General features: G+C 47.5%; 1 protein-coding gene across 5 annotated transcripts; it reads left to right on the top strand.

Annotated features, from left to right (window-relative positions):
* The first annotated feature begins 61,204 nt into the window (after nt 1-61,204).
* On the top strand, nt 61,205-193,986 carry GRM8 (glutamate metabotropic receptor 8). Of its 5 annotated transcripts, XM_032954331.2 has the most exons (13): nt 61,205-61,558; nt 84,592-84,783; nt 85,746-87,381; nt 93,776-93,992; nt 114,456-114,603; nt 119,926-120,080; nt 122,188-122,328; nt 138,069-138,269; nt 140,032-140,171; nt 141,535-142,158; nt 145,460-145,771; nt 188,638-188,887; nt 192,164-193,986. In XM_032954331.2, the coding sequence occupies exons 3-13, from the start codon at nt 86,737-86,739 to the stop codon at nt 192,214-192,216; spliced, it is 2,886 nt and encodes a 961-aa protein (XP_032810222.1). In that variant the 5' UTR covers nt 61,205-61,558; nt 84,592-84,783; nt 85,746-86,736; the 3' UTR covers nt 192,217-193,986. The 5 variants fall into 5 exon arrangements, with proteins under 5 accessions (XP_032810222.1, XP_032810223.1, XP_032810220.1 ...); XM_032954332.2 differs by lacking the exon at nt 84,592-84,783 and having other exon boundaries at nt 192,167-193,986; XM_032954329.2 differs by lacking the exon at nt 84,592-84,783.
* Nucleotides 193,987-288,358: the final 94,372 nt, after the last annotated feature.

Raw genomic sequence — 288,358 nt, 5'->3', positions numbered from 1 at the left:
ACGATAGGAACCAAAAGTCCTTAAAAATTCATGCCACGACATTTATACGAAGGCAATAAAGAAACATGTCCCGAAGGAAAGACGGGCAAGATTACGTAATTTAACAAAATGTTGAAACCATGGTGTACAGCAGTATCCCTGCTTCAGCAAATACTCATTAATTGGCTAAGGCTTCATGGATTCATACATTTAACCCTCAATGATCACGTTTGTTAATTGGGTAACAGAACAAACGATTACTTCATCTGAGTAACACGAGCATATCGGCGAGAGGAAAAGTCCTTAAAATTCATGCAACGATTTTCATACGAAAGGCAATAAAGCAAATTATTATACCCCAAAGGCAAAGGTATACGTCAATAGATTAATCGGCAAGATTATATAATTAACGAAATGTCTTGGAATAAGGGTATGCGACGGGGTGCGTGCCCTCCTACGAGAGATTCTTATCTTTGGCTAAGTTTTCATTAATTCTTGGACAAGATTAGATGATAAAGAAACAGGTTTAACACGATATTCTCTCTGTGAGCGTGTAGATTCGTGACGAAGGTTTCAAAAGTTTCGTTTGTATCGATGAATCTATTGGTAATTTATGCGATTGGAAGTAAAATCACGTAAAACAAAATAAGTAGAGAGAAAAAAAATTAATGCACTTATAAACGACGTATTCTTATCACTCGATGAGCCGCGATGCCTTCACGGCCAGCTGATGGTTCATTCACTTTATGATTAGTCTTCGTATTAACGATTCGTGTATGTGTTGAGTGGGGATGTGTTCTTGATCAATTCTTTGAGTCAAGCAGACGCCAGGTGATGCGTTGTAATGTGTGGCAGTGTGCGTATCGTACGGATAGCTGGGTTCTCCTTCTTTCACACGGGCGGCCGGAGTTCGGTCCACAGCTGGTGGGAAGAGCTGGCACGACGCTCGCCGTCGGTGCGCGATGATCTCATCGTCAGGTAGCACCCACAGCTCGTCCGCTGGCAGCTGACACCGTTGCTTGGTGGCGCTGGTGGCGCTGCTGCACGCTCTCTCCTGCTCCGGCTCTCTGGCGATGAACGATGCTTTCGTTCGTTGATGGCAGGCTTGGTCGACGTTTGGCGCTTTCCGCCCTCTCTGACGGATGATGCTGGAATTCTCGTCAGCTTAGCTCGAACTGCACTGGCTCTTGTGAGTAGATGCCCAGAGCGGAATTATTTTCGAGCGATGCTTCTTCTGATGGCGCTGAATTCGCACGGCGTAGCATGTCGCTACTCAGAGAGCCTCGCCATCCTGGATGAGTTGCGGAGTCTTCTTCTGCGTCGGTGGCTAGCTGGTCATCTTCGGTAGCTGATGGTCCCCGTCTTCTGCCACTGGTAGCTGTGTTGCAAATCATGGCCCGTGTCTCTCTTTTATGCCAAATGTTCTTCCTTTGCTTGCCTTCTCACAAAGGACCGGAACTTCCTTTTATCTCGCTGTGTGTTGTGGGGGGGGGGGGTTGTACGTGTGTCCGTGTGTGCGTGTCATTTATTAAGCCATCTTTTCATCCGTGGACACAGATGCCCCCCCTCCCCCTGCAATAAACGAGTCATTTCCCTCGCTCGGTGTTGTGTTACATTCCTTGCTATCCCGTGCTGCGGAAAGACAAAGACGGTTGGGAGGCTCCTTCCCTCTGGGATACAGCCTATCTTGGTTGTGTAAGTTTGACCTATTTTCCCTCATCTCTTTTGGGCAACCCTCGGTTTAACACTGCATAAATATGATTTGGTTTATGTTTCCTAAGATTTGTGATTTAACATTGTGATCACCACGTATTTTTTTTAGGGTTTATTAATTTCGTCCCCCCGTCTGTATCCGGGAATCGGTGCTGTTATGCTTGAGTTATTTTTTTTCATGTCCTGAGTTTTAGAGGTAAGTTTCTTGACTGTTGGAATTCATATTCCTTGGTTTTTGTAAGGTCACGTAAACGGCAAGATGTAATATAATTTAAGGTGAATAACATTAGTATTAATATTATGTATGAGAAGTAATAACCCGCCATGTAGATTGTAGTCTGGTGTTGTTGTTTTTGTAGTGAGTGTGTGGACAGTCTATGATGTCGACTCATTTGTTGCTAAGTTCTGAACTTTAACCGTTTTATTAATAGCAACGAAAAGGGAAAATTATTTTAGAATTCGCCTGTTAGTGGCGCCTGGTTGTCTGTGCCCTCAAAGAGGGGTTCTTTGAAGTCCTGTCGAGTTCCCCTCGAGTCTCATTAGGAATTCTCCCCACTCCCCCCCCCCCTTTCTCTTTGGTTTGGGTTTATTACTTTTTATTACTTATCTCCGGCAGCCTGTTGTGTGTGAGAATGGCGGCTGCTGTGAGGGGAGGGGGTTATTCACCTCACCCCCTCTGGCCTCCAAGCGACACCATGAGAAAAATTGGCAACTCATTCTTAATAACATAAAAAAATAGAAAAAGGCTTATATATACAACAGGCATCTGAGTTAAAAGATCAGACACAAGGAAGAATACAGCACGAACACGGGGTCCATTCCTCAACCTTAGACCAGTCTTAAATACTCTTTGTTTTTTTCGGTAAAGTCACGTATAAATAAGAAATAATAAAATAACATAATGGCATACGACGTTTCGGTTGCAACACAAGCAGCCATCATCAGGTACAGAAGAGCTAAATTTACGAGAGAGAGGAAACACATAACCCCAGATGTATATACAGACACCCAAGTAGGGGGGAACTAACACAGATACAACAGGGTACAACAGAGAGAGAAGCATACCAAACAATCATGGTTTAGCAAAATTTGGAAACCATATAAAGCAACACAGACGGTCGGTCAAAACACAATTAACGCATAGTCTGGTTGATTACGCTATTTCAAAGATTGCTAAATTGCAAGTTGAGTATGAAATTTAAAATACAGACCGCACACACACATAGACATCCAAGTAGAGCGAACCAGCACAGACACGCACACAGTGAAGTCGCCTTAAATAGGCAGAGAAGGTAAGGCTGAGAGACAATGGGACAGATTAGCATGAGTTATGCATGGAGCAAAGGGGGCGCGGCAGCACACACTCGGAAGCAACAAGGCCCACACACAGGCAGAGACAGCACAGAGACACAAATCCAAGCCAAGACACAAAGGCAGATACACAAGCAGAGACAACACAAAGACACAGATCTCATACCTCCCCGTAGAGGTGGTTCAGACTTGATTTGAAGCTTTCGTGACTGCAGGAATTACTCTTTGTTTTTTTCGGTAAAGTCACGTATAAATAAGAAATAATAAAATAACATAATAGCGTACGACGTTTCGGTTCCAACACAAGCGGCTCTTCTGTACCTGATGATGGCTGCTTGTGTTGCAACCGAAACGTCGTACGCTATTATGTTATTTTATTATTTCTTATTTATACGTGACTTTACCGAAAAAAACAAAGAGTAATTCCTGCAGACACGAAAGCTTCGAATCAAGTCCAGTCATAAATAGCTGAATCTTAGACTGGTCTTAAATACCTGAATCTTAGACTGGTCTTAAATAACTGAACCTTAGACCAGTCTTAAATACCTGAACCTTAGACCAGTCTTAAATACTTCAACATTAGACCGGTCTTAAATACTTCAACATTAGACCGGTCTTAAATATCTGAACCTTAGACCAGTCGTAAACACCTGAACCTTGGACCAGTCTTAGATACCAGGTTAAGTTTTAAATACCTTAGACGAGTCATAAGTATCTGAACCCACAACGACAGTGACCAGCCAATCCCCTCCACTCCCAAAGAAAATGTCTTCCTCCCCCGCGTGCTCCGATGAGCCCAGGATGTTTGATGGCATCGATGCCCCTGGAACGACCGCCCCTGAACGTCAAAATGTTGCAATGTATTATGGTTAGGGAGGATATCGATTAAAAAAAGAGATATATAAAAATAATGTTTTTTTTATTAAATCAGCAAAACACCATGTGATTTGTCATTGAAAGCCAACAAATGAAGACTTACTTCTCTCTCTACCACGGAGTGCTTTGTAAAAGATAAGGGCAACGTGATATTAGCAAAGCGAACGAGTGGAAGGTCTCCCACCCCAGATATTACTTTCCTGTTTGAATTTGCTCCAAAACTGATATTTCTGCAATGCTCATAACGTCTTATGAATAATTGACATGACAGTGTTGAAGTTGTCATCCATATTTCATACGTTCGTGCGGGTGTGCGTGCATGTAATTGTGGGGAGAGAGAGTCGTCTTACGGTTAGTGTGCTGTGCTCCGAAATCGGCAACCCGGGTTCAATTCCCGCTCACGGCCAGCACCACTGACGAGAATCTCAACCGGTCCTGGGCATCCCCTTGGTCGACTCAGCCTCAAATGAGTACCCAGTGCGGTGTGCAGTTAACATCGCCACTCGGGGAGAGAAAGCCGGCTGGGACGTGGTGCTGCTGGCCACCCACCCCCCTCGCGTGCCGTGTCGGCCTTCATAGGTGCTACTCGCTAGCAGCAATTGCCCCAACAGCCTGTTGCAGGCTATACGGGGGGGTCCTTTGTCTTTGTAGCGGGGAATCGTGATATTGTGGTGAGCAAACCTGCTGCCATTTGATCCCCGCGATTCGCGTTCAATGCCCAGACATGCCGCACTGAGTTGCAACAATTCACCTCTCGCACTTGGGACACTTTACCCCCCCCCCCCCCCCCCCGCTTCAATGGAGCTGCGCTTTACTCGGTGCAGTGTGCTCCGTTCTAAGTCATAAATACGCCAAATTGGCCGAAAGTGCCACTCCCCACACCGCCCCCCCCCCCCTAGTGTGTAGTGCACCAGCCTTAATAAGTGGTTGCTAACAGCACTTCCCCTGTCAAAGGCGCGCGGTGCCTAATTCTTTTAAAAAGCATGCTGGTGTTATGCCCGACATTTCAAATCACGTCCAATTTTTCGCGTTTTTGCAAAAACATCGGACAAAACGACTAAGGTGTTCTTTTGAACGCACGCTGGTCATTCAAATTAAAATGCCATCACAGTACGGCTATCTATAATGGAGGTTTTGGGTTAGATCGCGTACATATATAAATGTGTCGTTAAACCCGCCGCCACCCGACATAGCCAATTAGTGAGGTTTGTCACGTAAACAAATCATGCCAGTTTGTCACTAGTTCAGCACACCGGTGTGTTGGAGAGTAAACCCACAACATTTATAATTCAAGTACGGCGTTTCGCAAGTAATTATAACTAGCATCATTAGGCGACAGCCAGAGTTGTGGGTAAATTATTCTGCTTTAAAGACATTTATGTTCACGCGTCTAACCCAAAAACCACGATTATGGATAACATTGGTCACGGAAAGCCTACTGCGCGTTAAGCCGTACGGCTAAATGTAACATTTCCAACAATTAGCCAGGAGAACAAAACACCAACGCTGAGCGGGGGTGGGGGCAGATTTTATCAGTCGTACGACAAAAAATATTCTCAAAATTGTACACGCACACTGGCATACGTAAAATAAATAAATTATATATACACAGCCTTCATTCTAGAGTTTAGCTATTCATCGAGTGACTACTGACTTACCGAGATGTGGACATTGGCTCAGAACAATTCTCGTACCGAGGAATTGTATCGTGGTCAGCCTTGGGGTCAACAGTGAGTCACAGAACGATGCAGCAGTGCTGGGCTGCATTCCAGATTTATGTCGGCGTAGTTGGCTCCGTTTTCTTCTCCGTTCTGATCATCTTCCGTGAAGTCACAGGTTTTTTTTTGCGAAGAAGCCCCATTGCACAACAAACTTCCCTCTAGACTCTAGTTTTTCATGGCTGTCTTGCGTTATTAATTCTGAAGTGCCAAACACTAACATTCGTCATGTCAACAACTTCAATATCCTATTCTTAGCTCTTTCGGGAAAGTCACGTTGAAGGGAAACAATAAAATAATAAAAAGAATATATAAAACAATAAAAATTCTCACGACGTTTCGACCATAACACAAACGGTCATCATCAGGTGTGAAAACCAACGGCAAGAAACATTTGAAAGAAGTGGCGGTTTGCATTTATTTATTTTTTAAACGGTGTATTTATTATTATAAATAAATGCGGACCGGCACTTCTTTCAAATGTTTCTTGCCGTTGGTTTTCACACCTGATGATGACCGTTTATGTTATGGTCAAAACGTCGTGAGAATTTTTATTGTTTTATATATTTTTTTATTATTTTATTGTTTCCCTTCAACGTGACTTTACCGAAAGAGCTAAGAATATGAATTACTGCAGTCACGAAAGCTTTAAATCAAAATTTAACTTCAATACCCATCAATTGCGGGTGAGCGCGGGTTGGGGAGAGGGGGGGGGGGCAGTGATTTACAAAAGGAAATATTAATTAACATTTTACCGCATAGCAATGATTGTAAGGGACGCATATAAATGTTTCTATTAATGGCAGATGCCAATGTCCAAGTAATACGCAATGCACCCAATCTCGTCAGGCCTCAGAAGCCCAGCAAAGTTGAGCCGAACAGCGCTTGGATGAGCGCCTGCCACGCACGCCAGGTCCCCTCCGATCTTGACACCGCTGGGACCAGTCATCGGCAAGTCCACTCAGCTCCACATCCTCTTGTACCACATCACTCCATCTCTTCTCTAGCTCGTGCCGTGCCCATTTAGCCCCCTCTATCCGGACGAACAAAAGCTGTTTAGTCTTTTGGTGGCTGGGCATGCGGGCTACATGACTTCCTCCCACGTGTGTAAACGCTCACTCATCGGCTGAAAACATCTGAATGTGTAGAGAACTGCAGAGCAGTGGTTGGCATTGCCGGCTCAGCGTCTGGCAGCTTTCCCGCTTGCCTGTGGTTCCTGCTCAGCGATTTTGAGATGCAATTTTCATGAACGACAATGCTATATAAAATGAATCAAAATTTTATTATTATGATTTACTCCAGCCGAGTCCAGCGACCCCGAAAAATGTTTCCGCTCCCGGCACACCACATCGATTGCTGTGGCTTTGAGTCACCTGTCTAGCTCATGCAGTCTCCCATCGACCCAGACCATATTCGGAGGTCCCTTGCACATCTGTTATTGGAACACCGACAACAACAAATAAGATTAGGCCGCGCTACCACGAGCGTTCACGTTCCATTTACCTGCTGAGAGGGGCTGGCTGACCCCTTGGATGAACTCTGAACTATGACCACTGTATGCTGCAGAACAGTTGTGTATGATCACACGTTTGCTTATTGTATTATGTTGAGCAATGGCGATTGGCGTCACAGCAAAAAAACAATATCTGCGTTATTACAAAACGGAGCAACAGATGAATAAGGCCACGGTTTTAACCTTTCCGCCCCTCGCAGCGTTACTTGCACTCAGCTCTGCAATAAAAGATGTCAGAGGATATAACCACGACCATAAGGTTTGTCCCAAACAGTTAAAGAACAGATGCAGTTAGGGGGGTGGGTGGGTGTTTCATGAGCGTTCGTGGGAATGACTAATCCCTAAAAAAATTGGTCTCACGTTTTTTTTTATTTCGATGTCAGTTAAAAGCCACGCGATGCGCTTATATTTGGAGACACCACCAATTAAACGCTGAACAACGCGCCAATGCATTGGCTAGGCATTGTTGCACGTAACAAACATACGTATCCACACGTGCCATGACTAATGTAACCCAGCCAAGACTATGCATACCATCTAATGGTAATGCAAACAACCACCGTGGGATGAAAATTCTGCAATGGTTCGGTTCAGCCAGCCAACCATCCAGCCATCCAGCCAGCGGTACCAGCTTACTTCATGCACGATCCGCAGAGCTATGAATTTACATTGGCATCGTTGTTGAATTTCAATGAATTGGAATGCTGCCATTGGATAACGCCACTGGACTTTGCAAATCAAGCGGCTGCAATCTGGCACGTCAGTTGAAACAATGGGGCGCGTCTCTTAAGTCACACGCAGCCCCGAACCCCCCCCCCCCCCCACCGTCTTACCCAGATCGTGGATCAGCATGTCCGCATGTGGTGGATTAAAAATGTTGGTACCCACCGACCCTTTCAAGAACGTCTGGCCAGACTGAAGAGAAGGCAAAAATATCATCTCGCGGAGTTCTCTAGAGCCGTCTCTAGTGAAGGTCCTTCTGCCAGCAAGGGTGAGAGCAAGAAATTGCAGGGCTGCACCTTTACCTATTTTTGAAGTTAAATAATTTAAAAAAGTTGGTTAACAAATTAACTCCCAGGTTATTGTGTGCATATATGTGAGTTTGGTTGTAGCTGTTTAGCGCACTGGTGCTGTGAACTTGGTGGACCGAGTTCAATTCCCGTCCATGACTAAACACCAATGGTGAATACTATCTAATCCAGTACTGGGCTTCATCTAACTTGCAACAACCTTAATAAAGTACCAGGCGCAGTTGAGATACACGGGCAGCCGGGCACAGTACCACACCACACCCTCGTGCACTGTGCTGGCCTTAATAAGTGCTCGCTCACAGCACTTGTCCCAACCGTCTATTAAGGCTATATGGGGTATACTTGTCTTCGTGTATGTGTTTGTGCATGAGTTTGCATGGATGTGTGCAATAGGGTTTTTTTTAGTCGCAATAAATGTCATACTTATCCTTTATTAACAGAGTAACATTAACTTGCAAGTCGAGTGACATTTTAAAAATGAGGAATTATCATTTAGAATTACTCATTAAAGTGCAATCATGGCCTTCAATTCTATTGAAATGTCTGTTCTGAATGCTACCTTTAAAACGAATAAAAGTGACTCTCAAAATAAAGTAATACACCGATTAAATGTTTAATGTTAGCAGTGTCATTGGGTCAGTGCGTTTGCGACCATCAAATAAAACATGTGGTATATTCACTTCGTCTTTGGCCATGTGAAAAGCTTCGAAGTGGTAGCATTGGTGGTTGACATTGCACAGCCGTAACCCTAAGGGGCCGTCCATAAATGACGTCACGCATCTGGGGGGGGGGGGGGTCAGACATTTGTGACGATGTGTGACGAGGGGGGGGTTAAGAAATGTGACGTCACATCAAAATGCGCAACTTTTAAATAAATATAGACAACACTTTTCAATAAATGTTTTCTCCTACAACATCAGAGTGTGCAGCGCCACATTAAATACGCACTGCGATGACAAAGCGATTTGAAGCATGTTTTATTTATTTTTTGGGGGGGCAGAGCTATGTGACGTCATATTAGAGGGGGGGGGGTCTGACTTTTAGTGACACCGTGTGACTGGGGGGGGGGGGAGGTCAAAAATCGTCCAAAATCGCGTGACGTCATTTATGGACGGCCCCTAACACAGTCACCCTGGGCTATCCCAGACATGCACCACTAACGACTGCTGTTAGAACCTCAGCCCCCACGGGTAATATCACGACTTTGCCGTGTGAATCCTCTCATCCGTGGGGTAAAATCGCGGATAATTGTAATAAATTAAACTGCGGATATAAACAGTCGTAGGAAATAGGGCCACAGATAAGAGGAGTTTCGCATATCTCGTCTTCATCATTGGATCTGGTAAACCCACGAATGGATGAAGGCCTCAGCAAGCCGCCCCTATCTCTCACAATCCTGCATCGTGACAATCCACCGAACACCTTCCACGCGAGCTCACCGTACCGCTCCATCTCCTCCGCTGATGTCCCCTGGGGCACGTTCCGTAAAAAAAAAAAACAATTTTTAGACCACCGCATCGAATTCTCGACGTCCCTAGTCCATGAAGGGGGCCCCGACTCTTGCGACTCGCGATGACAAATCGACAAGAGGGGCCTCTTACGCCGCGAAGAGCTGCACGGGAGGAACTCTGAGATCAAGATAAGCATCATAAACCGCTCTCCGACAGTGATCAAGTGGCGTCGGACAAGGCGGGGCGGTGGTGGCGCCCAAAAAAACCCTCGCAAATTCCTGAGGCTCACAAGCCGACTGTTCCCGGCTGCGAGCGGAGCCAAGCCACCCTAGCCTGGCGGGCCGCACGCTATCCGCCGCGAATCAATATCCGTGACAAAATCAATAGCAATATCTCACGTGTCCTTTAACGAGGGTCTGCATTCTGTGTTACGGCCTTGGCAGCTGCCCAGGCTAGAAGTGGGACATTTATCTTCTGCTCCCAGCCAGACAAAAGAGCCCTCCCCAGTGCCATTTGAGGCTGGGCCACAATGTATTAAGTCTCTCTTTTTGCAATCCCTGTTCGTCCAGGCTACCGGTTTTAGATACAGCCAAGAGGTAATGTCTGCAATGAACTTGAAATTTCCATTTATCCCTCTCGCCAACACCCTGCTCCATAAAACTACGGAATTCTATCTGCTGCACTTGTACAACGTGTGCTTTGTGGGTTTTGGAACAGTTTCAGCAGGGGTTATGTTTGGTACCAACTTCGCATTTAGGGTTTTGCGAATTTCTGGGACGATGCATGGCATTGTTTTACAATGAAAATAGTAAGTGAAGCAAGTATATAATTTACAATGGCAGTTGTATACGAACACAAAGTTTTGTTGAATTTCGATTTAAAGCTTTCGTGACTGCAATGATTCATCTTCTTTGGTTCTTTCGGTAAAGTCACGTAGAATGAGAATAAAATAATAAATTGATAAAATAAAATAACACAATAATATTCTCACGACGTTTCGGCCACAACACAAGCGGCCTTCATCAGGTGAAGGGACGAGACTGTCTGGTAGGACAGCGCTGAATGAGAATAAAATAATAAATTGATAAAATAAAATAACACAATAATATTCTCACGACGTTTCGGCCACAACACAAGCGGCGTTCATCAGGTGAAGGGACGAGACTGTCTGTGTTATTTTATTTTATCAATTTATTATTTTATTCTCATACTACGTGACTTTACCGAAAGAACCAAAGAAGAAAAAAAAGTTTTGTTGGTTCATAACGCTACATATTGGCGAATAACGAGTCATGAGATCGATCCAACGATTTTCAATTGTACAATGGGTTCATGCGAACTCTAGCAATCACTTGTGGCCGCTACCTTCACCACAATGTAAGAAAAATAATAATCAAATCACGATCTCGAATTGTGGCGGGGGGGGGGGGGGCGAGCGAGGGAGGGGGGAGGGCATTGTCACCTCCCCCGGACTCAATCATTGATAAGACGACTCAAACATTTAACGAGATGATTTTTTTTTCCAGATTAAACGGTGCAGCTCTTCAACGACGACTTGAAAGCATCCCTGCTCTCAGAACAGCCACCACGAGAGAGGGCACAACAAGATAACCCCACCCCTCCCCCGGCTCTCTGAGGGCATTTGGCCTACTCTTCCACGCTGGCCAGACGGATTAAAAGCACCGCGCACGCGCGCCCGGGCGGACTGGGGAGCTGCGGGTGAATAATGTTGGGTGGACAGAGGGCCCAGGGAGGGGAGATCAAACTGGTGGCCTCTGGATCGCTAGTCCGGTGCAGCTGACCATTATGCCACCGCAGAAAACTGTCTTTGTACATATATATTTTTTAAAAGTTATATTCATTTATATATTTTAAAAAATCATATCTACATTTAAAAATTAGCAGTTTCGTGCGTGTGTCAAAAGGTATTCGTCTCCAAAATCCAACGCTGTTTCTTTCCTGCCTACGGAGAGAGAAACCATTATCAATCATTGTACAACTATAGTTCCAGTGATTTTATTCTGCTGCGTCTTAGGCTTGTTTTTACGTTTTACGGTAAATGTCCTTGCGAAACTGTTGGTATCGTTCACCCCGTTTATTGAGTGGCACATTCCGAATAGTGAGCAAAGGTGCCCATCCATTTAGTCCGAACGCATGGAGGGGGGAGTGGGGGGGTTAACCCAAATGCGTAGCTTGCGTATGGGGGGCATACTGACAATGTACGCATAGGAAACGACAATAATTTGTCTACATTGGCCTTCAAATGAGTTAGATAGTCCGGCGGTGGACTGTTTGCTTGAATACGTTAATATTATTCATCCTTGATCGTTTCTGCGTGGATTAAATATCGGCCGTTCTATAGGATTCTGGGGGTGCGTCAAGCTAACGTACGCAGGTGGGGGGGGGGGGGTAAAAGTTCGCGTGCGTACAGGGAGGGGGGGAGTGGTCAAGTTTTGACAGATTTTTGCGTACCTACTAAATGGATGGCCCCCAAGTGGATCTAAGCAGATGGCGGTAACACAATTTATTATTACAGATCTAAAAAAAAATCATCATTGTACTGACGTATATTAGAATAAAAATATGTATTTATGCTGCAGGACGAATCCGATGAGCAATAAAGCTCTTTTGACATGTCCAGTAGGGGCGGGTAAGAACGTTACAACAGGAAAGAGTGCAAACACACGTGATATTAGTGCAAGTACAAGGAAGGTGAACAAATCACCCAAACATCTATAGAAAAAAGTTAGTTTCGTTCGCGATGTTCAGCAGTCCCTTTACAGTCAATAGTGAGTTTTTGAACACGTTGACACTCACTGGAATGCCCCCCCGTGACAGGCTGTGTTTGAAAGTTGGAGCGCCAATCGCGTTGATTCGAAACATCAATGGCGAGCGAGGCCTTCTGCAATGGAACCAGACGTCGAATCTGCCAATGAACAAGAAATTTCACTGATGTGATTATGACGACTGGCACTCTCTCTGCACGGGAAAACAACCATGTCGTTCCTCGCATTACAATGATCAGCAACGAATCCGGCCTTCCGTTCCCCCCAGACAGTTTTTTTGTTTGTATTGCTCATGAACAATGATACGTGGCATTATCAAGAGTTACGTCAAGATCGAATGCCACCGTATTCATTGAAGACCCAATTTTTTTCAGAAGATGATGGAGTGTATACGAAAAATGTTGAATACAAACAGCTCTTTAGGCAGCGATTAGACATTTCGTTTCGGTTTTTGAATGATTACATTCAGTACGATTATTTCTGCATACTGTTACACACAGATCACAAAACCCCATCATACCCATATTCACGCATGAACAACCTCATTCCTTGGGTCTGGGTAACGCACCACCACCCCCCCCCCCCCCCCCCCCCCAGGTAGCATAATATAAATGTAAACAAGGCTGAAGATATTTTAGTATTTTATTTGTAATTTTTACGTTTGTATATTGAACTTCTTTTGCACCGTACATAGCGAACCATGCCACTCGGAGGCGCTAACCTCGCTGGCACTTTTAAACGCACGTCACGAGTCGCGATTCAAATCGAGTGACCCTAGCCACTGACCTCGGTAAATTCTGCACTCCAAACGAGACGCACGACATTATTCTACGATTATACTTAATGCCAAAAACCCTTCAAAAAGGCAACGCGCATCCCTTACCTATGGAATTCTCATATCCTCGCACAGATCGTCCTGCAGATGAAAGGAAGACACGTTGACATGCACATACAGGGAAGACACGTTGACATGCACATACAGGGAAGACACGTTGACATGCACATACAGGGCCCGGGTTTTTTTTCTTTTCCCAAAGCCGACATAAATAATTCAAACCGTTTTTACACTCGAAGTTTGCGCAATCGCTGTGGTTTATAAGAATGTAAAACATTATTGAGCTCCGCGGTATTTCAGACATAACAGTGATTAGAACGTGTTTGCCTCAAGTTCTCTTTATGAGTATTTTATTAACGAGCGCGTTCATAAAACATGGAACATTTGACCGAAATGTTCGGGAGATCAAAGAATATATAGTCATGGCAACAGAGGGTTTCAATCACCTTAATAGTTTGATTACCAACAATATATAATCAACCATCAGTGTCGAGAGATAAGCTGGACAGATTGCATACTGACGGGCGAGGTGAAGTATATAGTCCAGTAACTCCGTGACTGACATGACATGGGAGGGCCTTCATCCAACAGTGGAGTGACAAAGGGCTATACATTAATGATGAGAACTCGGTCTACCAGACTCACTGTTTCGTCTCACCCATGCTGTGCTTGACCACCACACGTGTGCAGGTCACAACAACACACTCGCTCACCGAGACTAAAAAAGAGATCCCCCCCCCCCCCCGTATAGCTTGAATGGACTGTTGGGGCAAGTGCTGTTCGCGAGCACCTAGAGAGGCCGGCACGGCCCATGAGGGGGTGGGTGGCCAGCAATAAGCCCGGTCGCCTTTGTCTCCCCAGTGGCGATGTTTTTACACAACGTCACAGTTACTCGGTTAAGGCTGAGTCGACCTAGGAGAAACCAAGGAACGGTTCAAATAATCATTACTGGTGTTGGCCGTGAGCAGGAATCAAAACTCGAATTGGAACTCTGGTTCGATTCCTGCTCACCAGGGTCGTTGCGCAGCGTGTTAGCTGCTACACTACCACAAAACAACACACTCACCTCGACAATCACTCACACACACTCACCTTGACAATCACTCACACACACCTCGACAATCACCCACACACACACACTCACCTCGACAATCACCCACACACACACACTCACCTCCACAATCACCCACACACACACTCACCTCCACAATCACACACACACACCTCCACAATCACACACACACACACTCACCTCCACAATCACCCACACACACACTCACCTCGACAATCACCCACACACACACTCACCTCGACAATCTCCCACACACACACACCTCCACAATCACCCACACACACACTCACCTCGACAATCACCCACACACACACTCACCTCCACAATCACCCACACACACACTCACCTCGACAATCACCCACACACACACTCACCTCCACAATCACCCACAATCACACACTCACCTCCACAATCACCCACACACACACTGACCTCCACAATCACCCACACACACACTCACCTCCACAATCACCCACACACACACACTCACCTCCACAATCACCCACACACACACACTCACCTCGACAATCACCCACACACACACACTCACCTCCACAATCACCCACACACACACTCACCTCCACAATCACCCACACACACACTCACCTCCACAATCACACACACTCACCTCCACAATCACCCACACACACACACTCACCTCCACAATCACCCACACACACACTCACCTCCACAATCACCCACACACACACACTCACCTCGACAATCACCCACACACACACACCTCCACAATAACCCACACACTCACCTCGACAATCACCCACACACACTCACCTTGACAATCACCCACACACACACTCACCTCCACAATCACCCACACACACACACTCACCTCGACAATCACCCACACACACTCACCTCCACAATCACCCACACACACTCACTTACAATCCACAACAACAACAACCGCCATTCGCCACTAAGTGGTGGTGACGTCACCACGACGCTTGTGCCAGGCCATGTGCACCTTGAGGCCACGTGAAGTGTCGAACGCCCGCTGGCAGGAGGTCACGGGGCAGACCCAGGTGCCACGGATCGACTGACTGAGATGACTGGCTGATGCACCACCTGTGCCCCCTACTGTGCCAACCTGCTGTGCTTTAGCCACCCGGCACTCGGCTCGTTGTTGTGAGCGTCGCTCCTCCGCCCTCCGTTGTTGTTGGAGGGCGACTGCCTCCAACTGCCCAGTAGCGTCCTTCACGAGCCTCCTCCATAGAGGCCGATCTTGACACCGCTAGTACCATTCATCGCCAAGTCCACTCAGCTCCACGTCCTCCTGTAGCACATCACTCCATCTCTTCTCTAGCCCGTGCCGCGCCCGTTTAGCCCCCTCGATCCGGCCGAACAAAAGCTGTTACGGCATGCGGTGGCTGGGCATGCGGGCTACATGACCCAGCCAACGCAGCCTTGCCTGCTGGAGGAGCTCACCGATGGGACCGTGCCCAGATCTTTCAAGGATTTGTGAGCTCCTCACACAATCCAGCCTGGTTAAACCCAGGATGGCTCATAGGCAGGCTAGCCTAAATGTTTCCAACCGGCGAAGATGTTCCATTAGGGGGGTCCACGTTTCGCAAGCGTAGAGAAGGGAGGGAATGACCGTGGCCGAGAAGACCTGAAGCTTAGTGCGGAGCGACAGACCGGGTAGCTTCCACACAGCGTTACGCAACCGAATAAAATATATTGCCGCTCGACTGATTCGGAGTGAGACCTCTGCTGTTAAACTGGAGCCGGTCATAAGCACACTGCCCAGGTATGGGAAACTCTCCACTCTCTCCACAACTGCCCCATCACCGATTGGGAGTTGTGGGGGTGGAGTGTCCGATGGTACAAAATACCCAGGCAGGTGCTTTGTTTTGGTGGTGCTGATGGTAAGGCCCCATCTCTTAGTGGCACGCTCCAGTCTACCTAGTCTACCTACACAATCACCCACACACACACTCACCTCCACAATCACACACACCTCCACAACCACCCACACACACACACCTCCACAACCACCCACACACACACTCACCTCCACAATCACCCACACACACACACTCACCTCCACAATCACCCACACACACAATCACCTCCACAATCACCCACACACACACACTCACCTCCACAATCACCCACACACTCACCCCCACAATCACCCACACACACACTCACCTCCACAACCACCCACACACACACTCACCTCCAAAATCACCCACACACACACACACTCACCTCCACAATCACCCACACACACACACTCACCTCCACAATCACCCACACACTCACCTCCACAATCACACACACTCACCTCCACAATCACCCACACACTCACCTCCACAATCACCCACCCACACACACTCACCTCCACAATCACCCACACACACTCACCTCCACAATCCCACACACACTCACATCCACAATCACACACACACACTCACCTCCACAATCATCCACACACACACACACACCTCCACAATCACCCACACACACACACTCACCTCCACAATCACACACACACACACCTCCACAATCACACACACACACCTCCACAATCACACACACACACACTCACCTCCACAATCACCCACACACACACTCACCTCGACAATCACCCACACACACACCTCCACAATCACCCACACACACACTCACCTCCACAATCACACACTCACCTCCACAATAACACACACACACTCACCTCCACAATCACACACACACTCACCTCCACAATCACACACACTCACCTCCACAATCACACACTCACCTCCACAATCACCCACACACACTCACCTCCACAATCACCCACACACACACTCACCTCCACAATCACCCACACACACACACTCACCAACTCACTCGCCACACTGCAGGTCACATCTCTTCTCTTTCGGCGCCTTCCCTCGCGCTGATCTACCTTGAAATTCCCTCCTCCCGTCGTCTCCTTTCCAAAAGCAACAACAACAATAATTATAATCGTACTCAATTTAAGAATCGTGTTGCACTCTAATATATTACAACTTTGATCTTGCCGTTTGATGCAGACCGCCTTTAGGCCTGTGCTCAATTACTTTTTACATGCGTCTGATCTTTAAGCCACAGCTGATAATTTGCACTGATTGAAAACTTTCTCCATTCCGCATGCTGGTATCATTTGTGTTATGAAGACATCATTAATGACAACAGTTTGGTGATTAATCTTCAGGCCCGTGCATATCAGTTCAATTACAATTACTCTAAAACCAACAACCTCCTGGCGAACATGATCGGAAACGGCCTGTCAAATCACGGGGCCACATTTGTAAAATTGCAATCAGCGTGCGATAACTGTGAATATCAGTATCTCCTCAGATTTCCATCAATAACCTCGCCGTCTATTTTTGTTTGTCTGCGACAACAATGAACGTTGCCAGCTTCCCACGCAGCCGCCTCGTCAGGCCGAGCGGTGAGCGGCCGCCAAGTGCTCAAAACAAGTGCCCCAAGTCGATTATATATGTATGCCTTCGTAAGATGGTCAACTTTTAAATAGCTGGGACAATGGTAAGAGGAGTGGCTGGGGGGGGGGGATAGTTGTCTATATAAAAAAATATAAAGGGAGTATGCAAAGGCACATGTATTTATTTATTTCACCTTTATTTAACCAGGTAAAAAAAAAAACTTGAGGTTAAAACACACACACACATAGACACTCACACACACAACAACAACAACAACCGCCATTCGCGACTAAGTGGCAGTGACGTCACGACGCTTGTGCCAGGCTATGTGCAAGTTGGGGCCACGTGAAGTGTCGAACGCCCGCCGGCTGGAGGTCGCGGGGCAGACCTAGGTGCCACGGGTCGACTGACTGAGATGATTGGCTGATGCACCACCTGTGCCAACTTGCTGTGAGCAGCAATTACCAGATCATCGGCATACACAACGTGGTTAACCAATAGGGAGCCATCCCTTGACCGCACCCGGGCATCGATCAGTCTCTCATTGTATCTGTACCAGATGGAAATTCCTCTGGTACAGCCATCAAAGATGTTAAATAATGTGGGAGCCAGAGGACATCCCTGTAGCACCCCAAGGTGAACAGGGAATGGCTTCGACTTCTGGTCACGTAGTTTTACCCGGGCCCACGCACCATCATGAAGGTGCTTAATGATTGTGAGCAGAGGGTCAGGGACTCCGAAAGCGCGAAGAATAACCCAGAGCTCACGCTTACTGATAGTATCATAGGCCTTGACCAGGTAAATAAAGCAGAGATGTAGGTTTTGTTGGAATTCGCTACACCTCTGCTGTAGCAGACGGACAGAAAATATGGCATCTGTGCAGGACCGCCCTTTCCTGAAACTGCATTGGGGCTCCGTAAGCCTCTCCTCAGCGTGACTGGCAAGGCGATGTTGAATAATCCTTGCCAGGACCTTTCCCGGCACACTGAGAAGTTAGATGCCCCTATAGTTGTTACAGTCTGTGCGGTCCCCCTTCTTAAAGAGGGGGACCACCAGGGCATCCTTCCAATCCTGTGAAACCCGTTCAGTGGTCCAGACTGTTGTTAGGATGTCATATAGGGCAGTCTGTGCACAAACGCCACTCTCCCTCAGCATTTCGCTTGGGAGATCATCTCTGTCCGTTACCTTTCCTGGTCTCAGACTCTGGATCGCCTTCAGTACTTCCTCAACAGATGGTACCTCAACCAGCCACTCACAGGGGGTGATTTCTTCCAATATTTGAGACACCGCAGCCTCAGCAGGGTCATCCCCACTTTGTCCCACGATGTTTTCCAGGCTGAGGGATTTCCCCTCCCCCAGGACTTCACAGAAATGCTCAGCAAATCTGCAAACCTGTTCCTTGGTGTCAGAGATTGGATCACCATTCTTTATCCAATGATGGTAATAGGTGTGGCGCTGCAGGTTACTTTTTGATGGAGTTAAATAGCGATTTGTGATCGCGGGCCATTGAGGCAGACTTCATCTCCTCAGCAACCCGCGACCACCACCCATCCTTGCAGCGCCTCACGGATTTCCGAACCTCCGAGCGAAGGCTGCGGTAAGCCTCCTCATTCTCTGACGTAGGATGCTGTAAACGATGAGAGTGGGCCTGTCGCTTTTTCTAAGCCAGCCTGAACACCTCCTCTGTCAGCCAGGGTCTCTGGGGAGGTCTGGACCCTGTACCCAAAGCAACCATTGCAGCTGCATAAGCCACAGTCCTAAACCTCGCCCATTACCATTATACATCTGAAGGAGTGGGGGACGATGCCAACCCCAGCTGCAAGCGATTATGAAAACACATACACACACATACACAAACAATGCGAAACGGTACAATACTAAACATTTAAAACTATTACAATGGTCAATTACATTTTCATCTATCAGAGCTTTGAAATCAGACATTGATACCCTTATCTCCAGTTTTAAAATAGTTTGTAATTCATTCCAGGACCAAGGAGCACTAGGAACTGTTAAAGAGAGCACTGGCTGAGAACGAAGGCTGTAGGGTTGTGATGTTTTTGTGTTAGCTGTGAACAACGATATGAAGGGGAGTAGGCCAAGTACTGCCTTACACACAAATATGTACCAGTGTTTCAGCCTTCTGGTGTGAAGGGAAGACCGCTTCACCATGTTTTATAATTCGTAATGGTGAGTGAGTAACCTTGCATTATTAATGAACCCAAGTGCTCCATGGTGTACCTGGAATTGAGGAGGTAAAGACGTAGAGTGTGGCGTCCGCTTTTATTATTTATTATTTTTTTAAAGTGATTCTTTAACTGCCAACGTGTTCGAAGCCGCATGGGCCCTGGGGTCAATGGCCCCTGACAAGTGAGGAGCAGCAAATAATGAAAGCGGTGGTGGCGCAGGTGAAGATATTTGACTTCACTTTCAGGAGGCACGGCTAATCCACAATCTAAATAATCCACCCGTAGATTAAAAATAAAAAAGTGAACTGTACTAAGTACAATTATTAAATCACCACGTCTCTTGTGTTTTATCTTCATATTAAAGAGTTTAAACGTTCGTTTCTCTGTCACTAGAGCATGGTGTTTGATATTTGCTTTTACAAAGCTACTTAGCTGATCCTGCACTCGCAATCTTAAACCCCTAATCATCGAGATTGCCCGCATATAATGCTTCTATTTCATAACTACCGTCTTATTCTTAGCTCTTTCGGTAAAGTCACGTTGAAGGGAAACAATAAAATAATAAAATATATATATAAAACAATAAAAATTCTCACGACGTTTCGACCATAACACAAACGGTCGTCATCAGGTGTGTCGGTTTGCAAACGGTCGGTTTGCATTAATTTATAAGTTAATGCAAACCGACCGTTTGTGTTATGGTCGAAACGTCGTGAGAATTTTTATTGTTTTATATATATTTTATTATTTTATTGTTTCCCTTCAACGTGACTTTACCGAAAGAGCTTAGATTATGAATTACTGCAGTCACGAAAGCTTTAAATCAAAAACTACCGTCTTATTATAGTTAGTTTCGTCACTCACATTAATCGCATTTATTTGTATCCAAAGGTTTTTTTCTTATTTTGTGAAACGCATTTAGTTATTTTGGCACTGAACGCCAATGTTCTTATTATTTAATCTCAAATACTGTCGATAATGCTTACCCGTGTCTCAGTTATTGCCTAATCCTCTTGTGTCCCCGTAAATGTCCATCTAACTCTACATTACCCCGATCCATTCCTATAAAGTAGCGCACTCTGCGGCCAAGTTAATTAGCTCACTGTGGTCACGTGATAACATGTCTGGCATTTCTCTGATGGAGGCACTCTGGTAGTTAAGGCAATGCGCAGACCAAACACAAATCTTAGGGCACCAAGTAGCTCAAAGGGAAATTTAAATATAAGCTCCATTTCAAATCCTGATAAATGCAACAAGATATTTAACGTAACATAATACTTTTATCTCTAACTTGCCTTCCTAGCTCCTTCTCTCATCTCACTACATTACGATTTTTTATCAATTTCTTATCTCCGTACTTATCTCGTGTCTATATTTCCTGTGCTATGTCACTCCGATGTAATACATTCTGAGAAGGGACCTCACAAAGACAATTCTGCTCAGGACCTCCAAAACACGCCAGCACCACCACTGGACCAGCACCTCGCGCAGAGCGATGTAACGATGCCTGAGAGAACTCACCGACTCGCTCACCGCCATCGCTTCAGGCCTGAGGCTTGATCATCGTGGTAAGATGGACTTTACCCCGGCCCTAGTTGCCTAGCTATGGAGTGTACAGGCAATGCAACTGAGCCAAGGCCCAGGCGCCGGGCTACGAAGGAGGGAGGGGGCGAGAGTTGGAAAGAGTAACCCCCATTTCAATTATCGTGGCAGGGACTATGCAGACCACACTTCAAAGTCAGGCCCATGTCCGTGCCACATAGCCCACAGACAGTTAAGGTGCATTGCAAATGCCGCTTCCTCATCATCGATCATTATCTGCACTGTTGGATGAAGGCCTTCCAAATGAACCCCCAACTCTGACGATCTTGCGATGCATCAATCCGCCGAGCTAAACTACGCACGAGCTCCTTTCATTGCCCCATTCCTGAGGTGGACAGGTCTCTCGCGTGCATTATTTCCCTCGTCAGCAACTCGCATAAGCCACGTGTCCTGTCAGGTAATGTACACGGACAAACACGTTCTTTAGACACGAACTGCTACCCTCTGGCCGTTTATTTCATAATTTTCATCCTGGTTCACTTTCAATAACTGGCCAAGGCAGACAGAGAATCAGATTACGTTTTGTTCCAGAGAGCGGTTTGCGATCGCAAGATTTAAAGTTCAAATCCCAGTCGGGGGTCGACTCAGCCAATCATCCCGCAATAGTCCGTCAAATGATCACCACTTTGTGGGGCTATCAGTCAACAGCGAGCATCCGCACCTCCGATTAGGACGCTTGGCCACGGACGGTGTGAAAGAAGTTCAACGCACACATACTGTATATACATATGGGATGACTTGCTCACAACGTAAGAATGTGGAATTCCCATCACTGCCAGAGGAGGCGAGTGCTCCATACTCAATTGTTAACTCGTTCGAATGTGATTGTAATATGACCATCAGGAAATCAACTCAATGCGTGAGAGCTACTTGTAATCCTCTTGCAAGCGGATCGTTACAGCACGATTATGCACTCGCATATCATTTGCTAATAGCCGCTTACTTTTGACGAAATAAATCCAATTATCCCTCATAAACCATTAAACACTCGTAATGTGTTTTAATGCACACGTAAAGAATGTGCGCAGTGGTAAGCTGAAAATAAACATATCGGTATTACATTTTTATTTAAAGCTTTCGTGACTGCAGGGATTCATATTCTTGGTTCTTTCAGTAAAGTCACGTAGAAGGGAAACAATAAAATAATAAAAATAAAATATAAATATTATTTTATTGTTTCCCTTCTACGCGACTTTTCCAAAATAACCAAGAATATATATCGGTGTTAGTTTGGGTGCAAAAATGCTACTTAGGATGCCATTGACATCGTTAACAATTACTAGTGTAATTACTCGTTTCATTGTTAACGATATAAATGAAAACATTACGTTGCATGTAGGACGTCTTCCGAGAAGAAGGAGCAAAATCAAATCAGTGCATATGCAGGTACGAGGTGGATTACTACTTCACAAGATCATGAGAGATGGTGGTAGCTTTCACATAGCAGTGGATTGACCATGGCTGCTGATGACAGCAGTACAAACAGTGAGGGTCCCAAGTGGATCAGGATTGCTTGGGACATCACGGATCACTGATCTTAGCCGTGCCTGGTTATCAAAACTAATGTTATAAACAAATTTACACATGCAGTGGTTTAACCACTCAGCTACCATTACCCCGTGCACATACAGTAAGGGAAAAAAGTATTTGATCCCCTGCTGGTTTTGAACGTTTGCCCACTGACAAAGAAATTATCAGTCTATAATTTTAATGGTAGGTTTATTTGAACAGTGATAGACAGAATAACAACAACACAATCCAGAAAAACGCATGTAAAAATTATATAAATTGATTTGCATTTTAATGAGGGAAATAAGTATTTGACCCCCTCTCAATCAGAAAGATTTTTGGCTCCCAGGTGTCTTTTATACAGGTAACAAGCTGAGATTAGAAGCACACTCTTAAAGGGAGTGCTCCTAATCTCAGCTTGTTACTTGTATAAAAGACACCTGTCCACAGAAGCAATCAATCAATCAATCAGATTCCAAACTCTCCACCATGGTCAAGACCAAAGAGCTCTCCAAGGATGTCAGAGACAAGATTGTAGACCTACACAAGGCTGGAATGGGCTACAAGACCATTGCCAAGCAGCTTGGTGAGAAGGTGATAACAGTTGGTGCGATTATTTGCAAATGGAAGAAACACAAAAGAACTGTCAATCTCCCTCGGCCTGGGGCTCCATGCAAGATCTCACCTCGTGGAGTTGCAATGATCATGAGAACGGTGAGGAATCAGCCCAGAACTACACGGGAGGATCTTGTCAATGATCTCAAGGCAGCTGGGACCATAGTCACCAAGAAAACAATTGGTAACACACTACGCCATGAAGGACTGAAATCTTGCAGTGCCCGCAAGGTCCCCCTGCTCAAGAAAGCACATATACATGCCCGTCTGAAGTTTGCCAATGAACATCTGAATAATTCAGATGACAACTGGTTGAAAGTGTTGTGGTCAGATGAGACCAAAATGGAGCTCTTTGGCATCAACTCAACTCGCCGTGTTTGGAGGAGGAGGAATGCTGCCTATGACCCCAAGAACACCATCCCCACCGTCAAACATGGAGGTGAAAACATTATGCTTTGGGGGTGTTTTTCTGCTAAGGGGACAGAACAACTTCACCGCATCAAAGGGACGATGGACGGGGCCATGTACCGTCAATCTTGGGTGACAACCTCCTACCCTCAGCCAGGGCATTGGAAATGGGTCGTGGATGGGTAATCCAGCATGACAATGATCCAAAACACACGGCCAAGGCAACAAAGGAGTGGCTCAAGAAGAAGCACATTAAGGTCCTGGAGTGGCCTAGCCAGTCTGCAGACCTTAATCTCATAGAAAATCTGTGGAGGGAGCTGAAGGTTCGATTTGCCAAACATCAGCCTCGAAACCTTAATGACTTGGAGAAGATCTGCAAAGAGGAGTGGGACAAAATCCCTCCTGAGATGTGTGCAAACCTGGTGGCCAACTACAATAAATGCCTGACCTCTGTGATTGCCAACAAGGGTTTTGCCACCAAGTACTAAGCCATGTTTAGCAGAGGGGTCAAATACTTATTTCCCTCATTAAAATGCAAATCAATTTGTAACATTTTTGACATGCGTTTTTCTGGATGTTTTTTGTTATTATTCTGTCTCTCACTGTTAAAATAAACCTTCCATTAAAATTATAGACTGATCATTTATTTGTCAGTGGGCAAATGTACAAAATCAGCAGGGGATCAAATACTTTTTTCCCTCACTGTATAGATGATATATACTGTATACGCATTATCACAGTGTATACATCCAGCGTGGTGAAGTATGGTCAAACAACCATTAGTTTAGCCATCTGGTAATCTTGAAAAGTATCGGGGTATGGGGGGGGGGGACCTGCGTGGCCAAAGCAAGCGTCGCAAATGTCACAAAATGTACAAGCGAGAATATTTGTTATTTCTTAGAGAACTTCCCCCCCACCCCCTCCCCATTAAACGAAAAAGTGTTCCTATCTGCCAACGAGCTCGAAGGCTTATTTCGGGTGGATTCTCTCCGCGTCAGCACCCAGTGCGACCTCCACAAGCGCGTTAACAAGGGGAAGAGGGGGCATGGAAAAGGAAGCAGTCGCCATCGATCTTCATTCGCGGGAGGCTGGAGAGGACCACCGCCTTCGTCGCTACTGCTGCTGCCACGCATTAGTGCCTTTGCTTGCCACTCAGCAAGCTCCCCCCCCCCACCCCGCTTGGTGTCTCTTTATCACCACCACAATTCCAAGAAAAACAACACAACAACACAATATCTTGATTGTATAAGTGCTTGCTAAGGACAGTGCTGAAACACAGCAACAACAAAGAAAGTGTCGTGTATGAAGAAAAACCAACACAAGATTTAGACAAATGGCTGGATGGCTGGCCAAATGGACACGTTCAAAGGATGTGCGGGCTGCTAGTCTAAATTTAAAAACATGAGCACACGCACAAATATATATACGAATAAACAGAAGGCATTAACCAGACCAAAAAAGCCAAACTTCCCCTGTATAGCCTTTAACAAACCGTTGGGAAAAGTGTTGTTTGCAAGAACCTATGAAGGCCAGTAAGGCACATGAGGCGGTCGAGTGGCTAACATCACACCCCGTGCACATGTCTCCCGTTTGCTGCTGTTTACACACCGTACGAGGTATTCATTTAAGGCGGAGTTGACCTAAGGGAGGGCCCCAGGACCGGTTCAGACAGTCGCCACTTTTTATTGGAAAGTCGGGGCGACAGGTTTTTGTAGCGCAATGCGCCAACCACTGCACTAACCCAATTGTATTTTATCTTTTTATTTACCTAACACACTTACACTTGCAATTGCGCCAACCCGCAACATATTGTCGGGCATATTTTGTCAAATATTGTGGTGAAGTATGTACAAACAGCCTTGAAGACTTGACATAGCAAGGGGGGGGAGGTCTCATTCATTCAAGCCCACGGATTAACATAGGCTTGTAAATTATAATATTGATTTAATAAGAGCCCCTTGTCGATCCATACTACTTGTTTTAATTAGCTAGCATTCATTAATTAAGATGCAGAGCATGCAGCTCACCGAGCGGTTGATATGCCTGAGAATATAATGTTTTGCAAAACAGATTAATTTGTGTTTTAAAAATCCTGACCAGATATGGATATCGGAATTTTAAGATTACATCTTTAATTAAATACCCGTTCTTAAAAAAATATGTTACGATAAAAAATGGAGAACGAATGTTGTCACATTGTAAAAAAAAAACGATTCACAACGTGATATTACATTCATTGCACAGAGTAAATTATACTGATCACAAAAATATAAAATACATAATTCAGCAGCTCATAAATTTTTCACCCTAGATCTATCCTGTCTTGTGACATATAACCCACTTTCTGGCTGCAAGCAGGAACAGTAGTGGCTGCGTATTATCTCGGATTGTTTTAAAGGACAAATATTAGACCAGTAACGTATTGTAAAAAAAAATGATTACTGGTTCTGAGACTCTTGAACCGGTAACCGTTTCCAAGTGGTGCATTGTTACTACTCACGAACGCACTGATCGGCACTCGCGACGATGTACAAACGGCACGGCAGAGGCCGGAGTCAACAATTGTGGAGATATAAAGTCGCAGCCCAGCAATTGCCCGATTGTCCACGCCACTACTACCATAAGGCCCTCGACCAGAAGTAGCTCAAGAGGGTATTTTTGGCAGACTCTTCCACGCTTGCAGGCAAGTCAAACTCAGTTGTATACATCATCGCCGTTCACACAAGACCTCACAGCGCTTTAAAACTCAATCTCAGTAGCAATAAAAACCTTTAACATTTAAACTTAGAGGACCTGGCGTCTTTGAAGGGGGTGGGACGTACCCACGCTTTACCCCACCACGCGCGATTGACTGTGGTGAATTTACTCACTGCTGGGTGGATGGGGGACGTGGGGCGTGCTGCCGCGGGAGGGGGACACAGGATTTAAGAAACTTGCTTCGTAGTCTCATCTGCTAGGCCGGGAGAGTGAATCTAATCGGCCACCTCCGAACGAATGTTGAAATTCTTTCGCACCGTACGTATCCAACTGTGCTATATCGGAGGTGCGGGATTGCAAGTCCGGTGTGCCGACCCATTCTACCGCAGAAGCCTCCCCCCTCGGGAGCAAATTCTACCGTAGAAATGTGGAATTTCGACTGTTTTCACTCGGGACAGCCAGCGGTGGTGAAAGCCACTGAAAAAAAGAAACATCCTCCTCGTTTGAGCGGGCACACATTTTTGACGAGACTTGCATCCGCGTTGCTTAGGCTGACAAAGTAATGATAGTTGGGTGTGGGGGGGGGGGTAGGAAGAGAAAAAAATTCACCGCTGTGCACTCAGGCATGCCGCGAGAGTTTTGCTGCGTATTTGATGCGGCAGACGCGGTAATGGCGTGGAAAGAGTTGTGTTGTTGTTGCTGCTGTGGATTTGTGATATCCACGTTCATTTTGGCTGTGCCCCCCTTCTAGCCGGGGACTGCTTTGTGCCGCAATTAATTATGCCCGAGTGGAAAGCGTGGATAATTGTGGCAATTACTTTACTTGAGCATTCCAAATACTGCGGTGAAAAAAAAAACCTGTTGGAACAACAGATATACTTACGTCTCGTGTGTGCAGCGTTTTAGTTATCGTGGAAAACCAACACTCGCTAATCCATCGAGCGCCCCAGTTTTCATAAGCTATCAATTCTGAATGCACGTTGTACGCAAATTGCCGAAATGCCGCTCAACTCTAGCATGATGGAACTGATGAGCAAATCTGCAAAATGTCGAGAGAGAAAAACCCAATGGAACAGATGAATAGTTTAAGCCGTATGAAACACAAAAACAACTGCTGATGGTTTTCACACAGTGCACAAAGGCCGAGTGCTTTTAATACATGTTTGTGTGATGACCCGATGGTATGTTGTGATAAAGAATTAAATAAACCAGCTTCCATTCCGTAGCAAATTACAATGTACGTCTCTTAATCAGTACATTGCTAGATGTCTCCCTCTTGCCATGGCGGGTTCGTGGAAATGTGGTGCCAGGACAGTGAAGCCGCTCCGTGGGAGCCGTGCCTGCAACGGAGGAGCTGCAGCGGAGAAGCCACCCGGCTTCCGTCATGGCGCTTCCCCCGCCACCCTCCACATGAACACACACACGCACTCACGTAGGGCCTCGTGGGGGGGTCACCTGCCCCTGAGTTTTTACCCGAGAGCCCCCCTCGTGGGGGTGCTCCACGGTTTCTCAGGGCCAGGGAATTGGCAGGCCCCCCCCCCCGGGCCGAATGACACTACGGCGCCGTGGATTAACCTAAAATTGTATGGCCACGGCGAACTCACTGAGAACCGCAAAGAGGAAACACCCAGGGCATACGCGGATCGGCAGGCGGGTGGGGGGTAGGGCGGTACAGGAGGACCCTCATGCCGTGCACTTGGTTAAACAATAGTGAGTGAGGGACCACAGGGACCACAGAGCCATCGTCCCCTGCTACTCGAACGTCCGTGAGACGGGTCGCAGAGCAGCCAGGTCCAGTTCCCAGCCAAAGCCACGTGCAGCCTCGCCTCTCTGCGACTACCTACACCTCGAGAGCGGATCGTAAGTACGGAGGAGAGAGGTAAGGCCGAGGGGGGGAATATCCGTTAAGGAGAGTGAGTAGGGAGAGACCAGGCAAATTGGTTCCTAGACCGACGGGAGATAGATTAGACCTGTCCTGCTGACCCACACTGACACGGGTAGATTAAACTTCATTAAACGGAGAATAAATCGCCAGTAAACATTAAACCGTGTCGTGTTGTTTCTGCGAGTACGGAGGGGGGTGCACGGTGTTGTGAGCCTGCTCGCTGTGGTTTCTTGCGTTTTCGCACGAGCGTATATTTTGCCCGCGCGTGCGTGCTCGCCGTGCACGTTAACCTGTGAGCCCGCGCGTTGTGGTGTCACGTGTGTTCTGCCCGCGTGGGTACTCTCGCCACTGTGCAGCTCGTGGTTGGCGTGTACGAGAGGGGCACAGCGGTGTATTTGCAAGGTGGTTAGTACAGCCATTTAAATCATGCCACGAGGGGCAGCCGCGAGGAGGGGAGAGTCGGAGAACGGTGGGTCACAGGAGAACGGGGAGACGGGGGGTAGTCTCCCCAACAGAAGTTCGTTGACCATACTTCACCACGTTGGTCAGTGCGTGTTTGTGGTCGGTCACATTTATTCCATTTATCAACGGTCACTAAAGACGAAAGAGCACAATGCAGTTCTCCAGGAATTGGTGGTTTTGCATAACCGCTAAAGGCCGAGAGGGTTTTGTGTGTCGAAGCCCATCCACGCCTGCGTGCGAATGGGACACAACAACGACAACAACGTGCTTTAACGAACACAGAGCCACTACCCCCGGTGCTCATGGACATGTCTGTTGCTTTCTTTTGTTCCGTGACCGGCATTCACATGACAACATTGATGTTCACCAGTTCGCTCGCGTTGGTCTCGCAGCAACAGCCGAGTAATTTAAATCCCAATGTGGCTTTGATTCCCCACACGTTGTGAATGACTCTCTCTCTCTGTATTGCTTGCCAAATCATAATGTGTTGGGGGGGGGGGATGAGGATGATTTCTATGTGTGTGTGTGTGTTTGGTAAACATTAATTCCAGCAACACAAAGCAAACAGCACCCACACCTTTAACAGTGCGTTCGTACCCAGCGTGCTGCAGGCACGAGCATTTAAACGGAAACATCTTCACAGGACGAAAAACGGCATCTACAAGATAAATAACAATCCAGCCATTCTCAATAAACCAATCAAAAGCAGTGATTCTAAAGATGTTGCGTATGGCGCCCCCTCCCCCCCGGTCTGCTGAGGCTATACGTGGGGCGTATGGGGTTTGTTTTTGTGTAATTTGATTGACACGGAGCACAAGTTTGATGTGCATCTTGCTTTCAGGAGAATGTGAGTGTGTTCTGTGGATGTGTGGTTATGTGGTTAGCGCGCTGCGCTATACGAACCCAGCGACACGAGTTCGATTCCCGCTCACGGTTAACGCCAGTGACGAATATCTGAACCGGTCCTGGGCCTCCACTAGGTCGACTCAGCCTCAAATTAGTACCTGGTGCGGTGTGCAAACATCGTCACTGGATGGGCAAAGGCGGTCGGGCGTGGTGCTGGCCACCCACCCCCTCGTGTGCCGTGCCGGCAGTCATAGGTGCTCCCTAACAGCACTTGCCCCAACAGTCTGTTAAGGCTATACGGGGGATATTTGTCTTGTCGCCACAATATAACACAGCACAGTATCCATGGCACAGACTGGGCTCCCCCCTTCCCACCCTTTTGCAAAGGCTTGGAGGTGTAGTGGGCATGACCCATGAATGGAGAATTGCCGCACCAATGCATGAAGACCTCCCCACCACCATTTCCGTGAGAGGCGGGTATATGACCATACTTCACCATGTTAATCACTGTGGGATGGTGAAGTGAGGGAGGGAGGGACGGACGGAGAGCACGAAACAGTTCCATTATCACTTGCCACTGATGTTTGCCGTGCTCTGACATCGAACTCGGGCCGGTGAGGTTTATAGCAAGGTGAACTATAAGCACCGTATGTGAGTGGTCGTAATGCACATGTTTTCAAAATGAAATGGGTTGTGTTCCATGCTTGGATTATGCAGAAACTTTACTTTTGAACTGGTGTTAACATTTATGTATGTGAACATATGGCAGGCACAGATGGACTGTAAACATTATATTAAAGTTTATATGTGCGTAATAAGCCTGAAACAGTAAACACGCACATGGTGCATGGAAAATACAAATTCTCCTTTCAAGAAATTACCGTTATAGATACTATGCATTTTGCATTCTACGGCATTTTTAAACATAATGCACCTGTACAGCCCTTTGTCGATCCACTGCTGGATGAAAGTTTGTCTCCAATGCCGTGCGAATCGTGGGGGGTTATTTAATCATACTTCACCAACCCACTTCGACGAGCTTGGTGAAGGTGAGGAGCATTGGGGTGGGAGTATAGAGTATGGTACAATCATGGGTTCTGTTGCAATCCCCTCTACGTCCCACCACGTAGCCCCGCAGCAGCCTGTAACTAAACTATAAGATATTTTTTTATTTTACCAGGTAATGCTCATTGAGCTTTATAACATCCCCGCTGTGCATGGTGGTTGCCCATCCGAGCAAAATCCATGGCACGAGTTTCGTGTATATAATATTAGTTTTTTTTAATACTATTGTAAGTTTGCACGTTTCCTCCCCGCAGTGAATGTCCTGTGGCTGCCACGACTACCATCGGCCTGGGGCTGTGGTCATCTTTGTAAAATACCTACGTCGCTCAATGGGGCATTGCCAGCTGCAATAATGTCTGCAGAGTCTGAAGATTCTGCGAAGCTTCCCAGGTCTTATGAGATGGGACGCATTTCGACCACGGGCCAGAGCAGAAATTGGTATCACCTAACGTAGGACCGATTTTTTTAAATATATATAAGTGAATTACCCTGAATACCCAATCTTTAAAAATGGTAATTCACTGTTAAAGGCCAGAGAAAAAAAACACTTTGAAACAACTAAAGTGATGCCAACTCAGATCATACCGATGAGTGACATACAGTGTATAGAATGGCCACACGGACTAATTACGAGTGATTTGTCCAAATAGTTTAAAGTGACAGGTTAAACAGAGCTCAAAACGTGTCTTTTTTTTCTGTCACTGACAGGAAAGCAACGACCTTGGTGTTTAAGCTGACTGACCTTCTACAGTAAACATAGGCGAGGTTGTGTTGCGGAGTAAATAACAAATGCATGTGGACAACAATAACATGACAAGGTCCAATATGCGAAAATGCTATCATATTGGAAAGTAACATAGCCATCTGCCGAAGGAACGTGTTATCAGTGCATATTACTTGCTGTGACATATGGCTCAGAAACATGAGGCTTCGGGAAATATATAGAAGAAGCAAAACACCGAGAAGTTCCCAAAGAAACGTGGAGAGATGCATGCTTGGAATTGCATTGAGACAGAAATAGCAACACATCGATTAGAGGAAAGACTCAGGCTAATGACATCATTAAATCTATTAAGATAGGTAAGTCTGTTTTGGCAGGACACTGCGTTAGGAAGGAAGATGGCCAAAGAATGGAACACGTAAGAGAGGACATCCAACGATGACATTGAGTGATGAAAGCAGTTGATGTGCCGGTGCTATGTAGATTGATAAGTCATAGGCCCTTAAGGTGAGATTATCCAGCAGTGGATTGACCATGGCTGATGATGATGATGACAGTCAAATTGTCCGAGTCAGTCAGTGCCCTCTAAGTCACAATGTCAGATGTTGTGGCCTCACTGTAGTGCAATAATTCATCAACTTTGAAAACTTTTGAATAAATGCCATGAGTTATTATGCAGATTGCCTGGCTGCATTCAATTATACAGTGAACTATTTACAGATAGTCCACGTATTGCTACCAACTCTTTTACTCCTGAATAAGCGATTGAATATTGTGAAAGCGATGGCTCCGTATCCTGCAGTCTTACGGACAAGAGTGGGGAAAAACTATTTAATGAGTTGCATTGAGAGTTTAATAAGAGTCGTTCAGACGCTCTTATTAAACTTCTCCGTATTAATTTAGTGGCGGTAAATGCTTCACCATGTACATCAAATATCACTGCAGTGATTTACCCCCCCCCCCCCACATTTATTCAAAAGAACATTGAACAGTGGTAAGTTTTCGTCACTAAAATTAATAACTGAAGTAGCTACCATGTACTGTCAAAAAGTTGTTTTGAACTGCTGATTAAAATCGCAAGAAGTATCGTACTTATAACTCTGCACTCAACACGTTATATATGAGGTGTTAAAGTCCACACATTTGTACTCTTTTGGTTCTTTCGGTAAAGTCATATTATTTTATTTTTCTACCTACATGACTTTACCGAAAAAAAACAAAGAATATGGATTCCTGCAGTCACGAAAGCTTCAAATCAAGATTCCACACAATTTGTAAGCGGTGATTTTTGTGAAAAATGTACTCTAAACAAACAACTTAAAAGCCGATGTCAATACACTCCTGGATATCCGTAGTTTTGTGCGAGTGATGAGCGTTCTTTGACCACCCATAACTTTCGATTTAAAGCTTTCGTGACTGCAGGGATTCATCTTCTTGGTTCTTTCGGTAAAGTCACGTAGAATGGAACTAAAATAATAAAAATAAAACATAACTTCACCACGTAACTCAATGCACGTTAATGAAGAGGATCGGGAGGGTGCCACGACTGGTTGATAGCCAGTACCGCTCGCCGCCACCATCACAAAGGCCAATGCTGGCCACGCACGTGGCCTGCAGCAATCCAGCACTGTGGCAGCGAGGTTTGGTGGATCGCCAAACTGCCTTCTCGTGGGTGCCAGGAAAAGGCGGTAGAGCAAAGCGAGCACTAAAATCATCTGTCCCATCTGTAGGAGATGTTGCCCTCTCGCACGCGTGGGTTTTTTTTTTCCCCGGATGCTCCGTTTCGCCCCCCCACCACCACATGTATAAACACTCATTAATTGGCCGAAAACATCTTAATCATAAAAAAAACTGCAGAGCTTGGGCGATTTTCGGCGACGGCTCGCCACCTTGGCTGCTGTTATTTAGCTTGGCCCTGGTTGCTCAGCGATTGCGCGATGCAATTCGCGCGAACGACGACGCGATATTAATGTTGAAAAAACACCAAGCTCAGCCGTGGCCGAGAATCCAACTGGGGGTCCGGGCTTCACAGCGCAGTGCGCCAACCGCTGTACCACACCATCCCCGGGCAAACCATCCCCGGGCACACCATCCGATAAACCGCGGCGCGCCTTCGTAATTATTTCAAATCCACTTACGCTCCGGGTTGCTTTTTTTTTTTTACGAGTGCGGAGAAACGGCCAGGTTTTCGGAAACACTGGTCCTGCAGTGACCCTGCGAGCCAATTACAATGATGTAGCACTGTCTGCCGTGCCACCGTGGCCGTGATTCACAAAGCCACACAGACACCAAAGAGCCCCCCGGTTGCCCCCCCCCACCACCCCCGCTTGCCCCCCCCCCTCCCCCACCGGCAGAAAAACACAGCCACAGCATTAAACAAACCCAATTAGAGATGCTGGCTCTATTTGTCCTGGGATTTGAATAGAAATCCCCCCCCCCCCCCGAGCGTTCATTTACCTGTTGCGAATAAAGACGAGCACGGCTTGTCGAGGCCCGCGTGTAATGAACATTTTCCTGGAACCAACATGCATTGAACGTGCAGTACCTGCCAACCCTACTGATGTGAGCGGTTCGCTGTACAATTTTTGAACCATTTTAAGAACACACCGATTTATTTTTCCAAATAAAATTGTATCGCTTCATTAAGTTATGGTGATGTTTTTATTTATTTGTGGCACAAAGTGTGCGCTTACAAAAGTCTGAACGTCACTGCGGAGCGCAGCGGTGGCGCGGTGGTTCGTGCACGGCATTCTGAATCTGACAAGTCGGGTTCAATTCCAAGTCACGGCTAACCTCAGCGATGAGTGATATCCAACATGCCACCCGCTCTTCCCCATCAGCAGCGTGGTGAAGTGTGGTCAAACTCCACGACCCAAGCGGGTAGGGAGAGGCAATCGCCCAGCAGTGGATTGACAAGGAGCCGTCATTTGAATTGCAAAGTAACAGCACCAACTCCTGCAATGCAACGCATGCCCTGCACGGAGCCTCGTACGTTCCACGGATGCATTCGTCACCAGAGTCTGCACAGTCTTAATTCACCACCGATTCAATTACACGGCCCGTATGATTAGGCTTATCTCGTTAGTGTATCGCAGCACATCCCATTTAATTTCACTTGCGAGCACCACGCGAAACTGGTGGTCACTGGGCCGACGGCTTGTGCGTACCAGACGCGACGCAGCACGGCTCATTGAGAGCGGGTGCTTCCGTGAAGGCCACCCGGCTGCACGTGTAACGAATGCAACCATCGGCAAAAGCAGCTCACGTCTGCAACGAGCCACTTTGACAACCGCATAGCTCTGCTCGTACAGGCCGTTCTCCTACATAACGCGCGGTTCCATAACGCGAATTGGATATAACGAGATGGATGTATTAGGGAACGCATTTTTTTTTAATAACGCGCATGCGAATTGGCTATAACGCGACTGAGCGAACGGAACTGCGTCGCGCGGGTAGCAATACGATGCTGTACAGCTGCCTCGGCGTAGCATCACACTGCTCGATACTTCAAGATGCTATCCACGCGTCCCAGGCTTTGTTCAGCCTGCGTACGCGTCCCATGCGGTTTTGCCGACTATGCTTTCCCCTGCATTGTACATGATTTATTATAACGCGCTATAGAACAGACTGTGTACATACGTGCCCGTTATGCTACCCTAAATTGGGTGTAACCGCCACGACGAGTGAGGATACGATTCGAAACGCATTGCGGGGTGGGGTTGTACGGACGCGACACAAAGCAGTTTGGGTGCGCTTTCATGAACGCCGGACGTATTGAACAGCTATGGGGCGCATCGATCGAATGTAAACTGTTGAAGTTCGTGATCCGCGTTTAGAATCGCACGCGGAGGAGAATCAATGCGCTCTTATGTTGTATCGTGTGGGATTTGGATGGAGTGCCGTAAGTTGGTAGTTAGCCCGCCGCGGATATGAACCCGGTGACCCGAGCTTGATTCCGGGGCCACGGCTAGCATCAGTGGCGAGTAAGAACACCACCGGCGTTGTTCTCCATCGCTAACACGCGCTGACCCACGCGATTATTGATACAATCTTTCATTCACTTCACCCCCCCCACCCACACGACCAGGGGTGGGCAATCTGCGTCTCCAGAGCCGCATGCGGCCCCACTAGAAGCACTTGCTTCGTCACGTTACTGTCAGTAAGCACCACCCGTCCCGTCTTAAAAAAAAAAAAATGTTCTTCTTGTTATTTTGGTTGCCGACCCCTGCCAAAGACCAACGCGGCGTAGGGAGGCATTCATCCAGCAGTGGATTGACAAAGGGCCATACATTATCACGTTATGATATTTCATACCTGTCAACCCCTTATCAGTGCCTATCTTATTAGAGACCAATTCAGACCTTATTGGTCACCCCCTGCCCTTATAAATATCAACGTTCAGCCTGCAAAGTCCCATCACCATGGAGAAACACAAATAAATAAACAACAATTGTATGTTTTGCCCGTATTGAAACGGCTTTACGCCGTATGAACATGAAAACTCAAATTCCCTGTATAAGAATATGGGTAAACCGTATGGGTTGACAGGTATGATAGTAATAATAGGGTTTTCCCCTTTTTTCTGGCAACAAAACTGAAACCTTTTTACAAGGATTCATGTCTGCATTAACCACAATACCTGCAGTCAAAATGCAAACAAAACACATACTATGATAATATATGCATTGTCCTTGAAACTGATTGGTCCACACCAAGGGACGGCTTTCTTTTGAGCCTCGACCCAATTGGTGCTCGACCAGATAACGCCAAAAGGCGTGCATGTTCATTGGTGCTCGACCAGATGACGCCAAAAGGCGTCATCTGGACGAGCACCAATTGGGTCGAGGCTTAAAAGAAAGCCGTCCGTTGGTGTGGACCAATCAGTTTCAAGGACAATGCATATATTATCATAGTATGTTTTTTGTTTGCATTTTGACTGCAGGTATTGTGGTTAATGCAGACATGAATCCTTGTAAGAAAGTTTCAGTTTTGTTGCCAGAAAAAAAGGGGAAAAACCCTATTATTACATTTTGGTACTGGCAAAGGAGGTCTAATGAGGTATGGTAGTTTCATACGTTGCACGGAATGCTTTGTGTTACATCAAAGAATCGTGAGAGATGGCAGCGGCTCAGGGAGTTCATCTAGGGGTTGGATAGATCATGATGGCTGATGATGACGAGCACGTTCTGGTGAGCACCGCATCCACTAGAGGTCGCTAATCTCACCAAAGTGTCAATACAAGAATCGATTCTGGAAATCGAATTGCAATTCTGATTTATGGCAATTCATCAAATCACTGGGTTCGTGGAGTGGGCAGTGGAGCGAGAATCATGACACCTCTATATTCATTCATATGCATAGATGTGCACATTTGTTCTAAGCAAATCGAAATACGCCGTGTATTAACTACTGACGTCAATATTCGTATTTTCATAGAGCCATTCAAATAGTTTGGTGAGCACTTCCATGAAGACTCTAAATGAGTCTGGCGTGCATGTTTAATTTTGCATTGATCTTAGAGGAACAAAATATCCGCCACCGCTGGAAAATGCATTTTTGCAATGTACACTAATAATCACCACAACTGTGCACTTAACGAAGCCTTTCATCCGCTGCTCCGTTTGCAAGAACAACGTCACGAATGCACATTGGCTGCAGCGTCGACACAACACATGACGCAGTAAATAATCCTTATTTATGGACATGGGATGAGTGAAAGTACTTTTTTTTATAATTTAACTAAGCTTAACACCAAACTCATCAGACATGCCGAAACAACGTTGTGTTCTGCAACGCTTAGCACCGACGTAATCGTCAACTACTTGGATGAATATTTGCCCGAGTAGTTTATTTTTATTTTTTTATTTTTGCCACAACCCCAATAAACAATGAGTTTTGATGCCCATGAAAGTTTAAGACGCACGCCTAGCGCAGTGCAGTGCCTGCGTGCGTTTATTTATTGAATTTCGTGCAATGCTTTGACGGTGCGAGAGCGCACGGGCTCCATTTGCATGAAATAATGTTCACTAACCTGCTTCCGTTCATTCCCTTAGAACAATCCATTAATTTTATACCTCGCGGCATCTCCCATTCTGCCACTGCTACTCCGTGCCTCCGCCTCCCAGCCACAACCACTACCCCTATCACTACCGCAAGTTCCATCACAACCCGTATCACTACCTCAACCCCAATCACTACCCCTATCACTTCCCCGACTTCCAGCCTCCGCCTCCCAGCTACGATCAGGTCCATCCCTTCCAATGTTCGGAGTAAGACTCCTTATTAAGAAGCGACAGGAGCTATGCGCTTATACATCTAAATGGAAAACGAATTTATCTAGAACCGCTTTGTGTATTCAGTGTGGTGTCCTTCCCCCGCACCTCCGATTATCGCAGTTGCTTACGTTCGGTGGGTAAGGAGTTCAAAACTCAAGACATACATATCCCTCTTTAAACACATTCCTGCGGAGGGAGCTGGTAGGAACGTTGGGTTGCTCGGTCAATGGCCAGGGTCAACGGCGGCACCACCACGTGGTGTATTCCGCAAATATGCCCGACTGTGAGGGCGGGCACAAGCCGGCGTGTGTAGGTTAAACGTTGAGTTTTATAAGGGCACCACGGGGTGACCAGCCCCTCCCCACCCAGCCCCACCCCTCCCACCCCCCACCCAGCCCCACCCTCCTCACCGAGCCCCTCCCCACCCTCCCCTCTCCACCCAGCCCCACCCCTTCCATTTTTGGATGAACGACAGACACAATAATCCCATGTGGGCTGCTGTAACCAGGAGGTTCCTACCAGTATCACTCTCACCTCTTTTCCTCTGTCACCATAACTACACCACCACTTTTAATAACCCCACTCTTTATCGTCTCAACCACTATCATCTTATGCACACTTTTGTAACATGTCTTGGAATAAGGTGCTGCTTATTCAAATACACTGCTTGATGCAGCCGTGGATTGACAAAGGGCTATACAACAAATATTGTGCATGATGTTAATTGCCGAACCAATTAATCAACGGTGTCCGCACATTCCTTGTATGAATTGCAGCGCCTTTGAACCTTATTACAGCATTCGACTTTGGCAAATGGCCAGCGCCGAAAGGAATTACAGGGTACGGTTATTTATTTATTTGCTAGGAATTACAGACAAAATGTAGCCGGATGAAATATGTAGGCAGCCGCCAAAAGCAGTTGTCACGAATGCATTATCTGGTGAAATAGTGCGACAGCAGGGCTTGGTTGAATGCACGCGCTGCCGTCGGGGCAGAGAATGGCTGGGACTGTTCATGGCGCCCTTTGTACTCACGGAGCCAATTTGGGAGCGCCGCTGTTCCGTACGAGCGTAGGGGGGGAGCTGTGGGGGGGAGCTGCGGGGGGGGGGGAGCTGTGGGGGGGGAGCTACGGGGGGGAGCTGTGGGAGGGGGGAGCTGCGGGGGGGGAGCTGCGGGGGGGGAGCAGCAGCGGAGGAGGGTGAGGCAGCTGCGTGGGGGGGTGCTGCGGAGGGGGGGGGAGCTGCGGGGGGGGGGAACTGCGGGGGGGGGGGGCTTACGGTTCGTAAATTTGGAGCTGCCCGAAGTCCGTGGCGGGCTCCGAACGGCTGCACAGCAGCGTTGATTCGTCACGGCGAGCCCGAACGAATGCAAAGTGGAATCAGAATGTTGATTTATCGATCCTGTGAAGCGAGCAAATCAACGGCGGCAGCAGCAGCCAAAACAGCATCGGACGACAAGTTGGAAGGAGCGCTCGTAATGACTAAACCGCACATGTGCGACATGCGAGGGCCGCGTACTCTTGTTCAACAGTTTACTACTCATCCACCACCACCACCCAAGTGCTTATGATAGAGAGGGAACCCTATTATAGTCCCATGGGTCAGAGCAGAAATTGTTACCACCTTAAAAGGTTTCACAAAGATGTATTTACATACTCTTTGGGTCCTTCGGTAAAGTCACGTAAAGTCACATGGTTAAGTAAGAGGGGAATTTAAGATTGGAATAATTGAGAACCCAAACTCATTCCAAGTGGTTATCACGTAATTCACCTTATATTGGCCGCCAAAAAAAAAATAGGTGGCCACCAAAGTTACGTCACCCTCCGATGGTACCGACAAGCGGTACATCTGAGCTGGGCCTGTGGACTAATGCGTAATGAGCCTGCTCCAACCCGAAGTATTTTCAACTGTAAGTGCCACGGTAGTTATTGCTGGCCGCTACGCAATTTGAGCCGTTGGGCCCGTGTTTAGTAACCGTGATCAATTAAGAAAACTCCTCCTTTCGTGACTGCAAGGATTCATCTTCTTTGGTTCTTTCGGTAAAGTCACGTAGCATGTGAATGAAATAATAAAATAACACAATTACATTCTCACGACATTTCGGCCACAACGCAAGCGGCCGTCTTCAGGTGAAAGGTACAGAACTGTCGGGACGACAGAGCTTTGTGGTCCCGACAGTTCTGTACCTTTCACCTGAAGACGGCCGCTTGCGTTGTGGCCGAAACTTCGTGAGAATTTTATTGTGTTATTTTATTATTTTATTCTCATTCTACGTGGTGACTTTACCGAAAGAACCAAAGAAGATGAATCCTTGCAGTCACGAAAGCTTCAAATCGAAAAACTCCTCCTCCTGTCCTCACGACCAATTTCTTCCACAGTGCAGTGTTCCGTAATTTCTAATCGTCAGGGTAGGTGAAGCGAGTTGTCGATTATTTTGCACAGTAATTGAAAAGAATTGTACCCGCAACAAGAGGTGGAATGGGTACTCTTTGGTTTTTTACGGTAAAGTCACGATGTGAAACAGTTGTATTTACCGAAAAAAACCAAAGAGTATGAATCATTGTAGTCACGAAAGCTTCAAATCTAGGTGGAACGGGGTGGGTCGCGCTCGCGGAGTTGAGAAACATGGGTCTACTTTGTTTTTTATTTGTTCGTCTTCCCCCCCCCCAATGTTATTCTAAATCGCGCTCTCAAGCGCCACGTCCTAAGACGAAAAATCTACTTGGAGAGGTCCAACAATTCGTATAATACGGCCCACTGAAGCGGATATCACAGAGCCAACTCTCAGACCCCTTCAAGTAACCTCTGGTCTACACAGTAGGGGGTGGGGGCGGCACTTTCCCACCTGCACTGCCACTGGGAGAAATGTTTGTTGAATGACATTCCTAATTCTCAGCGCTGGAGTTTAGCCAAATTAAGGGCTACAATGATCCGAGCCACCCCACTACCACCACCTCAGAAACAGTTGTAAACGAATTTTTGTTTTTAATGTCCGCACAAACTATCCCCGGCTAATTTATACAAATGTTATCCCGCCGCGCGAATGATGCCCGCCAGTTAATTTAGCACGTGGGCTCATTATTTGTTCCCTATTGGCAGGACATTGTGTCTTAATTTAACGCCATTGTTTGTGAACACGCGCCGCTGCTCGGCCACTTTATATACCGTTGTTCCACGCGCACGCCTTTAAATATTTAAGCAGGGAGGCAATTGCTGCTTGGTTTCGAATTAAACACGGCCAATGCGCACGTTGGTTGCAGTGAACCGCAGTGCACGTTCGATTTGCAGGACACACAACCTAGCCTTTTGTCGTGGCGCTTCACGCCTTAATGTGGAGCGTTGGAAGCAGAGTGTTTATAGATCGCAACAGATTCAGTGAAACTTCCAAATCCGCTGGGCTCGGAGATGACCAGTTGATGGAAGTGCATGCAGGGAGTGCGCGCACAGCTTCATCTGTACGCTCCTCTGAGCGTCACGCTGACACGACGTACACGTGGTTTCGTCTTCGTGGACTCCCTCAGCTTTCTCCCACAAACAAAATATATCCGCAAGTGAATTTGGCCATACATCCCAATGTAGGATTCCCCTGAAAAGAGTCTGGATACTCATTGAGGTTTTGCTGACGCTATTATACTGCACCGTGCGGACTGATAAGAGAAACAGGTGCCCTTTGATGCATCAGTTATATGTATTACCATCTATTCACGCGAAACCTCTAATAGACCTTCACAACGCCTTTGATCATCAGTAATTACAATCAGCTGCGCAGACATCTGCCAATGCAGCCACACCTATTCACCCGCTTCTCTTGATCAATAGTGTCAATCCGCGCGTGCTCGTCGACGGAATGGAACTCAGAGGCTCCGTTTGCGTCGTTCGTAATTTATCGCCCAATTTCTACAGGGCGATTCCTTCGCTCGTCCATTTTGTTGTTGTTGTATTTTAACCAAAGACTGCATTGGCCACGTGTGTCAGGTGGACTCGTGTACCAAAGTGGTCAACCTCTTTCCCTATTAGAGGGGGCCGGTTCTCGTGTTTACGAGAGGTTAGCAGTAACAACGACCGTGTGGCACAATGGGGGTTTGAGTGCGGAGCCAAATAACGCTGAGATTTTTTTGGTTTTGAATTCCAGGTTTGCAGCCGCCATTATTTAAAACCGGGTTCCCAAGTGTAGTGAGCTTGGTGGTCTCATCACGGTTCGCGAACGATTGCAAACACGTTGGAGGCATTTCAGCTATTATAATTAATTTATTGAATGTTTGCCATGCAACGAACGTGTCTCCGTAACGGATCGTGTGGACTAGTGCCGCGACCCGAGTGCGTGGACAGACATGGACAGTTGAAGGGAACTCTGATTTGGTTCTATATATCATTTCCACGAGCCATTTCCTAGCGCAGGGTGATTCGCTGCCGTCCGCGAGTTCCAAATGGACGGCGCGTCTCGCGTACGCACGCACGGTGCGAAAGAAGTTCAACATGCGTGCAATTCCCAAGAGATAATTTCCCTCCCCACTTTAACTTCTCTCGCGCGCACGAGAGAAGTTAAAATGGGGAGTCGCTCTCGCCCCTTGTGCTCCGCGTCTCTTAGTAAATGTCAGTCGCGGCTCAATTCAGCAACAACAACAAAAGAGGGCGCGAAAAGGGACCCGTAAATGTGTTAAGTAAATCGTTCAATTTGCATACATTCTAAAGCCAATTGTAGCATTCTGTGCCACAGCAATTTAAAAATTTCCGTCCGGCGTTCTCACGCGCCCAATGAAATAAATCGACGTCGTAAAAATATTGCTGCGTGCACATTTTATTAAAATCTAAAATCTGTGCTTCCCAATTTCGCGATATTAGAAGCCTGGGCAAATGCATGCCCGAGGGCAATGTCCCCCCCCACCCCATTCCAGTCCTCGCGACCACCTCGCGCTCCGCCTTCTCGTGATTGCCAATCTTTACTATTCCGTATGCAAATGTAGTCCGTGGTGCGCACAGCGCACGCCCCGGAATGTTAGCGATCGTCGAAAGCTGTTCCGGGCGAAGGGGAACGACGACTGGAGTTGAGAGAGACTTTCCCGATGTAGATATAACCACTACACCATCTGCTCCCCGCTGAAATCATGTTGTGCCTTGATAGCTAGTTAAATGCCGAACCTTTGGTGGCAAGTGGGACGGGAGAGGGGGGGGGTGGGAGCTCATGTCCTTTACGTGTCTGGAGGCATTGGTAGAAAATCTTCGTTCCTCTGCCCCGGGACCAATCAGACCGAGGCAACCGCTGTCGACTTAGCACCAAGTGGTGGTGCAGTGCCCCAGGTGCTCCTCGTCTCGCCAACTCCAAAGGTGATGGCCTCAGTTGGCCGTGGCAAGGGCTTAAGCCAACGATTAACCTCGTGGTTATAAAGACACTGGCACGTTTTTTTATCTGGTCCGTCACGTTGACGAATCAACGTAAACATTACATTCTACGCATTCTTTTGTGTTGTCGAATACACAGTGTCCACCCACGGTATGCCTCCTGAAGGCAGGAAAACCACCTTACAAGCCACAACCCAGCCTGACCCCAATGGCTACGACGTTGCCAAGTCCTTCATGTCCTAGCGGCGCACGTGAGATCAGAGGCGAGGAATTGTTCCCAATATATCCGCGTGGACAGATTAGTCGAGTTCGTCGACACCAGCAATTGGGTAGAGTTGTCGATTATTTGAATAAATCGGATCTAGTGAAGTTGGCTATCCCAGCGAGTGACGAGGTTACAGCAATGAAACAATGGAACAATAAAACAATGGAACAATGGAACAATGGAACAGGATCGTCGTCGTTAGCACGAGACGGAGAGGTTGCGACGGTCAACTGCATTGCCCCGCAATTATGCGCGCTTATGTCACGCAGCAAAATAAACCACACACAAGACAAATCACTTTCATAATAGATGTTTTTTTTTGGGTGAGATCGCTTAAGTATAAATGTTGTGTCGTAACCCTCCACCACCCGGGATTTGTCACGTAAACAAAACGCCAATTAGTTACTACGTCAGCCCACCGCTGTGTTGGAGAGTAAATCCACAGCATTTACAATTTGAGGAGTACGACGTTTCGCTGGTAATTACATCCAGCATCATCGGGCGATTTGCCAGAATAGTGAAACCATCCACCTGCTTCGGGTCTTAAAGACAAATGCCGCCCCCTCCCTCCCCCCCCCATCAGATATGCAGTAAACACCGCCGCTTTCATTAACTGCTTCCTAATGACTGCAACCAGCCCTGCGAGGTCAAATGTACTTAGTGTTTAATCCTCACCAGCGGCTTATCAACCAAAACGTGCTGACGCGCTCGTTCCAATTCTACCCCCCTCCCCCCCCACGCCTCACCTTGCACTCTGCGAAAGTAAAGTAATAAAGCAATTTCAGGTGCATCCGTGCTAATGTGTTGACAAGTCAGCGCACCCAAAGCGATCGGCGCGAAAACATCAACGCGGGGCGCACGCATAGCGCGCTCGCGTGTGCGCTGAGTAAAGCGCCGGGCTCTTGCTGGTGCTCTACTGCCCGCGTCGTCAGTCTGCAGGTGCGTGCGGTGCACTCGGAGTGAGAAGATGAGACGTGTGTTGTCATTTCCACGCGCACGGGGTGGGGGGGGTGGGGGGGGTGGGGGGGGTAGCTATCGTTCCACGTTGCTCAGCCACACAGCACCCATCTGTAAGTGAAATGGGGGCGCGTTCAACATGTATGACCGTGTTTTTTTTTGTTTGTTACGCACAAGAGGGGAGGGGGGTGGGGGCAGGCGTGCGGTGGTAATCACACCGCACTATGAACTCGGTCTGCCTCGAATTGCGCGGGCGTGTTGCAGATATAAAGTAATTTAGTTTTGGGACGGCAACGAACGCAAAAATTGACAACCTCGTTTCTTTAGGGGTTCGACAAGCGCTGGCTGTCAGCTGATTAATTCTTCTGGAGCCGCGACGTTCAGTCCGTCTGGATGGGCTGCGGTCCACTGTTTGATTCGCCCCACGTTGGCAGGTGGAACTCTCTCCCTCTTTAATCCTCCGCTTATGAACTCGATGAGCCGAGTTCTCTACTTGCCTATATATGTTATGTATGTTGCACTTATTTGGCAAAGTACGTGGCCAGCCGTGCTAATAGGAGTGTGCGGGGGAATGACAACGAAGCTAAACACAATATAGATGTTAAAAGTGCATAGCTGCAGTGGTTTCCTATTATCGTAAGAAAGAGCATTCCAGACGGCCGCAAGCAGCGCGTCTAAAAGCGCGCGATGTGGTGACCGTCTATTGCTCGATGACTAATACCAACGGCGAATGATATCTGAACCACACCTGCCCGAAGCACCTCATGCTGCTCGCAATTCCCCAACCCCCACTGACCAGCGTGGTCAAGTGTGGTTGTGTGCCAACACAAACCCCGCATAACTGGCACAGCGCGGGGAGACCTTGATCCAGCAATGGGTTTAACAAGAGCTGTAAATTATTCTATTCATGATATTCACAAATACGCTTGACCCATGTAAAGTAACAGAGCTTGTTGTTGGAATATTCCCCATTGATTAGTGCCGGATACCTCCCACTTGGCCCGCAACACAGTGCAGGGCTTCAAGGGAAAAGGTCATGGATCATTTATTCAAAGGGCATAATATCCGTAAAGTGCTTCCCTCCCATTTGAAAATACAATTCTCCGGGTTAATTGGTTGTGTCTAGAATTTCTGCAATTTCATTTTCCGCTTTGGAGACAGATGGATTCCAAAATGTTTAAAAAGCGCCCTTCGCGATCGAGGCATGGAATTGGGCTTTAAAATGCCAGACATTTAGAGCCCCGTTTAAAACACGTGCTCGTTAGAACCGTGAACGCTGAGCGATGCCCGGAATACTGACCACGCAAGACACAGGGACACAGGTGTCGATACCCAATTATATCAACTAGTACGTATTTAAACGTCAATTATATGCACAGTGTGTGTATATATACGCACACACACGTAACGTTAATTGTGTGAGTATTGCGCATTGATAAACGTGCGGACGGATGAGTCACGGCACCAGTGTGAACCGTGCACCACTGCGTCTCGTTGGCCTGGCCGTGACCCTCACCGAGACCAGTTGGGCAGTGCGCACTCGCGCCGTGATTACACAATTCCCATCGGTGGGGCTCTGTCCGGTGCGATGGGGATGGTCTCGTTTTATTTGTGTGCGTTTGGGTGACGTTCTCACGCCGTGCCCCTACTGGACATCTGTGAAAAACCGAGCTTTATAGCTCATCGGATTCCTCCAGTATAAATAAATATTCTGATTGTGAACATGCGCACGCAACCTATCGTATCCGTATAACCACATCCGTCACACAAGGGCACGTAAGCTTCGAAGTGGTGAAGCAAAAACACGAACTTTTCTTTAACACGTAGGCTTTCGCGACCAATATTATTATTATTAATAATATTATTATTTTGGGCGAACTTTTCTGATTCCACACAAGGTGCTTGTCCACTAGAAAAAAAAACACACATTCTGTGCTCTCAGGTGCGGGGGGTGGGGCAGCGGTGGTGGTGCAGTTGGTAGCACTCAGCCCCACCCACTGCCAACTGAGTTCAATTCCTGGCCATGGCTAACACAAACACGTGTGGTTATGTATGATAAACCAACCCACAAGGCCAACGCGGTGTGGGGGGAGACCGTCATCCAGCAGTGGATTGACAAAGAGTTGTAAATAAATAAAGAACATCGCAGGATTGGTCGTGGACTCCTCCTCCTTCAACTGCTCTCACCGATTGTGGTGAAGTATGGTCACATAACCCCCATTGTTATGACTAGGAATCGAGAACGGGAAATAAATTGTGATTAATTATTATTTACCTCGCACCAGAAGTTGGCTTTCACCTTCAAGGCATGGATAAGGAAAATCTTTTTTTCAAGAACCATTCTACGCATATGGTTGAACACTCTCACATGGTAGATGCACGTGGCTGTTAAAACTTACAATCGCACGGTAGGGTTTTTGATTAATTAACAATTGAGCTCAAGTGGGTTTAATTAAGCTTTGGGGGGACATAATAACAGCAGCCGATTTTTTAAAGAAGATGAAATATCACTGCAACGGGCAATTACACGAAGATTCTGTTAACTCTATTGCTTCATTGTTAGTTGCTTTGTAGTAATTGTGTCCTCTGTTCATTTTTTATTGTAGTAATAAAAACATACATTTTTACCCCATGAAAAACAAGAATATTTTAAATACATGACTGTTGAAGTGAAGAAAACTGTGCTTTCTACTTCACTGGAAAACACCCGATCCATCAGCACTCTGCGGCATCATTAACCAATGCTACGGAGCATTCTGATTTAGAGCATTCTGGTGGTAGGAGCTCTACAATGCGAACAGAGACTGCATAGCGCTGCCTATCGCTGGCCAACCAGACATCATCATCATCATCCTCCAGTCCTGCGAAGCAACAATCCATCCAGCGCCAGCGCACGAACTTATTCCCAAAATTAGGAAATTGACGGGTTTTTTAACTCCTGATTTCTCTATTGTTGTTTTTGCTATGATCTCTATTTGCTTCATGGTTTCAGGGTACTTTTTCATGTTATTGTCCATCATAGTCGCTTAGGTTCTCAGCTGGGTAAAACAAAATAAACAGTCATTCATTTCTAGCCTGCTGCTGCCATGCACAATGTTTATGCAAAACTAATTCTGCGTGTGCCAATGCACGGCTTTTCACCCCAACTTCATAAACGATGCATGCAAATTGTTTACCAAATTTACATATCAACTGAAGCTAGTTTTCCATGTGAATAGGGGGGGAGGGGGATGGAGAGGGTTGGGGGCAAGACTGGCTGACTTGCAGGCTGAAACGTGAAGGGTTGAATGTGCGAGACCACCAACCTGTTTAGTCTCGCTGCTGCGAGTCACGTCGCCGTGCCAATCTCCTCCGAGTCCGCCCTCATATTCTGCTCCCACCACGCGCGCCGTGCCTACCAATTGGACTTCTAGTTCTAACAAGAAGCACATCACTTATTTGACGCGCAATATGTTGGGATAGAGACACTGCAAAAAATCAACAGGACTGATTATATACACACACAAATAGATATATATACACACAAAAAAACATGTATCCTACTCAAGCACAAGGCTTGATAGTAATGATAATAATGACACAAATTTTGCAGACCTTTGTCAATCCACTGCTGGATGAAGGGCCTCCAAATGCAGTAACAGTCATTGGGTCAGTTTTACTGAAACTTCACCACGCTGGTAAGTGCGGGTTGGTGAAGCGGGGGCCCTGGAAACGTTGAAGATATCACCACCACCGATAACAGCCGTGGCTGGGTGCTGACAAATTCAGAGGGCGATGCACGAACCACTCCAGACGTATATTTATATTTGCACGTGTTGCCATTTTTTCCCTTCTTCTAAATAGGTGCATTTCGGAGCCGGTGAAAGATAATATGGCAAACATTTCCTTTTTATTCATAAAAGTGGAGTGATTTCCACCACCTCTTACAGTGATTGGAAATAGAGTGGCTGTTCGTCGACCATCACACTCCGTCAAACGCATATTGCGCTGACCCCGTGCTCGGAATTCACGTCCGGGTGGTGAACGTTGGTCGAGAAGAAAAGCCCGGGGGTGTTGGGGTTCAGGAGCGGTTTGAGAATTTTGATAACCCCACTGCTCTCCTCGCGGCGAGAGCTACATTACAATTGCAGGCTTGGCGCGCGCGCGCAGCCGCAATTAGACATCGTAAAATACCGACGGGCAAAGGGCCGTCACGTGACGGGCAAAGGGCCCTCACCACAAGGCAAGCGAGGAGATTCTCACGAGACGGAATGCTCGAGCGTCGTTCACCTCCGGCGTGGAATTGAGCCACCTCGACAGCCTTGCCAGGGCAATTACCGCAATCCGTCCACGATGTATGCAGCCGCCTTACATTTGTCCACTCTCATTTGGGGTAACGTCCCTCGTTCTAAAACAGAGCGCGCTGCAGAATGCCTCGGAGTCGAGTGAATGAACCACCGCTGGCTGACGACGGCTCAAGAGCGGGCCCGAGTTATCGCAGCGACGCGGAGGCGCCGCCGAGGCGACTTGAAGTTCCTCGGAGTGCCGCGGCGTGCGTCGTGCAGTGCGTGCGCACGGCTGTAGCTCTGACATGTATGTCTATCTGTTAACTGACATGCATTTCATATATATACCGCTATCAGATTTCTCTTTAAAAAATGAAATAAACGGACGGATTTTTCTTTCGTCTCTTTGTGTAAAAAAATGAAACGTGATTTTAGTCCCATCAGCCAAATGGACTTCAAGATAATATTACCCAGGAGCGATTGTTGAAGCAGGCACACTCTGGACCGGCTTTGATATTCTGGGTCTCATCAAAATTCACTGACCTCTCTCTCGAGTGTAAGCCTCAATGGAGGGTCGATGTCCATGACATCAGATGCTTTTCCACCTTCTCTGATCTCGAGCGCCTCTCCTGGAGACCAACTGCTCACATTGTCCCATCAATCGAACAACTTCTTAACTCCCCTTCAATATATCTAAACTAAAATAAAAATGTATTTTACCAGGTAAGGCCCACTGAGCTATGTAGCTCTTTTTCAAAAGCGACCTGGCCACAAATGACAGCTCAACGAAGTGGCTTATAATGTGAATATTTACAGCAGCCGAAGACTCGAAACGCACTTTGATTCTAAATGTGGAGGGAAAAACCGAAGGACCCGGAGGAAAATCCACGCGACCGCGGGGAGAACACGCAAACTCTAAATATACAACGGGCGTCGGGGTTGGGATAGAACCCACGACCTCCAGTATACCAGGCGAGGGAGTTAACATCTCGCTACTGTGGCTGCCCACTGACGAATCAGGTGACTCCCCGTTTTTCCTGCTGGTCGGTGTCAGGGCATGTCCCGCATACCCCCACCCTCACCTCCTCGTCAGATTTACCAGACATGTCTGCTTGCATACATTCCCATCGGCAGAGCCACGATAAAGCACAGGCATTGCATGGATCCAATCTCGGTAAGTGTAACGTTTACAACAATTTTTAGGTGGATTTGAAGAACCACAAATCGGGAGACAGAAATAAAAATAAAAATAAAACATAACTTCGTCCCAGTGCTACAAGGACACACGCATTGTTTATTTATGAGATCCTCCCCTAAAGCCAACACGCGCAGCTTGTAACCTTCCCGTAAAGAGGAGGGGTGGGGGAGTTACATGTACGTATGTTGAACTTATTTCGCACTGTTCGGTTGGCTAGGTACGGTGCTAAAGAAGTCCAACATATATATATATGTTACCCCGCCCCCCCCACCCTGCTCCACCATTGTTCCACAACCCTCGCGTGTTTATTTTAACATAAGTTCAGCCATCCTTGCAAAATCCCAATAGCGAGCTCTTTAAATAAGGACTCGAGCAACCCGCAACGCCAGGCCTAGTGGGTTTATTGTGGGAATTGTACTACGCGTGGGAACTGTGAACAAAGAAAATCTAAATATATATATTTTTTACAAAGACCTCAACTAGTATGCGACATATACCCTCTTACGGTTGCTGCAACGAGACGCCAGTGATCCTTCAGTAAAACGGTGACGGAATTTGACTCCCGAAATCCGCGGCGCAAAACGGTCGAGGCGCGGTTCGTCTTGGTTCTGCCTCGCCGCGGGTCGGACGCTGGCCGATGGCTCGGGCACGTGCGTGGCACAGAGCGCACAGGTGCGGGTGGGGAACGCGGATTTAAAACGCTCGAGTTATGGCGCAAGTGCTGTGGCAAGGCAACATCGACTTGTCCCTCAGTGGAAGTCTCCAGCAACGACCTGTCCATTGATGGAAGTCTCCAACAGCGACTGTCTCTCGATGGACGTCTCCAACAGCGACTGTCCCTCGGTGGAAGTCTCCAACCGCGACTGTCTCTCGGTGGAAGTCTCCAACAGCGACTGTCTCTCGGTGGAAATCTCCAATAGCGACTGTCTATCGGTGGAAGTCTCCAACAGCGACTGTCTCTCGGTGAAAGTCTCCAACAGCGACTGTCTATCGGTGGAAGTCTCCAACAGCGACTGTCCCTCGGTGGAAGTCTCCAGGTAAATACGGGTCCCGCTTGAGCGCTCACAAAGGGGCATCTCATTTGAGTTACATTCCCGCTAATGAGGTAAAAAGGATGAACACATTTCATCCGGTTTTAAGAGAACATGAGGGACAGAGAGAGAGAAGGCCCGTTGTCGAATTCGAGAGTTCTCGCTAGCCGCGTGCCAATATCCGTGACCCAGGAGTTATCAAACTCGCAAGATTACTTGAGCTGAGCTCATTATATGAATTCACGAACTGACTGATTCATCGCTCGCGTGTTTGGCAGAACAGCAACGCCGATGTGCCGAGAGTATTGCCCCTTGACGATGATGTTATTACTCGTGATTATTACACATTCACAACAATGTCCATTGATTGCTGTTTTTGCGAATGTTATGACTTTGAATTCTAGAAGCTAATGTTACGTGAAGCTTATGAAGTATAATAAAGTGCACAGACATTTAACTGATTTGAAAAAGTGGGAACAAGATGATAAAAACGAGACGAAAGAGAACTTGATTCTGGAATCAAAGCACCTCCGACTAGCACGGTTGGCTACGTACGGTGCGAAAGAAGTTAAACAAACATACATACACAAGGCGTGACCTGCGAATTATGACAATTTATGAAGTCACATGCCCAGCAAAATAATAATCACTGTCCAGGTGCAGGCGAGTGGCGAGAGAGCGTGCGGCCAACAATAGGAAGATGGCAAAATTCACGTCGCTCTCAGGGGTCCACGTGGCCCTTCATCCCCTCACGGTCTATAGAATAAGTAGAACGTTGTAAGAAGTCAACAGTGGTCGCGCTGTGAGGGTGGTATGAACGAAGCTTCGGTTAGTACTTCAACATGATTATTCAACGTTGTGAGTTCGTCAGCACCACTGGCTTTTATTGACCACGATGCTCCACTGCCGTGATGATGAGTGGTTGTACTCAGCGTGAACTTACTCCCATTATAGGAACGTGGAATTTCCAGCTCTATGATGTGAACAAGGGGATGAGCACGACCTCATGTTCGCCTGAGCAGGCAAGCGTCGCCTTCACGCTACCGTGCAAATGTTTAGCACGGTTCACTAGGTACGGTGCGAAAGACGTTCAACGCATATACATAACCTAATGCCACGGCGCCGCGCATTGAACAGCACTTGTACTACAGTATGGGTTTACAGCACAGGTGCTGTTAATCCTTGACGAGTACGCAGGAGGTCCTGAGTTCAATCCCTGACCCTGACGATGTCTGTTGTTTATTTTGAGTGCGTGTGTCGTCTCTCTCTCGCGTAGATTATTTTATGATTTATTGTGGTCCTCCGGTTTTTCCCTCCACATTTAGAAACGTGCGTTTAGATTATTTAGCTGCCGCTATAATTTCCCACGTTTGATGGTCAATCACTTCGATGAGCTATCGTGTGGCCAGGTCACCTTTGGAAAAGAGCTAATAACTCAGTGGGCCTCAACTGGTAAATTAAATGGTTTCGGTTTTTTAGGTCGGCGCGGGTTGGTGGCCAAAGCTACGAGTTGGGGCCTCCTTGCCAACCACCATGAAATATGGTTTAAACAACGGAGTGCCCCTACAGCTTTAAATGTTCGAGACCGTGAGCGTAATGATTGACGGGATTCGGCAAGATGAGTCGCGATATCCAATAGCCTCTAGGTGCGACCGTGCGAGACGAATCAAATATTGGGGGGGTCTCCACATGACCGATTGCCGGCACTCCACGGGCCGATGATAACGTAGTCACTACGCCACATTGGCGAGAGCAGAAATGTGGAAAGCATTAGGAGCGCGGAGTACTTACGACAAATGGATGTTTGCTGCATCGATTGAACACGGGCATGCTACCCCATGATTAGGGGGTCCAATCGGCAAAGCTTCCGCGCCTTGTCGCCGTCTCTCCGTCCAAGGGGTGGTTTGTGAGCCGCACCTTTTCATGTTGTTGGCATTGCCCCGGCGCAACGGCGGTGGAGACAGCGAGCGAGCGAGCACTCCGTTTCCCAACTGCGCGAGTAAAGTGCGATGACGAACCTCAAGGATTCTGCGGCGGGCGGACCGCTCTCTGCGCCTTCAATCCCGGCAGACTGTGAGACATTTTTTTGGTTTGTGTTGTTCGGCTGATGATCCGGGGAGAGCGGTTGCAGCCGCGAGTTTGAACGGAGATTTGTGTCGGCGTTTGGGGAGGCGTTGAGAAGGCGTGAATTGATGCGGATAAAAAAAAGCACCGCCTTTACCATCAACCAACCCACCCAGCCACCCCACACGCCTCGCCCGCCAACTCTCTACCGCGACTCTCCTGCCCCCCCCCTCCCATCACCTCGTCCCGGTGGAAATAATGTAGCCGATTAATAGGCAATTAAAGGCAGCTCACGTGTGGAACGTGCTGCATTAACTATAGAGCCGCCGCCCTTTGCAACGCAGCAACAGAGAGTTTGTAGCAGGAGAAACTACAACAACAACAACCGCCATTCGCCACTAAGTGGCGGTGACGTTACCATGGCGCTTGTGCCAGGCTAGGTGCACTTTGAGGTCACGTGAAGTGTCGAACGCCCGCTGACAAAGAGGTCACGAGACACAGACCCAGGTACAATGGGGTTGACCGACTGAGATGACTGGCAGATGCACCCACCTGTACCGGCTATTGTGCCACCTTTGCTGTGTTTTAACTGCCCGGCGCCCCGCACGTTGTTGCTGGAGGGCGACTGCGTCCAACTGCCCAGTGACGTCCTTCACGCACACATATCGGTGCAAACTATGCAAAGCAATTGACCATATTAATCTCTATATATGCCGGACGCCGTTCTCTTCACATGCATTTCGCGTCGATTCACAAGCGCAATGTGAAGAGATATGCAGCCATCGCTCGCATTATCATCAACTCAACTGCCTGGGAATATCAGGAGGTATAGGACATGTAATTGTTTCATTTTACCAGGTAAGGCCAACTGAGCGATATAGTTATTTTTTCAGAAGCGGCCTGGCCACAAATGATAGCTCAACGAAGTGGATTATGACGTGAAAATGTATAGCAGCCAAATACTTTAAACGCATTATTCTAACTGTGGAGAGAAAAATCCACGCGACCACGGGGAGAAAGACATGCACACTCCAAATATAGAGGCACCATCATGATCGGCACGACCTCCTGTATTCTAGGCGAAGTAGTTAACATCTCCTAGCCACCATGATGATGATGAGAGGGACGCACGCAAACTCCAAATATGCAGGCGTCGTCAGGATCTGGATCGAACCCACGATCTCCTGTAAATGAGGTGAGGTAGTTAACATCTCCTAGTCACCACGATGATGATGAGAGAGAGAGACACGCACACTCCAAATATATAGGCATGGTCAGGGTCGGGATCGAACCAACGACCTCCTGTATACCAGACGAGGTAGCTAACATCTCATCACCAAAGCGCCCAGCAGCGTCAGCCGCAATAATCATCAGCCGCCTGGGACCATTCTCCCAGTCGCCTGTGCAGATTCCCCTGCTCCGCCGGGGTTGCCCGAGTTAACGAGCACCCACGACGCGTCACTACGGGGGGCGGGGGGGGGGGTCACGTGGCCCGAGGGGACCGCTGCTTAATTGGAGTCCCCTTCATTCGGGTTCTGGGACGCACACACAGCAGGTGACGTCACGATGGAGCCCAGCCATGTTTGTGATGTATGTGTGTGCTTTATTGTGTTGACCCATATTCGTTTTTTTCGTGGTCAGGCCACGTAGTTGCGCTATGCCAACATTCATGTCTGTCCACAGGAGACCCTGGTTAATTTGTTGGTTTTTATGGTATATGATTCGTTGTGAATGTGTGACCCTTTTTACTAAATTGCATTATCGGTGCACGTCACGAGACGAAGTGTCCATTCGGAACTCCCTTGTATCACAGAAAATATCCCGTGGAACCAGACTTCACAGAAATACGTGTAAGCTCCCTTTACGTGACCTCATATGCACCATCGACCCTGCTGTCGGGATGTTTATCGCATGGAATTCACGACAATTTTTTGTATTCTAAGAGCTGGAAGTCTCCCCAAGTTAAGTGAAAAATGAAACAAATTCAATGTTTCAGTGCTGTCATCAGTGCACTGCCGATTAGCACGGTTGGCTACGTACGGTGCGAAAGAAGCTCAACAACCAGTGACTGGGCTGAGACCATCATCTTATAATCCATAAAACTCCTGTTTAATAAAATAGTTACAAGAACCCAGATTCAACCCCAGGATCTCGGTGTGTGCCAGCTCAGTGCTGCGATCTCTTGAGCTACCGCCTTTCTCAGTTTAAAGAAATAATAATCACTGTCACCATCTCGGCGCCAGCGTCTTTTCGGATTTCACACGTCCGTCTGGACCGTGTGTACTCGAGACAAGTAGGGCATTGACACGCAAAGCGCTTCACCTGCTGCATGACGCCGCTCAAATTCCTCATTTCACACGTAGTACGCTTTCGCGGCCAATATTATCCATAAAAGAGGCTTTTTGGGTCAGATCGCGTAAATATGTATGTAGATGAACTCGGTGTTGTGGGTTTGTTCTCCAATACACTGGTGTGCTGTACTAGTAACTAATTGGCACTTTTTGTTAACGTGACAAATCTTACTAATTGGCTGTGCCGGGTGGTGGTTGGAAGTAAGGACACGTTTATATTTACGCGGTCTAACCCAAAAACACCCTCCATTATGGGCAATTCCTCATGTCCCACAACGTCCGTCACTCGCTTTCATCCCGAAGAGCTTGCCAGCAAAATGCCACGTGATGTGAGATAATGTGTAGGGCCGCGACTGAGCGTGCACTCATTGGCTAGCGCCCTTTGACTTTTCCCGAACGTAGAAGGCCCCGTGCGGAATGTAAATATGGTTCACACAGAGCTCGATGGAAGGGCGAGTGGTTGCTAGGTTGTTGGATGGCTCAGAGAGGGAAGGACGGGTGGGGGGGGGGGGGGCATAATGCCATGTCAAGAGCACTGAGCCGGCATTGCTGATATCCTGGGTTTGAGTCCCAGCAGCCACCCGTGAATAATCCGGGTTCTTGAGTTGATGGCCTCAGCCCAGTCACCAATGACTGCACACATAACCCTCCCCACCCCCATCGTATCAGCAGCTTTGGTTATTCATTTTATTCAGCTTACTCCGGTTGTGGGAATAAAGAAAGAGGAGGGTGACGTGCAATGAACATTGAACGGCATAAAAGAGGCGGATAGAAGGGGCTTGAGAGTTAGTCCTGGGACACTATATTCTGGAGTTGTTATCTAACAGGGTTGGCGCGCTGCTACCTGCCAGAGTTCTGAGTGGAATTTCCTCCGTGCAATGCGATCGTGCCGGCGAGCCTGTGGGAATGTGATTTGTGAAATGAATAAGGAAATAGCGCGTCTGACTAAATTGCCTGAACTGCGCGCTCAATCTCATGAGATCTCGGAGTCTAAGCAGGCGAGAGCCTAGATAGTACTAGGATGGATGACAACGGTGACACAACAGGCACCTGCGGGGCTACGTGGTGAGCAGTCAAGTGCAGTGGCAGTAAATCCCAGCGTCTGCTCGAGTCGTCCACGCGGCGACGTCTATGCTCCCCACAGCGTCACCAACGGGCGACTGACCAGCGCGGTGAAGTATGGTCAAATAGCTCCCTCCGCCGCCCCCTACCCACCAACCCCCGGCTATCTCTGCACGGTACGGGAAGGCGTTCATCCAGCAGTGGACTGATGGAAGGGGCTGCACGACGCTACACGTGACGGATTGTAGCCAATTACAGACCGTGACAATTACGGTGGCCCTGAACATCATCAACGCTTCACGCACAGCACGAGACGCCAATGGTAACGGCTTACAAAGGACCCCACGTGGTTGTATGTGGGGAGGCCCTTGTCCAGCAATGGATTGGGGGGGGGGAGGTGCTGTCAGAAGCAAATTAAAGAACGATTAATAATTCGCTCAACGTAGCCAACCGACCGAGTCCCCTGTGCTGCCCTGCTGATCTGCAAGCGCCCACGGAGACCCCTCTGCTTGGGACAATGTGGGGTGGCAGGGCAAGCTTCCCCACCCGATTAGCACGGTTGGCTACGTAGGGTGCGAAAGAAGTTCAACGCATACACACTGCGCGGGGTGCCGCAGGAAGGACCGCAAACAGCTATTGACGTTTCGGCAGCGACCGATTGAATTTGCGGCAATTAACGCGGCCTCCGTATACACAGAGCAGCGTGTCAATGGCTTTAGAGAGTACGGTGGAGATAAGATAGGGGGGGGGCGTGGTGGCGAGATGTTAATCTCCCTCGCCAGCTATGCAGGAGTGCGTGGGATTAAGCTAGTGCGGGGCCTTCAGCACATGTTATAAAGGGGCACTAAATACAAAAAACACGTAAATATTACTAAACTAATTTTGAACTTGTATAGTAAAGTAATTGTATTTTTTCATTTGCTATACGGCCAGATAATACGTCAAATCGCTAACCTTAAACACCCAGTCGTTCATCAAAGTTGAAGGCAGTATCGTACTTTAGTAATAGAGCAAGTGCAGAATCACTCAACCATAGCATATGTGTATCTACTTTTGCCACGAGGATAATCCGGCACCGGTTGGATTCAGATCCCGACCCTGACGATGCCTGTTGCATTTTTGAATTTCGTATCTCTCGCTCTATCTCGCCCCCGCGGTAGTCGGATTGATTTTTCTCCGGGTCCTCCGGTTTTGCTCTCAACTATTTCGAACGGTGTGTTGAGATTATTTGGCTTCAAATTTGAATTCCCACGTATGATAAGGTCGCCTCTCAAACAGAGCACATGGCTCAGCGGCCTTAACCTGTTTTAATTAAGAATGTAATAATAATGTTCACATGCTGAGAGGTGAGCTTATACCTCTGCATAAGCTGAATGCAATTATGATGCAATTGTGATCTGGTAATTGGTTCTCGCTGGCTGGTGAGCGGCGATCGAATCACGCAGGGAGGGTGGCAGGGGTTTTCACTTGTCACTCAGCATTTCAAGGAACGCCGCTAGGCTGTCTTGGATGAGGGATTATGGGCATAAGGCACTAAAACTAGAGCACAAGTTTAGCCTATCCATACTTAGCCTGTATTACAATGCTGTATTATTGTACGCTGTAGTCATATTAGCCTGCGAACTGGTGCAAATGATGAAGAAAATATGAAGTGAGTTAGATGTGGCGTGCCAAATTCATTCATTGAGCATTGATCTGGGCTGCTCCGGCTGAAATGAAACACTAGATGGTGGTGATGGTAAGATGATGAAAGTGTGGATACCATCATGCCATGTATTTTTATATTGCCCTGCGTCAATCCACTGCTGGATGAAGGCCTATCTGTTTGGCCGTACTGTACAACGTGGTCCATATGTATTGTGACCACCCGCCCCCCCCCCCCCATTAATCGATTCCTATTTTTTTCCTTTGCTTATTCATTTCTGTTTTCACATCCATTGTATACAACAATATTACGTTTTAGACAATTCAATGGGGGTCATCTGGACCACCCTGTACATCGAAAGAGTCAGTGCAGGTTGGTGAAGGGGCTGGGAGGGGCACAACTGCTGCAGATATCACTCGCCACTGATGGATGGGAATTTAACTCAGGCTGCCAGGTTGATAGTGGCGCGCGGAGCGCTAGAGATCCCCTCTAGAGGATCGTTTTAGATACCTATAAAGACAGGAAAATAAACTAAAAATTTACTATTTTTCATTTCTAACATCCATATGCCATGTTCATTACTTTATCACATAGCAAAACTCTGATGTAAGCACACTCGCGGTAAGTGTATAGTTTCATTTTGTAGAGTACATGAAAACCCTTGAGTGGAATGTTCCCCTTGGTTTGTGGGTTCTTACGCCAGTCGCCACACAACAGCAGGATACAACCTCACGTATATTCAGCGGCTGTAACTGCTTTTCTCATCTCATTCTCGCCGCACCTTGCAAACAATTTCTTGTACCTATCGAGGTGCTCGCCGCAATCTCCCAAGATCCTCGTGTACGAATTGCACGTGGCCGGAATTGAATGTAATGTATAATGGTAACAAAATCTGTTGCACAGCTGCAACGGATTCAACACCCCCCCCCCCCCCCCACCACGTGGCTTCACACTCACATTACCGGTGGCCCAGGCTACTGATGTGCAGTGGCGTGAACGTGGTTGGCTTGGGCCCCTATTGCAAGAAACGAAATTGGGCCCCCCATATGGAAGGCCCACCGCACCCCCCCCCCGCCCAGCCCCCCCCCCCCCCCCCACTCTCTTCGCAGGTCCAGTTGCACCGCCTGCGCACTCAAACAGCTGCACCATTTAACTGATGACGCATGGGATTCATATGCGACAGCCCTAATAATGAGCGTGTTTCGACGTAGATAATATACACGTGAGAAAAATGTCACGAACAGGAATCGGAGCACGCTTTTCATCTCCAGATGACATCGCCATTCTTGGTGCAAATTAATTACGTAACATTGTGATCTGCAGGAGTATGTATTGAATGCACGATAACACGTTATGCAGAATATAATGTATTGTATATAAAATGGGTTTCAATACGTTATGCAGTAAATAATGTATATCAAATGAACTAGATATGTTATGCAGTGCAGTACTCTATAATCTATATTAAATGCACTGGAATGTTAAGTAGTATATAATGTATATTAATTGCACTAGGATGCATAAAGCATTACGTCTATCAAATGCACTAGAATACTTTATGCGTATGTAATGCATATTAATTGCACTAGAATACATTATGCAGAATATGTCTATCAAATGCACGAGAATGCGTTATGCAGCACGGAATATAATGTAAATGAATTGCACTAGTTACGTTATACACTATATCATGTATATTAATTGCACTATGATAAATGATGTCGCATATAACGTATATTGAATGCCCTCGGGTACATTATGCCGTATACCGTATAATTTCCATCAAATACACTATAACACGTCATGCAGTATACAATATCTATCAAATGCACTGGAATACATTACGCAGTATCTACAGTACTGTATGTTAAATGAAATATTTATACATCAGAGCAATAAACAACACGTCTGCGCCTACCTGGGCACCTATTTATCAAACCACGTCTAGGACACCTGCTGGCTGACGCGTGGGAAACTGTCCCGGGTGAGATCGAGAAGGGACCGTGAAGTTTCGCAACGCCAGCGGCGCCCGAAGTCTCCGCGGGCAGCGCTGGCGGTCCGAGGGAAGCGCGTGGCTGCCCCCTTGCTGTGTCACTGCTCCCCCCTCCTCCCCCACCGCCGTCCCCCCTATGTCCGGGGCAGCCAGGAGGACACGCAATGTGGGGGGGGGGGGGGGGAGGGGGGCGAAATCGATGTCGTTTTTCTATTGGGTTTTTATCACACAATCAGCTATCATAAAATGTCAGAATGGCCATCGATCTCGTGTGCTTTTAAACCTCCACGTGGTGTATGTCACGATTTAAGTATTTACACGCGCCGAGTGAATGCAATATACGCATTGTGTGGACGAGGCGGTCACACGGTCAGAGGTTGTCCGTTGCTTTTATGAAAGCTGGCCAGCCAGAAGATGTTAGTACTACCGTGGATTCTTAAATACATCTGTGCGGATCTTTGTCCAATATTCCTCCGTGTGCCTCGTGGAATTTCTCCGGTCGCTACGCGTGCGTTTATCCCACGCGCCAAACGCTCATGAATGTAATCGGCCAAACATCCCCTCATAAAAATCAACCTCGAGACTCGGTCGCACAGACCATGCGTGGTGGATTAACAAAAGGGGCCGTGGAAATTATTATCAAATCGTTCAATGCTATAGCCCGCATTCAAGTCGTAACACGTATCGAGCACCTTTGATTTGAATACTCGCGTAACATCAATGTGGTTCTATTGTCAGTCTTTAACCGCCTTCCTATGCATTGTACGCGCGCGTCTAAGCCACGGAATGCACTATTATCCCAATGTGTCCATTAACGGCACGCACACAAACGTTCAACAATAACAAAAAAAACCCCGCACGCTCTGTTCTTTATTTAAAAAGATTCGCGACAATAAAATTCCTAATTCCACATTACACTAAGCGCGCTCGTTAAGAACGCATATCAGCGTCATGCGTCATGCGTGTGCTCCCCTCCACATCCCCTCCACACCTCCCCATCCACAACCCCTCCTCCAAACCCAACCGTGGAGAGAGAGAGAGCGCGCACGAGAGGGAGGAGGGAGGGAGAGAGACACAGAGAGAGAGTGGAAACCCTGGCGTCAGTACCGTGTGAGCATCGCGACCGTTCGTCCACAGCTGCTCCCGCTGCCGATACTGCCGCTGTGAAGGCGTCCGTCTCAAGTCCGCTCCGAGAGGAAGATAAAGACGGACGGGGAGGGGAGGAGGGGGGAACCTCTCCCAAAACCAAAAGGGGAGCATTAGCGTGGGTTTCTCTTCCTTCTTTGTGCCGCTCTCACGGTCACACGGATACCGCGATGCCGACATGGGTGTGCAGGCGTCTCGCTCCCGTGGAATATCGCGTCTCGGCTCGTGGCTCTTTGCGCACATTTAACGGTAAGGGCGGAGGTCTCCCCGAAGGCGAAGCGCTGCTTTTAATTATTGTCGCTGAGCACCTTTGCGCATTCGTGAACATCGTGCGTGTGCGTTGCGTTTGTTTTTGACCATACCCTATAATATTGGCAGTCTGAATGAATGCGCCAGATTTCGCCGTATGGTTTAAATATAAACATGGGTTGAGCCTGGTTACTACTTGGATGGGTGACTGCAATGGAATGCTTGGTGTTGCGATGTTGGGCTGTGATGTGGCCTACGGTGTAGGCAGTAGATACTTGAATCCATCTGTGCTGAGCTTTTCAATATTGCACTGTCGTATTCCTACGTTTAATCCGGGTGTTCGGGTTGTCTCCCGCATCAAGCCACGCATTTATTCATGGAATTTCCGCGTGAAGCTTTTCCTGGTTTATTATTCAAATGACCATTTCTAATATCTTGCGAGGCGCCCTTTTAAACTATGTTCATATATATGATCTGTACAATTTGTTGGACGTGGAATTCGTTGTGAATTGAGAACCTGCTCCTAAAAATCGGACAGAGAACAGGTTATCGCTTGATGATTAGACAATTATAATTTCTTAGGGATGTGTCAGATTTTTCCGCAACGTCTGTAACCACTTGAATTAATTCCGCGAGCGCGTTCAGAAGTGACGCGGGTCAGCGCTATGCAAACCAGCGTGGTTCTGATCAACGCAACAACAACAACAAACTCAGGACTCACCGAATCTACAATCGCGAGCGTTCTCTGGCCGAACATTTACTGAACAGCGAATTGCTGCTGGCGAGAACATTGCGACGGGGAAGCAGCGGCGAACATTGCACTCTAACAAAAAAAAAAGATACGGGCAGTTGAGGACCAATTTAAAAAAAAAAATACTTCTCTGTTGTTATTCTTAGTCAATTTACACGGGTTACTGCCTTAATTGTCGGGGCAGCCCGTCTGACATATTCAGGCAGTCAATCTGAATGTTTGCGTAGTATATAGCCTCACTGGAACGTTGGCGTATCCCTATATAACCTGAATCATTACAGGTAATGTGGCTGCATTTTGAGAGCGTCTCGCAAGATTATAGCTGGGAGGAGAACTCTCAATCAGGCGGACTCGAGCTATACAGCTGTACGACATGAATCTACGGAGTAGAGGAGGCAATTTATTACCAAAAAAATGTCCACGCAGTGAAACCATTTACATTCAAGGGGTAACTCTCACAGTCAGCGCTCCATCTCGCTCGCTCGCTTGAGCCACTTAGCACGGACAGCATGGTTCGATTCCATCCACCCACCCACCACGACCACGTTAATTTCTGCGAGGAATTACCAAAAGTGCACAAGGCACGTTAAAGTCACATCGACGTCATCGATCGTCAGATCGATCCAACTGTCCAGACAGTGGTAACACTTCCCAAATCGCAAATTTTCAGTTCACCCGAAATAAAAAAATAATAATAAAAAATCAAAGCATACTTCTAACCCTAGCCACGGGTCACCGCTCTTCATTGCAAGAGCGATAATGAATCTCAATGGAGTCTCTCACCTGACCCAATAAAGCGCATCGATCGATCAATCAGGAAACCACGAAAGGAGGACGCGTTCGCGCCTGGCCACGGCGCAGTTTCCTCGCCAGCATCTCCACCCAACAAGAGCCCAGGCGCCGGGGATGACCGCTCGGGAGAAACTGCGCGGTCGCACACAATTTTATTCAATCTCCGCCGGCTCCACGTGCTCGGACAAAGACTGCAGGGATTGCTGCGGCGTTTGATGGAACACGAAGCTTCGGCCATCCCGAGCCGTTTACACGAGGGGGTTTGTTGCCAGGCTGTGGGCAATCAGGCACACACGTGAACCATCGATTTCCATCGAGTCTCAGGGTACATCGGTGCGACTCAAGGAGCCCCTGGACTCGGTGTTACATTTGAACAACAACAAACGGGTGGCTTCATCTCCGGATATTGCTTTTTATAGAGCAGGGATGTTTATTTTGTATCTAGAGCGTTAAATAATAATACATTCATATCCATGTTCTTTATATACTCGAGATCGCCTCACCGAGTCTCAAGACCTGCTTCAGGAGGGTCCTGCAAGGGGGTGTTTTGGCCAGTTACGTACGCGAGCGTTTTAGCAATCAGCAGCAAATTGTAGGTAAATTAAGCAAACACAAAAAGCTGTGCGCAAAGCTCCGCACGGATGTATTCAATAATCCATTACTGTGCTGCCATTTGCTGACCACCTCGCAGCCCAAGTCAGCAAAACGCGCATGTCAGTTACCCCCAATGCAGCCAGTCTCCTATCCACGGTACTAACCAGGCTCAAGTCTTGCTTAGCTTCCGAGATCTGGCGAAATCGGACGCATTCGGGGCGAGTTGGCCGTTGGGCAATGCTTATTTTTTTTTTAAACACGTGCGTCGTGGCATTAATGGAGGGGTAAGACGTTGCGCGGTGTGTGTGAGCATGCACCTCCGCTGTGCGCACACTGACCGTGTTGTTCTAGACCCGTCCGTGCAAGTGCATTCTATGACATCCAATATGCACGGCTCAATTACGGACGTGCGTGTACATACAAGCAACAACATCCCACGTGAAATCTTGACTTAGAGCTTTCGTGACCGCAGAAATTCATATTATTTGGGTCTTTCGGTAAAGTCACTTGCCTTTACCTAAAGACCCAAATAATATGATCTTCCCACGTATCGTGTGCTGTAGCCGTGTTTAAGCCAGGCCATGATATCCTTCTTGTTGTGTGATGCCACCACAGTGTACTCCCATGCAGCATCGGGCACATGATGACAGTGACATGGCCCAGTCGATAGCCCTGGCTCGGTCCTGCCCGCCACCCACGGCTCCTCTAGGAGTCGACAGTCCACCAGAACCCAGGTTACAGTCCGTTGAAGTCACGCGTTTCTCTGCTGCTTCCTTGCAACGTGCACCTACAGTGGCATGGGCAGGGTTCAAGGCGAGTTGCAGGTAGCGGCCGTATAGTGAAGGAATGATATAGTGACGATTTCAATCAGCCGCACAATCATAAAACCACATGTGGGTTTGTGTACCAAAGACCCCCCCCCCCCGTATAGCCTTTACCAGACTGTTGGGGCAAGTGCTGTTCGCGAGCACTGTATAAGCGTAACGCGACACATTAGAAAGTGGGTGGCCAGCACCACGCCCAGCCGCTTTTATCTCCAAAGTGGCGATGTTCACACACCGCGCCGGATACTCACTTGAGGCTGAGTCAACATAGGGGAAGCCCTTCACAGTCTCTGTCCAAATTTTATTTTCGTCAATCCAATGTTCAACGAGGGGCCTGCCCACGCGTGCAGGTCGTGGAGGTGAGCGAGGGCCAGTGAGATCGGGCAGCATGGACGTGGGAGCAATAGACGTGCAGTACAACAGTAGACGTTTCTGCATTGCCATCTGTTGCCCACTGAGTAGCCTCGCAGACTATAGCAACCTGGTGTGCATGGGGAACACCCATCGAAGCAATTATGCCAGCTCATCTCTGCTCATCTTCCGAGCTTCAGGCGATATCGAGAGCATGCCGGGTGATTCGGCCAGGTGGTGCATCTCCACGTGTGAATGGAGCGCATCATTCAGACCGGAATATAGTGGTACAGGTGCATGTCGTGACTGGCCCACGTGCCCCAGTAAACGACGACTAGTTTATTTATTACAATAATCATTTATCATAATTATTTAATCGGGTCTCCCTTCCATAGGCGAATGTGATCTCAACGAGCTTTTATTTCCGGTTCAAATATCTCCGTCTGCTACTACTATGGAGATGCTTAAACTAAAGCCTACATAGGATGAGCGATGCTTGCGGGCTCCTAAATTACATCAATGTACTGTTTACTATCTCATAACAAAGTTGTCCTTCATGGACACTGGTACAGGGGACACAATAGAGCACCCCCCCCCCCCCCCCCGTACAATCCTACAGACAAGAGCCCTCTGCCTCCACCGTGACACAACGGGTCCCTTGAAACTGAAAACGAAACTAAACAGGTTTTTTTATACCAAGCAAGGCCCACTGAACTATATAGCAGTTTTTCTCAGAAGCGACATATCCACAAATAGCCCAATGAAGTGGCTCATCATGTGGACATTTATATCAGCCAAATACTCTAAACGCACGTCGATTCTAACTGCGGAGGGAAACCCCGGGAAAAATCCACACGACCGCGGGGAGAGAACATGCAAACTCCAAATATACAGCAGTAGGCGTCAGGGTCGGGATCGAAACCACGACATCCTGTATACCAGGCGAGGCAGTTAATATCTCCTAGCCACCATGGCGCCCAATGCAGGCAGTACAGCAGTGCGATTGCACTAAGGTGACGCCAATGTTGTTTTGCTCGTTCGTGGAAGCGATGTCGAGGCCACGCAAAAGGGGGACGTGCAAATTTCCGAGCAGCCGTAATGCGGCGGCCGTGTGAGCAGCAGCAGTCGTGAGCCGCACGTTCGCTCACGCTTGCCGAGCGCGTCCACGGAGCGGTGTGACACCGACGCATTGACGCTGTGGCCCCGTGTAATTCTATTGCCACATTCAAACAAACAAACAAACGGGGCGCTGTCCAGCTTTAGCGGGCGCTGAAGCAGCCTCGGCAGGCGCGATGACGCAGCCGTGTCTAGCGGACTGACGGCCGCCGTGGTTGCGGAAGGTGGTGGATATTGCACACGCAAGCCAGCTTACGGTGCACTCGGAATCCGATTGCTCGCGCTATAAATTAAGCAACGTTGCGAGATTGGACTCGACTTGCATGCGCCTCTTAATGTTTAGTTATACAGTGTCCTCATTCATGCAACTGCATCGTTTATGCAGCTGCGCGATCCGCAAATACCGGAGGCTGTGTGTGTTAAGGTGTTTTCGGCCGATATGTGAGTGTTTTTATAAGTAGCGGAAAACGGAGCACCCGGCCAAAACCCCGCGCGCGTGCGAGGGGGTAACCCTCTATCCCTTACGGATAAGCCCAACGGAGATTAGGCCGCACTTTGCTATACCGCCTTCTCCTGGCGAGCCAGGGTACGGGCACCTCCGTGACTTCCGTGAACGGTAGTTGTACGACAACATCTTTGTGTGATCCACCAACCCTTTTTGCTGCCTCCACAGTGCGGGATTATCGTCAGCATGCACAACCTTTCACCTCCCGGCTCTTTGTGCTTTTTTGTTTGTTTTTCTTACATGTTTTTATTTGTTTATTTATTTGTAATTGTGCTTGCTAGTAGGGGTTTCGTTTGGTTGGTAGTGCCTGCATATGGGATTTGGCCCGAATATATTTAAAATTAATGTACAGAGTTATGGGATGCTATTAGCACCAATGACGCCGTATATAAATGAAAGTATTGTACTGTATTGTATAGCTGTACTTCCCTTTGGTGTGGGTTGGCGAGTTGGTTGGGCGTGGTGGATCGGCGGTGCGTATAGAACCGGTTCAGGTATCACCAGCCACTATGGTTCAGGTATCACCAGCCACTAAGATTCAGGTATCACCAGCCACTAAGGTTCAGGTATCACCACCCACCAAGGTTCAGGTATCACCAGCCACTAGGGTTCAGGTATCACCAGCCACTATGGTTCAGGTATCACCAGCCACCAAGGTTCAGGTATCATCAGCCACTATGGTTCAAGTATCACCAGCCACTAAGGTTCAGGTATCACCAGCCACTAGGGTTCAGGTATCACCACCCACTAAGGTTCAGGTATCACCAGCCACTAGGGTTCAGGTATCACCAGCCACTATGGTTCAGGTATCACCAACCACCAAGGTTCAGGTATCATCAGCCACTATGGTTCAAGTATCACCAGCCACTAAGGTTCAGGTATCACCAGCCACTAGGGTTCAGGTATCACCACCCACTAAGGTTCAGGTATCACCAGCCACTATGGTTCAGGTATCACCAGCCACTAAGGTTCAGGTATCACAAGCCACTAGGGTTCAGATATCACCAGCCACTATGGTTCAGGTATCACCACCTACTAAGGTTCAGGTATCACCAGCCACTAAGGTTCAGGTATCACCAGCCACTAGGGTTCAGGTATCACCACGCACTAAGGTTCAGGTATCACCAGCCACTAAAGTTCAGGTATCACCAGTCACTAGGGTTCAGGTATCACCAGCCACTATGGTTCAGGTATCACCACCTACTAAGGTTCAGGTACCACCAGCTACTAAGGTTCAGGTATCACCAGCCACTAAGGTTCAGGTATCACCAGCCACTAAGGTTCAGGTATCACCACCCACTAAGATTCAGGTATCACCACCCAGTAGGGTTCAGGTATCACCAGCCACTAGGGTTCAGGTATCACCAGCCACTAGGGTTCAGGTATCACCTGCCACTAAGTTTCAGGTATCACCAGACACTATGGTTCAGGTATCACCAGCCACTAGGGTTCAGGTATCACCAGCCACTAGGGTTCAGGTATCACCACCCACTAGGGTTCAGGTATCACCACCCACTAAGGTTCGGGTATCACCACCCACTAAGGTTCAGGTATCACCAGCCACTATGGTTCAGGTATCACCACCAACTAAGATTCAGGTATCACCACCCAGTAGGGTTCAGGTATCACCAGCCACTAGGGTTCAGGTATCACCAGCCACTAGGGTTCAGGTATCACCTGCCACTAAGTTTCAGGTATCACCAGACACTATGGTTCAGGTATCACCAGCCACTAGGGTTCAGGTATCACCAGCCACTAGGGTTCAGGTATCACCACCCACTAGGGTTCAGGTATCACCACCCACTAAGGTTCGGGTATCACCACCCACTAAGGTTCAGGTATCACCAGCCACTATGGTTCAGGTATCACCACCAACTAAGGTTCAGGTATCACCACCAACTAAGGTTCAGGTATCATCACCAACTAAGGTTCAGGTATCACCATCCACTAAGTATATGCATTGATCCATGCAGATTACATAGGATCACGATACAAGCGTTGAATCGCGCGTTCATACGCGATGTCTATCGCCTTACAATCTCTTGTACAGTACACACAAATCACTGCAAAGAGTACTGCTACGAGAACTGTTTTTTTTTCGTTCGATTCCTTCATCGAATTCCACAACACTGAATGGAATCGCCGTGGCGCTGAAGGGTGAGGGTCCCGCTACTCCATAACCAGAGCGAACATAATAGGCGACGTAGCAGTGACGCCAGTCCCGCAGTCTGATTTCAAGCGAACACAGCAGCCCTGTTGTAATTCAATTGCGCGTTAAACGAACGCTGTCCCCGTGGAATTCAGTTGCATGCGAATAAACATGACCCTTGCAAAGCATCACCCTACACCACAAGCCTTACCATGCAATCGCCTAAAAATACACGTGTTACTATATCAGTGCTTGATCCAGGAAGAATTGTGATGGCTATGTGAGCTACCCCCCCCCCCTTCCACCCTTGAGATACCGAAGCTTGATATTTTATTGATATTTACAAGGGACAATACACCTACCAACATGGAATGTATTGTTTATTATTAATAATGTAGGGCTCTGAAAAAAAAAGCTTGTAACTCTGGTAGACTGCACCCATCCCCACCTCCTCTAGGGGCGTCTCTTGAACCGCCCCTTCTCCACCCACACCGTGGATCCAATCGCCGGGCATGCCACAGATTTCGTGGCCAGATCTCGGAAGCTAAGCAGAATTTTTTTTTGAGACTGGCAAATGCATCACCACCCCCCCCCCCCCTCCCACACACAGACATTGTTGTGCTGTACTTCTGCGCTTCCCGTCTTTACCACCCCCCGCACTAAACAGCGCGTGACGCATGGGAAATAATTCCCACGAACCAACAACGACACTTCGGGGCCTTCATCGATCCAAGCAGAGGGTTCATTCATTCATAGCAGCACCGATTCAGATGCGTAGGCACCCTGAGCATACATTTTGTAAGGTAGGGGGAGAAAGCCTGCTTTGCTCACGGAACATTTTAACCCATAAAGTAAAAACATGTGTTTGTCGGCACTGCGCACACCCACGGCCGCCGTCTCGTGCAAGTTTGAAGCTTCCTTGATGATCGAAGCAGTTAGAGTCACGGTCAGGCGCAACGTGCAACGACACCGCCTCTGTCCCTACCAGAGCAGTACGTTCGTGACGTCAGCCCAGTTGGGGCGCCGCGGTTGCGATGTTAATTGCGTCGCCTGGTATACAGGAGGTCGTGGGTTCGATCCCAACCCTGACGACTCTATATTGGAGTTTGCGTGTCTCTCTCCCCGTGGTCGCGTGGATTGTTCTCCGGGTCCTCCGGTTATTGCTTCCACATTTAGAAGCAACATCACGCGTTCAGAGTATTTGGCTGCTGTATATCCCACACGATAAGCCAACTTTGTTGAGCTATCACTTGCGGCCAGGTCACTTCTGAAAAATATCTATATAGCTCAATGGGTCTTACCTGGCAAAATACAAATAGTTTAAAAGAGTTCAGTTTTAGAGTGCCATAAAAATGATCTCCTGACCATAACTTTAAAGGAAACGTTCCCCTCTCAGTCCTGAACCACTCGTGTGGGACACCAGTAACTAATGCGTTATCTGCAGGAGCTGTTTGTTTTGATTTGCTCCCTGCATGCACGCGCGCGATCCTATTAAACACCGCCGTCATCCCGTTAACAGTACTGCTGAATAGGCCCATTTCGTGACCATAATCCTGAATCGAATCCCGAGGGACAGATTCATTTAGCGGCATCTTTACAATTGTGGCCTGTATTGTTCATGGTAGGGGGAGTGGGTGGTGGGGTAGGGGACGCTGGCGCGGTGATTAGCGGACAGCGCTGCAACAAGTACGTACAGAGCCGGGCGATCGAAGTTCGATTCCCGGCCACAACTTGGAAGTCATGGGGTAATGATTGATTCACTGTCCACTCACAGGTCTGGCGATTCCATTAGTTAATGCTAGTTAATGTTAACTCTAACTCTGGCCATATATTCTTACACACGTGCTTTTTAGCTTATGATAATCGCGATGAATCGATTAGTCGATGCATCGTTACACCGGCGGCGAGTGGTATCAAATGGGTCTCAAAGACTCATTTTTTTCAGGAGAGCCTCACTTTGCGAGGTCTGACCAAGGCCCTTTTAATCAGTGGCACCGTGTGGGAGGAAACGAGAGTAGACCGAGACACACACACACACGAGGGGGTAACGCTCAAAGCACCGCACGGACAGATTCCCCAGAATCCATTGTTCTACTTCACATCTCCTGGCCACTCTTCGCAGCCAGACACGACAAGACCTGATGTTCTCTGCTAGACTCCCCACCCACGCACCAACCCACTGCACACCTGTTTAGCTTTAGAGATCTGAAGAAATCGGGTGCATTCGGAGCAATTTGGTGGCACGGTTTTTTTAAAAGAAGCATTGTAACGGACACAGCAAATGACCCCCCCCCCCTTTTAGAGCACCATGGGAATACCGTGATGGGTCGCTGTGAGCCGTATATACGGGCCGATAGCTCAAATTGTAACGTCATGACCTGCCCCTACGGGACATCTGTGAAAAAGTGCATCTAGCTCATCAGATTCCTCCAGTATAAATATTCTATGAACTATATTTTTTTGAAATCTAAACTATGAACTATGTTTTTATTTTTGCAGGTAAGGCCCACTGAGCTATTTAGCTCTTATTTCAAAAGCGACCGGGCGACAACTTATTGCTCAATGAAGTGGCAAATCACGTGCAAATGTTACAGCAGCCAAATAATCTAAACCCATCTTTTTAAATGTGGAGAGAAAACGCGGAGGACTCTGCGAAAATTGCACTTGTCCACGGAGAGAGAAACATGTAAACTCCAAATATACATGAGTCAGATTCGGAATCGAACCCACGACCTCCTGTACACCGGGCGAGGTAGTTAACATCTCGCCACCGCGATTCTGACACGTGACAAATTCCCCACCCGGTGATTGCGCTATAAAAACGAGCAACCGCGCCTCTCTCTCCCCACGTATTTTGCAGGTGTGAAAATTCCGTGCATTGCCAAGCGCGATAATGAGTCTCGATGGAATGTGACGTATACTAACAAAATGCAATCAATCAAAACAAACAACGCACTCGAGGCAGACACCACGATGATAATTGCCCAAAATGTCTATCGACAAGCCGCGTCCAGCGGTTTGAACACCACCCGCTGTCACGTTTTTTGTTTGTTTTGGTATTAATACTAGGCTTGCACCGTATTCAAAAATGCAGCTAATATCTCAATGCTTACATTGATATTTATTTCAGAACGAGATTACCCCCCGTCTTGCTGTAAGTGGTGATGCTAAGAGACCCGGCCTGGAGACCGTTTAACAATCGAAGTAACGTGCATTTACTGCGGGTATTTAGATATATTTTTTTCTACCCAAAAATACATAAAATGTTAATTCACGACGAACGTAATAATGAGTCGTCGTAAATGGAGTCAAGGTACATCCGGGGTACGCCTGTAGTTGAAAGGAAAGACGTGTTAAACTCTGGGGAGACATGATGAGACACGACAAGGAACAACACGTGTTCGCGTAGAGGGAGAGCACTTACCAAAAATAACGATTGCCGACAAGCAGCCGGCCTATGACCAAATCACACAGCATGTGCTCCCTCTCGTGTCACATCTCGGAAGCTAAGCAGGATTTTGAGCCTGGATAGTTCTTGGTTGTATGACCACGGTGTACAGACGGGTTTAGTCGTAAACGGCCTGTGGCAGGAACATCCATTATTGTACTGTGCGTCTGTAGCTCCCCACACTTCGCCAATTTGCGAATCACCAGGGTGGTGAAGTATGGTCAAATAACGTCCACGGCCCGCATGGTGTGGGGAGCTTCTCGTCCAGCAGTGAAAGACAAACAGAGCTGTACGTCTGCTTGCTTTAAACTTTTACATCTAGATTCAAAACACATTTCTTTAGAACTGCTTTTGTTGTGTGCGTTAGTTTGTTGTCCTTCCCCCGCGCCTCCAATTAGCGTGGTTGGCTACGTAATAAATTCAACATAATTACATACAAACCAGCGTATTGCGTGACACAAACGCGAGTTTATTACGATTTTTTAGCGTGTCTGGCACTGCTGATGAGCCCCAGACGGATGAAGCCGGCAGGTGCAGAGTGTGCGTATTTAAACAAACGCTGCTGGTTAACGTACATTTGTAAGGCCAATAGACTTAAATATAAGCTGACTATACTGTTGATTGTATGCCTTTCTGGTGACACGGAGAAGGAGATGGTTTGATTTATAAAGCGGAGTTAATTTTGTTTTAGTTTAATCTAAATCGCACGAATGCCCGTGCAGGTCCATAATCTGCTCTGGAATGGAGCCGTGACAAACTGCAGTGGTGCGCAACATGCTCGAAAGAACATTCCCATAATTCATCATCATCATCAGCAGCAGCAGCAGTCTTGATCAATCTACTGCTGGTTGAAGGCCCCCCCCCCCCCAAGCCGCCACCATCATCCGGTAGTGGATTCCATTCACGACCAACATCACTGGCGAATATCCGAACCCGATCTTGCGCGCCTCCCCCATATCGACTCAAGCCTTAAAGGATCATCTGGTGCTGTGTGTAAACATAAGCACTGGGGAGATAAAGACGGCCGGGCGTGGTGGTTGCTATACCACCCAACTCCTCCTTGCACCGTGATGGCTTTCATAGGAACTCGCCAACAAGCACTTGCCCCATCATTCGCTGGAAGCTATACTGGGGATTTTATCTTTTTGTATACGTCTTGCAAAAAGATCGACTCGCGACGTGGATAATTTGTGGACGAGGGCGCCACTGAGAGGGAAGGCGAAGATCGGAGAGTAACAACAACAACAATAACAACAACAACGTTAGCGGATTCCACGCATTATAAGACGCACTTGTTCCCCTTGCAGTTGAAACACACGAAGGATGTGCGTCTTGTAAGCCGATGGGCTCAAGGTCAGATTTGTACAACTTGCCGTGTGCTCACATCGACCCACGTGTTATTTTGGGTGCGTCTTGCTTTGCAAGTGCGTCCTATAAACCGTACAACGCGGTCTGTATTTACGTTAAGTGAAGAGGGTTATGAATCTTTCGGCCCTTGAAATAGGCCCACGTGTCAGCGGAGCCATCGGCGAATGCAAGGACAGTGGATTTTGTCTCCCCCCCCCCCCATGCGGGGGTTCATTTGACCATACTTCACCACGCTGCTGGTTCATTGCAGGTTTGGGAAAAGTTAGGAATCATCGGCGCGGAAGTACGAACTGTACGAAACAGTTGGATGTTGCGATGCTGAACCTGCCCACCACGTAGCCACACGGCCCTATTTTACAACCTGCTCGTGCATGGTGATCCCCTATATAAGCGCTATCCAGGCTCAGCCTGCTAGCTTCCACGATTTTACGGTCTCTGACACATTCTGGGTAGTGTTGGTATTCATTGCTATTTGTTACTGAGGCTCAACACTATGTTTGATGAGGGTCCTGCATCGGAACGTTTGGCCATTTTCGCCACGCTAGCCAGTGCGAGTTGCTACAGAGGACAGGGAGCAGAGCTGTGGGAGCATAGAAGTACAGGACAACAACGGCATTGTCTGCACTGCCATCTGCCGTCCACGAAGCAGCCCCCGCAGTTTGCAGCCGATAACACGTGACATGCATGGCGATCGTCCATCCAAGGACTTTCCAGGCTCAACCCCGCTTAGCTTCCGAGATTAGGCGGCGCACGAGGGGCGATATGATTACACGTCCTCGGATTTTAAGGAAGACTTCATCCAACCGTGAATAGAAAAAGGTGTGTGTATCGACGCATTCGCTTCACATACGGACTGATGCATGTCCGCGCAGTACCATTGGGGAAACCGGTTATTCCTGGCGCTCTCAGTGCCAATGATAATCAATTTCCGGCGCTCAGCACCTCGAAAGGATGTCCAAATACTCACAACGGATACAGCATAATTGTGTGTGCACTGTTGATATCGACTGATTGAGTGTATTAGTGGTTATGTTTGTGTGTTTGCGCATTTGTCTGTGTGACCGCGTGTCCGCCTCCGATGAGTGTGACACATTCGATGTCTGTGACACGTTCGATGTCTGTGACACATTAGATGTATGTGACACATTCGATGTGTGTGATACATCCGATGTGTGTGACACATTCGATGTGTGTGACACATCCGATTAGGTTTGGCGGATCGTAGAGAGCATGCCTGCCATAGCGCGCCTTGCCTAAGAAATAGCCCTCTTGTGAGCCACCGACGTGACGGTTCCATTCCCTGCTGCAACCAACCGCCACGTGACATGAAATTTGAGTAATTATCAAAGTGCCGCCACCGCTGTACGGTAGACATTAAAGATAATAATGACCCCCGTCGCATAGCCAATCGAACGGGCAGTTAATTATGTGCCGGCTTCATAACCCACATCGCACGCGTGCAGTTGAGCCCTTTTTGCTTGATTGCACTGACAATTTTGACCGCCACCACTACTACGTAAACAGATGTTACAGAGGTAGCGAATCTCACTTGCCTGTACTCGTGACCGGTGGCGTAATGGTTAGCGCACTCCCCTGTGAACTTGGCAAACCTGAGTTCGATCCCTGGCTCAGGCTAACATGAGACGGCGAGTGATAGCTGAACCGTTCTCGAGTCTCACCGTCAGTCGGTCGAGTGCCAGGTGCAGTGTGAAACATCACCACTGTGGTGGCAAAGGTGGTGCGATGCGCAAACATCGTCACTAGGGAGACAAAGGCGGCCGGGGCTGTTGCTGGCCAGCCACCCCCTCCCCCCGCCCCCCCACGTGTGCCATACCGACCTTCATAGGTGTTCACTAACAGCACGTGCTGCCCCAACAGTCTGTTCAGGCTATACGGTGGATCTTTGTCTTTTGTATGCGTGTGCGTGTGTGTACAAACGTGACTGGACTGCGACGTGACAATCGCTAATAAGGCGGTTGTAAGCGAGCGAAGCTTGCGCACACAACAACACCACCGCGTGAGCCTATAGGGATCGATCCGCAGGGACCCCATGGTTCAATAAATTAGACGGTCTCATCTCTGCGGCTCGCCTGGAACTTCAAGGTCGCCAAACGATCCTGCAGTTTGTGGACGGGAATTGTCGGGGTGGGCGGGAGGAGGGCGGGGGGTACCCCATTAAACCCCTAGGCGAGCCGTGTTTCTTGCAAGTCGGTTGCTCGGCTGGGATAATCAGGTTTAGTTTGCGCATGGGAAGCACGATTACACATACACAACAACAACAACAAAAGCACCCAAAGATCCTGCGCCATTTATCCCAGCACTCAGAGTGCAGATGAGGGGGGTGGGGGTGAGCGCAGCATCTTGAAGCGAGCATCTATCAACAACGCGTGCACGACAGCGTGGTGGGATCACCACCACCAACACCACCACCACCACGTCCAACCGCCTTTGTCTTCCCGTTCACCGATGCTCGCTCTGCACCTGGGCGGTTAGTCATTGAAGGCCGAGTTGACCGAAGAGAGTGTGGCATTTTATATTTTTTTTACATACAACGTTGGCATTCTCGCCCGGCGTAGGAAGCATCCCTGGGTTATTTTGCGCATCATAAGCAATGCTGCTGCTCATTTAACCGGCACGCAAACATCCCTCCACTCAGTCATCTCGCGGGGGCGACGCGCTGTTTGTTGCTGGCCGTGTTATCGCAGGCAGGGCGCACGAGACGCGGGTTGCTCTGGAGGATTACCGAAGCGCTCGTCTGTCGCGGCAGAGAGACGGGATGGGCGGCCGCGATACGTTCCGTCTTCACGCTACATTAATTATTTGATTTGCGAGATGATGGCGTTGAAAACACACCGCGGGGGGTGACGCCGAGGCGATGGGGGTATGGAGGGGGGCGAAGGAGGGGGGGGGGTGGAGATCGATGATGCGGGAGATCTCGACCCGCCCGTGTCGCGCTCTGTGGCCTCCGTTGCGACTCCATTCGCAGCCCCCTGGCCCGGTTGTTAGTGCGGCACATCCGCCGCTGGCACGTATAGCCATCGCGTGTGCAGGCGGTGCAGCTGCGCCGGACAGACATGGGCTGTGACGGAGGGTGGAGTGGGTGGCACAATTGCACAGGGGCCGGAATTCATTGATTGCCCCAGGGCCAATTCCGACCAAGCTCCACTCCTCGCCGTAACGTTACATCTCATATTCCCGTTGTGCGATTTCCTTACGTTAGTTTCATATATTGACGCCAGTAAAGTGCACGGAGAGTAAAAGCGATCGTGCTCCCACCTCTTCTAAGACGTTTCGGCCAGCGTGGAAGAGTAGGCCACAAGTGCCCCCCGTGAAAGTGTGTGGGGCAGTTCTCTTCATGCGGTACCCTGACAATACACAAATCTGAAAACACCCCCATCATAAGTTAACGTAAACTATGTTTTATTTGACCAGGTTATGTCCACGTGTCACAAATGATAGCCCAACGACGTGGCTTATCCTGTGGCATGCTGTCAAACCTAATGGTTGAAAATGGTGTGGCGACCCTCACACTGATGATGTCTTATCGGCGAAAGTGCCCCCCCCCTCCCCTCTGAAAATGAGGGAACAACACTGGTATAGGCGGTTCCACCAGCCCAGCAGTGGCGTAAGCAAGCAATTGCAGGGCTGCTACACATCTACCGCTTACACAACGCACTTCTCCCCTTGCAAGAGAGACTTTTGGTGGTTTTCCAACCGTCTGTTTTTTTTTAAACGAAGCATATGCAGCTTGTTGGCTGGACAGCGCCCGGAGGCCGGCGGCTTTGCCGCAGCTGCGTGAAGGGGTCCGACTGCCCCGATTCGCTGTACTCGAGGGGACGGCCCTGCTTGTGGATTCCTGCGGCCCGCCCCGCCAGCGAACCAGACGATTCTGCTTTACGTTTCACCACCGCGATGTTTAAAACAATCGTATTCGATTTTTTTGGCAGAGGGTTCGCGGCAAATACAATGATGCGCGAGTGCTGAGGAATCCATTGAGATTTTTGCACCGAATTCGCGGTCGACCGCACGTAAAATAGGCCAGCGTCGTTCTGGGATATTTTCATTTCGCAACGGCTCACTTTGTATCCTCGTTTACACCCTCCCCCGCACCCCTACGTCCCATCCGAGGGTCCACCACCCTTGCAGAGAAGAGATATGTAACTCAATGGGCCCTATACCCCGCTGCGAACAAAAACAAACTCAAGCAAATGACTCCTCTGCGTTCCGACCACACTGAGCACAGCTGTTGATCGCGGTGCTGCTTTTAGACAGACAGAAATGGGGCGACGTTAAAATTGCATGAAGAGCGCTACTCCAACCCCGTTCCTCTGTAGCCTCGTCCGGTCACGTAGCAGGATAATTTTTTCTTCTTGTAAACGACATTGCAGCGCACATTGCTTTGCTGTCTAACCACCACCCCACCACCGTTCAACCAACCACCCACTCACCCTCCCCTCCCTCCCTCCCTCCCTCTCCCTCCCCCATCCCACTCCTCGCCAACCAGGCTCCCGTGGAGTGTGTGACTTCACAGTTTATTACCTGCAGTTTTAAACGTGGGGATTTCAGAAGAAGCCAACCAAGTGTGCCAGTAATTATTTCAAGATTTTTTTTTTCATGAACGCCCTTTCCTTTGTCCGGGGGGGGGGGGGGGGTTGTGAAGAAAATGCGTCAGACGCAGCCTCTCACATCCACATATCTCTCGCCTCGCTCTCTCAAAGGCACATCTCACCTCGTGTAGCCTGAACAGACCGTTGGGGCAAGTGCTGTTAGCGGCACCCATGAAAGCCAACACGGCAGACGATGCGGTGGAGTGGCCAGAACCGCGCCCGGCCGCCTTTGTCTCCCCAGTGTTTACACACCGCATCAGGTACTAAATTGAGGCTTAGCCGACCGAGGGGATGCCCAGGGCCGGTTTAGCTGTTGTCGCTGGTGTTGGTCGTGAGTGGCAATTGAACTCGGGTCGCCGGGTTCGTAGCACAGCGTGCGGCTTACCGATGCACCACCGCTCCCCACGCACGAATGATTGAATGCGAGGGACGCGATGTAATATCTGGAATGTCCTTACATTAGAGCTGTTTGAAGTAGGCGATATTGTGAGTAAAGCTATAGATCTACCATCGCCTGGACAAACGTCGCCCCCTCGCCCCCTCACCACGCATCAACACTGCTCGGAGCAGAGCATCAGCCCAGGCTGCTGCTGCTGCTGCTGCTCCGTCAGTGAACCGCGGCTACAGCAGGCGCATGACCGCAACTCCACGTGGTTCATTCACCGTGTAACAAAAATAATTATTTTGTTCCTGGGTAATAAGTGTAATTTCCTAATTCCTTATGCCTCATAAGTACAGAAAATGACTATTATTCCCCACAACCTTTGCTTTTGTGACCAGTACATTGATATTTTGAAATGTACCTATTTTCAATGAGAAAACGTGGTGTGCATTTGTGTCATTCCTTCACATAAAGTCCTGGTCACAAAAGCAAAGTTTCTGGGGAATAATAGCCATTTTCTATACTTTTGAGGCATAAGCAGTTAGAAAATAACACTTACTACCCAGAAACAAAAATCGTGTTGCATAGTGAAGCATTAACGATGGCGCTTGCCACTCCGCTACTTTGCGCCCACCCACGTAAAATATTGGAAGATAAATAAGGGTTTGAGCCTGGTTGGTAGTTGTATGGAAGACTGCCTGAGAATACCAGGAAAAATAGAAAACTAAATAAAATATGTTTTTATTTAACCAGGTTAAGCCCGCTGAGCTATATAGCTCCTTTTTCCGAAGCCACCGGGTCACAAACGATTGCTCAACGAAGTGGCTTATCGTCGTGTGGAAAATTATAGAAGCCAAATACTCGAATCGGTTTGGACTGTGAGGGAGGTGGCCAAGGGATGGCAGCTCAGAAATGGGTATTCTTGAATCTATCTGTGCGGGGTGTGCATCGCCTCCTCGTACACTATTGGATTGGGTTTTTTTTTTTTTATCGCGGTTCTCTGCTTACCTTTCACATTTGCCAAACAACTCCTGAGCGTAATTGGGCCGAACGTGTTAAGTTTGTCGCGAGGTTCGACGCGCCGCTCTTCTTCCGGGTGAACACCGCGTCGTCCACCAGCATTGCACGCGTGTCCCACGGCCTCTTGAAAGTGACGGGACGTATTGTTATTGCTGTCGCACGCAAACAAAAATGCCACACACACACGGAGTGAAACACCGGTGTGTACGTTGAACTTCGTTCGCACCGTACGTAGCCAAACGTGCTTTTCGGAGCTGTAGAGTGGGGAGGTAAAAAGTAAAACACAACCACAAGTTCTAAAGAAATTAGTTTGTTACAGCAAAGTCAAAGCTGTCCCTCCCCTCTGCTTGAGGTAACTCCACCCCAGTAGCATGACGAGCGTGGGGGCAAGCAGGGGGTGCCCTGCCCCCCCTACCCCTGGTGGCGAAAGCTACGAGTTGGGCCCCCCTTGATAACCAGAATGAGATTTGTTTTCAACGACGGTGTCAAAGAAGATGGATGGAGTGCACCGACAGAGTTGTATCTTCGAGGTCGTTAGCGCAACGATTTGATTAAGCAAGTTGGAGCCGCGCCATACAGCCTAGGTACTGGACGAGTGTGCGAGACGAAGCAAACATTAGGGCCCCACCTGACCGATTGAGCTGACAATTTAGCTCCTACGCCACAGTTCCACCCTGGTTGACTTTGGGAGCAGAAAGGACAGGGTCCATCCTCTGCGTGTTTATTTGGCCATTACACATATCCTTATTCACAGATTCCCCGTCTCAACGCTCGCCGCCTGAAACTAGAGAGGGCTCGGCTCCTTTCACCGCAGTGGGCATCCTGAAATCTGAGTCACTATGCCATGGCAGCTATGCTGGTAATGTGCACCGTCTACCGCCGCTGCCACTGATGCACCTCGGACGCTCTATGTAGACATCCGTGAGTGACTGATGGAAATTCTAATGATGTTCTGTAAGGGATGGAAAGCTGAAATTCTGCACGAATATAATGGAGCCTACCGTGATTTATGACTGAAATCTATAAATGCCAAGGAGCCCGATCATTAGAAGGAAAAATAAACCATGCGTTGTCCGGAAAACCACAAGTATTTAACAACACACGGACACGTGCACGAACAGCACTCTGACTCGTGCATTGTGGGAAGAAAAAAAAGCAGCAACAGTTGTGGAACTACATCGTGGCCCTCTTGTATTAGGTCACCATCAATTCGATTAAATGTGACCGACTCACAGCAGCAACAGCAGAGACACAGAGAGACAACCACAGACTGGTTTCATCCCCATCAGTACAAGATAGTCACCAATGCTCACTGCTGCAAACACTGCCTCTAACAATCAGATCAATAAAAAAAGGCCAAAACTTGCAATTGTGGGCACTCCAAAATTGTTAGAGGGTGGGGGAACATTTTTTTTACATTTTATTCTCAAACCTAGTTCGACCAAAGTTTGCATCTACATATTTTGAAGGGTACTTACATCCAAATGACACATAATAATGTATTACAACCACTCATCATTTCAAAAACGTGCAGTTATTGTTGCCAGAGTGTGACGCTCAAGGCAAAAGAAAGAGCTGGCAACGTTCACAACCTGTAACTACTCTTATATGCAAGCAGCACTTAGCATGGCATAGATCGTTTTGTTGCGAGTGGTTCCCTGAAGTGAGTAGGAGCTGACGGTGGTGGTTGTGGCTCTGTGTTGGGCAGGCGATAAAGTCCGCCTCGGGTTTTCCGGTTTCGGGTGATGATGCGTCGTGTAGGTGTGCTCATTGGTCATTAACACCCATACCCGATATGTGGTGGTCGTGGTGGTGATGATGATGATGATGATACCAACAATGCGTAAGCTCGTCTACTGGTGTTATTGGCAAACGATGAAGCTACTGCCGGAATGTCCCGGTTTCAATTTTGGGTCTCTATGTGGAGTCTGTGGGACCGTTCGAGTCTAACCAATCTCTACTGTACACGACATTTTTGGAGCCTCTATGTACAGTGAGGGAAAAAAAGTAATTAATCTCCTGCTGATTTTGTACGTTTGCCCACTGACAAAGAAATGATCGGTCTATCATTTTAATGGTAGGTTTATTTGAACAGTGAGAGACAGAATAACAACAAAAATCCAGAAAAACGCATGTCAGAAATGTTACAAATTGATTTGCATTTTAATGAGGGAAATAAGTATTTGACCCCTCTGCAAAACATGACTTAGTACTTGGTGGCAAAACCCTTGTTGGCAATCACAGAGGTCAGACGTTTCTTGTAGTTGGCCACCAGGTTTACACACATCTCAGGAGGGATTTTGGCCCACTCCTCTTTGCAGATCTTCTCCAAGTCATTAAGGTTTAGAAGCTGACGTTTGGCAACTCGAACCTTCAGCTCCCTCCACAGATTTCCTATGGGATTAAGGTCTAGAGACTGGCTAGGCCACTCCAGGACCTTAATGTGCTTCTTCCTGAACCACTCCTTTGTTGCATTGGCCGTGTGTTTTGGGTCATTGTCGTGCCGGAATACCCATCCACGACCCATTTTCCATGCCCTGGCTGAGGGAAGGAGGTTCTCACCCAGGATTTGACGACATATGGCCCCGTCCATCGTCCCTTTGATGCGGTGAAGTTATCCTGTCCCCTTAGCAGAAAAAACACCCCCAAAGCATAATGTTTCCACCTCCATGTTTGACGGTGGGGATGGTGTTCTTGGGGTCATAGGCAGCATTCCTCCTCCTCCAAACACGTCGAGTTGAGTTGATGCCAAAGAGCTCCATTTTGGTCTCATCTGACCACAACACTTTCACCCAGTTGTCCTCTGAATCATTCAGATGTTCATTGGCAAACTTCAGACGGGCATGTATATGTGCTTTCTTGAGCAGGGGACCTTTCAGGCGCTGCAGGATTTCATTCCTTCACGGCGTAGTGTGTTACCAATTGTTTTCTTGGTGACTATGGTCCCAGATGCCTTGAGATCATTGACAAGATCCTTCCGTGTAGTTCTGGGCTGATTCCTCACCGTTCTCATGATCATTGCAACTCCACGAGGTGAGATCTTGCATGGAGCCCCAGGCCAAGGGAGATTGACAGTTCTTTTGTATTTCTTCCATTTGCGAATAATCGCACCAACTGTTGTCACCTTCTCACCAAGCTGCTTGGCAATGGTCTTGTAGCCCATTCCAGCCTTGTGTAGGTCTACAATCTTGTCCCTGACATCCTTGGAGAGCTCTTTGGTCTTGGCCATGGTGGAGAGTTTGGAATCTGATTGATTGATTGCTTTTGTGGACAGATGCCTTTTATACAGGTAATAAGCTGAGATTAAGAGCACTCCCTTTAAGAGTGTGCTCCTTATCTCAGTTCGTTACCTGTATAAAAGACACCTCGGAGCCAGAAATCTTTCTGATTGAGAGGGGGTCAAATACTTATTTCCCTCATTAAAATGCCAATCAATTTATAACATTTTTGACATGCGTTTTTCTCGATTGTTTTGTTGGTATTCTGTCTCTCACTGTTCAAATAAACCTGCCATTAAAATTTTAGACTGATCATTTCTTTGTCAGTGGACAAACGTACAAAATCACTGTAGGTCTATGAATCTCCGAGCGAGTTTATGGGTCTCTATGGTGGTCTATGAATCGTTGTGCGAGTTTATAGGCCTCTATGTGAAAAATCCCGGATGATGAAGTCCCTGCCAGCGCATTCCAGTTTCTGAAAAACTCCACCATCCGCACGCTATTGCCAGAGATCGGGAAACCCCGAGGTCGACTTCGTTGCCTGGAACCACGAGCTGCCATTGGGAGCTTGTTACCAGCCTCACACAGCAGAGCAGTGGGCGATAGAGAAGAGGCCATCTGCTCCGCGATTCTGGGTGGGATAATGAGCCTTTCCCAAGATCTCCAGATGTTGTGGTGCCACGGTGGTGAGATGTTGACTCCCTCTCCTGGTATGCAGGAGGTCGTGGGTTCGATCCCGACCCTGACGCCTGCTGTATATTTGGAGTTTGCGTGCTCTCTCTCCTCGTGGTCGCGTGGATTTTTCTCCGGGTTTTTCCCTCCACATTTAAAATCAACATACGTTTAGGATAGTTGCCTGCTATAAATAGCCACATGGTAAGGCACTTCGTTGGGCTATCGTTTATGTCCAGGTTGCTTCTGAAAAGGAGATATATAACTCAGTGGGCCTTACCTGGTAAGATTTAACAAACATGTTTAGGGTTTAAGTTTAAATATTTTAACTCCAAGCCAAACCCTATAACTTTATTCCCTATACCAAAACATTAATCGCCCATCCCTCCCCATTATTATTATTATTGCATAGTGAAATATTATAATTAAGAGACAGATGGGTTATCACAGTTTTGATATTACATTGAGCAGCATATATGTATATAAATGCTGAAATAACGATAAACCAAAGATCAAAACACAGAACCAAATGTTTGGTGTACAACCCACAGTCATGCGCCGTTGTCCATCCCGCAGCCTTTAACCCATCGCCAGGAGGATATTCGCGCAAGATGCAAAGCTGCAGAGATAGCCTGCAGCTCACGAAACTGTGCAGGGAGGCGAAAAGAGGAGGGGATGGGTCACCGTTTAATGTGAATGCATCTCCAAGGCCCGTGCAAGTTACACTGCGCGTGCGTCTAGCGGAGGCGATAAATTAATTCCCGCGAGAAGGGGGCCGATGGTGCGCCAACGACAGAGGCGCGCGCGACACACACGCACGCGCGCGACACACACGCACGCGCGCGACACACACGCACGCGCGCGACACACACGCGCGCGGCGATCGGCACGCGGTAGTGGGCCTCGGAGCTCAACCTGCGAGCCACCTTCCACCCAGCCCCCCGACCCCACCCCCTATCCTTAGCCCTCTGCTTCGGCCTGCAGCAAACGCAGATAACTAAATAAATAAACCCACCCGGGCTACTCATAAATACATTCATGTTGACTGCAGCAACACATTTTTTATATATTTTTTTTTATTCCAGGGGCTGAAGATTTATAGGTTATGAAAAAAAGAGCGTATGAATAATGACCCTCACGCTGCAATAATTTAGCGTAAACTTGTAGCTGGGTACCAATCTAACAATATATATACGGACCGTCTTGGGATAATATATTCGTCTTACTAATTTGCAGCGTGGAGTGGAGGTGTACGGTGGTGAGCGTGCTCCGCCAACGACCCTGGCAACCGGAATTGAGTCCCGTACACGGCTGACATCAGTGGCGAGTGCTATCTGAGCCGGTGTCGGCCGACTGGGCCCGCTTTCAGCGTGGTGACATGCGTGCGCTGTGAGCCCTTTCATCCCGAGTGTGGACTGTCAAGGGGCCGTAAGCGCAATTCCTTGACACATTTGCATTGCTATTTACATTTCGCTGGCACGCTTCGAGCCCCTGGGTCGACTTGACACGCGTGGAGTGGCAAAAAATGACGAGGAACAACGGGGCACGTGAAACTTCTGACATTAAGCATCCGTCGAGCGGCATGGAAATACACTGGGGGGAAATGCCACCATTAACATAACCATAATGTGCCACGCTTGCAGGGATATTAATGTCGAAAACCCCCGCAAGCTGAGCATGTCGTAACATTTTACAAGATTTATATTGACGTTCCGTTTCCGTTCAACTCTGACTGATGTCATGCGTATGAGCGCGGTATTATCGACCTTGCTGTTTAAATAGCATGAATGGGGGGGTGGAGGGGTGGGGATGGCTCTGCGACTTTCCTGACGAACTTACACATCCCCAGCTGGCGGTTTCGTTCCGATTTCGCGCACGTGCGCACTGGCGGTCACAATTTGCCTAGGGAAGAGCCTCGCAGAGTCTCGAGACGTTTTCGGAATGGCTCCGCATTGAAATGTTTGACCCGCTCCACAAATGAGAGTTTGGCTTCACGTGCAAGGAAAGTCGGGCAGACCGGACAAACCCCCACCCGAACCCGGAAGGTAACGCAGCGCTGGAACCGATCGATTTAGAAATAATTTGTAAGCCTGTTGCTTAACCAACTCGTAGCGCACGCCTATATTCTCCCAGTAATAACAACTCTCCACCTGGGTGGCTTCAAAGATGCATCCAGATTGGGCACATTCGAGGCCATTTGGGCTTTACCAAAGCGAGTGTGGACCTGGGTATGCCGCAACGCATTCATTACAAATAAAAACAAAATCTCAACCACCCACACAAAGGAACAATCCTGTCCCCATCCGCACCCCGGCATTCGTGGGTCCTTCACGCGATTAATCACAGGGCCTCGTGTCTTGCTGTTGTTGTGGTCGTCATCATCGTGCCAGGCGCAGACAAGAGGCTGGGAACAGGAGCCCCGGTGAGCCGCGACGAAGCGATCGTTACAACGGGGCGCCGTCGCTGTGTCTAAGAGAGAGAGGCCGTTTGCCATCCGTTTCTGGCGGCTCCGGCTGTAAGCGAGCCGGGAGATAGGCGCCACTCCATCTCCGCTGTCCAGGAGCCCGCGGACGTACAGACGGAAGACATCGACCCGAAGAGTTCTGAACGTTCCCTCCCTCCCTCTCTCTGCGTCTCTCTCTATCTGGCAGCGCTTTTTAGCCTAGCTGGCGAATGGCTTAATTATGCATCTGGTATCAACGCGCATTCGCCCAGCGATCTCACGCTGGGTGCTTTCCCAATTTGGAAGAATTTGTTGAGTGTTTAAAATAATATACGTATATATTTACACTGTATAGGTAATCAAATTCGGTTCCCAAGAGAATATCGGTACCACTTCTTAAGGGTTGGAATAATTTAAAACGTTTGTTAAAAAAAAGTTAACGAGCACGCATTGAATGTTTGAAACAATGTTAGCACACCGTGGCCAGTATTAAAAGTTGCCGCACAGCATGCTCCCATTTTAAGGGCACGAATGCCACTGCCTTCCTTCTCCTGCAATCCGTCTTTTCTCTTTTTTTCGGTGCTGAAATGATAGCCGTTTGCGGACGAAGTGAGAATATAAAACGTGGCTGACCCCCAGGGCTCACGTGCCTTAACCCCCCCCCCCCCCCACCTTGAGACATGGAGACGTAGGCACATTAAGAGCGAAAACAAAACAAAATAAAAGCTACAAACTAAAAATATATACGAGGAGCCAAAGACTTGAAGGTGCAGGGACGCAGGGAAGCGGCGTGATTTATACACACGGCCAGCCCGAGATAGCTTTAGAGTGGCGAGGGAAGAAGTGATTCTCGAAGCCATTTGCAAAGAGACAGCACGAGTCGCGCTGAGTGAGAGGGCGGGCGATCGAGGGGCAGTGTCGGAGGGAGCGGTGGGGCCATGCCACCCCCCAGTGGCAGGCGGAGATGGGTCATCGTGAGACCCTCGACCTCTGCCACCCTGCGACTAAAGCCCCTTCCGGGCGCACGGACCCCCGCGGGAACGCTGACAAACGCGACGGCCGCCGCCTCTCCCGTAACGACGGCGGCGGCGGCGGCGCTGCTGCTGCTGCTGCTGTCGACTGCGATCCTGACGGCGACGGCCCTCGGACCCGGCGGGACGTCCCAGGAGCAGCGAGTCCTGGCGCACTCGATCCGCCTCGACGGGGACATCACGCTGGGCGCGCTCTTCCCCGTGCACGCGCGGGGCGACCGCGGTGCCATGTGCGGCGCCCTGAAGATGGAGAAGGGCATCCACCGGCTGGAGGCGATGCTCTACGCCCTCGACACCATCAACGCCGACCCGCGCATCCTGCCCAACGTGACGCTTGGCGCGCGCGTGCTGGACACGTGCTCGCGCGACACCTACGCGCTCGAGCAGTCGCTCACCTTCGTGCAGGCGCTCATCGAGAAGGACACGGCGGACGTGCGGTGCACCAACAATGCGCAGCCGATCTTCGCCAAGCCCGAGAAGGTGGTGGGCGTCATCGGCGCCGCTGGCAGCTCCGTGTCCATCATGGTCGCCAACATCCTGCGCCTCTTCAAGGTCGGTGGTAGTTGTGGTGGTTGTGGTGGTGGTGGTTGTGGTGGTTGGTTGTGGGTGGTGGCTGTGGTGGTAGTGGTGGATGTGGTCGTGGTAATGGTGGTTGTGGTGGTGGTGGTGTGGCGAGCCGAGTTCGATTCCCGCTCACGGCCAACACCAGTGACTATTATCTGAACGGGTCCTTGGCCTCCCCTTGGTCGACTCGGCCTCAAATGAATACCTGGTGCGGTGCGACAACATCACCACTGGGGAGACAAAGGCGGCCTGGCGTGGTGCTGGCCACTCACCACCTCGTGTGCCGTGCCAGTCTTCATAAGTGCTCGTTAAGAGCACTTGCACCAACAGTGTGTTAAGGCTATACGGGGGATATTTGCCTTTACCTTCAGTGGTGGTTGTGGTGGCTGTAGTGGCTGTGGTGGCGTTGTGGCCGGGTCTGGTCGGGTCTGGCCACCGCTGGCCACCGCTGGCCACCCCCGCCCAGGTAGTGGAGATTCTAGAGCACAGTAAACATGGGATTTTGTTGTCACCTCTGAAGTGCCAAAGTGCAGGACCATTTCGAGGGGAGGGCTGCTGGATGAGGGCCTCCCCCATCCAGCAGTGGATTGACAAAAGGCTGTGCGCATAAGATGACCACCCTTGCCAGGTGAGGCTGATTGCGTCCAGGATGACCATGAGAATGTCATCATTGAATCTGTATGTTGTTTTTTTTTATCCCAGGTTGTTCGAACGTGTCGAGGATGGTTGTTGCACCGGAAAACGGGAGATCGTTAATCGATGTTCGGTCGCCGGGTTGATTGCATTAGTCGTGATTTCTCACTGAACAGAGTGGGCCACGTGAAGGCTGCAGTTTTCCACTCCAAGTAAATGAATTGCTGTTGCTCTACATCAACAACAGCGATAGGAAGAAGAAGCGAGCACAGCACAGCACTACGGTAAACGTGTCAGGGAGCAGACGTCACAGGCCTTCCCCACCCCGTGTCCACCCTGTGTCCACCCTGTGTCCACCCTGTGTCCCCCTCTCTCTCGTCGCTTTATCCGCGAGCGTGCGTGCTGGGTGTAAATTCCCTCCGACACGCGGGGCCGAATCCGGTAACGCTAGCTCGCGTGACCCGGCCCGCCGCAGCATCGCTCAAGCTTACGATTAAAAAAAAATATACACACTACAAAATAAAGGAGGGGGTGTTTTTTGGTTACATCATGGAAATATACATATGTCGTCAATAACCCGCCACCACTACCCGACACAGCCAATTAGTAAGGTTTGTCACGTAAACAAAACGTTGCAATTAGTTACTGCTCCAGCATACCGGTGCGTTGGAGAGCAAATAACTACATTTACAATTCGAGTACGAAGTTTTGCTGGCGATTACAACAACGAGCTTCATCAGCTTCATCAGGCGGTAGCCAGAAATGTGAAAAAGTCTTCCTGTTTTGGTCTTAATTAGAGGAATAAAGTGATGTCATCACTGTGAGTCTTGCTATATTTATGCGATCTAACCAAAAAAAACTTTATGGATATTGGGCACGAAAGCCTACGTGTTGAACTGACTATATGCAGTGTACACAATTTGATTTTTATTTTACCATGTAAGGCCCACTGAGCTATACAACTCTTTTTCAGAAGCGACCTGGCCACAAATGATAGCTCAACGAAGTGGCTTACCACGTGGAAATTTATAGCAGCCAAATACTCTTCTAAATGTGGAGCAAATAAACAGAGGACCCGGAGAAAAATCCACGCCACCACGGGAAGAACACGCAAACTCGAAATATACAGCAGGCGTTAGGGTCGGAATCGAACCCACGATCTCCCGCATACCAGGTGATGGAGTGAACATCTCGCCACCGTGGCTCCACAAACAAAAACGGCTCTCAGTGCAGTGGCGGATCCGAGTAACGGGAGGCGACTACCCACCCACTCACCCTTTAGACCACGCACTTTGGGATTTAATTTAGATTTCCCAGAGAAAATACTTTGGATATTTAGTCTTTTTGGGGGTATTCAGCGCCCACATGGGAAGTTTCCTCTGCTTCAGCGGATTTGACCTAGTTATTAAAGTCAATTATATCACAGCCGCATGGGTGTGAAATCATTATATTCGCTGTCTTGTTCAGCATGTAGGTTTTGTAGTCACGTTACATCTGGGAGGTAGGTGGATGCTAATTTACATTGTTTTGCCTCTTTCATGCATTTCCTGTTCCAAATACACCCCTGCGTTACATCTCTATTACATCTCTTTTGGATGCATCTCTTAAATCTATGTTCTGAATATTCAATTATACATCTTATATGTGTGCTATGAAGAAGATCCATTGCCAGAAATATCATCTACCAAATGTTTTTTTCATTATCCCTTTGGGCCAGAGCTATTTATGAATGTGTTGATTTTTGTTATTGTTTATACTTGTGCACCATTGCCAATGCAGTATCAGGGAATTTGCCTTTGCACGTGTTCTGAATACATCTCTGCCTCTGTGTCATATCTCTCCGCTGCCTGCGCGCGTCTCTGCCATCTTCACTCTCACAGCGCATATCCATCCAATTTCTGTCTTCTGATTATGTCGATGGCTCGCAGCTCTCAACGCTGTTACTCAGTCAAGCCCTCAATGCCAAGCATTAGTGCACCATTAGCGCGCAGCGTCCGAACTAGGGGGCCTTGAGGTTATACAATATATGAGCAGCAACCTCTCGCGAGCCAGTAATGAGCCATTCAGCTGCCAGTGTCCTGCCAACTCAGCCTCATCGATTTTGCACGGTTGGCTACGTACGGCGCAAAAGAAGTTCTACGTACGTACAACTATCTTCTTGGTTCTTTCGGTAAAGTCACCACGTAGAATGGAAATAAAATAATAAAAATAAAACATGATAAAATAAAATTCTCACGACGTTTCGGCCACAACACAAGTAGCCTTCTTCAGGTGAATGAACAGGACTGTCCAGAAGACAGCGCTTGAGTGAACATTGCTAAGCATGGGTCGCGTCTTTTAAGCTGTGTGGGGGGAATTAACATATGAATGAGCATGTCACCCAGCACCACCACCGGATCGGAGGAGGGTGGCGGCTGGGCAGACAGAAAAGGAAGGTCAAAGAGCAGCCAAGGTGCGCTGCTCTGTCCTGTGTTGCGTTGTAACTCTGTTATAAACTGGACTATTATACAGTGATTATTCAGGATTTTGGAGATCTTTTTTGTGATCCCCGCAATGTAGGCCAAGGTAAAACCCTGAATAAACACAAGATCCAGGTCCGATTCAACACAGTACATAAAATCCGTGATCTGGTTCCGTCTGTAAAATATGTGGTTCCAGACATACAGTACCCGGACGTTTACAAACTAAGTTGCCTCTGTAGTAGCAGCTACATTGGAGAAACCAAACGACATATCTCGGACCGCATCCGTGAACATAAAGCAGACTTGAAACACGGTAGGACTAACTCCTCAGCCGTGGCAGATCACTGTTATAATTCAGTGGGCTCATATGACATTGACTTCTCCAAGACGGAGGTTCTCTGCAAGCCATCCGGCTACCATGAGAGATTCGTTCATGAGGCCATCCACATATACAAACACAGAGACAATTTCAACCGAGAAGATGGATTATGGCTTAGTAACCATTGGAAAGATGTTATAAACCATTTCGGTTCTTAATTGATTGTATTTTACGGTGACCTTCAGACCGCAGTCCATTCGCTGGCACTGCCTCTTAATACCTTTCACACGTCGGTCAATGGTATGGTTTATAGCATGTGGTATAATAGTATAACATTGTAATGTTTAACATAATTCATAAGACTATATAGTATCGTAATTGTATATTGAATATACAGCAGTGTGGTATATAGTAGGGTTGATAGAATAAGACAGTGTAATGTTACAAGTCTAATACTTTATGGTCTAAAGTATAGGGTAGTGTATAGTAACGCATTGTATAATTCAAAGGTGGAATTTTGTCTATGGATATGATATTATACCATGTAGTTTAGATTGGAAGGCATAATATTATACTGTATAGTAGTCCAGTTTATAGCAGAGTAACAACGCAACACAGGACAGAGCAGCGCACCTTGGCTGCTCTTTGACCTTCCTTTTCTGTCTGCCCAGCCGCCACCCTCCTCCGATCCGGTGGCGGTGCTGGGTGACATGCTCATTCATATGTTAATTCCGCCCACACAGCTTAAAAGACGCGACCCATGCTTAGCAATGTTCACTCAAGCGCTGTCTTCTGGACAGTCCTGTTCATTCACCTGAAAAAGGCAACTTGTGTTGTGGCCGAAACGTCGTGAAAATTTTTATTTTATTATGTTTTATTTTTGTTATTTTATTTCCATTCTACGTGGTGACTTTACCGAAAGAACCAAGAAGATGAATCCGCCGCAGTCACGAAAGCTTTAAATCGAAAAATACGCACAACTAGTTAAAGATGGGTAAAAACATTTATAAAACCCTGCAGATTCCGTTAGACAATGCAGCGCCTGAGAATCCCCGGAGATCTCCTGCAGCGACTGGCGTTGCTGACGTTCAGAGGCCGCCCGCTGCCCGTGATTCACAATGCGAGCAGCGTACGAGCGTAATATGGGTGTCAAGATACGTGGATTTATGAATTCACATAGATTCTTAATCTCGCGATACTTTGCACCAAAATCGCGTGCGTGCGTGAGCATCGACGCCGTCGGAATCAAACGCGGAGTGCGTTATTTGGGGGGTTCACGGCGGACGACCCCAGCCGTTAGCGGCCGCTGTCCACACAGCGGTGTCTAAAAACAAATAACGACTCGATCAAATCGTGACCCTGAATCCTGTGAGGTTGGGAAAGAGGGTGGGGGGGGGAGGGGGCAATGGTTCACCCCCCCCCACCCCCGTCTCTGCTCCGTCATTGTAAAGGTAACACGGGCGCATCATATTCATATCAGGCGTCGCGTTGTTAATCACATTCAAATAACTACCAGAGCGTTCTCGCTTCGTAATTAGCGTGTAGCAATCTGAACCCGGGAATAATTAAAACACAAGCTCATTCGGGCGGCATGGAGACGCAGTCGTGCACAATCACGTGGCATGTGACGACGATGCAAATCACTCACGACAGCTGGCATTTCGACTCTGCACATCCAAGCGTAAACATTAATCTGGCCAAACGTCTTCGGTTGTTGTTATTAGGGCACGGCCAAGAAGCGGCTTTTGTAAACACGGCTTCGGCGTTTTATTTTAATGCTTTGTGTATTTACACGCGCCTCAAGACAGGAGCTCCGTTAAGACGCGCTTTGTCTCCGGGGTCGGATCACCGCTGCATCCGACTCGCTATCGCAAATCACATCAAATCAGCGTAACAGCTCTGCAACGTGCACTGAGGAGGATAGAACGGAGGGGCTCCGGCTTCCGAGTGATGCTCTACTGTTGTGAGGGATTGGCCCATACCTGTTTCCCGCACTGCGATTGATCGCAATGCACCTTGGCACCCCGACTCTCCTCACAAAGCAGGTTATGCTGCTTGTCTCCTCCGTCAATTTAATGTCCGTTACATTCATGCCTGTGCGGTCTGTTGTTCAGTCCCCGATAGTTAAATAATATTTCATTAATTCTATGTTTTTTTTAATATATATACACACACACGCAAAAAAGGTCATTGCTCTTGCATGGCAGACCCACCAAAGCGGGTTACACACTTCTGGCTGGGTTGGCATGGGGGAGGTGGCGCCACAAGCTATTTTTCAAATGCCAACTGTCGTTTGGGATGTGCGGGACATCAGCAGAGGGACCTGGGTGACTTAAGATTCGAAAGATTATCGGAGTTAAGTGTAAAGTGCCTGCGGCTGGGAGAGCCCAACAAAGGTACCCTTACAACATTAAATAAATTATAGTGTACAATATATTTCAAGGTCATTAAAATTGTGTACGAGTGCTTGATAAACTGCAAAGCTGGCTCTGGGCAGTGCATGGGAATAATTAAGTTTAATACCAGACCAATTTCAGTCCTGGTCTGACTTTTGTCAGTCCTGGAGCCCTTCATTGTAATCATTTTTACGGAGTTCTGCGTATTCAGCCTTTTGCTTCGCACCTCCACCTATTTGTAAAACTCTCTTCTTCATAAAAAAATGTATCAATTGTGGCATCAGACAATGTACGATCTGATTTCCAACCCTTTGCCCTCACTTCCAATGCATTGCCCATGATGACGCGAGTTATCTCGGCAAACAGTGTCCAAACGGTCAAATGTGCCCACATTGGTCGATGAGGTCAAGAGGATCGATGAGGTCACAAAAAGCATTTGGACCTTACATAAATCCAATCCGCGTTATTGTATTGTCACGCCGGCCTGTCACGCTCGTTCACCCCCCCGCTCACCCCCCCCACTCCCTGCCCCCGCTCTCCCACCCCCCCCCCCCCCCGGACGCGTCGTACAGATACCGCAGATCAGCTATGCTTCGACAGCGCCCGAGCTGAGCGACAACACGAGGTACGACTACTTCTCGCGGGTGGTGCCCCCGGACTCGTACCAGGCACAGGCCATGGTGGAGATCGTGAGCGCCCTGGGCTGGAACTACGTGAGCACCGTGGCCGCCAACGACAACTACGGCGAGAGCGGCATCGAGTACTTCTCCCGCTTCGCCCGCGACACCGGTGAGCTCGTGGGTAGCCAGCGACGCGCGGCGCTGCGTCGGGATAGGAGTGCTCTCGCCAATCCTTTTCGTCTTCTTCTTCTTCTTCCTTTCGTACGGCTGCTGACGCAGGTGCAGAGGCAATAACCTACAATTTCACATGCAGGTGGACAAGCCGGAGTGCTGTGCATCGCTGTGATGTCTTCTCCTTTGTATTTGTGGATCGGGGTTATTGCTGCATCATTATGCGTTAAACGGTCTGTTCCGGATGACCACAGTCGCACGCTACTAATGTAGAGTTGTTCATTTTTCATTAGCGCATCATGTATCCGCATCCGCCATGGTTTGTGCAGACGATGTGGTTTAGGGTGGACCATGAGCTTCGTGGAAGATCAAACCTAGGGAGCTTCTGTTTTGGGTTTTTCTCGGAGTGTATTTTTTACGGAGTTATGCGTATTCTCTTGTCAATAACGTCTGGCAAGCCAGCAGCGTTTGTTTGACAGGGCCTGTCCCCCGCTCATGAATTGCAATCAGAATCCTTATTTATCCTGGGGAAATCCGATAAGCTATGAAGCTCTTAGTCACAGATGTCCCGTCATTGAGACCAAGAAGAGCTTGCACTCACTCACTCACTCACACGCTTGTTTCATAAAGTATTCTGATTAATAATATTGGTCTGCAAAGCCAATAAGCAGATGGACTAAGATATATATTTCATTCATACGTGAAGGCACATAACGGAGCTTTGTGATGTATCCACAATGTCCCCATGGCGAGGCATTGCGAGTGTGTACATTGTTGCTGTTTTGCGTTGAATTTGGTTCTGTAGATTGGATGGTGTGCTCTTGCCAATAACATCTGAAAAAATCAACAGACTTAGTTTAACAAGCCCTGACTGTGCTGTTGAGAACCAGGTTTGAACCGGTTCAGAGTTTGATTGCTTAAACAAATGATTTTGGATATTGATCTAGAAAGCTATAAGGCCGACTGAATAAGTAAATCTCTTATTCTTGGTTCTTTCGGTAAGGTCACGTTGAAGGGAAACAATAAAAGAATAAAATATATATTGTTTTATATATTTTATTATTTTATTGCTTCCCTTCAACGTGACTTTACCGAAAGAACCAAGAATATGAATCACTGCAGTCACGAAAGCTTTAGATCAAAATTTCAGTAAATCTCTGTTTATACGTGGGGACACACAGCAGAATTCGCCATGTATATGTTGCATGTCATGCGATTTCTGAGATGTTTTATGAAATTGGAAATAAACGACGCATTATTCATGATGTATATTACATTTTAGAGACATTTAATATGGGCGGGGTCAACGTCAATCAAGAGCCAATCCGCTCCCTGCATCGGCGGGGGGGGGGGTAGTGGTTGAGTGGGCGTGGCTGTGTAAAAGTGGGCAGGGCACAGTTGGGTAGGGGGCACAGGTGGGTGCATCGGCCAGTCATCTCAGTCAATCGACACCAAGCCATCTGCTGGGTCTGTCCCGTGACCTCCTGCCAGTGGGCGTTCGACACTTCACGTGCCGTTAATGTGCACATGGCCTGGCACAAGCGCCGTGGTGACGTCACTGCCACTGAGTGGCGAATGGCTGCTGTTGTTATTGTTGTTGGGACTGACAGAGGAGGGAGCTGCGATCTCACCCCATGTGTCCTGATTCAGCCTTCCAGAAATTCCAGGAGCCTTTACTGCCCAGATCAGCTCACGGTGTATGAAAGGGTGGTGCGGATCATACCTTGTCTGGATGCCTTTTTTCTTAAATGTTGACGTTCACACACCCAAAGTCACTCAAAGTTGAAGTTGATCTAGGAGGCGGGGGGGTGTCTAGGATTATATGACAAGTGATCTAAGCGTGGCTTCTTCCACTCCAGCGCTAATTCCTTTGTCAAGGGGTACCTCTGCGGATGTGTATACTTTAACTTAGCTATTTCAATGAGCCATTTCAATGCTAAATTATATGCTCATTCCTTTGTCAAGGCGCGTGGTCTTTTTCTTCTCACACAGCTTAAAGGTCGTGATCTAAGCGTGGCTTCTTCCACTCCAGCGCTGTCCTCCGTCGTGATTTTTTGTTATTTTATTTTCACCTACGTGACTTTACCCAATAGAACCAAAGAGTAAGTTGCTGGAAATTAAATGCAGGTTTGTTGGGCTGACGCTGAAACAACACTGCACCACCACTTCTCAAAATGCATCGGTGCACCGTGTAGCCTTGATGATACTTTTGGGGCAAGTTGTATGGTGATCCCACACACTTGGACATACGTGTCTTCCGAGTGCTGATGGTTTGCACACTGCACCAAGTGCTCATTTGAAGCCGAGTTAACGTGGGGAAGACCTGGAACCGGTACAGATAATCACTCACCACTGATGTCAGCCATGGCCGGGAAAAACGAACTCGGGGTCACCAGGTTCATTGAGCTGTGCGCGAAACCACGACACCAACTCTTTCGCGCCCCACTTACTTGACACACATCCACACAAACACATGCTCATGCACCCAATAACCGCTATTCTCCACTGAGTGACGATGACGTCACCACGGCGCCTGTGCCAGGCCAGGTGCACTTTGAGGCCACGTGAAGTGTCGAATGTTCGCTGACAGGAGGGGGTTTCGGGAGAGACCCAGCAGGTGCCATGGGTTGGCTGACTGAGATGACCGCTAGATGCACCACCAGCTGTACCCCCCCTATGCTGTGCCAACTTGTTGCGTTTTAGCCGCTCATGCACCTACACCAATGGACACGTACACACCCAATCGCACACGATACACAAGCGTGTGTGTGTGTGCACACAAGCGCTGAATAGCTCTCTTTAAACGGCCCGTCGTGCCTCTCTCCGTCCTGTGATCGTAACGAGAGAAAAGGCTGGCGAATGAAACGCATTAAAACACACGTGACCCCAACCTGAGTCCTAAATAACCCTAATCCAAACGAACCCAAACACTAACCCACACCATAATCATAACTAAACCTATCCCGAGCTCGAGGCCTAACTAACCTGAACCCTAACTATTATTAACCCGAATCCAAACTAGCCCTGACCCGAACTAACCCTGGTTATCCATAACCCTCACTAACCTGTCGAGGTGATTGGACAGCTTCACAAAGCGGGAAACACTAGTGGCCCCCCATCCCAACCCCCCAAACTTAACAATGCATATTTTAATGACCATAATCATGTAAAATAAAAACAAATCCCATAATATAGGTTTGTTTTGGATGATATCGCGTAAATATAAATGTGTCGTTAAACCCGCCACCACCTTACACAGCCAATTAGTAATGTTTGTCACGTAAATATAACAATGAGATCTAACCCTAAACACCTCTATGATGGATAATATTAGTCGATTGCTTGTGTTGTGATCGAAACGTAGTGATTTTTATTTTATTATTTTTTTCTATCTCCGTGGCTTTACCTGTCTCTTCCTCTCCCCTCTCTTGGGGCCTACTCAGCACCCTCTTATCATGGCCACCCATTCCTCATTCCTTGCACGCCCCCCTGCCATCTCCATCATTTCCTGGAGCAATCCGATTAACTATGAAGCTCTTTTTTTCCATTCATGTCCAGTAAGGACACGGGGTCAGACAGTTGCAACAACAAACAATACAAAAACACGATCGCAGTGCAAAGTAGAGAAAAGTCAGCAAGTCACTAAAGATGAAGACATAAAATTACCATTTGGTTCTTTCGGTAAAGTCACGTAGAAGGTAAATACTTTAAATAATAGAATACGACGTTTCGATTGCAACACGAGCAATCGCCATCAGGTAGAACTAAATTTGAGAGAGAGAGACAAAACACAGACACGGAGACACACGGACAGACGCACAAGCAGAGAGAGAGAGAGAGACAACACAGATATACACACAGAGAGAGAAACACAACGTAGACACACAGAGACCCAATTTAGTTCTACCTGATGACGATTGCTTGTGTTGCAATCGAAACGTGGTATTCTTTTGTTTAATTTATTTTCTTTCTATGTGACTTTACCGAAAGAACCAAAGAGTAATTCCTGCAGTCACGAAAGCTTTAAATCATATAAAAGGACATTGCTGCCGATTTTTCAACGCTCAATACACGCTAGGGCGATGCAGACAGAATATGAATTGAAAAATATTTTTCTATTCAAAGTTTTTTGTCCATTGAACAAAAAAGGTTCAGCAAACGTTGTTAAGAGATGTTTAATTTAATTTGTTCCTGCAGTACGCATCAGTAAACCAGTGTGGGCTCCGAAAACAATTTACCGTTTTAATTATAGCCGACAAATTGATTTCAAATATGCATTGTGTCTCCCACCTAAACCGTGGAAACAAATTAAACAACTATTAATTGCCCTTCTCTCATTAATGGTCGCGTCTACTTCTCATTTCAAGGCAACACAGATTTCGCAAACGATCTCGATCGCGTACAAAATGTGCCCGAGTTGGTGGGGCTCTTCGTAACCGACGTAGCGACGAGCCGGAGACAACGAAGCCACCGAGTCGTCGATCCCGCGTGAGAATATCGCAACACCTGGCGAGGGACTGCGACTTTTATTCCCCCCCCCCCCCGCACCTCCCCCTCGCTCGAATTTACGGCTCTGGACGGTCATTCCTCCTTATTACCCCCCTCCCCACCTCCGAGCGTAAATCACGACACTAATGAAATTTACTGCGAGCGGGGCGTTTGGTGCACATTCTATAGTGTCCACCCCCGCAAAAGAATGATGTGCTTCCCCCCCCCCCCCCCGCCACCACGACCAGTCATATTTTATGGGTGTAACAAACAAACAAAAAAGGCTGTAAATTTGATTTAAAAGAAAAAATCTCACGCCGGAGAGGGTGGGGGGGTCTCTTGCAAATGGCTCGGCAAATGGTCCTCGCCTCTGTTGAGCTACCGGAAAAAACGCGTAAAAACACACACACGAAGTCAAAAATCTAACCGTATAAAAATAAATTCGGTGTGTGATAACAGTTTTTGCAACAACAAAGGGCAATGAGATATACACCTCCACGTAAGCTATTTACAGTGAGGGAAAAACGTATTTGATCCCCTGCTGCTTTGGTACGTTTGCCCACTGATAAAGAAATGATCAGTCTATAATTTTAATGGTAGGTTTATTTGAACGGTGAGAGACAGAATAACAACAACAAAAATCCGGAAAAACGCATCTCAAAAATGGTATAAATTGATTTGACTTTTAATGAGGGAAATAAGTATTTGACCCCACTGCAAAACATGACTTAGTATTTGGTGGCAAAACCCTTGTTGGCAATCACAGAGGTCAGACGTTTCTTGTAGTTGGCCACCAGGTTTGCACACATCTCAGGAGGGATTTTGTCCCACTTCTCTTTGCAAATCTTCTCCAAGTCATTAAGGTTTCGAGGCTGACGTTTGGCAACTCGAACGTTCAGCTCCCTCCACAGATTTCCTATGGGATTAAGGTCTAGAGACTGGCTAGGCCACTCCAGGACCTTAATGTGCTTCTTCCTGAACCACTCCTTTGTTGCATTGGCCGTGTGTTTTGGGTCATTGTCAAGCTGGAATACCCATCCACAACCAATTTTCAATGCCCTGGCTGAGGGAAGGAGGTTCTCACCCAAGATTTGACGGTACATGGCCCCGTTCATCGTCCCTTTGATGCGGTGAAGTTGTCCTATCCCCTTAGCAGAAAAAACACCCCCAAAACATAATGTTTCCACCTCCATGTTTGACGGTGGGGATGGTGTTCTTGGGGTCAAGGCGAGTTGAGTTGATGCCAAAGAGCTCCATTTTGGATTCATCTGACCACAACACTTTCACCCAGTTGTCCTCTGGATCATTCAAATGTTCATTGGCAAACTTCAGACGGGCATTTATACGTGCTTTCTTTAGCAGGGGGACCTTGCGGGTGTTACAGGATTTCAGTCCTTCACGGCGTAGTGTGTTACCAATTGTTTTCTTGGTGACTATGGTCCCAGCTGCCTTGAGATCATTGACAAGATCCTCCCGTGTAGTTCTGGGCTGATTCCTCACCGTTTTCATGATCATTGCAACTCCATGAGGTGAGATCATGCATTATCGCCCCAGGCCGAGGGAGATTGACAGTTCTTTTGTGTTTCTTCCATTTGCGAAAAATCGCACCAACCGTTGTCACCTTCTCATCAAGCTGCTTGGCAATGGTCTTGTAGCCCATTCCAGCCTTGTGTAGGTCTACAATATTGTCCCTGACATCCTTGGAGAGCTCTTTAGTCTTGGCCATGGTGAAGAGTTTGGAATCTGATTGATTGATTGCTTCTGTGGATAGGTGTCTTTTATACAGGTAACAAGCTGAGATTAGGAGCACTCCCTTTAAGAGTGTGCTCCTAATCTCAGCTTGTTACCTGTATAAAGGACACCTGGGAGCCAGAAATCTTTCTGATTGAGAGGGGGTCAAATACTTATTTCCCTCATTAAAATGCAAATCAATTTATAACATCTTTGACATGCGTTTTTCTGTATTTTTGTTGTTGTTATTCTGTCTCTCACTGTTCAAATAAACCTCCCATTAAAATTATAGACTGCTCATTTCTTCGTCAGTGGGCAAGCGTCCAAAATCAGCAGGGGATCAAATACTTTTTTCCCTCACTGTATGACGATCCCAGGGTACATTTTATGGAAAATCGGAGAGAAAAAAAAAAGCTTAAACACACAAATGTTGACATTAATCATCGCACATTCGCTGATAACAACAAAGAAGGTTGCAAAGTAGCCCTCAAGGTTTAAAAAAAAGAGAAAAGAAAGCGAAACAAAACCCCTCATGCAAACCGGCTCGCCACGGTGCCGCCCGTTATCACGCTCAAGATGATAACGGGCGGCATGCTCTTGCGTAATGTCAGGGTCCACACCGAACGACCGCCACCCATTGTGCCGGTTGCGAACAGCGTGAAGCCAATGTCTTTGCGCATATTACTTTGTGCTGAAAGCTCGGGGTTTGATTAAGCGTTCCTGGAGGCTCCTCGAACGCCTTTGCGTGAGTGCAATCACACGACGAGCATAAAACCGATACTTACGAAACCAGAATGAGTTATTTTTTTATGAACTCCAATGATTCACGCAGTGCAAGTTGTGTCGGGTGCACCTCTCAAAAGCTATTTATGATACTTAAGGAATTCATAAACGCACGCTTAAGTAATTGAGGTAAATGAGCTCATATTTGCGCGTAGTTTTTCTTCACTTTACAACTTGCCCTCGTTCCAAAGTTTCTAAAAAAAAATATTTCGCAAACAGTTTACAAACGTATCTCACTTCACAGTCTTAAAACTAATGCTTTACCGCTGATCCATCCGTAGTCCTTTGCCACGCGTACTAAAACGCCAACTGTGTTCAGTAACTAATTTCACCAGAAACGGTTCCCACACGACTGAGGTAGCAACATGAACATTTAAACGACTGGCGGCTGGGGCGGTGCACAGGGATCACTATGAACCCGGCACTCCTGAGTTTGAGTCCCGGCTGTGGCTAACGTCAGCGTGTGATACCTGAACCCCGTGCTGGACTCTCTCACCTTCACTAAGCCACACTGACCACCGTGGTGAAGGGTGGCCAAACAAACAACCCCCCTGTTAACCTGTTATCACCGACACAGCCATGGATATATTTAAATGGCTGTAAATTATGAACTTTTATGACATGCACATATATATAACATGTACAGCGAAGTTGCGTGATTATTTTTTTATTAGAACAGTTTCCAATTAAGTTCTCCACCCGGTTTTTTTTTCACGCTACTTTTTTTAAGTGCAGCGCTTAAAAATTCCCTGATGCAACGGACGCGTAACTAACGTCGGCTTCAATTGCAATAAAAAAAAATTATTTCACGAGGAAATATAACTTGGGAAACAAGTACAGTGAAGGAAAAAAGTATTTGATCCCCTGCTGATTTTGTACGTTTGCCCACTGACAAATACATGATCAGTCTATAATTTGAATGGTAGGTTTATTTGAACAGTGAGAGACAGAATAACAACAACAAAATCCAGAAAAACGCATGTCAAAAATGTTATGAACTGATTTGCATTTTAATGAGGGAAATAAGTATTTGACCCCTCTGCAAAACATGACTTAGTACTTGGTGGGAAAACCCTTGTTGGCAATCACAGAGGTCAGACGTTTCTTGTAGTTGGCCACCAGGTTTGCACACATCTCAGGAGGAATTTTGCCCCACTCCTCTTTGCAAATCTTCTCCAAGTCATTAAGGTTTCGAGGCTGACGTTTGGCAACTCGAACCTTCAGCTCCCTCCACAGATGTTCTATGGAATTAAGGTCTGGAGACTGGCAAGGCCACTCCAGGACCATAATGTGCTTCTTCTTGAGCCACTCCTTTGTTACCTTGGCCGTGTTTTGGGTCATTGTCATGCTGGAATACCCATCCACGACCCATTTTCAATGCCCTGGCTGAGGAAAGGAGGTTCTCACCCAAGATTTGACGGTACATGGCCCCGTCCTTCGTCTCTTTGATGCGGTGAAGTTGTCCTTTCGCCTTACTAGAAAAACACCCCCAAAGAATAATGTTTGCACCTCCATGTTTGACGGTGGGGATGGTGTTCTTAGGGTCATAGGCAGCATTCCTCCTCCTCCAAACACGGCGAGTTGAGTTGATGCCAAGGAGCTCCATTTTGGCCTCATCTGGCCACAACACTTACACCCAGTTGTCCTCTGAATCATTCAGATGTTCATTGGCAATTTTCAGACGGGCATGTATATGTGCTTTCTTGAGAAGGGGGACCTTGCGGGCGCTGCAGGATTTCAGTCCTTCATGGCGTAGTGTGTTACCAATTGTTTTCTTGGTCACTATGGTCCTAGCTGCCTTGAGATCATTGACAAGATCCTCCCGTGTAGTTCTGGGCTGATTTCTCACCGTTCTCATGATCATTGCAACTCCACGAGGTGAGATCTTGCATGGAGCCCCAGGCCGAGGGAGATTGACAGTTCTTTTGTGTTTCTTCCATTTGCGAATAATCGCACCAACTGTTGTCACCTTCTCACCAAGCTGCTTGGCAATGGTCTTGTAGTCCATTCCAGCCTTGTGTAGGTCTACAATCTTGTCCCTGACATCCTTGGAGAGCTCTTTGGTCTTGGCCATGATGGAGAGTTTGGAATCTGATTGATTGATTGCTTCTATGGACAGGTGTCTTTTATACAGGTAACGAGCTGAGATTAGGAGCACACTTTTAAAGGGAGTGCTCCTAATCTCAGCTCGTTACCTGTATAAAAGACACCTGGGAGCCAGAAATCTTTCTGATTGAGAGGGGGTCAAATACTTATTTCCCTCATTAAAATGCAAACCAATTTATAACATTTTTGACATGAGTTTTTCTGGATTTTTTTGTTGCTATTCTGTTTCTCACTGTTCAAATAAACCTACCATTAAAATTATAGACTGATAATTTCTTTGTCAGTGGGCAAACGTACAAAATCATCAGGGGATCAAATACTTTTTTTCCCTCACTGTACATCCTCAAGGGATGTACATTCGAGTTTCATGACCAAATCGGGTTGTTTTTTGTTCTTCTTAAACTGTATCACTTACATATTCTTGGTTCTTTCGGTAAAGTCACGTAGAAGGGAAACAAAATGATAAAAATATAAACCAATAAAATTCTCAAGACGTTTCGACTGCAACACAAGCAATCATCATCAGGTGTGAAAACCACAACAAGAAAATTTGAAAAAATGGCGGTTATTTTTAACGTTAGCACCACGGAGAGCGATTTGGCAGTTTGTTCAGATGGACGAGTCCATCTATGTTAGGAAAAGAGGAGGGGGGAGACGAAAATAATGGATGCGGTCTGAAAACCACCTTAAGCGTGATCAATCAATTAAGACCCGAAATGGTTTATCAAATCCTTCCAATGATTGCTAAGCCAGAATCCATCTTCTCGGTTGAAATTGTCTCTGTGTTTATATATGTGGATAGCCTCATGAACGAATCTCTCATGGTAGCCAGATGGCTTGCAAAGAACCTCTGTCTTGGAGAAGTCAATGTCACGTGAGCCTACTGAATTATAACAGTGATCTACCACGGCCGAGGTGTTGGTCCTACCGTGTTTCAGGTCTGCTTTGTGTTCTCTCCGTGGTGCTAACGTTAAAAATAACCGCCACTTTTTTCAAATTTTCTTGTTGTGATTTTCACACACGATGATGATTGCTTGTGTTGCAGTTGAAACGTTGTGAGAATTTTATTGTTTTATATTTTTATTATTTTGCTTCCCTTCTACGTGACTTTACCGAAAGAACCAATAATATGAATCCCTGCAGTCACGAAAGCTTTAAATCAAAATGTATCACGTGCGTTAACTATCACTGAGAGATGTGAGAGTCATTGGACGTGTAACTCGAAGGCCAAGAGGAGCGCGAGCATGAGCAACACATTCAAACTACGCGAAAGCTTCCGCATGCCGGGAGCTATTTGGGGGAATTCACTTCGCGAAGGAGCTGCCGACGGGTGACGGGAAACGTCGGACGTCGATCCCGACTACGCGCGGCGCGACGCGTCAGAGGAGATGTTCGGCGCAACCGTGAACAATCTACGTGGTAGTTGTCTGGCTTCCTGGCCCGTTTAAAAACACAAACCGTGCCATTGAACTACACCTCAAGCAGGACTTTAATTGAAAATGAAAGTATTGAATATTCCGTAGAGGTTTTCTGGGGACAGATTTGTGGTTGCTATTAAGAAAGGATGCTGCCACTGCGTAATGGTTAACACCGCAATAGACTTGCAATGCAGAGCTCGCTGGTTTGTTCACTTCTCCCAGGGCAGCAGTTGAAACAAGGTGAATGTTTCTTGCACCTTCGATTAGCACGGTTGGCTATGTACCTTGGGAAATAATTTCAGCATACATACATACAAAACCCCTGCTTAAGCACACCCAAGTAGTATAAATGTATACACCACAATTAGTTGATTGGCACGCCGCATACAATGGGGTAAAGTGTGGGTACTTCTATCTCTTCCATGTGGAAGAGTAGGCCAACTGCCCTTTAAAGGGGCCCTCTAAAGCTGTGCCTAGTGGAGGCCTTTCCTCCAAGGAGTGGTGCGGAACAAGCGTTTGCAGGGCTGCATCTTTACCAACCCACATATTAGCAGACAAATTGGTTTGCAATAACAGTAACGGGAGAGATGTAAACTTACATCTGAACCCAGCTTTCATTGGCCCTCCAGTAGCCGTAGGCTGTACATATAAAGAACACATTAATTAGCCGTGCCTGAGTTAGGATATCTCATTTATTTCACTTGCGTGTGTCCCAAGAGACCAGCGCCTACCTGAACCCAATTATCGCACAAACGTGGGCATGTTTTTAAAATGGACCTTTTTAAAAAATCTCCGCATGAGTTGAGACAGTGGTTGAGCAACACTTCCAGATGTCTGCGGGAAACATAACACGCGCGGGAGGAAGTGTAAGTGTCATTTGCACGTAAAAAAAAAACATCAGTGTGGATAGCATTTTGTTGCACCTTTGTTTTAAGACCACCTGCACGTAAGACAAAGGCCACTGCTGGTGAAAGGCCCTCCACTGGAGCGGCGCTCTGGAGAGCCGCTCTGAAGGGTATTTTGACCGACTGTTTCATGCTGGCCAGATCTCCTGGTAGATGTGGGAGTACCCACATTTGTCCCCGCCGCATGCGACCTGCCGGTCGACTAACTGTGTCGTGCCCATTTATCTTACTAAGCGGACAGAGGCCCCATGATTTAACTGCCACAACGGGAGATCGAGCTTGCAACCTCTAGACGTCCAGTGTACTCACCATTAGACGATGGTAGCACCACTAGTGCAAGCTGGTCTGGTCGATGTCACTTTATTATTGAAGCACACACAGCTGAGAGAAATAAATGTAAGAATTTTTTTGAAAAATATAATATAACTCTTTACATAAATTATTTTTTTCAAATGGTGTGGTGGGGGGGGGCTGCTATCTCCATATCATCACAAATATATTGCTTGCTCAAAAAATCGGTACAATGGACGATAAATATTGAAGCTGAGAGAGATAAACAGAAATCAATAAGCACAGTTTGGAAACAATACAATTGACACTAATTTCTATCCAAGGACTTTAAGTCATCGATGTAAACCGTGTCCCCTGTTGCTCCACTGAACTGGGGCTTCACAATGGGTTTCCTCCTGGGAGGCCCAAATTAGAAGAGGCCACTTCGTTTATTTCTCAATCGGAGCTGCCACTTTGTCAATTTTCGGCGTCAACAAAACAAAACCCACCAATTCGTTGATAATTTGCATGAAGCACCTCCGCTTCAAAATAATCACAACCCCCAGGCGTAATCTTCATCATAACAATAATTATAAGCCCGCTTATTTACCCAGGAAACTATGAATGAGTCTTCAGACTTTTTTTCATAATGGTTCTCACTACATTGGGGTGCTTAGCTAATAGAATCACGAATTAATGGTTATTTCTGATAATATGATGATAATAATAATAATTAACTGCCCCTTGTCAATCCACAGCTGAATGAAGTCCTCTCCCAATCCCATTTCAGTCACGGGGGTTGTTTGGCCATACTTCACTATGCCGATCAGTGCAGGTTGGTGAAACCGCTGGTGCCGGCCGTCACCTGGAATTTAACGCTGGTCGCCAGCTTCATAGTGTGGTGCGTTAACCACTGCACCGCTGCTTCCCCCTTGATGTTTGCATTAAGAATATGTTGAGCTCCATAAAACTATGGTATTGAGACTGCTAAGATAACGCCTTTAAAATACTGTTTACTTAACTTCGTGATCTGTTTAAATTCGATTTTATTTTTGCTCATGAAGCAGAATGTAGGATATTGCTTCCAGCAGAAGCCACATGAATAATGTATTGTGCTGCATGTCAAGTGCATTATTCTCACCACTGCAGATAAAACAACGCTAATGAATCACGTGCTGGCATAAACTTTTCCATCGGGGAAAAAAAAAAAACGATGCACATATTACATTGTTGACCGACCATCTTGCAGTAAAACACATTATTTTCTTTTACGAAATTTGAGTTGTTTAAAATTAATTAAACAATGATTTAGCGTACAGTAAGTGAAGTGGCACAATGGTTAGCACTGTTTCTCTAAACCCGACACTCTTAGTTTGATTCCTGGTTGATATTCCCCACCTTTACCAACCAGTCCTGACCAGTCTGGTGAAGTATGGTCAAACAACCCCCACAACCAACATGGCATGGGGAGACCTTTATCCCGCAGTGGATTGAAAAATATTTTTTTAATTATTAGAAAAAAATTATGAAATAGCCTATGACAAAACCACCCAGAATTTGTATTTTGCTCCATATCTTGGACGCTAAGCAGACTTGAGCCTGGGTGTTGCTTGGATTGGCGACCACCATGCACAGAAGGGGTCCTGGAAGCTGCTGCTGAGGGGGAGGGCTACGCTGTCAGCCGAGGTCAATGCAAACAAAAAATCCATTGTTGTACTACACTATGCTTAAACGTCTATGCTCCCCGTTTTCACCAACCCGCCTCAAACCTCATCACTTTTTTTTTTGCTCCATGTAATACAAGTTCCCCTTTTAGTGCGCATGTTTCCCGAACAATAAACGCATCTTGGCTCTATGAGCTCCAGGCAGCACATCTGAAAAAAAAACCCCTTTAATCTTGTTCCACTGTGCTCATTGCACCTTTGGGGAATCGCTGGAGACGCGCAGCCCTTTATAGTCTGGTCACGCATGCACGGCCTTGTAGGGATAGCACGAAGCACAGGTTGTAATTACAGAATTTCATTTTACGCGATTTTTATTTGGGTTTATTTGTGCTGGATGTATCCATTTAGAGTGGGGAAACTTTTTCTTCTTTCTATTCAAGTTAAACATAATTTATTTATGCACCCATTCAATTCCTTCAGGGAAAGAGACTTCGTTTTTCGTGTAAATTTCACCCACTGCCCGTACCAGTTCAGTCATGCAACATTATGGAGGTGTAACTTTTTTCAGAATCATCGTCATCAGCAGTCGTGGTAAATTCACTGTTGGATGATGAAGGCCTCCCTAAGCAACCACCTTCCTTCATGATCCTGCAATCTTTTATCCATTTCATTTCTCGCCTTCCTCAGTCAATCCGAGGGTTGGTCACGATATTGTATGTCTGGAACCACATCTTTATACCCAGTTACTTTATGTTAATAGCTCAACTTATTGAAGAATATATTGAGTACATTTATTATATTGATGTAGTTTATACTTAGTTCTTTAACATCGGTTTATTGTTTGATAATTGGGTAGTTACAGTTCTTTAGCGTCAATATACCAAATGCCTCTGTTGATATGTAAACTCTGACTTTAACATAGCTACTTCCGTGACCAGTTACATGCTAATCCCTCACACTAACATCATGCTAATCTCCCAGTTACATGCTAATTTCTGACTTTAACACCCTGCTAATCCAACACATTAACACAGCTACTTCAATGCTAAATTCTTCTGTTGATATGTAAACTCCTTTGTCAAGGCGCTCTGCTCCTCCCACCCAGCTTAAAAGACGCTGCCAAGCATAGCAGTGTTCATTGAAGCGCTGTCGTCCCGACAGTTCTGTTCCTTCACCTGAGGAAGGCCACTTGTGATGTGGCCGAAACGTCGTGAGAATTTTATTTTATTATGTTTTATTATTATTATTATTTTATTTCCATTCTACGTGACTTTACCGAAAGAACCAAGAAGATGAATCCCTGCAGTCACGAAAGCTTTAAATCGAAAAATATATGAATGTAATTGTTCCTGAATCACGCTTTATAGCGCATCATATAATATCACTTATTTTATCGCTGGTATTTGAAATTTGGTACTAATTTAAAGTGTCCTCGTAATTTACATTGCTTGACGTTGTTTTGATCAATGTGTATTGTCATCTTGACTTAAAGCTTTCGTGACTGCAGGAATTAATATTAGTTCAAAGAAATAACCTATCTACGTGACTTTACCGAAAGACCCAAGAATATGTGCATTGTCATATTTTAATCACCCAGGTCTTCATTTGGTAGGTTATTTTCGTCTCAACGGGCTTTCCACTTAGTCTTGAATCCAGCAGCATGCTAAACTTGCAATCCAGAGGTCGCCAGTTCAATTATATTTGCCGGCTCGGCAGGCAAAGCAATGGTGCACGTTTCCAAAATCCACCTGCGTCTGTCCACCAAGTCGTAATTAATGGGTACATCTGCAGTTAGTCGATCGGCCGGTCGCGTGTGGTGGGGTGAAGCGTGGGTAATCCCATATCTTCCCAGTTGTCTGCCCAGCATGTAAAAGTAATATCAAATACCCTCTTGTCACGAGAGAGGGGGAGGGGAGGTTGCTTTTTGGAGCTTCCTCCACAGAAAATTGGCGCGAGTACGAAATTTCAGGGGCTGCACCTCTACCGTTCTAGCTCCACATTTCCCGTCATTCACAGCGGCGCAACATCTCAAAGCCTGCCCGGCCGCAAATAATAAAAAGGTCAACTGTGCCCCCCCCCCCACCCCGTCGTGACGCCCTTGTTGCATAAAACCGTGTCCGTCCGTGATGCTGGGAGATCACCCCCCCCCCCTTGCCCACCGACACCGCGAGAGAGTGGAGCCTCTCTGCCGTCTCCCGCGAGCGCCACCGCTAATGGGGGGGGGGGGGGGTCGCCAAAGTGGCGCGCCGCTCCTTTTCATGTGCGGGATAAAAAGGCTTCTTCCTCATCAATAACTAATAGCTGCGTGCCAGAGCGATGTGCAGCAGAGGAGGAGGCGACGGGGTGAGTGGGGTGAGCGGGGTGAGGCGTGGCACGGCGCGTGAACCCTCCTACGGGGTTTGGGGGGAGCAAGGGAGATGCTGCATCAGCCCGTGCCTTCACCACCCACAGCCTCTCCCAATTGCTGGCCGCATCATTGTCAGGCTCAGGTCAAATCCCAGATGAAGCCCCCCCCCCCCCCCCCCCCCCCACAATTCATCGCCATTACAATCCTACTATTTCTGCAACGCAGCAACCCTCCTGGGCACCTGCACACGGGATTATTTCATCGCTCCATCCGCTGTAGACGTGGTCCCATGCGCGTCCCCTCCTTTGATCAATCCCCCTTAGCCTCCCGAAGGTGGGAAACCCCCTACAACGCCCAGCGTGACACGCCTGACGATGCCACCAAGCCCCTCTCCCTCCATCATTATCACAAATAAACAATCCCCCTTGTTTTCAAAGCTCGTGCGTTTTGGCGTGGTGTGTTCTACAACTTGCTTTACATTACCCCCCTGAATTGATAGCATCTATCGATTGTGCAGGCGGTGCGACTGCCCGAAGGGGCCAGAGGGACCCAGGCACTGGGTTACGAAGAGGGGGGAGGAAGATTGGACAGGGAGGCCCAATTCATTCCCTGCACCAGTGCTCATCTCAACCGAGCTGCGGCACTGCCCTATTTATCGGCTTAGTTATCCAGTGGCTGAAACATTTAAAAATCGATTCCTTGGGCTTATCCCAACTGGAAGATGTTATCTGATAAAGAGAGCAGCATTGAATCAGACAAGGTATTGCAAAAGGCAACAACAAAAAAAACCGGATAAATGTTGAACGCGCTCCGTTGTGTAATGTAACACTGGGAGACGGTCACGTGCCGCACTAATTTGCAATGATAAACGAATTAAAAGCTCAAGTGGTGATGAATGCAGATAAGTAAATGTGATACGGATAATTCAAAGTCTGTCTCATCAGCACTTGTTACAGATTGCAAAACGAATTAACCCTCCTACAGGTTCGTTTCTCCTGCGTGGTGCTTGTACTGTTAGGCGCCGCGGTTGCAAGACACCAACTTGCACTAATCATAATTGGAGTCAAGTCGGGCAGGAAGCAAACGGGTAGCCAATATAAATGCTTTCTACCTGCACAAGCCCAATGTATGTAGATGCCGCGCAACTTTACTCCGCACACAACAACGACGACGGTTTCACTAGGAGTCTGCATACCTTAAAAAAAAATCAGCAAAAATAGGGCGGAATCGTTGTGAATCATTTGCGCCCGAGAGACGTGAAGCGTACGGACGACGATGCTGGCTTGTTTGCCAGGCCCCGCTTGGCTTGGGACATCGCTGCTTGCGGGCAAAATAATCGGTTGTGATATCGCTCGCCACTGATGATACCTGTGGCCCGAGATTCAGGTCACCGTGTTGACAGCACTGCACTATTGCACTATTACCCAGCACTCTATCCCAACGCGGCAATGGTTATTTTGTTACGCTTGTATTGTTTAAATATAATTCACTGCATCGCTGTGGGATAAATAAACTCCCTCGAAGTAACGTAATACCGTGAAGCCTTAACGGATTCCCACTGGCAGTCTTTATAATAGAGGTTGATCCACTCATAGATACCCAACCGATTTCCTCCTGCCTGTCTCACTTTCTTCGCAACAGGTGACCTAATATTGTAAACGCAGTGGCTCCACATGTTACAGAGGGGAGTGATAAAATATTTAATGAGTGTTTTGATATTGGTGGGAGACGTGCAGAGGCTTTTAAACATTATGTTATTCTCTCCATAATTCCCCCCCCCTTATTACTTTAGCAGGGGTTATCCATCTTACCTATAAATGTAGATGCGAACCTGCTCTTCCTTTTGTTGTCGAACGTACGAAAACTGTGGGTGTTTATTCGCGAGATGTGCGCGCAGCTCGGGCTGCGAGGAATTGGGGCCAGAAGCGAGGTGGAGTTCTGTTGTCCCTGTCGTTTGTGGCAGAGGCCACGGGGGGTGGATGGCTGGGCTGGGCAAGAGGCCACCTTTTTTTCACTCAGATCTCTTTCGTCACCCAGCATCTGCTGTCCAAACAAAACTAAAAAAAGCCGACCTCGCCGGCTACAACTAACAACAATAACAAGAACAACGGTAAACAAATATTGATGAAAATTCTCACGCGCAAAAAAATCAACAATTTTACCTCAACCTCACTGGTGCAGGACCTCGCCCGGTGTAGACTTAGCGTCTTCCGCGGATTATTGTCATGTACATTATTTATAATAATACAAATACACATGGTGAGATTTATTCATCTTGGAAAGCCTGACAGCCAGGTAAATAAAGCACTGCTGACGTTTTTTTTATACGCATCATAATCTCGAGCTGTGGTCTATCCACGGCTGGATTAAGGCCTTCCCACGCTGATATAATCCCTCACAGTTTTGAACAGCTAGTAAATCTCGCTCCTGCACACGAGCAGATTTCATCGCTCCATCTCCTCAGTGCCTGCCCTCTCTCGGGGCATTTGTTTTTATATTTCGCTCTCGTTCCATTCCTTCTCGCGATTAATGTCCTGCACAAGCCCACCTACTCATCGTCGGCGTTTGATAAGTCACACTGTGCTGATGATGAGCATCAGAAAGTCCTACAGTAGTCTGGACTTTGCCTACTTAAACAAATGTTGTTTGAGGACATTGGTCTGGAAAGTCCGTTGGCTGTGGACCAAAATGTGATATTCTTACGAGGTGAAAGGGAAGCTTTTGGGCGAGCCGTGTCGTGATCGAACACAGTAGACCCGAGTCCTCAGCAGGGATCGAGAATTCATTAACTGAAGTCCATGGGAACCGTTGCCCGTTTGTGGGAACAGCGGAGGGAGCGATGTGGTTGAATGCTGTTTGAGGAACCATGCAGCGTTGTTGATTCTCCTGCGTATATGGGTTCGCGGTCGCGCTGTGCATCTCCCTCCAATGCGTTTTCGGGTCGCACCACCGCGTGTTAATTCAGCACTGGTGTCCGCCGTTTCGCTCGGAGGCTTATACAGGAACAGAACCGAGTCCGCTCACTTTCACGCGCGACTAGACAGCATCGCCGGCTGCAGCAGCAGCAGCAGCCGCCGCTGGTGGTGGTGGTGCCGGCGGGTGGTGGTGCCGGTGCACGGTGGTGAACGGTGTTACCGACCAGCTCAGATCTTCGATGTCCCACTGCCGACGTCGTTCGTCTGTTTACTCCTCGTCCTGCTCGCTGCCGCCGTGTAGGCCGGACGATGTTTGTGAAGTACCCCGGCCATCCTCAGCCTGCAGCGGCACCACAGCAACCCCATGCATGGCTCACACTCGCGCGATAAGAGTGACAGGCGGACAGCAGCGATTTTACAGATGGCACTGCTTCTAGCCAGATTGCGTGGAGAGAGAGAGAGAGAACATGAAACACGTAGTCATAATACATGTGACAGGCAGGCCACGGATGCTGTTTGACATGTATCGTAGGCTTAGCCATATTCTGTTCCGGTGTTGGTTTGTTGTTTTTTCGCTGGCCGTGCATGTACGGTCATGATTATTGCATTCAAATCGTTGTGGCTCGCCCTTGGCTGTGGTCTGTGGAGTTAAACAACAACAACAACCGTACTTAATGAAAGAGTAATACAGCCAGCATGTTTTGGTCTTTGAAATTACTGCTGAACATGGTAGAAATTCAATATTATTTGGTCAGCCTTAATTTTTTTGTTTAAATCGTTTATATTAATAATGTAACGAAAAGCATTTAATAAAAAATATATTTGCACATTTCTAAAGGTTCACATAATTTGCTGTGGCTATGACACGTGGACAAGTTGTGAAATACAAATGTTGGGAGAAACACCCGGTCACCTGAGTTCGATTCGCTCCCACGGCGAACATCAGTGGCAAGAATAACTGAACCCGTCCTGGACATGCTCCCCCCCCGCCCCCCACTTCACCAACCATGACCAACGCAGCATGGGGGAGGTATTCATCCAGCAGTGGATTGACAGAGGAGTGTGCAGTATATTCTTAATTAACCGCTTGTGCGGTTGACTACGTACGGGCCAAAGGAAGCTCCACATATATATACAATGCGGCCAATCTCATTCGATTTCAGAAGGTGCTGAGGGTCGAACCGAGTTGGGACTTGAATGGGTGACCGTCCAGGGCTTGCCAAGTGTTGTAGGCGTGGCGCTACGAAGTGGCTAGGAGATGGCAGTGCTGAGAGCAAGCCCAGTCGCACGTGTGGGGTGTGTACCTTCTGGTACCTTCAGTTTCCATTATCAAATAAAATACATCTCCCCCCCCCCCCCCAAATGACCTTTGTGATGTATCGCACGCCCAACATGTTTGCAATGGTCGATGCAGCCTTTTGGGCATAACACCGCAGAGCACATGCACAATTTAATATCGCGCATATTAGCGCAGACATCGCTATTCCTCCCGCATTATAAATAGAGCTCTAAGTTGCAATATCTCCGCGCCTACGCACGCACGTGTGCGCGCGTGATAGAGCAAGCGTTACCTCGCTGCGTGGAGGGGCCCTGGGTGCGCGCCCGTGCTCCTGCCTGCCACCGCGCTCCATTCAGCCTCGTCTCCCGGCACAGAGCCACCCACCTGGACCACCGAGGGGCCATCCATCTCACGCTGCCCACGCGCAGACGGCTCTAAACCTTTGCAACCGTCCCAAATCCTCCTCGCGCTCCCCTCTCACTCTGCTCGCTCTGTCTCTCACCCCCGTGCCTCCTCACCCCTCTGACCCCGCCCCCCCCCTCCAACTGACGGCAGGAAAGCCACCGGGCGGCGTGTGCATCGCTCAGTCCCTAAAGATCCCGCACGAGCCCAAGCCGAGCGACTTCGACAAGATCATCCACCGCCTCCTGGAGACGCCCAGTGCCCGCGCCATAATCCTCTTCGCCAACGAAGACGACATCAAGTGAGTCGTCGCTCGACGCGGCCCCGGCGCGCGTGCATTGGCAGCAACAAAAACGACGGGAAAAAAAAACGACAAAGATCCCAAGTGAGCCGTTGTTAGGGGTAAGTGCTGGTAGCGTAGTGCTTATTAAGCCCACTAAGTGGTGGGGGCTATTATATCAACACGCCCAGCCACCTTTGTCTTCCATGTTCACGCACTGCACAAAAAGGCGGAGTTGACCTAGGGGAGGACCAGGACTGGTTCAGATAATTACCACTGATATATACAAACACAAAGACAAAGATCCCCCGTATAGCCTTAACAGAATGTCGGGGCAAGTGCCGCTAGCGAGTAGCACCTATGAAGGCCGGCACAGCACATGACGGGGTGGGTGACCAGCACCGCTTTTGTCTCCCTAGTGGCAATGTTTACACGCCACACCAGTTATTCATTTCAGGCTGAGTCGACCTAGGGTAAGGCCCAGGTCCGGTTCAGATCATTGTCACTGGTGTTGGCCGTGAGCGGGAATTGAACTCTTGTGGTCTGTTTCGAAGCGCAGCGTGCAAAGCACTACACGACAGCTCCCCACTAAATACATACATAGACGACTATGTGTATACACAATCATGTTATTGCACACATATACATGCAAACATGTGTTGAATGTACATAGTGAAAAACGTTTAGAACATTTTACGTGATTTTTTCCCAATAAAAAGCCAGACAACAATAATGCCATGCCCTCCCCCCTCATCCCTTCTCCCCCTTTTTCCCGGTCGATACGAAAACAGCTCCAGTTGTTATTGGGCATCACAGTGTCTGATGGGATTCCTAAGGGTCGGTGAGGCTTCTCTGGATAAGCGACGGAAGAATGATGGCCAAAGAGTTTACATGAGTCGGGACCCTAGCATACAATCGCTGCGGAATCCATGAGAAAACCAGAACCGAATTGGATCTGCTTAAAATATTAGAATTCAGGGTTATGCAACGTGTATAATTCACACATTCTTGCGTGTTTTTTTTCTTTTTTTACCGCAAGGCTCAGTGTCGCCGAGTTCGAGGGAAAGTGCCATTGTGGGGAACGTTTAAAAATATGAAAAAAATTAATCCTCGATATTACTCGCAATGTCACAAAATTGTTGAGGTCAGTTTCAAACGCCGTGCATTTAATACATCCTCTATTCCACTGGACGTGACATCTTTACATGAATATTTCTTTAAAAATTAATTTGCTCGTTCAGCACAAAATTGTACAATACGTCTGCATTTCCTCAAGCGTTTATTGTATATATATTTTACTTTTCAAAGGAACTTCAGAAGTCTTCTTTGGTTCTTTCGGTAAAGTCACGTAGAATGAGAATAAAATAATAAATTGATAAAATAAAATAACACAATAATATTCTCACGACGTTTCGGCCACAACACAAGCGGCCTTCATCAGGTGAAGGGACGAGACTGTCTGGTAGGACAGCGCTGGAGTGAAAGAGCCACGTTCAGATCACGGCCTTTAAGCTGTGTGAGAGGAACAAAGCGCCTTGACAAAGGAATTAGCATATAATTTAGCATTGAAATGGCTGAATGATTAGCTTGTGACTGTTCACAGAAATAGTTATGTTAAAAGTTACAGCATACACATCCTCTCACACAGCTTAAAGGCCGTGATCTGAACGTGGCTCTTTCACTCCAGCGCTGTCCTACCAGACAGTCTCGTCCCTTCACCTGATGAAGGCCGCTTGTGTTGTGGCCGAAACGTCGTGAGAATATTATTGTGTTATTTTATTTTATCAATTTATTATTTTATTCTCATTCTACGTGACTTTACCGAAAGAACCAAAGAAGATGAATCATTGCAGTCACGAAAGCTTTAAATCGAAACTTCAGAAGTGTTTCTCTTTGTTATAATTCACCATGAACTGTGGATCCGTGAGCCGATGGGATGAGTCACGATGTCAGACGTTGCCACCGAGCTCACACAGAGATGCTCACCGAACAATCGACATGCAGGTTACGTTGAGATGTGTTTGGTCTTTAATATTTCTCTGCCGAACAACACTTGAGCGTACGCGTTCGGTCGGTGTCGGTGTAATATGAATTGTACACGAGAACGTAACGGTTGTCTCAAATACACACAATCATCCATCATCTTTATCAGCCACGGTCTCCAATATCACTGCTGGATGAAGGCCCCCTCCCCAAGCCAGCCGCCGCCTTTCACTATCCCATGCGATAACCCACCTGGCACCTCCGCCACGAGCTGAATTCACCACTCCACAGGTGTCCTCTCAGGAACGCATTCCATTTCCTCAGCTGCCGCTCAATCATCGTTCTTGACCACCGGCCATGACCCCTTCTAGCAAGCGGCGTGTCTTGCCCGAGGCCACTTAAATCTTTTTTTTTTTATATATAACAGTTTGATTGATGTCAAACATTATACATTAATAAAAAATCAGCTGCGCTAAGTTCAACTTTTACTTTGCATTCTTTTGTGACAACCGCGCCGACAGCGGCGCATGAGCACAAACAACAAATAAACTCAACACATTCATGAATAGGACTGCCTTAAAATAAACAAGTATATAACGGGCGACATTTCGGGCAATGACCCTTGTTTTTATGTACTGTGAAGAAGGGCCATTTCTCGAATATTGCTTGTTATAAATTTTGTTTCTTTTAAAAGGAAGTGCTATTGCGGAATACGTTGAGTTTCGTTGCGGTGAATACTATAACATGTATTCTCCATGGAACCGTTTCCTCACTTAATGAATTCGCTTGTCCATGTTTTGCTTTCGTTTTCTTGGGACTCGTCCATCTATTTGCGTCCGTGTCCAACAGGACATTCGCCACCGATGTCTAAAGTAACCTCATCCAGAAGCTTTATTTTCGTCCCTTTAGCTATAGATATTTTGTAAATGTAACTTGTGTTTTGACTGTGGGAAGTCACGTGAAATAGCATTCGATAAGTAAGTTTCGCCCTGTGACCTGAGGCTGGGGTTTTCCCGGGGAATATAGAAGCCACTTATTTCTTCTCACAAAGCAGGAAACGTATCTGTAATCTCTTGTTATTTAGCTGATTATGTCACCGTAGTTGGGGATGGTCAGCTGAAGACAACGTCAAAACGCAGCGTTCCTGGCAAATCTACACTCAGTTCTGGGCACCGATCCCAGATGGGACATCACTGCTGGCACCAATCCGCGCATCGCCTTGCCAAAAATTTTGGATAAATAATCATGACGAATGGCTCACCTCTGACCTTTTTTAATGCGCAGTCCGATGTAATCGGGAGGTGACCAGTGCCCATCGGCTACACACGTGGAAATAAAACAGGTAATTTCCACATGTAACTGTGGATCAAATCTGGAAATGAGGCGAAAACCTCATCATAGCGGAACAATAGTGCAGGCTGGAAAACCATACATTTCAAACAACACAGAAAATACTGTGCAAAAAAATCACACAGGCTTTGTGCGTATGTAGAAACCATCATAATTTCCTGAAGCATTGCATGTATGTTGAACTTCTTTCGCACTGTACATAGCCAACCATGTTACTTGGAAGTGCGGGGGAAGGACAACAAACTAAACACAAAAAGCAATTCTCAGGAAATTAGTTTTTAATCTAGCTTATTTGAAAGTGCAAAGCTCCAGTGGCTTCCTGATATCAGAAGCAGCAAGAGCATTCCAGACGGCCCGCAGAAGCGCATCTGAAAGCACGCGATGCAGTGATCGTCTTTGTTCGATGGCTCGCAGCCAAAAGCCACTGCGAGGATGACCGGAGTTTGGCATGATGGTTTATGGTCCTTGCCGAGATCACCAAGGCATTGCCGTTTATTCGTGAACATTTGTTGTCGTTTCACAGCTTAATCGCATATCTCTGAAACAGATAAGAAGAAGAAGAAGCACTGAAACAACGGCTAATTTTACTCTCCAGGCCTGCCTCCTAATTGTGTGGCTACAGGCACCGCGTGCCAATTTCAGACCATTTTTCTTGGGCGGTTTGCCGGCGACTTGGTTGAAAGCTTTGGAGTAGTCCACACGTGGAGCCATTTAGACAAACGTCGATATTTTGTTTTGTTCCAATGGCCCATCTCGGTGGAGAGAACAACTAGGGCTACTGGGTATTAGCTCCCGAGTTCCGACACGGAGCATTCGACCCAAGCAGCCTCATCGCAGGTTAAAGTCAATTCGCATAACCAGCCGTGATCTATCCACTGGCTTAGATGAAGGCCTCCCCGAGCCGTCGCCATCTCTCACGGTCCTGCGACGGAATGGCGCACTACAAAATGTAAAAAAATATGACGTATCCCGTTCATCATATGAAAGTTTAAATTGAATGGAAGCAAAAGGCAATCGGTTGCTGAGGCCACTGCTGGAAATAAGGCATCAACTAGAGGAAATTAGAGAGCTCCCCGAGAGGGTATTTGTTTTACTCTTCCAAGCTTGAAAATTACGTCTGCGTTTAAACAAAATTATGCCAAAAGCACCTGTGCTTCGCTTGCCACCTGCAGACGAGCAGCGTCTATTGCTGCCACCTCCTCGTTGGGCATCTTCTTGGATGCCACTGTTTTGTTTATTGATCTCCCTAATGGAACATTCTCAACAACGTATGGAACAAGGGAGAATCTTCTTGTTAAATTACAATGCTTAAAAAAAAACCTGCATTACACGAGCGACCTAAAAGCTTTGTTCGGCTTGGGCCTTTCACCGCCCAGTCGCGATTGACCTCACCGACTAATGTGGACACAGGTGACCATTCGTTCGTTTGGCAAGAAATTTCACAACTTTCAACTCAAAGCACAAGTAAAATGTTTTTTTTTTATTCCTGCTCAGCATTGAGCCTGTGCTCATCTCTCCATTCACAGTCCTGAGCCAGTGGTGGAAAATGCCCATTCCTACGGCAGGGATGGGTTGTCTGCATAGGTCACCCACTGTTAACTTCCCCACAAAGTTGTGGGGAATAACAACAAACGAAACACAAAAAAACAGTTCTAAAGAAATGAGTTTTCAATCTAGATGATGATTTAAAAGTGCATAGCTCCAGTGGCCTTCTAATATCAGAAGGAAGAGCATTCCAGACGGCCGCAGAAACGCATCTCCAAGCGCGCGATGCGGTTACCGCCTTTGTTCGATGGTTTAGCCAAAAGCCGTCGCTGCTGCGAGGATGACCACCGGAGTTCACGTAATGATTTTTGCTCCTTGACGAGCTCAGCGAGGTATTGTGGCTTCAAATACCTCGCCACCTCCTATTACATGGCTGGGGATCACCGCTCGTCTGACATCCAACCCCCACACCTACCCCTGTCCCCCCCCCCCCCTGCCCCCCACGCCCACCTCCCTCGGCCGCAGACGGCTCCTGGAGGCCACTCGGCGTGCGAACCAAACGGGCCACTTCCTGTGGGTGGCGTCGGACAGCTGGGGCTCCAAGATCGCCCCCATTCGCAACCAGGAGGACGAAGCGGAGGGCGCCATCACCATCCTGCCCAAGCGCGCCTCCGTGGCCGGTAGGGACGCTCAGACGGAACCTTAGGCACGGTCTCCCGGTGCACTGCACCTTGACCGGATGGCCGTATGAATGGACAATCCCGCACCTCCAAGTGGCGAAATAAGTTCAACATACGTACATGCATACATACTGCAGGGCAATACAATGTTTTTGGCCTGTGAAAATTTGCAGCCGCCCCCCCCCCCATCCCACCCATTCTAGCCCCCCGCGATTTGATGAATTGTCATGATTTGGGATAGTGATTCGAAAAAAGAAAAATATTTTTATTATTGTTTTAAAAAATTCGTCTAATATTGTGATCAACATTAGCACCTCCAGTGGCTGAAGGGGTCACTTATACACGTGCATAGCTCGTTATCAATTCACGCCACGTTGCTCATGGGGGGTTGTTTCACCATACTTCACCACGCTGGTTGGTGAAGAGGGATGGGGGCTCAGGACCGGTTCAGATATCACGTGCCAATGATGTTAGCCATGGCTGGGAATCAAACTCGGTTGGCCGGGCTCGTATTGCAGCACGTGAAGCACTGCGCCACCGCCCCACCCTGCACGGAACACTTTCAGTGCGGGGCAATGAATACAATGAATAAAAAGAGAATTCTCCCATGCACACGATTCAATGAATGTGTCGTGAGCATCAAACCGTGCTTTAATTGGTGAATCATCGATCGTATCGTTACACCCCCCCCCCCAACGTTCGGCCCTTAAGAGTTTAGTTGAACAGCAGTAAGCCATGCACACAGGTGTTTGTATCAAATAGGAGTGCGTGCCGAGTTAGCCACTGTGAATTGGACTCACCAGGTGTTCTGTGTATCTCTTGGCTGCGTCGATGGTTCTTCTGCCACACACCTGGGCCAGCCATAAAAACCCCGGCTCCGTGTTCGAGTGAATCCGGCACAGGTTATTTTCTTTCTTTTACTGCCACCGCCAGTAGCTGTAATTAGATTTCACAATTTTCACCACAGTGGGTGTGGATACGGTAGCGCATTACTGCGGATGCATTGCACACCTCCACTGTTGATGGGGAAACTTTAGGAAGAAATCAATACAACCTCCAGAGCACATTACCGTGTGGATTCTAAATGGAGTATGGGGTTGGAGCTGTATTTCCACACACTAATTATAGGGCCGCTCATTTTTCAAAAGAGTTGGAGTATCAACCCCCGTTTGGTTCTTGGTTGTTCCGTAAGCCACGTCAGATTGCGCACACAATTCAATATGCGGCACGCAAACTCGCTCCGAATTAAATAACGTTTCAAACTTCGCACCGGCCAGGCTACGATTGGTTGGATTTTATTATACATTGCCATATAATACGTCTACATTCATCATTTAAACAGTTGTATTGTCATTTTTTGCTTGCCTTGAATTTTCTATGCTCACAAGACAATAATATCTTGCAGGCTACGTATGCTTCGTGAGGTCATCTACGTAATACTGCCCCCCCCACCCACCACCCTTGGGGTCGTACAGTAATTCGTTAAATAATTAATTCAATTTTGTCTCAGCTTTAACGTCCCGTTTGAAACGTACCCCAGTTCATTTTGTCCCGATCACAGCATTTTGTTTTGCCTCTTTTACACCCACGCATGGCGCTATGCGCACCCCGGGTTTATGTGCCACGAATGGGGGCCATCACGCAAAACGCCATCGATTTCATATATATATTTTTATCACGAGGCAGTGTTGTTGACGAGCGTGTTGAGTTTGTGTTCGTCGTTAACTGTTCCTGCGCTCTGCTGCCATAGCGGCAGCGTCGCCAAATAATTTGCTTCGTTCGACCATCGATTGCAATGTATTTCACCCGACTGCACCACCGTCGCGCGCCCGTGTTTCACAGGGGTAGCACACTCGCGACGACGCTCCCTGGGATCATAAAATTCGACACCCGACCGCTCGTTTTGCAACGACAGAACCGCTCTAACTATTATTATTCCTCTTGACCCCGTTCCCCCCCACCCCCTTGCTGTTTTACTGGCATGGCTGCCCCTCCGAGCAATATTCGCCTAATAGACCGGATGAGCAATAACCCCCCTGACCCACCGTGAGTGATATTGGCTGGCGCCGAGCAAACCTCCGCGTTGTCCGACCTCTCGCACCTGCAGAGTTCGACAAATACTTCACGTCCCGTACGCTGGAGAACAACAGGAGGAACGTTTGGTTCGCCGAGTTCTGGGAGGAGAACTTCAAATGCCGGCTGAGCCGCCACGGAGCAAGACAGACCGTGCACGCCAAGAAATGCACCGGTAAGTCCTTGATGCACTTTGTGATTTATTCGTCAGGGTTGGCCCGGCCGGTGGCTCAGAGATCAGAGCGTTGAGCGCTGAGCTGGTGACGCTGAGGATCCTGGGTTTGAAATCCAGGCAGCCACTTGTGATTAACGCCGGGTTCTTAAGGGTTCCTGAGCCTGAGAAAACATTGCCTGTCATCGGGTGATCGGGCAGACGTCCTTTGACATTTTAAAACAGAGATCGGTGCACCGACTTAGTACAATTGTGATCTGAGGTTTGTTTGCATTCAGGATTCAGCCATGTGTGATTGAAAACCAGGTTCTCAAGTGCCGTAAGTTGATGGTATCATCCCAGTTATACAAACGACTGCACATTAAAAAAAAACCATCACAATAAATTTGGTTCTAAACTTAATTACATTAATTTATAGCTCTGATAATGAAACCGCCATGTGATGAACATTATTCTCAATGGCAGGGCAGGTGGGAAAGTGTTGTTGCCTAATATATGGAACAGCCGTCACTTGAAGGCATCTCAGAGGTATTTCTGTAGTATCCACTTCCGTGGGCAGTTCAGAGGTGAAGGGCTGCTCTGCAAGAGATCCGACTTTGAAACTCCGTCTCGTTACCAGTGGCACAGTCGTGATGAAACAAATATTTTTTTGCAAACATTCGACTTGAAAAACCCTCCACACTTTATCACGAACGTATTCAATATAGATCCTTAATACTTGGGGACGAGGGCAGAAGAGTAATGACACGTGTGCCCTTTGATTTAGCTCCGTTCATGCGCGAGCAGCAAGCACACACTCCGGGAGACGTTGCGCGTTCCTATTTTGTTTGGCAGGGAAATAAAACGTTTAAAAATACACACGTGGAACGAAATTATAAACTAAATATACACTCATGTAATAACAATGATGACGAAGACAATTGTCGCCACTGTATCTCTGCAGCAAGAAACACCCTAACGAACGTTGCCGCGAAGGGCCATCCTTTCCCAAGGCACGTCCATGCAATATTAATCGCAGGGGCGTCAGCGAGGCTGTCAATAGTTAAGCTCGCGGTTCCGTACGACGCTTTCGCCCCGCCGAGGGCCCTGGGTTCGAAGCGTCGGTGTAGGCCTGTGCCTCACTCGGCGTCTGTCATGTGGCCCTGCTCTCGGCTAAACTCACAACCAAGCAGGGACGACCTCTCCCCCCGCCCCCATCCCCCCGGGTGGGATCAACGAGTCACCCTTAGCCACTGCCTTCTGCGAGCGTCGTCAAAACCGAGGGGAGATTCGGTCCGTTTTCGGTGCTGCGTTTGGCCACGTCTCACGAGAAGGAGGAGACGCGGTGGGGTTGTGCGTATGTGGAGGATTGGGAGCGGTGGCACAGTGGTTAGCGCGCCGCGCTGCGAACCCGGCGAGCCGAGTTTGATCCGCGATCGCAACTGACATCGGCGGTGTGTGATATCTGGCCTGGGCTTCCACTAGGTCGACTCAGCCTCAAAATTAGTAAGTGGTGCAATGGTGTAAGCCTTAAGTACTTGGGAGACAAAGGCGGCGCAGGCGTGGTGCTGGCAACACCGTCCGCCTTGTGTGTTGTGCCGACCTTTATAGGTGCTCATTAACAGCGCTTGTCATTACATTCTGTGGATGTTTGGGGCGAGGTGGGCCGTATATCTTGTCTTTTGTAACGTGCAGAGCAGAGAGCCATGTGCCCTATGAAACCAGTGGTCTGATTTGTTTTTTTTTACCTGGCTACCACCGGCTAACACCAGTGGTCAGTGATATCTAAACCAGTCCTGGGCCACCCCTTGGTTGACTTAACATTCAATGATTACCTGGTTATGGGACTCGTGTGTGTCAATGTCAGCACCGGGTGATGTACTGCCCTGGCCTAATAGGGGCTCGCTAACAGCACAACACTCCGGTCTGCGAGGCTAGACAGCACAAGGGTATTACAGGGAATGGTTGGGTACGTGTGGGCAACGGAGACGAAAGGGTTAAACGGCTGTGGCTTGGTAATGGTTTGTGCCTGTTTTTGTTGGCATTTCCATGGATAATTAGGCCCCCGGCTCTTTGGGGCACAATTATGGGTACGGGCATAAATTACATATAAGAGAGTCAGCATGTTTTTTTTCGTGCACGTTTCCGTTACATTCATCCATCTGGGCAATGCAATTTAAAGTAAAACTACCAAAGTAGGGATTAACACAGAGAGTCGCAATCCAAGCCCAGTGGCTTCCACATTTAGCAAGTCATCCTCACCATCATCGTAATCCGCCACAATCAATCCACTGCTGGATGAGGGCCTTCCCCAGGTCACGGTTCTGCGATGCAACAGACTGCATAGCCACCTGGCTCACGAGCTGATTTCTTCATTCCATCTGGCCCGGCGGACGTCCACTTGGATGCATTTCATTCATTGGCAGCCACTCCATCACTGTTCTTGACAATTGGCCATCATCACAATATTACCCCATTGGTGGTAGTACATGATACAGCTGCTCACTCCGAGCTTTCAGTGCTCTGATACGTGCATTGTCTTTGTACTGTTCGCCTTTTGGCGTTGTCCTCTGGTCCGACACTGCTGAGATGGGGCTCTAAAGAAGGCTGTTTAAGCCAATCAGTTTCAAAGACAGTGCCATATATTATCAGAGCATGTTTGTTTGCATGTTCACCACAAGTACTGTGTGGTTAATGCAGACTTGATAACTTGTAAAAGGTTTCTATTGGTTGTTTGAACATCTTAACGCCTATCGTATTGCCAGAAAAGATACAGCCTATTCTTATGTTTTCATAGTACATGCCCGTTATTACGCATTTTAAGTAAAACATAAAAATAGTACAGTTGGTGTGAGCATATTGAAATTAATTGACGGAGTACTTTTATTTGCCTAGAATGACAAATGGTTCAGATTCTATCTGGGAGGTTCGACAATATTGGGGTGTCATGAAGAAGAAGACTTCAAAATTGGGCAGTGGAGGTGCCAGTGACGGCTGCCGACGGAATTATTATTTGGCGGCTTGAGGGGTGGAGCTCACGCGCTAAACATGTAAAGATGATTTGACTGAGAACTCTGGGTTAATTCAATTCATGCCCTCGCGACTTGATGGACTGTCACGTCTTAGGGTCGCGATTCAATTAAATAATTGTTTATTTTTGTTCAGCATTTTGGCGAAATTAGTGGCCCGCGAGTAGCTGCGGCGGCCACGTGATCACATGACACACACACACATCGTACGTGAGTCGGAAACACCACGACATTCTTACGCATGTGATTCTAATTAACTTTTGTTCAAGATCTATGAGAGCCTCCAAATTATCACAGTTGGCTACGTACGGTGCAAAAGAAGTTCAGCATACACACATGACAATCCTTGACATCTCATCAATATTTACATAGCACCTTTCTTCAAGGCGCTTTGGAGCAATTATGGAATTGCACATAGGATGATGATTTGAAATGAAGGAGTGGGTTATTGTGAGCGATGGTGAAGTTTTAACGACGGTAGAACGAGGAGGGATTGATCAGGGGAGGGGTTGGGTTAGGCCTGGTCGTAGCTGGGCGGGGGCTGAAAAGTAATGAGGCATTATTGCGAGTCCACCTCGCAATAATGGAGAGATTGGCGTATCAGGGAGTGGTATGGTGTCATTTACGCGCGTGGGTGACAGATCTGGCAGTGGCATTCTGGACCATCTGGAGTCAGTCCGCTGTTAAAGTGATTTGGCGGCGAGGCCGTGGAGAAGGAAGTTGCAGCAATCGAGTTGAGATGCAACGGATGCGTTGGTGAGGGTTTGAGAGGATTCCTCCACACCCTCTGCACCCCCTCCCCTCTCCATTCCCCTCTCCCTCACTGCCGACCGATAACCCCGATTTCATTTGAGTCTCTTGTGATATCCCCTTTTTATGATTGCATCATCTACGTTGTTTTGAAAGTTCCCCGAGCCGTTGACCCTGTGTGTATGTACCACACATTGAACTTCTTTCGCCACCATACGTAGCCAATCGCGCCAATCGGAGATGCGGGGGAAGGACAACAAACAAAAGACAAAAATCATTTCTAAAGAAAGAAATGAGCTTATGCATACATGATGGGTTTACGTATGTGTAATGAGTCACTTCGGAGACACTAATAGTGGGAGGCACATACGTTTATTCTACACTTAAACACTTCTGTTCACACACGGGATAACTACAGACAGGTTAGGACAGCCGGCACGCTGCCTGACCCACGACGCCGAGGAGACAAAGATGAAGACGCAGCACGACGGGTTCCATTCCAAACGACAGCCCCGATTCAGCCTCGGGACCTCCCTTTTATGCCCTCCAGCGTGGCCTGGCTCCACCCTCGGCCACGCCCACTTCTGGAACCTACCAGAAGGTTCTGGGCTATACCCCACGTGTCCCCTCTGTCACCTTTGCCCTACATCCGTTACCCCGGCCTATCACGTGCCCTGTTAGCCGGCCAGGCTTCTACGTCCTCAGATGCCCTCTCTCTGCCAGCAACCAGCGCTATGCACCCGAGTGACCCATTCCATGGCATTGCATGCTCTTCTGGCAGATCGGCTGCTCCACCCACAATTCCCCTCTCTGTCAGTAAACAGCGCTATGCGCCGTAGCGACCCATTCTATTTCGCCACATATGTATGATGAGTTTATGTATGTATGACATGTAGAGCCATTCCCTTCCTCTTCACAGCAGCACACGTCCCTCGTCACGTGGGCGCGACGAGACGAGCGATGCTTAGTATCGCTCGGGGGGCTTCTAAAGAGCCCCATTAAGCTTTGGGTGTGGCTTTTACAAACCCTCGTGGTCACGAAGGAAGGCAGTGGTCAGCACGCACTATGCAACGATTTATGGAAGCACACCGGCAAAGATTCAGCGGCTATTTTTAAAACTCGTCGTCATCGGCCATGGTCAGTCCACCACCGGACGAAGGCCTCCCCATGCCACTCTTGCGATCGATAGATGTAACGCTCCAGCTAGCGCGAGCCAACTTCAGTTGCTCCACCTGCGTGCTCAACGTCCTCTCTGGCGTGTCCTCGTTTATCTTCAACCACCAGCGATCATCCCTTCTAGCAACGTGGGCTGCCCAAGGCCAATTACAGTTTTGTTCTCCTATAGCGCTGCGTGTTTTTCATTGGATGCAACGCGATCGAGTGAATGGAACTACGTCGCAGCGCGAGGAATAAGCGGTCACGTGTTATCGCGGACCGTGCTTAGCCCTATATTATATATTATTTATCATAACGCGATTTGTTATACAGCAACGCAGGAGAACAGACTTTAATTCTCTTTATGGTCTACATAACATCACTAACTCGCCGCGTTGTATCCTCTCGAATCCATGTGTTCCGCTTACTGTCTCTCAGTGTTAATTACAAGCGTGCACCTCTCCACACTTCTTCAGGCACTTTCCAGCTTTTCCATATTTCTCCGTGACTGTTCGTGTCTCCGATCCACATTTAGCGATGGGTTAAATGACATTCCGATATAATGTCTGCATTTTCAGAAGTTTGGACGGTTCTGCGATAATGCTCCTCTGATTAGCACGGTTGGCTACGTACAGTGGCGAAATAAGTTCAACACACATGGCGGAATTTTTTTTTTTTCATCACAAGAATAATGCAGGCATTTTGGACATGGCGATGCAATGGGCCCTGCAATGTATCGTAGCGTAAACATTTTTAGAAGCTCTGAACGCCCATATAATGCTTGCGTCCAATTTTATGATCGTCAGGTTCTGTCCAACGGTTGTAATTCCATGACCGTGGAATTGACCGTATACAGATATTCCATCTTTTTTGTCATTTATATGTTTGCTTTTATAGCTAATAAGGTTTTATACCAGATATTAAATTTTAAAAAGTTAGTTTTTATCTTGGTTGAATCTCCAGCTATTTGTGGGTGTATTATTTGGCAGACTGACACCAGAACGTGATGCCCATTGTGTGTTCTGCTGTGTAAATTGCACATCAATCAGTTGAATTCATCCACTGCCTTGTCACCTGCATAGCCGCCCACTTAAACCTCATCCACAAATTCCCATTGAGGAGCCCCTTGTGGCTTTATCCTTCACGTCTGTCGACGAGCGATGGCCTGGTTAGCACGAAGCCTCACGGGTCTGGTTCACGAACATTCGAGTGCAGAGGTCAGATTTCCTGACCTTCTGTTCTCAGCCTTTCTTAGGCAGGCGTGACACTGCCGTGGTGAGGGAAAACGTAAGTAGAACTCTATTAAATTTCGATTTAAAGCTTTCGTGACTGCAAGGATTCATCTTCTTTGGTTCTTTCTGTAAAGTCACGTAGAATGAGAATAAACTAATAAATTGATAAAATAAAATAACACAATAAAATTCTCATGACGTTTCGGCCAAAACACAAGCGGCCTTCATCAGGTGAAGGTACGAGACTGTCTTGAGGACAGCGCTGGAGCGATCAAAGCCAAGCTCAGATCGCGACCTTTAAGCTGTGTGAGAAGAAACAGAGCGCCTTGACAAAGGAATTAGCATAGAATTTAGCATTGAAATAGCTGAGTGATTAGCTTGTGACTGGTCACAGAAATGGCTATGTTAAAGTCAAAGCATACACATCCACAGAGGCACCCCTTGACAAAGGAATTAGCATAGAATTTAGCATTGAAATAGCTGAGTTATTAGCTTGTGACTGGTCACAGAAATGGCTATGTTAAAGTCAAAGCATACACATTCACATAGGCACCTAGTACAAATAAAATAGGAGAATTTAGCATTGAAATAATTAGGAGAATTTAGCATTGAAATAACTGAGTGATTAGCTTGTGACTGGTCACAGAAATGGCTATGTTAAAGTCAAAGCCTACACATCTGAGCTATTAACAGTAACTGGGTATACACTACACTATATAATGAATACTATATAGTAAACCAATAAAAAAACTAAAATATAAATTACCGCAATGTTATCAATAAACTCTATATATTCTCCAATCAGCTAAGCTACCAACAATAAGTCGTTAAATATCACAATGCTATATGGCGAAAAAATGGGTCGATTCTTACCCTCATCTTTAGCCATCACTCCAGTCATGAAGAAGGATCCTCTTGTGGAGCCACTCAAAACCATCACCTTACCCTACATTGCAGGGGTCTCTAAAAAGATCTCCAAAATCCTGAATAAACACAAGATCCAGGTCCGATTCAACACAGTACATAAAATCCGTGATCTGGTTCCATCTGTAAAATATGCTGTTCCAGACATACAGTACCCGGGCATTTACAAATTAAAGTGCCTCTGCGGTAGTAGCTACATTGCAGAAACCAAACGACATATCTCGGACCGCATCCACGAACATAAAGCAGACTTGAAACACGGTAGAACGAACTCCTCTGCCGTGGCAGATCACTGTTATAATTCAGTAGGCTCACATGACATTGACTTCTCCAAGACGGAGGTTCTTTGCAAACCAACCGGCTACCATGAGAGATTCGTTCATGAGGCCATTCACATATACAAGCACAGAGACAATTTCAACCGAGAAGATGGATTCTGGCTTAGTAACCATTGGAAAGATGTTTTAAACCATTTCCGTTCTTAATTAATTGTATTTTACGATGACCTTCAGACCGCAGCTCTTTCGCTGGCATTGACTCTTAATACCTCTCACACCACGGTTAATGGTATGGTTTACAACATGGAGTATAACAGCGCCTCGCAGCTGTCTCTCTTCCCCTCCTCCGTTCTGACCATGGATGAACTCGTCCGTCTGAACGGGGCTCATAGCTATCCGTGGTGCTAAAGTTGAGGGTAAGAATCCACCCATTTTTTCGCCATATAGCATTGTGATATATAACGACTTATTGTTGGTAGCTTAGCAGATTGGAGAATAAATAGAGTTTATTGATAACATTGAGGTAATTTATATTTTAGTTTTTTATTAGTTTACCATATAGTATTCATTATATAGTGTAGTGTATACCCAGTTACTGTTAATAGCTCAGATGTGTAGGCTTTGACTTTAACATAGCCATTTCTGTGACCAGTCACAAGCTAATCACTCAGTTATTTCAATGCTAAATTCTCCTAGTTATTTCAATTCTAAATTCTCCTGATTTATTTGTACTAGGTGCCTATGTGAATGTGTATGCTTTGACTTTAACATAGCCATTTCTGTGACCAGTCACAAGCTAATCACTCAGCTATTTCAATGCTAAATTCTATGCTAATTCCTTTGTCAAGGGGTGCCTCTGTGGATGTGTATGCTTTGACTTTAACATAGCCATTTCTGTGACCAGTCACAAGCTAATCACTCAGCTATTTCAATGCTAAATTCTATGCTAATTCCTTTGTCAAGGGGTGCCTCTGTGGATGTGGATGCTTTGACTTTAACATAGCCATTTCTGTGACCAGTCACAAGCTAATCACTCAGCTATTTCAATGCTAAATTCTATGCTAATTCTTTTGTCAAGGCGCTCTGTTTCTTCTCACACAGCTTAAAGGTCGCGATCTGAGCTTGGCTTTGATCGCTCCAGCGCTGTCCTCCAGTCTCGTCCCTTCACCTGATGAAGGCCGCTTGTGTTGTGGCCGAAACATCGTGAGAATTTTATTGTGTTATTTCATTTTATCAATTTATTATTTTATTCTCATTCTACGTGACTTTACCGAAAGAACCATAGAACTCCACTCTGTGTCTCCAAGTCTTACCTCGTGGCGTGCTCTTGCCAATGACATCGAGTGATCCAGCAGCTGTCGATTAAGAAGGCAGGCTCTGCAGACGAGAGCCAACTTGTAATGAGGCACCGCACGCCACTCGCTCGCTCTCGAAGGGAGAGAGAGAGAATGGCTCGGAGACGTGAGGAGGAACCACAGATATGCGAATGTACCTATGTATGATGAACTTCTTTCGCACCGTACGTAGCCAACCTGGCTAATTGGAGGTGCTGGGAAGTACAACAGACTAAACACAGAAAGCAGTTCTAGACAAATCAGTTTTCAATCCAGATTTAAAAGTGCACGGCTCCAGTGGCTTCCTAATGGCCACAGAGGCGCATCTGAAAGTGCGTGATTCGGTGAACAGTTTTTGTTCGATGGCCATCCAAAGCCGCTGCTGCGAGGATGACCGGAGTTTGCGCGATGATGGTTTATGCTCCTTGGTGAGATCATCAAGAAGATGTTGTTGTTCATTTTCGGCAAGATGAACAGGAAAGGCGGCAGCAGCAGCAGCACCCAGGCCGTGAGCTGGCGCCGAATTTCCCCCGAAGCTCTGCGGTCCGAAGACGATCGAAACTCGTCCAGAGCTGTCTTGCTGCTTGATGGTCTTGGTCTGGAAAGACGATATTCTGGGACGGTGCAGGATGCAGAGGATCCATTTCAATCAATCACTTGAGAGGATCTCGGAGGTAACCGCGATATGCTTCCTCGCGGGCTGTTCTAAAACACAAAGGGTTGGCGCTGCTCTGAGATTTCCGAACAGATTGTTCATCTCGCGAGACATGACGCCGATAGCACAATTGGTATGAAATTGGGTCAAATGGCACCAAACAATGGATAGAAATCAGATTGCATAGCCCTATTCTGATTTTTTATTATTTTATCTTGATATTTGCTTAGTTGCAGTGGTCGCATATTATCGTCAGACTCTGCATGTTCTTTGGTTCTTTCGGTAAAGTCACGTAGAATGAGAATAAAATAATAAATTGATAAAATAAAATAACACAATAATATTCTCTGTGTTGTGGCCGAAACGTCGTGAGAATATTATTGTGTTATTTTATTTTATCAATTTATTATTTTATTATCATTCTACGTGACTTTACCAAAAGAACCAAAGAAGATGAATCCTTGCAGTCACGAAAGCTTTAAATCGAAATTTAGACTCTGCATGCTTTGCAGCTTTCATGTTGTGCAGAGATTGCGATGATTTATATAATACGTTTTGGCACCACTTATTCATCACTGACTCTGTCTCACTACCTTGCACTGCGCAGCCACTAACCTTAAGCCATGAACCGCCAGATTAGTGCATGAATATATATAAGTCTCGCTGTTTGTGGTGACACTCCGCTCCAGCCTTTAATTTGAAGCAACGTGGAACACAATGTTAGCAATTGACCAATCACAGCCCTTTGTAAATCCACTGCTCCATGAACGCCTTTCCATGCCACGTCAGCGATCAGGGTTACGTGACCTTACTTTCACGTTCTGTTCAGCGTGAGTTGAAGGGGGGACTCAGAGCCTGTTTAGATATCACTTACCACTGATGTTAGCCATGGCTGGAATATAAACTCAGAATGCTGGGTTCAACATGGAATGCAGGAGTGCAATATATGGGCTCAACTAAATTTCTGAGTGCTGCAGTGCGCTACATTCCCTCCCATTCAATTTGTATGCGCGACCAGCGGTGAAATCATTCAGATCATACTGAATATCCCCCTCTCCGAGTACGATCAGCGGGTGGGGTTCAGTTGTGACGTGGGGTTGAGTGTCACCTCCGCCGTACGGGGAGGGCGATGATGAAGCCACTTGTCAACATCGTGAGCGAAAGACGTCCCCAATGAACACGCTGACGCCGCTCGGCTGCTCTCCGATACAGTCACACGCTGCTGTGCAGGGGCATGGGGCCCTGGCACTACAAATTAAATTTGTGGGGGTTGGGGGGGGTTGCCTCGCCAATTACCTTCGTCGTAACGCGTCGTCTGCGCTCCTCCAACAAGCGTGGTTGCCTCCGGTGCAGTTGCACTGCCTGTACGCTCGATAGCTACGCCACTGGGTTCTTACTCCATTGGTATTCTCGAAGATGATGCGTTCTGTGTTAGTCTTTGGGCGTATACGAAAGTCTATGGGTTTGCGTTAGTCTTTGGGTCCTATGCCAGTCTATGGGTCTCTTATGCGAGTCAACAGGTCGTTATGTAAGTTTATGGATCTCAGTGATGTAGCGTGTTTGGCATGGGGCCTGGTGCAAGAAATGAAAATAGGGCCCTCCCCTGTCCAATGTGCACCCTCTTTGTAGCCTGGCACCTGGATCCCTTGGGGCAGAGCATCCTGGTGCAATTGCAGCGCCTGCACACTTGATGGTTATGCCACTGCTGCCATATCCATCAGCCAGGTCCTGCCGTCAAATTTTAAATTTTGCTTATGTTGGGAGCGGGAGCACCGGACAGGGATAGTTGCACGCCACATCGTCTCCGCCACGAGTGTTTTATCTGCTTAATTTCCCCGCACCGGATAGGCGAGAAATTTCTCTATTAATGCAGCGCCTTTATTTATTTACGCATTCACTCCGCTCGCCCGTTTATTTATCCATTTATTTACTGCCGACTCGGGCGGCTAATCTTAACGGTGCGCATCTCCGCGACGCTGCCGAAACGACAGGCCGCTCCTTAGCGATCCTGCGGGGACTGCTCGATTCGTGAGAATTACGATCTCGTTTTTTCAGTCGCGCGAGGAGTTTCGTGGGGCGGTTGGTGGGTGTGGGGTATAACGCGCCACTCGGCTCGCACGTGGTGACGCGCCGCCGCCTTGCGCCGCTGTGAATTTTTAACGAGCACTCATTATGCTCAGAGGGCAGGCGGGCGCAGAAGCTCTCTCCGAAGAGGGCGCACGCCAAACTTTGCCTCCGCTTACGACTCCCGCGGTTCGCGCGTGCATTGGACGTACGACGAACACCGTACGTAGTCATCCGCGATAATCGGAGGCGCAGTTGGACGGACAACAACCTGAACACCAAAAACAGTTCGAAAGAAATGTGTTTAGAAACTAGATTATTTTTAAGTGCATAACTCCTGGTGGCTTCCCAATATCGGAAGGAAGAGCGTTCCAGATGGCCGCAGAAGCGCATCTGAAAGCAGGCGATGCAGTGACCGTGATTATTCGATGGCTAGCAAAAGCCGCTGCGAGGATGACCAGAGTTTTCGTGATGGTTTATGTTGCTTGACGAGATCGGCATCGGAATTGTGGTTCATTTGTCGCAAGCACTTTGTGTGTAATGAGTGTGACCTTATCATCTATTAGTTCGGCAACCGGAAGCCAATGCAGCTTGGTACGCATTTGCGGTACTCGTCACGACACGTGCCAAAGCATTTTGTGTACACTGCAGCTTGGTAAAAAAAAAATCCCAGACGTCCCGTAGAGTAGTGAGTTGCAATAATAGAGCCTTGTCATAACTATGCTGTGCTGCAGTAAGCCACTGTAAGTTGGCGTGTCTTCTTCATTAAAAAAAGAATGCTTTCATGCATTGCTTAAAATAAAATAAATAAATTATATAATCACATTTTATTTGTTCAAATAAATTTAATAACCCGATGTGTCCTGACTTTTGGGCCACCCAGTATAATATATATTAATTATATTATTGTGCTTTCATTTTGATTAACTTATTGATACGCAGTATTTGTTTCATGGGGTAGAGTGGTGGAAAACCCAGTGGTTCAAATCACCCACACGATCAACATGGTGTGAGGTGAGACTTTCATCTAGCAACGGAGAGTGATTGTTCAGCGTACAGAGGAGCTTTCCATTTTGACGTTGTAACTATTGTATACTTGACGATTATGCTACAACAACAAAAACGGATTTTTAATTCTTTAAAGCACAATAGAACCTGAACTCGCACTGGTTAGGCGGAAACATTCTCAGCACAAAACGACGGTCCGTCCAGGATAAAGAGTTGAGAAACACTGAAAATTGAGACGAGGCAAAAATCTACAGGATTACACGTTTGCACTCAACATAATTAATCATTTGTTAATACGTCTTTAATGGTCCCTTAACAGTTAGCATGTTGTGCAGAATAATTTAAGGATTAGCATGAAGTGAGTAAAATGTGCTGCAGACAATTCTGTTGATTCAGAAGTAGTGAGTGTATAATTTATTGAACATGAGCAATGTTTTTTTACATCTAAATAATGTTTTTTTTAAATATATTTAACTGTGTGGTCTTCTCCCACAGTTATTTTCCAGTTGTGCTATCGATGACATGCCATTATGTGTCCATTCGTAAATCCTGCAGAGCAGTGCACCACCTCTACTGTTGAATGGCCCATGGAAGGAGATGGCACGGAACTAATTCGGGGATCCCGTAAACTGACCTGTTAAAGATATTCATTGCATGGGAATAAAAATTAAGTTATATATTATATATTGAAAAATAACGTTTTGAAAAAAAGGCAAACTAAACTTAATTAATATGATGGCTTTTGTGCACTAATCGTTGACGAGCCTGTTCACATCAGCTCACAACAGGGGTGGCTGAAACCCAGATTTAAACCCAGGCTCTCAGTCACGCTGGCCCAGAACTCTGACCTCTGAGCCACCTGTCCACATCTGCAAAACAATACCAATTAAAAAAAGTTAATGCCGGCACAATATGCTACGTGCCAGCCTCACGTCAAGATCATTAATAGTGGCGGAAGAAACGTGAATACATACTGAGTTTCTCAGCGAGCCATGTGGTGTTACAACAAAACACTTTACAAAGCTTTCCATACCTCCCACTCCAGAGGTCACACATCAAACAGTCAATTAACACTTCCAAGCTGCACAAAAGCATAATTTTTTTTACAATAATCTGCCTTTGCTACAGGTAATTAGAGCGCGTTCTGGCCCTGACTGGGGACTACCGTTTGTAAAAGAAGAATGAGACTATCTGTGCTGACACAGCCAAAGCAGAGACAGAACGTCTGCCATGACCATCGATTGCTCATGCACCGCTTGCTCCGCCGAGCGCCGCGCGCGCGAATAAAAACTCACACGCTTCGCAAGGCGTAGGTAGAGACGCCTCGTAGGGGGGCACTGCTCAGTCGTGTACAGACGAGAAGAGGAAAGTCTTGCGTGTGAACTTGTGAAAAGGAAGCGTCTCAGCGGTGCAGATGGCGAGAGGAAGGGGACTGACCGTGCAGAACTTGGAGAACTTCGTTTGCACCGTACGTAGCCAACCGTGCTAATTCAGAGGTGCAAAAGGCCGGAACGGCACGTGAGCGGGTGGCTAACAACACCACGCCCGACCACCTTTGTCCCCTAGTGGCGATGTTTACACGTCGCGCGAGGTACTCATTCGAGGATGAGTCGACCTCGGTTCGGCCCAGGACGGGTTCAGATAGTCGTCCCCACCCACACCATCACCCACACATGCACTACCGACAGCCACGCGCGTTCACCACCCACGCGCGCTACTGATCGAAGGTTGCCGAGCTCTTTGGCAGAAGTGCGCAGTTGCTGGAGTGGAGAGCACGCACATGGGGCTCCAGTGAGATGAGGACTGGCAGGCAGGGACCCAGTTCAATGAATATGATCTCAAAGACAGCAAGGGCAATCTTCCGTGACTTGACGCCTCTGTACGATGTAAATATGCCAACTGTTTTTGTACAGAGCCTCGAGATGCGGTCACATGTAAGTCCCCATTGCGTCGCATTGCAATGTATACTCGCATAGAGCCGCAGGCTCACATTGTGTAGAAGTGCAATAACAACCGCCGTTCACCACTGAGTGGCAGTGACATGACTACGGCGCCTGTGCCAGGCGCAGTGCACTTTGAGGCAACGTGAAGTGTCGAAGGCTCGCTGGCAGGAGATCACGGGACAGAACCAGGTGCCCGTGGGTTGACTGGCTGAGATGGCGGGCAGATGCACCAACTGTGCTCCCCACTGTGCCAACTCTCTGCGTTTTATCCGCCCAGCACTCTGCCCGTAGATGTGAGCGTCGGTCCTCTACCCTCAGTTGCTGCTGGAGGGCGATTTGCTTCCAACTCCCCAGCAGCAGCGTCCTTCACGAACTTCCTCCACAGAGGCCGATCTTGACACCGCTGGTACCGGTCATTGTAAATTCCAATCAACCCCACATCTTACCGTATACCACATCAGTCCATCTCTTCCCTAGCCCATGCAATAGAATCATCCGGGCAATGAACTCACATTGACACCAATAGATTCACATACTGACCTATGAACGTATTTATACATCGTAAACCTGGCCACTGTTTCTCTACAGCATCTTGTGATGTGGTCACATTTAGATGCCACGTATTGTCTTGCATAGACTTACATAGGGACCCGAAAACACACATTCGAGACCCATAGGCTCACACATATACCTGTGACTGCCTGTCTCTACAAAATAAATATATCAATGTGCTTCTCGACATCTTGGGATGAACGTTTACAGACTATACGAATCCAAATTGTATTGTGTCACTGCATATAGCACAGTTGGCTACGGACGGTGGGAAATAAGTTCAACATGTATAAGTACCGAGGTGCGGCAAACCGTGGGAGCGTTTGTGCTTGGATCTGCTGCTGCTGCTGCTACTGCTGTATAATGGTCAGCAGTGCGCTGGACTTGCGCTCCAGAGTTCGCCGGTTCGATTCGTTTTCCCCGGCACAGCGGTGGAAGCGAGGACGGTGCAAGTTGTTTTAACCCTCCACCACCGCCACCACCACCACTACCCCGATCTCTGTCCATCCAGCGGCATAAGCAGGGACACCACAGTACATCGGCAGGTCGCGTGTGGTGGAGCTAAAGTGTGGGTAACTCCCCACCCCTTCCAAGACATCTTGGCACACGTGGAAGATTAGGCCAAATGACCCCCAAATAGAGGGGGGGGTTACTCTCATGGAGAAGCCTTTCCACCGGCAGCGGCATGAGCCAGGGAATTTCAGGGCCGTGCCTTTACCTTTGTACACGTGTCTGTTTGCATGTACGTACGTTGAAATTCCTTCGCACCGCACGTAAGCCAACCGTGCTGATCGGGGAGCCCACCGTGCTGGGTTTTTTTTGTTTGTTTGTTTGCTGCAGGCCAGGAGCGTGTGGGACGGGACTCTCAGTACGAGCAGGAGGGCAAGGTGCAGTTCGTGATCGACGCGGTCTACGCCATGGCGCACGCGTTGCACAACCTCTACCAGAAGCGGTGCCCGCGCCTCTCGGGTCTCTGCGTCGACATGGAACCCGTGCCCACCAAGGATCTGCTGGAGGAGATCCGCAGCGTCAGCTTCAACGGTCAGAGCCCTGCTCACGTGCAGTGAGCCGTGGTGGAGCTCGCCTCTCATAATGACAGTAATCGCGGCGATTTGCCAATAAAAGCCTCTCCCGAGTGCCACAGTTGTTTCCTTTAATGGTCTTGCATTACGGTGTTTCGGGCCAGTTCCTCGAAAGGTGTGTTGAGTTAACTGGGGTGAACGGTAGAGGTGCAGCCCTGCCTGTTTAACGCGTAGGCTTTCGCGGCCAATAGTATTCATAATAAAGGTTAACATCATGAGGCCTCCTTTGCTAGTAGAAAAATATAATAATAGGTTTTTTACCCTTTTTTTGGCAACAAAACTGACACCTTTTTACGAGGAATCATGTTTGCATTAACCACAATACCTGCGGTCAGAATGCAAACAAAAAACAACTCTGATAATGTATGCATTGTCCTTGAAATTTATCGTGAAAAGGTGTCAGTTTTGTTGCCAGAAAAAATGGGTAAAAAACCTATTATTATAATAAAAGTTTTTGGGTTAGATCGCGGAATTCTAAATGTGCCGTAACCCTCCACCACCCGACACAGCCCTGCAATCACTTGTTCAAGCGACTGGTGGCAGAAGGATCTTCCCCACTAGAGGGGGCTCTAGGGAGCACCTCAATGGAGTATTGTTGGTCAACTCTTCCACGCTGGTCTGATGTATTGTAAAAGGTGGGAGAACCCACACTTTACCCCGCCGGACACGAACTGCGTGGCCTGTGTGTCTAATATTCGGCTGCGGGATGAGCTGTGACAGCGCAGTGGGTTCGCAAGTGAAAAATCGCAAGTTCAAATGTCAGTCGAGGGTGAACGTAACCTATCGTCACCATCACTATCGCCATCCCTTAGGTGGTCAATAAAAGAAGTGCCACTGTGTGGGGAGTCCCCAGTGCTCGTCCTATGGAGAGACTGGCTGGGAACGTGGAATTTCCACCCAATGGCTTAGGGCCACCAAATTGAGTTAAGTCCTTGCCCATTGCTAATTTTAGTGGGGACACAATTTAACTTTGAATTGAATGTTTTTTACAAATGCTATTTTATGCAATTTGCAATCCTGTGATGGATTACTTGGCACTGTTTAGTTTTAATTGGTTGCTGCCTATACATACACACACACATCGATGTTATTCCTATGACATGACAACTGTGATTAACCTTATTTATCCCCATGTCCCACTTTGTGAGAGAGAGGTGCAATATCTCAATGAGTACCACTTTGGTTGAAACAGAGGATAATAAGAGAGATCTGACGAAAATGAGACCCTGCCCAATTTCCATTCGCAAATTGCAGCCGAACTCTTAGCAAATGCACCGAGCCTGAGACCGCACACGCTTGGGCAGACCCAAAATAAACAAAGACGAAAGAACAAAAAAAATCACAACTCACGTTTTATTAAACGAGGCAACTACTGCCGTGAAGTTTTATCGTCGCTCTGCTACGAGGCTGCTTTGCTCCGCCACTTGTTCACATCTCACGCCTCGGCGTTGCTTATTTACGCCCCAATTTAAAACCGTCCCGTAAATAATATCTCAAATGCCTCCCGGGGACGAATTATTATTATTTCCTTTCAAATGTGTTTTTGTTTTTGCGTGTTTTTTTGTTTTGTTTTGCTTGAACAACGACGTCAAATAAAAAAATAAATTTCCCGGCGCGGTCAATCACCGCGGTTCGCCATCCCCGTCCCTCAACCGACGGCTTGAAATCGTCGACGCTCCCGCAATCTCCCTCTCGCCTCCCCCCTCCCCCACCCACCGCAGGCAGCGCTGGGACCCCCGTGATGTTCAATAAGGATGGCGATGCACCAGGACGCTATGACATTTTCCAATATCACTTGCACAACACCAGCACGCCGGGCTACAACGTGATCGGAGAGTGGGTCAACCACCTGCAGCTAAATGTGAGGCTTTGGCAAAATTCATAAAGGCTTCCGCTTCCCCGTGCTCATGTTTTGTTGTTGTTGTTGTTTGCCTTTGCCATTTGGTTCACCTTTAAATATATCTGTGAGAAATGTTACGGATAAGAAATGTGATTTCACCCTTCCTCCTCCTGCCCCCACGACCAACCCCTTCTGCTTTCAGTAATTGTATATTGGTTAAATTAAAAGGCGATATTTCTTTTTATGACGAGAGAGAAATAGAGAAAGAAATGCCAATGTCAGACCTCTGCAGTTCTTTTAACATCTTGTTCCTCGAAAGTGCAACCCTTCATTTGTGCAAACATTTGCAAACACAAGTAAATACCCTGCATGGAATAGCAAGATGATATTTTGATGGACTGAGAGGTAACTGAATTTGTTCATACGCTTAAGTCTTTCGGTCAAATCACGTAAATGAAACATAATAGATCACGACGTTTCGATCGCAACACAATCAATCGTCGTCAGGTGTGAGAGAGAAAGCTGCTGAGATGTTTCCATCCTTTCTACCTATGTTAACTGACTCTCTGAGTTGTATTGCAAGGTTGGATATCTTTGTATTGACAGGCTGGGTGTCCACTGCCCCAGCCCTTGTGGTTGGACCATCTCTAGTGCCACCCACCTACCTTGATGCACCCAATCTCAGGCCTATATAAGACCTTGTCTCAGCATCTTTCTCTCTCTCTCACCTGAAGACGATTGCTTGTGTTGCGATCGAAACGTCGTGATCTATTATTTTTGATTTACGTGACTTGACCGAAAGACCCAAAGAGAATGAATTCCTGCTGTCACGAAAACTTTAAATCAAATTTAATTTGTTCAGACGTGCACGGATGAATGGAAGAAAGACAGAGATTGATGGGTTTTGCAGAATGTGGGTAATTGTTTTTTCATTTTAATTCGGCACGTGGTGTGTTTGCCAAACAACATGAGGCCAATGCTGTTTGTCATTATACGAGCATCCGCATGCAGTGTAAATACGGGCATTAAAGCCTCGCCTTAATTCCATTGATTGAAGCTATTTTAAGTCATGATTCAATTGAGGAATGTGTTCTGCTTTGCCGGCTTTTAACCCATCCCATTTCTGTTGCTTCTAACGTTGTTTTCTGACTCGTTTTGCCCAGTTTCTTTCACTTCATTAGCCTAACCGTAACTTTACCACACAGCGGTCGTCACGTTAACTCACCCGGCTTTAACGTGCGGCGCTTATGTACCCTCGCGGACCAACGCGAGCTCATTTCCATCGCTCCATCTCCGCGTCGGCCGTCACGTTGCTCGTCCCGGCGTGGACGCGCGGAACCTCACAGGCCCATGCCCGCGGCCGCTGCCCCTCCCGTGCTTTTAGATCAGCGCGCTGCAGTGGACCGCCGGGAGGCGGGAGCTCCCTTACTCTATCTGCAGCATGCCGTGCGCGTCCGGCGAGCGTAAGAAGAAGGTGAAGGGAGTGCCGTGCTGCTGGAACTGCGAGCGCTGCGAGGGCTACTACTTCCAGCTCGACGAGTTCAACTGCCACCTGTGCCCCTACAACATGCGCCCCAACGTCAACCGCACGGGCTGCGACGCCATCCCCATCGTCAAGCTCGAGTGGCACTCGCCCTTCGCCGTCGTGCCGGTCTTCCTCGCCATCCTGGGCCTCCTCACCACGGCGTTCGTGATCGTCACCTTCGTGCGCTACAACGACACGCCCATCGTGCGCGCCTCGGGCCGAGAGCTCAGCTACGTGCTGCTCACGGGCATCTTCCTGTGCTACGCCACCACCTTCCTCATGATCGCCGAGCCCAGCCTCGCCGTCTGCTCCTTCCGCCGCATCTTCCTCGGCCTGGGCATGTGCGTCAGCTACGCGGCGCTGCTCACCAAGACCAACCGCATCTACCGCATCTTCGAGCAGGGCAAGCGGTCGGTGACGGCGCCGCGCCTCATCAGCCCCGCGTCGCAACTCGTCATCACCTTTTCGCTCATCGCCGTGCAGGTGCGAGTGCGTCGCGCGGGGCGTGCGCGCTTCTGCCGGCCGCCTGCGCAAAAAAAAGAGAAAAAAAACCCCGCTTTTGATCGTAAAGAGCGAGACCGTAATTTGCCGGGCGTAGCGAGAGAGCCGACAAATAGGCGGGCGGGCGGGCGGCGCCGCTTCTTTGGGTGCGCGCGCGTTCCGCTTTGATGTGAAACGTAACGGCGTGTTCACATGAAAAAAAGTCTCCGTCTGGACAATTGAAAGAGCCGTCGAGCAAATTCGAAGCCCTTCACGCTGGAGTGCTTCATGGGGAGTGTGACATTCTTTAGTATCATCATTATTATTATTACTACGCCTGTTTTACCAGGGATATCCTCACAGAGTCTCAAGGCTCGTTTTCAGGAGGGTCCTGCCAGGTCTTTGCAGGAGGGGTGGAGGCGATATTTCTCCTCATGTGATCTCACGGTAATTTGTAAGCATTGGGATATTTGGCCAATGCCACTTACATTGCTTGTGTTTCCTTCAGCTTTCAATGCTTTGCAATTATTACTCGAATAATTATTGATGTTATAGACCAATATATCCATAAACCCATTACGTAGCATTATTGTTAAGAGCAAATGTAAGCAGAACTTTGCTCTGTGTCTCCATATATACACAACATGTATTTTAATCAGGTTTTCTATCGGCTTCCCAGAGACTCATATTATCAAGCAACAAGGGTTTAAGCAAACAAACTCTGGACTGGCTTCGACTTTTTGGGTCTCATCAGCCAGGCTTGTTAAACAAGTGTTATTGGCAAGAGGACTTATATGTGGAGACACAGAATAATGTTATACAATATATAGTATTATACAGTATCAACAAATGCATATATATATTGAGTTCAACATAGATGTCTAACGAAAATGGGGATGTGTCTTATTCCATGATCTCATATGTGTGTGTATGTATGTGTGTATGTATGTTTGTGTGTGTATGTATGTATGTGTGTATGTATGTGTGCATGTATGTGTGTGTATTTTTGTTTGTATGTATGTGTGTATGTATGTTTGTATGTGTGTTTGTTTGTATGTATGTGTGTATTTTACTTTGAAATTAATTAAGGACATCAAAGGAGATGCATGCTTAAATCAGCCATCACAGAAGTGAGTTTTGTAGTTAAGGCTAAGGATACTGTAGGCCTTTCTGGGGAGCGGTGGCGTCGTGGTTAGCGCACTGCGCTACGAACCCGGTGACCCGAGTTCGGTTCCCTCTCACGACCAACACCAGTGACGATTATTTGAACCGGTTCTGGGCCTCCCTTAAGTCGACTCAGCCTCAAATGAGTACCTGGTGTGGTGAGCACCGATGAAGACTAGTGGCGATGTAAACATCGCCACTAGTCCTCATCGGTGCTCACGAACTGCACTTGCCCCAACAGCATTTTGAGGGTATGCGGGGATCTTTGTTATTGTTGTTGTTTATGGGGGGGGGGGGGGGAAATCGGCACCTTGCCATTACACACAGAAAACCCACGTGACTCACACTGCACGGGGTACGTGTTCGGAGCAATTTCTCCGGTTCATGCAATTTGTATATCCAATTTAACACACAGTCGGCTTTCGCGACCAATATCATCCATAATAGAGGTTGTTTTGTATTAGATCGTGTAAATATATAAATGTGCCGTTAAACCCGCCACCACCTGACACAGCCAACTAGTAAGGGTTGTCACGTAAACAGGACATTCCAATTGGCATGTTCTGTTTACGTGCTGACAGTTGCATTTGGGAGAATTTAATATTTCTCTGTTGTGGCTTGGCTCTCCAACACACCGATGTGCTGTACTAGTGACGAATTGGCCACGTTCTGTTTACGTGACAACCCTTACTAGTTGGCTGTGTCGGGTGGTGGCGGGTTTAACGACACATTTATATATTTACACAATCTAACCCAAAAAACCTCTATTATGGAAGATATTCAAAATGATAATACTAGTGACGAATAAATAATCAATAAATAGATAATTAATATTTTTATGCCGGTGTTAAAAATAAATTAAATAGCCCTATGTGACCTGACTTTTGGGCCACTCCGTAAAACTGGTCAGGTTGGTTCAAGGGACGGAGCATTAATCTGGCATTTGCTGAGATCCTGAGCTCAAATCTGGGTTTCAGCCACCGGTGATTAAACCGCGTTCTCAAACGTATAACGAGGTTTTAGCCTAGTCATTGATGATTGCAAAAACAATTTAGCCATTGTGTGATTTTCGCACTTGATTTGGCTAAATTCAAGCTTTTGGTATTAACAATTTTGATTTGATTGCCATGCAATGAACATTTCTGTATGTAGCAGGGCATGTGGTCATGCGTGCTCTTCAGTATAAGGATGTGTACAGCCGTTTTGTCAACCCACCACTGGATGATGGGCACCCCTCGCTATAACCCCGTGGGGGTTATTTGACTAAACTTCACCACATGGAGCGTAGAACATGAGAGCATAGAAGTACATCGGAACAATGGATGTTTATTCCACTGCCCCATGCTGCCCGCAACATATCTCCACAGCCCTATAACAACCTCTTGGTCACTCATCCAAGCACAATCAATGGTCAACCCAGCTTCTGAAAACTGGGATCCACCTTTGATAAGTCCCCCGGATAAACACTGTATATGTGTGCAGACTAAAATTGGAAGGTTGTGAGTTCAAATCCTGGTAGGGGTATGAATGACTAGTCCCATCATCACTTCCTTCCGGGGGTTGATAAAACTAGCCCCAGCCTGTGCTGAAGTCAACATTGGTTGTCCAGTGGAGCGGCTCACACCCACCCATAGGAATTTGGAATTGCCACCACTGCCTCCGCAGGGCTGTTTTCCACAGGAGATGGGCACCAATCCCTCCTCAATACTCAACTGTACAGGAAATCACTTTCACTTGAGCACAAAACAAGTGCTAAATCACAATCGCCACGCTCGTCAAACCGCAGATTTCTAAATTTATTAAATTCAACTATTTTTTTTTATTTTACAAGATAAGGCCCACTGAGCTATACAGCTCTTTTTCAGAAGTGACCTGGCCACAAATGATAGCTCAACGAAGTGGCTTATAATGTGGAAATTTAAAGCAGCCAAATGCTCTGATCGCGTGACGTTGATTCTAATTGTGGAGGGGAAAACCGGAGAACCCCGGAGAAAAAATCCACACGACCACGGGAAAGAGAGACAAGCAAGCTCCAAATAAACAGCAGGCGTCAGTGTCGAACCCACGACCTCCTGTATACCGAGCGAGGCAGTTAACATCTCGCCGCCACCTGCCCGTCCACCCCGCATTTTGTCCCCAGCTCCTGGGAGTGTGCATCTGGTTCGGGCTCACGCCGCCACACACGGTCATCGACTACGAGGAGCAGCGCTCGCAGGAGGCCGAGCTGGCCCGCGGCATGCTCAAGTGCGACATCTCGGACCTGGCGCTCATCTGCTCGCTGGGCTACAGCATCCTGCTCATGGTCACGTGCACCGTGTACGCCATCAAGACGCGCGGCGTGCCCGAGAACTTCAACGAGGCCAAGCCCATCGGCTTCACCATGTACACCACCTGCATCGTGTGGCTCGCCTTCATCCCCATCTTCTTCGGCACCGCGCAGTCCGCCGAGAAGGTACACGAGTGTGCTTGTGGAGCGGCGGCGGTGGAAAGGTGGGGGGGGGGGCGGTGGGAGGAGGTCGGTGGAGGTAGTGGGGGGGGCTGTTTGGAGGTGGGTGGTGGGGGGGGAGGTGGAAGGGGGGGCCGTGGTGGAGGGGGGTGCTGCTGGTTTTCCTCAAGCGGTGTAGTGGAGCGACTGTAGGCAGGGTTGATTTAGTCAGCAATTATATGGGCTTTAGTATCGTTGGTAAAACATAAAAACCGGTGGATTTTTTTGTCAAACGTTAGTGCGCAGATTTCGCTTGATCATTAAAATAGAAAATGCTGACTAAATTAGCACTGCATTTAAGAGATAAGACTAGCCTTTAAATGCTCACCGAATTAACACTGTGTGCAATGTTAATTAACACTGTTATGCAGTGTTAATGTAAGCACCCAGCATTGGGCTATTTGACAAAATCCCGCGCAGTCTTAATCATGTTGACTTTAACGACTGAAGGAAATCCACAGACCAAGGCTTTTACCAAAATTCCACGCGCGGTCTCCGCCAAGACTAGAGACGAACAAGACGAACATGCTGACTCGGTGAACACTCGGCGCAGGGGGGGGGGGGGGGGCAGCCCACTGCCTCTGCGATGGCTTCGGGTGGGGCAAGGGATTCCGGAGAAGGATTTGCGCTTACAGAGCACTCGCCTAACTACGTACGCAACTCTATAAGCGTCTTACAGCGACATCTCATCTCAACATGGGGGGAGGGAGGGAGGGGACATTTCCCCCAACATGCTCCCTGGACAGATTTGGACACTTCTGCTGTCGGGATATGCCACTGCCTCCCTGGACACATTGTCGGCAAAATCACCGACTCTGGTCTTCAGGCCTTCAAATGCCGAGCACACGCACACTGGGGACATCTCCTGACTTCACCACACGCCTTGTAGGGACTGAGTCTTTGAGCTGCAGTGAACCAATGATTATGCCGATTCGATGTGCTCGTGTCCGATTTGGCTATTGTTCACAATTGCACCCAATGACAAGAAAAAAACACATCCAATGCCCTGTCGTGGTTTTGGCCAATGGGACCCCTCCCCCAGTGGCAGCTGTCCCCTGTGCGGCACTGGTCACCAAATGGGCATTGTCTCTGTCGGTGTCTGTCGGTGTGGGCGGAGGGGTGCAGAGAGGTTGGGGCTGTGGGTGCGGGGGGGGGGAAGGCGCCGAGGTGATGCCACGGCTGGTAAGTAGGGAATAACACTCAGTGGCCTATGTGTGGAGGACGAGTTGACAACTGACTTGGACACCTGAACAAAACGAGTTCCCTGGCTCACGTTAATATTGATCTGCTTTATGAATCTCCTCAGCTGCAGTGGTATTCGACTACGTTGACTATTATCCCCTCGTACGTGTGAACAAAAAATACCCATCACGTGTGTTATGAAGAAGGGCCATTGCCCGAAACGTTGCCTATTTTCTATTTTTCCTTTTAAGCACCACAAATTAAAATCCATTGTGTGTATTCGCTCTACATACTCTGCTTTCCTCCCACAGAAGAAAAAAAAACGCTCCTTAAAAAAATTATCGCTTAAACGTCCCAACGCAGGACACACCTGCAGTAGAATCCTGAGGCTCGGCATAGCTCTCCTGGATAAACAATCTTGATGTGCATCACCCCGTGACGTGTGCGTGATCGTTGTCAAGTGACAATGCCCGCACACTCCCAAGACGCGTGTACGTCCTGGGATTCTCGCCTTGAGGAGCTGCTCCGGTTTATACCGGCAACATTTGACTTCGTGAAAGGGCTGAGCAAACCAAATTCGATTGCGATGAACTTAACAGGAACAACAAAAACCACGAAAATAAATGATCACCTTTCGTAGCATGATGTTTGTGTCTCAATGCGTTCGCTTCTCGAGCTTGAACAAAGGACTTGGCTGATTGATTGAGGATAATCAGTGGCATATGTAATCAAGGGTTTAAGGCCTATACAGGCTAATTACTGTTTTATGAAGTGATGGGAGCTGCGGGTAGCTGCGACACACTCGGCTCTGTTTTGAGGACAACTCTGTCCCTGGCAGGGCAGCTAATTAGCTCATTGTTATTCGTTGTGATAAACAGAGAGCCACAGAAGCCAGAGTACTGGTTTTGAAATTCAGAATCGGCCAGAATTGTTTTTGTTATTCTGGAGAAATCCGATTTGCTATGAAGCTCTTTTTTTTTCCCAGACGTCCATTTCGCTCAATTCCCCATCGCCATTATTATCGCCATCAGCCATTGGACAATCCGCTGCTGGATTCAGGCCAAGCCAAGGTGCCCTCCACCTCTCAAAATCCTGCGATATAACGATCCACCCAGGCGCCTGCACGCCACAAGCTGATTTCATCGCTCCATCTCCTCGGTGGATGAACCCCTCAGGCGCTTTCTGTTCCGTTTCCTCGACGCCGCAATATAATCGGTCTATAAAAAAAAAACAACGGATGACAAAAAATCACTGCAACTCACCGTGAGCACTAACCATGGCGTTGTTGTGACCGTCGCTACTGCAGGAGTAGCCTAAAGCAATTATCGACATTATAATTGGTGTAAAAACTGCGCGTTAACCAGAACCACCCACCCCCTCCTCCCGCCAACGCCTGTGATATTCAGTGAACTTTCCAGGTTCGGGATCACGATCCAATTCAAGGATCGATTCTTTTGGTTCTTTCCTATTACTGCCTCATTGTGCCATGATCTTTCTTGGTTGCACAATCTCCTTTGCTCCACGAGCTGAAATGTTAACGTCTGCATATACAGAGTGTTTGAAAAAGATGGACCCGATTTGAAATCGCTATATCTCTGCAATCACGAACTGCCCATGAATGAAACTCTTACCACTTGAAAGGGCGGGACATAGAGTTTCAAATGATTACCGCGAGATGCCTCTCCCAGCGCACAAACAGCCCCTAGCCTCAGTCATTCGCAAGATGGTGACCCTGCAACACAAGGCGTTTTGCGTTCTGCAGTTCAGCAAGACTGAATCTGTTATTGCATTGCAGCGTGCGTTTCAACGGCGTTTTAGCATTAATCCGCCAATGTCAAAGAGCATGGTGGCACAAAAGACCGTGTTTTTGTGCCACCATTAGCGACTAATCTGGATGACCTCAAAAACAGAATCACGGCAGCGGTAACTTCAGTGGAAGAAGACACTTTGAGAGGCGTTTGGGACGAATTCAACTATCGTCTCCATTTGAAGCTTTCGTGATTGCAGGAATCCATACTCTTTGGTTCTTTCGGTAAAGTCACGTATGCATAGAATAAAATAAATCACGACATTTCGGGCGCAACACAAGCGTCCATCATCAGGTGGGGAAGCATGGTCTGCTGCTGAGGCAGACTGTTTTAAAAGGTTGTCTGCCTCAGCAGCAGACCATGCTTTCCCACCTGATGACGGACGCTTGTGTTGCGCCCGAAACGTCGTGATTTATTTTATACCTACGTGACTTTACCGAAAGAACCAAAGAGTATCGTCTCGACGTTGTCCGTACAGCAGGTGGAGGGCACACAGAGCATTTATAAAATGGTTAGGAAAACGTAATAACTCATTGAACGGTTTGTAACTTTTTGTGTAATTGTAACATGTTGCCGTCGTGAAATATACTGCTTGGAAATTGGGTCCATATTTTTCAAACACCCTGTACTTTGGTACATGTTCAGTAATGGCCCAATGGACTTGTAATATAGTGGCTGTCGATTCATTACGCCAGTGCAGCAGTTAAACGGTGCAAATTTCTATACACTAAAACAGTACTTTATTTTACCAGGTAGGGCTCACCGAGCTATTATAGCTCTCTTTCCAAAGCCACCTGGTCACAAATGATAGCTTAACGAAGTGGCTTATCAGGTATAGATTTATAGCAGCTAAATTACAATAAACACATGTTTCTAAAAGCGGAGGAAAAAACTGGAGAACCCGGAGAAAAAACCCTGACCACGGGGAGAACATGCAAACTCCAAATGTACAACAGGCATCAGGGATGAGATCATACCCACGACTTCCTGCATACAAGGTGAGAGAGTTAACATCTCGACACAGCAGCGCCCCATTCTTAACCTTCCTCCCGCCTCTCTCCACTCAGCGCTATAGCGAGGTAAACCAATCGGCAGGTCGCGTTGGGTGGGGTAAAGTGTGAGCTCTGCCAACCTCTTCCAAGACGTCTGACGAGCGTGGAGGCGTAGGCCAAATACCCTTTGGAGAGAAGTTCTCTAGAGCTCCCTATAGGGGAGGCCCTCCCACCAGCAGTGGAGTGAGCAAGATATTGCAGGGCTGCACCTTTACCGTTTACCTTTACCATCAACACTTGAACCGCGCGATTTGTACGTATGTGTGTACGTTGAACTTATTTCGCACCGTACGCGCTAATCGGAGGTGTCGGGGCGAAGGACAACAAACTCAACACAAAAAAGCAGTTCTAAACAAATTAGTTTTCAATCTCGATTTAAAAGTGCACAGCTCCAGTGGATTCCTAACATCGGAAGAGGAAGAGCGCTCCAGACGGCCGCAGAAGCGCATCTGAAAGCGCCGCGCGATGCGGTGACCGTCTGTTTTTCGATGGCGAGCCAAAAGCCGGAGCCGCTGCGAGGACGATTTGACGCGCGTGTCGTGAGCGTGTGAATCCATTTGTAGGCGGCAGGATCGTTACAAGCCGAGTTAAAAGCGTGCGAGCGCCGTAATGGGAGAGTCTCGAGTGGGTTCGCATCTCCATCACGTGGCCAATCAAGCATCCACAACCGGTCCCCTGCTGAGCGTTACGTGGGCGAGGTTGCTGATAATTGTTCATTGGCGTTGTGCGATTTCCTCTTGAGGATTGGGCCAACGCCGCTGGCAACGCTTCCGCGAGCACAAAATGTAAAAAGGTCGCAGCCCTGCAATTGCTGCCTCGCACCACTGCCGGCAGAACAGGCCTGCACTAGAAGGAGCTTCAAGAAAGCCCCTACAAGAGGCTCTTTGGCCTACTCTTCCACAATGGCCACATTTCTTGGAAGAGGTGGAGGGGGGGGTTACTCACATTGTTCCCCACCACATGTGACCTGCCGATAGACTCACGACGATGAACCCAATTACACTGCTTGCCGAGTGGACAGCGGCTGAGATGAGTTTACGAAACGCTCACCGTTGTTTTGACTGCCACGCCCAGAAATTTAACCGGCAACCTCTGGATCGCAAGTCCATTGAGTGTGCACTGCCCGTTACACCAACAGCAAGCCATCTTGATTTGCTCCCCTCACCCTGTAGTTGCGTCGTTTTATTCTATCATTGATCTGCTTTTGAGGAGGGCAATGGCCTAATGGGTGCGTCGTTGTCAACGTCCGACATTGGTGACCTACTCCATTTAGCCAAATGATTTTTTTCACGAATGCGCGTTTAGGGGGAAAAAAGAGAGAGATTAAAGAACGTGTTCAATAAATGAATACGTGCAATGAAAGTAATTAATTAATCTGTTGTACAAAGAACACTTTAAAATAGTTCGGAAAAGTAGGCATGCTTGAGCCGGATGGCCAAGAGTGGCAGTCAAGGAACGGAACACTTCCTCGAGGACTTCCTTCCACCGAGAAAGACGCAGCGATGAAATCAGCTGGTGTGCATGAGCTGGGTGGATCGTTACATTGCAGGCTCGCGAGAGACGGTGGTGGCTTGTGGAGGGAGGCCTTCATCCGGCAGTGGATTGACCGTGGCTCATGACGGTAGTATTGACAAAGAACACAAAAAGCTGGCTCCTGGTCTCTTGGTTTTCGGTGAGCGTGTGGATGGTTCTCGCTGGTAACCAGCATACATCATTGCAAAACAATATACATTACTAATTCATTCATGCCTTTTACAGATTGACGTGTGAATGGTAGCTGAGCTTGATGGAGCCTTAACGGTTGCGAATGGAAATTAAATCAAATTAAATTGCACGTGTGCAACCTTCTCTACCCTACGGGGATTCTGGATTGCTCTGGATTCCAGATGAGGTTTCACAAATTAATAAGCTACAGCCTCTGCGCTAATATTGGAGATGCTAACATCAACAACACGGGGGATATACATGACGTGGCTTCATCAGTAGGGAGCGAGCGACTCGCAATTGGAAGGTCGCAAATTCAAATCCCGGCTAGCGGATCAACTCAGCCCATCATCCCTCCACGGTCGATAAAAATAAGGTACCACTTTATTGGCGAGGTCAACAACGGTTGTCCTGTGGATGAGACTCGCTGCCGTCATAGGAATGTGGAATTTTCACCACCGCTTAAGCACAGGGTGAGCACCGCCTCGATGCCCATTAGAGTTCGGAAATCGCTTTGGCTTTGACAACGTGGTGAGGGGTCAGAGAGGGGGGCCTTTACAAAACCGTGTGGCACTAAGAGCCACAAGGGCATCAGGTCAGCCGGCTGCACCCACTTGCTCGTTGTCAAAACACCTCCAGACGCCTGGTGCCAAAGCGATCCATCTACTGCGGGTGTGCCACGTCCACATTGGCCGCCGACATCAGGAGACAAGCAACGATAAGCTGGCAGGCCAGTCCACGGTGGGAGCCTTCTACGTGCGATAGGGGGGATTTGACTGTGCGCAAAGCAAGTTGAGTGCTGGAACACGCAAACGCGCGTGTAGGCATTACGGGTGAGGCATGCACTTACAGTCGCACGAATGCATTCTAATGCATGTTTCGCGGATCACTTCGGTACGCGCGTCTTTTAACGTGAAAGTTTTTTTTTTTGTGAAGAGGGAAAGTGTTTGTGAGAGTAGTTATGTTGTTGCCAATGCGGGCATTGTCATTGTGAAGCTTTGAAGTGAGCTTTTCATCGCGATTGGTTCAGAAGGAGGGGGGGGGTTATAATTTTTTTGGGTGAAAACGCAGGAAATGTCCGCACACGGGTATAATAAACCGGAGATGTAACAATTCCCGTGCAAAATAATAACAATAAAAATAATGAGCCTTTTCAGTCCACTGAATGAATGTAGTAATAAGCTACGCGGCAGCCACTGTGCTACCCCTACCGTCGCGTTAACATTGACGAATGACAAAAAGGAAAACAAAATTGGGAGGATTTACAAAGAGGCAGACAAAAGGTAGACTAGACATGGACGAGGGTAATTAGAATGGTGGAAAGGTGGATGGATAAATGCGACGCTAATGTTGTGAGATCTCCGCTGCCTCGACGGACCTAGCGTGACGACAATGGCAGCAGTGCCACAATGTGAAGAGCGGAGCAGGGCGGGGGGTGGTGAAGACATTTTAAAGGAGAGTCCGGACGTAACCGGCGTGGAGATGTTGCCGGAGTTCAGACGTCACAGCTTGGGAGATGTTGCCAGAGTCTGGACGTCACAGCGTGGGAGATGTTGCCGGAGTCTGGACGTAACCGGCGTGGAGATGTTGCCGGAGTTCAGACGTCACAGCTTGGGAGATGTTGCCAGAGTCTGGACGTCACAGCGTGGGAGATGTTGCCGGAGTCTGGACGTAACCGGCGTGGGAGATGTAGCCGGAGTCGGTACGTCACAGCTTGGGAGATGTTGCCGGAGTCTGGACGTCACCGCTTGGGAGATGTAGCCGGAGTCTACGTCACAGCTTGGGAGATGTTGCCGGAGTCTGTACGTCACAGCGTGGGAGATGTTGCCGGAGTCTGTACGTCACAGCGTGGGAGATGTTGCCGGAGTCTGTACGTCACAGCGTGGGAGATGTTGCCGGAGTCTACGTCACAGCTTGGGAGATGTTGCCGGAGTCTGGACGTCACCGCTTGGGAGATGTTGCCGGAGTCTGGACGTAACCGGCGTGGGAGATGTAGCCGGAGTCGGTACGTCACAGCTTGGGAGATGTTGCCGGAGTCTGGACGTCACCGCTTGGGAGATGTTGCCGGAGTCTGTACGTCACAGCTTGGGAGATGTTGCCGGAGTCTGTACGTCACAGCGTGGGAGATGTTGCCGGAGTCTACGTCACAGCTTGGGAGATGTTGCCGGAGTCTGTACGTCACAGCTTGGGAGATGTTGCCGGAGTCTACGTCACAGCGTGGGAGATGTTGCCGGAGTCTACGTCACAGCTTGGGAGATGTTGCCGGAGTCTACGTCACAGCTTGGGAGATGTTGCCGGAGTCTACGTCACAGCTTGGGAGATGTTGCAGGAGTCTGTACGTCACAGCTTGGGAGATGTAGCCGGAGTCTGGACGTCACAGCTTGGGAGATGTAGCCGGAGTCTACGTCACCGCTTGGGAGATGTTGCCGGAGTCTGTACGTCACCGCTTGGGAGATGTTGCCGGAGTCTGTACGTCACAGCTTGGGAGATGTAGCCGGAGTCTGGACGTCACAGCTTGGGAGATGTAGCCGGAGTCTACGTCACCGCTTGGGAGATGTTGCCCGGCTTCGCTTGGCTGTGGCTTACGAGGGCAGAAATGGAGTTCGAGGGCCCGTGTTGGTTTGCAGTTTATTGAACGAATGCTTTTACACAGAGCATCGGATACCCATGTAAAATAAAGAAATATACCCTAAATGCAAATAATAATAATTAAGTTTTTCTTTTTTTTTGGCGTACGTTAAGATTACTGTATCTTCCGACTGTGCCCCTCAAGATAGAAATTTAATGAGGCCGTTCAGGCAGAGTCTTGGTTTTTGTGTGTGTGGCTATCAAAACCGCGTCGTTGCTCCGTCTCTTTGAGTAGCAACACAACCGCTGCTCGCTGACTGCGTGTGTCTGTGTGCGTGTGTATGTGCGTGTGTGCGTGTGTATGTTCGTGTGTGCGTGTGTATGTGCGTGTGTGTGTGCCTGTGTGCGTGTGTATGTGCGTGTGTGCGTACTTGCTGCGTATGGCCCGAGATATGAATCCGTCTCTGGTGTCATAAACCACTCACAGCTGGAGACATTGAATTAACCTCCTTACAGAGCGGGATGGGGGTAGGTTTGAAATTTTGAAGGAGGAAAAAAAGATATCCAGGGATAGAAAGCGATGCACAGATAGAAGGAGGGAAAGGCAGTTTCTGCCAAAATGCTTTCATCAGAGCACAATGTGCCCTGACGATCATCAGCCATCATCAAAAGTTATATTTCTCTCGCTTCAAATTGAACGCGATTCACATCGCCTATGTCCTCCTATGCGGAAAGCTGACGCGGCAGCAGAGTGTGTGGTCGACGCTGTATTTTCTCTCGCCGGCCACGGATGGCCTCTTGCCCCGGGGGAGGGGGGGAGGGGTGGGTGTCGCGCATCGACCCTGCGACTTGCGCCACGGAGACTCCGCCAGCGACGCGAGTTCCACTCCGGGCCCACTCCGGGCCCACTCGCAGTCCGCGCCACCGGCGTGCGCGGACTGCGCCTTCAAACACTCGCCACGTCCGTCATCAACGTGGCCTGCGTTCACTTTACCCCACGCCGTCCTCGCCCGCCTTCCGAATTGACGAATTGTCACCGAGCTCGTCGTTTTGATCACAAGAGTCGATTAATTTGTCTTCGCATCGAGGCGCCGGCACGCTGTAGCTCCTCCCCTCGTGGCTGCAGGAGGTCTACATTCGACGCACGCATTTTAACTTGGCGATGGGACACCCTCGACGCCTTCGACGGCGTGTAACGTGGGCGTTTTGCGTTTCGGTTTTGATAGATGATCGCTGTACCGCTGTTCGTTACAGAAACGTGTTTTATGGGCTAGTGTGTCAGGCAGTTGCCCTTCTTCAGAGGCATTTGGTGTGGAGAAATTGACCGACTGAGTTATGGATCGGATCTTCACTGTGCGGCACTATGAAAACAAGTCAATAGCGTGAGATTTTGATCACCTATCAGTGAATACGTGAGGCAATTTTTCAGTGGAAAACTAAGTCCAAAACAGCCCAAATTAACACGCAAGGTGATAACAAAAAAATATTACGTGACAGCATGAGATGTGCGTTATTGTGCGACCTCACGAATACATTGCGGGTGTTACGTAGCGGTTATGGCTCTGTGCTACGAACCCGGCGAGCCGAGTTCGATTTCCGCTCATGGCCAACACCAGTGACGATTATCTCAACCGGTGCAGGGTCTCCCCTAGGCCGACTCAGCCTCATACGAATACCTGGTGCGGTGTTTAAACATCGCCACTGGGGAGACAAAGGTGGCCAGGGCACGACGGTTTACCACCCACCCCCTCGTGTGCCGTGCCTGCCTTCACAGGTGCTCGCGAACAGCACTTGCCCCAACAGTCTCTTAAAGGCCTTTAGAGGGGATCTTTGCCGCTCTGTAGACACACGTGTGTTCACACATGAATGTAAAAAAAACTCAGCGCCGATGGTGATGCTGCTGCTTCTATTTTCTTCCATACCATAATTAATTACGAACTCCTCGAACTGGCTGCATTATGCAGAGCTGGTGTAAACAACTTAAGGCAACTGCTGTCACTTAAAACATTAATTACCCTGCTCTCCTACAGCCGAGTGCCAACAAAACAACAAACTTGGCACATTTGGATGGACAGACTCATTCGTTTTAAGTGCCATTGAAACATGTGTAGGGGTGTTACGGGAGGGTGACGCGCGGTTGTGTAACGGTGGCCACAAACACGTCCGTTAAGGCATCCACCCTGGGAGGGGCTGTGGGGGATGCTGTGATCCCTCCCAGCCCCGCCCCTCAGTGAGACTCAGTATAAAAGGTGGGACCCGGAGAGCTGAGAGGGGAGTTCGACCCAGCCAAGATGAAGAGCCAGTGAAGGGGAGAGAAGACCGACTAGCCAGAGCCTGGAACTCATGGGACTCGCTGCCCTTTTCAGGGCCGGGCAAAGCAAGCCAGGGGGTGCGACGCCAGAGCCGCGAGGGCCGATGTCCTTCTGAGGGCCGGACTCGTGTGGCTGGTGATCGAGACCTGCGCCGAAGCTGGACCAGGTCAGATAGCCCCCAGAAGGAGGACCAGGATAGAGGGAAGTAGGGAGTTAGCGTGGGGCATTAACTCGGGGAACACTTCCCTCTATATAGCACGGGTGAAGAGGCCGTGACCTCTTCAAGTGTCAGGGTCGCTACTGTTGAAACATTTGTAATTAATACCTGTTGCCTCAAGTCAACAGTCTCCGTCGTCAATAAGGTCACTACACATGTTGCGCGCTCAACGCAAAATGGTAATCCGTCATAATCTTCGCAAACTCTGCGAAATTATTGCACAGTGGCACCATGCACACCACCGCCACTCCATTTCCCTCCCTTGGTGGTGGCAAGAATATATATCGTGTAGTGTGTGCCTCATCGTATCAGCACACAACTTGCCATTGTATTCGGCTATGTGTTCACGGCAAATAAATAAAGATTAAGAGGATTGGACACACCTGCACCGCGAAGGTAAATATATGATGCCGGAGTTTGAGCCAATATGGGCTGAGCTGTGGGTTTCCCCATGTGACAGTCAAACAAAGGTGTATTTTGTCGAGCAATTTTGGCTTCACACGTGGCCTGTGATCTCTGGAGCCAGCGAGGGTTTGGTGGATCACACGGATGTTGTTGTCAAACTCCATTCCCGTGGGCGTCGAGGATGTGCCATAATCGGGCTCACCAGGAGAATGCAAACGTGGACTCATCTGTATCTTGATGGAGTGTTGTTCCACGCGAACGCGTGGGTTTATGGGGCACCGCGGTGGCGAGATGTTAACTACCTCACCATGTATACAGGAGGTCGTGGGTTTGATCCCGGGCCTGACGCCTGTCTATTTAGAGTTTGCGCGTTCTCCTCGTGGTCGCGTGGAATTTATCCACGGGTCCTTTTGATTGTATCCTCTACATTTAGAATCAACGTGCGTTTCAAGCATATGCGGCTTCTGTAAATGTCCACGTGATAAGCCGTTTCGTTGAGCTATCGTTTGTGGCCAGGTCGCCTCTGATAAAGAGCTCTATAGCTCAGTGGGCCTTTCCTGGTAAAACAAAAAAAAATAGCTTTGTTTATTTTTCTCCGGATGCCCCTGTTTCCTCCAACATGTAAAAACGATGTAATTGGCTGATAACTGCTTCATATACAGAGGACTGCAGAGCGCGGGGCCTGGCTGCTGCTTCCCGGCTTGTCTGCGGTTCCTCCCCGTACATCTGAGTCCGTCTCTCTCTACGAGAGCGAGCGAATACCGTGTGGCGGTGTGTTACAAGTTGACGTTGTTGTTATTGTTGTTGTTAATTGTTATAAAACTGCATTTTCTAAAACCGAATGCAGTACTTATCGTGAAAACATGAGGCTCCCTTAATGTACTTCCATGTTTTTAGCCGACAAAAACAATGAAGGGGATATTTTGGCAAATTGCACACAAGTGCAACAAAATAATACTCACCACATGAATCATCAACACTGCCTTGCAACACCAAAACAAAATCGTCGGATGACATTTCAGGAAATGTCCCTTCTTCACAGTAGAGGGCAAAGAGATTGACTGTACGATAGTTGAATGCTGTATTTCACTTGACAATGTGGGGTCTTGGGCCAAGTGAGCCTAACAGTTTCTCAATTTTGAATTCAAACGTGAACGATATTCAACGTGCAGCTCAGTGTCTACAAACCATCGTCCCCTTACTGGCAAACTATTGCCCATTTGCAGGCTGGTGCTGAGTAAAAATTGAGCTGTCCTTGTGCTGCACATGCACAGGGACAGCTGCCATTAGGGTCCCCTTCGCTAGATTGTGGCAAGGCGTTAGAATGGTTGAGATGAGATGAAAGGTGCATTTAGTAGCGGAGGCACTTAAGTGTCCTATAAATGCAAATCCTTATCCTCGATGCTTTGTATTTTTAATTAGTAAAAGGTAATACAATCGTAAACAAAACTTAGACAAGGCACAGTTGTGGTAATCCCTTTTGATCCAGCTTTGGGAATTAAACTTAATTGGTCGTGGAAATGTACGTGCGGGTCCCAAGCAATGTGACAACTACGTCATGGGTTATCACCACAAATATAAAACAACGATGAAAGACGGTGACATTCTGGTAATTCAACTTTACGTTAATTTAAATACGGCCAAACGAACATCCTGCGGAACGTTCCAACACATAAGCGTGCCCAGATTTATTTATTTCTGAGTGCTGGAGAAAAGAAAAAAAATATGCGGCTTCCACTCTAATAAAAAAAAATCCTGCAGCCCTCACTTTTATTAAATATGCCAGCTCTTAAGCCCTTCAATAAATAAAAGTGGCTCCCCAAAATCACTTTAAGCCTCACGGGCCAGGGCTCAAACACAACAGCCCGTAGCCGGGCCCCGTCCACACCGCACTTCACGTGGTAATGGCCTCGCCGAGTTATTGCTTCCACTCGCCGCTTAATTCGCTCCCCCTCACGCCGAGACGGCGGCGGCGGCTGCGCCATTAGCCGCTCGTGCCCAAGGTTCTTCATTAACTGTGCAACGCCCCTGTAATTGCCTCAAGCACGTGGGCTTCATCTTCTGCCAACTCCGTGCCCCCCACCCACCCCACTCCACGGGTTATATTCAGCTTGCGCGCCGGCTAATGTGCCATCCCCCTTCTAACCCACTCGCCCGCCCTCCGCCTTTGAGTAAGTCATTGTTGCTGTGTTGAAATACAAAAGTTATATATTTATTCATTATATAATGGTAACTTCAGCTTGTGACGCTGCGTCGCCGCACGGACGTACGCTGGTCGCTCTCATAGAGGCAGAGCGGCTCGGAGGCGCGAGGCGGAAACGCAGACGAGCGAGAAGGCCATGCGGTGAGCCAGTGCTAGCAATTGCCCGAGCTCTGTGGTCCTCAATATATTCAGATGCTTTTAGCCCATTAATTTCGTTCACATCTATGTCCGTTTGTGCCAAAGTTAATACTGATGGTCAATAATAGTAATAATAATAATAATTACTTCAGTGCTTTATCAATCCACTACGGGATGAAGGCCTAACCACTCATTTTGACCTAAGTGGTTGTCTGACCATACCTCACCACAGTGGTCAACTGTCGATCGGTGAATCTGGGGTGGAGCTAGAACCGGATTTGGTTATCATTTACCACTGATGCAAGCCGTGATTGGGCATCACACTCAGGTTTCTGGCTTCACATTGCAGCGCTCTGAGTGAGAACCACTTCACCACAGTTACCTCCATTGCCAAAGTTTACAGGTGTATACATATGAATATCTAAAATGTATACCTGCTGCAGTGTGTGAACATCAATGATGGAGAGACAAAGGTGGTCAAGCGCAGTGCTGGTAAATAAGGTATATATACCGTCCACGAGATCACAGTGGATCTCGTCGACGGTATTATGGGGGTGCTATTGGTGAGTCCTATTATCACTCATTGTTTTTTTCGGTAAAGTCACGTATGTAGAAATACAATAAATTTATATTAAAACAAGACAATCACGACGTTTCGATCACAACACAAGCGATCTTCATCAGGTGTCAAGAACAAATCATGGAGGTAAATACAACAAAAAAGATGAGAGACGAGAATATAACAAACCTGAAAAACATTATGTGAAGCACAACCAGTCAGGCCAACAACACAGTTAGACACTTCCTGGCAGACTACGAATTTCAGAAGAGTGTTGAATTTCGTGAACACGAATTTCAGAAGAGTGTTGAATTTCGTGGTCCGCCAGGAAGTGTCTAACTGTGTTGTTGGCCTGACTGGTTGTGCTTCACATAATGTTTTTTAGGTTTGTTAAATTCTCGTCTCTCATCTCTTTTGTTGTATTTACCTCCATGATTTGTTCTTGACACCTGATGAAGATCGCTTGTGTTGTGATCGAAACGTCGTGATTGTCTTGTTTTAATATAATTTTATTGTATTTCTACATACGTGACTTTACCGAAAAAAACAATGAGTAATTTTATGCAGTCACGAAAGCTTTACTACTTTATTGAGTCCTATTATCCTCATCTCTATAAGGGCTTCTTCATCCAGCAGTGGATATATCGTGGCCGGATGACAATGCCCCTGAAAAATTCCAGCCGCCCGCGAAATTGTTTTGCGGATAACAGGACGAAATTTCGAAGCGGCGACTCCTCTTGTAGGCGACCACTTCCCGGCAACTCCTCTCACTCGCGGATGAACGGAGATAATCATACAACATTTGGTCAGTGGATAACGGAACAAAAATTGCAGATCGGCACAGGCTCGTGAATAATGGAAAGAGCAGATAATAGGGTCACAGATAAGCGGCCTTTCGTTGTGTATTTGAGTTGCCGAAAATAATATAAATGCATAGTGAACCACGATTCATAGTGCACGAGGAAGCAAAGGCAAATGCTGAATGAGAGAGGCCTAATGATTTTACTGCAGAATCTGGCAAGTTGCCAGCATTACGCGATGCTCTGTCGGCTTTGAGATTTTGAAACGTTTCTTTTGTGTCTTGATGGGACTGATATCATTACGAGGATATAATTGGGTGAACATCTCCCGCCAAAATAAGCTGTTAAAATAATAATTTCTGGGTATTTACAAATGACCATGAAACCATGAAATGTGCTCATAAAAGCAATACCATGTCTACTGCCTTCAGATTCGGTTCACACTAAAATGATTCTGCCAATAACAGCGGCAATCATAACCACATTCATTCCCGCTGCCTCAACAGCGCGAGACATTTGTGACTTTAGGTGGCTTAAAATATTAAGGTGGCCGATAACACAAACATTTATAACAAACAATGCCACAGTTTAGGAGGCTGGCACGTTGGTTCGAGCATTGTGCTATGAGCCAAGGATTCTTGAGTTTCATTCATGCCACATGGTGAGTGATATCTGAACCGCCAATCCTGGATGCCTCGTTTCACCAATCTGCACTGGACGAGTGTGGTGAAGTATGGTCAAACCAATTCGCTTGATCGACGCTGCTGAGAGAGAGGCAAAACGGTGTTAAATTATGATTTTAAAAATATAGAAAAGCATTTAGACTTTTCCATTTTGTTCAAGCAAGCATTAATGCGCTTTAACTACTTAGTGCATGTACCCAGTTCTTGAAGGATTTTTGTTTTACCTTTTTGAGCATCGCAGGAGAGTCGAGCAAAAAATATTCCTAAAATTGAAACCAGAATTGAGAGGCGTTAGCACGCGAACGGCGATAGAATATTAACGGATAGAATGGTGCGACGCCGCTGATGCGAGCCGATCAGCGCACGTGGCACGCTGAGCCTCCTAAACGCTGGGCCGTTGGCTCGCCCCGCGCGGAACGGGGCTGCGTGTGGATGTCTCACCGTGATGGTCCCTGTTCCGAGATAGCGCCTTGTCACCGGGGCTCGCATTTCAATTCGCTCCTTCGTGGGGGAAATTGAAAACCTTGCGGCAATGGAGGCGCCCTGGGTGGGCTCGTTTAGGAAACTAGCAGCCCTGATACATTTTCTGATCGGGTGTGTGCGAGTGTGCGTATGGGAGCAGTAGTTCGACGACTAGCGCACCGCGCTATGAATCCGACGACCCGAGTTCGATTCCCGCTCACGGACAACACCAGTGACGACTATCTGAACCGGTCCTGTGCCTCCCCTAGTGCGACTCAGCCTCAAATGAGTAACTGGGTGTGATGTGTAAACATCGCCACTGGGGAGACAAAGGCGGCCGGGCGTGGCGCAGGCCACCCAGCCCCTTGTGTGCCGTGCCGGCCTTCATAGGTGCTCGCTAACAGCACTTGCCCCAACAATTTGTGAAGCCTATACGGGGGATCTTTTGTCTTTTTGCGTGCGCGAGTGGGTTTGTGTGTGTGTGTGAGAGCGAGAGTGTGTTTGTGCGTGTGTGAGAGCGAGAGTGAGTTTGTGCGTGTGTGACTGTGAGAGTGTGTTTGTGTGTGTGTGTGAGAGTGTGTTTGTGTGTGTGTGAGAGTGAGAGTGAGTTTGTGTGTGTGTGAGAGTGTGTTAGTGTGTGTGTGAGAGTATGTTTGTGTGTGTGTGAGAGTGAGAGTGTGTTTGTGTGTGTGTGAGAGTGAGAGTGTGTTTGTGTGTGTGTGAGAGTGTGTTTGTGTGTGTGTGAGAGTGAGAGTGGGTTTGTGTGTGTGTGAGAGCGAGAGTGAGTTTGTGCGTGTGTGAGAGCGAGAGTGTGTTTGTGTGTGTGTGAGAGTGAGAGTGAGTTTGTGTGTGTGTGAGAGTGTGTTAGTGTGTGTGCGAGAGTGAGAGTATGTTTGTGTGTGTGTGAGAGTGTGTTAGTGTGTGTGTGAGAGTGAGAGTATGTTTGTGTGTGTGTGAGAGTGAGAGTGTGTTTGTGTGTGTGTGAGAGTGAGTTTGTGTGTGTGTGAGAGTGAGAGTGTGTTAGTGTGTGTGTGAGAGTATGTTTGTGTGTGTGTGTGTTAGTGTGTGAGGGTGAGAGTATGTTTGTGTGTGTGTGAGAGTGAGAGTGTGTTTGTGTGTGTGTGAGAGTGAGTTTGTGCGTGTGTGAGGGCGAGAGTGTGTTTGTGTGTGTGTGAGAGTGAGAGTGAGTTTGTGTGTGTGTGAGAGTGTGTTAGTGTGTGTGCGAGAGTGAGAGTATGTTTGTGTGTGTGTGAGAGTGTGTTAGTGTGTGTGTGAGAGTGAGAGTATGTTTGTGTGTGTGTGAGAGTGAGAGTGTGTTTGTGTGTGTGTGAGAGTGAGTTTGTGTGTGTGTGAGAGTGAGAGTGTGTTAGTGTGTGTGTGAGAGTGTGTTTGTGTGTGTGTGAGAGTGTGTTTGTGTGTGTGTGAGAGTGAGAGTGGGTTTGTGCGTGTGTGAGAGCGAGAGTGTGTTTGTGTGTGTGTGAGAGTGAGTTTGTGTGTGTGTGAGAGTGAGTTTGTGTGTGTGCGAGAGTGAGAGTATGTTTGTGTGTGTGTGAGAGTGTGTTAGTGTGTGTGTGAGAGTGAGAGTATGTTTGTGTGTGTGTGAGAGTGAGAGTGTGTTTGTGTGTGTGTGAGAGTGAGAGTGAGTTTGTGTGTGTGTGAGAGTGAGAGTGAGTTTGTGTGTGTGTGAGAGTATGTTTGTGTGTGTGTGAGAGTGTGTTAGTGTGTGAGGGTGAGAGTATGTTTGTGTGTGAGTGAGAGTGTGTTTGTGTGTGTGTGAGAGTGAGTTTGTGCGTGTGTGTGTGTGAGAGTGAGTTTGTGCGTGTGTGAGGGCGCGAGTGTGTTTGTGTGTGTGTGAGAGTGTGTTTGTGTGTGTGTGAGAGTGAGAGTATGTTTGTGTGTGTGTGAGAGTGAGAGTGTGTTTGTGTGTGTGTGAGAGTGAGAGTGAGTTTGTGTGTGAGAGTGAGAGTGTGTTAGTGTGTGTGTGAGAGTATGTTTGTGTGTGTGTGAGAGTGTGTTAGTGTGTGAGGGTGAGAGTATGTTTGTGTGTGTGTGAGAGTGAGAGTGTGTTTGTGTGTGTGTGAGAGTGAGAGTATGTTTGTGTGTGTGTGAGAGTGAGAGTGTGTTTGTGTGTGTGTGAGAGTGAGAGTGAGTTTGTGTGTGAGAGTGAGAGTGTGTTAGTGTGTGTGTGAGAGTATGTTTGTGTGTGTGTGAGAGTGTGTTAGTGTGTGAGGGTGAGAGTATGTTTGTGTGTGTGTGAGAGTGAGAGTGTGTTTGTGTGTGTGTGAGAGTGAGAGTGAGTTTGTGCGTGTGTGAGGGCGCGAGTGTGTTAGCGCATGCAACTCCGTTTTTCCGGGGCTTTGAATTACGGTCATGGGGGCCGCATGCCATTTTGCTTTGGAGAGAGCGCAAGCCCTCGACCTCCAGCAACCATTCTCGTGCCCAGGGGAGTAGAAAATGAGTCACATTTATATAACATCGCAAAGGGCAGCCAGTGAAATCAGTTCGCCGGTGTTTGGAGCGTTTGGCTGCATTTGTAAATGCCCGCTGCATGCAACATTCACTCCATTCATATTCGATCATTTTCAAAAAGCAAGCTGTCTGCAATACACACACACACTGCACATTTGCTGCAGGCTTCATAATTGCTTTAATGCTGTCGGTTTTCGTGGTTGTGCTGTACGGCTCTCCAATGTGTTTTCTGGTCATATTGTGCATTGCTCGGCACAACATCTGATGTTTCGTTCCATTTGGGTGGCAGGGTGGCCAAAGTGCGATCACTTGTGCCTCACAGCAAGATGTGCCAGGATTGGATTCCTCAATCAAGCACCTTTCTACGTGGAGTTTGTATGTTCTCCCCCCCCCCCCCCCCCGATCTGGATGGGTTTCCTCTGGGATCTCCAATTTTATTTCAATCGATCCTACTGGTATGAACTGGTATTGTTCAAATATAGCAATGCAAAAAAACGTACCTGCAAATTTACTAATTTTTTTCTTATTATACGTAGCAACATCTTACCCGGCTACAAAAACTTAGCAGAAGCCTCTGGAGCAGTGGTGAGAAATCTTCGGCCCCGGGGCCGCATGCGTCCCGTGGAGTCCCTCCTCGTGGTGGCCTTGTCTATTTGTCTCGAGGGTGATGTTTGGGGTCATGATGAGTGCACAAGCGCGATGTCAAGTCTGCGGCCCACTGAGGTGGAGGGCACCTCGCGTGGCCCAAAGACTCGTCTGGGTTGCCCTTCACTGCTCTACACTATACACTACACTATACACTACACTATACACTACACTATATACTACACTATACACTACACTATATACTACATTATACACTATACACTACATTATACACTATACACTACACTATACAATACACTACACTACACACTATACACTACACACTATACACAACACACTATACACTACACACTACACTTTACACTACACACTATACACTACACACTATACACTACACTATACACTGCACACTACACTATACACTATACTATACACTACACTATACACTACACTACTATAAACTATACACTACACTAATATGCACTATACACTACACTACTATACACTACACCATACACTACACACTACACTATACACTACACATTATACACTACACTATGCACTACACACTATACACTACACACTACACCATACACTACACTATACACTATACATTACACTATACACTGCACACTATGCACTGCACACTATACACTACACACTATACACTACACTATAGACTATATTCTGCATACTACACTACACACTATACACTACACTATACACTACACACTATACACTGCACTATATACTACATACTAGACCACACACTATACACTACTCTATACTTTACACTACACTATATACTACATAATACACTATACACTAAACTAAACACTACACTCTACACTACATACTACATTATACACTATATACTACACTAAACACTATACACACCACACACTTTTCACACTTTACACTACACTATATACTACATAATACACTATACACTAAACTAAACACTACACACTTTACACTACACTATACACAACAAGAGTGGTGGGCAACCTGTGTCGCATAGAGCCGCTCGTGGTGGCCTGGTCTCGGTGTGTCTCGGGGTGATGTGTGGTGGTCACGATGAGGGCACAAACGCGATGTTCAGCTTGCGGCCCGCTGAGGGCTAAGCAGGCCTGCTCGCGTGGCCCAGCAACTCCGCCTGGATTGCCCATCACTGCTCTGGAGTCTTGAGGCTCTGAGGATTTCCTAGGTAAACAAACGTATTCGTAAATAATAATAATAATTAGGAAGCTTTTGGCAGGAACTGAACGTCGGATTATCATGCTGAAAAACACGCAGGCACAACTTCAGTACGGATCGGGGAGCAAAGATTGCTTCAATGAGTTATAATATTTTTTATATATTGTTTTGGAGCACGCTCGCTGTGCACAAGCGCAATTAGTGCTCATTCACGACAACCGCGACTTTTTGTTTTCCAATTCAGTGAGCACATTATAATCCTCGTTTGGCGCAATCAACAGATTGCACGGTTGGTCAGTTCTAAAGGTCGAGGAACGATATGCAATTTAAATTAGCCGGAGAATATGCCCCACACGCATATCACGGGGGCAATGCAAAGTTGCGAGCGACGCTTATAAAACTGCATTATTAAGGGGAATATAATTGGAAGTGGTAATTACTACCCTCCGTGCTAGCGTAATTGATATTACTGCGTAGTTACAACGTGCCGATGGAAACATTCCTCATCAAGCCCATCTTCTGAAATCCAAACGGAGTTGTGTTTGCCGCAGGCTGCGTGGAGCTCTTATCGTGCGCACGGACGCACCCTACAGCCGCCCCTCGCCCCCGCGCCTGCCCCCCCCCCCCCCTCTTTGCCCAATCACCGCTGCGATTGTTCTCGCTGTGACTTCATGCTTGAACAACAACCTTTGCCTTCCTCAACCTCGTTCGGTCGATGCGGTGGAACCGAGGAGGCCTCTTCCATTGCCGCGCGCTCTGCGCCGACGCCCTCCGCAGACTGCGCTAATTCATTCGTGCGCCACCGACCATCGCGGAGAAACCATTCATCTTCTACGGTTTTTTTTTGTGCTGCTCCCCCTTCGGCATTTCCCAACTTTAGAATTCACTCAACGCAGGAGGCTTATACTTTTTTTGGTTTGTTCGCTTAAATTCTGCTCGCACGGAAGGGGAGCATATTATCCCGATGGAGTGGATTCTCGATTTTCTCACTGTTGGCGTCAGGACTCTAATTATTTTTTTTGTTTTACCAGGTAAGGCCCACTGGACTATATATCTATTTTCAGAAGCGACCTGGCCACAAAATTATAGCTCAACAAAGTGGCCTATCATCGTGTGGAAATTCAAAGCAGAACAACTCTATAAACGCATGTTTCTAAATGTGGAAGGAAAAACCGGAGGACCCAGCAAAAAATCCACGCGATTATGGGGAGAACATGCAAACTCCAAATAAACAGCAGGCTTTAGGTTTGGGGTCGAACCCACGACCTCCTTCATACCAGGCGAGGGAAATAACATCCCGCCACTGCGGCTACCCCTTTAGCACTTTATCGCTGATGGGAGTGGTGTGGAGTGGTTTGCATGGGCCCTGTTGCAAGGAATTGAAAGGCCCGCTGCCCCTCTATGTAGCGTGGTGCCGGAGTAATCTTGGCACCAGGCTACATAGAGGGACGTGGTGCAAGAGATTCAATAGGCCTCCTATCCTCGGTGAAGTTGCACCGCCGAAACACTCGACGGCTATGCAACTGGCTGAGGGGTCTGTTTAGATGATGGCCTTGCCGACCATTTTCTCCTCACGCCGATCACGTCGATTTTGGTGAAACTGCAGGATGAGCGGGAGAGAGAGCGCAGTACGGCAGATGGGTTCGCGAACCCCATCAGTAACGACCTTTAATTATTATTCCCTGATAAGTGTGGGGTCTTCACCGGCTACTCGTGTTTCTCTTAACACGCAAAACACGCCTTCAGATGGAATTGGCCAAACATGACCCAACAAAATTGCTCAGGAGAATGCTTGGAACCCAAAAATATTGCTCAGGAGAATGCTTGTAACTCGGCGATGAATTTCTGATGAAGACTGGGTGAGGTAATTTTTTATTCTGGATAGATAGATAAATGAATGACATTATCAGCCTCAGCAGCCATACTTTAAAAAGGGCAAAACCTAATCAAGTAAAAGAGCGGGCAGCTCCCACAGACGATGAGCGATTCCCAGAAAGCGAGAGAGAGAGAGAAACCCCTGCTTTTCTCCTTTTCTGTCATTTGTCGCTGCCATTGTGACGCTCCCGGGGTCAACAAAACTTGGACTGTCTAAGGTAGTCCAGATGTCTTGTGACCCCCCCCCCCCCACATTTAATTCCCTAAAACGTCATATATGTTTTTTTTTTAAGTAAGTTTTATTCGCAACAGAAATGAATGTGCAAAGGAACACAAAATTTAGGGGTCAATTAATTGGTGGACTCCAAACCACTTGGACCACCATCTATAGTCCAGCATCCAAAATATAGATGTGGGCATGATATATGGATGGGAAACATTGACGTTGACAAAAAAAATGAACAAAAACTGCAATGTGTAGAGGTGCGTGCTGTGAATTAAATTATGACGGGCAAATATTTAAAAAAACGCACGGATCAAAGGATATTCGCAATGAAGAGACATCGCATTGACTGCAAATGAAAGTAAGGAGACTTTAGCAGGACACCTTTTGCGAGACGGGATGACGGCCACTGGTCGAGACTAATGACGGACTGGCAGCAGCAGCAAAAGGGGAGTGAAAACACCCGAGGGCACGTCCTGCGGAGAGACGGTGCGATGAGATCGTCTCGCGCGCAGGAGCTCGCTGGGGATTGCTGCGTTGCGAGAGCCACGAGCGATGGGGAGAGCTTGTGAGAGGTCTTCATCCAGCAGTGGATTGATTGCGGCTGTAGGCCCGTACATTTTCAGTGCTGGGGAGCTGTTGTTGTTGTTTTATTTTTGTTCCCAATGTTTCCGAGGGCATTTTTTTTTTGCTGCCGTCTCTGTAAAGATTCCTTGCCTGGCTTCGAAAGTTAAAGCACACACACCATGGTGAAAATAAGAATGAAAGACAGACGTAAAGATAATTGTGAGTTTTTGGTGCAATCGGAACTAATTGCTCAGTCATTGGCGGCGTTCCTCTTGCACGCGCGGCTTCCTCAGCCTCGCTCAAGCAACCGGAACCCCAAACACCCTGAATGCGGCTCTAAATCAATGTTGACCGAGGTATAATATTCATGGTTTTCGCAAAAGGTGATTTGGCACGAGACAGTCCCCCGGTCCCCTTTGCGCGCAGGTGAGCTGTGTCCATCAGACGTCGTTTAGACAATTATCTGCGCGAGTGTTCTTTTCATGATAATAATAATTGTAGCCCTGTATCATTGTAGTGCTGGGTGAAGGCCTCCCCATGCCTTTCAGTCACGGGGTTTCTTTGACCATACTTCAGCACGCTGGTCAACGCAGATTTTTTGGTGAAGTGGACGAGGGGGGGGGGGGGGGTAAAGACTGTTTCGAATGTTACTTGTCGATTATTTTAGCCACAGCCTAGAATCAAACTCAAGTCATGGGGGTTCAGTCTTCTTGAATGCTAATGTACGTTGCTCATCACCAAAACCAAAGCACGATTGACTGACTGCACTGCCCCCTGAGGCTCCCTGCAGAGCAATGCCAAAGCATTACGCTGCTTGGAGCGCCGCTGAAATGAAAAGCTGCCGCACACGATGCACGGGGTCAGCCTGACCAAAGCATGAAGCTTCACAAAACTGGCCTCCCTACCTCCCCCTCCCCTCTCCTCCTCGTCTGGCTCCTTCTGCTCCTCCTCCCTACCCCCAACCAACATCCCTCCTCCCCTCTCTCCCCACCAACAAGTCCCCTGGCCACAAGCAACCGCACGGCACCTCGATGGACGCGGAATATTAATTCGGCAACTTGTCATGCGGCAAAGCGGAGAGTTGGCTTGTGCCACAGCCAGGCCACGCAGGGCCCAGCGTCTCTCCCCGGCAGAGCGGAGAGTTGGCTTGCGCCACAGCCAGGCCACGCAGGGCCCAGCGTCTCTCCCCGGCAGAGCGGAGAGTTGACTTGTGCCACAGCCAGGCCACGCAGCGCCCAGCGTCTCTCCCCGGCAGAGCGGAGAGTTGACTTGTGCCACAGCCAGGCCACGCAGCGCCCAGCGTCTCTCCCCGGGGTCACGCAAGGCACCCGCGGCTGAACGGATTACTGTCAAGCGTGTTGGATCTACGGGTATCTTGCACCGGGTTCTGGTCTCGCGCTTGCTTTGTCGAGGCTCTAAAAGGAATTCCGCAGCAAATACGAATTCGCCCCCCCCTCACCACCCTTTTGAGTGCTTTGAGGTGCGTGCGATGGGCGTGACGTGGGGGGTCGACGCCGGCGGAATGACGAAGCTTTATTGCAAAATCGTCCTCCTCTTGGAATTTGGCCTCGGGCAAATCGTAAAATTAACAACAGCTTGCGAATAATACCAGCAGCAATACTGAACAATGTTGATCGACTTTTATTTATTTATTGAGATTGCCCGACGGCCACCTTCAGCCGATCAAAAGAGCAGAAGCAATTTGTGAAGAAAAAAAAAACACAGGAAAATGTAGAAAAAAATAATGTATATATTGCTTCCACTTCTACGGCGCATATCGAATTGGTGCTCTTCAAACGGTCGCGTGGAACGTTGTTAACAAGGTAAAGGCGCAGCCCTGCAATCGCTTGCTCATGCCACTGCTGGTGGAAGAGCCTTCATGAGAGGGAGCTCTAGAGGGGTATTTGGCCTGCTCTCCCACGCTAACCAGACGTGTTGGAAGAGGTGGGAGTATCCACACTTTCCGCCACCGCACGTGACCTGCCAATCCACCAAATGCCACGTCGAGATTTAACACTGCTGGGTGGACAGAGGCGACGGTGGAGGGAAGAGGATTTGAGTGAACTTGCACCTATTTTAAAATCCCGCGCCTGGAGGTGGAATCAAACCGGTGACACCTGGATTACGCCACCTGTGGCAGCATCCGGAACATTATTAACGGCTGTGAATGAGTGGCTTTCTCTTTGGAACACACGGGACCTCGACTATAGCGGCACATGTAGAGCCTCCCAGAGTGCACCAACGGTTTCTAAAATCCCGCACCAAAGTTAAAATTTTCTAATGTTTAAAAATCGCACCGTACATATTCTCCCATATGTTCCATGCGCTGCGAAAAACAATGTGGGAGGTGAGAAGGACAAGCATGTCATCTTGTAATATGGGGATCACACAGGCGCACTGCAAGTGGGGTGCATTTTTTTGTGCCTTGTGACTGGCAACCTCTGCCCTACAAATGCAGATAAATGTGAGTCCCATTGCCACCGCGTACAGATGATCCCCATGATGTTCTGACAGCCGGCTTCTGAGCAATGATTAAAATTCACATCGGTGCACTGGCAATGCATTTGGGTAGCAATCATGACTTCTTTCTTGCTGAAAGATCAAATAAATCCAGAGGGGGAAAACTTTAAGAAAATAACCTCCTATGCTTCAGCAATAACTGCGGTGCAAGGACGGTGGGGAGGAGGAGGAATACATGGAAGGATTAACAAAAAATATCTGAAAGGGGACTATGTAATTGGGTTTATATGTTTGACCCGAGGCCCTTTGGTGGTTGAGAAATAGAGTCTAATTAAAATGTATAGCACTGGGAAAACAAAGTCATGTAGTCTTGGAGAAGTGAGCAGCAGATGGACAACGAGATTGGAGAGAGAAGGCAAATAAGAAACAGGTGCGAGCGGGGAAGCATCCGTCTGGGCTACTAGGAAGCACTTTGAATAACGATTTCTTCACAAGCTGTGCAAGCTGCATTGGATATAGTTGCATCCACGGGCATCTTAACTCCCTCAACTTCATTTTAATTACAAAGCACATCACAGTTAAAGTCACAAAAATAATGGCAAAGTGTGCGTGGTGATGGTGGTGCTGCAGCGGTTAGCGCGCTGCTATTCGAACCCGGCGACCCGAGTTCAATTCCCGTTCGTAATCACCAACACCAGTGACAATTTACCTGAACGGGGCCTGGGCCTCCTCGAGTGTCCTTCATTGGTGCTACTCGCGAACAGAAACATGCCCCGAAGGTATGTTGAGGCTATACGTGGGATCTTTGTATTTTTGTATTTAAATGAAGCAACGATTGTTTTTATTGTCGTTCTGCATGTTTTGTGCAATGGGTGATCAGATCAAACCGGTCCTGAGCCCCCTCTTCCTCAACCTGCGTTGTCAAGCGTGGTATAATCTGGTCAAACAAGCCCCTTGATCGACACGGCCGGTGGAGACACTCATTCAGCAGTGGATTACACCTTATCATTGTCACTACTCAAAATGCTCCGATTCATGCTAAGTTTATTTTGGGGTTAGATCGTGCAGGTACGAAGTCAATTAGACCTAATGCACCCTCCACCAACCAACACAGCGAAACAAAATAGCATCGTCGCGTGGGCAAAAAAAAACGTGCCAAATTGGATTTATTTTCATCACAACCGATTTGAGGTTGAAAAATGTTGACGATTTTGCACGACGCTTTGCAGGAGATGACTGCCAGCGTCGCCGCCAGGTGCTCGCGAGACATCGGCTCCTATGACAGTGCGCCTCCTGAATCACTTCCTTTAAGCGATGCCCTCTTTACACCTCTGCACGGCTCAGCTAGATGAAGCAGTCATCGACGCTGCGTTAGCACTGCATACAAAGCCACGTGTTGATAAATAAAAAAACACTTGTGAGGCTGATGCAATACGGTGAATCAATTATATTTCTTTAAAAAAAAACTACACTCACGATGGTGTTAACGACTATGAAATTGATTTGCCAAAACGGAGCATTATCAATGTGAAAAATCCAATTAAACGTCTTAATAATTTACCATTCACTTCTGTGCACATGGTAGCATCTAACCACTTAAAGCTTCATAAATAATACATGGAGAGCGTTGATATTCCACATTAACAGTTTTTAGAGCAATCAGTGATTTATGCAATTGTTGAACGTCCCCGCCTGAAAGGGACCATTATTGTACTAAGTGCTATTGACGTATTTTTCTTTTTTCGGGAGCCATGTAGTACTTACGCATGATCTTGTTAGCTGAATGATAGCTTCTGAGAGCTATTACAAAGCTGGAGGAGCAATAATGACTTTTTTTTTCAAATACATCAAAATTAATGCACCTTGATTCGGAAAAATATGGCATTTTCAAGGCGTCATTTGTTTTGCTCGCCAAGTGAACAACAACAACATTCCTTGCCAGAGAGATGAATAGATGACTCATAGCACTGAGCAGACACCGTTGGGATCCTGGGCTCGGATCCAGGTTTCGATCGCCCAGCATTGGATTGGGTTTTCGATGCGGTGAGTTAATGGTTTCAGGAGGCATAAGGACGCGTGGATTCATCGATTAACATCGAGTAAGAATCGGTGTCATTTTTACGGACTGCCAATGTTACATTTAGGCAAATGGAGCAGACACAACTGTACAGAGCAGATAAGAAACAATACAAACGAGAGTGTTAACGAGACCATAAAAAATGGCACATTCTTGAATGGAATTGCAGCGCTGCATAACGAAGATTAATCGAATCGCCGAGATGAATCGTTACACCCATAATATTTAATCGTAACGTATGTACTGTATGTATGTTTAACTTCTTTCACACCGTACGTAGCCAAACGTGTTGATCGGAGGTGCAGGGAGAGAGGACAACGCGTGCCGTTGGTTCATAAATCATTACAATTGGGTGTCCTCTTTGTCTCGTATTTAGAGCAAAATGAGATTCATTCCTCCCTTTTGCAAGAGAGACCTCGTTGCTTGATTTTTTTTCATGTTGTTCTTGTCCAATTTTAGTGACAGATAATTTTTCAGATTCGGAATGAGAACTACGACACCAGCACCCCTCGGAATATCTCGTGACCAATATTACGCCTTCGTTATTGTCCACCGACAGCGGAATGCGCAGTTTGGTAATTCCCTGTAGAAATTACCAGAAGACCCAGGCATTACTGTTGACTCTGCACAAACTGGATCGGTGGCAAGAGCACCGAAAGCTCTGCTATCCATCATCACAGCTGGTCAGTGCCACGTTGATTATTTTGATTATTTGGCTGCTTTAAATTGCCACGTGATAAGCCACTTCGTTGAGCCATCATTTGCGGCCAGGTCGCTTCGACAAAAGAAGCTAATAGCTGTTAGCTTTACCTGGTGAAGTAAAATAGTTGTTTAATCATCTTTATGGGGGGATTTGTTTACCTTGCCGAAATTTTACACTCCTCAAGTGTTCTTGTATTGTTTGTGGTTGTATTGTTTGTGGTTGTATTGTTTGTGGTTGTATTGTTTGTGGTTGTATTGTTTGTGGTAGTAACGTTGTTACTCGCCCCGACTGGACATCTGTGAAAAATAACTTTATAGCTCATTGGATTCCCCCAGTATGAATACATATTCTGATTCTGATAAAGGGGCAATGAAGATTTGTTCGAATAATGCTCGCCAAACGTCTCTGATGTGAAGCGTCTCCCAAACTACTGGACTGGTTGCGGTGATCAATATCTCATTGAACAGGACATAGCTCATTGAACAGGACATAACTTCATTGCAAAGAGGCTTGTATGCCCAATACATTGACCCAAAAAACACTAACGTCCAAAAATAATACAGATAAGCACCTAAGTTGAGCTGAGAAGTGGCCATGATGGCTGTGAACCACACATTTTGATGGGTGGTATGGTCAAATATTTTAGCTTTATTACAAACGCGTGAGCAGTAAAAATCTGTACATCACCGATAGTTGATCAGCAAGTCGTCTGTGCGTGATGAGGTTAAAGGGTTGGTTCTCCCACCTCTTCCAAAATGTCTGGGCGGTATGGGAAAGTAGTACAAAATACACTCTAGAGGGGATCTCTCCAGAGCCCTCTAGAGAGCCCGCCTCTAGTGGAAGCCGTTCTAATAGAAGCGGCGTGAGCAGAAAATTGCAGGGCTGCAAATTTTACCTGAATGTTTACTCTCAATCACAGATACAGCACTTAAATAGCTCCCGTTTCAATAGCCCTCTCCAACCCACGACAGCCGCCTTCACAAACGTCAACGCGTTTTCCGCTGCGAACCCGAACGGCCGTCGAATTTGCGCACAGATGTCGGGATGTCATTTCGCGGCGAGCCATTTCAAACGAACGGGAGCTTCGCCAACGCTGTCATTAAATCCAACTTTTTTTCTCCCCCCCACGCTCATCCTTTCATTTTTTTCCCCGTGACACTCCACGAGGTTACAGTAATGTTCGCAAAAAATAATAATTATTTTTAAAAAAAATAGCCATCACCCATTTCATTTGGCGCGTGCGCAATCACCGAGCCGTTCCAATGGGGTTCTCGGTGGCCATGCGCAGCTCTCGGAGACCTCCTATGAACTTAAGTCAGTGGACAGTCATCAACAATACGCGACATTGTTTGTCTACAACAGTGTTCTTCATTGCAAGGCCCGCGGGTCACTGGCGACCCCTGGTGTCCTATAGTGCGGCCACCGAAAATACACAACACGTGACAACACCCCGCCCCCCCTCCCCCCCATCATCATCGTGCTGCTGTCAAACTCCCAATGGTTTCAAACGCGTGGGGGCCCTCACACCGATTATGTTTTGTCGGCGAGAGTGGCCCACCTCTGAAAATTAGTGAATAACACAGCTCTAGAAGCACAGATGTATGTTGAACTTCTTTCGCACCGTACGTAGCCAATCGTGCTAATCGGAGGTGTGGGGGGGGAAGGACAACAAACTTAGCACAAAAATCAGTTGAGAAATGAGGTTTTTTTTCAATGTAGATTTAAAAGTGCATAGCTCCAGTGGCTTCCAGATGGCCGCAGAAGCGCACCTGAGAGCGCGCGATGCTGTGCACGTCTTTGTTCAATGGCTGAGCCAAGAGCCGCTGCTGTTGCGAGGATGATCGAAGTTGGCGTGACAATGTATGCTCCTTGACGAGATCGGCAAACTATCGTGGTTCATTTGTGGGCAAGCGCTTTGTGTGTAACGAGTGCGATCTCATCATGTATTCTGCACTGTGGGTTGTCATGACCACTCCAACGCTGGATGGTAGGCCGCACAGAGACATTGCCCAGCCCGGAACCTGTCCGGCAAAGCCCATTCAATGAGCGCTTTGTTAAACGCTTCTTGAATATCTTGACGGCAAGGTGGCTCTATGCCGTCGTTTGTTCGTGACGGCATATAGCGTTCTCAGCATTGCAGTTTGTGAAGTTGCGGTGATTCGAAGATGAATGGGCAGGCCCAAGTTCGTTGAGTTTCTGTGGGCAGATCTTTCAAGCAATCTTTATTCGCACCTCAAGCACATCGAAGCGTCAAAAAAACAGGCCGATAAAAAAAATGCGACGTGCAATCGCAAAGTTACGGGGAAATTATACTGGTAGGAACGAAGTTGTAAACTGAGTGTACCAGCCTGCAATAGAGTAATGTGTCCGTCCGTCCGTCCCCTTTCAATACTTTAACGAAGTGAAATCTCGTGCTGTTGGGGTGTAAAAATAAAATTGCGCAAAATTCCAATGTTCCTACCAGCCCACCCTGCAGGGACCTGTTGTCTCGATAATTCTTCAGTTCGTAAAAAAAAAATGTCGCGGAAACTCGGCTCGTGGTGACAGCCATTAGCGCGGCAGCCCTTAGCACTCGGATGAGCTCGTCTCCCGTGGTCATGCAGTGCGAGACTTGGTAACGGTGGCTTTCGCGGATTCAGAGCTACGAACGCTCTCCTCGGGAAACCCACACTGCGACCGTGGCCGCAAAATAACACCGGAGGGACACCGTGGACACTCGTCCCTTCTAATCCCCTCGATGGAGGAATAGAAGGCCTCCCCCCGCACCAGACTAAACAACCTAGATACAGGTTCAGAATCTTCACAGCCATTCGCAAGCAGCAGCAGCAGCAGCAATAACAACAACAAGAAGAGAGGGAGAAAAAGATTGTATCAGAAAAATATTTTTTGGCGTTTAGCCAACGCTCGTCGCAAAGCACACGACTGCCGTAGCGTGCAGGCGAGCAGCCCTCGTGATCGCGCAGCGTTCAACTTTGTCGGATGTCTGCCGGCGGTCCAGAGTCATGAAAATTAACCTCGAGAGGCAGCCTTTTCCTTGGCTGAGTTTCCTCGGATGATGACCGGGGCCTTGATAGACGCAATGCGCCGACACCGCAACGCGCGGTGCGTGCGTGTGCGTGTGTACACACGGAGATGTTTGCCAAATCCTTCTCACTGTGATATCTGAGTATATGATCGGCACACAGAATGGAATTTCTCGCGGGGCATTCGCTGGAAAATATGCTTGGGGACTTTGAGATCGGATTGAGCAAAAAAAAATCCTGTTTGGTGATGGAAGGTGAATTCATGCAGTTGATGTGACCCTCGGATAAATATACAGGGTGGCCGCACAATTTAGAAAACATTATTACATTATTACATTTATTTTAGCGCTGGGGTTAAATAATTTTAATTGTTTATTCTTTAAGTTAATATTTTATCTGTTGTCATTATTTATATATATCTCTTCTTCTCGGGGGGTCGTCTCCAATCCGTTGGTTTACAAAACTCGACCAAGAGCCCCGGATGAATTGAGACAAAACATAATTGACGAATTTTGATTTAAAGCTTTCGTGACTGCAGGGATTCATATTCTTGGTTCTTTCGGTAAAGTCACGTAGAAGGGAAACAATTAAATAATAAAAATACAAAACAATAACATTCTCACGACGTTTCGACCGCAACACAAGCAATCATCATCAGGCGTGAAAACCACAAGAAAACTTTTTTCGTGTTTTCTTGTTGTGGTTTCCACGCCTGATGATGATTGCTTGTGTTGCGGTCGAAACGTCGTTAGAATTTTATTGTTTTGTATTTTTATTATTTTATTGTTTCCCTTCTACGTGATTTTACCGAAAGAACCAAGAATATAATTGACGAATGTTCGAAGATTACACCCTGTAATCTTAAAGAAAAGTCCTCAATTCATTAAAAACAAGAGGTCATGCATGCGCGAATGCTAACGGAAGTCAATTTAAACATTAGCTGAATAAAATTGAATAACCCTACGTGATTTGTTACAATAAATATAATAATCCTATGTCCAGACTTTTGGCCCACCATATATACACGGCACATAAAAACGGCCAGTGCGCAACTGCCACTACAGTTACTGAATTTATTTTTCGAGTGAAGGTGAAATGCCCTAGAAGAGAATGTGTCTGTCTGAGAGGCTATCTCCCGGGGAGATGGAGCGGTGAAATCAGTTCATGTGCAGGTGTGGCTGGGCGGATTATTGCATCCCAGAATTGTGAACGGTGGCGGCAGCAGCTTGTGGACGCCTTAATCCAGCTGTGGATTGACAACGGCCGGTGATGTTGATGTTGAAATGCAGCTGCTTTAGTAACAATAATAATAAAGTAGCTGATGGAACGCCCCCAATCCGCCCCCAACACGTATTCAAATGGCATACTACACATGCCTAAAAAGCGAAGACACGTGCCAGGCAAACATGCGTTTGCTTGACACGATTTACAGTAATTTGTCGCACCTGCCGCTGCTTTCTTGATCCGTGCGTCTGTAGAGTGCACAGATGCGACTGTTGTGATAAACACAGGAGGATCTTCACGCTTCATCCTGATTTCCGCTGCTAAGTCAAGAAGGATCAGTTTCGCATCCTGGAAATGTGTTTACAAACTCATTGGCGTCTCTCCACGGTGTAGAGATGGCCCACGTCTCAACTGCTCCAGCTGGACGTCTGTCAAAAAAAATAGCTTTATCGCTCTTTGGATTCCTCCAGTATAAATAAATATTCTGATATTCTGATTCTGCAAGGTCTCAGGCATGAGTTCAGATATCACTCGCAGCTGACGTCGTCATTTCCGGGAATTGAATTCAGGCGCAGAGCGCAGTGCGTGAATTACTGTGAGCAACGTTGGAAAGCCAATCAGCTGACGGAATAAAGATGACCGTTTATGAACGTGGAGACAGAACGGGGGTCCAGCTCATCTAATATCTCACGTTTGTTATTTTTTCACAAAATCGATGTTCTCTATTGTTAGCGTTAGCTAAAATACAGCACCCCCCCAAGTGACATTCCCTCTAAAAACTACCACAATTAACTTGCTCTAGATTTGAAGCTTTCGTGACTGCAGGAGTCTATACTCTTTGGTTCTTTCGGTAAAGTCACGTAGTTAGAAATTAAATTAAACAAATCACGACGTTTCGATCGCAACACAAGCAATCTGATGACGACCGCTTTGTGTTGCGATCAAAACGTCGTGATTTGTTTTATTTTATTTCTAACTACGTGACTTTCCCGAAAGAACCAAAGAGTAATTAACTTGTTGTCACACCTTTTCCCTGATCGAGAGCTAAATGCTTCAAGGAAATTATTGTTAGCATTTGGCACCCTAGGCGGTGGCCAATAAACCTTATTCAGGCCAGCGGCTCAATGAACCACCAGCTTGGGGTTTTACCAGCTGCCCTAGTTTTCCCAGGATGGATCGTCATCTCTCTGAGGGAGTTATACAAGGAACACGCACTGTGCTGGTGAAGTATAGTCATTGAGGGCTGGGTGACAGGGCCACCTACAGATATGTTTTGAGTACAGTACATTACATTAATTGTTCCATTTTTATGTTACGTGCTTGGCTTTCCACCGAAGGACCTAAATCATGTAGGATGTTCCTTTGTTTTGTTCTCAGCTTGTATTGGCAATGTTGTTGTGACGGAAAAGAAAACAACATTACTAAACCGTTGTCAGCTTTTGGCTGAATGCCCCATCCAAGTAGCGACTGCTTTGCGTTCTCCACTTTTGACACGAAGCCACGGGACCTCGTCCAGCCACGGTTTGTGCAGAGCTTATCCAAAGTAGCCCATGAGCCGAGGGGGTTGCCCGGTACCACCTTGGGTGACAAATGCTACCAGGGTCCAACTTAAGCAGTGTCCATTATCCACCGTGAGTAGAAGTCTCAGCTTAAATACTGTTCCGTCTCTTTTCTACACGCAACTTTCTCTTCGCGTTCTTATCGCGTTATGTTTCTTCCAAAAACACGATGTTCTCGACCAATTGTACAACGGTTTCCCTTCTTTAATGAAAAATGTCTCGTGCAAAGCTACCACGGGATAAACAAAAAAATAATTCAAGATAGTAATAATTAGCATGTACCACTCTACGTGGAACCGATAAGATAATTGTGGGCTAATAGCTCAGGGACCAAAGCGACGATCTCTCCTTCTCTTGGGCAGGAAGATTAGTAAAGCATTGGCAGTGTATGTGCCTGTCTGTGCGTGTGATGCAAGGTCAACTCCACCCGCATATGTGTGTGTGTTCAGGTTATACGTGGGGATTTTTGTCTTTTGTGATTTGTGGTAGTGTAGCAGTTAGTGCGCTGCGCTATGAACCTGACGACCCAAGTTCGATTCCCGCTCACGATCGGTCCTCCCCTGGGTCGACTCTTCCTCAAATGAAGTACTTGGTGAGGGGTGTAAAACATCACCACAAGGGAGACAAAGGTGGCCGGGCGTGGTGTTGGCCACCCACCCCCTCGTATGCTGTACTGGCCTTCATAGGTGCTCACCAACAGCACTTGCCCCAACAGTCTGTTCAAGCTCTTTTTTTTGGAAAGCGATGCAGTCAAACCTCGTGCACTCGAACTCATTTGGAGAAGAGCCTTTTCGGTTATGGGGGGATGTCTGATGTAATCATACGCAATGCAACTTTTACTGACGCCAAACAAACACAAGAAGCAGCGGTGATGGAATAATTAGTATAACATAGTAATATTTTATTATCGTTATAAAACTCGAGGTGCAAGGTTGATTTACTCGCGCGTGATGAACAGTATTCTGTGTTCCGGTTGGAGCTTTATTGGGGTGAGTTACTCACGGTAGCCATCTGTCTGGCTTACCGTGAATTCTGGCCTTACTTGAGTCTGGCTCTGAGAGGTTTTTTTACCGGAATTTTACCTTAAGCCGAACTTTCTCCTGGGAAAAAAGCCGCTCCATGGAGTAGAATTGAACCACGGTCCGTTCCTGGTTGTGTGTGCTGCACCAGCGCTGTTCTTGCGATCTGTTTCGCTTGGGCGCCTGAATTTGTTGCCAAGCAGCCCGAGGCATTAATGTTGGAAATTGTATGGTTGCGTGTTTGCCTTTTCCGCTTTCAAAACGCGTGAACGGCACGGTTGTTAGCGCCCATGCCGCAAGCACGTGGCCCCTAATTCCTTTCCTCTCCGCACGTTATTTGAACCTCATGGCAGTACCCCGGGGTACCATAATACCCCGGGCTCTCGCGTAATGTCCGTGATGCAGTCGTTTTTAGTCTGCTGATGGTCGGCGATGCGGCAATCGACTCATCTCGACGAGCTGTACTCACGATGCACCACCGCCACGGTGCGTACCGCGAGCGTTCAGGGTTTCGGCGTAATTGTCCTCGCTGCGTTTCGACATTGCGGAGTGTGGCATCACTGATTTCAGATTTATTGGTACCCCAGTCGCGGAGTTAAATACACCCCTGGAAAAAATAGTGTGCCAGAAATAAAATATTTAATTGCCTCGGCCAGTTTGTATTATTTGGTACCCATGGGTACCGCCATAAGGATCATTTGTCAGAGAGACGGAAAAAAATCTAAAATTAAAACAAATCGTTGTTTTCCTCTCGCCGCATACCACGGTCACACGTCCGGCCATCTGACGCGAGTATGAAGCTCCGTTCTTGACAAAACAACAATTCTCGACAAATGAATTTTGGGCACATTATACTGGCATGACAGGCGTGAGCGTGGTTCTTTTTAAACTGGCTTTCACTGCCTTGAGGTCACTTGGGCACTGTGGCGACACTCAAGAAATTTGCTCAAAATGTGTTTATCTCATCATTAACAAAGCCTCGGAACTCGTGGCGGCCAGCCTGGAACATGCAGCCTCGTGGCACATTTCCACGACCATTAGAACGCAGACTCATGCCGCACTGGGCTGTTCCATCAATGGCCTGGTGCCTGGCTCATGTCTTCATCGCGATGCTCCTCGAGCCGCACAGCTCCGTTCCCTTCTCTTCGGGAGGTTATCATGAAGAGAAAAAAAATGTGTCACAAGTTAACAGGTGCGTTCGGCTAGTTTACGCAACCAGAAGCTGAAATCTATCGTTAAAGTTGACCTAAGCGGTGGGGAGGGTGTGGGGAGTGCCCTTGACCGCGTGTCTTCCCCGTTGACGCCACGTCGTAGGGGCTGATTCCAGAGGTGACTCAGGTGAAGGCGCGTGGCTCCCCCAGGAAAGGGAGCCACGGGGCCCCGTTACGGCATGCCACACGGCCCGGTTGATGGCGCCTTGGCCTGGTAAGGTCACCGAGGAAATCTAGGCCTGGCCTACTCGCTTCCCATTGGTTATGGGGACGTATTTGGCACGGGGAGGTATTAATAAAGTTTAGTTTTGCAGTTATTGACATACTTACAAAGTACGGTTTTTTTTTTACAACGAGTGATTAAACGAATACAGAAAAGTAATGGCATGCCAGTTTAAAATTTGTATTTCTTTTTCTCCGAACAGTGGTAACGTATCTGTCCCGATACTTGGTGCCGTACAGCTCTCCCGTGCGTCGTTTGCCTGTACCGAGTGTTGCTCCACACAGTCTCTCACGTTTTGCCCCACAAATCTTTATCGAGGCAGCTCCCTCTCTTGCTGTTTTGCCAACCACGCTCATCGAACGCGAGCCACCGAGGCGGCAGCAGCAGGAGCGGCAGCAGCAGCAATCTCGAGTCCTTTTGGAACGGGGAATGGAATTAATGGGAAGAGGGAGTGGGAAACGTGGCATTAATACTACCCCCACACGCTCAGGTACGGCTTGCCGTTCAATTCCCGCGCACATTTACGAGCTCGAACAGGCCTCTGTGGGCCATTCGCTTGTAATTGGTAATTATGGAGAATCTCAATGGCAGGTATGGGAGACCAGAACTCCCTTGGAGTCGTCAACACTACTCCTCTGTCTGGAATGGAACAACCGCTCCGAGGCTGTGCCACACAACTACTGAAACGCCACAATATACAAAGGCCTAAATGCATGAATACCTCGACACGCAATCTGTGCATTGTGCAGACGTGCACGTGGTGATAGAGGCGCGCGTGTCAATACAGGTGATGTGGTCCAAACAAAATAACTTTTGAGTATTTTTCGATGTGTTTTTTTTGTCTGCTGCTGTTCACCAATGTCATCCCAGGCGTGCTATCGGCTTCACGTCACGTAGCAGGGAATCCATTCGGGAGTCGTTTTGACAAAGTGTTGTGCCGCTCGTTATCTGCTACCACCATTTCATCGCCGTTGCTTGCCCGTCGGCCACCATCGCTCCTCCATGATGACTCCCGCCCAAGCACACCCGCTCGCTCTCCTCGACGGTCAATACTATCTCTCGACGATGGGTGCTCGTTCCCCGATCCACGTTGTTCCTCTTCCTGCCTCTCCGTCTCATTCCAACCTTTCCACCTTTCCACCACGCTCGCTTTTTATGCACCTTTCAGCTTCCGTTACGTTGTCTTTGGCAGCGTCCGTGTTTTGTTTGGTCACCTCCCCTCCACACACACTCACACTCCAGATCTGTATCTCACAGAGCAGGGTTGTAACGAAATGATTGAAGACTTCATTTCTCCCTCAGGCGCAAGGGTGGGTGTATATTGATTTCCGTGATCAAATCGTTCTTGGGGAAAGTATCCCAACCCGCACCTGTTTGCCTCTGCGTTAAGGTGAATGATCCCGATTTGTTTCCAGAAAAAGAAATTGTACTTGCCGTGATCTTGTAAAGAGTTAAATCCTCGTGAGAGAAAAAAAAATATTTGGGCGGCGTTTCATAACTCGATCTCCAACAGAAAGCCAATCAAGGTCAATTAGGAATGCAAAATCTATTTGATTAATCTTAGTGTCTGTCAGCTGTGATTACTGATTCATTATTGCTCACACAAAATCCGCATAAGTGTCCCATTGCTACCCAGAATTAATGAAATAATTCCCATGATTATGGTGGAAAGAGAATTAGGCTCAAACATTGAACGCCTAACACAAGTAGATTCACAATGCCGTCTCTTTAAACCGCACAGCACTTGTGCCGCTAAGGGTGGGGGTGGGAGGGAAAACAGCTTAGCGTGGCAATTAAAAATACTAATTACATCCCAATCGCGGTCGGTGCAAAGAATGTCCATGTGCCTTTCACAGCACATCAACGTAAAGCAAGTCGGGTTGATTGATGATCCAGCACTCACTCATTCACTGCAGTCGCTCGCTCCAACAGTGGTCAGCCACCTCACCTCATTATCACTCGTTTATTGCTACTACCGTGGTTAACCCTTGCCATGAACGCCATTTGTCGATGCCTCCACCCGTGTTGAGGACTCGGCGTAGCGGACTGAATGTTTCGTCTCGTCCGTACTCTGTTCGACCACCACACTGCAGGTCACAACTCACGCTCACTCACTCAATCACCACACGGTGGCTAGGAGATGTTAACCACCTCGCCTGGTTTACAGGAGGTCTTGGGTTCGATCCCGACCCTGATGCCTGTATATTTGGAGTTTGCATGGTGTCCTCGTGGCCGCGTGGATTTTTCTCCAAGGTTCTCTCGTTTTCCCTCCACATTTAGAAACGTGCGTATCGACTATTTGGCTGCTATATATTTCCACACGACGATAAGCCACTTCGGTGAGCTATCATTTGTGGCCAGATCACTTCTGAAAGAGAGCTACGTAGCTCAGTGGGAAACTTACTTGGTTAATACAAATAGTAAATGTGAAGTTTAAACCACCTACACTGCAGGCCACAACAACTGTCACCCGCTGTACCACCGTGCTGCAGCTCACAGCACTGATTCTCTCCTCGTGCTGCTCCACTTTATAATTCCCTAGCGCAGTCTTCGCCCCCCCCCCCGTCCCCCCCAGAGTTCTTATAACCTTTCTGAATAAAAAAAAATACAAATTAACTTTTTTTTATTTTTCGCACAATTATTAGGTGCGATGCTGGCTGCCGGGTCATTTCGGGCCTTTAGGCCTGTGCTCAGTAACTGTAATATTATATTTATAATTCTAAATAATTCATAAGACAAATGAAATCATGTCATGAGCAGTTGCTAGATGGATCATTACATTGCATGAGCATGAAAGTTGGCGGTGGCTTAGGGAGGCCTTAATCCAGCATTGAATGAATAAACGTGCGTTTAGAGTATTTGTCTACAATAAATTTCCCACATGATAGGCCGCTTCGTTGAGCAATCATTTGCGATGGCGAGGTCGCTTCTGACAACAAGAGCTACATAGCTCGGTGGGCCTTACCTGGTGAAATAAAAAAAATAGTTTTAGTTTAGTTTCAAATTGACCAATGCTGTTGATGATAACAACAATGGCAAGTCAAGCACATTTCCTGCTCTTAAAGCTACACCGCAGCGTGCTGCCGAGTGTCAAGCAAGCAACGCCGAACGTGACGATACAAAAACACGAATCGCACCCCGATATGCAGCGGTCGCCAGCGGTGGCGCGAGCGAGCAACCGCAGGGCTGCGCGTTTACCTTGCGGTCGTCACGAAAAAATAACGCGTGTGCCTTTCAGCGGCGCAACACTCTGCCGGAGAAAGCCGCCGCGTTTTGCAAAGCGCATGGCCGCGGAAAGTTGAGTCACATTTAGATGCCAGTTGACCCCTTGACCTCTGCAGCTGCCCGCTCGTAGTTATTCTTTTTTTTACGCGAGCCCCTCGGTCATGCGGCGCTTGGGGCACTCACTCATTCACTGCTGGGGCATCCTACTGGGTCACGCTCTGCGAGCCATTCGGTGATCAAGCGTGCTAATGCAACGATTGTTGACAGCTTTATTATTTTCAGAGGCCCTTTTCGGTACTGCCAGGTGGTCCAGAGCAGGGTTATCCACAACTCGATTGTGCAGCCGCGACCCTCTCGTACAAGACAATACGTACTGCACAACACAACGCAGGCTGGATTTTGTATGATGTCTGAAGAATGGATTGGGAACGCTTTTTTCGCGTGAGCATCCACCGATGAGGAGATGGAGCGATGAAGTCGGCTTGGGTTGCAGGTGGCCAGGTGGATTTATATATATTAGGCGTCGGCTTGGCGAGGCTTTCACCCAGCAGTGGATTGACCATGGCTGATGATCATAATGATATCGCCTAAATGCGACCACATCTCAAGACGCTGCACATAAATTGTGGGCATAGCTACTTCATAGAAAAAGATACAATGTGTCGTAGGCTGAGGAAAAGGAAAAGTTTTGAGCCTGGACTTGAACAGGGGAAGGGAGTTGGCAGCACGGATGGCTGGGGGGACGGTCGGGCATTTCAGACGGTGGGGGCAGCAGAAGAGGGTGAACACCCCCCTTACCTCTCTGTAAAGCATGGAGCCATTCGTTTTCACAATGTGTAATCTCCTGTTGAAAAGCAAATACCTTGTTCGTTAATTGTGAAACATTCCTGAAGGACCTTGTACTGAATATAGATTTTTGTTTCATCTTTTGTTTTGTTGCTGCTACTATACTTAGGTACCACGGATCTCCCTTATAAAAAATAATAGCCAGGTAACTGGCTAAAACAGTACCACCTGCTCATTATCACGATTGACTACGTGCGGTGCGAAAGAAGTTCAACATGCACACATACATCCGTGTAACAAATCGAATGCAAGACTCAAGTAAGAAGTGCATTAGCGGTCAGTTGGGTATCTATAGATGTATCACGTGACACACTGTGCAGGTGTGCACTCCACGGAAATCATACTTGACTGTCCAGATGTGCGCTTGATTTAATAATTGACATTCTCTCACCAGGTGTGTGTGTGTGTGTTCAATTTAAAGCGAGTGTCATTCCTTGCATCCTAGCACAGTGTATCTTTGTGACATCACCAATGTACCTCATCTCAAAGAAAAATTAAATCATTACTTGATGCATGCTTTTGATTATTGCTTTTGATGATTGCAAGTCCCACGTGATGACACAACAGCAGCTGATTCAAATTAAGATTGAGATCGTGCGTGCAGTGTGTCCTGTATGATTAGTGATGATTATCTGAGCCGGTCCTGGTCGTCTCGTCGGTCGACTCAGCTTCAAATTAGCACCCGGTGTGGTGTGTAAACATCACCACTGGGGAGACAAAGGCGGCCGGACGTGGCGAAGGCCACCCAGCCCTTTGTGTGCCGCGCCGGCCTTCGTATGTACTCGCTCACAGCACTTGTCCCAACAGTCTATTCAGATTATATGGGCGAGCTTGACATTTGATCCGCATGATGTGGAGAGTGCATAGTCCAATTACGAGAAATGTCCTGTGTGTTTACGTACGTGTACACGTATGTTCCCCTACGAAGGAGAGTGCCAATTAAAATTAAAGACGAGCATACAAATAAAATATGCATTAAAGTTTGATTTAAAGCTTCCGTGACTGCAGGGATTCATATTCTTGGTTCTTTCGGTAAAGTCACGTAGAAGGGAAACAATAAAATAATAAAAATATAAAACAATAAAAATTATCACGACGTTACGACTGCAACACAAGCAATCATCATCAGGTGTGAAAACCACGGCAATAATTTTTTTTAAAAAGTGGCGGGTTTTTTTTAACATTAGCACCACGGAGAGCGATTTGGCAGTTTTTCAGATGGACGAGTCCATCTATGTTCGGAAAAGAGGAGGGGGGAGACGAAAGTAATGGATGCGGTCTGAAAGCCACCGTAAGCGTGAACAATCAATTAAGACCCGAAATGGTTTATCAAATCCTTTCAATGATTGCTAAGCCAGAATCCATCTTCTCGGTTGAAATTGTCTCTGTGTTTGTATATGTGGATAGCCTCATGAACGAATCTCTCATAGTAGCCAGATGGCTTGCAGAGAACCTCTGTCTTGGAGAAGTCAATGTCATGCGATCCTACTGAATTATAACAGTGATCTGCCACGGCGTGAGAATTTATTGTTTTATATTTGTATTATTTGATTGTTTCCCTTCTACGTGACTTTACCGAAAGAACCAAGAATATAACATATGCATTGTTAAGGGCGAGCGACGAGTAAATGGTGAGGACACGTGTGCAGGATGGAGGAGAGCAGGTTATGGAGACAGGAAATAGCACGACACCCAGAGTTCAGTGAGCAAGAAGAGGGCTACTAAATCCAGAATGTTAAAAATATGGCTGAGAGACGCCCACAATATTCTGAGAGGGGGGAGGGGGAAATCCTGGAATGTTTGAGTCCCTAGTTTTTCTGCCTTCGACAAGGTGATCGATGCTAATGAGGGAAAATTTACATACACGACAGTGCACGAACAGAACTGAGTCAGTAGCCAGTAGCTGCGTAGATTTAATGTCATCATAGTGCAATGTAACTACTCTTGTCTGTGACAAAATAAGGGCGAACTTCACCTATCCTCTCTGTAATTTACCCAGTTACCACTGGGAACCACTCCCGAGTAGCACAACCCCAACTTCCACAGTGTGGCTACATCCCTGCAAGAGAGATCTGTGAGCTGAAGCGACGTAACGGGTCACTGTGCATCTGTGGATCTAACCGGTATACACCGGGGCTCCCCCGGGGTTCCATCGCGCGACTGGCACCGCCAGTCCGAGGAGGCCGCTGCTCAGTGCGCGTTTGATGCCCGTTGTCTTTGCCGTGGGGGGCAGGTGTACATCCAGACGACGACGCTCACCGTCTCCATGAGCCTGAGTGCCTCGGTGGCTCTGGGAATGCTCTACATGCCCAAGGTGCACATCATCCTCTTCCACCCGGAGCAGAACGTGCAGAAACGCAAGCGCTCCTTCAAGGCCGTGGTGACGGCCGCCACCATGTCCAACAAGCTGACGGGCGGGAAGACCAACGACCGCCCCAACGGAGAGGCCAAGACGGAGCTCTGCGAAAGCCTCGAGAACAGCTGTGAGTGCCGCCCGCACAAAACACCGTCGCCTCCCCCCCCTGTGACTCGCGCCTGACCCACGCACGCCACGGTGGCTCTGCCCAACGGCAAAGTTGCACTGGCTCCGAGAGTTGGAATGAACTTGCGCTGTGCGCCGGCAAACGCGGGCTGCTCCTGTGGGAACACATTCACTGCGTGCCACAGCAGGGTATTATGGGTAAAAGTAAATTAAAAACTAAAATTATAAGCTATTTTTCTATTTTACCGGGTAAGGACCACTGAGCTCCACAGCTCTTTATTAGAAGCGAACTCGCCGCAAGTGATAGCTCAACGGAGCGGCTTTTCGCTTGGAAATGTATTGCGGCCAAATACTTTAAATGCGTGTTGAATCTAAATGTGGAGGGAAAACCCGGATAAAACTCCACGTGGCCACGGGGAGAATGAAAACGCAAAATCGAAATATACAGGCTATCGTCAGCGTCGGGATCGAACCCACGACCTCCTGTATACCAGGCGAGGTAGTTAACATCTCGCCACCTTGCCGCCCCGTGGTGACAAGGTGTTATCTAACCTGGAGCCCCATTCTGTCTCCACATTCATAAAGGTAATCTTTAACAGATAATCTGTAGTCCGTCAACTGAACGACTTTCCAACGGTGTGCACAGTGCATCACGCACTGAGCTCCGAACCTGAGTTCAAACCCCGGAAATGACTTCACGTCAGCAGGCCCCTACGACCGACATGGCATGGGAAATCCTCCATCCAGCAGTGGATTGACGAAGTGCTACGCATTGTTATATTTAATTATTGTTATCTAAATCTGTAGGAGGTGGGGGGGAGAAGAAATAATTTAAAGGAATTTTGCGTGACAGACAACGGGCTCCAGTGGAAAATAATGTTGGCTTTATATATATTAGGGTTTGCAAATTATGAAAATAACTTTACGCAAAACTTTACACGGTGCCGGTTCATGCGCGTAGCTTATGAGCCAGTTCTGCGTGTACTGACAGACGTGGTGCCCACTCTCCCACCGTCTGTGTAGATAAGAGATTTGTTTTTTTCTCCGCGTCGAACATTTGTGAGGGCCCACTCACCGCACGCACCCACATAGACCTCAAATATCGCACGCGAGATCGTCCGTCTAAAAACTTGGAGATGGGAATTAATGGCCGTGAGCCAAGTTACTCGTCGCCTGACTGATGAGAGCGTCATCACGCAGACGCAGCCAGAAAGGAGGACTCGCCACCCACACGCAGCCCTCGACGGACTTCAAATTGAATGAATGAATGAGCCGTTGCATGCATTCGCGCATGAATCATTTATCCATTAACTAAAGTGAAAGTGGTATCCCACTAAAACAAGCGCGGGGAAATGGTCGTCTCCTTTTTACAACCTGGGGCCACTTCGTAGGTATTCCATAAGTCAAACGCTCACTCGTGGAGTGTGCCAAGAATTCCCACTAGCAGAACCCTCCTGAAAAATAATCTTGAGACTCCGTCAGGGCTTTCCCCGGATAAGGCATTTATTATTTATGCGATGGGGGACGAATATTGCTAAAAGCCGGACAGGACATTTCGCTGTTCCATTACAGCATCTTGAAGATGCTGCTAGTATTAAGATGCGATTTCAATTATTGTACAATTATTATTATTAACCGCAGTTGACTTCCTACAAAGATGACGGGTTGTGTCACCCTGTGGCCAGGATTTTAACTCGTAACCTGTGATAGCGATACACACGCACTTCCCACCCAGCTTAGACACGAACTCAGTGCTGGTGCCAGCCCATGGGAGTCTCTAAGCAGAGATGAGTTGTGGGTGGTCTGTCACGTGACTACAGACATTATATTCTGGATAAGAATCAGGATTAATTCATGTAAGTTGTCTGAAATAATTAGAGGTAACGGGCCAATTAAACCGATTTCTTATTGTTAATTTAGAACAATTACGTTTAGTTTATATTCTTACAAGCGCCTAAGTTTAAGCCAATATGTTTTTGCGCGTTGCTATTTGGTTAATGAGTGGCCCGGTTGATCCCCTTGGGGTCCTAAACGGTGGCTCGTTGTGCTCGCACACAGCCCTGCCAAGCAACTGATACGCAATGGCAGCCTCTCCGCAAACGAGGAGCCGACTTTTGCTCAGTCGCGGCGCGCTGGGTCAGGCTGTCGTGAGCAATCCGGCTCCAGATTGTATGGAAGCTCTCTGCCGGGCTGCGGACAACCTTTGGAGACAAAGCCTCGTTGTTCCGTGGGGTGGGGAGGGGGAATCCACGCACACACGCCAAGAGAAAAAAACCGGCGATGCTGATCGAGCCGGCATTGTGCTCGCAACGTCCAGGAAAGTAGGCCAGCGATGATTTGTGCATCTGCTGCCACCTCACGCTAAATGGCCTCCTCCGAGTTGAAATACAGGGAGTTCGAAAAGCAACGTTAACGACTGTCGCCGTGTTTACGACCGGCGCCTAATTTTGGGAAGAGTCTCCGTGGTTGTCACCTATTTATGAGAGAGAGCGTGTGCGTTGCTATGTCTAAGTGGTTTGTTTATACAGCTCAAGCTTACAATTAGTATTCTTTGGGTCTTTCGGTAAAGCCACGTAGATATAATTTTTTTTATATCTACGTGGCTTTACCGAAAGACCCAAAGAATATGAATTCCTGCAGTCACGAAAGCTTTAAGTCAAGACTTACAATTAGTGTTAGCTACCCCATGTGTAATGTGCGCGCGTGTGTGTGTGTGTGCGTGCGTGCGTGTTTTTATTCGTTTGTGCTTTGCATTCTGTACACTTTCTTTTTAACGCGATAGGAAAGCGAGCTGACCAAAAAAAAATATAACGGCCAGTTGAATTGCACTTCTACTCCTCGTGCTACGTTTAGAAAGTAACGTGTGCCTCATTACGCCTTTGGCGAAACAAAACGCGGAACATTCCAGATTGTCAATTTTGTGTTCAAAGTTAATATCTGAATCGAGCCCGCTTTGTATTTACAGGACGGAAGCTTTGTGCTAACAGGAGAAGTCAATCTGGTGTTAATTCAAACCTACGATGATAACACGTGTCTAACACACACACACACACACAAAATTGACATTAACGCATTCCTTTTAAAATGAAACAAGCATCACGGACTAAACGTAAAAAAAAACCTGGAACAATTTGGAGAGAAAACATAATGCAGGAAACAAACCCGGCAATGACATTTATCTCTAAATTACTTCCTATAGTCCCTTTTATAGCAGATCTCTCTTTTCGTTTTTTTGTTTGCCCTGCCCCCTACGTCCCTGCCTCCCCTCGGAATGCAGCAGCTTCTTGCACAAAAACAACATACATCAGCTACAGCAACCATCTCATGTAAAAGGCTCCCGGGACCGCTGGCACCGCTACCCTCCCCACCACCACCACCACCACCACGCCGGGCAGGGTATTACGGGAAAAGCTGCCGTATCAGCAGACTGCTAAATCGGGATGCCGCGCGAGAGTCTGGGCTCGCAGATGAGACTATCCAGCAATCACGGCGTGGCGAGGAGAGCATTCAAGACCGCCGCGCTGGTGCACGGAACGCGAGGAGACGCCGGGAAGCTGGGACAGAGGGAGGGGTGGAGGTGGCGGAGGTGCCCTTAGCAGGAAGAGTTTGCTGGTGGTGGTGGTGGTGGTGGCGAAGAAGAGGGCATTGGATGAACGGGACGGGTGTGGGCAGGGATGGGAGGTGGTGCATGATGGCCGTGAATCGTCTCTCTAATTAGAGGGCTTCGGTGGTGCGGAGGCGTGGGGTTGCCCCTTTCTTTCGGAGAGGCATTTTTTGTAAGTGTCGCAGCACAGCACAAAGCAGCGACAGCGCTTACCAGCGCCGCCGGCACGGAGCGTCTCGCTCGCCGACGGCGGCGCGGGCGGATTTGTAAAATAAAAAAGTGGGGGAGGTGGGGGGGGGGGGGGCTGTGTGGGGGATGAAATGAGATTTCCAAAGGAGATTTTGGAAAAGCGAAATAAATAAAGGAGTGATGAAATAACAGCAACCACAACGACATCATAAAAATTAAGGAATCGCACGAAAGCATCGCTTTGGTTAATCCACGCGCGCGCTCGTGTGTGTGTGTGTGTTTGTGTGCGCGATGGATACAAACGCAGCACCGGCAAATGTCGAAACGGAATCAAGAGGCTGCTCTTAAATGTTTGCATTGCCTTCTCTTATATCTCTTGTTCTCCCCCCCCCCTACTCTCTCTTTCTCTCGTTTTGCTCATTGTGTTGATGTCAAGTCGTTCCATTTATCAGCCTAACATTGGGGGGGGGGGGAGGGGATCAATTGTTGTGGTTCCCTGAAATTAAGAAGGGGGCAGTGCAGGAGAGGGGGGGGGGGGGTTAAAAAAATAATTAAAAATAAGAAAAAATGCATAACATCTGCCCTATCTGTGAATGTTGCAACAAAGTCCAGTCTGGTGTGTTCTAATGGGCTAAATGACTCGGTATATCTCTCGTGTTCTGTAACTTGGAGAATGAATTTCGGAAAAGATATACTAGAAGGACGCATGCAATTTTTTTTTTTATACAGACATAAAGTTTATTTCTAATAAAATGGAGTTTTATCAAAATCTGCAAATAAAAAAAATGGTTTGGATTGTGCTTGTGGGGAAATGTCTGTGGAATGCGACCCTAAATTTCACCAATTGTAATCTTAATGCACTGTGATCTCGGGCGAATTGAAAGGAAAGGGGCTTTTTTTTGTCCTCCAGCTTTTAGGTCCACAATGCATCACGAGAAGCGATCGCGTCATTACTGATTTCCGCCACAATGGCAGCGACCCGTCACTTCACAATAAGTGTAGTTTAAAGGAAGCCCGTAACAGAACGCAAGGTATTTCATTTGCACAATAACCCTAATAGCAAATCATACAAAAAAAACAGGTCAATGACAGAGCTATAACCTAGCAGCGTTTCAATGTGTACAGCTAATGCACGATTCCTGCGCCCGCATGTCCATTTTCAATGCCTGAAGAGTGGAACAAAATAAACCCGGAGGGCCTCAGAGATTGCATCTTCCACCTCGTTTTACCCCGCCTGACACTGTGTGCACAACCAGGCAGCTGTGGACTGTAAAGTTTTTTTTTAATAAATACAAAGGAGATCGACAGAGTCTTGTAAAACGCTAGCATTTTTTTGGGCGCTTTGCTCAGAACTGTGGCAGTGAAGCGTCTGCCAACGCGTCGAGGTTTACAAATCCGGGCCTTGCATCATGCTTGGGGGGGTGGGGGGTGATTCCGAGGTCGATCGTCGCTGCTAACAACGTGATGCACTGCTCTCTAAAGCCACGACAGGTGCACGTCTCCTTTGGCGCGTGTCCCCCCCCCCCACACCAATCTTTAACTGATTTCACAACTTAATTGTTTGCAAACCCGCCTTTGAAATGATCGGCACCAACCTGGATGGGCTTTGGAGTCGGGGCTCGCCAACCAAGAGGAAGATGTAAGTCGAGATGGTGGTGGAACCATCTGTAAGTGAAGACCTTGGAGATCGGCTGTCAACCGTGCCAACAGTTGTGGTGTCTGACAGGAGGAAGGAAGCAAAGTTTACGTGTGGCATCAATGCGAGTGGTTCTCTGACAAACTCGCTACCTGCCTTCGATGTGCTATTGGATTGTACCATGTGTCGTTAAGCACGATGAGCAGTGTTTCACGACACGCGCTAGGAGGGCATTTTAGGGAATTCATTCCGGACAGAAGCTATCCCCCGGGATGCGAAGCGGAATGCATGACAAACGGCATGCGTCACCTCCCAGACACACATCGAGGGATCTATGCAGCACAGGCATGCGTACCTATGCAGTCGTTACCTCTCCATCCTGGATTGTGGACGAGTTCCACTGGGAGGTCACAGGTAAATGACCCTTATGCAAGGCAGTCGTACACTTGTGACCGTGACATTGAGATCAAATGAGACCCACTCACTGTTAACAAGAATTTGCTTGGAGCAGTTGCCAACAATACTGTGTCAGCTTTCCATTTCTCGCAAGTTCATCTCTGCCTTTTCAGCACACGTGACATGTTATCGATGCCTGCAAGCACTCCGTTTTAAACTTTAATATCATTCAGCTGAACATGTTTTGAGTTTCCAGCAGTTTAAACAAAAACCTGCGGGAAACGATGCAGTGTGTGTCATCGCTGTGAACTGAAACATCCTTCAATTGATAAAAAAGCCCACACACAAATACAGGATCTGGAGTTGTATACCGTTTCAGGGCAGCAAGGGTTGAGCCTGGATATCACTTGGATGAGTTACCACAGTACAGCGAAGTTTACTCTAGGCTGCTGCAGGCTACATAGTGGGCAGCAAAGCAACCTCCTCTGTTGTACTGTACATTCTATGCAGCCGCATCTATATCCCCAAACGTCACCAACTCGTATTACGCAGAGTGCCGAATTGTCAAATAATCCCTACGCCATGAGTAGGCCCTCATCCAGCAGTGGATTGACAAAAGGGCTGCGAATGTACATGACCACACTGGCCAGGCCAATTGCATCCAGGCTGAAAAAAGGGGGAATTTATAATCGTTCGGCGTTCATAGTTTCCCCCTGCCTGCACGAGAGCCATACAGATTGCTATCGCTGTGAGATGAAATGTCCCTTCAACTGAAATAATAGCTCACACGCAAAGACAGCGTCCACGGTTGCTGCGCGGGCTATTGAGAACGCGTGCCCAAACTAGAAGGTGAATCTGTAAGGACACGTTTTGTGAAGTGAGACGTTATCGAGGTCAAACATTTTACCTTGTCGCGCGAAGAGAGCTAATGTGTCAGCACGGCACTCCGAATTCGCAGCTTTTGCATTGCAAATGAGGGCAAGGACTTGCACACATCATATTAATGTCAACACAGCATCAGGAAGAATAAGAAAAAAAGGCAAATTTGATTGTAGTCTTAGTGTCTCTGTTAAAATGCTTCTACGCTGTTCAAAAGGGTGATTTATTTGACACCTCATTTGGGCCGGGATAGAGTGTTTTGTGTTTTTTTTTCTTCCAAAAACGGCACGTGCTGTTTTTAATAACATCGGCTGCCGCTTCTGAGAAATGTCTCCCCGCACGCAGAAAGCCGATAGTTATTGTGGGGTCGGGGGGGGAGGGTGTTTCGGAAGCACAATAGCAGTTCTCGAGCCTGCAAACTTTCGTCAGCTGGCGTTGACAGCGAGACGCCCCGTGGAATTAGGGAAGTCGTCGAAAAATCTCAGTCGGGGGGCATCGTGATACTTCCTCGACAAAAATTAAAAAAAATAACGGGGTTCCTTCCTGCCGCACTACGTGAACCATTTGAATGTTACAGTTTGTCGCCCGCTTTTGTTTGGGGGTGGGGGATTAAAAAAACGGCGAAGGAATTCCGCAAAAGCTGCGCCCGGCGTACGCCCCTCACAAGGCACCACGCGACCATTCGTGTTCACGCCGGGTCACGAGGAGCTGCGTGCGCTCTTGCGTGCTGCATCGCTTACCGAGCCCACGCGAGCGACCAGTGGGAAGTAGCGAGGTCGACAAGGGCCCTGGGTTAAGCGATGAATTGTGACCCCCCCCCCACCTCCCCCCACCCAGTGCCGGATTAAGCTAGTGCAGGGCCTGTAGTACATGTTGTAAAGGGGCCCAAATTGTAATATTAAAAACGCAATTTTTTTTTACTAGCATAGTAAAGTAATTGTATTTTTGCATTTACTATACAGCCAGATAGTACGACAAATCGCTAACCTTAAACACGCACTCGTTCGTACAAGTTGAAAGCAGTATAGTGCTATAGTAATAGAGCAAGTGCAGAATCTACTGAAACGGCATTGATGGCTTGAAAGCGTTGAGTGCGGGGCCCTTGAAAGTGCGGGGCCCGTAGCGTCATGTGTCGCTACTTGTGCTACGAGGATAACCCGGCACTGTCCCCCACTCCCGTTCAACATTCAACATCACGACCCCGTTCTTTGCCCTTCGGCCCGCGTGCTCGCTGTGCACTTCTTGTCCCTGCATTCTTCGAAGGCACCGGTGGAACCGGGAGGCGCATCAGAACGTCGACAGAACATCGTCTCCTTCCTAAAGCGGAGAGTTACAGGCGAGCCACAGCAGTGTGGCCGTAGGCCATGAAACCCAAACGATGGGCCGTGTAGTGGACCGATGTTAGTCTGCGCTCCTTCAACGGAGCAAACAGAGAAAGAAAAATAACTTCACGAAGTCTCTCCTGAAGCCGTCTCGTCCTGGTCGAGCAGACATCGGGATTTCGGTCCCTGATAATATTTCCATTGCCAAGAATGAATCGGAACTACCGGCACGCTCGATAGCCCGTCGAACCGCGTGCAAGCTGTGGTTCACAAAACGTTTTGTGAATGAAAGAGACGAGGAATTTGAACACCATGGGTGACCGAGCTTTTAACCGTGTAGCCCCCAGGCTATGGAACGGTCTTCCACGAGATATCAGAATCTTTGAGTCTGTGGACATTTAAAAAATGCGCCGTAAAACCTATTTATACGTTTCTGTTTATTAAACGTTTAGTTAATTTCGTAAATGATTCTTAAAATGTGTTTATAATATCATTTGTATGCTGAGTGTCTGCTGCTGCTTTGTCATGTACAGTGCTTTGAGATCCTTGATGAGAAGCGCTCTATAAATGTATTTATGATTGTGGGTATATTGTTGATGTGCTTGATGATCCGTTTATAGACACCTCATTGCTTTATGGCCCTCTTCACAATAGGTGACTGAATATTTGAAAGATTTACACAGACGAGTGTTAAGATATGTAATAAGGGAATTGAGATTTGTGGCAGACGTGGAGGGTTTTAAATAAAATGTGGTTATTTTTTCTGTTTAATTTCTACAAATATCATGAGTAGGGTGTCTATAAGTGGATCACTGTGTATTTCTCTTGCTGGGAAGTACTGCACAGACGTCGAATTCGTTTTTTTTCCCAACAGCGTGGATTCCCTCCAAAATGTAAATGTTCCGTTTAGCTGGCATCCTTTCATGAATATTATTGAGTTGGCCTATAACGTCCCCTCATCCGTTTTGTGTTTGTTTTTGCCTCGGCCGTTTTCCTGGAGTGTTTGCATCTATAAAGAGGGCCTGTTCCATTTTCTCGCCGCTTCAACAACATGTTTCTCGCGTCACCTTGAAGAACAGTGAGAAGCCTGTCGTGTAGTAAGTAACAACAACAACAAATCCCAGTCCCACCTTTACAACCTTGAACCACATTTTATTCGTCTCTTTCAATTGCGGCTCCATCTCTCAGCTGATACGACCACCTTTGCGTCTCTGCACGCGGCCCACTCGGAGTCCGGTACGGTGACATCCCACGTGATCGCTGCAGTCCCTGGTATGAACCAATTTACTGACAGCAGCCACCCAGATTTTGCTCCAAGGACACGTGTCTAAAGGAGAGGGAGCCCAAATTGGCGCACGCTGTAATATGTTTAAAAAAAGTTTTATATATTGTGCCGAGAAGCATCGCCATTTTACGGTTGAATACATTTCATTAGTTTATTTGATTAATTAAAGCCCACACAAAGAGTGCTGCGTAGAAATTTTGTTTGGGAATATTGGGGGGGGGGGGGGGGGGGTTGTTTAGCAGTGTTTGTCAGGCTCTGCAGGCTCATTAACGATAGACTCTTAACAATTTTCTGGAAATTGTTGTTTTCGTATATTGAAACATTATTTAATTCGGGCCAGAGCACAGCACACTACGAATCCGGCAACACGAGTGCAACTGTCGTCCGGAGCTAACATCAGTGGTTCGTGACATCTCAACCGGTCCTGGGACCCCCCCCCCCCATGATTGACATTGCGTGTGGAGGCCTTAATTCAGCAGTGAATGGACAAAAGGGTCATGATCTATCCACTGCTGGTTGAAGGCCTCGCCAAGCCTTCGCTGTTTCTGTCGTGGTTTCGCGATGCAACAATCTATCGACGCAGCACACGAGTTGCTTCCTCCACCATCTCTGTGGTGGATCCTCCTCCCCTTGGCGTATTAATATTTCACTTGAATTCTAAAAGTAAAAACATTTCCATCCAAAATAAATCGACGTACTTTTAGCCTACATGTTAAAAATGATCGACATTAACCAAATATTCTACATTACTTTTATCACTTATAATGCCCCATCATTATTTAACCTTTTTCATTATAAAAATAAGTATATATTAGCTATATGTACAGTATTTAGAAATGTAAAGGATTTACAATTATTTTCGGAAAGGAAGGAGAATATGGGAGGGACATTTTACCAGATGAAAATTAACATTTTTAGGCCATGGCACTTTACAGGATGGAAATCCATTACAACCTCACATCGTACTGTAGAGGGCTAAAGCGACGTAATATGCATTGCTCATCATCAATTTGATAATATTTGCTTGGCACAAGTGACGCGCCCGTATTATACCTGATCACTTTCCAGTCCATTTCATTATTTATTCAGCAGCGCGCCTCCCATGCCCGTGACCCGAGTGCTGCTGGGCCATGGGGCCGCGTGGCTGTTTGCGATCGTTACGCGGCCACGGGAGACTTTGCTCCGGCGCTCACCGCCGCCGCCGCCACCGCATAAATCGGTGCGCACTTACGTACAGTGGGGGGGGCTGAGTCAGGGGTTTAATTGCTGCCGGAGCTTCGTGGGGCTGAGCTCCTGAAAATATTTCCGCTCCACCCCCCCCTCTCCATCCCTCACCCACCCCACTGCTGTTGGAGGTGAGGAGATGGGCAGAGTCCAGATGATTGGAGGTTGTTTGGTGGAGGGGGCTCCCCGTTAAAGTATCCCGTGATAAATTTTGCCCCGTGGAGACGGGTGACCCATTATAGGCCCTATAAGTAGAAATTCATTTTGCGCGTTCCTCAAATGTTCATGAATCCGAGTCCCCCTTCTTGAGCTTCTTGAGGTCCCTAAGCCTTTGCTAGGTGATTTATGCTTCACGCCACCGATTAGCGCGATTGGCTATGTACGGTGCAAAAGAAGTTCTACATATATACACCACCGCCGCATTATGCACGTTGGAAGCAAATGTAAGGAAAACCTTATTCATATTCTTAGCTCTTTCGGTAAAGTCACGTTGAAGGGAAACAATAAAATAATAAAATATATATAAAACAATTAAAAATTCTCACGACGTGTCAACCATTACACAAACGGTCATCATCAGGTGTGAAAAACCAACGGCAAGAAACATTTGAAACAAGTGGCGGTCCGCATTTATTTATTTATTTTTAAACGGTGCATTTATTTATTAGCTTATTTAGAAGGACGAGTCCATCTATGTTCTGAAAAGAGGAGGGGGGAGACGAAAAATTAATGTATGCTGTCTGAAAGCCACCGTAAGCGTGAACAATCAATTAAGACCTGAAATGGTTTATCAAATCCTTCCAATGATTGCTAAGCCAGAATCCATCTTCTCGGTTGAAATTGTCTCTGTGCTTGTATATGTGGATAGCCTCATGAACGAATCTCTCAAAAGAGCTAAGAATATGAATTACTGCAATCACGAAAGCTTTAAATCAAAATGAAAACCTAATTGTGAAGGTTGTTGCTTTCCATATGAGCCAGAAATGAGACTCAAGACTCGAGGCAATGGCTCCTCCACCAGGCCGACTGTTTCGACTGAACCACACTGCGGCCAGACCACCACATTTCTCTCTCTCTCTGCTTCTTCCCTCGCCAATGTTCGACTTTGGTATTCTCTTCCATTGTCATTTTTCCTTCCAAGAGTTCTCTAACAACCTTGCTCAATTGAAGAACCATGAATTCGTATCTATTACACCGTCAAAGGTGCCGTTTGTTTGCTGGTCACTTGATATCTTTGGGCCTTTGAGCCTGTGCCTCTGCTTCCGTGATAACGACGATTCAAATGCGATTTATGTTTTAAAAAAAATTCAGAAATGCTGATTCTCTGGACATACTGATGAAATGTCACTGACCACAATGCATTGCACTGTGCGTGCATTTGTGTTTGTGCAAACTGGGGAGTGGTAGTGTAGCAGTTAGTGCGCTGTGCTACGAACCCGGCGACCCGAGTTCGATTCCCGCTTACGGCCAGCACCAGTGACGATTATCTCAACCGGTTATTGGCCTCCCCTAGGTCGACTCAGCCTCAAATGAGTACCTGGTGCGATGTGTAAACATCGTCAATAGGGAGACAAAGGCGGCCGGGCATGTTGATGGCCACCCACCCCCTTGTGTGCCGTGCCGGCCTTCATAGGTGCTTGCTAATAGCACTTGCCCTAACAGCCTATTAAAGGCTACACGGGGTTCTTTGTCTTTTGTGTGCACAGTGGTAGCGCAGCCTTCCAGTTAACAGCTGTGAAATGTGTTTTAATCGCATTAGCAGAGCATTGCACTGACCGTAGAATGGTATTTATAAGCGAAACATTCGCGGCAATGTGAGGTCACTGGAAGCCCCATTTACGGGGCCGTCAATGAGCAATGTGCTTTTTTTTGGCTCAAAATTTCCTAACGAAATTTGCTGCAGATGTGCTCCAGTTTAATTCCAACAGCGTCGAGTAATTAAGATCTTACGTTCAAATGTTCAGATGTCGTTTGGTGAACTCCTGGATTTTCTGTGCTAAATGCTAATTACGTAGTCATTTATACATCTTCATTATGTGTATCATACTTAACATCGTACTATCTAGGGTGTTGTGTTACATGCTATTTAATTGTAGCATCTGTGCAATAAGCTGTGAGGGTACATGGTTATATAATCAAATGACCCATTGTTGGGCAATATTTCCCAAAAATATCTTCCATTTTTAGTTGTTTTGGGTCTACATTCACTCTGCCAGTTTGGCCATTGAAAATCACTCGCGCGTGGCTAGTTTAATTGTTTTTGCAATCTCTGTTATACCGCAAGACCATGAGAGATAGCGACAACTTGGGGATGCCTTCATCCAGCAGAGGGTAGATCATGGCTGATGATGGCTTAAACCAAAATGCTCACCAAAAATCTTCACTCACGATGTCTCCCGTCTTTATTTTCTTCAGAGGAGAGAGGGCAGCCCCTCACGTGTTAACAACCCGAATGCTTTTAAGATGGACCTTTGGTATGACATGTGAACCGAGCACATGTTTCATGATTTTTGTGTTCAACATATTTTAAGTAGCTTGATGTTAAAACTATTAATAAGAGCATTCATTTTCAGCTATTCAACCCACTGCCGAATAAATGCCTCGCCAACACTGTGTCGGTCATCGGAGTAGTGTGACCATACTTCACCACACTTGTCAATGCGGGATGATGAAGAGGAAGGCCCAGCCAGTGATTTTAGCCAGGAACAGAAATCTAACTCAGGACGCTAAGTTGAAAGCGCAGTGCACTAACCACTGCGCCACCAGTCCGCCCTGACGATAAACTATCGTGACTGCTAAATATGATTGCCTTCCCTTAAGATGTCAGCTTTGTAAACAAAAAAAAGTTGACGTTTTTTTAAGCGTTTAAACGAAGCATATAAAACAGTGGCATATGAAAATTGAAGAAAAAAAGAAAATTTTATTAACAAATACGCATTTATTTGGTTTTAAAATATGTTCGTACCTTTTAAATCTTATGAGGTTGTTTCTAAAAAAAAATGGGATACAAGAGAAAAATATCTTAAAATGTACTGTAAATACACTTTGGGTCTTTCGGTAAAGTGACGTAGTTAGAAAAATAATAATAAAAAATCACGACGTTACGATCGCAACACAAGCAATCGTCTTCAGGTGAAAAAATACAGCTCAAAAGAGTATAAATTCTTGCAGTCACGAAAGCTTTAAGTCAAGATGTACTGTAAAGTTCGGAGACCAAATACAAAAATCGCATTTAAAAATAATCTTCTCACATCATGAATGTAATATTCCATTTGAAGTCAGCTCTGGATTTTAGCAAGAGGGCGGGATTATACACATTCTAAACATATTTTAGTTTGCTCTAGGCTTGAATATTAATATATTTCATAAACATTACACACACTCACGCAAACCGGAGTAGAAGGGTCAAAACTTGCCATGCTCTGATGAACCTTTCAACTAGTTTCAGCCTTGTAAAATGCAAATGGGCCACAGTTAGGAGGTTTGCTGCAACATATCACTTTTCTCTGCCTTGATGTCGCCGATTTGTGAAAAGAAAGTCAATTATTCACGTTGTTAATACGCAGCTGCGTGCTATGCTACTGCGCAATACGATCAAACGGGATAATGTCGTTGTAATTTTAATTGGGGGCACCGTAATGGCTTGAACAGATAGAGTTTGACATGCGCTAAAGTTCAATCTTTCGACTCGGTGAATGTAGCCTGTCGTTACATGTGGTTTTTTTGATACATTGACAAATGTGAAATGCATGTTATTGCTGAATATTACCCCTCCCCCTTTAAAGCAGCGGGGCACAAAGCGTGAACCAGAATAAGAATAAAATTGTCGACACAACCCACATACGGCGCCGATGTACAATAGCGAGGAACTTGATATCGTACGTGCAAACACACCACGTGCACACACGCAACACACATATAATCCCGATGTGCTTCCGAATTATCCTCGAGATCACAGCACGCCCTGTCCACTGTGACATCACAGCACGCCCTGTCCACTGTGACATCACAGCACGCCCTGTCCACTGTGACATCACAGCACGCCCTGTCCACTGTGACATCACAGCACGCCCTGTCCACTGTGACATCACGGCGTGCCGTGTGCACTGTGACATCACAGCATGCCGTGTGCACTGTGACATCACGGCGTGCCGTGTGCACTGTGACATCACGGCGTGCCACGTGCGCTGTGACTTCACGGCGTGCCGTGTGTGCTGTGACATCACGGCGTGCCACGTGCGCTGTGACATCACGGCGTGCCGTGTGCGCTGTGACATCACGGCGTGCCGTGTGCGCTGTGACATCACGGCGTGCCGTGTGCGCTGTGACATCACGGCGTGCCGTGTGTGCTGTGACATCACGGCGTGCGGTGTGCGCTGTGACATCACAGCGTACCGTGTGCACTGTGACATCACAGTGTTACCGTGTGTACTGTGACATCACGGCATATTCTTCAGCACGCTCTATGCACTGTAACATCATTACAGAGCGTTGAGAGCTGGAGTAGAGTGCACGATAGATGAAAGCATATTGTGACATTGCTCGTCATGTGCAACATTAATCTACATTTTGTTTAACATCGACTGTGTTGTTCGTACCCTCCTTGAGTTTGTGTACAGGGTTGCCCCCCACCCCCCACCTTCACCAATCTTCACTGACCAGCGTAGCGAAGTATGGTCAAACAACCTTCCTTAACCCACATGGCATCGGGGGAGGCCGTCATCCAGCAGTGGACTGACAAAAGGGGGCTAAATTCAAATTATGAGATCGAGACAGCAAGACAGCAAGCCCTCGTGTACCACCACTCGTAGGCGAGGCGCAATGGAAAAACGACGAGCGCACGTGTCTGTCGCAACGCCTCGGGAACAGCGTTGCTTTTTCGAGACGCGCCACGCTCCTCCACTTGACGTCTTTTTCCGACTCGCACGGCCACGCGGTTCCCGCGCGGCTGCAGGGACACTCGCTCGCCATGGCCTCCACTCCGAGGCAGGATGAGAGCCGCTACAGACGCGGAAATGTTTCGTGCCGTTTTTTTTTTGTCACGTGCGGCGGCAGTGCTACAATTTCCCTTTCTCCCAGTAGAATTGGAGGTGCCAAGCCCATTATATCACACGAAGGAAAATTCCATGCATTTCAAATGAGTTACAGAACTCTGCGCTAAAAATGGCAAAATACCTCAGCCATGTGAGAAATTACGATTATTTTATATATACAGTATGTATATCAGTTACCTCGTTGTTAAGTCATTGCAGCTGCACATCGTTTAGGCGTGTACGGTCATTTCAATCGGTGATCGCACAAAGGTCAAACACAAAATATAAGCAGGACTTTCCCTCTCTTCGCAAAGAAAAATAATATATGTTTAAAAAAAAACGTTTCATTTCTTCCGGCAGGCATCGTTGAACAGAAACTCACGAAAAAAAAGATGTTGTGTAACATCGTGCAGCGAGGTGGACGTGATTGGTGTTCCTGTGCTCGAAAAAGCCACGTTTGCCAGCGCGCTAAGAGCAAGTCATGTTACCCTTCTCTGCAAGGGCCTGCGAGTCTCAGATGCCACCATTAAACGGACAGTCGGCAGTATCCCACGCCAGGCCTGTGGGAGCGACAGCCGATTTATTGGCGGCCACAAACACTGGCACTGCCAGTGCCGCTTGTACTCGTCCGGACCACTCGTGCCACCCGAACGGGATGCGTGTCCCCCCCATCTGCTGGCGAAGACACTAATGACGAAGCCACTGCCGGAGGATTCCACTTTGTCGGTCGTATTTGTGAGTCCCTATGTCTCTACGGGGGGGGGGGAGGGGAGGGAAGGGGCTGCATGAGTATCTCTGTGTGAGTCTGTGTCTCTGCGTGAATCTACGGGTCGAAATGTGAGTATTATGGGTCTGTATGCAAGTCTATAGGTTTCTTGCACGAGGCTCTATGCTTCTCTGTGAGAAAATGCTCAGAGATGAAGCCACTGCCATCGGATTCCAGTTTCTATTTAATTCATTTGCACGCGTCAGGTTTTATCCATCTACTCCCTGAGACTGAAATACCCCGGACTGGACTTTCCAGCCTCCACAACAACACCACCGGGAGGCAAAAACTGCCACTCGGTCCTGAATTGTGGTCCTCCCAATGGCTTGTTTCCACAAACACCGCGAATCGGGCTCTGCCAGCCCAGGAGTGACCCGGTTCTGGCTCAGGAGCAGCGCCATTTCCCCCAAAATCCGACCAGGCTCTATTGGCTTGACCCCTCAAACTCCATCTCCCTCTCGTTCCTTTTCTCCTCAGTAGCCGGGATTAGGGTGAGGTGGCACTCACTTAAAGCAAAATCTTTTTTTTTACTGTTCTCAACAAGGGTGGAAAGTTAAAATAAATGAGGCACGGTGAGCACAGAAAGCTGCATTGGGTTCGGACCAAACAGATGGTAATGAAAAAAGTTACACACACTGCAAGCAAAACTTGTCGAACAATAAGTTTGCGGTCTTAAAGTTAGCATTTCATTTGAAAATGGAAGGCTATCGACTCGGATGCAAAAGAAAGATTGCTTTATTACAAAACGGAAGGTGATACAAATATTCGGAATGGGGAACCAATCTTCCGGAATATTGGTTCCCAAGTAGGGGAAATGATTATGCTACCCTGGTGGGGGGTGGGCAGAGGGCAGCTATTGAGGCAACATAAATTCCCTCGCACCCAGCAACAGTTGCCCTCAAGTGAACCTCGTGCTTTGTGACCTTAGGTGAGCAATCCCGAGTCGTGGCACGTAAACCGATACACACACACACACCAGGGCCCGCGTGCACCTCGCATCAAGTCGCCGGGTTAAATTGCTGTAGTTTTATGAGTGTGCTATTGCACGCGCACGCACGCACTGATTTACCGCGCGTATTACCGCATTACCATCGGCACGACAATAACCCACGGTTGAGCGCGCCACGAGGAGACCACAGCAGCGGCAATGTGTTGGCCAAGCACGCGCGCACACAGATCACCCTTCAACCTGCTCAAGGTTACTTTGCATATCGGCCAGGTGCAGTCAATTAAGCGTAACGGGCCATTTCGGCGGACAGAAAGCTAACGGGAAAGCAATTAATGTAAACTTAGTGGTGCCTGGTTATATATATATACATAAAATGCCCACGCGTTGGGAACGATGGGGCGTACTTGACCGCAAACAGAAGAAAAAAAACGTCAAAGGCATAGGAGGATGAAAAAATAAAAGGAAGCTTTGCACGCGAGCCATTAAAAGATGTCCTGCCATCGTATCTGATCGTTCCCCAGATACAATGAAAGCATCGCGCAAGATGGAAACTTTGATACAGACGGAGTGGCAGTCCCCGACTCACGACGCGACGCAGAGGCCACCAACGGCAAGGCACATTTTAATATCTTCTTGGTTCTTTCGGTAAAGTCACGTAGAAGGGAAATAATAAAATAATAAAAATTAAACATAATAAAATGAAATTCTCACGACGTTTCGGCCACAACACAAGTAGCCTTCCTCAGGTGAAGAAACAGAACTGTCGGAAAGACAGTGCTCCAATGAACACTGCTAAGCTTGGCAGCGTCTTTTAAGCTGGGTGGGAGGAGCAGAGCACCTTGACAAAGGAGTTTACATATCAACAGAAGAATTTAGCATTGAAATAGCTGTGTTAATGTGAGAGATTAGCAGGATGTTAAAGTCAGAAATTAGCATGTAACTGGGAAATTAGCATGATGTTAGTGTGAGGGATTAGCATGTAACTGGTCACGGAAGTACAGTAGCTATGTTAAAGTCAGAGTTTACATATCAATAGAGGCATTTAGTATATTGACGCTAAAGAACTGTAACTACCCAACTATCATTCAATAAACCGATGTGAAATAACTAAGTATAAACTACATCAATATATAGGAATAGGTTTTACCCTTTTAACTGGCACAAAAACTGACACCTTTATTCAAGGCATCATGTTTGCAATAACCACAACACAAGCAGTCAAAATGCAAACAAAAAGACAACTCTGATAATAATATGCACTGTCCTTGAATTTGATTGGTCCACACCCGAGACAGCTTTTCTTAGAGCCTAGTCTCCATTGGTGTTGGACCAGAAGACGCCAAAAGGCGTACAACTCAAAAACAGCGCACTATCAGAGTATTGAGTAAATGCTCACCCCGAGCCCTCAATACTCTGATAGTGCGCTGTTTTTGAGTTGTACGCCTTTTGGCGTCTTCTGGTCCAACACCAATGGAGACTAGGCTCTAAGAAAAGCTGTCTCGGGTGTGGACCAATCAAATTCATGGACAGTGCATATTATTATCAGAGTTGTCTTTTTTGTTTGCATTTTGACTGCTTGTGTTGTGGTTATTGCAAACATGATGCCTTGAATAAAGGTGTCAGTTTTTGTGCCAGTTAAAAGGGTAAAACCTATTCCTATATCTTGTTACTGGCAAAGGAGGTCTCATAATACATCAATATAATCAATGTACTCAATATATTCTCCAATAAGCTGAGCTATTAACATAAAGTTACTGGGTATACACTACACTATATAATGAATATCATATAGTAAACTGATAAAAAAACTAAAATATAAACTACATCAATATTATCAATAAACTCAATATACTCTCCAATCAGCTGAGCTACTAACAATAAGTCGTTATACATTACAATTCTATGTCGAAAAGAGTGGCGGTTTCTTTTTTCTTATCAACGTTAGCACGGAAAGCGACGAGCTTTGTTCAGACGGACGAGTCCATCTATGCTCGGAACGGAGGAGGGGGGAGAGAGAGAAACAGCCACGATGCGCTGCTCTGTCCTGTGTTGCGTTACAACTATGTTATAAACTAGACTACTATACATTACAATATTATACCTTCCAATCTAAACTACATTGTATAATATCGTATACACAGCCCAATGTAAGCTCTAACATTATGTATTATATTTATATGCCTCCAACTAAACTTTTTTTCTACATTACACGACTATCCACCGTAATATACACTGCCATAGACAAACCCCACCATTGAATTATACAATGCGCTACTATACACTACCCTTTACTTTAGACTATAAAAATATTAGACTTGTAATATTACACTATGTATTATTCTACCAACCCTACTGTATACCACACTGCTGTATATTCACTATACAATTACGATACTATATTTTGCCTTATGATTTATGTTAAACATCACACTGTTATACTATTTATTATTATACAATATTCTATAAATCATACCATTGACCGTCGTGTGAAAGGTATTAAGAGGCAGTGCCAGCGAATGGACTGCGGTCTGAAAGTCACCGTAAAATACAATCAATCAAGAACCGAAATGGTTTATCACGTCTTTCAAATTATTACTAAGCCAGGATCCATCTTCTCGGTTGAAATTGTTTCTGTGTTTGTATATGTGGATGGCCTCATGAACGAATCTCTCATGGTAGCTGGATGGCTTGCAGAGAACCTCCGTCTTGGAGAAGTCAATGTCATGTGAGCCCATTGAATTATAACAGCTTAAAATACGCTACCAAGCTTAGCAGTGTTCATTGGAGCGCTGTCTTTCTGACAGTTCTGTTTCTTCACCTGAGGAAAGCTACTTGTGTTGTGGCCGAAACGTCGTGAGAATTGTATTTTATTATGTTGAATTTTTATTATTTCATTATTTCCCTTCTACGTGACTTTACCGAAAGAACCAAGAAAATAAATCCCTGCAGTCACGAAAGCTTTAAATCACATTTTAATACTTAAATGTGCTGCTTACACGTGATATAGCATGCCCGTGTGATTGCAATGCGTCCTCAGTTACTCTCCAGGTATGAGCATGCAGTAACTTTCAACGGCTGTCTCTCTCTTTCGCTTTCTCTTCTCTCTCTCTAATGGGTCCTAAATTGCTTGTAAATTTAGGAAGAGATTGTAAAAACGCACATCCATCTGGGTCAGCTCGTCCTTAGAAAGCGAACGGTGCTCTCGCCGTCAAGCGAAACCGCAGGGACAAAAGTTCGTGAGCGGACATATGTTGTGTACGCGTCCATACATAAGTGTGTACGCACATGAAACGACCTGTGTGGGTGTCGCGGCGGTTCTGTTGAATACGCACACAAATTCCGATGCTAACTTTCAACGTTGTGGTGTATGCGCTCTTAACGGTTATCCAGGAGCCGTGTCGTTTAATATGATGCATACACAAAAGCATGAAATCCGCTTGTGCGGAAGTCGTAGGTGGATTCGCAGGGAAAGTTCAACGTTGGGCTGACGTTGGCATGTGGTTGGAACCGTTGGGCCAACATTGGCCCAAGTTCCATGCCTACTCAGTCGTTGCATTGCAGGATCATGAGGGATGGCGGCGGCTTTTGAAGATGCCTTCATCCAGCAGTGGATTGATAATATTGAAACATAATTATGTTTTGCAAGAGCCATAACTTTACGTCAGCATGGCATTATTCTGTTCTTTAAAAAAAAAGTATGACTGCTCGTATTATTTTTACTGTAGGTGCGTGGAGTAAAACTTTAGGGAGGTTAGCAGACCTCTCAAAACCCTCGAAGACACTTTAATTACACGGCAAGACACAAGGTCGTAAAGGTTGACTTCAATCCGTATAAGAAATAAATGTGATGCAATAAAAACAAATTTCCACACAAAACTGTCCGCGTTTTCTTGTAGGTTTACGTAAGCACAAACAAACCTCACGGTGAAAGGGTTGTACATTTTCAAGGGTGTTTTTTTTCCATTTTCAGAGACACAGTCACAGCAGCACATGACCAAACTGAACCCAATTTCCAAGAATTGCTGCTTCAGCCGGTTGCTATGGCGAGCGAGGAGAGTGGCAATTGGAGGATGACACGGCGGTGGGGGGGGGGTGGCATTGTTGGCAGGTGCCTCAGAAATCTCAAACACACACACACACTCTAAAATCATCACATTCAGCGTATCAGTTATGCAATCATCAATTTGGGCGCCACTGTGGTGTACAGGAGGTCATGAGTTCGATCCCAACCCTGACTCCTGCTGTATATTTGGAGTCTGCATGTTCTCCCCGTGGACGCGTGGATTTTTCTCCGGATCCTCCGGGTTTCCCCTCCACATTTAGAAACATGAGTTTTGAGTATTTTTGCCACTTCGTTGAGCGATCATTTGTGGCCAGGTCGCTTCTAAAAAAAGAGAGATATAGCTCAGTGGGCCTTACCTGGTAAAATAAAAAAACAATAACTTAGTTTAAATAGTTTTAAATTTAAAAAAACTGGCTAGCCAGTAAATTAAGGTAGCCCTCCATCTTATTTAGGGGAATTCAACCGTAAACAAATATGTATTTTTTTTAAGTTTGCCTTCACAAACATACGCGCATGCACCAATGAACGCCACACGCACACTTACACCTATAAACTTACCACAATGCTGAATGCGTCCTTAAACAAAATAACATTAATTGCTTTTAGTAAACTTTTTTTTTATCTGAAAGTATGTTGTTTGCAAGCCTGCCCAAAACAACGGTAGTCACAAGAGCATTTGGATGGCAAGCTGCATGGTAAGTTTTGTAGAGATGGCTTTTGAGGGTTTCAACATTTACCGCTTGTAATGATAAGTGAGCCCATAGGCTCTCGTAAAAAAAATTGGGTTCCTTGATATTGTCACTTATACTATCATCACCGCGGTAGGGCAAAACCATTGCAACGTCATTGAAATAACGAAACATAAACAGGGGGACCGGTCTCAGGTACGCGAGACAATACGATTTAATGTTGCCGAGAGACGTGAAATAACACAAATCATCGGCCTCCAAGGTACAAAACACTGGGGGCATATCGTGGGATGAGGAATATTCCACAACATCGGAAGGGGCGTGGGGGGAAGGGGGAGAACTGCAATGTGAACGCATTGTGGCGAGTGGCTTTGTCGTGACACCAACGATGGAAACAACGGGACTCTTAATTTCCCGGGAAGGCTTGTAGATTTCCCTGGACAGCGGCAGCCACTTCGAGACAGGTGATGTCCTGGGGGCGTCAGGACAGGTGGCATCTCTTGCCGAGAGGCATGGAAGTCACTCGTTCGAAAACTCGTGGCTTCCTGATGCATTTGTCGCAACAAAACATTTATAAGCGGCGCAGTGCCCATAACGAAGACGCCCGATTATATTATCGAAGGTCGAGTTAAATCCTCTTGGCTTGCCCTGCCAGAAAGGGGCTCCTTGAAGCCAGCTCACCCGAGGAGAGGAGGAGGGGGGGTCTGGTTGCACACGAGTTGCGTTGTCCTTGCTCCGCTCGGTTGTCTTGGAAACTGAAGAGGAAACAGGAGAGGCAATCGAGGTAGAGTGGCAGCCATGTGGTGAATGTGTGCAAGTGTGGTAAGTATGTCTGTATGTGTGTGGAACTTCTTTCGCACCGGACATAGCCAACCATGCTAATCGGTGGTACAGTCGAGGGGGGGGGGGGTGATGGGGGTTGGGTTGGCAGCACATTCACTCAATGTTTATGTTTTTTTTATGTGCAGCATTTCATTGCGTTAGCAGGAATCATGGTAAAGGAATTCAAACCGATGCGTGCATTCGCGGATAAATGTTTTGTTGCGACAAATGCATCAGGCAGCCACGAGTTTTCGAACGAGTGACTTCCATGTCTCTCGGCAAGAGATGCCACCTGTCCTGACGCCCCCAGGACATCACCTGTCTCGAAGTGGCTGCCGCTGTCCAGGGAAATCTATAAGCCTTCCCAGGAAATTAACAGTCCCGTTGTTTCCATCGTTGGTGTCACGACAAAGCCACTCGCCACAATGCGTTCACATTGCATCTCCCCCTTCCCCCCCACGCCCCTTCCGATGTTGTGGAATATTCCTCTTCCCACGATATGCCCCCGGTGTTTTGTACCTTGGAGGCGGCAATCACTGCTCCCAGCCATCGAATTAAAGTCAACAAAAAGTGTGCGGCCAAATTGCTCCCCGTCCGAGCGGCACGGTACCCACCTTCAGCTCAAGTCGCCTGCTGTGCAAAATCCACGGTTCAAAGCCCATGCACAGCGCCGCACCTCCGATTAGCACGGTTGGCTTACGTACGGTGCGAAAGAGGTTCAGCATACATTCGTGCAGCCCACTGTCAATCCAAAAGCTGGATTTTAACGGTACGATTATGTTTTGTTTATTATTGTCATAAATAAAAATTCAGTACATTTAAATATAATAAACTATAAATTCCGTAGGTTAAAAATGGTATTGCTCAGCAACGATAATGCTCTAGGCAAGTGAGTGGGTTAACAAACAAAAAAACACGCACTGCAGTCTGATTTCAGGGATTCGAATCTACGTGTTAAGCTAATCTGCCATCATTCCAGCGTGGAAGAGTAGGCCAAATTCAATACTCTCTAGAGAGGGGGACTCTCTAGAGATCATCTCTTGCTCATGGAGTTCGCAGTGGCAGGGGCTGCATCTGTAACCACTGGCAATTACCCCCCCCACACACACCCACCCACCACCCCCGCCAAAAACCACGACGTGTAAAATAGTGGCACTGCCCATGGGAAGCGGGCGATAGGAGCGCACGGGAGGTGGCCCAGAATCAAACTCCTAATGCGTGGTCCACGCTCAAGGTGAGCGGGGGGGTAGAGGAATTATTTCCAACGTCGCCTTCCCGGAACTCGGGGACGATGACTGCCAAAGGGCAGCAGAACCGGTCGGTGGCCTCGAACCATGCCTTGTCCCCAGGTGTCAGCTCTCGTGACTCTCTGCGGTGTTGTGTTTTTTTTAATTAATTTCTTGAAAATCTATCGCGCGAATGGCTCAATTGGATTCGTAGAAAAGTAAATTGTGGATTTGCCGGGAAGGGGAGGTGGGGTTGCGTGGGGTGGGGGTAGAAAATGGGGCTTTCAACGTCGTGCAGAGGGAAGGAAACTCTTGTGGTGTTATCTAGAAACGAGCTCGGAATGCGCTTGATAAACACAGCACGTGTGCAAGCGATGGTTTTACGGGCGTGTTCAAAAAGCTTTCGAATCTCCAAGTCTTTAAGATTATTTTTGTTTATATATGTACAAATCTGCAAAACATACCTACGAGGGATACGGGGACGATTTAGCGAACATGACCGCGTTTTAAAATGAACTTACAGCGCCTCTGAAAGACGAACGTAAATAATAAAGAACGAAATGTGTGATTATTGAAATACGTTTGCACTTAAATAGGCTTCGAGTAAATGCCAATTTTAAGTAAAATTATCCACCGTGGGGTTTTTTAAATGCTCACCGCAGAGCAGAAGTCTCGGCTTTCGGTGAAGAACGTTGCAAAACATTAATTGAAAAAAAATGTAAATTCAGACTCCATGCAGAGCATCCAATCTGTTCCAATAGAGCAAACTTCATCTTGAACGATAATGTTATCTGGGCCCAACAGTACCATATTATTTTTGCGTTTGCATGCTTATCTGTGTGTTTAAATAGCAAGTTGAGCAAACATTTAAATGAACACGTAATGGTTAAAAAAAAAAACAGTTGCCTTGAGGAAACAATTTCAAAAACAAAAGAAAATATGTTATCATTTTTTTATATATAGGTTATTATTGTATGTGTAACACCGTGAAAGCAGCAGTTATTTAATTAACATGTGTATATTATAAGTTATTATCAGCAGCTATGATCAATACACTGCTAGATGAATGCCTCCCTAAGCCACGCTCAATGGTCTTACAATGCAGCAGTTGATCCAGCGCCTGCACACAAGCTGATTTCATGACTCCATCTCTGCGGAAGTAGGTACTCGTGGCTGCGTTACTTTGGCGATCAATTTGTCGTTTAGCCTCAACCATGGGCCATCAGTCAATATTTTGTCCCTAGCTTGTGTTTGTTCACTGATCCTTGTGTTCTTCGTTCTGTCTCTCGATGTAATGCCAGCAACGCATGCCTCTGTGGTTATTTTGCGCACAATTCTGCTCTTATTGCGGATGCATATGCCGCATACTGTGCTATAATTATGCGATACAATTTGGATTTCAGAAAGCTTCACATCTCATGCGTCAAGACTGCATAAAATGCGGGTGGGAAATGCACCTCGGGGAAAGAAAGAGATGGGATTTTTTTGTATTTCCTCGGAGAGGATGGAGTGAGGTTGTCCGGGAAATCTGGGGCAGAGAGAGAAAGGATAGTGTGATGGTATGTTACGGACTGGTAAGGTCATCCAAACACAACTGTGTCCGTGCGTGTATGTGCACGGGTACGTGAAGGTGAATGGCATTCCACATATGTTGGGAAACGGGTATGAAATGTCTGCTTGCCATGTGATACCGGGCAGTGCGGCAATTGTGTGATTAGAGGAGGGAATTCGAACTAAGTTTCAAATTTACTCAGCGCATAATTTATCTTTTAGAATGTTCATCTTTAAACGTTGCGCTTGCTTTCCAGGTGCACGCCGTGTGTGTGTGCGCGCACGCGTGTGCGTGCGTCTGTGTGCGCGTGTGTGTGCGCGTGTGTGTGCGCGTGCGTGTGTGTGCGCGTGTGCGCGTGTGTGTGCGCGTGTGTGTGCGCGTGCGTGTGTGTGTGCGCGTGTGCGCGTGCGTGTGCGCGTTGGCGCGTGCGTGTGTGTGTGCGCGTGTGCGCGTGCGTGTGTGCTCACGTGAGCGGTACAAACCCGGCGACGCAAATTAAATTCCCGCTCACGGTCAACACCAGTGACGAATATCTGAACCGGTCATGGGCCTCCTCCAGACCGACTCAGCCTCAAATGAGTACCCATGGAGTGTTTAAAACATCGCCACTAGGGAGACAAAGGCGGTCGGGCGTGGTGCTGCCCTGTTGGCCTTCATAGGTGCTACTCGCTAACAGCACTTGCCCCAACAGTCTGCTAAGGATATCCGGGGGATCTTTCTATTTGTGTGCGCACGTGCTCGTGTGTGTGCGTGCGTACGTGCGTACGTGCGTGTGTGCGTGCGTTCACGTGTACGAGTGTTGACATACGGTATGTATGAAATTGAAGATGGCACATTTGTGAAAGGCTAACGCTACACTTTGGGAGTTTTTAATAAAGCCGCCACGGTGTCTTTGATATGCAGATAGGAGTGATGGCGAAGGGAACCGATTCTGACATCTGCGAGTCAGTGACTGCCGCGCGGAATTCAATGCAGCGTCCGTGTCACGCATTGCACCGTCAAAATTATACCCAAATCATTTCCTTTAAATGGCACAGAGAGAGAGAGAGGGAGGAGGGAGAGCGAATGATTTGAAGCCCCCATTTGTGAGGCTAAGAAATTCTGGTTGCATATATTTCACACGTATATGGCACAATGCAGTAAACTGATTGCTGTCTCTCACGACTGATCGTAGGCATATATATTCCAATAAATATATGGTACACATATTGTACGGAAATACAGTTTAACAACCCGCACGTAGAATCGTCGCGTGAAGGAAATGGGAGGATGTGGCAGCAGCAATACAAGGACTCCTCTACTTACGAATGAGTTAGGTTCCAGAGGTATGTTCGTAAGTCGATTTGTTCGTAAGTCCAACTCTACTCCTGTCGATATTATCATGTTGTACGGCATGCACAATAAAAACGGGCAATGTCTTGAAACGTTGTATGATAATCTCCTGTAGATGTAGATGACACTGGTTCTTCAACCTTGATTTGAAGCTTTCGTGACGGCAGGAATTCATACTCTTTCGTTATTTCGGTAAAGTCACGTAGATAGAAACAACAACTAAGAGATCACGACGTTTCGAACGCAACACAAGCAATCGTCTTCAGGTGAAGAAATACAGCGGGCGGACTGCTGAGGCAGGAAGAAATGTAGCCAGAGAGTTACTGCAGACAAAAGTTTTGTAGGTTTGTGGTGGGTGCAACCCAAGGGTAAGTGGGCGGGGCTAGAGATGGAATTTGCAAGTAAATGTAGGATCGCAGAGCTCGGCATATCTCGGCTAATCCGAGGGGGGGAGGGAGGGGAGGGGCTGCCGTAACGGGCGAGAGGGTGGGGGTGAAATTCACAGAGGGAACAAAGTGAGAGAGACAAAGAAGAAAGATCAAACTTAGAAATGCAATGCAACTCAGAGAGTCGTCCAACACAACAGTGAACGCTTCACCTGGTTGATCAACGTCATTCCAAAGATTGCTAAAATTTGCATTCATCTTCTCGGTTGATATCACGTCTCTCTCTCTCTCTCACCTTATTCCCTCTCTGAATTTCACCCCCACCCTCTGGCCCGTTACGGCAGCCCCTCCCTTCCCCCTCCCCTCCCCTCCCTCCCCCCTCGGATTCGCCGAGGTAAGCCGAGCTCTGCGATCCTACATTTACTTGCAAATTCCATCTCTAGCCCCGCCCACTTACCCTTGGGTTGCACCCACCACAAACGTACAAAACTTTTGTCTGCAGTAGCTCTCTGGCTACATTTCTTCCTGCCTCAGCAGTCCGCCTGCTGTATTTCTTCACCTGAAGACGACTGCTTGTGTTGCGATCGAAACGTCGCGATCTCTTAGGTGTTTTTCTATCTACGTGACTTTATCGAAAAGAACCAAAGACTACTGGTACTTCACGTTCTGCAGATGTAGATGGCACCGCCACCATCTACTGCACGGCGGTTGAACTTACGACTCTCGGTCCGAACAGGCAACTGGACATATGGACAGGTTTGTTCGTATCTCCGAAAGTTCGTAAGTCTAATGTTCGTAAGTAGAGGAGTACCTTATGTAGACATTAGCCTACACCACGTGGTTCCTGTAAAATGTACACGTACGAAATATTATTTATAAAAATACTCAACACGTTCATCAATAACAATGTGGCCTTATAAGAAATATATGTCATAGTCAGCGTTTCAGGCAATAGCCCTTCTTCATAGTGGACAAATAGAGAAGCCAGCGAGAGAGTGGACAATAAGAGCTGGAGACTACACTTGTGGACCTGATAAAAAAATAAATGTCAAGTTTTTAAATAATATGTGAATAGTTACCTAACACTAGCTAGTGGGCAATAAAGGAACCATTTCATAATAATAATATAATAATAAAAACGTATTTCGACTTAACTAATTTATATTCAAAGTTAAAATTATGAAATGCCGCTGGTAACATTGCTATAATTGTGGGAAGGTGTGTTTTCGTGAGCACAGGGTACAATCCACTTAACAATGCATTCCTGGGCCCAATTTCAAACAAAACACAACATCGAGGGTCGTGTGCACGTAACGCCTGTGTACAGGCACGTGGGGCAAAGCCAGCAACGGTTTGGCGCCCCCTGCTCCCCATCCATCATCTCCTTTGTCATTCCCAGTACAATGGCAAGGCCGAGTTGCATCCGTGTTGAATGCAAATCGAAGCTCGCGAGCCAAAGCGAAAGTGAAAGTTTGCGGCAGCGAACGAACACTTGGGCAGCCTTCAAAACCAACGATTTGAATCTACAGTATTATGGTGTGGTTGCGGGTGCGTTTATGTTTCCATTCACGCGCAGTCACGCCGCAGTGGGTAGTGCTCCTGCCTTGTCGCGTGCTTCAGTTGTGAACGTTTATCCGCTTTAAGGTATTTATTCGCGTTGAATTATCTCTCTCTCTCACTATTAAGGGAGCATTCCCCACCGCGGCCCAGTCTCTGCGCGCGCACCTTTGCTTGACGAGCGCGTGGCAGTCGTAATCGTAGGCCTCAAGATGCGCACAACTGGAGCGGACGTGCAGAGGAGTCCCGCGCGGAACCCAAGGGCTGCACATGTGGCAGGAAATTCGCGTGTACAGCTGTGCCATTGGTTTTCGTTTTCTTCCTCATTGCATTGCGGCACGTTGGGCTTTAATCATTCACGGGGTTTTTTTTTTATTTAAAAGAACCGTGCCATGTAATTATTTCATGAAATGGCACAGCAACCACAATGGGAGTGTGCGTTGTCGTTTTATTTCCAGATGTAACATTCTATTAGCTTGCCAATCTTGAACATTTTCTGGTTAAATGAGCGCTCGGTTTTCGTATATATATATTTTTTCTACAAAATAAAGTACCCTGCTCAAGTGCAGTCAAGCAAAGGGAAACTATGCCAATTAATCATCCAAACTAATTAGCCAATGTTGCACTGTGGAATATAAAATGCATGCACTGGGGCACACAACGTCAATTTTACGTATTCGCAGACTCATCGATAATGTTCGTTCATTATCATCATTGGCCATGATCAATCCACAGCTGGAAGGCGTCCTGAAGCTTTCGCCACCTCTCACAAGCTTGCAACTCAACAATCCGGTCTCGTACCTGCACACGAGAAGATTTTATGACTCCCATTTCCTCGTTCAGTTTGAATATTACATTACATAAGGCTGTTTTATGTTTGGTGCGTTGTTTTACAAGTAATTCCCCTGTGATGGAAAGTGCTCACGCGCCAATTCGAAGCTGTCAAACTTCCAGCTTTCTGAAAGCTCCACAGTGCAAAATGTGACCTCGCAATTATACCAGCCCAACCTCTCTGCCCTCCCTCTGCTCTGAAATAGGCAAATATGTTGTAATTATACCACAGTATTAATGTTAATTGCTGAAAGTGTTTGTATAATGTCCATGTTATGCGCCATTATTGGTCGTAAACTTTCATTTAAATGAACGGTGTTATTCACTTTGAAAAAGTTTTGGTTGTTAATAGTTTTCATAATTGCACAAATGCACATTTGAAATAACTCACGCACCAAATACCTTCCCAAAAGACAACATTGCTCGAGCAATATTTATATAATATGTATATTATTATTTTAAGCCTGGGCAAAAACGTTAACTCCAAATACTCCAGTGACAAAATTTAAATTAAAATCCCCTGACATGCGCGAAGCCTCCGTCTCGATCGGCGGCTCATGCAACTCAAGCTTAGAGCGAGCGCGAGAAAAGAGTGCACGCAGATGCGCGCAATATTCCATGACTGTTATCATAATTAGTTAAGGTGTAAGCACCTTGTGAGGTCCACAAGAAATAAATTAAAATTAAAATTACGATGGGGGGAGACTGAAAGGCTGTCCCCAGGAACACGAAAAGGCAAGTGCCCTTTCATCGACCGAATACACAAACACTTAGCCACGTATAATTTAAGCACAATTCACTTCCCCGAGCCACAGCTGCCCCCTTTGCTTTATCGCTTCTCTTCCGTTCCGACAAAACGCTGCTGGCATGAGGGCTTGCAAGACTCCCGTGCACACATTTTCATATACGGTCACACACGCACATCACACGCAGAGTCCATTTCATTAAAACTAGCTGAGAGCCCATTAAGATAAAAGAAAGTAAGAATTGCCTTCGCACCAAAGACCTCGTAACGCTTATACAGAATGTATTTTATTTAAATTCAACTCCGAGAGGAGGGGGTAGGGATGCGGAGGGGATTGGTGGCCCAGTGGTTAACACACTGCCCTGCCCTACAAAACCCGGCGACCTGAGCTCGATTTCCGGCCACGGCTCGCGCCAGACAGAGAGGGATATCTGAGCCAGTTCCGAGGCACGTCCCTTCCCCGATCCGCTATGAGCAGCGAGGTGCAGCGTGATCGAGCAACAACCTACGACCGACACAGCGAGTAGGGAGACATACATCCAGCAGTGGCATGGCTAAGGCCTGCAAAGCCTTGTTGCTTGCTTATCCAGCAATGAGCTGGAGCTCCTTCACCGCTGCTGCGTACAATGATTTGGAACTTCCTCTCTCTGGTTCGTCTACAAGTTTGACATAAATTCTCTTTTCAGATCCAGGATGGAGACCTTCCTAGTATCCTCTGCCTGTGACTGACCATTCCCATCGGTCCACAGATATCTTGATCAGCACCTTAAATTACAGTCCCCAACAGCGTTCTCTTCGTAACTTCCGCTCCTGCTCCACGTTCTCCAAAAGGCACCTGTCTCACGTTTTGTGCCGCATTATCTTGAGGTGCGGCCACATATAGATGCGTTGTATATGTTGAGATGTGTTGTGTACGTTCAAAATGTATAACGTTACAGGATCGTGAGCAGTGGCATCGGCATAGAGAGGTCCTCATTCAGCAGTGAACTGAGACTGGGATGATGATAAGTGATGGATAATGATTATGATGATTGTAAACAAAGACCAACTGGTTCTGTGGTGCTGACTTGTTTTCGTGCTTACTGCACACGTACACAACAAGGATGCAGCTGTTTTGGCTGTGTTGATTGATCGACATAAATGTAAAATATATATACAGCATTAAATATAAGAGTTTTGCTCAATCAAATCCGAAAACGGTTCTGAATTGCGTAAACAAAATGCCCCCCCCCCCTCCTCCAAGTAAAAAATCCACCACTTATCTGCAAAGAAAACAAATGACATGGATTTAAAGTTATGCAACTGCCATTGCACATTTTTTTCACGTATGTCTCTTCGTAAAGACGAGGAGGTGGTGGGGTTTTCTGCTTGTCAGCCGAGTGCAGCCACCGAGTCGGAGTGCCATGGCTATGAGATGTTAACCACCTCGCCTGGTACACAGGAGGTCGTGGGTTCGATCCCGAATCTGACGCCTGCTGCTGTATATTTGGAGTTTGCGTGTCTCTCTCTCTCTCATCATCACGGTGGCTAGGATATGTAAACCACCTCGCCTGGTACACAGGAGGTCGTGGGTTCGATCCCGAATCTGACGCCTGCTGCTGTATATTTGGAGTTTGCGTGTCTCTCTCTCTCATCATCACGGTGGCTCGGAGATGCTAACTACCTCGCCTGGTATACAAGAGGTCGTGGGTTCGATCCCGAATTTGACGATTTTTCCTCCGGATTCTCCGGTTGTTTTCCCCTCCACGTGTAGAAGGAACATCACGCGTTCAGAGCATTTGGCAGCTTATAAATGTCCAAGCGACGACGAGCTACTTTCGTTTTTAGCTACCGATTGTGACTGCCAGGTCGCTTCTGACAAAGAAGCCATATAGCTCGGTTGACTTCACCTGGTAAAATAAAATAAAAAAAAGTTGAGTTTTAGAGTAAATCTCCCGCGTGGATAATCGCGGGCGGGCGGGCAGGCAGAGGAGGCGCGTGCGGTTAAAGCCTCGCGGGAGAAACGCTCAGAGAGGGCGCTCGGCGCTCCGGTCAGCCGAGCGTGCGAGAGTGGCTGACCTGAGAGCGCGCGTGTCTTAGGAGGCGTTTTATTTTTCGCAGTTTTTTTTTATTTTCGTCGCGACTGGCGGTAATCTCGTTGTACTTTTACCCCTAAGGGGGGGGAGGGGGGGAAGGTATAAACTATTTATATTTTCTCTCGTGAACTATTCATGCAGAGGAACTGTGTGTGTGTGTTTTTTCTCTTTCGGAAGCATGAGCCCCGGTTGCCGTGTTACCGCCTCGCGCGTTTTGTGTTCCGGCCACTAAGCCGGAGGAGAGATTCGCAGACATGACGCAAGCGACGACAATTACTTGCATACGTACAAACAAAGCCAAGCACATGTACACAAACAACATTTCAGAAAATGTAAGCACGCGCCAAAGACTGAGACACACACACACACGCGCGTGCACGCGCGCGCGCGCGCGCGCTGGTGATAGCTGCGTACAAGCCCGCAATTGCTCTCTAAGAAAGAGAAAATTATTGTGCTTAAAAGGGCGTGCGGGAATGCGTCTGTTGCTGTATTAATGTGCAGCAACACTGGCAAGTCGCTGCCTCAATTCGCCCACATGCCACGACAGCCGGATTCTGCAAGAGCCAGCGGATATCTAGAGAGAGGGGAGGGTGGCAGCCAATGGTATTATTTGCATGGTTGGCATGGGGCCATTTATGCCTGGCAGAGGCTATATGGGATGGGGGGGGGGGCAACCCCGCATTGACGAAGCACTTGAGCAGGCTGAAATGGCCCTTCCACGAACTTGTGAATCTCAAACCCCAAGTGTCCATGCGGCCGGATCTAGAGGCACCCGTCATGGACCCACGGACTCGCCGCTGGATGGGATGGGGGGGCGATCACCAGCCGTGCCCGAACTGACACCTCGTCATCCGAGTCCAGTTGCGTAGTGACTACATAGTCAGCTTAGGGGGGTGCTGCGATCGGTCAGTTGGGAGGCCCCGATATTTGATTTTCCCAATTTTGTGGAAGCCAAACGTCACTGCTCTAATCGAATTTAAATGTGGAAAGTAAATTAAAGCATGTTCATGAATTAAACAAAGAAAATAACAACCGTGTTTTGAATAATTGTTGTTGTTATAATAGGGTTTTTCCATTTTTTCTGGCAACAAAACTGAAACCTTTTTACAAGGATTCATGTCTGCATTAACCACAATACCTGCAGTCAAAGGAGGTCTAATGATGTAGATGCTCACCCCGAGCCCTCATTACTTTGATAGTGCATTGTCTTTGAGCTGTACGCCTTCTGGCGTCATGTGGTCGAGCACCAATTGGGTCGAGGCTCAAAAGAAAGCCGTCCCTTGGTGTGGACCAATCAGTTTCAAGGACAATGCATCATATTATCATAGTATGTTTTTTGTTTGCATTTTGACTGCAGGTATTGTGGTCAACGCAGTAACATGAATGCTTGTAAAAAGGTTTCAGTTTTGTTGCCAGAAAAAATGGGAAAAACCCTATTATTACATTTTGATACTGGCAAAGGAGGTCTAATTATGAAATTGTTGTTGTTGTTATTTCATCCTGTTGAAAACATAGCTCGTGTTGGTTGTCGAGGGGGCACCCCCTGCACCCACGCTCGTTACGCTGCTGTCGCCCCACGATGGACGTCAGCCGCTGGGCAGCCGGAGCAGGCTGGCGGTGGATGCCATTCAGTAGCAGCAGCAACAACAACAGGAGGAGGAGGCGGAGCGGCGACACTCGCTGGGAGCGTAGGCAGACGAGCGCCGGGCGGCATGGCGTGTGCGAATACGAAAAAAAGATCCTGTGAGCGCATCTGGCACAGTTAATTTGTACCCGATGTCAAACCTGCGACACCTGCTCGCTTCTCACGCGCCGTGCCACCACAGCAGCATCTCGCCGCCTTAATTCCAAATCGCCTGGCAAATGGATCGGCGGCACGTATGCGTTACTGACCGCCCGCCCCCCGGTGTACAGATGATCATGGTGGTGGTGCATTCGTCTCCCTTGTGATGTTCTACACATCGCACCACCTACTGATTCGCTAATGCACCTGTGCACCGAATACAGCAATTCTGGGTGATTCCCGGCCATCAGTGGCGAATGATATCTGAGCGAGCATGGGGGGGGGGGGGGGGGAGGCCGCCATCCAGCAGTGGAATAACAACAGGTTGAATGTTAATAATATGTATGAATAATAGGTTTGTAGGCACGTGAAACACTGGCATTTGGGGATTTCCTCCCAGTCGTGAGTGCACGAGTATTTAAGTGAGCAGGTTTTACTGCAAAGGCACAGATCTCTCGTATAGCCTTAACAGACTTGGTTTGAGTGCTGTTTGCGAATAGCACCTATGAAGGCCACCACAGCACACACGTGGGTGGGTGATCAGCACCATGCCCGGCCGACTTTGTCTCCCTCGTGGTGATGTTTTACACATCGCACCAGGTACTGATTTGAGGCTGATTCGACCCAGTAGAGACCCATGATCGGTTCAAATAAACCTCACCGGTGTTGGTCGTGAGCGGGAATCCAACTCGGGTCGCCGCCGGATTCTTAGGCTAGCGCGCTAACCGCTGCGCCACCGCTCCCCGGGGAGTTTACTGCTCTCACACACACACACACACAAAGACATGGGAATACGATTGCAGTCGCAGGCCCGGGAGCATCAATCGACGCCTCGCAAGCACGAATGTGAGACGGAGGAAATCACAGCGACTGCTTGCATTGTTTGCTTTCCTTCGGGAAAGATTGAAACGTTTGAGCCGCCTTACCGACAGACGGACGCGGTGATGCCGAGCGTGTTCAGAAGGCCATCACACTCACGGCCAAGCAAATTCGGCTATGCGCGCCAAGACCCGCGCATCGATTCGCGTGTCACTCAAATGCGTTCTTCACAGCGGCGCTTGCTGCTCCTTGCGACTCTTTCACACATTAGCCATCGAACGGGTCAGCACTCAGTAATGGGTGGGGGCGGGCGGGGGGGGGGGGGGAACCCGTGAAGATCAGATCAGGGCAATAGATGGCTTGACCAGGGAAATGTTAAATCGGGTCACGTGATGATGATGATTATGATGTGATATAGCTCATTTAGTCGTGCGGATAACATCGACCTCGCCGGAATTTTGTTTTTTTATGCACGGTGAGCATTTTTGTTTTCCGGCATTGTCGTAGCCGCTTCATGTTCGTCTCTCAGATGGGTCAAACAACGACTCGGCAACTACTCAGCACGTAGGGGCACGTGGGTTGCAGTCTATTCAAATTGAATCACAATTTGATTTCACTCGTGCCGAACGAACTTGCACTCATCGAGACAAATTTACGTAAACTATTCCATATTGTTGCTTAAATTGGTCTCTCTGTACAGATAAATGTGAACTGATAAGTGCATAGCAATCTTTTCTATCCATTACCCAAGCTCTGATACGTTTGCTCCTCCACAAGGAAAAAAAACTAACTAAAATTAAATTATGCTATACCCAAAGAGAGATGTTTGCATCCAAAACTGTCCGCTCCAGTGGCTGTCCGTGACTTCGAGTTCATTCATTGTCCTGCGTGGTATTTCAGATACAACAGCTGTCACATAGAGCATTCGCTAACACAATTGAGAGGGGCCAGGGGAAGGTCGTCATCCATTGACATTACCGAGAACCTTAACGTGCATAAACTAAAGACAAGCGGCAAGTGTGGTGGGGGAAAGCGGAGGCACTCCCACCACTTCATATCCGCCCCCGTACGGGCTTTCGTGGAAGAGTAGGCCAAAGTAGCTCCCTCTAGTGGAGACTCTTCATCCAGCAGTGGCGTGAGCAAAGTCCCTTTTGTTTACCCCAGCAGCGGTGAGTGGGTGGGTAAGTGCTGGAGTAGTTAGGGCACAGCTATTATACATGGTGCGTAATAAGAGCATTCACAACACCAGGTGGTGCCGACCAACTCCTGCTTGGCTTGATGGCCTAAATGTAGCGGCGCTGCTGTCCCTTCCAACAATGTCACCGTAATGACGACCACCAAAGGTAATGCCGAAGTTTTATCTTAAACACCTGGTGATTCGAAATGTAAGCCCACTCTCTTTTTTTGTCATTCGCCCGCGGGAGTAGAAAGTTCTCGGAGGGAGAGGCTTCGTGCAATTCGGTTCACAACGGGGCTTCGGAGAGTTTGGTTTCAATGCTTGTAGCGTTTATCTGAACGCCGTGATTTCAACAAAAAAGAGGGAAGTTCTCGGCAGTTGCACGCGAGCTATTTATCACGAGCACTCCCAGACTCTCTCTTTTTTTATATATAGCGCGTTATTTATTAGCACACCGATTTAGCGTGTCAGAATTATTGATCCGAGTAATTGAAAAATACTTATCATAATTAAATGGCTCCTCTGGTCGTGGTTGGTTGTTCGAGCATACTTCACCACGCTGGTCACCGCGGGTTCCTGAATGAGAGCAGGACGGAGAGGCGGTGTCGCCCATTGCCACCGATGTAATTATCCACGGCCAGGAATGAAACTCATGCGACCGCTGTTGCTGTGTTTCACAGTGCAATGAATTTAAGCTCTGACCCTTTTTTTCGTAGTGTCCCAGAATATTGACGGCGACAATGGATTGTTATTATCAACATGCCGGCATACGAAAATAACTAAAAATGATATACATAGTATTTAGCCTGACTATTACGCTCATGGCTCAACTGATTTATGTTTCTTAAGCCCCCTTTAATATGAAGGGAAGGGAGACATGCTGCCTTGAAAATGACCACCGATGGCTTTAATTATAAAGTTAATGACGCTCATAAATACTTTTACACACCATTTATTGCTTTCACATAAGACTTATGTCGGGGCGGATTTTAATATGGATGAGCTAAATACAATGGACATTCCACACAGGGGAAAAATGAATGGAGGACAAAATATATTCTTAAAAAGGCATGGAAAGGGAGAAAAGGACAATGAAAGATTAATGCCTCTGCCAAGTCCATTGAATGTCGCAATTTTATTAACACTATCCAAATGCAGTTTAAGTGACAAATATGCTGATAACATAGCCATTGCGGCAGTAAGATAAATTCATGCGTTCAGGACTTTTGGTTCAGGGTTACATGCCATCGGAGGGCTGGAAAGAAGTCGGTTAGTTACGCTTTCAAGTAAGGGGGCACAAAAGCGGACCGAGCTGAGAACGTGAAATCATATGATAGAAGAAAGTGCAGTTTTGCTGGCTGGCTTCATGCCTGGATTCCTAGCTGCCTGGCTGACTGGCGTCCTAATGTGCATGCGGAGTAGTGTCATCACGCCGCACATATGCGTGATGCTGCCACCCGCATCACAGATCGTCGAGCCCACCCTCCATCCCCACCGTGCATCCCGCGCAAATGGGCAGGACACACGCTGTCATGCCATCGCATCACATACTGCGTGAGACGAAAGGCATGGCCTGCTGGCCGATCGGACGGGCAAATGGACGATCACATCCAGGAGACGTGTGGGCTGATGGCATTTACCGAAGTCTCAATTGTACACGCGCTCCAAAGAAGAAGCACTCACAACGTGCAACCACAGTGCGAACACCTGTTAATAAATATACATTTTGCCAATAATTAACGGTAATGTGCGTGTGTATGTTGAACTTCTTTCGCACCGTACGTAGCCAACCGTGCTAACCGGAGGTGCGGTAAATGCACGCCAACAACAGCTCACAAAATTCATCTGCAATTCGCACGCCACGCGCATGTCCGAAACAATGTTAGGGGACAACTTAATCATCTTTGCAAATGTACGATTGTGAGTGACACGTGCACCTTTTTTGGGGCCGGGGAGGGGGTGAAGGGGTCACTTTCCCCCCCAATATTATCCTCGATTGCGCAATCGGCAACAAACCCACGAGACGGAGTAATCACTCAGAACTCTCGCAGGAACGGTGCGGCCCTTTATGTGGAGAATGGCCCAGGAAAGTGGGTATCACAGAACTGCCTCCGAGACCACTTAAAGTGACCCCTGGTCCACACAGTAGATGCACGCATTTCCCCACCCTCTCTGTCCATGCGTGATGTTCGTCGCAAGATAGTCAAACGGATGTTGAAATCTCGGAGTTGTTATTGAACCAAATTAAATTCCGAACCAAGTTCATCGTGATAATTGGCGCTTCTGTGAAACTGTGACCCCTAATCATGACCATTGATAAACTAAATGCAGTCACATTGTGCACACTGAATTATGCGAACTGTTTTGTTGACAGCCTGGGTATTCCATGGTCGCTTAATCTCACGCAGAGAGAACGTACTAATAATACAACCTCTCTTTCCTTAGCTATCGACGACAGCTCTGGTCGGATTTCTCCTTTCCTAAAGCTCCACGGGCTGCACCAGTGGTGACGTTAAAGGTAAAAGCGCAACCCTGCAATCGCTTGCTCAAGCCACTGCTGCCGGAAGGGCCGCCACTACAGGAAGCTCCAGAGAGCCCCTTCCTCCAATGTATCTGTGGACTCCTCTTCCACGCTGGGCAGACGTCTCGGAAAGAGTTGGGAGTACCCACACTTTACCCCAACACGCGCGACCTGCCGATAGACTCCCCGCCCAGCGGTGTAAGCGGGGGTGGGGGGGGGACATCACGGCTTCACCGATGTTGGTGCCAGGGCTCAATTGTGGTGGGCACAATTGGTGCCGTGTGGCTATATTTGTCAGGAGGATCACCCTGTTTTGTGTCCCCAGGCTTAATTACCTAAATGAGCCGATATCCAGCCAGGGGGATCTCCACCTGGTGTCAGCACGTGCTTCACTCTACTCACAATTTAAAATGCAACTGTGCTCTTGGCGGAATTGCACGTGACAAAGTGTCCACTTGAACCTGCCACCGGGCAACGCGTCACTCCGTGTGTGTTTGAGAGAGCGGCCCGCGCAAGGAGATATCGCAGAACGATGTCTGAGTACCGTTCAAGCAACACTAAATCCACACTGAGACACGCGAAACTTATAAAGATGTTAAAGTCATGGCAGTTAATTAAACATTTTGTTTAATTCCCAGAGCTGGATTTTTTTGGCAAATTAAGATAAAACCAAATTTAATGTGATGCAATTATGGTGACTGGGATGAAACCATCTACGCAGTACACTTGAGGACCCAGTTTAATAACAGACAGCTGTATGGATTCGAACCAAGGATCTTCAGTGATTCCAGCTCAGCGCTCTGACCTATTAGCTCCGAGCTACCCATGCCTTTATTAATTTGGAGATCCAACATTAGCCGTGTGCAGCATTGGCGAGAGATCGAATCAAGCCAGGCCCGTCTGGATTGACATCAACGTCTTCATCTGGTCTTCATGCTGGTACTCGATAATGTCTTCGCATTGAACTTCTTTCATACAGTACGCAGCCAACTGGGCGAATCGGAGGTGCGGGAGAAGGACATCATTTTAAACACAAAAAAAACTGTTCTCAAGAAATTAGTTTTCAATCTAAATATTAAAGTACACAACTCCAGTGCCTTCCTAATGTTGGAAGGAAGAGTCTTCCAGAGGGCGCCACAGTGGCGAGATGTTAACTACCTCGCCTGGTATACAGGATCCGGACCCCGACGCTTGTATATTCGTAGTATTTTCATGTTCTTCCTGTGGTCGCGTGGATTTTCCTTCGGTTTTTCCCCTCCACATTTAGAATACACGCGTTTAGAGCATCTGTCTGCTGTCAATGTCCACATCATAAGCCACTTCGTTCAGCGGTCATTTGTGGCCAGGTCGCGTCTGAAATAGAAATAAATAGCTCAGTGGGCCTTACCGAGTAAAATATATCTTGAAAAAAACCCATAGTTTTAAAACATATAGTTTAAGAAAGTGTGCGATGCGGTGACCGTGCGCACGCTTTGTGAAAGACGCGAGGCCACACTCACCGGCTGGCTTGCTCGCCTCTTAATAAATAAATAAGTAACCCTTCACGCTTGATGTAGAGCAGGTGTGACACGCTGCGTGGCAGCTTTCAAATGAGATCACGGGACCCTCCACTGCGCGATTCAGAAACACAATCTGGCAACGTCTTTCCAACTCGTCAGTCCGTCCCCTCCCCCCTGCCCCACTCTACTTTATGAAGAAACTTTGCTCTATGGCTAGTAGCGTAACGAGCGTGGGAGCAGGGGGTGCCTTGCCACCACCCCCCCCCCCCCCCCTGTAGCCAAAGCTACGAGTCGGGGCCCTCTTGATAGCCACCATTAAATGCCTTTTCAGCAACAATGTGTAAAAAAAACACAACAGCGCATATTTTACGAACCCGGGAGCGCCCCTACAGCCTTAAATATTCGAGGCCGTGAGCGTCACAACGATACCATTAGGCAAGATTAAATATACAACAGCCTAGGTGCGACCGTGCCGAGACAAATCAAATATTGGGCGGAGGGGGGGGGGCACCTGACTGATTGCCTCCCCCCCTCGAGAGCTGATGACGTCGTCGCTACGCCGCTGGACCCAAGCGACGTGCGCCGTCGAAGCAGCGCCAAGCGGAGCTCCTCGAGAAGGGCGCGTGCGCAAATGGCGACACGTGACCCGAATTGTGAAGCCCGTTTTCACGAGACGCCAACACGGCGAACGGGTTCCGGGGGGGGGGGGAAACGAGGCGAATATTTTTCCCGTGTTGTTGTTGTTGTCGTTGTTTGTTCGTTGTTGTTTATTTGGTGAGGTGCGTGAAGCGGTTTGTACATGGAAGGTAAAGGTAATCAATTGGAGAACGATTCCCGTTACGTTAGTTGTCTCAATCACCATCGCATTATCTCAATCGCTGGTGTGCCGCTGTCCTACTGATTTCACGGTTATTTCGCGATGGTAACTCAAACTTATGTTTCAAGCGAATGCGCAGGTGGTATGCATTGCAGTAATACCTCGATGTACCATGCAGATGCGTTCCTTGAGTTTCTTCGTACATTCAAATTTCGCATGTTGAATAGCTTATAACATTAGTACTATGAGGATGCGTTCCCAGGCTTCAAAACTTATAATTTCATACAGGTGTGAGCGGTGGGGTAAGAGACTGGATATTTGAGAGCCTGAGCAGGCATGAGCCTGAACAGGTGAGAGCCTGGACAGGTGTGAGCCTGGACAGGTGTGAGCCTAGACAGGTGAGAAACTGAGCAGGTGTGAGCTTGGCCAGGTGTGAGCCTGGATTTAAAGCTTTCGTGACTGCAAGGATCCATACTCTTTGGTTCTATTCGGTAAAGTCACGTAGGTAAATATATTTACCTAGTCACGTAGGTAAATATATTTACCTACGTGACTTTACCGAATAGAACCAAAGAGTAGGTGTGAGCCTGGACTGGTGAGAAACTGAACAGGTGTGAGCCTGGACAGGTGTGAGCCTGGACAGGTGTGAGCCTGAACAGGCATGAGCCTGGACAGGCATGAGCCTGGACAGGTGAAGGCCTGGACAGGTGAGAGACTGGACAGGCATGAGCCTGGACAGGTGAAGGCCTGGACAGGTGTGAGCCTGGACAGATGAGAGCCTGGATGGGTAAAATACTGGATGGGTGAGAAACTGGACAGGTGTGAGCCTGGACGGGTGAGAGCCTGTTTGGGTAAGATACTGGAAGGGAGAGAGACTGGACAGGTGAGAGATTGACAGGTGTGAGCCTGAACAGGTGTGAGTCTGGACAGGTGTGAGTCTGGATAGGTGAGAGACTGGACGGGTGAGAGAGAGCCTGAACAGGTGTGAGTCTGAACAGGTGTGAGTCTGGATAGGTGTGAGTCTGGACAGGTGAGAGACTGGACAGGTGAGAGAGCCTGAACAGGTGTGAGCCTGGACAGGTGTGAGCCTGAACAGGTGTGAGCCTGGACAGGTGAGAGACTAAATGGGTGAGAGACTGGATAGGTGGATGGTGTTAGAATTCTGCTGCGGAGGTGCAGTCGGAGAAGGTTCCAGATGGCTGCTGGCTTGGCTACATGGAATTGCCACTCAGCCAGGACGGTTGTGGTGCTGGGGATGATGAGCAGATTTCTAATACGCGCTCCATTGGACGTGGAAATTTAATCAGTGAATCGATGTATCATAACCTAAGCTAGGGACCAACCTACATACAAATTGGCAATAAAACTATATAGGCCACAAATAAAAATAAAACTCAGCACGTTCGTCAATAACACTGCAGCATTAAAAATAAATATATCATAGGCCACGTTGTGAACAATGGCTCTTCTTCAAAGTACATTAACAGAGAGACTAGAGAGATATAGTCTATAATAAGAGCTTGGAGACTGCACTTTGCAGTATGGGGCTTAGTGTAAATTATTTTTTCATAATTGTTTTCTGATAAGACTTTTAGAATTGGGATATATGAATAGTTACCTACTAGAAGCCATTTGGTAACAGATACGCCTTTCGATAATAAAAAAGTATATAAACACCTTCACATTAAAAGTCATGTTGTAATATGTTGTCAGCACATTGCATTGTGGGAATACTTGATCTTGCGAGCAGATGGCACAATCCACTTAGCAATGCATTCAATCCACTTCCAAGGCAGTGCAACTCCACCTCTCTGGCCTCTCTATGCCCTGTGAAGAAGGGCCATTTACTGAAATGTCGCCCATGAAGTACATTTTCATGTTTTAGGCCACAGTGTTATTGACGAATGGGTTAAGGGGTTATTTTCTTGATGGGTGGGGGCGGTTGTACTCATGCAGCACCACTGCCAACGCAGAAGAAGAAGCAGCAGCACCACCAACACATTTTGACGAACTGGACCACAAAACGGCAGCAGGTTTAAACACAAGATGTAACAAAACATGAGAAGCCGGCTCAATATTTCCGCGGGGTGTTGATTTTGGCCGCGAACTAATGACGCCACGGATGTGTTTGAAAAATAATTCTCGAGTTGCATTGTAACAAAGGACGCCAAAACAAGAAACATTTGCGTCGGTTTCTTTTTGCAACCTTTTCGATTTTCACCAGCCGGAAACTTAAAACGCAATAAATATGAACAGCCCATGAACCCCCCGCCCCTTTTCATCTGCATCACGGTCATCATTATTATTATTATTACCATTATTGCACCGATTTAATTACAGATTTACTCCAATTTAATTAAATTTCCTATTCACGTCGAAAGTATCTGGCTCAGCACAGTACCGCGGCAGATGCTGTGTAAGTATGAATAAAGCGTTTATCTACACGGCTGCTGCCGGGGAAAATTGCCCCGAGTGTTTGGGGGGGGGGGGGGGACCCACCACTACCACCACCATCAAACAGGGCTCTTATTTATTTTTCGAGAAAATTTCTTAAATATTTTAAGCGGATACAAAAAAAAAGCGCAGAAACGGAATGACTTCTGACAGTACGGTGCATGATTAGGTTCCTTTTATTAAAACAACAACAATAACAACACGAACGGTGCAGATAATTCGTTGCTGCCAAACGACAAAAAAGCATTGGCCAGTGCATCACAAGATTTCTGCAGAACCCAGCCGACCAATGCAATAACAGTGCATTATGCTAAACACAGCCCAACACATGCCTTCCCAGTTCAAGCTTCCATTAGTCCAGTGATAGCCTATTGGATTTTTTTAAGCTCTTAATTGCCTATTAACTGACTGCCTTTGGACCGCGGTGCTGTGTCTGGCTGGCTCTTTAAAGCTCACAGCAGTGTGCAACATTTGGAGCAGTTATAACCTCCTTGGCACCTGAGAGAAATACAATCAAAGCAGCAAAACCATCATGGGGCCAAGTCCCCTCCCCACTCAACTCCCCGCCCCCCTCCCCCCGCATGACTGTTCCCAGTCCAACCGTAGCACTCAAAACACTCTGCTCTTTTGAGTCATTATTTTCCTTTTTTGTCTGGCTAATATGATTTGCGTGAATGGTCAATGGTATGCCCAGGCATTACAAATGTACGTGCAATAGCGCGGTGCGCTAACCACAGCGCCACTGATCCACCTCTTATGCACACATACACACGCGCTCATGCAAATTCACATGGAGACCAAGATCACCCATATAGCCTCACAGGCATTTGTGGCAAGTGCTGTTTGCGAGCACCTATTGAGGCCGGCACGGCACACGAGGGGGTGGGTGGCCAACACCATGCCCAGCCGCCTCTGTCTCCAAAGTGGCGATGTTTACGCACCGCACCAGGTACTGATTTCAGGTTGAGTTTACCTACGGGAGACCCAAGACCGGTCCAGAAATTCACCACCGGTGTTGGCCGTGGGCAGGAATTTAATTTGCGTCGCCGGGTTCGTAGAGCAGCACGCTCACCACTGCCCCCCTGTTCCCGACCGCACACACACACGCACACACACAATCGCGCATACACACACAATCGCGCACACACGCACGCGCACACACTACGTCTGCACATTCTATTTAGATAATTTATTTAAATTATACCTGCAGGTTACAGCGTCTCATTACGGCGTTCTCTTGCAGTCGTGTGAAAATATGCTCAGTGACAAGGGAGGATCCAGAAGAGATGGGGACACACGTGTTCAAGAAATATACAAAGACAAAGATCCCCCGTATAGCCTTAACAGACTGTAGGGGCAAGTGCTGTTAGCGAGCACCTATGAAGGCCGGCACGGCAAACGAGGGGGTGGGTGGCCAGCACCACGCCCGACCGCCTTTGTCTCCCGCGAGGCGATGTTACAACATCGCACCAGGTACTCATTTGAGGTTGAGTCGACTGAGGGGAGCCCCGGGATCGCTTTAGATAATCGTCACTGACGGTGTTGTCCGTGAGCAGGAATGGAACTCGGGTCACCGGGTTCGTAGCGCAGCGTGCTAACCGCGACACTACCGCTCCGCACACACGCACACACACACGCGCACGCGCGCCCACACATCACAATGCCCTCACACACGCGCGCACACACAAAACGCACATTACATTTGAGCATTCCAGCGGGGAGAAAGCGAACAAAGGCGGCGGCCATCCAACGCCGCACTCAACGTTTTGAGAAATCCACGGCGAGAGCGACCTCCGCAGATATGTTACGGAGCCCGCCGCGCACGGCGTAACGGCGGGGCGAGTTGAGAGAGGGGGGAATACATTTCCAGTTGACGCAAGGCGCTTTGCCCAAGACGCCGTTCGCGGCGGGAACGTTACCGCTGCGGGTATCAGCAAGTCGGACGCGTCGCGCGAGACGTGCGGCAGAGTGGGCCACCAGCGGCCAAGGGGGCCCGGTCAGCATTGGCGCCGTCCACCCACACGGCTCAAAGGGGGCCCCAAGAGGCAGCGGAACTTGACCCCCTCGATTCATAAGTCGCTGAAGCCACAAAATATATAAATAAATCTATACGACAGATATAATTTACGGCCCCTTTTTTGCATAAACGACTGCCGGATGAAGGCCTCCGTGCGTAATGCATTTAAAAGTGCTAAATTATTGAGAGATTACAAACTCAGCGTGGGCATCTCGGTCGTCAGTACGACGCGAACATAAAACATTTACTGACAACCGTCTCATCGGCCGTCCGACTTGTAACCTCCTCCCCGATAGGCCACGGGAGGGTTCCATGGGAAGAAAAAAAAGTCGAAAAGAACAACTTAAAAACTGTATAATAGCGACCGAGCAACTGGACTAAATCACCATTATCAACAAAACCTCCCTCATTGTGTTTGAACCAACATATGAAATCAAAGAATCGATTCACTTAGCGGGGAGGAAGGGGGGAGGGGGTCAACACTGCCTGGCTTCAAGATCATCAAACAAAAATAATGCATTAAGACATCGTATTAATGCCCAACAATGACGTAGATGCGAGTGCGATTATGTTGTTCGGTTGAAGGAACACACCGACACAACTTCGCCAGTCACACGGATCCCACGGTAACAGCTGGCGCGTCTCACGCACGCCATCAAAATGCCACTCGTGCCCACGCACCGGACCCACCTATTATTCCACCCTTGCCTGTGGCAATGTGCTCAGGGGCTAAATGACACACGTGGATTTCTGTTAGCCACGACGAGAGGGCTTTAGGAGAGAGAGTTGGTGTGCTTCTGCGTGTGCCTCCTCCGCCGAAGGAGCACAGGCCACAGCGGTTTACTGTACGGTCCATACTTTGGGTTTCATGGACACGATTGATCGACTGTGGCTTGTGCCTTTAATTTTCCACTCATGAAGTCAAACATAAAAAGGCAGTGCTGAATTAAGGACTCCCTATGTCATGGCAGTCATGAGGGCTATTTAATCATACTTCACTATGCGTGCCAGTGCAGGCTGGTGACATGAGGCCCAAAACCGGTTGAGAATAACACTCGCCACTGGTGTTAGCGGTGGTCTCGAATCAAACACAGGTAGCCGAGTTCATCGTCTTACGTGCTAACTACCTGCAGCACCATTTTCCACCTTGGTTGGTCAGCCTGTCGGAATTATGAATAGGTGTTTTCTAGAGACATTGGCTTACACACACATCGTCTGGAGTGGCTCCAGCATTCTCATCGCGGTTTTTATGGAGGATGATTTTTTCCCCGTCTACATCTAGCAATGCAGAGACGTTTATGTTCGCAGGTTAACACCCTGCTGATGGGACCCATGCAGCCGAAACATGTTCAGGGTTTTGCTTGCTTAACTAATTGCTGCTGCTAAGTGTTTGCCCATCAATTGCCAAGGGATATGATAGGAGGGTGATTGGGGGAGGTGGGGAGTGGTAGGGGGAGATTAGGGGAGGGGGGGGTCACACAGCAATACCCCGATGTACGTCTCCCCCTTTTAAGTCGTTTCGCAAATACGTCGTCACTTTATCGTGAACGCCGCGACCTGATTTGGGTCGCCTCAACACCCCACACACTCACGTCGCTGACGGCATCGTCCGTCCTCTCTCGTTATCCGTCGCCTCTCAGCCTTCGCCTCCACCGACTGCCCTGCAAGTCGCCTCGATCTACGTAGCTTCGATATTCGTCGACGCACATTCCAGGAACGCATCCCCGACGTAAACCGGGGTATTACTGTTTATATGGAAGGGTGATGCGCTGCTGAATATCAGCTGATGGGGTGTTGGGGTGGTCTCGTGTAAATTAAACTATTTTTTTTATTTTACCAGGTAAGGCCCACTGAGCTATTTAGCTATTTTTCAGAAGGGACCTGTCTTTCACAAATTATAGCTCAACGAAGTGGCCTATCGTGTGGAAATGTAAAGCAGCAAAACACTCTAAACGCACATTGACTCTGAGTTTTGATGTAATTTCTATGTTCACTAAGGTGCCAGTTAATGAGTCGCTTAAATTACTTGATAGACTAGTAAAGAATACAGGTTTACCAAAGGATATTACAAAACTAGCTGACCATTGTTTAAATAACACTTACTCTTATTGAGAGATGGTTTATTTAAATAAAAGGAAGGAGCAGCAATAAATGTGGAGGGAAAAACCGATCGACCGAGAAAAAAATCCATAAGACCACGGGGAGAACACGCAAACTCCAAATATACAGCAGTTCAGGGTCGTGATTGAACCCGGGCGAGGTGGTTAACATCTCTCCACCCATGTGGTTGATGAGGGAGACCAGGGTACACCCGGCAAGAATGGTGACGTTGACATAACATTTTATAGATCTTTCACTCAAAGCAAAAAAAAACAAATATCATCAGTCGAACCTGGGACAGCTGGAGTGCCCCGGGTAGCAGGGTTGTCTTTAAAGAAGCGGCGCAATTGTGGCGAGACTGCCAGCAAAATTCTCGTGTCGGAAGGACACGAGATATGACAGATTAAGCGCTCACTTTGATGTGGTCAAGGCAAGCTGTTACGAAAACTGTGGGCCTCCTTTCGGGTCCAAGAGCAAACACACGCCCCAGCAAAGACAAAGATCCCCCGTGTAGCCTACGCAGGATGTTTGGGGCAAGCGCTGTTAGCAAGTAGCACCGATGAAGGCAGGCACGGCGCACGAGACACACGCACATACACAAGTGCACGCGCACACGCATACACCAACATACACAAAGACACCCCCCCCCATGTATCCTTTAACAGACTGTTGGGGCTAGTTGTCGTTAGAGAGTACCTATTAAGGCTGGCACGGCAGGAGGGGGTGGTGTGGCCAGGACCACGCCCGGCCACCTTTGTCTGCCCAGTGCTGATGCGTACACACCGCATCAGGTACCCTTTTAAGGCTGAGTCTATTTAGGGGAGGCCCAGGCATAATTCAAATATTCGACACTGATATTAGCTGTAAGCAGGAATGGAACTAAGGCTAACAGGTTCATAGTCCAGTAGTCCGGTGCGCTAATCACTCCACCACGGATTAATTAGAAAATTGTGTAATTTAACCATCTAATATTGCTTTGTGGATCAACACTCGGGCATCTCTCCAGGCGCTCCTGAGTTGTGGGTTTTTGCTGATGGGAGGAGAATTCCCAGTCCTCTTGAGTACTATTGCCTCGTAAATCAGCTCTCCGGCACGTATTTTAGGAGTTGCACGCTCGGTAGATATTACACTTCTCAAACGTGACCAGGGGTCTATTCCGCAAACACAGTGGTGCAGTTTTGGTTGTACAGTATATGGTTGGCAGGGGCCTGGAGGTCAGCCATATGGATCTGGAAAAACGATCAATCACATAGACTGCAATTTTAATTTAAATAAAATATGTGGCCCTTAAGTACAAATGTGGAGTTAAACTAAACTGTTAAAAACTGATTTTTTTTATTTTACCAGGTAAGGCCCACTGAGCTATACAGCTCTTTTTCAGAAGCGACCTGGACACAAATGACAGCTCAACTAGAAGTGGCTTATCGCGTGGAAATTTATAACAGCCAAATACTCTAAAAGCATGTTTCTAAATGTGGATAGAAAAAACGGAGGACCTAGAGAAAAAAAATCCACGTGACCAAGGGGAGAACACGCAAAACTTAAACTAAACAGTCATCAGTCAGGATCGGGGTCGACCCAATGAGCTCCTGTATACCAGGCGAGGTAGTTAACATCTCCGAGCCACCGTGGAGTTATGGTGGTGCAGTGGTTAGAAGTGAAACCTGAGACCGACTCCTGGCCGAGGACGACGTCTGTCGAGTCAGTGAACTATTGCTGGGCATCCCGAATCCATCGCCAACTCGCACTGACCACACTGGCGACGTCTGCTCCAACAGCCCACATACCCAGCGCAGTGTAGGGAAGCCTTCATCCAGCAGTTGATTGACAAAGGGCCGTAACATTATTCTTATGAACTATTAAATGCTACTTTGAGTGAGTACGCCACTTGTACAAGTGTAGTGTCACTGATGCGGATACGAGGTTTGTATCAATAAATAAGAGGCACCTTCTTTATTGAACGCTCACGATCTCGCCTGCACATACTCCACAGTCGCTAGCCTATACACAACACGAGTCGTCTAAGGAGCATGTTTTTCCACACGCTGACAAGTAAAGGTAGTACTTAAAAAAGTGAAACGTCATTTTATTAAAACAAATAAGTTGGTGAACAGAGTGGTACAAATACTCTTTGTTTTTTTCAGTAAAGTCACGTAGGTTAATTAAAATAAAATAAAACAACTAAATTAAATCACGACGTTTCGGAGGCAACACAAGCTTCCGTCTTCAGGTGGAACAGTCACAGCAGAATATCTGTGTCAAGTGGACAGCTCTGAGACAGCCGGGATTATATACAGGTTAAGGTGGGATGGAGGAACCAAGAAGGGACGTGGGTGGGGGGGAGGGCTGAGTTAAGCCGCCTTTTGTTATGCTGCAGGGGGTTCGGGGGGAGAGATGCAAGAGTACATACAACCCACTGAGAGCAATGGCAACGCAGACGTCCAGAATGAACACTTCATTCGAGACGCAAACATTACATACACCTCCTGGCGTTTATATAACTCGAAGATGTGTGTATGGATTTCGATTTGAAGCTTTCGTGACTGCAAGGATTCATCTTCTTTGGTTTTTTCGGTAAAGTCACGTAGAATGAGAATAAAATAATAAAATAACACAATAAAATTCTCACGACGTTTCGGCCACAACGCAAGCGGCCGTCTTCAGGTGAAAGGTACAGAACTGTCACCTGAAGACGGCCGCTTGCGTTGTGGCCGAAACGTCGTGAGAATTTTATTGTGTTATTTTATTATTTTATTCTCATTCTAGGTGACTTTACCGAAAGAACCAAAGGAAATGTGTGTGTATGGATTTTGAACTTCATTTGCACCGCACGTAGCCAACCGTGCCAATCGGAGGTGCAGAAGACACCGGTGGTGTAACCATCAAACTACGTCAGGACATCAATAGGGCGATGTAAAATAATACAAGACAGGCCATCGTGGCCATGCAACCCGAACGATGGACCACATGGACAAACCACGGTAGTCTGCGCTCCTTCAACGGAGGAGGAATAGCAAAGCTACACGAATTCTCTCCTGAAGCCCTCTCGTCGTGGCTAGCAGACTTTGACATTGCCATTTAGCTCATCGACATATTGCCACACAAGCGAGAGTGGCATCGATTCGTTAAGAAAAAAGCCAAAAGTATATTTTACGCAAGCAAGCGTGTCTACGAAACTCTTCCCTACTCTGGTCAATTAACAGCTAAATTAGACAACTGGATTCGATATTTAAATCGGCCAAAGGATTCGGGCAAATGAGCGCGAACGATTTTCCAGTCCGGCCTGCGTGCGTCTTCGTGGGAACGTGAAGTCACTGAGGTCCAAACTTTGAACACAAATAAGTTGTCTCTGGTGTGGACAAATCAGTTTCGAAGACAATGTATATATTATCAGAGCATGCGTTTTTTTTCGTTTGCATGTTCACCACAAGTACTGTGTCTGGTTAATGGAGACAGGATTCCTTGAAAATAGGATTCTGTTTGGTATTTTAACATCTTAACACTTAAACTTCGATTTGAAGCTTTCGTGACTGCAAGGATTCATCTTCTTTGGTTCTTTCGGTAAAGTCACGTAGAATGATAATAAAATAATAAAATAACACAATTTAATTCTCACGACGTTTCGGCCACGTGACTTTACCGAAAGAACCAAAGAAGATCTTAACACTTCTTTTATCGCCAGAAAGGGGAAACCCCTATTGTTATATTACAGTTTGGTGTTCAAAGTTTGGTACTCAGTGACTGCACGTTATTACGAAGACGCGCGCAAGGCGGCCTGGAAGATCGTTCATTTGCCCGAATCCTTTGGCCGATTTAAATAACAAATCCAGTTGTCTAATTGAGCTGTTAATTTACCAGAGTAGGGAAGAGTTTCGTAGACACGCTTGCTTGCGTCAAGCAGTTTGTGTTTAATATTGCATACATATGTCTTGAAATATATGTTTGGCTTGTTTTCTTAATAAATTGATGCTACTCTTGCGTGCTTGGCAATATGTTGAGGCGCTAAATGCCAGTGTCGATGTTCTGCTAGCCATGACGAGAGGGCTTCAGGAGAGAGTTCGTGTAGTTTTGCTCTTTCTCCCCCGTTGAAGGAGCGTAGACTACCGTGGTTTTACCATGTGGTTAATCGTTTGATACTGGCAAGAAAGGTCCCATGCCAAGCTGTAGTGGTTGCACGTTCGTGCGTGAGCGGTTGCAGGGGAGCGAAACCGGAGGACCCAAGTTCGATTCTCGCTCAAAGGCCAACACCAGCGATGATGATGATGATGATCTGAACCAGTCCTGGGCCTCCCTTGAGTCGATTCAACCTCGAATGAGTACCTGGTGCGACGTGCAAACATCACCACTGGGGGGGAGACAAAGGCGGTTGGGCGTGGTCCTGACTACCCGCCCCCTCGAGTCCCATGCCGGCACCTTCATAGGTGCTGCTCGCTAACAGCGCTCGCACCAACAGCCTGTTAACAGCTACATGGGGGGGGGGGGGAGGGGGTGGGGGGAGAGGCTCGTTGTGTTTGTGAGCGCGCGCCGAGCTACGCTCCACCGCGACCAGACTGCCATCCTCAGCACTCTGCGCGACGCTTTGCTACCCGAGACGCGTTCCCATTCACATTACGCTTGCGTCGTGGGGGGGGGGGGGGGGGGGGGTGGGGGAAGCAAACAGAAAAGCGGCGCGCCATCATTAGCGCACTGACATCGTGCGCCGTCGAGGCCTCTCGACGTCGATCGGGAGGGACACAATCGGAGCGGACATGTCGTGCCGGGGTGCATCGGCGGCGATCAAGGCGCCTTTTTATTTCGTCGCGATGCGAGGATGCAGCGAGCGCGATGAATTAGACTCAAAGCACGTGACCCCCCCCCCCCCCCCGCTCCCACTTATTTCCCTGGTAATTTGCATAATAATTAAAATCTGCGCCCGGGGAAGGCCAAGCAGGCTGATGCCGCGTGGCGAGCGTGCGCGCTGTCCAACGCCAATGTGGCCAGGGTTCCAACCACGGGCACCCGGGCACGATCAGCACCGTCCTCCCTCCCCCCCTCCAGCGCGGTAGCACAGCGACGCAGGCAGCCAGCGCTATGCGCTACCCTCGCCCCCCACTGCGTTCGACCTATCCGCGACACTCCAGGTCGAGCGATTTAGCATCGCGTGCCGGTGGCGGCTTTTGGGCAAACGTGTGCGTGGCGTCCGCGCATGCGGAGCGCGCCGCGTCGCACGCGTTGCGTACGCAACGTCGCGGCGCTCCAGGAGGATCGGCCACTTTTCAACCGCGCTCCGTACGCTGACAGCGGGCAGTGCAATACTCAAGGCTGAAAGTAATCGGCTGCTGCTGCAATGCGCGTCATTGAATAAAGACTAAAATTTAAAAACGCAGGGCCCAAAACATGAAGCCCCGCGGGGTTGGATTTGACCACTGTGAACACTGAATAGGCTGTGGAATCAAACCAGCACCTAGAACCTTTACAGCGAGTCTAATTGATACATCCATTAATGAGATTTACACAACTCACTGTTCCGTTCCAAAGTGGCCTTCTCTCCCTCCCTCCCTCCACGCGCCGAATCATTGCACACCGTACACGAATGCCAGGCAATACATATGGAACCTGTCAGAAAACAAACAGTACCACGAGAAGTCATTTCCTCCAATACATTATTACTAATAGTAATAATAACACCGTAATAATATTGTACGGTACTCTGTCATTCCCCTGGTGAATTAACTCGCTCCTCAGGTCCCCCGGGTTCATCACAATAACGCTGACCACCACAGCTACGCTCCAACCCCTTTGAACGACGCGTGCCCTCTGCCAAAAGGTAGAGGCGGAGCCCTGCAATTGCTTGCACCACCGCCGGCGCTGAAAGGCAATCCACTGGAGTGGACCTCGAGAGGGCATTTGGCCTCCCCTTCCACGCGGAACTCAAATATACTCTTCGGTTCTTTCGGTAAAGTCACGTGGGTATAAAAGAAAATAAATCCTACGACGTTTTGGGCGCAACAGGTGGGAAAGCATCTGATGACGGACGCTTGTGTTGCGCCCGAAACGTCGTAGGATTTATTTTATTTTATACCCACGTGACTTTACCGAAAGAACCAAAGAGTATGGAATTCTTGCAGTCACGAAAGCTTCAACTCAAATATGTGAATGACGAGGAGAAAAACCTCGCATCGTGACACATAACAATGTTCGGCAATATTCTACGCTGGCCAAACCATCTCGGAGGAAATAGCAGTAGCCACACTTTACCCCACCACACTCGACCTGCTGATCGACTAAAGCAGTGGTTCTTCTTCTTAACCGGGGGTGCACCACGCACCCCCCTGGGGATGCGAGGTGCCCTTTCTGGGGGTGCGAGACACGGACAGATTCGTTTGAGAAGGTATACAATCGAACACACAAATTAAACACGGGCACGTAAGTAACAACTACTTTGTTTCGTCAAACTCTCTGCATTTGTTAACATTTTCTTTTAATTACGATTGAGAACCAAAGGGCTGCAAGACTGCACTAAGAGGTTGTGAACCACTCAACTAAACCGACACGTGCCGACCTTATACCCTTGGGTGTACGCGAGGGTGCGGCGGGGATTTAAGCAGTGTATCACGTAGTCGCAGGCTTTCGCGACCAATATCATCCATAATGGGGTTTGTTTTTTTAAATCGCGTAAATTTATAAATGTGTCGTTTCGCCCTCTACTACCCGATACAGCCAATTACTCAGGTTTGTCACGTAAACGGAACATGCCAATTCGTTACTAGCACAGCAACACCGGTTTGTGTGTTGGAGAGCCAAGCCACAACATGTATAATGCGCCGGTTGTTTCAACTTCCGCGCCAGGAAAACGAAGCGGCGACCTCTGGGGGCTCGCAGTCCCACACCGTGCCGCCGCTGTAGGCAGCGGCACTCGCGCGATCTCGAGACGGAGGATTTGCCGGAGCGGCGGGCGGTGTGGACAATGCCACAGCCAGAATAATATACTCAACTAGACGCCGGCACCGTTTAAAGATGGAGAGGCTACCTGCCTGGAAACGTCGCATGACGCTCGATAGACTACTAGAGGTTAGTCACCAGGGGGAGGGGGGGCTTATGATTCTGACCTTGGAATTTGTGCCCTTTCACCTTTGCGTGTGGACACCCATCTGGTGGCTATATTTTTATTTTTTTACCCGGTCCATTCGGTAGCGCCTTGTGCGCGCCTGAAATAATTTACGATGCTGCCAAGCAACCCCGTAAGACACGTGGTAGAGGAGTTTATCAACCTTAGCAGGTCACGCCAGCGCCGTGTTTCACGATGAAGCATTTTGTCTGCGTTTCCAATCATTTGCTGATCCTCCGCACGGGACTGTGGATAATTTTTCATTAAAAGCGGGTCATCCTTTATGATGCCTGTGCTTGTTTATTTTAAATTTTCTTACCATTTTTCACCTGGGCCTGGGCGAGCGAGCGAGTCAGCCAGAGGCCAGTTGCAGAGAGGTAAACATTTGTAACGAATTAAAATGATATTTTTTGGCACAGGCTGTTTCTTTTCGTATGCATCTTTCTTAATGGGAAATGGGATAATGAGATTGATAAGGAAATGACGTTCGTTGTGATCTGTCTAAAACAAATTAGAGGGAATGACAAGGAAAATCTGTCTAACCAAGTGAGAGAACAAACATCCCACTAAATTACTGAGAGGCATCCATAGAGAAGTGGGATGACCATGGCTGATGATGCTGATGGACAAAGATTTTGTAAAATGTGGAAAATGTCCCATTTTGTTCAGGTTCTCCAAAGATCAAGTTTTACGAGGCACAATGTGTTTGTTGTTCTCGACAAGTTCTGTTCGTAACTGTTTCTATAAGATACACGCCAGCATTATTAGTTTAATTATCTTCCTTATTGTTTGCTGTTATGTAAATGTTACGTTTTATATGGAGGCAAGGTGAGGAGTGGTGCCGTGGTTAGCACACAGCACTGTGAACCTGGTAACCCTGGTTTCATTCCCAGCCACAGCTAACATCAGCGGTGAGTGCCATTGGAACGTATCCTGCCCTCCTTCCCTTCACCACTCCCCAATGACAAGTATGATGAAATATTATATTAAGAAACACCATAACTTACATAGTATGGGGAAGCTTTAATTCAGTTGTGTATTGAGAAGGGCCAGAATTTCCGTTTGTACAATCACATTACGTGCATTAATACATCGTGCGATGCAGCGATATTATATGTAGTTCAGCAACAATTGGCTTAACAAGAAAAGAAAAAAACTGTGCTTGCTAGAACAACGTAAGAAAGAACCACGACATTCAGAGAGGCCAATTTTTTTATACGATGATGCACATCGGTGTAAAACCTCTGATGCACCCCATATCCCCTGCACTTCACCGAGACCAAATTTGAATACCATCAGCTTGTCTTGCGATGCAGCATTGACGAGAGACGAACAATTGGCTTCACACAGCGCGCCATCACAATACACGCAGAAAACATCACAATTCAAATCAGTCTTTACACGAACTGCAGAGCCAAATTACGACTGTGCACAGCAGACGGCAGTTTAAACAGATAACATTGTCCAAAGATATTACCCGGATCGGAATAAAAAAAATACAGAATATTTTAAATTGCTTGGATTGTTTATGCAAGTAGTGGCTTACATTATGAGACCTCCTTTGCCAGTAACAAGATATAGTAATAGGTTTTTACCCTTTTATCTGGCACAAAAACTGATACCTTCATACAAGGAATCATGTTTGCAATAACCACAACACAAGCAGTCAAAATGCAAACAAAAAATACAAGTCTGATAATGATATGTACTGTCCTTGAATTTGATTGGTCCACACCCGAGACGGCTTTTTTTAGAGCCTAGTCTCCACTGGTGTTGGACCAGAAGACGCCTTTTGGCGTCAATCAAATTCAAGGACAGTACATATCATTATCAGAGTTGTATTTTGTGTTTGCATTTTGACTGCTTGTGTTGTGGTTATTGCAAACATGATTCCTTGTATAAAGGTATCAGTTTTTGTGCCAGATAAAAGGGTAAAACCCTATCACTATAAGTAGTGGCTGTTTGCGTTTTAAGGGGTTTTTTTTACGAACACGCAAAAAAACCCGGTGATCCAATTCCTAAAAGAAAATTACCCACGGAACAAGAGGGCGGCTGTTTGGAAATATTTATCACAGCTCATGCAAATATTTTCGCAATGGGTTGTGCACTCAACAAATGCAAACACGGGATTAATGGGCTTGGCGAGTTGAAGTGTGCAAAAATGACGATGTGCTATCGGCCTCAGATCACCGTGGCGTGATCGCCAGCCGAATGAGATGACAGAGGAGTGGCGTGAAATTAATACAAAATCTGCCATCAATGGATGATCAGTGTCAGAGCATATTAATGTCAGCATAATATCTAATGCAATTTAATGTGTCATATCTGAAACACAAAAGGGATTGCAAATAAATGCCCCAACGGTCATCTCGAACGAAATACGAGCTGCCACTGCCACGTTGTCAGCAGATCCAAGCATTAGCATGAGGCATCCGGAGTGTATCAATTTCACCAATTAGGTGTCAGACAAGCATTTTAATGATCCGAATGCACACCAGAGGCTTTGTATGAACGAGGCGCCCTGTGTTTATGTAGCCACCGCCTTCATAACCATAACATAGCAGCGGCATTATTAATGATAATGCCCTTAATTTACTCAGAAAAGCCTCGCTGAAACGCAAGACTTTATTTCAGGAGGGTCCTGCTATCATCGAAATATTTTACCAAATGAATGGGATGCTGCTGTGGTGTAGTGGTTGGTTCACACGTCGGATTTGGGAGATCGGTTCCATCTCCCGGGCACGGCATTTGAGAAACCACGGTGCAAATATCAAGATGGTCCAGTCGCCACTGTCTTCCCAGGAGTTATCAATGGGTGCACCCACAGTTAGTCACTTTGGAACATCGTGCGTGGTTGGGTAACATGCGGGTGCTCCCACCTCTCCCGAAACGTCTGACCAGCGTGGAAGAGGAGGCAAAACTATCCCTCCAGTGGCGATCCTTCCACCAGCAGTGGCACTAGAACATAATTGCACGGCTGTACCTTTGCCTAAACTGTATATGGCATGTGGCAGGTAACCAGGGTAGTCGGAGAATACCCACATTTTACAGAGCACCGCACAGATAGATTCAAGAAACTGCTGCTGTGCTGCCATCTCGTTCTTGAATTAAGCGACGTGAGCTCCCGTTCATGTGCAGATCCGCATACGGGAGGCCTTTAAGATCAGCATCGAGGAGATATGGGCATCACCCCCAACGTTATCGCGCGAGAATGCCTTCAATTATCCCATCAGCGCGGGCAACTAATACGGCCAGCTGTGCTGTCAACTCCGCATGAAGGTTAGGGAGCTGTAGAGTGATGAGCGTGCCATTCTCGGGGGGCAATGTGATGAGCACTTTTGCCCGTTGGGGCTAAACACCACGAACAAAAAAGCCAGGAAATTCCACTCATCGCCAGAGTCCTTGAGACAAATTGCTTGGCATGCAATTATGTTCAAGGTTGGCCATTTCAGGGCAGACATTAAAGAGGGTTTTCAAAGTTGAACTACTGGATTCTATTCTTTTAAAAAAATTACGATCACTTTTTTTCATAATATGCCACAGTGCAATGATTAGCACACTCGTTGCTGGTTCGATCTCTGAAATACTCCCTCAACCCTTCTGCTTCTTTCCACCCAGAAGTATGAAAAAAAAGCACACGCCACAGTTAGCCAATTGGTATGTCGCGTGTGGCGGGGTGAAGTGTGGGTTTACCTCCCTATGTTATTGATGACAGGTGGTACAATGGCAGATATATCGCGTGGATTGTGTCGGAGGATAACATTTCATCAAGAGAGTGATGCTGGGGGGGGGGGGGGGCATGCTGAGTCTCCTCAAAAGTAACAGCTAAAAGGATGCATCTGGAATGCTGTGACAAGTATGAAATTTGTGTGAGTGAAGATACACGGTTTTTACTGTTAACACGTGACGATTCAATGTAACCGTATTGTATTCCTTATCAATCATATCTGCCACCTGCCGAAGACCAAATCAGTCCCGAATGTGCCTAGTCTCATCACATCACGGAAGCAAAACAGAGTTGAGCCTAGATAGTGCTTGTATGGGTGACCAGAGTGCGCAAAACACAGATGTTATAGGCTGCTATGGGTCTACATTGTGGGCAACAAGGGGGCAGTGTTACGCAAGGCATTGTGGCACCGTACACTGCTCACGCATCTATGTTCTTCAGCCGCACCAACCAATGTGGCGAAGTATGATTAAGTAACTCCCACAACCGGCACAGCATGGTGGAGAACCTCATTCAGCAGTGGATTTATTAAAGGACTTTACAGATATATTCATGCGTGCGATCAGGACACCGTGGCGTAAACAAGGCACTGCTTGCAGACCTTGAACATTGCTTAAATAACGGAAATATTTCCAAAAAAGGTCTTTAGTTGAATATGCTAAAGTTGTCACATACTTGATGTGATGAATCACTGAGGACTGAAATGTTGCTTACACTCCAACTGTACGTACCTTTGCTCATGTAAACATTTTCCATTGTCTCGAATTTTCAATTTTCGCTGCCAATACCCAACTTTACACACGCCATTCAAGTGATGAGGGGGAAGAGAAGAGTCACCGCCAAGTGCACTCTCAAACGGTTCGAGAACAACAATGTCAATCGAGCAATTAATCGCGGGCTTTTTCTTTATCTTTGCTGTTTTGCAGCGTCGAGTCAAAAAACATTTTTTTCCGACGCAATACAACGCCACAGCCTCACTCTCAAATCGTGGCTCAGGTGTCCCCTAGGCACCCCTTCCCCCCAAGCTCAGTTCAATATCCATGACAAAGCTGCTTCGGGGGCAGCCCGACGTGGAACGGCGCAGCCGAAATATGCTTCCAATTCATAGCACCGCCCCCCCTCACCATCATCGCGTGAGATCCCTCATCATGAGATACGCGTCCCTCTCGTCGCATCAATCAGTCCCTTTACTTTGGTATGCGTGATGGATGTGGCGTGATTTGTGTAATCAGCTGAAATGTTCCTTTCCCGAGCAACTGTGACCTGCAGCGATGAGCAATCGAACGCCCCGGTGCGCAGCGCCCCACACCCACCCCCAAGCCCCCCCCCCCCACCACCAGCCCCCCTACGTAATGAGCACTGCGAGTGAAATGACACTCAATCCCGCGCTGTCGTATTCAAATGTAATCTGCGGCGCACGCTCCGCAATCTAACGGCAACCCGTGCTCGCTCGTAACATGCTGTGGAGGTGTGCAAGGTGTTGTGTGGTGTGGTGTTGGCCTTTGTCGCCACGAGGGAGACAAAGGCGGCCGGGCGTGATGGTGGCCACCCACTCCCACCGTGTGCCGTACTGGTCTTCATAGGTGTTAACGAGCTAACAGCACTTGCCCCAACAGTCCGTTAAGGCTCGACGGGGTATCTTTGTCTTTGTACGTGAAGTCGTAACATCTAGCGGTGGTGACGACTGGTCACGTGTTTGCGGAAAAGGACATTTGTCGAACGGAATATAAAAAATACTTATGAATAGTGATTTATTTGTATCCTTTGTGGCGAACTTTACGGGGGGGGGGGTGCTGAGAGGAAAGGGGTCGCAACGTTTCGTAAATATTGCAATTTTATTTGAACTCCGCTAAAATATTCAACCGAGTGCAGGACATCGGTATCTTGTTTGTATATGTGCCCTTATTTTCCCCCCCATTTATTCAATTCAATGACAAAACAATTTAACGTTTTCCACTTGCTGGAGGCCTTATATAAAGTGGAATTTTAATCTATTTTGTCATTTAACTGGATCAAAAAAATAAACTCAACCCACTCGAGTACTTCCTGGATCTCCTGTGCATTTGCTTAAAATGCAATGGAATAAAACCACGCACATTAATTATTGCTTATAAAAACTGCATGGCCGCAAGCCTCATGCCAAAAAAACAGTCCATTAGGTTGTTTTACACTGTGAGAAGACATTAAACATTTCCATATTTCAATCTGACATATTAATGGAAGAAGTAAATTTGATTCCCGACCACAGCTACTAATATCAGAGGTGAGAGTTGAGCAAGACTATGCTCAAGCAAACCCTCGCATAACTAGCGTGGCAAAATTACCACGCGATTATTTACAAACGACTCCAGTTTTCGGGACGTTATTCGTGACAAGCGGTACACACACATAAAAAAAAATCATCACGACAGATTTGCCGATTGTGCTACGGTTCCACATTGAGCGTTCTGCAACCGATCCAATTAACCTTTTAGCAGCGCCCGGTCATCTCTTTCTCCGGCCAATTGACTCGACCAGGTAGCGGGGGGCGGGGGGGGATGTGGAATGTTTTGTGCACCACCCCACTTCAAACAATTAATGAGCCAGACTTCCACTGACATCGCACCAACGTTACAACAGAGGTCCCCATTGGCGCGAGCCGTCGCCACCCCCCCCCCCGCGCGATCACCACAAATAGCTGGTTACGTTTCGGCGGGCAAAACAAAGAGAAACAAAGACGTGCCACGCGGTGGACGCTGCAAGGCAATGGGAGCTCAACTGTGGGACATAGCCTTCGCACTCCGTGGCGAGCGCGTTTTAACTTTCATGATCCACTTTGCTTGTGTGCGGTCGGAATCGAAATGCAACGGTACCCCGAGACTTTGCGCATTCACGGCTGGGAATACCAGACTGGGTACGTGTGATTAAGAATGCGAAAACATTGTCACATGTACAATGTATGACGCCGGAAGGAGCCTGTGAATGTGGGTCTATATATATAGGTGTAATGACAGGATGCCATCTGTTGACCAGGAGGGGTAATAACGAGTATGGGTGCGTTATATAATAACCAATAAGAAAATGGGGGCGTAACTGGGTTGAAGGTTAAAGGCGGGGTCAGTCGGGAAGCTTCGGGAGGGGGAGTGGCCGGAGGCGGGGCATGGCCACGCCGGCAAGTATGTAAGGAGCACGTGACTGAAGGTTCGGCGCTGTCTTGGGGTCTGGGTCCTGGCTGCCGTCGCTGTCTTTGCCGTCATCTCTCTTCATCGTCCGGCCGCGTGGCCGGTCCTCTGCACGGCTCCCATCGTCGTCGTCGCTATATTAGTCAGCCAGCAATATAGATGGACGCCGACAATGGCGATGTGTAGATGGGTTAGCTGTGCGTAGCCGTGTGTATATATGTCGCCCAGTGATTGTGCCTGAAGTGTGAGAAATAAATAAGAAGCCCTCTCCACGTTGTGTCTCGGAAGTCGCTCACTACACAGGTATAGACATTTTGTTTTAAAGCTTTCGTGACTGCAGTGATTCATATTATTGGTTCTTTCGGTAAAGTCACGTTGAAGGGAAACAAACCGTGCTAATTTGTTTATGAAGTAAAAGGTGCAGAAGAGAGAAAGAGCGAGAGAGGTTAAGCCAAGCGTGAGACCAAAATGGAGAGTCGGAGCAACGTCGTGAAAGTTTGATGAAGATAGGAGATATTTTTTAGTCCATGTAACAATAATATAGTTCCGTTTTGTCCAAATCTAACTGAGTGTCAATCATTTTCTAGGAGGGTCCCGTTTGACCAATTTCGTTCCATGCGTGTTTGGCTTTGTGTGGGAGAAAACCGGAGTGCCCAGAGAAAACCCACCCCACATACGAAGAGATAACACTCAAAGGCCCCACACAGAGTGATTAAAGAATAATCCGTTGATGTGTTAACTTCTGGCCAGCCCCAAGCCGGCAATATCTGGTATTCCAAGGCTGTCCACCGTCAAGAGTATGAATCAAACTCACCTTCCAAGGTCCAATCAGATTGGACGCTTTCGTGGCCATTTGGTCATGGGCAACATATTAGGAAGCCACCGGCGATACGCACTTTTAAATCTAGTGTTGAAAGCTCGTTTCTTTAGAGCTGCTTGTTGTGTTCAGTTTGTTGTCCTTTGCCTGCACCTCCAATTAGCACGGTTTGGCTCGTCATCATCCGCAGTCCCTCGGGGGTTCGTGAATGACGTCCATCAGGTTTTGTAGTGGCTCTTGAGGTGGATGCGTACGGTGAAAAAAGAAGTTCAACATACAGTACATAGATACAACGGTGCTGCTGGCAAATGAGAAACCAGCAAGCCAGCCTTGAAGGATGAGGACGGGTGAGTAACTCGACGTTTAGCTGCGGAGTTGGACGGGTGCACGTGCTCAAGAAGAGCTGCAATGTGCCGGGGTAAAATTGTGATCGCGGGGAGCCGCTCGCACAGCACTCCTGCTCGAGCCCCGCGTAAGGGACGGTCAAGACCTCATCGCGTCTCGGTTGTGGCGAACTTCCGACTCGCTCGAGATGTGCACTCAAGAAGCCTGCCTTGAGGTGGCTCATTAGGGGCCGCTTGCTGGAGGCTGTCGTCCGTCCATGGGCATCTGCCTCGTTTTGAGAAGCACGCAGAGCGAGCGTCAGAATGCCTCCTCCGCCAGACTGAGCGTCCCTTAATTTGCCGAGACAAAGAGTTCGCGGCTAAGTCCCTTGGGGTTTTGGCGGCACTGACAACTCTCGTTACGTCGTTGAAATGGTCCAAGGTGGAGGTGGTCAGAAGTTGGTTGCGGACACAAATGTGGCATCCGTTCTTAACATTCCCACAGCTGTCCACTGCCCTCTCCAAATCCTCCTCCGCCTTTCCTGGTCTCGAGATGACAATTAGTCAGACACCTGCCCTTTTCAACCCGAGAAGAGTGCGTAATTAGGACTCCTCCAGTTCATATTTCATTGGATAAAATTTTTAATAAAAGCAGCAGTGAGTTTGGGGGCACATAATAAACTTTTGAAGATAGTCATGAGTTTCATTTATTTTTTGCTCACGGATTTTTACTTTAGGCTGAAAGTTAAATAAGAATCTGATATGATTATGTTGGCACTGTCCCAAACAGATATAATAATACATTAAAGTGATTAATAGGTGCAGGTCACGACCCCAGCTTAGGTTCAAGCCAGAATCCTCCTCTGTAAGTTTGAAGTTACAGGCAATACGCAGGTGGTGCCGGTGATTTAAAAGCATCGATGCGAATACAATTAAATTCCAAACTTTCTTTACCACGATGTCTTTATAGCCACCTGCACCGCTTGTAGACGCGCGAAAGCTTCAAACGGCATCGGGAATCTAAATGATGTTGATGAACGTTCGTCGGCAGCCGGCTCTGCCAACAGCCAAACCTGTTTTGCCTTTCGATGGAATAATCTACATTTTGCCACCGAACACCCGCAGTTGCACCGTACGAATGCCACCTGAGCTAATCGGAGGTGCGGGGGGAATGACAACAATTTAACGCACAAAACGCAGAGCGAGCTGTATGCAGTCAGACGTACTGGCACCAATTCACTGTTAGCCGCATTCGATTACGAATCTAACGCGAGAGCCTTGCCACAATGGTACATCCGCTTAATAATTTATGATGATAGGACTTTATTTTTACAGTGCCAAAATTGTATATATAAATATTTGAAAACATTTTTTTCTCCAATCGTGTCCCAATGGTGCTATCGTCGGGGAGTGCATCCATCGGTGTTAAAGAATAGCCGACGGAAGCAGATGTCACAGAACTACATCTCAGTTTCCCTTCAATAGACCTCTTGTACACATAATAGAGAGAAGCCATTTCGCAGAAGCGTTTCTACGGAGCAGAAATGTTCATCAGATGAGACAAACTGTTATTTTAAATCTCATAGATGGATGATTTGTTTTTGTCAATTCGAGTGCACGTCTAAATTTAATGCAATGCGGGGTTTTTTTCGTCCAGTCATTCGTGACTGGGCTGAGGCTACTCATTCACTGCACTTGACAAGCAAGTTTTAATCACAGGAAGTTGAAACTTGGTGCCAGCAAAGTGACCTTGCCCTCTGAGTCACCCAGCCACCGGCAGAGACAAGGGCTCAGTTCAAGCAGGAAGGCAACGTAATTTATTTTACGTTAAAAAGCCAAAAAGTTGCAGCGTCGGTGGGGGGATTCAGAAATGTGCCCATTCGTTTCAACCGCCACCTGTCACCCCCATATGTCAGAACTGCTTTTTGTGTTTAGTTTGCGTTGTCTTTCCCCCCACCCCGCACCTATGATTACCACGGTTTGCTTAAGTACGGTGCGCAAGGAAATTCAACATACATACATGCCTCAAAATGCGTAGCATTTTAAAAAGCTCGTTACAACAAAAATTAACCTACACTTGAAACAAAACAAATATACGGTGAGACGCAAGGTTCAGCCAAATGTTGGAGCTTGACCTCGTGTTTGGCCTGGTCACTGTTGTCTGACATCGCAGCTGCTGTATCTGCGTCCAGCACACAGCCCCACAGGGGAAAAGTCCACCACCAATGCAATTCACACGATTGACAGTAAGTACTTACGGCCACCGCAATGCATCACACGCTATCTCCCGATTCTGTTGGGTGGGCAGAATATAACAAAGTGCGAGCGAAGCCCTCACTCGGTTTATGTTCTGATATATGATGGTGGTGGTGATGGTGCGTTTGCCTTATCGGTGCATTCAATATACTCCCGAGACAAAACAAGACTCTCTCGTTAAAACAAGCTGTCGGCAGTTTCAGGGGGCCGTTCTGCAACTGCGAACTCATTTTTTTTAAATGCATAAATAAATAACCAAAACAATGATATCGATGGCGAGAAAAATTAAAAGTGCCTGCATAGTTCATTTAAATAGCATGCATTTTTTATGCGCCCCTTGGGAAGCTGGTACTGCAGTCATTTATTTATGTTTAATCTCACGGGGTAATTTAATATTTGTTATGCTACGCGTGATATTTTCAAACGTGTGTATTTACGCCGTTGTTTTATCTGTTGTACGTGTTCGAGGGAATTGCAATCAACAATGCGGCAATTACCACCAAATCTTTCACTGAAGGAAGTGCAAAGAATTCTGCACCAAAAAATACGTTTCTTGGAAATGTTATAAATAACACGACATCGTCACCAGCTCACGATAGCATTGAACTTGGCAGCAATTAAACACGTGGCGTAGCAGACACTACGATGTATTGCTATAAGCAGCCATGCTGCTCAGAGTGCATCGCCATTTATCGTTGGTCATGTGCGGCATGCTATTGGCAGATCCTATCATCATTGTTTCATCATCATCATCATCATCTATCCAGCAGTCATGTTCAATCCACTGCCGGATGAATGCCTCCAACAAAATTTCACCGTTTCTCGCCATCTGAGATGTAACTACTCGCCGAGCGCCGGGCGAATATCATCGCTCACTCTCTCTTCAATGAGCTTCTTCTCGGACAAGTCCCATTGCTCGGCTGCCAATTCATCAACTTTCTTGACCATCGCGTGCTGTATTAATAGCGATGCCTTTAATCCGTCCATCTTCTTTTTGTTATTATTAATCCTCGTGCTCCTCTGCCTTTCAATCAATTTCCCAGCCTGCGTCTCCTGATGCCTCTTTGCAAACCTTCAGGGTTTTTTTGCATTCGTTTGCGGAAAGACGCACTGGTGGCGGCACACTGGCGCGGTGGTCAACGCACCGAACCCGGCTACCCCCGTCTGTTTACCGAGCAGTGGCTAACATCGGTGCCACGTGATACCTCGGTGCCTGACCGACATTAACCCACGGTGACGCGTGAAGTGGATGCGTCACGTTCAAATAATTCGCGACGACCGCCAAAGGGGGGATCGGCGAGGAGCCGTGAACTATCGTTCGCTTGCCCTGCGTCGCTGACGGTAATGGTCGTTGCGAGTGGTCGTTTTTTTTGTGAATTCAACGAACGCAACAAGGGAGTTTACCCGCGCGTGGTGTCACCGTTGCCCACCGGGTGAAAGTGAAACCGAGTCTCATTTTGAACAGAAGCATGGATGCAACTCAATAAAGCTGTCTCTGCTCGAAGCACGCTTTTAATAACACGGGCCAAAACATCGCACAAAAAGGTCTCAACAACGGTCGCGGATATTGGCGATGGAATGCACGGCACACGAATGACACCGTAACGATAAAACATTCCTCCCTTGTGCTCGAGGTAACGCGGCAATGAACACATCCCACGCAGCGTGGATTTGTGGCGACGGATCGACACCGCCGCTCAGGAAACATCAGAACGAGGATCTTTTTTTATTCATTTTTTGACCGCAGGAATCCGATAAGCTACGAAGCACGTTTTGTTTCATAGATGTGCACGGCTTTTCACAGGCGTCCAATAAACCGGCGGCGACCCTACGCTTCCCACAAGCGGGCGGCTGCCGCCGCTGAAAATCCCCGCCACACAAAAACAAAAGCAAACGCACTAAAGGCGCCCCGGCAAAACGCTGGGGTCACGGCTAAAAGAGCAAAAGGCGGCACAAACGTTTTGCCGGATCGCCTCGCTAAAACGAAATTGTGGCAGATTGGTGCAATAGGCGATGAGCCAGAGCACACACCCCAAGCGGTGTAACCACAGTCGATAGGTGGGTCGCGCGTGGTGGGTTTAAAGTGCGAGCGTTCCCGACCCCTTCCGAGATACGTGGGAAAAGTAGGCCAAAAACCCTCCCGAGGGGGTGTCTCTGGGGTATCCCCATAGTGAAGGCCCTTCCCACCAGCAGTGGTGCGAGCAAGCAACCTGCAGGGCCGCCCCGTTACCTTTTAACCTTGACAATCACGTGCCCAAGGTAATGCGTCCTCTAACAAAGGCTCTGTCTCTCTCTCTTTTTTTACAGGAGGATTTTTCACCAGCTTCGGTTTTGCAATAGTGTAAAGTGTTATAAAAGAGCCCCTCCTCAACTCTGTGGGTTGCCAGATTGTGTGTCCGGTGCTGGAGTTTTGTGGCGACGTGGAGTTTACAGAGATCGCAATCTAGCACGCAAGACAAAGGAGTCTGCTGTTGTGTTTGTTGTATATAAGCACAGCTGATGCGCGGGGGGGGGGCACAACAAGATTAACGCCGCTGTCACTCGCACCGAGGGGCTGGGTTAAAGGGAGGTCAAATTAAACGCATCCATCTTTTCATTATCTCACTGTTACACTTCCTTCTGCCATCTCTGGAAGCTTGCGATCAGCAAACCTCCCCACGCAAGCCGCCACTCCCTCACGCCACTTCAGAACGCGTTACCCCCCCCCACCACTCGCCTACGCATTACCGCATCACATCAGCCATGAGATGTGATGCGGTAATTACTGCGCGGCACTTACTGACAAACATCGTAAGCAAGTTTCTTGTTCAACAAGGACATTTACGTCCGAGATATTTGTATTTTTGGGGCGTTGGAGGGGGGGGCGGTGGTCGGATTTTAAGTTCAAGATACGCGTCGCACCCGCAGCTAATGTCACAACAGGTTACAAAAGGGCCCTACTGTAACAAATTGCATTTCTTCAGAGACAAATAATACACTCGCTCGCACACTACGTGCGCGCGCCAACATTACGCATGGGAATAGGCAAATTGCAATAAAAAAACGGGGTCTGGGCTTGTGTTTTTTTGGTGGAAGAGCCGGAGGAGACTGGGGGGTGGCGATGAAAGGCGCGCGGAACAGACTCTAAAGACAAACCACGACACACACACGCGCGCGCACACACAAGCGCACACGCGCGCACACACAAGCGCACACGCGCACACACGGTGGGTCTCACAGCAGTCAGATCTCCGGCGTCCCACGTGGCAGAGACAGGGGAGCGGTGCACGCCGGATGTTTTTTGTTGTTGATGTCGACTTTGCCAAATAGATGTCCCTCGTTTTCCAAAATCGCAGCGGGCTCGCACGCTTGAGCGGGCCTTGCCATCATCATTGCCCGTTGGAACGCCACGTTCTCATTGCCCGCGGGTCTCCGTGGCTCAATGGGAAAACGTCTGTTCAAAATGTTGTTTTTATGTCGCGCGATTTTTTTTTTCGTGTGCGCGCAAATGATTTTGCCAAAAAATCCTCACAACCGACAACATTTCCAATCTTTTCTGAAATATTTGCGTAAAAAAAATGAATAGCCGTGATAAGATTTATAGCAGAGGCCAGCGGCAGTAAATTGACTTGACAAAGATTGATTTGTACGACTTAAGATTTAAATGCACAAAGCATAAGGCTCACCCAAGCAGCACTTAAAAACTTTGCCGATGACAAAATTTGTCACTTCATTGAAATAGGAAAGGCAATGAGGCACTGCAACAGGGGTGAGAGTAAATGTTGCCTTTTTCATTTAATGCCGTACAAATGTAATTAACTTTATGCGATCTTTATGAGCGTAGCTCAGAGTAAATAGAAAAGAGGCCGAGTTCCACACTGTGAACAGACTCCTTAAGTAAAAAAAAATGATTTTACCTGATAAGACCCAGTGAACTACATAGCTCTTTTTCAGAAGCCACCTGGCCCTAAATAATAGCTCAACGAAGTGGCTTATCATGTGGAAATTTAGACCACCCAAATACTCGAAACGCGTGTTGATTCTAAACGTGAAGGCAAAAACTGGACGACCCGGAGAAAAATCCACGCAACTACGGGGAGAGAGACACGCAAACTTCAAATATTCCCAAGCTAATGTACCTGCCACACACTCTCGTGTATTTTTCACGAGAGCTGGGGCTATCCAATAATTTGAGTAAACAATTACTCATCCGCGGTTCGATTATTCGGCTAAATCACACAACGCAAAAATTGATGGGAGAAAAAAAAGCCTCATCTCTGGAGGTCATGGTTGAGGCTTAGTGACGGCATCGGTGACGTCACACTGGGCGTGGCTTGTCGGGGGGGGGGGGGGGGGTTCCCGTCTTCACGAGCTGAGGGTGACTCAATGTTTTTAAAGGGGCCCAAATAATCGACCACAATGGTCAATTATAGAATGTGTTAATTAGTTTACTTCATTGGCCACATTAGTTGACTCAATCGGCTAATTGTCCCTCGCCGACTCAATACCCACCATCCAACCACAACAAATTGACTGCTGCTCGACATCCTCACTTTCACTCTGTGTAATTTTTAACTCACTGCGTGGACAACATCAATGTAAGTTCCTTTGAACCATGCCTCATACCGCAGTATTCAAGTACTTGCGACTGAAATGTTAAGTTCGATATTACATTTGTAGGGGTGTTGTGGGAAGGAAAGACACAGTGTGGGAAGGTAACACACAGCCACACCTTGGTGGCTACAACCACGTCCGCTATAGCCCCGCCCTCAGTACTGTAGGGGTATAAAGGGCGTAGAGCCAGAGAGCTCGGGGCAGTGTGTTGGGGCCAAGAATGAAGAACCAGTGAAGAAGGAAGGCCGGCTAGATAGACCCTGGGACTTCCCTGACCGCAGTCCTTTTAAGGGCCGGCAGGGTAAGCTGGTGGTGCGGCCCCAGAGCCTCAGAGCCAGAGCCCTTTTAAGGGTTGGTCTGGTTGGTGGGGTGCCGTGATCTGTGCTTGACCAGGGCCAGATCAGATAGCCTCCTCTAGCGCCTGTAGCTGGAGGAACTGGGAGCACAGGAATTAGGCTGATAGCCTAGGGGGTGTCCCAGTGTGTACACGGGTGAAGGGGCCGTTACCCCTTCCAGTGTAACCCTTGTTAAGTTGAATAACCAGTGCTGCCTCTACTCCACCGTCTCCGTGTCCCGTGAACCCACTACACATTGTATATGTCTTAATTGTTTTAGTTATAATTGATTCGTTTAATTTTAACAATTACATTTTCTTCATATTGCTTATATTTGATATTGTATATTTGATGTTTCATATTTGCGTTCTTTACTCAGGTCTCCCTTGACAACGATATAATTTTGGTATAATTTATTTTAAATAAAAGTGCATTGGGAGGACCAGTGGTGCAGTGGTTAGCACACTGTGCTCTGAACCTGCAACCTGAACTGGAGTCCCTTCTCCAATGCGTGTCCAGGTTGCACCACGTGTCGTTTGGAATGATGTCCGACATTCCTGAACTGAAGATATTCCCGGCACGTGGAGCAAAGCGTCGGACACCTTGCCGACCAACGCACGCTGACAAACGCAAAAATAACCGCGCAAACACATCGGAGAGCCATAGAACACAGCCGCCAACACCCACACAGTAGTTAGATCCCTGATCACGGCTAACATCAGTCGTGATATCTCAACCGATCCTAGACTGCGGCTGCTCCTTCACCAACTCGAAAATGACCGGCTTGGTGAAGTATGACAAACCCCCCACCCCCAAGATCGACACGGCATGGAGAGACCTCCTTCCAGCAGCTGATCGATGAATGGTTTTGAATAAAATTGGTTTGTTCCACCTCCACGTACGCACACGCGTGAACTCGCTTGACTCTGTAGACACCTCACGTTGCCGTTAACCGCAAACAGGGCAAGGCGGTGTCCTGGAGGTCCGTGCCTGCAGGCGACCTCAGCAGGCAGCGCGAGAACCATCCGGAACCACTCAGAAACACAGTATCCGATTTAAAACACAGTTTTAAATATTGATAATGTAATTACGCGGAGAATTGCTGCAAGCACATTATTTTCTCCCCGTAAAGGAGGCCGCTAACTGGCACTGGAATTACCAAAAGGCTCTCTGAACACTTTTGGAGAAATTGTGCCGTTGCACGCTTAATCAAACTCGGGCCACTTTAATTTCTGCACGGGAACATTTGTAAAAAAAAAAGTTTAGAATGCAAGCCGAGCAATTTTCTCCCCGGGGGCCATCGATTAAGAATAGCGGGTACATTTTGGGGCCGAAATTATTTTCTGAGACAAGTTTTTACCCGCATGCAACGTCAGATTCTGCACGCACGCACTGCCGTTCTGTGCACTCCGCTAGTTCCAAGTGATGGCTCGCTCATACCCGGCTTACAATAAAAAAATGTTTTATATAAATATACATATTCCTGTAGATTTTGTTGGTTTGCTGATGCGTCCGTTCTGCTGATCACTTCACAGTAACACTGCCAGATACTCCAGGTGTTAATCACGCTTCACGACTGCAACTGCACGGAGTCATTAAAGTGTTTTAAACTCGGGAGATAAACGTGCATACTTTGTGAATGCATATTTCACAACCGGATTATTTCTTCTGGTCTTAAGTGCTCTGTCATGTACCAATCCCTTTCGGGATTATAAATCTCAGCGTATCCGTTTCAGCGTTGCGACATTACAAATTCATGACAAAGAAAAACAAACAAAAAATGTAAACTTTAAAACAAGACCTCTCCTAGGTGTGTTTATTATTGCGCATGCATTATGCACGTATGATACGTATTAAAATGTTCTTACTCCGTGTAAATAGTTTAGTGTGGCTAACTCAATCGACATGAGTGGCGCCACGGTGCCGAGATGTTTACTTCCTCGCCTGGTATGCAGGAGGTCGTGGGTTCGATCCTAACCTGGACGCCTGTATATTTTGAGTCTGCGTATCTCTCTCACCCGTGGTCACGTGGGATTATCTCCGGGTCCTCCGGTTTTTCCCTCCACATTTAGAAACAAGCATTTAGTGTATTTGGCTGCTATGAATTTTCTTACCTGGTAAAAAATATATATAGTTTCGTTTTCAAAGCTGGTGCGGTACTCTATTACTGGGCAGCGATGGGGTCAGTGAATGTGGGCAACAGAAAAGAATACAGACACCGCCACTCAATTATGGGCCCATAAGTTGCTGGTTCGATACCAGAGCATGTATCTAATCAATGTTCTATGATCGAATACGAGCAGAGTAAAGACTCAGATTAAATCAGCTGGAGTCCCAGAGCTCCAGCTCTCAGGTCCCAACATGCAGGAATTATAACTTGCGCCTCCACGCATTACTACCTCCTGCTAATAATATTTAAAAAATATTAGGTACTGGTGACATGACGTAGAGTACCCAACTCACCAGGGAGACCACCCAAGGCACCTGCTCAACGCCGATTGGTGCGCTTGGTTTCCAATGCACTCCTCTGTTCGAATAAGTGGCATTTATTTGATTTAAAATTGAATTGAAAAATCTATCGGCTCAATACAAATGTTTACGTCCTTCACTCGCCCCCCCCCCCCCCCACAAAAAAAACGCATCGCACTCCCAAAGTGGAGGAACACTTTCACTTGTTCACCCATCACATTTTGTCAAATAAATGCATTTGAACGCGGCGAATACGTTTTAATTCGATATAAGTGGCACGTGACAGACAGTTCTAATCAGGGCACCGCTATTAAAGCAAATCACGCCACATAATGCCGGCAGTGCCTGGTTATACAGAAATAATTCCACGATTGAAAACGGTCAGCTACTCAACTTGCACAAATAAATGTGGATTCAAATGCGATGACATTTCTTCTCCTTGATGAACAACCCAGTGAAAGGTTTAAAACTCGGAGCCTCTTCACGGATGCCTCCTCTTTTGATTTAAAGCTTTCGTGACTGCAGGGATTCATATTCTTGGTTCTTTCGGTAATGTCACGTAGAAAGGGGAACAATAAAAGAAAAAAATATATTTTTATTATTTTATTGTTTCCCTTCAACGTGACTTTATAATAATAAAAATAATAATAAATAGTTTTAGATTTTTATTATTTTATTGTTTCCCTTCTACGTGATTTTACCGAAAGAACCAAGAATATGAATGCCTCCTCCTTTCGGCTTTTCCCCGCCGGTCGCTGCACACGACGGAAATTCCTGCCGTGTGATCACAAACGTCAGGGCCTCGTGCACATTCAGTGAACGTCGCGACGGTGATGATCCGTCGCTATTTGTGAAGGGAGCGCAGTGTTGCCGTAGGAGAGTTTAGGCATCGACGTTTGGGAGAAATGGAAGGGAAAAAAATTAGCACTGCACCGTGCGGTTTTGTATTTGTGATGATCATCTCAAGTCTCCCCTTGGAAAAAAAAAAATTGGTTACTTTCACGTCGATGGCCTCTGACTTGGTTATTACATAATACCTCATTGAGAAATCGTGGCAGGCATTGTGTAAGGGCTTTTGGAAAACAATCCTCTGGAAACTGCTTCGGGCAACAGCAAATCCCCCTTTCTTATTAAGCACATGGCTACTGGGAATATATGTCTATTATTTTTGACGCCATAACTTCCAAAGCAAACTCGATATAAATGAACCGAAGTCGGGTGGTACAGGGACCCTGATGGTGACTATGGAATACGATATCGATCTGCACGATCAGCACTTTGTTGTTACAGAAATGGCTAAGGCCGCACTATATTTGTGCGTCGATTCCCTGCGTGCGTTGGTTTAAATACTGTGGTGCTGCTGCTGGCATTCCCCAAATAGACAGGCACACAAATTTTTTTCGTAATAATAATACAATTATTACAGACAGGCATTGGTGACTATGCACACCTCAAATTCAGCGCTGCAGAAGCGAGGGTTGTTGGATCACCGCACAAGTGTTGTGAAACTCCCTTCCGTGTGCGTCGAGGTGCTGTGCCCTGGCTCACCAGGGGAAGGTAGTCCAGCAAGCGGACCAATCGCCATCTGTTTCCATCTGTATGGATTAAAGCTTTGCCCCCTTCATACGCGCAGGTTATCTCTGGGCGCTCCGGTTTCCTCCAACATGTAAACACTCATATTCTTGGTTCCTTCGGTAAAGAACCAAGAATATGAATCCCTGCAGTCACGAAAGCTTTAAATCAAAATGTAAACACTCGTTAATTGAACGATAACACACCTTCATATGTAGAGGATTGCAGAGCTTGGAAAGTTGTTGGCACCGGCTCATAGCGTGGCTGCCTTTCTGCTTATGCGTGGCTCCTCTGCCTCATTCCCCCTTTTCGAGAGCGAGCGAGCGAATATTGTGGGGCAGAATCTTACAAGCTGAATTCATTTATACGAATGTCTCATTCACAACGCTGACAGAATTCGCGTGGCAAGTCGCTAACGCAAGTCGGAGACGCGGAATGCCCAGCCCATCTCCTATACACGTACAGTCCACTGTTGTATATTTAGGCCTTTTTCCATTCTTTTATATTAATAATAATTTTGCCAATATTTTTTTTCATATAATCACTCGCGGGGTCGCTGGGAGCACAAACAAACGGACCCCCCCCCACCCACTTTTCGAGCAGCTGTCTTGTCACTCTCGCAAAGATAATGACACCCTCCCCTTCCACGAACGGAAAGGGTCACTAATAAAGTCAAATAAAAACACACACGCCCCCCCCCCCCCGGACGAAGGATAACAAACAGGCGTTTCGTTTTGATTAACTTTTTCATGCTTCTTCTAACAAATGGTAAAAATTCCAAAACTTAACGACCAAAGATGAAGCTAACATTATCGATCCTCACACTCACTGCAATTAAAAACCAGGCTACAATCCACATCAGTGGATCATTACTCCTCATTTATTAATTCAATACTAATGTTATTTTCACCTTTAATACATTTCTACATGACCTGACCGAAGCATCAAGAAGAATTCTGGCAGTCAGGGTTATTCCTAAGCCAAAACGAATTCTGTAACCTCGGGATATCACATAATAACAATAACTCGAGAACAAACAGCACAAACCCAGGATACAGGCGGTGGAACGAAAATTAATAAACCCTAAGAAATACGTGGTGATGATAATGTAAAATCACAAATAATCGCATACATTAAATACATTTATACGATTATCTCTTTAGTTAGCATAATGTATGTGCATAATTACATCAATTAACATAATTTTGGATAATTTACATTTATAAACATTTAATTTAATTTTAATTATTTTCATAACATTTTCATACCCGCCATATACAACACCACGTCGTGAAATCCACTGCTGGATGAGCTCCCCATGCTGCGCAGGCCGCGGATGATATTCGACCGTACTTCGTCATGCTGCTCAGTACGAAATGGCAAAAGCAGGGGGCATAGATGCGGGAGCATAGAAGTGCAGTACAACCGTGGATTTTGCTGCAATGCCGTCTGCTGCTCACGACATGCTTGAGACAACCTTCATGTGCACTGTGGTCGCCCATTCCAGCGCTGCCCAGGCCCAAATGTGGCTTAGCTTCGGTAGATTTGACGAGATCGTGCCCATTCCTGGAGGTTTCGTCAGAGGCGGGGTTTTTTTTTTTCCATTACCGGGCCAGAACGGAAACGCCGAAACATGTTCCCTCTCAATATGCCTAGAAGTGAAAGTAGCTGAGATTCCTCGACTGTGAAACTGCTGCATTAAGAAAGCATTAAGAGGCTGCGACGGCCAGTCAAGTGAGGAGGGAAGCATTGATAGCGTTCGCACGCAGCTCGCGCGATTTCGCTGCACGCGCAAAGGCGTGTCGCGGAGCGTGCACTGCGGCGGCGGCGAGTCACAAGCTTCCGCGGTGACGCGCAAGCACGACGCGAGGCGACCGCAAATTTGCAGTTGTCACGCGGCATCGTCGCGTTGTACTGCGTGCGGGAAAAGTGGCGCAAAAGCGGCGGAGCTGAGCTTGGTGCGATGGCCTCGCCACCGCTCCGTCGAACCACCAAAACCTGGGTTTGATTCCCAGCCACGTGTCGGTGGCGCGATCCAGTCCCGAGCCGCCCTCGCGCCCGACCTTCGACCCGATGCCAACAACACCCGCCATTCGCCACTAAGTGACGGTGACTCCACGGCGCCTGTGCAACGCCAGGTGCACTCTGAAGTGCCACGGGAAGTGTCGAAGGCTCGCTGACAAGAGATCGCGCGACAGGCCCAGGTGCCATCGGTTGGCTGACTGAGATGACAGGCAGATGCTACAGGCCTGCAACCCAACCCCGTACGAAGCACTATGGTGAAGTATGGTAAAAACTAGCCCCATGACCAACACTGTGGGGGAGGCCTTCATCTAGCAGTGGATTCAGGGGGTGAATTGAGCCTTTTTCCCCTCTGGGTATTTTTGCCACATGAAGCCAAACACTCACGAATAGATTTGGCCAAACATCCCAAAAGAGAAGACCCTCATGAAAACAATCCTTGAGACTCAGTGAGGCTTTTCTGGGTTACATATCGGCCATTACACTGACTATTAAGACGGCACCAATGTCAATGGGTATCCAAGCCTGGGCTAGGACTCCCCTAGGTAAATTCAGTCTTAAAATGAGTAAATCTACGGTGAGGTATCAACATCGTGGATGGGGAGGCGAAGCAGCTGTTGTGCCAAAACGTTTATTTTTTTATTTGCTTTTCTCTCTCACATGGGCCAAGCTCGTTTTATCGGGCGCTCAGAAAACGCGCTTTGCTCCAAAGCGTGGGTCGATGGCAAACACTGAGAAAACCTTTCCCCCTTTTCTGTCAGACTGAAACCATAACGCGAGCAGCTCTCAGAAAAAAAATAGAAAACGCGAGCAGCCCTAATCTCCAGGTCGCCCTTACCCCTGCGTCACGCATTTCATAAAAAAAAATTGGCAGTCGGGAAATGTCCATCCAATTAACCCATTTTTAGGAAATTCAAATGATAATACCAGGAGCTGCTGTGCTGCAGACATGCTAAAAGCGTGTAGCATCGATGACCAATGTATTATGTATAGCGGACATACCTAAGACATAATTTTTTTTGGGAACCGCTTTAAAGGATGTGAAAACTTCTGGTTTGGGGCAGTCACTCAACGGCTGTGCGTTCTTTGGATTTTAAAATCAACCATCGTATTACATTTTCCCCCTCCGCCAAAAATGAATAAAAAACAAACACAATTCAGTGGAGGAAAGTAATGAATTCACGTGTACTTTTATTAATATTATTATTCACAACTAACGGGATTAGGATGACTACATACCTATATCGTCTGTATTAGCATTCCCATTAATTTCACGTACATCTGCAATCGTTTTGGAAGATTAGTTGATTTTTTTTCTTCTTTTTTCATTTTCATCGCCACGAAATGATTGTTTTTAGGGGCGTGGGTTGTTGTGTTCATGTTTTTCATTTGCTGCTTTCAAGTGAAATAGTTTCTAAGAAAATGTTGTCCAATTAAGCTTGCGTCCACAGAGGATTAGATCGTGTGCGTAGGAGTCACGTGCGGATAATGTCGGTAGGGTCGTGTCTCTGTTGCAAGTGATCGCAATTTAAATAGCTACTTCAGATGTGCACGCCCTATATGATGAGAAGCACAAACGAAAATTAGAAACCCTTTGTTTACCAATAAATTAGGGTTTTTTTGGGGTTAGATCACGTAAATATAAATGTGTCGTTAAACCGCCACCACCCGAACACAGCCAATTCGTAAGGTTTGTCACGAAAACAGAACATGCCAATTCGTCACTAATCTGCTTTTCATGAAGGGCCTGCATTACATTTTTCATTGGGTTGTCCGCCCAATGACTTTCACATCTATTTGGCATGTGGGAGCAAACTGGAGTAGCCAGAAATGCATTCAATGAACCGATGGCCGACCTCGCAGTAAAAGCCTACAATACGTGATTTTCTCGGCTTCTCTCCCATCCAAGTACGAACCAGGATCAACTCTGCTTACCTTTTTGAGATTTGACAAGATCTTGACGCGTGCGGAGCGATACGGTCGGAGGCAAATGTCCAACCAAGCTGCAAAGCCGATGATCCCGAGCTGTCTGCTTGATCCTTTCCTCTATGACCCAAGACAAATCAGCCCACCTGTCCTTGAAACGTCTTGCTTGTGATGCTAATGGATTGCCGTGTTTATCCAGCTAATTATGTTTGTTAAATAACCTCAATTAGCTGCCCTGTGGGGGGGGGGGGGAGATTCAATGGCAATACCCGAAGCTAGGTGCCTCCCAGGATGTCTGTCCAGATCATATTAAAAAAAGCTGCTAATTAAGCCAGACATATGCGCTGCGGCTTGACACAGAATGTAAAAACAAACCCTCGTTACGGGGGAGCGCAACATTCATGTACGCCAACTACATAATTTAAGCGAGGCCAATCGTGCGGCATATGCTGAGAGAGTGATTTCTCTCTTTAAATAATTGAAACAAGGGTGCTGGAGGGGCGAGGTGGGGGGGGGTTATACTGTATTCTCGCGCTTAGTTATTGGATAATGCATCGCGCGGCACTCTTGGGATACCGAACCGGGCAAAACAAAATCACGCTCCGAATGCAGTCGCGTGTTGGAAAAATAAAAGTTTAAAAAAACGCGGCAGATGCTTTTTTTTTGCAGCTCTCGGCGATGGAGCCACCCGAGTAACGAATTTGATCCTGCGGAGGGCTTAGAGCGCGCGCCTCCAAAAAAAAAACCCAGCACAGAGCGGCGAGTAGAGTTAATTTCGTGGCGCCGCTCTGCAGTACGGCTCCCGGAGGCCCCGAAGCGCCAGCCTCAAAGCCTCCACCAGCTGCGCGCCGTATCTGCATTTCCAAGCCGCGGGCGCGGAGTGGCAGTGACGGCGCCCGAGCTCGCTTTGTGTGCAGCCACGAGTCTGGCTGCTCCCCCCCCATCTCCCTCACCCCCACATTGCTGTTAAGCCCACTCCACCGTTTCCTAATGCTCACCCACACGCTACATATTGTTCTTTTGAGAAATCTACCGTAAAGTTAAGTTGCATTCACTCAGCGGCAGATCGCCACAAGGCTGTCAAGGGTTTGCTGGTTAAAAATAATAATGTAAATGTGTAATATTTTTGTTCACACTGCAGAAGCGAGTGCTTTATTTATTTATTTGCATTGTGGGAAAACAATTCTGCAGGTAATTAATAACGCTACGAATGCAACGATTACAAAACAATCACATTGATTCTTACACTCACCGCGTATGCATTGTTGAGTGCAGGCACAGGAGGCCGATCTTTTATACTATACGTATATCATACGCTAACCACACTCTGATTTTACCTTGAAGCTAACGGGATGAGCGAAACAGAATGTTAAAAGGGTAGGACGGAGGAATCAACAGAATGTAAACGTAACAACGGAAAAGAACAAAACGAGAATAGGTTGTTTTTTTTAATTCGAGACCTCGGAATCTTGACAATTCATCTAAATCACTCAAGAGCGGCTGTGCATCAATACATTTCCCTCTCAACACCACGACGCTCGTCGCTGGTCGCCGGTTCTGTCCATCACATTTGGGTCGACAAATGACGGGGCCACTTTTTTTTTACCAAAGACCTTCAGAACATCTTTGAATTGTCCGAATGTGGTGCCGCTCAACGTGCAATGAGCTCTATTGACCTAAGTTTGATTCCCAGCCAGGGGGCAATAACTAGCACCCACCTCCCTTCACCAACTCGCACTGACCAGCTTGGTGAAGTATGGTCAAACAACTCCCCCCCCCCCCCCCCCCCCACATGACCAAAACTTCATCCAGCAGCGGATTAACAAAGCTTAGAAAATTATTAATTACAAAATAATCAATTTTACAAAAGCCTTAACATCTGCCATGGACAAAACACAGCACCGTGAGTCCACAATACGAATGTTGCCCTCGCAACCCTTACTCAACCGAGGATTTCACGGAACGGTGGACAAAACGCCAGGGCCAGCGAAAGTGGTTGGTGGCTTAATAAAATAGAACCGCTCCAATATCCAGTCACCCTTGCCGATGACAACAAAGTCTATTAATCTGGCTCACATTCTTCCACAGACACAGAGGGCAGCTGCATCAAATGTTGACACTAATGCTAAGGTCACCTCCAATTGGAAATGCCGTTCAGGGACGGGTCAGCCAGCCTGCTTTGTGCAGCTGTGACAATGAGGGTGTTGTGTGAGCTGCCCCGGGTTGTAAGGTGATGTGGAGGTGGGGGGGGGATGGGTCTGCCAGCTGTGGCTATTCAGGGGCTTAAGGCAGGCACAAGAACAAACATCTAGGGGAATAGGGCACGAGGCTGCCTTTATAAAGGAGAGAGAAATAACAGCTGTGTGTTAAAGGGGGAACGGGCCACACGTTTGGGGCTGTTTGGTCTCCGGATGGGTGGAGGTGATGTGTAGCAACCGTTTTGATAGTGGGGGTGTTTTTGTTGTCGTTGCAGATAACAGTGATAACACTCATTATTTGCAGAAACAATCGCCACCGAGTATCATGACTCATTTGTCAAGAGGATCTGGCTCAACGTTGGATAATTGGCAAATGCATGTTTGGCACATGAGCGAAAGCCGGGGTGGCCAGAGAATATCAACGCACACGAGAAGGTAGCATTTAAAACTCCGCACGGATGGATTCAATAATCCACTGCTTTACTGCCATCTCTTGGCAACCTTCTAGCCAAAACCTACAACACGTGAGTCATGATCGATTTTTTTGGGTCAGGCCGCCGCGTAAGTAAAATATGTGTCGCAAACCCTCCACCACCCGACACGGCCAATTAATAAAGTTGTCACGTGATGAACAAACGTGGCAATTCATTACTGAACCCTCTGACACATATTTTACTTCCACGGCGATCTGACCCAAAATCACTTACAAATAATGATGTTCGTCGCGAAAGTCTACACGTTAAACCTACAACACACGTATTACCCCCAGCATAGTCTCATGCTCAACACTGCATATCTTCTGAGATCTGACGAGGTCAGGGCGCATGCAGAAAACACTTGGTCGTGAGCAAATACATTATTGTATCATCGCACATTCATCCCAATCAAGCACCGCATCACATTCATTCAGAACCATGTTGGAGTCCATTAAGGTAACACATTTATTTTTAGTTCGAAACAAACCTGGGGTAAATAAAAGCGGGATAATGTCAACGCTCAAACTCAGCACTGTCCTAGAGAGCTTAAGCTTCTGCGTTCACGCCATCAAAGACACCCGACGTGATACGACACGTGCCCTATTTATGCAGCACACCTCGGAAAGATGACCGAATGAGGGCCTCCAGATACCCCACCAGTGATGGGAGATGTTTCACAATGCTTTACAGTGATGGTCAGTGCAGGTTAAGTGTTCAGCATAACACTTAAGGCAATTTCAAACCTAACGCTGACCCTTACCAATGAGAAGAATAAATCAGCCTCTAGGCTGTCATTTTCTTGGGCACCAAAATCTAATATTTTGGGTGTTTTTTCTAGTTACTGCCGAATCAAACACTAGTCTATAAAGTAGCACAATTATTATAAACATTCGCTTTCCAGCTCTTCTAGAACGTCATTAGAATTTACATTAGTTACTCGGTCGTGATTATTTTTACATCTTAGATTGGAGGAAGGTTTAATGTTAATTAATAACACACGTGGTGGAGCAGTGGCACAGTGGTTAGCGTACTTCAAACCAAGCAACCTTAGTTCGATTCCCAGCCATGGCTAACATCAGCAGACGAGCAATATCTGAACCAGTCCTGGGCAGCTACCCCTTCAACCATCCCACAACCGACCAGCGTAAGTGAAGTATGGTCCAATAATTAAAATCCTGTGACCTACACAACGCGCAGAGGCCTTCATCCAGCAGTGGAGTGACAAAGGGACGGTGTCCAATTAAGCAGAGTGCAAAGCCATCACACATTGCAGGTGATCACGTTTTATTTTTATACGAGAACTCCAAAGCAATGTGCGATTGTCAGCACACTGGACTTGTAATGCACAGGTCACAGGCGTCTCCCCGGCAATGCAATGGGCAAAATTAGGAACACGAGAGTTCGTTGATTGGCAGGTCACGTGTGGTGGGGTAAAGTGTGGGTACTCCCACCTCTTACAAAAGATGCCCCACCAGCGTGGAAGAACCCTTCTGGACCAGTGCTCTTCACTCATTTTCAGACGGGGGAGGGGGGGGGCAATTTCGCCGATAAGACATCAGTGTGAGGGCCGCCACAGATGTAAAACAATTGGGGGTTTGACAGCAGCACGATGATGATGATGATGGGGGGCATTTTCACATTTGTGTATTGTCTGGGGCCGTACGTCAGGGGCCGCACTAAATGCTACCAGGGGCCGTCAGTGGCCCCCGGACCATGCAATGAAGAACACCGCTCTAGAGGAGCTCACGAGAGCTACTTACCTGTCGCGCGTGGAGGCTCTTCCACCAGCAGTGGCGCGAGTAAAACAGTTGCAGGGCCTGCGCCTTTATCTTTATTTTGCCCTTCATAGCAAAGCGAGGAAGACCTCACAGAGAGAGGGCCTTGACGACGACGACGACGCCATCAGAGATTGGTGCCAGAAAGACGTAGCCACTACTCGAGCACATTGACACAAGACAGGAAGGAACGTGGAGACAAATGATGGACTGTGCAAAGTGGACTACCTACGGGGCCACCTTGCACCACGGATCGCGATGATGAGCGAAAGGGGGCTTGCGTGTTAATTCTCAGCACGCGGGGCAGCTGCGCTCCCTCGCTTGTTGACTGCCGGAGCGCCACCGGGAGGGTTTTAACTCCGACGACGCGGGCTAAGCAGTTCCCTTGGGCAGCCCAGGGAACCAAAAGCCAACCGGGCTCTCTCGACATAATGCTACCTTGCGTGTGCCTCCGACCACACATCCTAAAGCAAACGGACCTTTTTCTCCCTCTCTCTCTTAAAGCGGCACGTTCCAGTAAACGTTATAACCATTTAACACGTAGTCGGCTTTCACAGGGATTGTGCAGTATTTTGATTTGCAATTGATTTTTGGGGCAGGTCGCGTGATTGTAAACAGGTGATGAAAACCATCCACTTATTTAAGGCACAAGACTGGAAGGGCATCTTCAAAATGTTGGCTCTTGCCTGACGAGGCTGGTTGTAGCTTTGAGCGAAACGTCCAAACCCATTTGTTAGATGTTTGTGGTTGCTCTCCACGAAACTGGTGGTGCTGAAGCAGTAATACATTGATTGGCACGTTTGTTCACGTGACAACGTAATTGGCCCTGTCGGTTGGAGGAGGGTTTACGGCACACATTTTACGTGCGTGATCTGACCCAACATTAATGATAAAGGTACAGCCCTGCAATTACTTGCCGACGCCACAGCTGTTGGACGGGCATCCACTAAAGGGAGCTCGAGAGAGCTTAGGCCGACTCTTCTACGCTGGCCAGACGTCGTTGAAGAGATGGGAATATCCCACACTGTACTCAACTTACACGTCATCTACCGTGGACAGAGGCGCGAAGATTTAAGAAACAAATCATTTTCACCACACAACAACGACAACAACAATAATAATGCATGATATAATAATAATAATAACGTGCCTACTCATTCTGACAATGTTAACGACGAAAATCATGACGATTAATGTCTACTGAGTTGTTACGCGTGCATTTAGGACTTCTTTCGCACCGCGCACATTCCCAAACTGTGCACACTTTGGCGGCGGCGGCGGCGCTGGTAAAGAAAGCCGCACAGCAGCCTGCTGCGAAGTGGCGTTTCGTTCTCCCAGGGAGAGCGCGGCTCGTTTACTAAGGGATGCCGCACCTAAAGCATGGCAAGCGTGCGGGCGGGGGGGTGGTGGATAAATCTCCTGCACGTAATTTCCCTGCGGCAATGTTTCCAACTGTAATCACACCGGCCCTGCGAGACGGGATTAGGCGACATGGTTCTTGAGTATCGCCACGCGCACTGGGGTCACTTTTAAAGTGCGGGGCGCGGTGGTCATCTGGTCTCGTAAATGTGCGGTCTTCCTGGGGAGTGGCATCTGTGGCAGCCCCCCCCATCCCCACCCGGTGCCCCCCCAACCCACCCCCCGCCCCCCACCTCTAATGCCCACAGCTTGAAGCGTGCGAATTTAAATCCCGGTCGGTGGTTGTATGCAGCCATTCGTACCACGTGGCTCAATTTTTTTTTAATTAGTAGCGGCTCTCCGATGTGTGTTCAGGTTGTACCACGTGATCGTTGTGCGTTGCCTTCGACCTCTTGCTCCGCGTACAATTGCACTTCTTCAGAAACTGAATAGAGCCCGGCACTTGGAGCGAAACGTCGAACATCGCGCCGAACAGCACGCGGTACGACCCGGTAAGCGCATCCAAAAGTCGTACAGCGCAACAGACAAAAACCTACACGGCAGCAATGTCAGTGCCGCTTCATGGCAAGCCAACACTGGACATCCGATGGACATGCTCGCCCCCTGTCACAAGAACGTGGAATATCCACCGCTGGATGAGGGCTTGCAAACAAAAAATGAAAGCCATGGCATGCCAATTTGAACAGGAAACCACCCATATGTGTATCACAGAAATACGTGTAAGGAAATTGTAAAGTTATAGCAGGCAAGGTTTTTTTTTTCAAATCATTAAAAAAGCATGAAAATACATCACCTCGATTATATAGCTCCCAAAACCATTATCTTTAAGCAGGTAAGAGCCTATTAATTTCACATTGCGCTGACATACAGTTTTTCTTTCCGATTCTCCTCTGATGATGTACGATTCTGGAATCGGAAGTAAAGGGCCATGTAAGAGGGTGTACGGCACAGATTGGTGCCAGCTATCAAAGAGTGTGGTCGTGTCGCCACAGTTCTCTGCGGTGAGTACAATGTCTTTAAAAACAGCGGCGCTACGCCTCTCTAAATAAAATTAACGCCCCATCCTGCAACTTGCAGACGTCTCGGAATGGGACAGGGTTAAGTAAAGTCACGTTCCAGGGAGACCCGGGGAAGAGCACTAGTGTACAGCATGGGAACACACACGCACGCATGCCCACACAGCATGGAACTGCGTCCCTTGCGATGACAACCCAAGGCGTCCTCCGTTCCTCCACAATCTCCCCGAGCGAGCTCCCTTCAACAGTCCCTTACTTGACTTAAAGCTTTCGTGACTGCAGGAATTCATATTCTTTGGGTCTTTCGGTAAAGTCACGTAGATGGTTAAAAGAAAATAACCAAAAAACTACGACGTTTCCATCACAGGAGCGATCGTCATCCTGATGACTTTACCGAAAGACCCAAAGAATATAGTCCCTTACTCTGGACAGCTGCTGTCAATTGGTAGAAGCCATGAGTAGCGTGGCAGTGCCCTATTGGCTTCCTCCACCCAGCAGGTGTCCCTAGCACTGGATAACCTGGTGGGCAGGGCCAGTGCCCTTGCAGGGATAAATGTGGTGGGCGGACGCAACGAAAAGAAAGACACGATCAAAGGCCATCGGGTTACCCGCTGGGCAGTGAACTAAAGGGGGAACGGTCGGTCGCGTGACCAAAATCCACCGGGTGTCCTCGGAGCAAGGCTCCTGGTGGGTAGGATCCACCGTAGAGAATTCGTGATCGAAATCCAGCAGAGAGAACCCGAGGAACAGAATCAACCGCGGAGAAGACACGTGACAGACACACACCAGGTGTCACCGAGCGCACAGTGAACCCGGTGGGCAGGGTCAGTCAGAGAGAAGCAAGACGCACGGTGCCCGAAATGCCAGTATGTCACTGCCGTGCGTGCTGCCATAAGGCCCCGTCTTGTGTTCTGGCAATAGTCTTGAGTTAGAGATGAAGCCATCCTTGCAGAGCGCTAAGATCCGACGAAGAAACTCTGTGGCAATGAGATTAAGACGAGTCCTCAACGAGGACTACGATAGGTAGCAAACTTACTTTTACAAATGCTTATCATTGACGTCCCACTGCCTAGCGGTGCCAAAAACCCAAAACCTCTGAGCGATTTGTTTATTTGTTGGCCATAAGTACCAAGGAGAAGAGACAAGAGCACGGGAATATGATGTAAAGATGTAAAGATTGGCGATATACAAAAAGGTGAGAAATATATAATAAGCATGCATAAGTGTAGCTGTCTTTGATGGTGCAGAATGGGAGAGTGATGGTGCAGTGGCTCGTACACAGCCTTATGAACCAAGTGAACTCATTTCCTGGCTGAAGTGAGTGGCAAATCAAGCCTGAACCAGCCCTGACTACTGCACCCCCCTCCCACACACACACACAAACAAATGCCCCTCAATCGTCAACCCACACCGACCACTGTAGTGAAATCTGGTCAAACAAATAATTTGACTTACACAGCATTCAGGGAGGCCTTCGTCCAGCACTGGATTGAAAAAAAGAGCTGTACATTAGTATCGTTCGTAACGTTATTGTACAACAGTGAAGATTACAAATGCATTAATATATGAAGGGGAAAAAAACTTGAGTGAAAATAAATTTCACCCTATAAAAAAATGACGTAATGTTAATCACAAAATATATTAAACATGTACATATTAGTCATAAAATTATATATATATAGCGGCTAAGGCTAGGCTAGACAAAAATAACTGCGATGATAATTGCAGCCGTAAATTTATGATTTAATGGATGGCATTGAGTAAGTCGAAAGGTTGACTGAGGATTGCGTAACGCAACGCTCTCTCTCATAGCAGGGCCTGCAGTGACCTACATACTACGAGTAGAGCGCGCCTCCACCCACAAACACACCGCGCTCAATACTCGATACAATATCTATTGTGTCTCGTGCATTATCCCACACGGGATAATTGTGCCCTAAATGAATCACGGGAAATGTGCCACAATCTTCGCGCAGTCCCCGGAGCAGTGTCATCGGGCGCCATCGTCCGGCGGACATCATTCGCGATGCTCACAAACAGGTGGGGGTCGGGGGGGGGGGGGACCGGGGGGTGGGGGTGGGGGGAATAAAGCGAGGGGGGAGGTGGGGGAGATGAGGGGGGGGGGAGATGGAGTGGGGGCTCCTCAAATGGGCTGAAATGGAAATATTTGAGAACAAAATGTGTAAGATTTATGCGATGTCACTTCTGTTTTGTGCCACTTGCTCGGGGGGGGGGGGGGGATATCACAAGCAATGTACGGAAATAAATAATAAATATCGACCTGTCAGAGGGTTTTGTTGAGGTGGTTTCATTTTTGTTTACGCCCTGCACTGGAACCATTCCGTGGCGTGCTGCCAATCAGCGCTTTCTGGGCAAGAGTTTGGTACCGCGCGGTGCTTCCGTTCGCTGTCCCCCCCCCTCCCCGCTACGTACGGTGGTGCGAACAACATTTCAACATACTACGTTGTGCGTACGCAAAAAGATAGGTGCGCCTTGCCAACACCTCCGCTGAACGCAATGGACGTCGGGGGTTAGCTCGGATTTCGGAGAATTGAGTCAGCGCCACCGAGGGCCCGGGTTCGATTCCGTGTTGAGTACACTCGTGATTCAACAGGATTCTCGTGTGGAGCACGTTGAGTTTTCTCAGCCCGGTCAACAATGACTGTTTCCATGTCCTACTGCCGTGAGACGGGCATCTCTTTAGCAGGGCTTTGTGGGATAGTGCCACGTGTCCCAGTGCGGATTTCGTGTCGCTTGAACGGTACTCTGACGTAGTTCTGCGATATCTCCTTGCGCGGGCCGCTCTCTCAAACACACACGGAGTGACCCACTGCCCCGGTGGCAGGTTCAAGTGGACACTTTGTCTCGTGCAATTCCGCCAAGAGCACAGTTGCATTTTGAATTGTGAGTAGAGTGAAGCACGTGCTGACACCAGGTGGAGATCCCCCTGGCTGGATATCGGCTCTATCAGGTAATTAAGTCTGGGGACACAAAACAGGGTGACCCTCCTGACAAATATAGCCACACGGCACCAATTGTGCCCACCACAATTGAGCCCTGGCACCAACATCGGTGAAGCCGTGATGCCCCCCCCCACCCCCGCTTACACCGCTGGGCGGTGTAAGCGGGTGCTCTACGGGGAGTCTATCGGCAGGTCGCGCGTGTTGGGGTAAAGTGTGGGTACTCCCAACTCTTTCCGAGACGTCTGCCCAGCGTGGAAGAGGAGTCCACAGATACATTGGAGGAAGGGGCTCTCTGGAGCTTCCTGTAGTGGCGGCCCTTCCGGCAGCAGTGGCTTGAGCAAGCGATTGCAGGGTTGCGCTTCTACCTTTAACTTCACCACTGGTGCAGCCCGTGGAGCTTTAGGAAAGGAGAAATCCGACCAGAGCTGTCGTCGATAGCTAAGGAAAGAGAGGTTGTATTATTAGTACGTTCTCTCTGCGGGAGATTAAGCGACCATGGAATACCCAGGCTGTCAACAAAACAGCTCGCATAATCAGTGTGCACAATGTGACCGCATTAAGTGGGTGTGTACGGACTCTCCCACCCCTCACGAGCTGATCAAATTGCCATGATTAGAGGTCACAGTTCCACATAAGTGCCAATTTTTTTGCGTCCATTTTTGTATTGTTTGTCTGAATTGTTGTGTCATCTGGACTGTCTCGTCCGTGCCATGATCCTAAATTGTAAATACTACAACATATCCGTTCATGCATACTTTGATGCAAATATAGTGAGCTCAATCATTTATTTTCACGAAGAAAATCACTAGGTGTCCGATATAAATGCTTTACGTGGGCTTGTACAGGATACATCGTGGCTAGATCGGATGACGATCGGTGGTGGAGATTAATGACGAATGGCAGCCAATGGAGGGATCTCATCTGAGCGGATGAAACCTTGGGAATAGAGCAATGAGATCATCGCATGTGCAGGGGCTAAGATCGATTTGTTGCATCGAAGGCGATCGCTTGGAGAGACCTTCAGCCAGCAGTGGAAAGATCATGACTGATCATAATGATGATGAGAATGATCACAAAAACACACAGCGAGACAAACATTTGAATCCAATATTTTCCCGCAATTACACTGCGTGTATGCTGATGATTTTATTTTTTTGCATTGACACAACGGGCAAGGGGGGTGTTTAAAGTGCAATGTGTCACCTTCCTCTGCCTAGCCTTACAATTTGGTAAACAACATTTTAATATTATTATTTCGTGAGCTTGCTCAGCAACACGCTCGCGGTTCACCATGGCAGTCTCACGCTGCTCCACAACATGAAACACACCGGACCCTCGGCACTTTATCGAGTGGCGAAGGATCCGCCATCTGCCTCTAGCTGCAGGCCTGGACCGAGAGGGCAAAGGTTGGGGGAGCGAGGCTGAGAGTGGCCAAGGCAGGGGAAGAGAGGCGGAGTGTGAAATTAAAAATGGATGCAACCGCCAAGCGCCTGGGGCAACACAATGACAAGTATGACGGATGGCCCATGGGGGTGGGAGGGGAGGGGAGGGAGGGAGAGTAAGAGACAAATCCACCGCGACAATTGAGAGTTTCGCACGATCCCGCCAATTTCCCAGCGTCGCGTCGGGCATCTGTAGACAGGCCGCCCGTAAGCGAGCGCCGCCCGCCCGTAATAAATTACGGGCGGCGCCTATTGATTTAAGGGCATGGAATGCCAAACAAAAAAATGTAATTTTCCGTCCCAAGGTCCGGGAGCGATGCGTCCGGCGCATGGCGGTTTTTGCGACCGGGGTGGCCACGCGTCAACACGCCGCACGTGGCGCGAGCGCGTTCGGAGGGACGGCGACGGTTTAGCTGCCGATCGGCGAGGGTCGGCGCGTGCGCGTTGGTCAGTGATGTACGACCCGTGGCCGTGCCCGTTTAAATCCCGCAGAAATTACCGGCGCGCGGAGGGAGGGGCTCGGGGGGGGGGGGGGGGGGCCTATGTGCTCCGTTCCGGTTGATGGGGTGCGGGGGGGGGAAGCCGCCGAGATGGAGTTGCGGAGAAGCTCTCCATCTCTCCGATGGCTCCATCAATGTCACACTCGGCCGGAACTTACAGCGCTGCGAGGATCATTTCTTAGTGCATTTCATGCGCAATAACACTCCGTCTGGCCAAGCGACGGTGCTTTTAGGTGGACAGCCTGATTGATCGTCGAAAAATTATTTGGAAACTGTAGTTAATCACGGTGAAGTTACATCCTTGCTCAATTCCTCTCGTGCTAATAGTTAATTTTTTAATGAATGTATCATTAAAAACATCGGTTTGAACCTATTTAGTACGGTTAACACGGTACGCAAGGCACTCACGCGACAGTTTAAGGAAATATTAAAGGCCGCCCAATAAAAGCAGCATTTTTTATTTTATCGACGGAGGCCACAGTTTGTGCCACTGCGGCAATAGTGAATCAAAGAATCCCTGGAACTACTCGTTCGTGATCAAACTGCCACGGGTCAAAGGTGAACACTCACTGGTCAAGCTGCCTTTGATGGAAGTCCAGAGTAAACACATCACAGGGAGGGCAAAGATGGCGAAGTACGGCCAGGCGGGGATCATAACCCCTGAGCCGAGACGGCCCCAAATGAGATTAGATCCTTGAAGGTTCTCGCTTTGGGGTTTTATATTTTTTTACGATCAAACCCCAAAGTGGTCATTAGGGTCTAAAATGGGAAGTGGTAACTAGTGGAGTTAAGTGGTCTCAGGGTCTCCGCTGACTGCGTGAGGCAATGTGTGGCCTATGACCCGACAACCACCGCTGGACAAATACATGGCCCCCGTACACATGTACTCAAGAGGCGTCGGGGTCACGGTTGAAATTGACAAACTTAATTAAATCACTCTCAATTGCCGAAAGGAATTGGCCAATTCACATCCCAAGCAGGACGTACACGAATGGGTCCTGATGTACGCAGACGCTCTTCTGGGACTATAAATAAGACAAAATTAATTAAGTAATGCGGTATTTATTACACCATTAAATAACTCTACAACGCTTGCACAACGCAATCGGAGCATTGTGGATGTATGTTTTTTTATATCAGTTAAGGCCCACTGAGCTTTCAGCAACGACCTGGTCACAAATGATAGCTCAACGAAGTGGATTAACACGTGGAAATTTATATCAGCCAAATACTCTAAACGCACGTTTCCACATGTGGAGGGGAAAACCGATGGACCCCGAAAAAAATCCACGTTGACCACGGGGAGAACGTGGAAAATCCAAATATACACAGCAGGCGTCAGGGTCAGGATCGAACCCACGACCTTCTGCATAGCAGGTGAGGTAGTTAACATCTCGCCACCGTGGCACCCCATCGTAATGAGGGAGGGGAGATTGTGTGCGTTTGGGGAGGGCGAAGGAGGGCAGCTAACACAGACGGCAATTGGAGTGGCACCCGGCCAAAGAGAAGGCTCAAAGCCAAATGAGAGGAGACTGGAAGAGCAGACCTTGAAGGTCAAGTGTCCACCTTATGCCGACTCTGGGATATCAAGGAGAAGGTATTGATGGTGATGCGTGATGACGTTAATGGCTTTGGCCATGATGACATCTCGACCTTGACCTATGAAATAATAGAGAGAAAATGTGGAGCATAGCCCTAACCCAGGCTTTTGGGAACAAGGATTAGTGGATATCTTACATGTGTGAAACTCGAAAATCCCACGAGCAGCGAAGTGGCCGAGGGTTGGCAGTACAGCAGTGGATTGTTGAATCCATCTGTGAAGACTTTTGAGTGTTACCCTCTCCTCTTGTGTGTGTGTGTGTTCTCCGTGGACTTTTGCTTCTTCCGCAATGCTGGGACACCCCCCTAGCATTTAATTGGGCCGACATCTCATTATCGGCCCCACTGAAAAAATAATCTTGAGATCCATTGAAGCTTTCTTGGGTAAATAAATGACGGTTAATTTCATTACCATTATACTTTAAAAAAATTACAATAGCATATGATCAAGTTTCACTACGGCATGGCAGCAAATCACAATTAAAATATGAACATTTTAGATATCTCATAACGTAAAACGGTGCTCAGAAAAAGATTGCTAATATTCCACATTATTCCAACTTGGTAGAGACCCTAATTATGCAATATTTAAACTTCAAAGCTTCGAGGAAATGTCCACAGTGGTTGATAATTAATCCCATGAGTCAGACATCATGATAGTGAAGTTTATCCTTACTCTCCCCCCATGATTGCAGTGGCGAGATGTTAACTCCCTCGCCTGGTAAGAAAGAGGTTCGTAGGTTCGATCCCGACCCTGACGCCTGCTGTATATTTGGAGTTTGCGTGTCTCTCTCCCCGTGGTCACGTGGATTTTTATCTGGATCCTCTGGGTTTTTCCCACCACATTAAGAAACATGCATTGAGAGATTTTGGCTGCTATACATTTCCACGTGATAAGCCAGCCACTTCTTTGGGCTATCATTTGTGGTCAAGTCGCTTCTGAAAAAGAGCTATATAGCTCAGTGGGCTTTACCTGACAAAATAAAAATAAAAATGCTTACAGTTTTTAAACACTCTCCCTAAACCTTACAGCCCCCTTTGTCTTTTCCCTGGTCATGCAATGAGACGAAGCATCCAATCGGATCTCTCGCAGAGCAGGGCAACCCTTCGTATTAGTGGAACTGCCCACGTAAGCAACTATCACAGAGCTTCCACCGAAATCCATTTAAGTGACCTCCGGCCCACACAGTAGGCCCAGCACTGCCCCAGCCACTTCTGCCTCTGGGAGTACGGTAACGCACGTCGCAAGACGACAGTCAACCCGTCACTTTAACACGTCGGAGTCGGCTTTCGCGACCAATATTATCCACGACAAGGAGGGGGGGGGAGGGCGGGGTTGGGTTAAATCGTGTCAATGTACATGTATCATTAAACCCGCCACTAACCGACACAGCCAATTAATAAGGTTTGTCACGTAAACAAAACATGGAAATTCGTCACGAGTTCAGCACGCTGGTGTGTTGGAGAGTAAACCCACAACATTTACAATTCGAGTTCGACGTTTCACCAGTAATCAATCCATCACGTATAATTCTCAGGACCAAATTTGCCGTGATTGTTTTATTTTTATGTAGTCATTGGTGACCGGGCTCGAAGAGCTGGCATTAATGCCATGCGGTTGACTGGGTTTGAACCCAGGTGGTTCAGTTGGTGCCAGCTCAGTGCTCTGACCCTCCGAGCCGCCCGTCCATCTCAAGCCGATAAACGGCGAAACTCAAAAATTATTCATGACTGCTTCAGACCGAGATTGTTTTTCACGTTTTGTTCATTCAATAACTTATTATGTCCAACACAACTATTCGAATTACCGCTATAATGTCGCACACATATTTCTTTTTGCAATTCCATTAACTCCCACGTCTCTCCCCCCCCCCCCCCCCATTGTTTCATATTTTTTAAATGAATGCTTCAACACTCGAACATTAAGAGGGGCGGGGGGAATCAATGTCTGGATTATCTCGTTATAAGGGAACTGTTAGGCGCTTTGTGGCTATGCAGCGGAATTAAGTCCTTCACAACCTTGTGGATGGCATAAATAACCTGCCATTAATTGCCTCGCTATTAAGCCATCACAGGCCCTAACAGCCAGTCCCCTGCACAGGAAACCAATAAATCAATGGCCAGCCCTGTTATGGCTTCCCAAGTCACTGCAGGGGACGAGGAGATGCAACTTATCAGTGTCATCACGAGGGTGCATTCCGTAGCATTTTCGCAATGAAAGGTCTGCACATTGCTGAAGACTTAATGACGTGTGGTGTAACGTGAGGCCGTCAACCGGGGTGGGGGGGGAAGGGTGGGATGGAGCAATGAAATCAGCTCGTGTGCAGGCTGCCCGGTGATTTGTCGCCTCGTAGGGTTGTGAGATTCGTGAGGGCTTCGTCCGGCGGTGAATAGAACATGGCTGACGAAGATGAATTGCCGCGTGCCGTTTATGATTGCTCCGGAGGGGGGCCCTTGGGTGACACCTGAAGCGGTCTACTAAATATTGGGGCGGTTATTTTTCTAGGCGGATGGGAGGTGATGGGCAGGGCTTGGTGACGTTGTCGGCATTCTCAACCGCGTCCACCTGGGCGTGGCTTGTAGGGGTTTCCCACCTTCGGGGAGCCGGATGTGAGTATACCCACCATTTTTAAACGGGCCTCAGTAATCATGAATTAACTTTATCCGAATGCTCCAGATCTCGGTTGTTGTTGTTGTTTTTGTGTTTGTTATAGACTGAGCTCGTTATAAAACCTGTTCGCAGTACGTGGCTTTTGACGACGATATTCAGAACTGCTCAATGTCTTGCACAATGTATGGATTTGCTACGTTTATGCGATCAGCCGTGCAGCACACATCATAATGCACCATATCTCTTCCCTTTGTCAAAGCATGTTGGGAAAATCCTGGATCTTGACAAGTGTGCCAGGTTATTGCTTTTTTCATTTGAGGCCAATTGTAATATCCTTGTACACTATATTTTAAGTACAAGCGAATTAACCAGGAGATCATACAGCACACAAAGCCCATTCCTCATCAGACGAGTCTTAGATGATAAATTATGTACCCATATTTTAAAACTTTTTTAAAGCATATGAAATAAATAAAAAATTACAACACATTCGTCAAAAAAAATGTGGCCTTCAAAATAAAAACATACGCGACGTTACAGGCAATGTGCCTTTTTCACAACACATGCTTTGAATTAGCAGTTACATTCTGGTAGTCCACAAATGAAGCAGGTTCAAGATTAAAATTTTAAAAATTAGCCGAAGTATGCACACGGCGTTGTCATTGTGAAGGTAATTATCTGTAAAGCAATTATAAACATTTGGCTGCTTTATGATATAAGGCGATGCTTTGACACACACACGCACATTAAAAAATATATACAGGAATTTGAGTGCACAACCAATGGGCCAGCATGGGATAAAAAGTCTGTTGGTCCGAGTAGGTCTACCCAAAAAGATTACTATTCAATTCTGACTTATTTCTGTCCTAATTGGTTGACATACAGCCAAGTGAAGGGCCACTTCATGATCACGATTATAATTATCCACATGTTCAAAGGGGCTAAAATGCAATTATGGAAAATGCCCAATTTATGGAATGTTTTTTTTTTCACATCTTAAATGGTACTAATTAATCAACACAAACCCTGACGTGTTTAAAATTCATGACAAGAAACCACATGCGTGCTCCTCCTAAGCTCAGTAATGGCATTAATCATAGGGATGAAACTTGTCCAATTTCACGTTCCCTTGCAAAGATTAAACAAGATTCTGCATGCGTTTATTTAAGAGGCTTTTTTTTCAGAGTCTGTGGAATATTCCATCATGCAAGTGTTCCCCGGTGTCATTCTGCAGAAAAAAAAAGCACCCCAGCCTCGCATTCCACTGCGCAGCGAAGTCTGGAGAAAGGCGACGCGGTATTTCAATCGCAAAAGAAATGTTACCACCCCACATTCAGAAAAAAATATATACGTTAAAAAATACTTCTCAAGTCAAGCACATTTATAAAATGCATTTAAAAGTACTTTACACTCAATACTTGACTGTAGCCTTGAGCAATGCGCCAGGACACATGGTTTTAACAGGGAGTGTGTTCACAATGTACATATCTAAGATGGCTGTTAATTTAAACACGTGAACATTCGCAATTCTGTACGTGGCCTGAATTTTAAAAAAAACATGACAAACTCACTGATTTGCATGTGCGGAGTGGCCAGCTGCTGCGGCAAGCAGTAGTCACGCACGTGACTGTGAGCTCTAATCCAGGCAACAGACCAACTCGACCCTTCCGCACCTCCAGAGTCGATACATTGAGTGCCGCTTTGCGACGTGACCGAGCGCTTCCACGCTTCGCCACTGTTTTGCAGGGGCCTCGCGGGTTCGGGGCACCGCGCGGCCGCCCCGGTAAATACTTGCGGGGAGGCGCAACGAACCATCTGCTTCACGGTGGTCGGACGAAGGTCCCGTGACGTCGCTCCACAAAAGAGTAGGCCCCACGCCTGTACCGGCGTCACCGTCCACAAGTTGCCAACGTTGAAACATCACGCGCACATTTTTACTTGATTGGGTAAAACGACGCAGCGACGTTGCGCCCTGATGGCAGATTATGCTCGTTCGTAAACTATGGTGCCTTCGTGAGAGCGTTGCACAACAGTAGCCATCCGCTCGACCACGCTACCACCTTTATCCGCCGTTCCATTGCCAGTATCGGCCGTCATCCACTATAAGCAATGTGCCCTGCACAAGCGTACTTATTTTACTTCACTCATAACTATTTTTAAACACTTTTTTTTATTTTACCAGGTAAGGCCCACTGAACTCTTTAGCGCTTTTTCAGGTCTACAGAGTGGCGTATAATGTGTAAATGTATCGCTTTCAAAAAAACTCTAAACGCAAGTTTATAAATGTGGCGTAAAAAAAATCGGAGGACCCGGAGAAAAATCCACGCGATCACGGGGATAACATGGCAACTTCGAATATACAACAGGCATCAGTCGGGATCAAATCCACGACCTCCTGTACACCAGGCGAGGTAGTTAACATCTCGCCGCCGTGGCTTCACAGTCACGGTCTCGTCCCGGGTTTTATTCTCAGCGTTTGTCGCCGACTCGCTCCTCCGTGCACTTTTCGGCTGTCTGCGTTCCACGCTCTCTGATCCTCTACGTCAAAGCGGGTGACGAGCACTGATCGAACAAAGCGTCCTTCTCCCTCGGGTGCACTCGTCTGCTTTTTTTTTTATTCGTCATCAAAGTCAATTGTTCACGCTGTGTCCCACGAAAAATTGCTACTCGAAATGTACTGCCGCAGAAGGACACTGCTTTATCTTAGCTGGACCCAAACAGTGACCAACATAGACGTAAGAAAAAGCGTTGCGCATAGAAGAAGACGACCAGGCAGTGATAAGAAGGAAACTGGCACTATTTGGACACTTATGTAGGATGGGAAAAATGGAAGGGACCGGAAAAAGTGGAAGACCTCACAGAGAACGGCTTGACGACGACGACGACGCCATCAGAGATTGGTGCCTGAAAGACGTGGCCACGATCTGAGCACATTGGCCCAAGACTACAGCAGAGAGTGGTGCCTGAAAGACGTGGCCACGATCTGAGCACATTGGCCCAAGACGACAGCAGAGATTGGTGCCAGAAAGACGTGGCCACGATCTGAGCACATTGGCCCAAGACTACAGCAGAGAGTGGTGCCAGAAAGACGTGGCCACGATCTGAGCACATTGGCCCAAGACTACAGCAGAGATTGGTGCCAGAAAGACGTGGCCACGATCTGAGCACATTGGCCCAAGACTACAGCAGAGAGTGGTGCCTGAAAGACGTGGCCACGATCTGAGCACATTGGCACAAGACTACAGCAGAGAGTGGTGCCTGAAAGACGTGGCCACGATCTGAGCACATTGGCACAAGACAGAGAGGAAAGTGGAAACAAATGACGAAATATGCAGTGGACACCTACGGGGCTATCTGCCCCATGGATCGTGATAATGTAAATGAACAATTGCTATATTTTTGTGTTTAGTTTGTTGTGCCCCTCCCCCCCCACCACCCCCGGACCTCCGATTGGCACGATTGGCTCGGTACGGTGCGAAAGAACTTTAACATGCATGCAAACTTAAATTTGCGTGGCAAACCTGTCGTACGTAACTTGCTCTATTGCTCACGTTCACCTTGAGTCCAGCTGCGCAGCCTGGAGTGTTTGCTGCGTCCTTCCCATGAGCGCGTCACGGTTCACCGACACTGCGTGCTCACGCCAACGAAGCGCGCACCACCTCCAGCGCTTAATATGAGACGGAGCTGTCCGCGGCTGTGGTCTAGAAAATATGTATCCTTACCTCGTGCTGTCAGGGAGGTGGGGATGGGGGGGGGGGCAACGGGGGGGGGGGTTGAGCAGTTTTCAGGGTGTTGGGGGTGCGCTGGAAAAAGTTCCATGAGAAATTAAGCCCTGACGGCGTCTCATGAACATATCATTCCTGCAATTATTCTTTCCCTTCTGCCATGAAAAGTGCACAGACACGTGCACATTATTCTGCCCCGCAGGGTGAATTCATCTGAAGGAGCAAAGTCTGTTAAGGCCCAGGGGTCACACCAGATTATATTTTTGTAAAATATCACTGCTCTAAAGTTGAGCAGGGACTGTCGAGGGCGTAGCCAAAAGCAGAAGTGGCAGTGTGCCACAGCACCCAGTCCCCTCTTCCCCCCACCAAAAAACATACAGGTGAATAAACAGGCAAATGTTGGATGCTACCACGGTGTAACGGTTAGCACACTGGACTTCAGCCAGCATTGGCGTGCTTAACCATTTTTTTGCACACAGCATTGATATACGGTGCTTTTTCTGGAAGACTTTGCTGTTTTTTCCTGGATGTTTCTGTTTGCGCATAGTCACTTCAAGATGTTTCTTGCACATGTTATTGTTTGTTGCGGTTGCATCCGATTCAAGAGCCGAATGACTCACAGGGCAAAACCAAATAAATGAAACTGAAAAAAAACTGAAACCATGTATTTTTCTGATTCATATGTGTGTGTCTCTCTCTCTGCCTCTCGCCATGCATACCACGTCTCTCTGTCCCTGTCTGTCGACATCACCGAGGGGTATGAACCCAGATAACTACAGACAACTTCCCAGGGACCACGTGTGACCTCAAGAACAGCAAAAATTCGCGCCCCAGTAATTGCAGGGCTGCACCGTTGCCTTCAACTAGACCGGGACACACGATGACGCACAAAGGGGCGTGCCACAATCGTATTAATTGGAATTGCTGGGAGGATGGCAGATGAGCCAAACAGCCTGAGGTCCATACTCTAGCCTGAGGTCCACGGCAGGTTGGTTTCTGAAAACCGCTCCCTTTGGAGTCCCCTGTTGGCAGCTGCGGTGCACCAAACAAAGAATCTCGGGAACTTGGCAGGGGTACAAAAATCTAAATTAAAATTCGCTCCCCTGTTTGATTTGTCTCCGATCCAGACACACCTGCCACGGTACATGCCATTTTGTTTGTTAGAAAATATAAATTCATGTACAGACGCCAAATGACTCGGGGAGACATTGACCACGCTGATTGCGGTGTGTGTAGCGGTGAGTCACAAGATGTGGGGCAGGGGTGGGAGTGGGCTTTACATGTTCGTGAAATTCCCATGGTGATATTTCGTGGCTGCGTCTGTCGTGGTCACTCCTGGAATCGACAATTTTGCATTGACGGCTGTCCGCACACGCGCGTACCGAATCGAGGAAGAAGACGTGGACTGCTGAATATAACACTCCCCAAAAGTGCAGGCACATGTGTGATGATGCACAGTTAGCACCAAAGCCCGAGGTAGGCACGTTCGATACGTACGAATGCTCACTACAAACATTGGAAACAAACACCGTTTTTTTATTTTAAACTTTTAATGACGATGGAATGAACTGAATTGATACGTCCACAAATAGATAGACAAATAACCAATCAGCCGTGACAGACTCCTCCAGCCCGGTACCATCAGGGGGATAGAAGCCGTGGAGAGGGGGGATTAGCACCCCTGATGCAATCCTTATCGTCAGGTAACAACA

The sequence above is a fragment of the Petromyzon marinus genome, chromosome 14 (genome assembly GCF_048934315.1).
Source record: "Petromyzon marinus isolate PM22_M1 ecotype Great Lakes invasive population chromosome 14, UKy_Petmar_22M1.pri1.0, whole genome shotgun sequence".
NCBI lineage: Eukaryota > Metazoa > Chordata > Hyperoartia > Petromyzontiformes > Petromyzontidae > Petromyzon > Petromyzon marinus.
The sequence above is the reverse complement of the archived record's forward strand: the minus strand, read 5'-3'. Positions and strand labels throughout refer to the sequence as shown.

Excerpts from the sequence above, each read along its gene's own strand:
- GRM8 (XM_032954329.2), top strand. The coding sequence starts at position 86,737 with ATGCCACCCCCCAGTGGCAGGCGGAGATGGGTCATCGTGAGACCCTCG. Across the intron at positions 114,604-119,925 it reads GCCAACGAAGACGACATCAA|ACGGCTCCTGGAGGCCACTC; the intron begins GTGAGTCGTCGC and ends CCTCGGCCGCAG. Across the intron at positions 145,772-188,637 it reads CCGCGCAGTCCGCCGAGAAG|GTGTACATCCAGACGACGAC; the intron begins GTACACGAGTGT and ends CGTGGGGGGCAG.